The sequence below is a fragment of the Schistocerca piceifrons genome, chromosome 4, assembly GCF_021461385.2.
Source record: "Schistocerca piceifrons isolate TAMUIC-IGC-003096 chromosome 4, iqSchPice1.1, whole genome shotgun sequence".
In the NCBI taxonomy this organism is placed as follows: domain Eukaryota; kingdom Metazoa; phylum Arthropoda; class Insecta; order Orthoptera; family Acrididae; genus Schistocerca; species Schistocerca piceifrons.
This window is the reverse complement of record NC_060141.1, coordinates 582,002,386-582,239,860: the sequence shown is the minus strand read 5'-3', so window position 1 is coordinate 582,239,860 and position 237,475 is coordinate 582,002,386. Positions and strand designations below refer to the sequence as shown.

General features: G+C 40.4%; 1 protein-coding gene across 1 annotated transcript; it reads right to left on the bottom strand.

The window, feature by feature from the left end:
• Positions 1-50,037: 50,037 nt before the first annotated feature.
• On the bottom strand, positions 50,038-208,461 carry LOC124796026 (carboxypeptidase B-like). The gene is made up of 9 exons (XM_047260110.1): positions 208,391-208,461; positions 184,714-184,923; positions 171,476-171,572; positions 168,194-168,499; positions 120,297-120,384; positions 87,293-87,438; positions 69,891-69,947; positions 69,694-69,778; positions 50,038-50,228 (listed from the first exon to the last, which is right to left on the bottom strand). Exons 1-9 carry the CDS (start codon positions 208,459-208,461, stop codon positions 50,038-50,040), a joined length of 1,251 nt encoding a protein of 416 aa, XP_047116066.1.
• Between the last annotated feature and the right edge of the window lie 29,014 nt (positions 208,462-237,475).

Here is a 237,475-nt window from a genome sequence, read left to right as displayed (position 1 = left end):
ATAAATACATGAACAATATGTCATAATAATTCAAGAAACTGAAGATAAACTTTAATATTCAGCTCATCACAACAATCAAGTCTGTCAAAGATATATCGTAAAAGTATTCACTGGTAAGACTAAGGTGATAAGAGCGCCAATGTGGTTCAAAACACTTTAAGAACAAAAACATGGAAAGGTCACCTCCTTCAGTTACTTAGGTAGTGAAATCAGAAGTGATAAAGACACTCACACCGTTATTTTATGCCTATATGCGAACAAGATTACGTCTACAAGTAGCTCCCGAAGCAAAATTAAGATCCTCGTAAGTTTACCCTGTTGTTCATGACTGTCATATTTATAGATACAATGAAAGAATCTTATTAGTTGGACCAGTACTAACAACCCTCATCTATGTTTCATTTTAACGTCTCCAACATAGAAGGTAAATTTTCCTTACGATGTATTTTAAGTACATTGTCCTTTGCGATTTTTAGCAACAGAGCCATTTGCATATTTACTATCTGTATTTTCAACTGTTGTCCACTCTGCAACGACGTAGATAATATCAAAGATTAGTTCTGGTTCATTACTCAAATATGCGAGATTCTTTTTCGGGAAGCTCAGAGCTATGATTTTAGCCGCTATTTTATGAAACCATAGTTTAATGATACGAGGGCTGTTCAATAAAGAATGATCATAATTTTTTATGCTCATAATTCTAGCGCTAAAATTTAATCTTATGATACTCTGTTAGCTTAATGTGTAACAAACACCCGTAGAAGTTTCATTGTTGGGATTCCTGGTTCTCGCCTGTGAGAGGCAGGCAAGGTCAGACATGTCCAGTATCGCCTACCGCTGCAATGGAAATAACACGCGAGGAACAATATGCGGCTTTGAAATTCTGCTTTCGTCCCAGCAAATCTTCAGCTGAGGTCTATACAATGTTACAGGAGACCTATGGAGATTCTGTTCTTCCCTACAGAACATCTCCAAGGCTATTTAAAATGTTTAAGGAGGGGAGACAGTCAATTTCAAAGGAAGGTGGACCCGGTGCTCCAGTTACTGCTCTTACGGGAGAAAACATCAACACTGCTGCTGTCATTGTGAGAGAGGATCGATGAAATACCTTAAGGTCACTTTCTGAAATACTGAACATTTCATAGAGTGTCACCCACACATTGGTGACGGGAAAATTACACATGACACTTGTTTGTGAGCGATGGTTTCCAAGACTTTTGATTCCAGAACAAAAGGACTTTCGCGTGCAGGTCTGCATGCAGTTAAAGCTGATGTTAGAGGAAGATCCGGAGTTTCTTTCAGATGTAATCACTGCTGATAAAACTTGGCTACATCATTTTGATCTTGAGAGCAAAGAGCAAAGTTCAGTGTGGAAATCTCCTTCATCACCAACTCCCAAAGAAACAAAAGTGGTTGCTTCTGCAGGGAAAGTTATGTTCATTTCATTCTTTGATATTCATGGAATGGTTTATCTGCATGTTGTACCTGCACACACATCAGTAACTGGACAATACTACAGGGATGTCCTGAAAACATTGCAAGTCCATATCAGGCGCAAAAGACCAAATTTCTGTGAAGCAGGCTGGATGCTGCACCACGATAACGCGAAGCCGCATATTGCCAATTTTGTTGCTAAATATCTTTCAAAAATCAACGTGAAGTGCTTCCATCACCTTCCCTATAGTCCGCATTTAGCCCCATGTGACTTTTTTCTGTTCCCTAACATGAAGCAAAGCCTTCGTGGGGGGTGTTAGCAATCTTCAGAAGCAATGGTGAAGGCTGCGGAGGCGATTTTGAAGGACCTCTCAAAAAATGGTTCCCAGCATGTATCTGAAGCCTGGCAGAAACGCTGGGACAAGTGCATCGCGTTCATGGGAGACTACTTTGAGAAGAACCATCAAAATTATGAGGATGAGTAAAGGTATGTTGTCAAAAAAAATTATGATCATTCTTTATTGAACAGCCTTTGTATATTACTGCGGCATGGTAAGTATTAACCACAACCATATTAGAAAGAACTGAGTGCATATTGGAGGTTAACATCAGCAGTGCTCAAATATAATTAAAGAACAAGGTACGAAATTCTTCCTTTCCTCCTTTAACAGTAACTACTAACCCAATAGAAATTTATGCCCACAGAGACAGACGCTGAACGGAAATGAAAGATCTGAGTCAAAATATTTATTCTCATATCTCGTACATGGTGTCAGAAATGGAAAAGAAAAAACTACTTATTACCAATTTACGACGGTTGGACAATATAAAACTTTTTTATGGAGATATGAGAAGTGGCGAACACGGACGAACCAATAGCACTGCCGATACAAAAGCCATAGTTGTCTGGGTCCAACTTGTAAATATGTATGACAATAAGTAGAGTAAGTCTTCCTACCAACGAACAGTGTTCTGAAGCTATTCGATCAAATTAATACTGTAGGTGGAGAACATCAAAACAAATATATTCAGATAAGGAATATATTATCTCTGAATTCAACTTGTAGTGTTATAGAACATTTTGTCAGTAGTGCTGACGTATTTCTTTCGGAATACGTGTGTTGGGGCTCATGATGTTTGCTTTCACAGGAACTTATTACGTCTCATGCCTTACGGGCGTGGACATGCTAATTGTACTGCCAGTGTGAAGTGTATAAAGCTTACCTTATGAACGACTTGGTTCGCTGGGTGAGGCCTGTCGACTGAAGATTTTCTGGAAGTACCCACCTGACTGCGAAGTTACGAACGCTTTCAAATGCGACGTATTAAATCACTTGCCATGTAACTAGCACGCGCGATTCCGCGTGCCGCAGAAACGGTTAAATTTTAGCGAGGTACTTGAAAGTACTGTGAGTTGCTTTTGCGATTTCGCTACGGTTGTTTATCCAGTCGCTATAAATATTAGGCAGAAAATAACAGCGATACACGAACTGTTGACTCACGTCCTGTGGTTGAAATGACACTGAGATTCAAATGGTTCAAATGGCTCTGAGCACTATAGTACTTAACTTCTGAGGTCATCAGTCCCCTAGAACTTAGAACTACTTAAACCTAACTAACCTAAAGACATCACACACATCTATGCCCGAGGCAGGATTCGAACCTGCGACCGTAGCGGTCGCGCGGTTCCACACTGTAGCGCCTAGAACCGTTCGACCATCCATGCCGGCCACTGAGATTCTCTGAACTGTCTAATTTCTTGACGGAAGTCAAACTTCCAGATAACATTAACGTTCCATAAGAACGCTACGCATTAATTTGCGATGATCTAAAAACGTTTTTTCAGAAGCGTATCTACCCTGTACTGTCGTCAGCGGTATGAAGTGTATGCCCTTACGCTAGTCGTGTTTTTATAGTGAACATTCTTTATTTCTGTTGCCACTTTCCGTGCCAAAGTTCTCTCCCGCAGGGCAATGACTATGAGTCCAGTAGAACTTATTAAACTCAGTACACTGATCGTGATGAAATGCTGATGATATCTTGTACGATCTGTTGCATATATGACATAGTAAGTCAAGTCCTGTAAAGTAGACACCCCTTCCCTTTTGAAAGACCTACCAGCAGTCCGTGTTGCTGCTGTCGATCTGTCCACTCTACCCGTTGTCAAGCTGTGCCAACAACTACCCTGATGATACTACGATGCTGGATGCCGCTCTTTTCTGTGTTTGTTGAGACGGTTTCCCCACATCTACCAGACTAATGCCAGGGCAAAGAAGATTGTGGCTTCCACACAAATTCAGCATTCAACTACCTGGCATTTTCAAGGAACCAAGAGCAAACATTGTGAACCTACTGTAAATAAGGAAACAAAGACTGATAATGTTGTGAGGAAAACTTCTAATCACAACAACAAAAGCAAATTTAAATACGACCTATGCGATGCTAAACATGCAACAGCAAAAATGAAAGAAGTTGTAACTGAATATATTTCACAAACTAGCATGCCCACTACGCCAAATGCATGTGTATATGTGTATTACGTTTATATATTCTTGTATAATGTTATTCCGAGGAATTTCACAGCTTACATACCGTTTGCTATACCGATGTTATTGATATGTCCAAATGTATTCAAAAGCTCATGTTGCACAACAGTTAAACTGGTGTGAAAGAACGATCATACAAGTAACACATAAAAACTGGTTATTTCATGTACTTCAAGGAAAAAATTGTGGGAAAGCCATAGTGCTGTCTTCAGCTTAAATAAGTGTGTAAGTGTTACTGCAATTTCTGCGTAAATGTGCAAAATATTATTCGAAACTTTACAATCTGCAATCAAAAAGACTGAAAAATGATTATCGTCCGAAAAACTTAAAAACCATGTACAGTAGATCATGCTAAGGAAAATTCTGTTACTCAGTGTAAATTGCGTATAAACTTCAGAACTTCTTGTCACTTCATCTTAGCTCTTCGCTACCTACGTAAAACAATACCATTTCTGTTAATTTCTGAAACTTTTATTTCAATGTAAGTCGGAATGTGATTATCAGTATAATTTATCCCTACGCTGGTGGCACTGTAACATGTCAATTCCATTTTAACACCTCCAACGTAGAAAGTGCATTACATATTTTAAGTACCTTGTACGCTGCGATTTCTGCAAGACAGCGATCTGCATTTTCAATCTCTGGATTTTCAATTATCATCCTGTCTGGGGAGATTCAGACATTGTCATATATTAGTTCTGTTTTACTAGTCAAATAATGTAGAAGTTTTCTCGGAAAACTTCGATTTATGCATTTACCAGCCATTTTATGAAAATCAGTGTTTAGTGAAATGTTACTGTGCTATATGAAGTATTAACCTAAATCGTATTAGAGCGTACTGAGTGCATGTTGGACGTTAACATCTGCTGTGCTCAGCAAAATTTAAATCAAGGTACGAAATTCTCTGTTTCGTCATTTAACAATCCCTTAGAAATTTACTTTCGCATAGGTAGTTGCCGGACAGTGACGGAAGATCAGACACAACAAATATCCTCATATATCGTGCCTGGTTTCCAAAAAAAGAGAAAAAAATACCAATTTACAACGACTGGTGACTTAAAATCCTTTTAGCGAGATATAAGAACGCATGAAGGGATTCTGCTTTACGCTTTTGTTACGAATCAGTAGAGGCCATAAATGCTAACTAAACTTCGGACCTTTTCCGTCAAATTTTCCATCCACCGACTTTATCTGGTACTAGGCCAGCAATAACTCTTTCATTCCGATTCTCATCTGCGCGTGTCTTAATATTTGCAGAGGAAGTACTAATAAAATATTCATTTAACGTGAGAAAAATACAAGCTAGCTGTGACCTGGTTGATAAGAATTTCTTTCACAGATAATATCATTAACACAATAATTCACCGGGAATTAAAGAACATGTAAGTCTCAGTTTAGAGTGGTAATTAGTTTTACCAATAGCGCTTGTCGATACCACAGACAGTAGAGAAACGAATTTTCTAATTTATGAAATCGGAGTGGCAATCCAAATCCTATTAATGTTGTTAAGTCTCATAACTAATAACGATGATAATTGATTGTGAACCTGTAGTTCAGTGTCTAATTGAGCCTAAATAGTCATTTTATTAAAATAAACTATGATAAGAATTCTATAGCATATTGGGACGTAATACTAACTCATACGATAGTTGAAACGGCAGCTGAAATCACGGTCTTTTGCTAGAAAGATAACTTTACTTATTAACTCTGATCAGATGCCGTGACGCTGGGAAACAATCAGAAATTCCGATGGTTAGTGTCCTGTTGTATTTCCATATGCTGTTTACTACGATTTTGTAAACACAAAGAAAAACATGGATATAATTTTAATAACACTGATGGATCACAAAACCTACTAGGAAACTATTGTGCCCATTCACGGTATTGTTGTGTAATCTTGAAAGAACCTGGATCTTAAGAAAAGATACATAGAATTTCAGGAAGCCAACTGTTAGCAAATAAATAATTATTTAATACATCTCTTACCTTTCAGTAATGTTACAAAAACTAACTTTCGAGTGTAGAAGTTGTCATTAGCTGTGATATCCTCCTATGTCATGATCTAATTTAAGTAGACATCAGTCCAGTTAGTAGCGGGAGACATCTTGTTGAAACAGGATTCCGAAAGACAGTCGAAACTGGCGCTCTTCACTCGGCTTTGGCAGAAGTAGTGGACGTCTTTGGTAGGTATTAAAATTTGTAATTCAGATGATAATCCATCACGAAACATTTTAATAATGCAAACGAACCAGTGTTTAAGACTCCTCGAAGCCACAAAAATCATGTCGAGGAACAAAGACTTATGTTGACATATAAATGTACAACGCCGATGGAAACAAGAAGACAGTTTACTTCCTTTTCTAACATGAAATTAATAGGGAAAAAAAATTCCAGAAACAGTGCCACATAAGAATCTGCGGCTATCTTTGCTGATTAGAACGACTGCTGTTCAAGAGTTCCCTCTTGTTGTGGCAGTCTAGGGTCACCAGCCAACAACTTACTGACACTAGCCACCAGCCGTCCAGGTGATCTCGACACTTTGGCGCCTTGGGCCTGTGATCAACAGCGGACTGACAAGCATGAGATTATTCATTATTGTGATTTGAGTTCCCGGGCTAAATATCTCCTACAGACCGAGTGAACTCTGTGCCATAACAACTGCACTGCGACTATTGCTAATGGAGCGCATGACATGAGGAATATAAACTGTGTAATCCATCACTGCAACCAAATCATTTCTGAAAAACAAAAATGAAAAGGTTAATGCATACGTTCGTGTCAGTTTTGTATGGCGTCTTGTCACGCAGGTTGCTGTAAGTATATTTATTAAACTTCTCTTTTTCTTGAGGTTCTAAGAATTTACTTGTATCCTGCGAAGGGTATTGTTAAACAGTTAGAAAACCGCGAGCAGAATGAAGAAATGTCTAACATTTTTAACAGTTTGTTTGCTTTCTATACTCGTAAGTGATGCGGTGGAGGGCATAACGCGGTGGATGCAGCTTGTAAAAGTTGTGCTGTGTCAAGAGGAATTATTTTGACGTGATTTATTAATCATATTAAACGGAAGAGCTTCAAAAGTTGGAGAAAACGGAAATTAAAAATATTTAATGTCTCATTGACAATTAGGTCACTGGAAATGGGGCAGGGGAATAGGGAAGTAAACTGGCCGTGTCTTTTCACGGGGAACATACCATAATTTTCCTTAAGCTATTAGGGACATCATGGTGATCATAAATCAGGATGACCAGATAGTGATTTGTATCACCAGAGTTCACAAACAAGGTTGTAGGGATAGCGTGCGCTCTCACTCAAACCAGTGAATAGCCGTATATGTATTTCTTTTCACTTTTAACAGCTGTCTCGTCGAGCTTACATATCGAATGTTTTTACTGGTGAGAAGAACTACATTGAAACAACTGTTGGATTAGAGCTAAGAAGAACATTTTAACCACTTGCGTGAGTCCACAACAGTAAAGATATGCATCTCCTCACATTATGAAAGTGTTGTGTACAACGAAGTACTTCCAGAGGTGTGCCCAGTGCGGTCAACATATATGAAAAGCAAAGGATAAAGGAGACTACAGAAAGTGATGCTACTGCATGATAATGCCCACCAGGACTCTGCAGTTCTTCTTATCTTGCACGCTCGGACGTTTACCAGATAACGATGCTTGTAGTACTACTATCAACATAATCCGTGTCAAAGTCCAGAGTACTTCAGATTAATAGCTTTCTGTACACGTGAAGGGGAAAACCCATCCGATCATCATTAGACTGATTTAGATATGGAAGACTATATTACTAATAATTAATTTAATTGTTTTGTTTAATAAACTAACGGGAAAGTGTTACCAATTATTCGCTGTTCTAATACAAATAAATAATAATTCATCATGAGAACTTTATGACAAAATCATTTTTGAATAAAACAAATTAACTATAACACGAGGGTGCCCATATCGCTAGGAATTTAAAATATATTGCGCATTTTGGCCTCCAAATGGTCTGTGTCTACGTGCAGTCCAGAACCATCATATTGCAGCATTACAAAACTATCACGAAAATATGAAAATGTGGCAGCAGGGACAGACACATAAAGAAATCCAATCAACTAATGATTCAGTGCCACTATTAATACAATATGATAGTGTATACATAAGAAACTAAGAATTATCTCAGCAGAGGCAGAAAAAGCAGGCATTAACAAGTCCGCAACACAGCAAGGTTCTCACTTTTAGATCTAGTGAGTGCTGAATCAAGGTAGTGACAGAAAGTGTGGAGGAGCCGTTTTCTGAAGATTTCCTTACTGACTGTCGATCCGCCTGAGTGTAGCACTTTCACAAGTGAAGTAAAAATCTTGTGTTTAACTGGAACCGACCGCTGACGCAGTCTTATCTTAGAAAGGCGAAACTGAGGTAGCAGACAACTCTACCAGAATCCGCTCCCTCTTTTTATCCAATTATAGTTGATTTGGATAATTCGGAACGTAAAATACGAGACTAGTAGTAGTTTGTACTTGGAACGTATTTCCAGGACACCAGAACATAAATCATCGCCGGTCGGAGTGGCCGAGCGGTTCTAGGTGCTTCAGTCTGGAACAGCGCGACCGCTACAGTCGCAGGTTCGAATCCTGCCTCGGTCATGGATGTGTGTGATGTCCTTAGGTTAGTTAGGTTTAAGTAGTTCTAAGTTCTAGGGGACTGATGACCTCAGAAGTTAAGTCCCATAGTGCTCAGAGCCATTTGAACCCAGCCATAAATCGTCTAACTTTACATCATTTAGTAAGTGAGAATTATTTAGAATATTTAATTGGAACCACCAGAAAATGTCAAGAGAATACAGTACGATGGTTCTCAAACACTCCAGGAGGTAAACTGGCGGTAACAATGTTGTCAAATATTTTCTGCAATGTTGCCACATCGCAAACTAGCGGTAGAGAGAATAGTTTTCCCACATCTGACCTGTTTCTGCAGCGTCACTTGCTACGCATTTCAAAGACAAGGAGCCAGCAGCTGCCGAGTTGAATGGGCGAATAAGAGAACGGGTGTTATTCATATTTCTGTAACTAATGGTAGGCGTTAAAGTGTTGTCTCGAACAGTTTTCAGATTCACAGACTTCAACCTGAATACCAGAAATTAAGATCGTGAGGAATTATTTGGGCAACCCTACTTCCCAGTAGCTGCCGTAGTTATTTTGGGATTTGTGTGTTACGCGTACTGTAAAATAAAAAGCCTCATTCGCCAGACTCAGTTTATCAGCATCACAACACTGTGTCATTATAACACATACTTCGACAAGGATAAATTTAATCTAATATATAATAAGTAATGTGGCATATTTTTTTCTCGGCCACTCTTGGTTGAAAAAATACGGAATTACCTGTGGGATATTCCAGCTTCAGCCTCTACAGTTACATGAAATTCCGATAGGTGGCGGAGCTGTCACTGAGTTTCTTTTGGTGGTAAACCAGAACACCGCAGATAATCACAGGCACTTGCGGAATGTCTGCAGGTCCCTGGCGATGAGCAATAGGACGGTGAGACGCTGGGCGATGCTTCTGTCATCATCGCCAAGAGGTCGCACATACCTGTCCGATGTCCCGCGTGCCCCCGACCGCATTTAGCTGTAACTCCTGCAGTGTCGGAATGCACGAGCACTCTCATTCGAAGTGATCGACGCATCACGAACAAACACCTCGCTGCACAACTGCATGTCATGTTGGTGGTGCTGCCACATTCATCCACCAGTGGCGGTACTCGAAGCTGTGTGGCCGCTGGGTTGCTCGCCACATAACACGAGAGCACATAGAGCACGAAAGGCCATCTGTGAGGAATTGCTTATTCGACACAACTTTGATAGCGACAACTTTTTGACGAACATCGTGACAGCCGATGAAACAAGGGGTTAATCACTTCGAACCGGAAACAAAACGGCAAACAATTGAGTCGCACTACCCCTCCTCTGCTCCGAAGAAAAGACGCACCCTCAGAAAGTCAAGTCATGGCGACTGTCTTACGGGCCTCTGAAGGGGTTATTCTCTTAGATGTCCTCCCACATGATGCAACAATCTGTAATATACTGTGATATCCTCAGGAAAGTGAAGGAACAACTTCAGAGTGTTAGTCGCCACAAAAATGTAAACGAACTTCTCCTTCTCCATGATGAAACGGTACAGTAGTTTCCGCTCTATAAGCAACAGGTTTCGCTGCTCGCTCGCACCGGGAAACCGCCACCAATTTTATTGCACGACGTGGCTGGCCGCGGGTGCAACAGAACCCATATGGACGGGTGGAAAGAAATGTGTCAGGCTTCATAATACGTATTTATTATGCATTTCTTGTACGTGAATTTGAATCTGCACATGAACTTTCCTAATCCTCCTCACGCCTTTCCGTAAAGCGTGGCCAAATCTTAGTTGGGAAGTAGTTCTGTAGTATAGTAGTGCCAACCTCACTCCTGGGTAGGGGATCAGAGACGCAGCACAGGCAGGTCAAAGTCTGAGACGTTCCAATGTCACAAGATTTGGGGTGGAGAGGTTGGTCACGGCCAAGTGGTTCAACCATCCCCTCAACCGGGGCCCAGGAAGACCTCCGGGTGCCCGCCATATTCTGAGTGTTACAGAAGACGGGTAAGTGAGCAGACTTGCCCTCAGTGCGTCTGTCTCAATGTTCACGCATGGAAGAGAGGTATTTGAATATTTGTACTAATTCTTTTATTTCCAGCTTCGGATTGTGTAAGAAAATGAAGGTGCTCGTGTAATTTCGGAAATCTGACCCCCTGTGTTAATGTATCTGGTCCCCAGTTTGTCCGTCATCCTCCTCACATAGTGGATGTCCCATGTAAAATATTGGGAGACTTTGGTGGTATACATTTGGCCAACGAAATTCCGTCTTTCGCGTAGAAATGTGCGTGCAGATTAGTATATAATATACCCGAGCTATAAGTTGTAAAATTGTAATATCTGTAAACTGGAACAATTGCTGCAATCGCTGTAAAGTCGAGTGATAATGTTTAAAATAAATAGGTAATCAATTGTCATCAATCTTTAACATACCGTAAAAATCACAAAGAAGTTAAAGGAATTCATTTAAAATAAAAGATATAGAATGCAGGGACCCACACATCAGCATGTGAGCCCTCCAGCCCCTTGCCTAGTATCATACAGAAAGGGCACGCTTTCTAGGTAGCACTCTCAAGCTCCCCTCCCCAGTTATCCGTTGCGCAATTTTCTTTCAGGGCTTGACGACATCAACTTTTATCTGGCGTCCCTAGGCAAGGAGGTTTGACGGTAATCTTTCAATGACAACGCAATTCCCCAAACAAGGCTGACCACCCGAAAGGAGATCACAAAAATTCATTGAACTGTTGTTCCTTATTCATCCTAGAGTCCGGATCTCGCACCTTCCGTCTTCCATACGTCTGGCTTAATGAAGAATGCACTCCGCAGGAGGCAGATCGTGGATGTTGGTGAGGTTATTGGTCCAGCAAGATGCTCGTTCCGTAAACGACCAGTAGAGGGTACAATGCATGCATACGGGTCCTCCCAGTACGCTGACGTAAGGCCGTCCCATTGAACGGTGATTATGCTGAAAAATAGGGTTTGTAGAAAAAGAGATGAGAATAGTATGGTGTACTGGAATCCTGAATAAAATCAATCTACATTCAGAAAAAAACTTAGTGAACGCCCCTCGTATATTCATTGCTTCGAACTACTAGACCCTCACGCACCGCACAGGCGCCACATGTTAGTTGACTGGTAAATTGTTTAGCTATCTCTTATTCTGTCATCTGAATGTAAATTCCTGTAGGCACTAAATGCCTTTGGTTAGACGTTGCAGAAAGGCTAACACTGATAGAAGCGGTAGTGGTAGATAAACGAATTCCTCGGGTAAAACATGAGATACTGAATTTAATTTACGGAAGGAGATACGATAAAAATGCATCAAATAAACAGACAAAATGGCATACTTCGTCTAAAAATGACATTGACAGAGAATGCAATTAACCTAGATAGGAAGGGTTAAGTAAAACTTCAATGTCTTGAAAGCACGCCGCTTACAAGAAAATTAAGGAAGCGTTTGGAGTAAAGAAAGTAGCTGCCTGAATACCAAGATCTGACGTGGCTAGCCAGTACTATTGCAAATAAGGTTGGTTGGTTTTGGGGAAGGAGACCAGACAGCGTGGTCATCGGTCTCATCGGATTAGGGAAGGATGGGGAAGGAAGTCGGCCGTGCCCTTTCAGAGGAACCATCCCGGCATTTGCCTGGAGTGATTTAGGGAAATCACGGAAAACCTAAATCAGGATGGCAGGACGCGGGATTGAACCGTCGTCCTCCCGAATGCAAGTCCAGTGTCGAACCACTGCTCCGCCTCGCTCGGTGCAAATAAGGGAAAACCAAACAGTAGAAGGCATGCGTAGAATTGATAAGACAATATTATACAAAGAGAAGACGCATGATGAGATGGGACATATGATATTGTGGTCAGAAAATTTGACATAGCGCTGAACCACACAAATCAATATAAAGGCACCTCGAGTAGATGACTTTCGCTCAAGCGTATTGAGATCAGACGTCAAGAGCCGCGCGGGATTAGCCGAGCGGTCTTGGGCGTTGCAGTCATGGACTGTGCGGCTGGTCCCGGCGGAGGTTCGAATCCTCCCTCGGGCATGGGTGTGAGTGTTTGTGCTTAGGATGATTTAGGTTACGTAGTGTATAAGGTTAGAGACTGATGACCTTAGCAGTTAAATCCCATAAGATTTCACAACACATTTGAACGTTTTCAGACGTCAAGAAGAACCTAGTAATTTCAACTGCTAAGGCGACAGTAGCTGGCAGATAATAATATCTATTTTCAGCAGCGTTCTGTACCACTACATTTCAAAAGCTTCTATTTTCTTCTTGCCTGAACCGCTTCTTCTCCTCGTTTCACATTTGTATACGTCTGTACTTCTGACAAATACGTTCAGAAAAGACCTCCTAATACTTAAATTTTTATTAGATGTTAAGAAAGCTCTCTTTTTCACGGGTGCTTTACATGTTACAGCGAAACTACATTTCGTATTATCTTAACTTCAAGTATCATCACTTATTCATATTTTGCTAACCAACTTGTGAAACTCATCTACGACCTTTACTTTATCTTTGTCTAATCCCATTCCCTCAGCATCGCCTGGTATAATTCCACTACGTACGTTCTGCATTACACTTCTTCCACTTTCGCTAATGTGCAGCTTATAACCTCCTCTCCTGACTATGCCCATTCCGTTCAGCTGCTTTTCCAAGTCTTTTGCCGTTACTGATATCATCGGCAACCATCTTTCCTCTTAACTTAAATTTTCTTTCATTAGCTCTAGTTCACATCGTTTACTACTTGTTCGACGTACAGACAAATTAACATTAGATTTTCTCACTTCCTTCTCAACTACTGCTAAACTTCGACTACAGTCTGATTTCTACACAATATGTTACCAACTTTTCACTGCCTGTATTTTATCCCAGTTACCTTCAGAATTACAGTGTGTCTTCCAATCAGCATTGATGAATGTTTTCTCAGAATCGAAAAAGGATACAAACTGAGGTAACAAAACGATATGCAAATACACAGATCGCGGTAGTATCATGTACACAAGGTATAAAAGAGCAGTGCATTGGCAGAGAGATCATTTGTACTCAGGAGATTCATATGGGAAGTAGTTTTAATAACTTTACTTATGTCTTGACCACATTTTCATTTTTCACCAATATTACGCGTTTCGACTTTCCGTCATTTTCAAAGGCTACAAAAATACGAGATAAAACTGGAATCAGGCGATATGAAAATATGATACATTTCACCGTTGATAGTAGACATATTACAACGACCAGAACGTGGCTTCCTAGGTTACCATTGCTATGTCAGTCACCTAAAAACATTAAATACATTGTATCACGTCAACATTCTCGAGCACGAGGCAAGTGTAAACTGCTACCAAGTGAAAATTTTGGAAGCCAAGTGTACTAGACATCCAGGCGGCGCTGGGTGCGTGGTGCACGCTGCAGTTTGTTTCTGTTTACAATCACAATTTTCATCGTTACATCGTGTAAAATAATTTTATTAGCCCCAGCGCTAATCAGCACGCTCTTCCAGTGTATTAGAAAAAAAAACTGTAACTCGTTGTTTGGTAAAGTAATATCTTTTGTGAAACATTGTAACTCCCATATTTTACTGATGAAATTATTTTATACAATATAACGATGAACATTGTGATTGTAAATAGAAACAAACTGAAGCGTGAACTACGTACCCAGCGCCGTGTGGCCATATAGTCCTCTTGGCTCCCAAAATTTTCACATGGTAGCAGTTTGCACTTGATTCGCGCTCGAGAAATGTTGACGTGATTCAATGTATCTAATGTTTTTATATGACTGACATAGCAATGGTAATCTAGGAAGCCACATTATAGTCGTTGTATCATGTCTCTTATCATTGGTGAAATGTGTCATATTTTCAAATCCTCTGATACCAGTTTTATGTTGTATTTTTGCAGCCTTTGAAAACGACGGAAAGTCGAAACGCGTAAGGTTGATTAAAAAATAAAACTGTGGGCAAGACATAAGTAAAGCTGTTAAAAGTGCACCGAGATGGCCGCGTCGTCTCATAGCATTTTCATGCAAATTGCAGCTCATACGAGAAGGTTTCCGTCGTGATCACTACCTCTCGACGAGAATTAATAGACTTTGAACGCGGAATGGTACTTCAAGCTGGAATCATTGGACTTTCCATTTCGGAAATCGTTAGGGAATTCAATATTGCGAGGTCCACAGTGTCAAGAGTGTGCTGAGGATACCAAATTCCAGGAATTGCTTCTCACCGCGGACAACGCAGTGGCCGATGAGCATCACTTAACGACCGAGAGAAGTGGCGTTTGCGTAAAGTTGTCAGTGCTAGCAGACAAGGGACTGATAACCGCAGAATTCAACGTGGGACGTACGACGAATGTATCCATTACGACAGTACGGTGATATCTGGCGTTAATGGGCTATGGTAGCAGACGACTGACTCGAGTGCCGTTGCCAACAACACGACATGGCTTGCAGCCACCCTCCTGGGCTCGCCATCATATCAGTAGGACTCTAGAAGACTGGAAAACCGTCACCTGGTCAGAGAGGTCCCGATTTCAGTTATTAAGAGCAAACGGCTCGGTTCGTGTGTGGCGCAGAGCCATGAAGCCACGGACCCATGTTGTCAACAAGTCACTGTGTAAGCTGGTGGTGGCTCCACAATGGTCTGTGCTGTCTTTAGATGGAATGGCCTACGTTCTTCGGTCCAACTGAATCGCCTATTGGCAGGAGATCCGGTTATTTTCGTCTTGGTGGAGACCATTTGGAGCCATTCATGGACTTCATATTCCCAAACATGGTACCAGGGCAAAATTGTTCGCGATTGGTTTGAAGAACATTGTGGGCAATTCGAGCAGTGATATAAGCATCCAGATCGCCCGACATGAATCCCATCGAATATTCATGGGACATAATCGAGAGGTAATTTCGTGCACAAAATTCTTTGCGGCAACACTTTCGCACTTACTGAGCGCTATAGAGGCAGAACGGCTCAATATTTCTTCAGTGGTCTTCCAACAACTCGTTGAGTCCATGCCACGTTGAAACGCTGCTCTACGCTGGACGAAAGGAAGTCTAACACAATATTTGGAGGTCTCCCATGATTTTTCCCAACTCATTACAAAGATAAGTTTGCCTTTCTTCAACCTATCTTTTAATATAGGTTCAGTGTTGCCTGATCCGCATTTCTCTGGAATCTAAATTGATCTTCCCTGAGTTCGGCTTGTACTTCCTTACTACTAAAAGCAATTCATGCCAGTGTTTTCCAGCCACCACTTATTAGGCCGATAATTCGGTAATATAATCACCTGCCAGCAACTGTCGCCTTAGCAGTTGGAATTACTACGTTCTTCCTGGCGTCTGATCTCAATACGTTTGAGGGAACGTCATCTACCCCACACGCCTTTATTTTGATTTATGTGGTTCAGCGCTATGTCAAATATTCTTACCACAATAGCATATGTCTCATGTCTTAATAATTTACTGCGTCTTCCCTTTGTATAATATTGTCTTATTATTTCCCTCAGCCGGCCGTTGTGGCCGAGCGGTTCTAGGCGCTTCAGTCTGGAATCTCGTCACCGCTACGGTCGCAGGCTCGAATCCTGCATCAGGCATGGATGTGCGTGATATCCTTAGGTTAGACAGGCTTAAGTAGTTCTAAGTTCGAGGGGACTGGTGGCCTCAGATGCTAAATCCCATAGTGCTCAGAGCCATTTTAACCATTTATTTGCCTTGTACAGCATTGCTACGTATTCCTTCCGCCGCTCGGTTTTCCCTTCTTTGCTTAGTACCAGCTAGCCATGTCAGATCTTGGTGTTCACGCAGCTACTTTTCCTTGCTCCAAACACCTCCTTAATTTTCTTAAACGCGCCACAGTTGCATGACCTTGAAGATTTCCTCAACATTTATGTTTAGGTATTTTGCATTTTCTGTCAATCTCATTTTTAGACGACTATATTCCTTTTTGTCTGATTTATTTGACGCACTTTTATCTTTTCGCCTTTAGTAAATTAAATTCAGTATCTCATGTGTCATCCGAGGAATTCATTTATCTACCACTAATGCTTCTATCAGTGTTAGCCTTTCTGCAACTTATAACCAAAGGGATTTAACACCTACAGGAATTTACATTCAGATGACAGAACGAGAGATAGCTAAACAATTTATCGGTCAACTGAGATTTGGCGCCTGTGTAGTCCGAGAGGTTCTAGAGCGTCGGTGCAATGATTATACGAAGGGCGTTTTATAAGTAATGCTACTCATCTTTTTAAGAATAGTGGTTGGTTTTATTCAGGATTCCATTACCCGCTACAAAATCCGTCTTTCAACTTAATCTCCTTTCGTCAAAGTACTGTGTGGGACTGTATGCCCGCATATTACCCTCTACTGGTCGACGGCGGAGCGAGCATCTTGCTGGACCAATAATCTCACCAACTTCCACGATCTGCTTCCTACGGAGTGCATCCTTTATAGAGGCTGGCCGGAGTGGCCGAGCGGTTCTAAGCGCTACAGTCTGGAACTGGGTGACGGCTACGGGCGCAGGTTCGAATCCTGCCTCGGGCATGGATGTGTGTGATGTCCTTAGGTTAGTTAGGTTTAAGTAGTTCTAAGTTCTAGGGGACTGATGACCTTAGCAGTTAAGTCCCATAGTGCTCAGAGCCATTTGAACCTTCATAGATCCAGAAAGATGAAAATCGGGAGGTACGAGATCCTGGCTGTAGGGTGGATAAGAAACAACAGTTCAATGAATTTTTGTGAGCTCCTCTTGGGGATGCAGGCTTCTTTGGGGCCTTGCGTTGTCATGGAGAAGGAGAAGTTCGTTTGCATTTTTGTGGCGACAAACACTCTGAAGTCGTTCTTTCAATTTTCTGAGGATAGCACAGTACCTTTCAGAGTTCATCGTTGCACCGTGAGGGAGGACATCAAAGAGAATAACCCCTTCAGAGGCCCAGAAGACAGTCACCAGGACTTGACTTTCTAAGGGTGCGGCTTTTCTTCGGAGCAGAGGAGAAGTGCCACTCAATTGTTTGCCGTTTTGTTTCCGGTTCGAAGTGATTATCCCCTTGTTTCATCGCCTGTGACTATGTTCGACAAAAAATTGTCACGATCAACCTTGAATCGTGGAAGACATCACGCACGTATGGCCCCTCTTGCTCTTTATGCTTTTCTGGTAGGTGGCGAGGAACCCAAGTGGCACACACCTTTGAGCACCCAAACTGTTGGACGAATGTAGCAGCACTACCAACGAGACATCCAGTTGTGTAGTGATGTGTTTGTTATATGTCGATCACTTCGAATAAGAGTGTCCCTGCGTTTCAACACTGCAGGAGTCACGGCTGTGTCCGCCATGATGGCACGTGGGAGATCGGACAGCTGTTTGCGCGAACTTATTGCGATGATGACAAACGCCTCGCTCATGGTCTCATCGTCCTATTGTTCATTTCCGGCTCTCTGTAGTCATTTCGCAAGCGCCTATGAAACTCAGCGACAGCGCCCTCACCCATCGGAACTTCATGTAACTATTGGGGCTGAACCGTGAATATTCCACAATATCCCAAAATAAACCTTGTTTTACTCAGAACTACTTTTGTCATAAACTTATCATGATCAGTTGTTAGTTATTTGAATTAGAACATTGAATGCTGGGTAAAGTTTTCTGTTAGTTCGCTCAAGAAAAGAATCAGATTATTTGTTAGCAATTAGTCTCCCATATCTAAATCAATCTGATAGCGATCGGATGGGTTTTCACTATCACACGCATAGAAAGCTATTAATCTGGAGTAATGTGCAGTTTGACACTGATACTCTTGATGTTGTCCGATAGGCGTTATTATCTCAAACCTTGAGCGTACCAGATGAGAAGAGTAGGAGAGTGTTTGTGGGCATTATCATGCCGTAGTAACACTTTCTGAAGTGTTCCATATCATTTTCTGTTCATATATGGTGACAGCACTAGTCATATCTTTTGAAGCACTTCGTTGTACGAAACACTTTGTTTACGCCAGAAGATGCATTTCGTTACTGTTGTGGACTCACGCAAGTCTTTAACATATTTTTGTTATGTCTCAACCAACAGTTTGTTTTAATGTAGTTAAAACAAAGGCACCATGTCTTCTCACCAGTTCGACGTATGAGCTCGACGAGACAGCTGTTAAAATTCAAGAAAAGTACATATATGGCTACTGACTGATTTGAATGAGAGCACACGGCACACCTACAACCTTGTTTGTGGGCTCTGCTGATTCAAGTCATTATCTGGTCATCCCTAATTTTGGTCACATGATTCCACTAACAGTTTAAGAAAAATGCTGATATGATTCCTCTCGAAAGACACAGCTAGTTTACTTCCTCATTCTCCCTTCCCCATCTCCAAACACCTAATTCCCGATGAGACGTTAAATATTAATACTTTCCTTTTTTATTAACTTTTGAAGCTTATCCGTTGGATATGATTAATAATTCACATCTATAGGATTGTCCTTGAAACAGCACAGCCATCACGAGCTGTTTCCACCGCCTAAACCCCTCCACCCCATCCCTTACCAATAGCCCAATAGAGAAAGCAAACAAAATGTTACAAATATCAGACTTTTTTATGTGGCGCACGGTTTTCTAACAGTTAAACAATATTCTTCTTAACCATAAAACGCGCAGATACAAGAAAATTCTTACAACTTCAAGAGAAAAGGCAATTAATAAATATACTTACAGCAACCTGAGTGACAATACGTCAAACAAAACCGCCACGAAAGTATGCATGATCCCTTTTTTTCAGGAATAATTTGGTTACAGTGATATATTACACAATCTATATTCCTCTTGTCATACGCTCCATTACCAATGGTCGCAACGCTGTTGTTACGGCACAGAGTTCACTCGGTTTGTAGAAGATATTTAGCACAGAAACTCAAACCTCAACGATACATAATTTCCTGCCTCTCAGTCCACGCTGAAGTGTTGAGATCACCTCGACGAATGCAGGCTAGTGTTAGGAAGTTGTTGACTGGTGACCATAGTCTGCTGCATCGAGAGGGAACTCTTGACCAGCAATGGTTCTGATCAGCAGACACAGCAGAGGACTCTTACGTGAAACAACTTCTGGAAGGTTTTTTTTCTATTAACGTCAGGTTAGAAAAAGAAGTAAACTGTCTTTTTGTTTCCATGAACGTAATAGATTTATATGTCAAAATACGTCTTTGTTTCTCAACATAATCCTGCTCTCGTTTACGGAATGGCACTTGGCTTTTGGAACCTACTTCTGATTCTCAAGCACAACAATTACTTGCCGCCGCATTTCTCCATAGCTATCCTGTTCGTGTTGAGGAACATACAACTCTGAATTCTTCCCGTGGTGTTATTTATACTAGGCTGCTCGACGGACTGACCGAGGTCGAAATCCAATTGCGCCTCTCTCATCAGGGAGGCATTGCTGTCCATCGGATGATGAATGAGGTAGATTCCTCCTTAGAGCCCACCCGCACTCTTTTTCTCACCTCTGATAGAGTGGTTCTTCCGTCCTCGATCAAAGCAGGCTATAAAATTATCACAGTCCGACCGTACATTCCGAAACTGATGCGCTGCCACCAGTGTCATCGTTTCAGCCACACTAGCACATCTTGTCGACCCCCATCCAAATGTATAACCTGTGGTAGGGATGCACATGAGGGCGATTGTCCGCCTCCTTCTCCCCGCTGTATCAACTGCAATGGCGGCCATGCCGCCTCCTCTTTGGATTGTCCCATGTATCTTGATGAGTGGGCTGTCCAGGATATCCAGGTAAAGGAAAATGTGCCTTACACAGTCGCTCGCAAGTTATTGGCTAGTCGCAAACCCTGCGATCTCCGTCTGGCAGTTTTAGTTCTGTTCATCCTACCCCTTGCTTCATAAAGAGCATGGCTATGCAGGCATGCGACCTCAAATTCAGCTCAGCTCTGAGGTTGTGAAATCACCCAGTGTCAAGGTAGCATTGCCATTCCCCCCATCCAGCTGTGCAACAAGCCACCAATCTCTCGCCTCAAGGGGCGAAACTACCAGCTACAAAAAAGGCAGGCCAGGAAAGACAAAAGGTTACTTCCTATGTCCCTTCAGCCAACAACACTTGAGTCTTTCTCTGCTAATCGGAAAGGCTGGAAGAAGTCCAACAAAGGCAAATTGTATTCTCCATCGACGACTCGAAGGTCCCCTTCGACGGTGTTGCCACGTGATACCTCAGCCCAGCGGCATCCATGTTGCCAGCGCGCACCACCAACCGTTTTTCTGTGCTGGACTCCACAGACCGACAGCACAAGCAAGCCTATGCTTCTGTGGACCTCATGGAGCAGGATCCTCCTGCTTCCGTGCGCTGTAGCAGTGAGTCTTTGCAGGCTGGCACTCTTCCCCATCATGATTCTCCTCCAATGGAACGTTCGCCGCCTTTGGCTCCACAAAAAGAATTTATGGCTACTTTTAGCATCGCAGCGTCCCCTTGTACTCCACCTTCAGGAAAAAAGTTGCGTCCTCTCGACCGCTTTGAGCTTTCACATTTCTTCCCAGTTCGTTTTCACCTCCCCATTGAGGTCGACATTCCATCTCATGGAGGGCGTCATGCTGCTCATATGGGATGATGTTCATTGTCAACCCATCTCCCTGACTACCCACCTTCAAGCTGTTGCAGTTCACCTTTTCCTTCCTCGCCTTACTTTTTCCATCTGTACCATTTCTGCACCTCTATCATTCGATCACCAGAACAGACTACCTTCAGCTTCTTGGGCAGTGACCTCCCCCATTTCTGCTACTCGGTGACTTTAATGTGCATCATCCACTTTGGTGTTCTCCCAGAACCTGTCAGTGAGATGCCCTCTTGGCTGATCTTCTTAATGAACTCAACCTCTTTTGCCTTAACACTAGAGCACCCACATTCCTTTCTGATTCCTAGCACACGTATTTCCATTTTGACCTATCCTTCTGCACTGCCCGGCTTGCCCATCGACTTGAGTGGTCTACTCATTCTGAACACCTATTAAAGCGACCATGTGCAATACGTTTTCTGACTCCTACTTCACCTGTGTGCACTCCGAAATGGCAGCTTACTAAGGATGACTGGCGGCATTACTCCTCCCTGGCGACCTTGGAAGAACAAGATTTCCCCAGTTGTGATGGCCAGGTGGCATATCTTCAACCGTTATCCCTACTGCTACAGAATGTTCCAGACCTCGCGTTTTCTCTTTACCACGACGTGTCCCAGTCTCTTGGTGGTCTGAAGCATGCTGCGATGCAATTCGCGGAGACGTGCTCTCCGGGTTTTTAACCGTCATCCTACGATGGTAAACTGCATTCATTATACGAGGGTCACTCCAAAAGAAATGCACACTATTTTTGCAAAAACACAGTTTTAATTCTGAATGTGTGAAAGTTTTACAGTGTGTAGATACATCCTTCCTGCTTGTTTTCAAACTTAGTTCAACCTGTTCGCGTGAGTGGCGCCGTCACAGCACGTCTTCAAGATGGCAGCTACACTTGACGTTCGTCAGAAGCAACGTGCTGTCATAGAATTCCTGTACTGTGAAAACGAGACAGTGTGAAACATCCACAAGAGGTTGAAAAAGTTGTATGGAGATGCTGCTGTCGATCGCAGTACAGTTAGTCGGTGGGAAAGCAGGTTCGTGATGAAAGCGGGCACGGCAATACTGAGGATTGTCCTTGCAAGCCGGCCGCGGTGGTCTAGCGGTTCTAGGCGCTAAGTCCGGAACCGCGCGACTGCTACAGTCGCAGGTTCGAATCTTGCCTCGGGCATGGATGTGTGTGATGTCCTTAGGTTAGTTAGGTTTAAGTAGTTCTAAGTTCTAGGGGACTGATGACCACAGATGTTAAGTCCCATAGTGCTCAGAGCAATTTTTTGTCCTCGGAACGGCAGGCCTCGTACTGCACACACTCCAGACAATGTGCAGAGAGTTAACGGATTGGTGACTGCTGACAGACGCACCACAGTGAACGAATTGTCACGCTACGTTGGGATAGGGGAAGGGAGTTTTCTCAGAATACTGAAAGCGTTGGCGTTAAAAAAGGTTTGTGCCAGGTGGGTTCCCAGGATGTTGACAGTGGCTCACAAAGAAACAAGAAATACGGTATGCAGCGAACTTTTGGAACAGTACGAGAATGGTGGAGATGAATTTCTTGGAAGAATTGTGACAGGTGATGAAGCATGGCTCCATCATTTTTCACCAGAGACGAAGAGGCAATCAATGGAGTGGCATCATGCAAATTCACCTAAGAAAAAAAATCAAAACCGCACCTTCTGCTGGAAAAGTTATGGCTACCGTGGTTTTCGATTCCGAAAGAATCTTACTTGTGAACATCATGCCAAGTGGAACCACCATAAATTCTGATGCATGTATGACGACACTGAAGAAACTTCAAGCTCGACTGAGTCGTGTCCCACCACATCGGCAAAAGCAGGATGTTTTGCTGTTGCACGACAATACACGGCCACATGTCAGTCAAAAAACCATGGAAGCGATCACAAAACCCGGATGGACAACACTGAAACACCCGCCTTACAGCCCTGACCTGGCTCCATGTGACTATCATCTCTTTGGGAAACTGAAAGACTCTCTTCGTGGAACAAGGTTTGAAGATGATGACTCCCTTGTGCCCGCTGCCAGGTGGCTCCAACAGGTTGGTCCAGAATTTTACCATGCGGGTATTCAGGCGCTCGTTCCAAGATGGAGTAAGGCAGTTGGGGGGGATGTAAATTAAGTGGAGAAATGAAAATATTGTTTCTAACGGATGTATCGACACACTGTAAATCTTTCAAACATCTAGAATAAAAGATCGATTTAAAAAAAAAATAGTGTGCAAGAAAATTAGGATTGTGTCAGTATATTCGCATTGTGAAGGGACAGATCAGGATAAGATGGATAGTTTTTATGAGGCACTCAGTGATGTAGTTGTTAAAGTAAAGGACAAGGACAGTGTTCTGCTCATGGGTGATTTTAACGCCAAGATTGGAAATCGAACAGAATGGTATGAAAAGGTTATGGGTAAATTTGGAGAGGATATGGAGGCCAACAGGAACGGGAAACAACTCTTGGATTTCTGTGCCAGTATGGGCTTAGTAATCACAAACTCCTTTTTTAAACATAAGAACATTCACCGGTATACTTGGGAAGGCAGGGGAACCAGACCTGTCATTGACTATATAATAACAGATCAGGAATTCAGGAAGGCTGTGAGGAACACACGTGTATTCAGGGGATTCTTTGATGACACTGATCATTGTTTAATCTGCAGTTAAATTGAGATTGTGAGGCCGAAAGTGCAGGAGGTCAGGTCCATATGTAGGAGGATAAGAGTGGAGAAACTTCAGGATAAGGAAATCAGGCACAAGTACATAACAGCGACCTCAGAAAGGTACCAGTTAGTTGAATGTAGTCAATTACAGTCATTGGAAAAGGAATGGACAAGGTACAGGGACACAGTACCAGAAGTGGCTAAAGAATGTCTTGGAACAGTAGTGTGTAAAAGTAGGATGAAGCAAACAGCTTGGTGGAATGATACAGTCAAGGCAGCCTGTAAAAGGAAAAAGAAGGTATATCAAAAATGGCTACATACTAGAACCCAGGTAGACAGAGAAAGTTATGTTGAAGAAAGAAACAAAGCCAAACAGATAATTGCAGCGTCCAAGAAGAAATCTTGGGAAGACTTTGGAAACAGGTTGGAGACTATGGGTGAAGCTGCTGGAAAATGATTCTGGAGTGTAATTAGCAGTCTTCGAAAGGGAGGTAAGAAGGAAATGACAAGTATTTTGGACAGGTCAGGAAAACTGCTGGTGAATCCTGTGGATGCCTTGGGCAGATGGAGGGAATATTTTGAAGAGTTGCTCAATGTAGGTGAAAATGCGATCAGTAATGTTTCAGATTTTGAGGTAGAATGGGATAGGAATGATGATGGAAATAGGATCGCGTTTGAGGAAGTGGAGAAAATAGTCAATAGATTGCAGTGCAATAAAGCGGCTGGGGTGGATGAAATTAAGTCGGAACTCATCAAATACAGTGGAATGTCAGGTCTTAAATGGCTACACAGGATAATTGAAATGGCCTGGGGGTCGGGACAGGTTCCATCAGACTGGACAAAAGCAGTAATCACATCAATCTTTAAACATGGAAACATAAAATATTGTAACAACTACAGAGGTATCTCTTTAATCAGCGTTGTGGGTAAAATCTTCTCAGGTATTGTTGAAAGGAAAGTGCGAGTATTAGTTGAGGACCAATTGGATGAAAATCAGTGTGGGTTTAGGCCTCTTAGAGGTTGTCAGGACCAGATCTTTAGCTTACGGCAAATAATGGAGAAGTGTTATGAGTGGAACAGGGAATTGTATCTATGCTTTATAGATCTAGAAAAGGCATATGACCGGGTTCCTAGGAGGAAGTTATTGTCTGTTCTACAAGATTATGGAATAGAAGGCAAACTTTTGCAAGCAATTAAAGGTCTTTACATGGATAGTCAGGCAGCAGTTAGAGTTGACGGTAAATTGAGTTCATGGTTCAGAGTAGTTTCAGGGGTAAGACAAGGCTGCAACCTGTCTTCACTGTTGTTCATATTATTTATGGATCATATGTTGAAAACAATAGACTGGCTGGGTGAGATTAAGATATGTGAACACAAAATAAGCAGTCTTGCATATGCGGATGACTTAGTTGTGATGGCAGATTCGATTGAAAGTTTGCAAAGTAATATTTCAGAGCTAGATCAGAAATGTAAGGACTATGGTATGAAGATTAGCATCTCCAAAACGAAAGTAATGTCAGTGGGAAAGAAATATAAGCGGATTGAGTGCCAAGTAGGAGGAACAAAGTTAGAACAGGTGGACGGTTTCAAGTACTTAGGATGCATATTCTCACAGGATGGCAACATAGTGAAAGAACTGGAAGCGAGATGTAGCAAAGCTAATGCAGTGAGCGCTCAGCTACGATCTACTCTCTTCTGCAAGAAGGAAGTCAGTACCAAGACTAAGTTATCTGTGCACCGTTCAATCTTTCGACCAACTTTGTTGTATGGGAGCGAAAGCTTGTTGGATTCAGGTTACCATATCAACAAGGTTGAGGTTACGGATATGAAAGTAGCTAGGATGATTCCAGGTATTAGTAGATGGGAACAATGGCAGGAGGGTGTCCACAATGAGGAAATCAAAGAAAAACTGGGAATGATCTCTGTAGATGTAGCAGTCAGGGCGAACAGGCTTAGATGGTGGGGTCGTGTTACACGCATGGGAGAAGCAAGGTTACCCAAGAGACTCATGGATTCAGCAGTAGAGGGTAGGAGGAGTCGGGGCAGACCGAGGAGAAGGTACCTGGATTCGGTTAAGAATGATTTTGAAGTAATAGGTTTAACATCAGAAGAGGCACCAATGCTAGCACTGAATAGGGGATCATGGAGGAATTGTATAAGGGGGCTATGCTCCAGACTGAACGCTGAAAAGCATAATCAGTCTTAAATGATGATTATGATGATAGTGTGCATTTTTTTTTTTTTGAGTGACCTTCGTACACAGATGAGTGCACAGAGTCATGTCGGCGTTCTTAGGGATAGCAAAATAGCTAGCTGGATCTCATTCAGTAGTTCTTTTAACGCTTCCTCCCCTTTCTCTGTAGTATGGGCGATCTTCCGACGGCTCTCTGGGACCAAGATACATTCGCCAATTTCCGGACTGACAGTAGAAGACGAAGTTATCGTGGACCCTATTGCTATCTCCAACGCCTTGGGCCGTCATTTTGCGGAAATTTCGAGCTCTTCCCACTATCACCGTACCTTCCTCAGTCGGAAACGTGTGGAGGAGGCTCGGGAGATACACTTTTCTTCTCAGAATCGTGAGTGCTATAATGCCGACTTTACTGTGAGGGATCTAGATCATGCTCTCAGTTCATCCCGATCCTCCACGCAAGGGCCAGACGCTGTCCACATTCAGATGTTGCAGCACCTTTCACTTGCGGGTAAGAACTTTCTGCTTAATATGTACAACCGCATCCGGGCAGAGGGCACATTTCACGGATGTTGGCTTGAAGCCACCATCATACCCAACCTAAGCCCTGTAAGGACGAAAACCTTTCTTCTACTGCCCCATCTCTCTCGCCAGCTGTGGTTGCAAGGTGATGGAACCTATGATTCATGCTCGGTTGGTATGGTGGCTCGAGTCTCGCAATTTACTAACGACTGCACAGTGTGGATTTTGAGCGCGCCATTCTGCAGTTGACCATCTCGTTACTTTTTAACCCATGTCATGAGTGGTTTTCTTCGGAAATCCCATACTGTGGCTGTGTTTTTCAATTTGGAGGCCTACACCACCTGCTGGAGAACTTGTATCCTCCGTTCTTTTCACACGTGGGACTTCCCTGGCCGCCTGTCCTATTTCCTTCAGGAATTTTTAAAAGCCGTGGTTTCAAAGTGCAAGTGGGTTCTGCCTTGTCGGACACATTTATCCATGAAACCAGTGTGCCTCAGGGTTCCGTCCTGAGCGTCATCCTCTTCCCTATCGCCATTAACCCTTACTGGCCTCTCTCCTGCCAGGCATCTCCGGCTCCCGTTTTGTTGATGATTTTGCCATCTACTGCAGTTCTCCACGGACCTGTTTCATTGAGCAGCGTTTTCAGTGATGACTTGACCGTCTTTACTCCTGGAGCATCGACAGTGGCTTTCGCTTTTCCACTGACAAAACCGTCTGTATGAATTTCTGGCGGCGCAGTTGGTTTCTCCCACCATCTTTACATCATGGGCCTGTTGCTCTTCCGCTCGCTGAAACTACGAAATTCCCGGGGCTCATGCTCGACAGGAAACACTCTTGGTCTTCCCGTGTGTCTTACCTGGCAGCCCACTGTACGCGGTCCCTCAATGTCCTACGTGTCCTCAATGTTACTTCCTGGGGTGCAAATCGAACCACCCTGCTCCGTTTGTACCGGTCCCTTGTCCGTTCTAAACTAGACTATAGGTGCCCTATTTATGCATCTGCTCGTCCGTCCCTCTTAGGCCACCTCAATCATTGTCCACCATCGTGGCATCCGTTTACCCACTGGCGCCCTTTACACTAGCAGTGTTGAGAGTCTATATGCTGAAAATGCTGTCCTACCACCACGACATTCTCCTCGGCAGATATGCATGCCGTTTGTATGCCATGCGTGGCTACCCATCCTATGCCTACTTCTTCCATCATTCCTTTGATCGCCAGTATGAGGAGCGTCCTCTTCTCTGTTACGTCCCGGAGTCCACTGTTGTGACTTGCTCTGGCGTTTTAACTTCACACTACCTGCTCCTTTCCCGGTGGGTGTGTACCCTTCACCACATTGGCTTCGTGAAGCGACCCATGTTAACCTTGGTCTCCATTCGCTTCCCACCACTCCAGCCTCGCTCTATCGTCTCCAGTTTCACAACCTTCACATGGAGCTTTACGATAGTACCTTTGTGTACACTGATGGCTCTCGGGCTTACCGTGGCGTCGGGTGTGCCTCCGTCATTGGCGCCCACGTCTTTCCATGTCGGCTTCCGGCACACTGCTCAGCATTTACAGCCGAACTCTTCGCCCTGTATCAGGCCACAGAGTACATCCAGCGACACAGTCTTCAATTGTGGCCTCTACTTAGACTCTCTCAGCGCCTTTCAAAGTCTATGTGTGCTGTATATCGCCCATCCGTTAGTGCAACGGATCCAGGAAAACTGTCACTTGCTCACTCTTGGTGAAGCCACTGTGATGTTTATGTGGGTTTCTGGTCATGTCGGTCTTCCAGGAAACGAGGCTACTGACGCTGCTGCCAAGTCTGCAGTCATCGTACCTTACCCCACAAGTTCCAATATTCCCTCCAACGATCTCTGTGTTGCCTTTTATCATGAGATGGTGTCCTTTTGGTATCGCCATTGGTCCACCCTTCAATGGAATAAGCCCCGAATTATTGAGCCACTCCTAGGGGGTTGGACGACCTGCACTCGCTCCTCCAGCTGGGAAGAGGTCATTTTAACTAGGTATTGGGCACTGCCTTTCTAGCCATCGTCATTTGATAAGTGGCGCTCCACGAACACTTTGTACACATTGCGCCCAACTTTTAACTGTCCCCCACTGCCTGACGGAATGCCCACTTTTTAACCGTTTACGTTCCCGCTTGTGTGCCGTCTGAGGTATCGGCCTTTTTAGCAAACGAGCCGCGGGCTGTCGACCGCGTTTTACTTTTTATCCGTCAAAGCTATATGGCGAAAGCCATTTAATTTTCAGTTTTGTAGCCCTTTCTCCACGTCCTTGTTTTTAGCAGTCTTCTCTCATGTCAATTGGGATTGACGAAAAGTTCTTTTTTAACTACTCTCTTTCTTCGTGTTCTATAGTTTTGACTTGGGCGCGTAAGACCCCAGTTGTTTTTGCGCCCTGAAAAAAGAAAAAAAAACCACCTAAGTAACTGAAGGACATGACCTTTCCGTGTTTTTGTTCTAAAATTATTTTGGAACTTATTGGCGCTTTTATCACTGTGCCATTACCTTAGTTTTACCGGTGAATATGTTAATGGTAGGTCTTTCATAGATATGATTGAGGTAATGAGCTGAATATTAAAGTTTAGCTTCAGTTTCTTGAACTATTACAACACAGTCTTCATTTACTGTATTCTTTTTTAGCTTGGATTAATTTCATGGGTAAGAAAACCACAACTTTGTTTCCAGCCGTTGATAGTGTCACTCCTGAAAATGTAGAATTGCGTTGACGACGTAGATTAGCATTGCCTAACTCCTTTATTTGCGATTATTTCTAATGTATCCTGTTTTCCTGGATTTGTTACTATTTCTTTCATTGTCACAGGAACTTTTCAACAGGTTTGTCAATTGGTTAGGGAAGATCGCTTCCTAACACAGTCTGCAATAAGATGTATAACTACGTGTCTCTAGAACTTGTTGTGCAATGAAACTAATATTAATAGTGGAGCTCTCTGTCCTGGATCCATTTCGGTTCCCTCGTATGAGTATTTCAGCTACAATCTTTTATTTACTATTCTGGCATAAAGTTTGTGCATGTATTGAGGAGACTCATCCCTCTGTAATTCTTTCGTTCTCCTCTGCTGCATTTACTAAACGAGAAAGTTATCTGTGCAGTTTTTCGCTTTCCTGCTAGTCTACCTGTTACTTAGTTACAATATAAGATGATAGCTCACGCATCTTTGTCGTTGTTGCTTTGGCTGCATTTATATTCAATATACAGGTTTGTCTCTTTTCGTCATCATTGTTCTGCAGCGACTTTAAATAATACATTTACAGACTTTCTGCTATTCGACCGCAAAGTGTTATTCTCTTGGTCACCTAGCGGATATTCCGCTGTATGAAGCTCTCTTTCTGCAGTAGATGTATTTTAAGACTTGGTCCTGCATTGTGTTTTGTCCTGTATTATTTTTCCTTCTTTTTGTTCACAATCTAATTTTGGCTACTGAGAGATAACGATTAGAGGTAACATCACACCCTCTATTTACTTACATTTTTCTCTTTAACGGCCTCAGTTTATCGTTGATGGAGGGAAAAAAGAAAAGTTTTGTATGACATTGTTGGCTGCGATATCCTACGGGGTAGGTTCAGCCTCCTTTTGGAAGAGATCCTCAGCACTTTTTTTTATTTAGTACTCAATAAACGACTCATGTTCTTGGACAGACCACGCAAAGTGTGAATATGTAGTTTCTGAAAGAAGATATCGGTGTCTTTCAGGTTGTTTAAACCAAGTAAATTTTCAGAGTTGTATAATATTTGAATGAAAAATTCTGTCTATGCATTCTATGCAGTTAGTAACTATCTCTGTTATCGGTAAATTTATCACAATAGCATTTCAGTCTCCTCAGACGTCTTTATATATTATATAAGCCTTTGCTTCGCCCATGTATTCGATCGACACATATATTGAATACACCTCTTCCTCCTCCCTGGCTAAGTGTCCACTTCTTTTTCCCTCTGTCTGCCGACGTCATCCTTCCACCTCTGTCGAGCTCCCCCTCCCCACTCTCTCTGTCTCTTTATCTCCTCCGCCCCTCATTTTTTCGGTTGTTTCAACTACCTTCCCTGCCCACATCTTCTTCCACCCTTCCCTCTGACCATATCCTCATCTCCTCTGTCTTTCCATCTCTACCTCCCCCTCTTCCTTTCTCACCCATCCACTATCCCTCTACACCTTTCACCTGCCTCATGTATCTCCTTCTCCTTCCATCTCTCCATTTGTCGTCCTAATGCTCTGTCCATCCCCTTCTCCATCTATCTCAACCTATCCCCAGCCTTGCTTATCAGCACATGTAGTCCCCGCAATATAGTTAATTAAAGCAAGCTGATAGTACCATACTCTCACAACATGCCTGTCATGCAGGGCAAGCTATACTGTAGACACTTGAGAATTATAGACAGGCTACGAAGCAAAGAAGATAGATAAATTGGGATGATACTACTCCAACACTACACATCTCCCATGCAGGGCAGCCTACATTTCAGGGACCAGTTGCTTTGATAAGTAGGTTGATTTGTCAGACTAACAGTTCCCACACAAGATGGCTTTTGTGCAGAAGCAACCTATATACCAGGGGCTGGATAAAAGACATATTTCTGCTCCTATAGTCCACCTGCTTAGCTGATTGGTAATGTGCTGCCTACCATGCAGTGGGCCTGAGTTCTATTCCCCGTCAGGTTGAAGATATTCTCCACCTGTGGACTGGGTGTTGTGTTGCCCTCATCATCATCTCATCGTCACTGATACTCAAGTCGCCCAGTGTGGCATCACCTGAAATAAGACTTGCAGTCAGTGGCTGAACTTCCCCAGAAGGGGGCTCCTGGGCAGAAATACCGCATGATCATTTCGATTTATTTCCACGCCTAATGATGTGCTCGTATTAAGAAGGGTGTAAGACAAGGCTTTAGCCTTTCGTCCCTACTCTTCAATCTGTACATCGAGGAAGCAATGATGGAAATAAAAGAAAGGTTCAGGAGTGGAATTTAAATACAAGGTGAAAGGATATCAATGATATGATTCGCTGATGACATTGCTATCCTGAGTGAAAGTGAAGAAGAATTAAATGATCTGCTGAACGGAATAAACAGTCTAATGAGTACACAGCATGGTTTCAGAGTAAATCGAGATAGACGAAGGTAATGAGAAGTAGTAGAAATGAGAACAGCGAGAAACTTAACACCAGGATTGATGGTCACGAAGTCAATGAAGTTAAGGAATTCTGCTACCTAGGCAGTAAAATAACCACTGACAGACGGAGCAAGAAGGACATCAAAAGCAGACTCGCTATGGCAAAAAAGGCATTTCTGGCCAAGAGAAGTCTACTAATATCAAATACCGGCCTTAATTTGAGGAAGAAATTTCTGAGGATGTACGTCTGGAGTACAGCATTGTATGGTAGTGAAACATGAACTGTGGGAAAACCGGAACAGAAGAGAATCGAAGCATTTGAGATGTGGTGCTATAGACGAATGTTGAAAATTAGGTGGACTGATAAGGTAAGAAATAAGGAGATTCTACGCAGAATCGGAGAGGAAAGGAATATGTCGAAAACACTGGTAAGGAGAAGGGACAGGATGATAGGACATCTACTAAGACATGAGAGAATGACTTCCTTGGTACTAGAGGGAGCTGTAGAGGGCTAAAACTGTAGAGGAAGACAGAGATTGGAATACGTCCAGCAAATAATTGAGGACGTAGGTTGCAAGTGCTACTCTGAGATGAAGAGGTTGGCACAGGAAAGGATTTCGTGGCGGGCCGCATCAAACCAGTCAGTAGACTGATGACAAAAAAAAAAAAATGATGTTAGGGGGCTATAAACCTCACAGGACTAACTCTCGTGAGGTCTGCTATTTCAGTACCAAACTTGGTTTAAGTAAATCACGAAGGAGATCCCAGACATACACACATTCACACATACACTCTGCAATATATGCTGTACATAATGACAAATTTACTTTTTGTAACTGCATGTAGAATTATTTCCTATTTTCACTCCTCTCCCGAAATCACTATCACTGTTAGATATCAATTGCACATTTTTAATATTAAGTGTATGATTCTCCCATTGGAAAAGATGCAATTTCTTGTTCTTGTCTTACAATTTTTATCTATAGATATGAGTACCCTGGATTTAGCTCTAGTATTATACAGCACACCCTATAAACCGTTTTGTAGTTGGTATGTCATTTTGGTCTTTTCAATTTCTTCTTTGTTTCTGTTGCTAATAGAAGATTAATTTATTTCTTATACATCATATCTTCTACTTCAGATTCTTCAACATTTAATAGTCTCAGGTTCCATGTATCAGTTTTTAAGTACTTGACATACCAGAACATTTTTTTCTTATCTGGCATGTGTTTCCAAAGTCAGATATTTTCTCTTTCCTTTTACTGTGAATGATTTGAGTTCTTTTCTTTCTTATGTGGATTACACGGTCAAGAAAAAAGTCTGTTTCTATAGCTAGAAAAATATACATTGTCTCGAGAACATAATTCACCCCCAGATCCAGATCTAATTTCTGAATTCTGTACAGGCCTAAGTTTTCACATGGTTTCTGTAAATGTTTGTTGCAGCCTATGTATTAAATGCCACTTTCTCACAAGTCGTCCAAATACAAACTGCAAAAATGTTGTTAGTACACAAAACAATCAAAAAATTGATGAACATAAAATTTAAGGAATTAAATAACCATACCTAAAAATATTTCATTCCCCATTTTCTACTACACTTTGTCTGACAACAGCGATAGTCGGCCTACATTGGTGTACCCTATTAGCGTTGATATGTATTTACATTTGAAAAATGTCCTGGTGGAACTGTTTAGAATGTTCGTCACCAATGACGCCCAGGTTGCCCAGGAAGAAACCGGAATGATCATTCAAAATATGTTGTTCAAATAACACATTACATCCCATAAGGTGATGCGACCTCAGTTGCGTCAGTGCACTGCCGTACAGTAGATTATAAAGGACCTGCAGACTGTAGTGAAACACACCTATGTCATTCTTTCAACACCGCACAACAAGAAAATGTTCATCACTATAATTCCCTAATATGCGTTCTTACAAATATTCATTCTTTTTAATTTGCTTCGCTGATCCTTCAAAACATCTCTCGCTAGTATATGAACCCACGTAAAGTTTTTTCCGTGGTTTTCACAAAGTTTTCAGTGTTTATTCCGAAGATGCCACTTTTCATATAATAGTGGTTCTATATCTGCTGTCGCGTTTACGTAGAGAACAACAGTGCTTTATGTACGAGAAGTGCATGAAGAGAATAGTTACAATTACCTTAATATCTCCATATGTACACCATTTATATTTCTCTATCCAAATAAGTGTGAGTAGCACTTTAAAGTTTCCTGAATGAGCAATTTTAACAGAAGGAAAGATTTTCCCATTATGCAGAAGCACTTCTTTAGATCTGCTTTGCTGAAACCTACGAGCAAGTACAACTCATTTACACTGAAATCATGGCCATTTGGACATAACGGACTCGATATCATTACAAAATACATCAAGGCATCTTCGGAATGAACGCTGAAAACTTTGTGAAAAACAGCTTGGAGGTCACGATAAACTCTATTTCGTATCGATGTTTTTATCATTTTAATCGCGAAGCTGTTGCTTTCATCAATTTAAATCGCGGATAAGATCGTTGAGACGCTCTGAGACAAGAAGTGTGGCACATGTGATTCGCAATAGACGCGAAATGATGTGTCGACAGTACATCACATTGCCTTTGCTGCAGTCCGCGTGTTCGTCATTGTATTCATATTCACTCACTGTCACATTCCCAAGAACCTTTCATATCGGCAGTTCTTCACTGTGACGTACAGCCGTTAAAGGAGATGGTAATTTACAATATTGCACAGTTTTCCTTGTTGTCTAGGCGATTCTATCTCTTACTGTCAGACAAAAATAACTGTGTGGTCTATCGGTTCCCTATAAATATTGGGAACTGCAAAGGGCATGTGATGTGACCTTTTATCTAGCCTAACAATGATGCAGTAAATGACGAACATCGAATGTGGGGCCCAATTCTTGTCCTGCTCGTCCTGCTCGCCAATCTTACACCCACGCCTCTTTACAAGAGGATTACTTGTAAGTTCCTGTTTTTGCTGTTTCCTAATTAACTCTCCAAATAAGTAACGAAAACAATTTACGCTATTTTTGACAGGTAAGAGACAATTCTTTTTTTTTTTTTTTGGATTAGAACAAACGACGAACCATAAGCTCTCACGAACACCAAACAGTCACTTCCAGCAACTATCAGAACTGTCATTGCAGTGATGTAAGTGCCAAAAAACCCAACATGGTTGTACGTGGTCAGGTATAACCCACCTGCAGTGCTGCCAAACCAATTTGATTTTCTGAAGATATATTTCTGAACTGAGGCTCAGGTGTGGTAATTACTTATAGATATTTGGTTATTTTTCAACAATAAAATTCGCAGAATATTCGTGTTACTTCACAAAAAACAAAAAATATTGCAGTGTATCGAGGAATTCGAAGATTGTATGGTATCAAAGGACAAGCCAAAAATTATTCACGAACTTAGTACCCTTGACTTAGCAAAGAAAGCCTTACACACTCTTTGCAACAAAAATTTTATGACCAGTGTTACCAGTCAATAGCTAAGTCAATGTAAACGCTTCAGAATTGCTCATTGATTGGGTTCACCTCTCTGGAAGGGGGTTGACCCGTTTATTATATTTTATTGCGCCTTTCAAAAGGTTATTCATCATCATCGTCTCAGTTCAGAGGAGGTGCAGTTTTTGAACGATATTTACTGTCACTTTTAATGTTTTGATACTACAAATAATTATGTTTCTCTGTTAGTAGCAAAAGAAATAAAATCTCATAATAAAGAACTATTAGTATTCGTTTATACCAGGGCTTGGTACATTCGTCAGCACAAGAAGTCGGCCACCATTGAATTCCAATGTGTAGCCCGCATCTGACTGTATGCAACCAACATAGCACAGCTGTCTCGCAGGTCCTCTAACTCCTCTGCCGTACAGTTGTTTGACTATACACAAGAGACTATTAGAGAACACGGCTCTATGTAGTAGTCAGTCCAGATGTATACCAATACCGTCATACAAAAAATATTAGAAAACATATTCCTTTACGCTAGTAAATTTAACTTCATTAGAATAAGTGATGCTTCAGAAGTCTCATTACATGACATGACGAGTTGTTCTTCATGATCCGAATTTGAACTCATTGTTAACAAAATAAATCTCGCATGTCTGATCGAAACTCGTCTAAGCATAAAGAGACGTAAAATATCGAAGTGTTCACCAATATTAGTTTCCAAGGCCGAATGTCCGAATATTGAAATAAATTAGATACGTTTAGCACTGCACCGGGAACCCCACGAAGCTTATTTTACCCATGAAAAATCACCACGAAAAGTATGTAATCAAGTGCAATGCACAAGTGTGAAACGGCATGAAGTAAATTCATGCTCATGTACGGGGAGTAGAATCCAGTACCTATATTAATTGTTAACTAAGCGCAATCAGATCTCAATATTAAATACGTTCACCACCAGCATGATGTTGGAACCCGAAACTACGATACAAGTGATTTTGTGTGTTAGGGATTCGAACCCGGCAATTTTCGCTCTTTTTTTACAGCTACGAATGGCAGGAAATACTTATTTTTTCTTCACAAGTAGTGCGAAGAGCATATGTTCTGCTAGACGTTACACAACGAATAATTCAGTGCTGCCTGGAACTCCAACCCAACGCATATCGCTATTGTTGACCCCAGATTTGAAATGGAGTAGTTCTTGCATGGGGTCGACCTCGTCTTTCCTTTCAAGACAGCAGCATAGCTTTTCGCCATTCTTCACGCAAGTAATAAAAAAATCAGCTTCACAAAATTTGACTGGATGTTGTGGCAGTGGTAGTTCATTATTCTTACGTACTTATGGTATAGAGTGTTCTTTCTGTTAAAGTGGATATCTGCATGTTTTTCTGTAATCTGGATGTTTGTGGAAGTAGTTGTCGCTTAACTTATGGTACTTGAATTGCAATCAGTTTTAAATGTAAACACTTTTTTGCAGACTGTTTGCTACTAATTTCTAATTTTACGTTTTTAACTTGGAGGTTTTCACTTTCCATTTCAGGTTTCCCTAAGCTCATATTTGACGATTGCTGCCTTCGCTTTAAAGCCATCGTATCAATGGCTTTTAAAAATGACTAATGCGGCATCCGGTATTGAAGGCAAGTGAATCACCGTTGCTAGAAAAGTTCGCGAATAAACTCTTACGTAACAAGAGTGTTATTGCTAATTACAGATAACCTGGAGATACGCTAACGCGTGAAACGCTTCGTTATTAATATAACATTTTGCAACAGACACTGTTTTCTATTTTTGGAATATCAGACAATTAGTTCAAATGATGCAATCTTCTTACCATGACACGTGCTGAAATAGATAATCATTAAATATTATTTACCAGTCTGTCAATAAAGCATGAGACAGTATGACTCCCGACTAGAATTTTAGAACTGTTTAGATAAAAATGTGCCCATATTTACGTTCATATTACTAGTAACAGAAATTATTTTACATTCTAAGAATGAAATAATATGGTACACTTTGCAGAGTGGTAGCTTTGAAAGCACAGTTGTTTGAAAAGACGAGTCGCCGTATATCACAGTTCACAATTACTAATACAACGCAATGTATTTTAATTTAGTAGTTTTGGAGTTATTCAGATACGAATGGTTTTATGACTTGTCATCTAAACAGATGTTTAATAGTTCAACTGTTTCTGAGGACGACATGTTGTTACCGAAGTTTTGTATCCAAAACGGTCACAATACAAAAAAGTTTTGTTTCTGTTTCGCGAACTATGTGCGGTACAGTTTATGATAGGGCTGTGTTATAGGATTGATTGGATGCTGGCCAGGTGTGATGAACCTAAGGATGTGATTCAGGCGATGTCGTCGACTGTGGTAGGACCCAAATTAACGAACAGGTTTTCGATAGGAAGGTCATGAACCAGAAAGTAAGCGATAGCATCCGCTCAATTCCCCGTGTATCTTAAAATTACATGAGGCCGTTCAGCGTTGCCAGACGACTTGAAATAGTTATACAGAGGAGTTGCTACTACCTAGAGTATGATCTATACAGCTTACACTGAAAAAAAAAGTCTTGTTAGGTCATAAGTAAACAAAATGTTTTAGTAATAAACACAAAGAACAAAACATATCCTTAATATATTATATGGATCCTTGTATAGCATGGGGGCACTTTCCTTTATAAAGCGTCACTGATTGTCTAAAGTGGTGTCTAAATTACTAATGTTCATAATGATTAAACTCATAGAGTCACAATCACTTTTGCAGTTAAAGTCCACAACGTGCACATTTTTAGTGTTTCCACTGGAAAAGTCTTATTGTTTCAAACACATAGTTCAGTTGGCGTTCCTCAACGCAGACGGTTACAACACGCCAATGCTCTTGCGCATCGAATCTGTTTAGCCTTTACTGTGAATGTTTGTGAAGTGTGCAATACTGCGTCGCATCCCACACCTGGATAACGTCACTATCATTCTGCACTGCATCAGCTGAGTTCATCCCCCGTAAGTACGCTTCGTTGCAAAGCGTGCGCTAGAAATTTCGTTTTGTAGTCTACATCTGGACACACTAACACAGTGCTGAGTTGAGTGTGTCATAACTGTTCTCGATATGTGTTCATCACTGTGCAACATTTCCGTCTCTGACTCACCAATACAGTAACCGAGTTCATTATGCCACTGTTCAATACCCTTTTTTTCTTTTTTACAATTCATGATTGTCGGTCCTTCCCCCGGATTTCAATTTTTCGCAATAAAACATTGTTAGGTAATATTTTCATAGAACAAATGTGTAAATCTTTGTATAGGAATCATAATCATATAAGGTCAGATGGAGCTTCTGGGCCCAGGGCATAACTGGGCCGTTGGTTTTTTTTCTATAAAATTTATGAGTGTCATTTGGTTGAATTGGCTGGCAGCAGTTAAGAACAGTGGCGTCTCCAACAATAAGTTTCATATTCCTAAGTGTTGTGGCTTTCGTGAGGCAATTTTTTCAGTTTTGTAGTGCTAGATTTCCATAGCAACAAGCTGTCGTCCTCATTTGACAAAATATCTACAGGTTCACTGTAAGTATTATCAGTGTTACAAGTAATTTAGCATAAAGTAGAAGCATAATGAACATTTGAAATGTTACTATTAGAACATGTTCTTCTTCAGATTATAAGCTTCATGTGCTGTCCCAGTTACCCCCAAAATCTTTCAAAAATTGGGTAAGTGGAGCAGGTGTGCCCCCCTGGAACCCGCTTACACGGAGAATAAATAGGTGGACTTGTGTTGCAAAAGTATGCAGAAAATTAAAAGAAAATTCTCAGGCTCTACACAGCGAAAGTGACAAACCAGTCGAATGCTGGACATGAAGCGATGTTTTTCAAACATCATTCCCAAACAATGAAATTTATAGCAAAAGAAGGAGAATCCTACATTACCAAAATGATGTAGTAAGAAAACTGTCAGAGCTTCTCAAAAGTAGCTCTGCTATACTGAGAGATGTGATCAGCTGCACTGATGGTTTGATTGATTTATCGAGCATTAGTTAACATTTTGTTAACTGCATATGTAGTATTACATTCAAATATTAGTACCTGCAGTTGAATTTTTTCTTATAATTTTAACTCTTGTAGCTTAATAAATGTTGTGTTATTCCAGAATCTGGATTAATTTCACATCCAGTCACTGCGCCTGAGTTCTCTTAAATTATTGATAACCCCACTACAGTGTCGCTGAAGTGCCTTGTTCTAATTTTCTCATGTGGTTTAAATCTTTACCAACAGGCCTAAATACCTCCATTCAAACAGCAATAGTTCGTATGAAACTAAGACCCTTACGGCTCTATTGCTCCAATTTGTGAGGGCAGCTGGGCCCATAAGGCTTCTTTTCTTTTTTTCCTTCAATTTTAAAAATGAAGAAAATTATGTTCTGCTATAATATATTTGAAAGCTGCATGTCATGTTATAAAAAGATATTTCAAACATTAATTTTACATATTAGAGCTTCTCAGGCTAGTACAGAGTTAGAAACTATGCACTCTCAATTTAAAATCATGGCCCAAAACCTTAATTAGCCATACTATGATAAATGTGGGTTTACAATCACTGAATATATTTCATTTATAACTGTGTCCTGACCTCCTGTACTGTCTAAGAATTACATACTGTATCTGTAAGGCCAACGTTGTCTATTTATAGAATAAAAGCCAGCTTTTGCATAGAGTATCAGATCAAGGCAATAAATTGAACATGGAAAATCGAAGTGACATCAAAAGGAAACTTAGGCACAAAGCTGAGCAAAACACATATGAAATCCTTGCTAGGAGCTAAGAAAATTGTACTCATTCAAAACCGACTTGCTTTACAAAGCTAATATTTACATGGTGTCGAAGAGTGCTAAACTCAGTAATTCTCTTAAAGCTATCTTATACTAATACAACAGAAAATATTTACAATGGATTTCAATTTGTAGCACTTCTTTCTTGCACCAAGTTTTTCTTTTGCTGGTTCCAGAAGCACTAGAAGAATCTGTTTGGTTATAAGCTAAGCAGTTTTATTAGTAAGTACTGCAGACATGTGGTAGAAGACTGTTCATATTTGTGAACAGTTAACTTATTCAAACAGTGTCTCTACTTTCTCTTAAGAGCAGAAACACGTTGATCCTCTAATGGAACGACACAATATTAATATTACCTAGGAAAAAGTACCAGTGAATCTTCTCTTCCACTTCATGTGTTAAATTAGCAGCATCATAGACCATTATAGCACTTAGGCTGGTTGCATTGATGTACTGTGCAAGCAGTGTATAAATTAACATCATAGTGTGTTTTGCTTTAGTCTTTTTACGATTATTATCTACACGTTTATACACACCAATATGTATCTGAATAGCCCAGGTAGCAGAAGGCCTAGAAAGTAATTCGTTTAAGATGTATAATCAGCAATTAAAAATTCTCTTCATCTAAATATTATTAACTTTCACTTTCTTCTTCAGTTGAATTTCTGTTTACCTGTAGGATTAACTTCCTAGTATTCCTTTAGTCCAAACAGATATCCTTCTCAAATGTGGCATTAAGATTTCTAATAATTACAGTGGCTAATCCAGTCACAGATCATAATTAATGATTACATCTAAACATAAAATACCACATATAATACAAATAAGTCCCTTCACTTATTTAGCTATTTCTTCATGCCTTAAGTCAGGAGATAACTTTCTTCATGTGGAATCCTTACAATTAGATAGGTACCCATATACAAAAGTTGTCATTTACATTTCTTTTGTGAAGAAGCAAAAATTTTGGTTGATGCTTTAACAGAATGTATTCTCCTACCTGATATATTTGCATTTGTTTGAATTATCTGTCACAGAACAATTTTCTCAGGCGTGCCTGCTTGATGGGTAGGATTAAAACTTTTTTTTATCTTCATTCCCAGGAAGAGCATTTATCCATTCATTCTTCTCTTTCGTCCTGCTTATGAGTTCAGCTGGAGTCAAACGTTTCTTTTACAGTGCAAATTGTTCACTACCTGTTCAAAAAACTCCAGATATTTTACCCACTCGTCCTGATTGCTATGTCCCAATGAATCTGTTAAATTATTGAACGAAAAGTTCAATGTGATTTCCTTCAGGATGAAAGTGTAATATTAGTATCTTTAATGCCATATTCATGTAAAAATGTTTTCCATGATCGATAAGTGAAGTTCACAGCCTTACCCAATGGTAAGGTTGCAGGCTTCCCAACTTTTGGTATATTGCTGTATACTATTATTTTAAGAATTGGACCTGCTGCAGTAGACTTTGGGGCATACAGCGCAATCTACGTTTTTGCCTTACCTGATTAGTGACCGCTACTTGCTTGATCCATGGAGTGGTGTACGTGTGGTGATAATAGATTTCGTGTGGCAAACTTTCGTTTGATACTGATATGTGTTGATAATACTGGGCTTGCTTCCAAACACATGTACCTATCTTAATAGTAATTCTTTTTATTATTTTTGTTGTAGCTAGTCAGGAGACTCTATGATCTTTCCCTTAACCAGATTTTCAATATTTCTCACTTGATTACGGTGTTAGTGTGCTACTGGCATATGCTGTTCTTGTCTTAAGTAAATCTACACTTAATCCTGGAAGTATTTACCTTGCTCCGATTTTGTTTTTATTAAGTCTCCTACAACATTCTGACTATCGATGTTTAAAAAAACATTTATATAAAGAGATGTCAACTATTTCATCATTTTGTTGTAGGAAATCAATGCCTAGTATGCTTTCTACTACCAATCCATTAGGAATCTGGAATGCGCATTTTGTTACTCCATTTCCTATTTTAATTTCCACGTGAGTTTGCATCTTGACGTTACATGACTGAACACCAATAGCTTTTGTAACTTCAAGAATATTATTGAACAAAAATTGGATGATATAATGCTCATCATACCACCTGTGTCCGCTACGATCATGACTGGTATCTATCTCATAACTGAATGTATCATGGCATGGACAGTCCCTTCACTCTGAACACGGCATTTGAAATGACCAAAATTTATTTCTTGTCAGATGCCCTCATCATCATTTTAAAGTAATAAGTTTACTGTATTATCTTCGTTGCCCACAGAGCCAGCATTAGAGGATTCAATTTGGGTGGACTTTGTTTGTTGACCCCATATTAGCAGATCGTGGCTCTTCCAAAACTTCAGTGATGTTTACAGTGGGATTCTGTGTGCACTGATCAACAATTCGAATTCATATTGGAACACCATGGCTGATATCGATATTATGCGTAGTTGGCTGGTTGTGATCTTCCCTCTGGGAATTCCACATATTGTTGATTTTATAGTTGTCATTATAGTTCAGCCAGTGCCTGTTACTACTGCCATAATAACCTGGGTGATAGCAGTTGTTATTCTATTTCTTTTTATTGAGTTCAGTGGATCACAGTCTAAATGTTGTGCATTACATGACGTAATTTATGCTATTCTCTCTTGTTTTGATTTGGTTATACCAATGGGCACGAAGTGGAGAGGATTGTACTGTGCGGTTATTGTTATGACGAGTCATTATTATGATTAATCAATTTTGCATCTCTTGTATGAGCTCAGGTGAGTCCAGCACAGACATAAAGTGTACAGGGTCATTCTCACATCCTACAACCAGTTTGTCCCTAAGATAAAGTGTCAGTTTAGAATTTATGTCCTAAGAATGTCTCGATTAGCTATGGGTTCGTCCATGTATCTTGTTTTATTTAGGTACTTTTAAAAGTATTTGTGAAGGCTACCCTGTCTACTATTAAAGGGGTCTGGGTTGAAGACCTCCTTTTGGAGTCTTTCCTAGACGCACTGCGACCAATCCTTAGCTGAAAACAGTCACACAAACTGCGCTTAATGTTGAAATTCTCTGCAGTCTCAGTGGCCCAACGGGTGGCTTCTCCCTATACGCAACTTGCAATGAAGTGAATTCTTCGTTGATCGATCCAGGACCTCAGTAGTACACCTTCAAATGACTGAACGAAAACAACTGGGTGATTGCTATTTTGATGTTGTGTGAACACTTGAAACTGTCTGTGTTTCAATAGACTTTTATTGACAAGGACAGATGACAACAGGGATGCTGCCTTCACCCCATAGAACGTAGTGCTGGGTAACATGCGTGTATTATTTAAATCATTGTCATACCTTCTCTCATATACTGTAGGACTGATGTACTTGTCTTCTATCCTGACAACAGAGATAGTCTAATTAATTCATCTCCATGAAACCGATATCAGTTCCTGATGGATGATACTGATTTGTGACATGATGTTTTCTCACCACTTCATCAAGTCCTTGTCTAGCATTGTTGCCATTTGGTTACTGTTGAAGTTCCTGCTTGAGACAATAGTTCACTAACTGCCTTTGAATAAAATGCGGCAATTCTGAATTCAATCTTTCATAAATATGGGCTTCACCATTTGAAATACACTTGGTATAATCTTTCTCAATCTCTCTTTTGTGTCAAGCTGAAGTTTAACTGTAGCCTCACGCTCTGCATGGAAATTCTCTACCTTTGAATGTAGGCTGCTTACATACTCTTTGATAGGTAATTTGTCATCAGATAGTTGTTTCATTGTGTTTGGTAAGCTCTTCTATGCATCTTTCAGTGCAGTGATTTTGGTAGTTATGGCAATTTGACCAGTTAACATCTCATTTTGTTTTAATGTAATTTGATGTAATGGTGGTTAAGGTTGTTATCTGAGAAGTAGTATAAGTAGTATCACTAAACATGGTAGATATTTCATTATGAAATTCATCACTTTTAGTTAACATTTCATTGAACAAAGCTGACATCTCAGTAGAGAATTGTTCAGTTTGAGATGACAATTTACTTGACATTTCCTGTATCGTAGCTACTAATCTGTGTAGCATTATGGTATTGTGATCCCTTATTTCATTAGTGGCAGAACTAACCATACAATTAATCACTTCATTCAGTTTCGTGGGCTGAAGCATTTATGCCATCTTACCACATCAGCGATTTCACTCTCATTGGTACTAAATCCTGTTTCATGAAGGGTTCTGCGTTTCATGTTAGACAATTTCCCTATCTCTAGAAGAACATGTAGAATGACTGAAATTGATCAATCCAAACTAATTTCAGCACACAAAGAATTTTTTGGAATGTGAAATTACTGAGATGAAACAACAAAACATTTCTGCACCATTATGTATGTTTGCGAGATGAACTCAGCTATTTTGTACAAATAAGGTACTCACTGTTGTTAAAGCTAACTACTGTTGTAATATCTGCTAAAATTTAATTTACCAAGCAGTTGTCGTTTTTCAACGAGTACAGCTCAAGTATAAAATCACTCTACGCTCAAGTAAACGAAAGTAGCCAATGCAATCCCTACCTTTTAATTGCAGCATAGTGTAGACAGCAAATTTTCAGAAATTTTGAAGTTTTATTACTTTTCTATTGATACTATTTTCTTTTTGTTTATTTCCGATATTTTTTTTATGTTTCAGTTTATTCTTTCTTGTCCTTTATCAGATGAATTGTTCATGAAGAGAAGGTTGTAGCAATGACACAACACAAATGCTTTACATATCATGTACATAAAATTTATATAAAGTCATGTCGACATATTTCCAATGTAATGCATCATTTAAGAGATATAAAGAGACACGAATTGTGTTGCTAATGCTTGTACTTATTTCATCTGAAAGCTAGGTGTTTGGAAGTGGAAAACATCGCACTGACCACAGCAGGGGAAAAATATATCGTCAGGAGTCCATTTTTGACTCAACTCAAACCTCCCTCATGGCCAAAATAAAACTCCTGTCTTAATCTGTTTTCCTTATATGCAGTTACAGTTTCGTTGTTGGAAAGCAGAAAAGTTCGGTGATGAAAAACGTAACAAAATGTGGCGTTATGCAACAAAATAAGGAGCATTACCCAAAGAAAAAGTAGTAAGCGAACTTCATGACAAGAAATTAAGATTGCAAAGTTAGAATTATGAAAAATACAAATGTGCATATGTAGAACTGCGCACTGATGGTGGACAACTCAAACAGACACAAACGCTAAACACATCATTAGTGAAAGGACTTTCATTGGATTACTATGAAAGGGAACTGAAAATAAATTTAACTGTTATGATTATTTTTTGTAAAATTATCGGTAGTAAAGAAGGCAGAAAGAAGAAGAAGGGTGATAGGGAAGTGGCTACACATCCCTTACTTATTTTTTACGTTGAAGAACGAAATTACGACAAAGATAAGGGTATAATTGGACACTTATCAGAACATGTTAATTTATGACAATAACTGATAGGGAGCTTCAGGTCAGCCAATTTCTTCAAAGAGAATATTTATCACTGAAATAATCCTTCTGTAGGCATGATACCTCTGTCAAAATGGATTTTTTTAAAAACAGAAGCTGAACAGCTACATCTCGGTTTTATACACTTGCGTCCAAAATAAGAGCAACAATCCGCTGTTTCTCCGTAGTGTGACTAACTCACGATATAATTACACAAGCTATCAACACATGTCCGTAAGACCGTGTTCTGCACGGAAGATGGCATTCCGGTAAACTGACAACCACGCCAACGATACGTCAGGATAATTATCAAACGGGATAGTGTTTGCCGGGTAGTCCCACATAAACAGTCGCTGTGTACACAGGTAATGACGGTGCAGTATGGCACAGATAAGACCCCTACCAGATTCCCTGCGGCGGAGGACCGTAGGAAGAATGGAAGTTGGACAGTCATTAAATGATGTGGCCCGATGGCTTAATGTGAATCACTCTGTTGTTTCTCGGATTTGGCGCCAATTTGTAGAGACCGAAACTGTGTCCCGAAGACCAGGGCAGGGCCGACCTTGTGTGACATCAGAAAGAGAGGATCGTCATTTGGCACTATGGTACCACCTTATTACTGCACAGAAACTGGCGTATGTCCTCGCAGCTTCACTGGACGTGTTGTATACAACCAAACGATGCACTGAAGGCCTCGGTAGAGTAGTCTTTATTGTCAGAGACCTGCTGTATGTGTAACTCTGACGCGTCTCCACAGGATGCAACGTCTAGAATGGAGTCGTCATTGTGCCACCTGGACTTTCGAAGAGTAGGTCAATGTCCCGATTTGGTTTGGAGAGTGATTTTCAGCGGATTCACGGCTGGAGGGAACTTGAACACGATCTCTGGACCCAAACATTGTGGAAGGAGAGCGATATCGAGAAGCATGACTAATTCTGTGAGCAGGAATCATGTTGATCACTCTAACACCTCTTCATGAAATTGAATGGGTGAATCGGTAAGGTTTAACTGCTGCTAGGTATCGTGACGAGATCTTGGGAACACGTGTGCGGTTTTTGCGAGGTGCTGTGGGCCCAGACTTCGAATTGATGGACGATAATGTTCGACCTCAGAGAGTGTCGGTGATTGATGATTTGTTGGAAACGGAAGATACTGCACGAAAGGCCGCGTGGAGTGGCCGCGCAGTTTGAAACGCCATATCACGGATTTCACGGCCACTCCCGCCGGAGGTTCGAATCCTCCCTCGGGCATGGGTGTGTGTGTTGTTCTTAGCATAAGTTAGTTTAAGTAGTGACCGATGACCTCAGCAGTTTGGTCCCTTAGGAATTCACACACATTTATTGCACACATGGTGTAACTTGCTCGCTGTCCCAATTTGAATCCCGTAGAGCATGTCTGGGATGCACTGGAGAGACGGACTGCTTCGCGTCAGCGTCTACCAACCAGTCTCCAAGACTTGCGAGCAGCTCTTCAGGAGGATTGGGCGTTATTGCCTCAACGTGAGACTGACGACTTCATTCACAGCATACTCCATCGTTGTCAGGTCTGTATTGCTGCCAGAGGTGGCCACACGCCATACTAAGCAGATTAGCCAGTTGTCGGAATGTGTATGCAAATCCGTTAAGTTGGAAAAGAACATTTTTCTCTGCCGATATGCATGTTGCAGTTGCAGTTGTTCTTTTTTTTTCAACTTTATTTTCACCTGTGCAAAACAAACGAAACTTTGCAAAATTTCCGTTTATTGCTTTAATTTTGGACACCAGTATATATTTCATTCTGCTTCGGCGTATTTTTTATGATCTTCTCAAACATTTTTGTGGAAAATTGTTTTGTGTAGTCTGTAGTTGATAAAGTATTGTTCTGGAAATACAAGTTCCGCATCTACACTTTTGATGAACTACAGGTATTGAACTTCTATTTGAAATAAATAAATAAAATAAAATAAGAAAACCAGCGACCGCAGCGTCTGTAGACACAATATAAGGTATAGAGATATTTAATAGCAAATGAAATATGGACCAACTTTTGGCAAGGAAATAAAGTTCTCCTTCGAAAATAGTGGAGAAAATCATGAAGAATGGAATAATTCAATGAAGTTCTATTAATCTTAGTCCATTTGTGATTATCTCTAGGAACAGGTCAGACACGAAAATGTATCCTACTTCACTGTTCAGCATGGTCGAAGAGTTAAATATGGCCCTGAACGATATAAAACCAGGAAAGGCCCCAGGGTTTGATGGGATTCACCCAGAATTTCTGCTCCACTGTGGTAAATTTGCAAGATTATGGCTTGCGCGATACTTCTCTAACGTGTTGCAAACTGGAAAAATTCCGCACACTCTCAAAAAGGCTAAAATTGTTGCCATATTAAAACCGGGCAAACCAAGTGACCAACCTCAGAGCTACCGCCCAATCGCCTTACTCAACATGATCTATAAATTACTGGAGAGACTTATGTACAACAGAATGAGCGAAGTCATCCTGGAGGCTGTACCGGTAGAACAGGCGGGCTTCCGGCCGAAAAGAAGCTGCACGGATCAGGTCCTCGCTCTAACAACCTACATCGAGGCGGGCTTCCAAAGACAGCAAAAAACATCAGTGGTATTTGTTGACCTGGCGGCGGCGTTCGACACTGTCTGGAGACAGGGCCTGATTTATAAGCTCCTCCGCATCGTGCCATGTCTAAAAACGGCTAACCTTATCAACGAAATGCTTTGCAATAGACCATTCCAGGTTGTCATCGGTAACAACAGAAGTAAATTCATGAAACTTAATAATGGCCTGCCCCAAGGTTCAGTACTGGCTCCACTGCTTTTCAGCATGTATATAGCCGATATGCCTAGGACGAGATCCAAAATGTTCGGATATGCGGACGACTGCGCCTTGGCCACACAACACCGAGTGATGGAGGAAACTGAGATCACACTATCCAGCGATTTGACCACTCTAGGAAAATACTTCCGTGACTGGAGGCTCCAACCCAGCCCATCCAATACAGAGGCCACTTGTTTCCACCTGAATAACAAATTAGCAAACAAAGAGCTCAAGATCCGCTTTGATGGCGGCATTCTTCCATATAATAGAACACCAAAGTATCTGGGCGTGACACTCGATAGAACATTGAGCTATAAACAACACCTTGTAAACACTGCTGAAAAAGTCAGAACTAGAAACAACATTGTCCAAAAGCTTTGTGGCACTAGTTGGGGGTCCACTGCCTCCGTTCTGCGTAGCTCTGCACTAGGACTTGTCTATTCTGCAGCAGAGTACTGTTCCCCAATATGGTTAAATAGTGCTCAAATCAAGAAGGTGGATGCAGTCTTGAACCAAACGATGAGGATTATCTCTGGAACGATCAGGTCAACTGCTGTCCAATGGCTGCCTGTATTGAGCCATATCCTGCCGCCACATTTGCGCAGAGAACACGCACTTGTCAGGGAGTGTCGAAAAATCCAAAATAGCCCAGATCTTCCTATCCACACCCTGAGTAATGGAATTGAGCAAAATAGATTGAAATCCAGACACCCCCCTCTCGCAAGTGCCAAAGATCTGGTAAAGAACGCTTTTATTCTTGAGGACCGCTGGAGAGAAGAATGGGAGGAAAAGACACCGCCTCAGGTTAACACCTTATTGGGAACATCTAACAGACCTCGGGCTTTGACTTGCCCCGCAAAATCTGGTCTACCCTTAACAAGATCAGGACGAGCCACGGCCGTTGTGCGGACTCCTTGTACAAATGGAGCATAGTGCCATCATCACAGTGCGACTGCAGCGCTGACAGGCAGACAATTCACCATATCGTGGTAGAATGCCCTCTGAGGGCCTATCCTGGGCCAACAAGGGACTTCATGGATGCGACTAACAGTGCAATCGATTATATTTCTATCCTAGATGTTTGTTTGTGATATTGTAACTGTTTTGTGTGTTATGTACTTTTAGATTTTTCATACGTGATTTGTACTTGCCATACGCTAAATAAAAAAATAAAATGGCCACGGTAGTATTTTTTTTTTTAATTACTGGCTTTCAAGACGTGCCCATACAGCCACCTCAGTAAATGAATGTCAATTATGATGACACGAACTTCATGACGACATAACACCAAGTCCATGAGTGGAGAAAATCACCGACCTGGCATCTTCGGTCAGCCATCTGCCATGCTAACCGCACAGTTACCGAGGCGGATGCCGTAGGAGGTTCTAATAGTTTTTTTTTAATTTTTATTTTTTAAAAAATGAGGAAATTCCTCTCATAATTTGTACAGTACTACAGTCCATGAAAACTGGATCTTGATAACCGATTCTAATACATAATGTATGGTAAACGAAACCTGTTCACTCAGTGAAAATATTAAAGTAAACACGGTTTACGTGAATACTCGTACGGAGCAGTGTTTCTTAGAAACGAGTATTTCTAATCCTGTTACTTGTGATGCATTGTTGGAAAAGTATGCTATGTTTCAAGAATGGAAATGAAATTTACAAAGGGTTTATTGTTCATCTTTTGCACTAATAATCAGAAAACTTATAAAGTATTCTCTGTTTATTCCAGCAATACGTGTATCATGTGCAAATGATCAATTAGTGGTGGTTCTTTTTATCCATAGTTATCAGCAACATATTTCCCATAGACGCGCACGGCTTCGAAGAATTGCGTCACTATTTTCAGGATGTCTGATGCTGGAGGGAAGAAACCCATGCTACCACCACCGGGAAATTCGATGGTGTAGGAGAGGGCTACTCCGCCAACACTCTTGATCCAGTCATCACTGCCGCCGGCCGCAGCGTCTGTAGAAACAGCACGAGGTACGGAGTTATGACATATGGAACAATGTGTATTTACAAATCCAATGAAAAAATTTTTCTTACTGAATGTAACAGAGTATCTCGACCTGATGACTCATGCATCTGACAAGAGAATAATAGATATAATAAATTTAATTTTGTCGAACGTTTTCTTGAAACTGTCTAGAAGAAATTAGTTGCGCGTACAATTTTTTTTTATAATTCTTAGGAAAATACCAACATCAAAAACAGTAATAGCAGCATGACTCCGTCAGGAGACCTCATCGACTTCGAATGTGGGCTCAACATTAGATGTCACCTGAGTAGCAAACTCATCCGAGACCTTTCAACCCTTCCAAAGCTTCCCGATTGTTGTCGATGTGATTGTGAAGTGAAAACGCATAAGAACACACACAGCTAAACAAAGACCAGATAACCCTCATGCATTAATTGACAGGGGCCATCGAGCACAGCGAGGGGTGGTTGTAAAAAAACGTACGAAATCAGCCTAAGGTATCATTCGCCAATTCCGATGTACTACCAGGACTCCAGTTAGCAGAGTTAAAAAGCCACACATCTTTGCAGTCAGTGCTAAGCGACGCTCCAAGAGGTCTGATGAGGGATGGCACTGGATCAGTGGATCATTGGAATCGACCGATTTGGTGTGATGTATTAAGCTATTACCTCTAGCAATCCGATGGAAGGGCTTGGGTTTGGCGAATGTCTGGAGAATGGTACTTTCCATCATTTGTACTGCCAACAGTTACGTAAAGACGAGACGGTGTTATGGTGTGAAGGTTACTACTGATGGACAGGATGCGATCCTCTCGTTGAGATTAAGAAAGGACATGAACACATTTTACAGAATTGTGTACAGTAGAGGAACACTTCGGAGACGATCATAGTTTGTATCAGCATGACTTTACACCCTGACATAAAGCACCATCTGTGAGGCAATGGTTTGCGCACATTCGTGAAATAGACTGCCCTGCCCATAGTGCCAACCTAAACGTAATGAATCACCCGTGGGATGATTTAGAACGTTGACTTCGCTGTAGACCTCAGCGTCCAACATCAGTACCTTTTCTCGTTTCGGCTCTTGAGGAGCAATAAGCTACCACTCCTCCACAGACATTCAGAAATCTCATTCAAAGTGTCCCCAGCAGAGAGCAAGCCGTGAAAAAGATGAAGTCTGAACTCACCCGACACTGATGTTCAATAATAGCTATCTGGATATTTTTCGTCGGATAGTGTATTTTGAGAACATCAACCGGCCCACTACACGTTCATTGCAAAACCAAATATAAATTTAACTTCAACTGAACAGCCGGTCGAGGTGGCCGAACGGTTCTAGGCGCTACAGTCTGGAACAGCGCGACCGCTACGGTTGCAGTTTCGAATCCTGCCTCGGGCATGGATGTGTGCGATGTCCTTAGGTTCATTAGGTTTAAGTAGTTCTGAGTTCTAGGGGACTGATGACCTCAGATGTTAAGTCCCATAGTGCTCAGAGCCATTTTTCTACTGAACATTCTTCATTCTGTTCGAGGTGTTGTGTTCTATTAGTGCAAAATTCATCCAGGTGCCGCATATCTGAGAAGAGATTTAACTATATCGTAGTTTGATTGTTACTAGATGATGTGGTACAGTATCGAACGCCTGACGCCTTTCGGAATTTTATGAATAGATAGATTATATAATGGTAAGACAGAGATTTAGATACCAGGTTTTAAATTGTAAGACATTTCCAGGGGCAGATGTGGACTCTGACCACAATGTATTGGTTATGGACTGTAGATTAAAAATGAAGAAACTGCAAAAAGGTGAGAATTTAAGGAGATGGGACATCGATAAACTGACTAAACCAGAGGTTGTACAGAGTTTCAGGGAGAGCATAAGGGAACAATTGTCACGAATGGGGGAAATAAATACAGTAGAAGAAGAATGGATAGCTCTGAGGGATGAAGCAGTGAAGGCAGCAGAGGATGAAGTAGGTAAAAAGACGAGGGCTAGTAGAAATCCTTGGGTAACAGAAGAAATATTGAATTTAATTGATGAAAGGAGAAAATATAAAAATGCAGTAAATGAAGCAGGTAAAAAGGAATACAAACGTCTCAAAAATGAGATCGACAGGAAGTGCAAAATGGCTAAGCAGGGATGGCTACAGGATAAATGTAACGCTGTAGAGGTTTTTCTCACTAGGGGTAAGATAGATACTGCCTACAAGGAAATTAAAGAGACCTTTGGAGAAAAGAGAACAACTTGTATGAATATCAAGAGCTCAGATGGAAACCCAGTTCTAACCAAAGAAGGGAAAGCAGAAAGGTGGAAGGAGTATATAGAGGGTCTATACAAGGGCGATGTACTTGAGGACAATATTATGGAAATGGAAGATATGATACTGCATGAAGAGTTTGACAGAGCACTGAAAGACCAAAGTCAAAACAACGCCCCGGGAGTAGACAAAATTCCATTAGAACTCTGACAGCCTTTGGAGAGCCAGTCCTGACAAAACTCTACCATCTGGTGAGCAAAATGTATGAGACAGGTGAAATACCGTCAGACTTCAAGAAGAATATAATAATTCTAATCACATAGAAAGCAGGTGTTGACAGATGTGAAAATTAGCGAACTATCAGTTTAATAAGCCACATCTGCAAAATACTAACGCCAATTCTTTACAGACGAATGGAGAAACTGGTAGAAGCCGACCTCGGGGAAAATCAGTTTGGATTCAGTAGAAATATTGGAACACTTGAGGGAATACTGACCCTACGACTTATCTTAGAAGCTAGATTAAGAAAAGGCAAACCTACGTTTCTATCATTTGTAAACTTAGAGAAAGCTTTTGACAATGTTGACTGGAATACTCTCTTTCAAATTCTGAACGTGGCAGGGGTAAAATACACGGAGCGAAAGGCTATTTACAACTTGTACAGAAACCAGATGGCAGTTATAACGGTCTAGGGAGATGAAAGGGAAGCAGTGGTTGGGAAGGGAGTGAGACATGGTTGTAGCATCTCCCAGACGTTATTCAATCTATATATTGAGCAAGCAATGAAGGAAACAAAAGAAAAGTTCGGAGTAGGTATTAAAATCCATGGAGTAGAAATAAAAACTTTAAGGTTTTCCGATGACATTGTAATTCTCTCAAAGACAGCAAAGGACTTGGAAGAGCAGTTGAGCGGAATGGACAGTGTCTTGAAAGGAGGATATAAGATGAACATCAACAAAAGCAAAACGAGGATAGTGGGATGTAGTCGAATTAAGTCTGGTGATGCTGAGGGAATTAGATTAGGAAATGAGACACTAAAAGTAGTAAAGGAGTTTTGCTATTTGGGGAGCAAAATAACTGATGATGGTCGAAGCAGAGAGGATATAAAATGTAGACTGGCAGTGGCAAGGAAAGCGTTTCTGAAGAAGAGAAATTTGTTAACATCGAATATTGATTTAAGTGTCAGGAAGTCGTTTCTGAAAGTAATTGTATGGAGTGTAGCCATGTATGGGAGTGAAACATGGACGATAAATAGTTTGGACAAGAAGAGAATAGAAGCTTTCGAAATGTGGTGCTACAGAAGAATGCTGAAGATTAGGTGGGTAGTTCACATAACTAATGAGGAGGTATTGAATAGAATTGGGGAGAAGAGGAGTTTGTGGCACTACTTGACAAGAAGAAGGGACCGGTTGGTAGGACATGTTCTGAGGCATCAAAGGATCACAAATTTAGCTTTGGTGGGCAGCGCGAAGGGTAAAAATCGTAGAGGCAGACCAAGAGATGGATACACTAAGCAGATTCAGAAGGATGTAGGCTGCAGTAGGTACTGGGAGATGAAGCAGCTTGCACAGGATAGAGTAGCATGGAGACCTGCATCAAACCAGTCTCAGGGCTGAAGACCACAACAAAAACATGAACACGAAATCTCCATTCTCAACTGAATCTACGGTATGTAAGATACCATGTTTGAATAAAGCAAACGCTGTTTCACTCAATTACTTTTTGTTTTTGAATCAATGCTGATTTTTTGACAAAATATGCTTTTACTAGACTGGTGGTATTTGACTTCAGACTTCAGCGTGTGTGGTCTGTAATTTCATGGTTCCGGTCCTTTAGCTTTTTATGAAGAGAGTACCCAACTCTGTTTTCAAGTCAAGCAGGGCTACCCGATAAATATAAGCTCGACAAATATGAGCGCTTAATGGGGCTAATCTGTAGCGTATTCATCGCAAAATCTATTATGAACTCCATTAAGGCGTGTCGCCTTGATTGCTTTAAGTAGTTGTAAATGTTTCCGATATCGTGAATGCTTGTTTCGATATCTCTTATTTGCGAATAGGTGCTGCTGCCAACTCGCCAATAAATTTTTAAATTCAAAATTTAATCTTTTTTTTTGTCGGTTGCCTTCAATTTCAACGCCAGACAAAATGATGGATAAGATCCATTCATTGACTACGTAAGGTCAGAAGTTTCTAGAATTTCCCGATTAATCTTTCCCCTGTAAATGACTGTGGAAATTATTATAGATTTCACACATACACGAACTGCCACAAAGTCTCTTGGATCAGTTTCCCTGCATTCTCCTTTTGTACAAAGTGTGCAGTAGTTTGTCGGCTCTGAACTAAACGTTCTTAGTTGGTCGTTTAAGAAAGTTATTACTGACTTTCAGTTCTGACTAACATAAATACTTTTCCAGCTTTCTATACCACGTTTTTGGCTTCGTAGTTCTTGAAATATCACCATAGTCACAACTGCTCCCTCCTTTGTGGCCCTCTTGAAAAGATTATACCTGTTTTGCAGTCAGGAGGTTTAAAATATTTCTTCCCCATTCGGGCTGTCGAGCAATTTACTCGAGGCAGTTGACTGACGTTTCTAGTATGTAAGCCTAAAAAGTTCTAGAAAGTTCAGAAGTCTTCCATCCTTTCTATTCATCGAAATTTCGACTCGACTGTTGCGGAGACTATTACTAATCAGCCTAGCGATCCCAGAATTACTCTTATCAGTGACTTTCCCTTCTGTTCAAATGGAATCTCGTTGCTGTTTGGCTATTGACAGAAAATTCTCGACGAGCTGTGGAAATCTCACCTTAGGTAACACCCTTAAAATATAGTGGGTGTCTCATCCTCATAATTTATTTTTCCAGATTATAAGTTACATATTTACCAAGTGCACTTACTTTTATATGTCATCCCCTATCGAACGCTTCTCCCAACGCTGGCGGTGTTGTGATGGTGTAATTTATTGTTATACAACACAGTTGTCCCATCTTCGCCACGAACACTTCTCACTGGCGCACTTCTCTGTGCAAGTTTCGGGCTCTGACCGTCTTCGAAGAACTGGATATGGTCAAAATATAACACTTGTTTTATGTAAGTGAAGCAATGAGCACTGCATCTCCTCGTATGTAGTATATTTCCTCCGTCGTTTAGTTCAGAGAGTAATATGGCTGGTTAAAAATTCTTTAGCCTTTCCAGAGTTATATTTAGTTTCACGTGTCACCCCCTTCGAACCCTCATCACCATCTCGAGGTGCCTTAGGGCTGTGACTGCGTCACACAACTTTTTTGGTGGAAATATCTCTAGGAGTTCCTTATTACTCTTTCACCCCACCCCTTCACTCTCACGTTCCGACCCTTAAGTGTGCTACAGCTGTTTCGACCGGCTTATTTTTTAATCCTGATAGTAGCTAATACAATGATAAAATCACGCGTACCTAGTTTGACCAAATATTTACAACGGTTCCAGATTAGTGTTGGAACTGATATACATACAACTACGTTACCAACATTATACTGCGCCTTCTGCAGAAGCAGAATTCTGATATTTGTATCCAAGAGGAGCTCCAAAACTATACAAGGTTATTCTTAAGTACCTTCAGGCTTTCAGAAAACGGTTGTGTAGAAGTTACAAGACATATAGGAAACAGAGAGACATCAGTGGATAGAGCACCTCTTCAAATTTTTAACTCACATGGCAGGTGCTCAGTGTTTTCACAGTTTGTAACGTGACAAACGCCGATAGGTGCGTGCTATTCATTCAAGTCACTGGTATGAACTGCCTGGGAAAGAGCATCAGCAGTTCGTTTTGCAAATCTGTTCATTGGGTTGTCTGTCTGGAGGCGCGAACTAATTCAATGCGACGATACGGAGAGGATGATACGCTGGTGTGCACAACTTAAGGGAGAAAGTAACTTTCGCATGATGTGTCACTGACAAGTGACACAGCTCGATGAAAATTGGACAATATTTAGAAAGAACTGCTACAGTTTAATACAGAGTGTAACTGAGAGAAATATGCAATGAGACGAACAGTAATGACACTTTTGTTCAAAGACAATGAGTACACCGAAGTCACTGTGATTCCCTGGTTATTACAAAAGGCAGGACATGGTTCTTAATTGGGTGTGTGACCACCACGGTCGGCAGTGTATGGTCTGCAACGTGCTCCCATCCTGGCCTCAATGATAGTAACGAGTACTTATAGTAGGGCATTCCACACCTCCGCCAGTGCGACTGAGAACTGCTGTGCGGTCAATACGTCTCCTAGCAACATCCCACTCATGCCCTATGGGATTTAGGAACGGGGAATGGGCAGGCCAGTCAATCCACCGAATGTCCCATCGTTCCAAGAGCTCGTCCACCTGCGCTGTTAAATGCCATCGCACATTGCCACCCATAAAAATGAAGTCAGGGACGAATGCAACCCTCAAAAGATGTACATATTGAAGGTGTAAGCCGTCGCAATAACGCTGACGGGTTATCACACCTTGTTCAAATATTGGAAGGTCAGTGTGGCCTGCAACGTTATACCTTCCCACACCGTAACACCTGGAACACTAAAACGACTACGTTCGACAATATTCCTGGGTGCATTACGTTTTCCCACCTCCCATATCCCGATTCACTGCTGTCAGTGAATCTGTTGTCATCCGAGAAAAGCGCGCGACCCACTTTCCTTTGATCTAGTCCCTATGTTCTTGGCTCCATCACAAAATGTTCCTCCGCCGTGCGGGTATCAACGCAACACAACGTACTGGTCGATGGGAAGTCGCCGTGCCACTGTGGGCCTGATTTCCTGCATTTCAGTCCTGTTAAATATGGTTGCAACTGCACCAGCTGTTTGAGGGGTCTCCCTTCTCGTGTGCTGCACAATGTAGCAGTCATCCGCTGCTGTAGTTGACCTCCTCTACAACGGGTAGCAGTGCTGGTTGTTCAGAATGCTATCTATGCTTACAGAACAATGCTGTGGCTAATACGAAACTCCTGGCCTACATTCGATACTCTTCGTCCTTCTTCCAGTTTCCTGATAGTTTTTCCTATTGATAAGTCATCCAAATAAAGTCTCCAGGCCTTGTTTTAAGGAAGAAGACCAGCACAGTTGACCAGTCCGCTCCTCGTGCAACTACTCGGCAGTGTTCATTATGAATCGAATCTTGGAGCCATGCTATGTCCATTTTTCTGTATATCTTGTAATTTTAGTGCTGCTCTCCAGAGGTACTTCTGAAAAACCTTGTGTATTTTAGAATTCTGAAAAGAAAGGAGAATAAAAATATATGAAGAATCATTTTTCGGGTGACACTTACTTTGACTTTAATCATTCGTATTTCAAGAGCGCACCCCTCCACGCTCGCACTAGCATGTTGACTATCACAAAATGTTCTGCTGTCACCTCTGAAATGAGTTAATATTTTAATCAAGGAGTCACAAGATCTGTGTTTGAGTAAATTTACCCAATAATTCGGGGACTTTGGGAGATAGTAGATAGAAACGTTTGAGTAAACAATGGGTTAAGGGCAGAGTAGCGAAAGGTTCCAGGAAGAGTGTCATGGGAAAAGAAGCCTCTGTGACAATCAGAACAGGTAGTAAGGGATGTTCACGTACCTGTTCGCCATTTGTGATACATCATGCAAGGGTGGGATACTGTTACCACGCAGCTGCTAGATACTAGTCTCAATCGATGCAGATGTGTCATAGACTTCTGTGATGACCTCCCTGCCACAATAGTGACTGGACACAACAAGAGACTGATGTTGGTTGAAGTTTCTCCTTCTACGTCGCCTACATGTGCTGCTTCACAATGTGTGCCCATCTATCTTCTAAGCAGGTGGTCGAGTGTTGGGGAAGATCTGATGGCGTAGCTTAGACTCCCTGTGAGACGGCACATCAAGTTATTATTCCATATGCGAAAGTATGCTGTCTCAAATCTCGTCCATCTCACCACACTGCCTCCGTTGGGTTTTGGATGTTGTCTTAGCAACCCAGGAAATGGCGACTGTGGTGTCCGGCGTCTTCTCGTTTGGTTCAATTTGTTCGGTGATGAAGATGATGGCAGGTGTCTTCTGGTCAGTGATGACCTGCCCCTCCTTCTGCTCTGTGAAGTAGCCAGCGGTGGAGGCATGGCTCTGAATTCAGCCCTCTCTGCCGCCTTGAAGGCTTAGGCCACAGTTGCCTAATCAGTGGCAACGCATTGTGTGGTGTATGTGTCAACGGCAGCCGGCGTGTTCGGTCAGAGGGTTACGTGCTCTCTGTAATAAAAAAACTGAGTTAATCGATCATCAACGAACTTAAAAGGATGTCTCACGACGTCCGCCCCGAGCAGACGAAACGAACAAAAGCGAACAAAATGAGATTAAAAAAAAAGGGGGGGGGGTAGCGTCTTTGATTCGTAATCAAAACGTCTTCGGTCCCGGGTCCGATCCTCGTCACTGCCTAAATTTTGATAAATAATCAGCATTAGCGTCCGAAGACTTCCGGCATAAGAAGTCAGCCTCATTCTGCCAACGGCTTTGTCAAAGAGAGCGGAGGAGCGGATAGAGGTTCAGGGCACTCTCTTGTTCTAGGGGTGGGAAATTGCCCCTAAAGGAGGAAGAATCAGCAATGATCAACGACATGAGGATGCAGAAGGCAATGCAAAACCACTGCATTAAAGACACGTAACGTGTATCCACAGGACATGTGGCCTGTAATTGAAGAAGTGTCATGATGATCTCTCCATTGGCAAAAGATTCCGGAATAGTCCCCCATTCGGATCTCCGGGAGGGGACTGCCAAGGGGGAGGTTACCATGAGAAAAAGATTGAATAATCAACGAAAGGATAACGTTCTACGAGACGGGGCGTGGAATGTCAGAAACTTGAACGTGGTAGGGAAACTAGAAAATCTGAAAAGGGAAATCCAAAGGCGACTCTAGATATAGTAGGGGTCAGTGAAGTGAAGTGGAAGGAAGACAAGGATTTCTGGTCAGATGAGTATCGGGTAATATCAACAGGAGGAGAAAATGGTATAACAGGTGTAGGATTCGTTATGAATAGGAAGGTACGGCAGAGGGTGTGTTACTGTGAACAGTTCAGTGACCGGGTTGTTCTAATCAGAATTGACAGCAGGCCAACACCGACAACGATAGTTCAGGTATACATGCCGACGTCGCAAGCTGAAGATGAACAGATAGAGAAAGTGTATGAGGATATTGAAAGGGTAATGCAGTATGTAAAGGGGGACGAAAATCTAATAGTCATGGGCGACTGGAATGCAGTTGTAGGGGAAGGAGTAGAAGAAAAGGTTACAGGAGAATATGGGCTTGGGGCTAGGAACGAAAGAGGAGAAAGACTAATTGAGTTCTGCAACAAGTTTCAGCTACGGGAAGATTTCAATTAGGTTACATCATGGTCAGACAGAGATTCCGAAATCAGATACTGGATTGTAAGGTGTACCCAGGAGCAGATATAGACTCAGATCACAATATAGTAGTGATGAAGAGTAGGCTGAAGTTCAAGACATTAGTCAGGAAGAATCAATACGCAAAGAAGTGGGATACGGAAGTACTAAGGAATGACGAGATACGTTTGAAGTTCTCTAACGCTATAGATACAGCAATAAGGAATAGCGCAGTAGGCAGTACAGTTGAAGAGGAATGGACATCTCTAAAAAGGGCCATCACAGAAGTTGGGAAGGAAAACATAGGTACAAAGAAAGTAGCTGCGAAGAAACCATGGGTAACAGAAGAAATACTTCAGTTGATTGACGAAAGGAGGAAGTACAAACATGGTCCGGGAAAATCAGGAATACAGAAATATAAGTCGCTGAGGAATGAAATAAATAGAAAGTGCAGGGAAGCTAAGACGAAATGGGTGCAGGAAAAATGTGAAGACATCGAAAAAGATATGATTGTCGGAAGCACCGACTCAGCATACAGGAAAGTCAAAACAACCTTTGGTGACATTAAAAGCAACGGTGGTAACATTAACAGTGCAGCGGGAATTCCACTGTTAAATGCAGAGGAGAGAGCAGATAGGTGGAAAGAATACATTGAAAGCCTCTATGAGGGTGAAGATTTGTCTGATGTGATAGAAGAAGAAACAGGAGTCAATTTAGAAGATATCGGGGATCCAGTATTAGAATCGGAATTTAAAAGAGCTTTGGAGGACTTACGGTCAAATAAGGCAGAAGGGATAGATAACATTCCATCAGAATTTCTAAAATCATTGGGGGAAGTGGCAACAAAACGACTATTTACGTTGGTGTGGAGGATATATGAGTCTGGTGACATACCATCTGACTTTCGGAAAAGCATCATCCACACAATTCCGAAGAAGGCAAGAGCTGACAAGTGCGAGAATTATCGCACAATCAGCTTAACAGCTCATGCATCGAAGCTGCTTACAAGAATACTATACAGAAAAATGGAAAAGAAAATTGAGAATGCGCTAGGTGACGATCAGTTTGGCTTTAGGAAAAGTAAAGGGACGAGAGAGGCAATTCTGATGTTACGGCTAATAATGGAAGCAAGGCTAAAGAAAAATCAAGAAACTTTCATAGGATTTGTCGACCTGGAAAAAGCGTTCGAAAATATAAAATAATGCAAGCTGTTCGAGATTCTGAAAAAAGTAGGGGTAAGCTATAGGGAGAGACGGGTCATATACAATATGTACAACAACCAAGAGGGAATAATAAGAGTGGTCGATCAAGAACGAAGTACTCCTATTGAGAAGGGTTTAAGACAAGGCTGTAGCCTTTCGCCCCTACTCTTCAATCTGTACATCGAGGAAGCAATGATGGAAATAAAAGAAAGGTTCAGGAGTGGAATTAAAATACAAGGTGAAAGGATATCAATGATACGATTCGCTGATGACATTGCTGCCGTTGTTGTTGTTGTTGTGGTCTTCAGTCCTGAGACTGGTTTGATGCAGCACTCCATGCTACTCTATCCCGTACAAGCCTCTTCATCTCCCAGTACCTACCACAACCTACCTCCTTCTGAATCTGCTTAGTGTATTCATCTCTTGGTCTCCCTCTACGATTCTTACCCTCCACGCTGCCCTCCAATACTAAATTGGTGATCCCTTGATGCCTCCGAACATGTCCTACCAACCGATCCCTTCTTCTAGTCAAGTTGTGCCACAAACTTCTCTTCTCCCCAATCCTATTCAATACTTCCTCATTAGTTATGTGATTTACCCATCTAATCTTCAGCATTCTTCTGTAGCACCACATTTCAAAAGCTTCTATTCTCTTCTTGTCCAAACTATTTATCGTCCATGTTTCACTTCCATACATGGCTACACTCCATACAAATACTTTCAGAAATGACTTCCTCACACTTAAATCTATACTCGATGTTAACAAATTTCTCTTCTTCAGAAACGCTTTCCTTGCCATTGCAAGTCTACTTTTTATATCCTCTCTACTTCGACCATCATCAGTTATTTTGCTCCCCAAATAGCAAAACTCCTTTACTACTTTAAATGTCTCATTTCCTAATCTAATTCCGTCAGCATCACCCGACTTAATTCGACTACATTCCATTATCCTCGTTTTGCTTTTGTTGATGTTCATATTATATCCTCCTTTCAAGACACTATCCATTCCGTTCAACTGCTCTTCCAAGTTCTTTGCTGTCTCTGATACGATTACAATGTCATCGGCGAACCTCAAAGTTTTTATTTCTTCTCCATGGATTTTAATAGCTACTCCGAATTTTCATTTTGTTTCCTTCACTGCTTGCTCAATATAGAGATTGAATAACATCGGGGATAGGCTAAAACCCTGTCTCACTCCCCTCCCAACCACTGCTTCCCTTTCATGCCCTTCGACTCTTATAACTGCCATCTGGTTTCTGTACAAGTTGTAAATAGCCTTTCGCTCCCTGTATTTTACCCCTGCCACCTTCAGAATTCGGAAGAGAGTATTGCAGTCAACATTGTCAAAAGCTTTCTCTACGTCTACAAATGCTAGAAACGTAGGTTTGCCCTTCCTTAATCTAGCTTTTAAGATGAGTCGTAGGGTCAGTATTGCCTCACGTGTTCCAACATTTCTACGGAATCCAAACTGATCTTCCCCGAGGTCGGCTTCTACTAGTTTTTCCATTCTTCTGTAAAGAATTCGCGTTAGTATTTTGCAGCTGTGACTTATTAAACTGATAGTTCGCTAATTTTCACGTCTGTCAATACCTGCTTTGTTTCGGATTGGAATTATTATATTCTTCTTGAAGTCTGAGGGAATTTCGCCTGTTTCATACATCTTGCTCACCAGATGGTAGAGTTTTACCAGGACTAGCTCTCCCAAGGCCGTCAGTAGTTCCAATGGAATGTTGTCTACTCCGGGGGCCTTGTTTCGACTCAGGTCTTTCAGTGCTCTGTCAAACTCTTCACGCAGTATCGTATCTCCCATTTCATCTTCATCTACATCCTGTTCCATTTCCATAATATAGACCTTCTATATACTCCTTCCACCTTGCTATCCTGAGTGAAAGTGAAGAAGAATTAAATGATATGCTGAACGGAATGAACAGTCTAATGAGTACACAGTATGGTTTGAGAGTAAATCGGAGAAAGACGAAGGTATTGAGAAGTAGTAGAAATGAGAACAGCGAGAAACTTAACATCAGGATTGATGGTCACGAAGTCAATGAAGTTAAGGAATTCTGCTACCTAGGCAGTAAAATAACCAATGACGGACGGAGCAAGGAGGACATCAAAAGCAGACTCGCTATGGCCAAAAAGGCATTCCTGGCCAAGAGAAGTCTACTAATATCAAATACCGGCCTTAATTTGAGGAAGAAATTTCTGAGGATGTACGTCTGGAGTACAGCATTGTATGGTTGTGAAACATGGACTGTGGGAAAACCGGAACAGAAGAGAATCGAAGCATTTGAGATGTGGTGCTATAGACGAATGTTGAAAATTAGGTGGACTGATAAGGTAAGGAATGAGGAGGTTCTACGCAGAATCGGAGAGGAAAGGAATATGTGGAAAACACTGATAAGGAGAAGGGACAGGATGATAGGACATCTCCTAAGACATGAGGGAATGACTTCCATGGTACTAGAGGGAGCTGTAGAGGGCAAAAACTGTAGAGGAAGACAGAGATTGGAATACGTCAAGCAAATAATTGAGGACGTAGGCTGCAAGTGCTACTCTGAGATGAAGAGGTTAGCACAGGAAAGGAATTCGTGGCGGGCCGCATCAAACCAGTCAGTAGACTGATGACCAAAAAGAAATAAGTGTCAGCGTTCCTCATTTGCATCTTCTCTGGGTCGGGCTGCGTTTTTCGACTTTCCACTTGTGGCCAGTCCCTGCTACCACTTGGTTTGGCGCTTCGTGGGCAGTGGAACTGCAGCTGGTTTTCCTCTGCTGAATCAGGTTTGAATCAGCTAGCTGGCTTCATCTCCCAATTTGCCGTTGTTACTTTGCGGCTGGGGCCATAATCCTGATATCTAGCTGTGACCTGACAAAACCTGGCAACCTGACCAGTTGGCAACATGGGACCCAACAACACAGCAGGTGTACATCGGAGTTTCTTCTTTGTCTCTGCTGCAGGTGCAGCCGTCATGCTCACCTGAGCACTTCGCGTGCCTCACGGTGTTGGGACATTACTTAACCACTTGGTCTTCACCTTGCCAGTTGAAGCACTGGGGTTCACGGTCCAGGTCTCAAGGGAGAGAGTCCTTGACATGGAGTCAGACACGCTCGTTGCCTGCAACTGGATTGTGGCGTCCGAGCCAATGGACGCAACACCTAATTCGAGCCCGCAGCGCTCGACCATCTCGTCACAGAATTCTGTCCACCCTGTGTTTCTGCGCTGGATGTACAGAGGAGAAAGAAGCATACGATCATCTTCTCTCTTATGGAATCAATCAGCAAGCTCGCTGTGAACCACTATTGACGGCCTTTTCAGTGAGCCGATTTTCCCTCATCCGGATCGTCTTCCATCGCCCAAGCTGCAAGCGCGGAAAAACGACAAATTTGGCTAGTGTTGTAAGAGTGACACTTACGATAACTGTGCAATTACGACACCGCTAGCGACAAGAGCACCCCTTCTCGGCTCCCTTTCAGTCTCAACACTGGAGCTTGAAACATCAGCGATGTACTAGCTGCAGCTGCTCACACTCATCTCTCCATCTCATGACAGCACATTAATCACCGCCATTGTGGTTCTGCCTCCCTCTCGGCACATTTACGACGAGACATGGTATGCCTGCCACAGTGGATGTGGTTTTTAGGACTGGGTGAATATCGGGCTGCTACCCCCGTTTCACCTCAATTACACGATTTGCAAATACTTCGAAAACGTCTGACACTTTCACGTGGATAACGCTACAAGCAGGCAATCGGGATACACATAATTTTCCGCCGGCGGTATAGCTAACGTGGTTAGGACGGCCAGCGGCGTAGGGCTGGAGGTAGGGCATGCGGCCACCTGCTACTATGCTGGTCCCGGGATAAGGACTGGAAGAAGAGAAAAAAAGAACATCAGCTCCTTTCTTCAATGTTCCTGACACTTAGCCATAAAATGAATTTTATTTACGCTGTGTTAAGGTATTACGGGGTCAGGAACGAAGATAGAATGCTACACACATTAAAAAAAAGTTTTCCATCAGCCGGTTCCCAGAACTCCTAAAGACAGACGTTGACTGTGGACATTGTATTACAGACACAGTCCCTTTGCTGTTCAGAGATGTCATTAAAACCACCCAAAGATGTAAACAACCATGCATAGGGAGCGCTTATTAAACGGAGGGGGTCCGACAGCCGATCCGTTCCAGTTATTCCACCAGGAAGGAGGTACACGGCTTGTATTGTCTGTAGTTCAACCATGCCTAGACGGTCAATACCGCGTTTCGATCGCGTCCGCATTGTTACTTTGTGCCAGGAAGGGCTCTCAACAAGGTAAGTGTCCAGGCGTCTCGGAGTGAACCAAAGCGACGTTGTTTGGACATAGAGGAGATAAAGAGAGACAGGAACTGTCGATGACATGCCTCGCTCAGGCCGCCCAAGGGCTACTAGCAGAGGATGACCGCTACCTGTGGATTATGGTTCGGAGGACCCCTGACAGCAATGCCACCATGTTAAATAATGCTTTTGGTGCTGCCACAGGACGTCGTGTTATACGACTCAACCTGTGCGCAATAGACTGCATGATGCGCAACTTAGCTCTCAACGTCCTTGGCGAGATCCATCTTTGCAACAACGACACCATACAGCACGGAACAGATGGGCCCAACAACATGCCGAATGGACCGCTCAGGACTGGCATCACGTTCTCTTCACCGATGAGTGTCGCATATACTTTCAACCGGACAATCGCCTGAGATGTGTTTGGAGGTAGCCCGGTCAGGCTGAACGCCTTAGACACACTGTCCAGCTAGTGCAGGTGGCACTATGTGGGGCCGACATACACCGCTGGAGGTCATGGAAGTCGCCGTAACGGCTGTGCGATACGTGAATGTCATCCTCTGACCAATAGTGCAACTAAATCGGCAGCATATTGGCTAGGCATTCTTCATGGACGACAATTCGCGCCCCCATCGTGCACATCTTGTGGTTCAAATGGTTCTGAGCACTACGGGCCCTGACAGCTATGGTCATCAGTCCCCTAGACCTTAGAACTACTTAAACCTAACTAACCTAGGGACAGCACACAACACCCAGTCATCACGAGGCAGAGAAAATCCCTCACCCCGCCGGGAATCGAACCCGGGAACCCGGGGCGCATCTTGTGAATGACTTCTTTCAGGATGACGACATCACTAGACTAGAGTGACCATCATTTTCTCCACACATGAACCCCATCGAACATGCCTGGGATAGATTGAAAAGGGCTGTTTATGTACGACGTAACCCACCAACCACTCTGAGGGATCTACGCCGAATCGCCATTGAGGAATGGCACAATCTGGACCAATAGTGCCTTGATGAACTTGTGGACAGTATGCCACGAAGAATACAGGCGCGCATCAATGCAAGAGGACGTGCTACTGGGTATTAGAGGTACCATTGTGTACAGCAGTCCGGACCTCCGCCTCTGAAGGTCTCGTTGTGGCACAACATGCAATGTTCGGTTTTCATGAGTAATGAAAAGGCGGAAATGATGTTTATGTTGATATCTACTCTAATTTTTTGTAAAGTTTCCGGAACTCTCGGAACCGAGGTAATGCAAAACTTTTTTTGATGTGTGTAATTAAAGTTGCATTGCTCCAGTAGTACCATACTGAGGTGACAAAGTCACAGGATAGCGATATGAGCATATACAGTGCATTGGCGATGTCATTTGTTACTCAGGTGATTCATGTGGAAAGGTTTGGGCCGTGATGGTGGCCGTACAATGGGAAGTAATAGACTGAATGCAGAACAGTAGTTGGAGCTATTCGCATGGGACATTCCATTTCGGAAATCTTTAGAGAGTTCAATATTTCAAAACCCACAGTGTCGAGAGTGCCCCGAGAATGCCAAATTTCAAGCATTACCTCTTACCCCTGACAACGCAGTGGCCGTCGGCCTTAACGTAACGACAGAGAGCAGCGGTGTTTGTACAGAGTTGTCACCGCTCACAGACAAGCAACACTTCGTTAAATAAACACGGAAATCAATGAGGGACGTGCGGCGAAATTTGACGTTAATGGACTGTGGCAGCAGACGACCAATGCGTCCCTTTGCTAACAGCACAACATCACCCACAGCGTCTTTGCTGGGCCAACGACCTTATTGGTTGAATCCTAGACGAGTGGTAAACCATAGACTGGTCTGATGAGTCCCGATTTCAGTTGGTAAGAGCTGATGGTAGATTTCTAATGTGGCGCAGACCCCACGAAGCCATGGACCCTAGTTGCCAACAAGGCACTGTGCAAACTGGTGGTGGCTCCATAATTCTGTTTTTACACGGAATGGGCTGGTCCCGCTGGTCCAGCTAAACTGATCATCGACTAGAAATGGTTATGATCGGCCAGTTGGAGACGACGATGATGATTATGTTCGCTTTGTAGGGCGCTCTACAAAGTCTCAATTTTTTCACAGTCCAATGTTTTTACACAGTCCAATCTAATCACTCTTTCGAATGATTATGATGATGATGATGATGATGAAATGATGAGGACAACACAAACACTCAGTCCCCCGACAGAAAAAATCCCCAACGCGGCCGGGAATCGAACCCGGGACCCGGTGATCCAGAAGCAGCAACAGTTGGAGACATTCACAGCCATTATATTTCCAAACATGAATAGAATTTTTGTGGATGACAAAGTGCCATGTCACTAGGCCACAACTGCTCGAAACTGGTTTCAAGGACATTCTGGATAATTCGAGTGAATGGTTTGGCCACCTAGACCACCCGACATGAATCCCATCGAATATATATGGGACGTAACTGAAAGTTCATTCCGTGTCACAAAGTCCTTTACGTTCGCAGTTATGGACGGATATAGAGGCAGCATGGCTCAGTATTCCTGTAGGGGACTTCCAGCCAATTGGTGAGTCTATGCCACGTCGAGTTGCTGCACTAATCGCGTTAGGAGGAGGTCCGAAACGATATTAGGAGGCATCTCATGACTTTGTCACCTTGGTGTGTACACTAACATACCTGATGAAATTTTGTATCTCATTCTGCAACACAATGCGCTCTGCAGCCCAGAAGAGTTTTTATGGACATTTACTCCGACCAGGAAAGCCTGCGAAATTACACTGAGATGACAAAAGTCATGGGATGCTTCGTAATGACATGCTTCGCTCAGGCCGCAACTGACGTGGCGTAGACTCAAAAAGTCGTTGGAATTCCCTTACTGAAATATTGAGCCAAATTTCCTCTATATCTGTCCATAACCACGGAAGCGTTGCCAGTGCAGGATTTTGTGCATTAACTGACTTAGCGATTATGTCGCATAAATGTTCGATGAGATTCATGTCGGGTGATTTGCGTGACCACACCATTCGCTGTAATTGTTCAGAATGTGGACGTTATGCTCTTAAGAATTAACATTCTTGGCCTTTAAATATTCCACTCCATCGGCAATTATCTAGTAGTGTTAATAGTACACTACTGGCCATTAAACTTGCTACACCACGAAGATGTGCTACAGACGCGGAATTTAACCGACAGGAAGAAGATGCTGTGATATGCAAATGATTAGCTTTTCAGAGCATTCACACAAAGCGACATCGCGGTGAACGCACATTGGAAGCGTGTATTCGTCATCGCCATACTGGCGTATCACCCGACGTGATGGTATAGGGTGCCATTGGTTACACGTCACGATCACCTCTTGTTCGCATTGACGGCACTTTGAACGGTGGACGTTACATTTCAGTTGTGTTACGACCCGTGGCTCTACCCTTCATTCGATCCCTGCGAACCCTACATTATATATCAACGACCGCATGTTGCAGGTCATGTACGGGCCTTCCTGGATACAGAAAATGTTCGACTGCTGCCCTGGCCAGCACATTCTCCAGATCTCTCACCAATTGAAAACGTCTGGTCAATGGTAGCCGAGCAACTGGCTCATCACAATACGCCAGTCACTACTCTTGATGAACTGTGGTATCGTGTTGAAGCTGCGTGGGCAGCTGTACCTGTACACGCCATCCAAGCTCTGTATGACCCAATGCCCAGGCGTATCAAGGCCGTTATTACGGCCAGAAGTGATTGTTCTGGGTACTGATTTCTCAGGATCTATGCACAGAAAATGGCGTGAAAATGTAATCACATGTCAGTTCTAGTATAATATATTTGTCCAATGATTACCCGTTTGTCATCTGCATTTCTTCTTGGTGTAGCAATTTTAATGGCCAGTAGTGTAGTACAGTATGTGTATTAACCCACGAAAACTTAAAGACACTGCTTATTTCTTCAATGAAGTTTGGTCATCGTGTTTTCGCGAATTCCTTACCAACGCTCGATACACGTGGAAAGCAAAACTGAAAGTAGTGATGAAATGAGTATGACAATGATATAGATAAGCAAAGTAGAGACTTACGCCGTTTTTATATTTTACAGTCAAGAAAATGAGTCTCTCAAACACATGAGTGTACTTCCGAAGATTCAGAGTCGAAAGCTAAAAATAAGTGGGACAGGGAGGAAAATGACTAACACGAACCCGATGGCTAAATTTTGGTACTACAAACAGCTAAATGAAAAGTGGAATAGAACATTCTCTCACTCGTAACTTCTGTTTAATGAGATCTACTAAAAAACTAGATCATTACTTACACAAGACGTTTGTAGAGCTGCCGACCCCGTACTTAGGACCCCCAGCAGCCATCTGGGCTTCATTTGCTTTGCTTGCCAAGGCGTCCTGTGATGGCAGATAGCGGCTTTCAGTTAGAAGTTGGGGAGGTTTGCGCCGTTGAGCTATACTATTACAAACAGGATTCAATGAGAGCGTTGAGTACAAAAAGAGACTTTACCAGGGTTTTCCAGTCGTCAGGCAATTTGCTAGTGTATCCCCACGGATAGAGTATGTGCTGGAAAGAGAGAAAGGCATATTATTCATCTAGACTGATTTCACAAAAGAGGTAACATACCATGATACAGTTCAGAAAGGAAAAATTCTTCAGCAACATATTGGTATTCACCTTACATTGCCAAGAATCACATCTAGAAACGTAAAGTCAAGACCAATCAGTTGCAATCTAAAATCTGTTTCTCCGAAAAGATATTAGCAGTAATAAAAACAAAATTTCAAGAGTAAATGTACGTCTCCCTTTAGTTTTTCGAGAAGATTCAGAAACTGTAAATTTTTGATTGATATCCTGTATAGCTATCGCTGTGGTGTTATAGCGATACCTAACAGACGCCCACCTTATTCATGTACAGTTCTTCACGGTGATCGCAGTGAACTCATTCAGTTGATATACCTATAGTATTAGTTATACTGCACACTTTCATTTTATGGCCTTCTGTAGTCTGAAGACCGGTTTGATGCAGCTTTCCACGATAGCCTAACCTGTGCAAAAAGCTTCATCACTGTGTAACTGCTGCAATCTACACTCACTTGAACATTTATCTCCGTCTGCAGTTTTTACCCCCATACTTCATTACATTACCAAAATGGCGACTCTTTTATGCTTCAGCATATGTGCTATCAGCCCATGGCTTCTTTCAGTTACTTTTTCTTTCAACTGGTACAATGTACAACGCAAGGAAATGTGCTCAAATTATATGAACAACTAGCTCATCGCTCGCTGCTCCGCTCGTGCAGACTGTATGGTCCGCACACATTTTTTGTTTGTTTTCCTGTAATTGAATTTTTATATTCTTCGCAAGGTGCAACACTTAAACTTTTCACGCTAATGAAGGTCACTGAAACATAGTCTTTTCCGAATATACTTCTGGCCAAAAAGCAATTTTGGTTAAAGTCTGGAGTTAATGTTTTTTTAAATCACGTATTTTTCGTTCTTATGGTAATATTTCGGTAGAAACTATCATCCTCTAACACATATTTCTTTATATCTAATTGAGAAGTGAAATACCAATCTTAGCTGCAAAAAATTTTTAGCTGTTTTGGCTGGGCTATGATGAGTCAGTGAATCAGTCTTACCCTATTTCACCACCTTAGGGGTTAAATTTCCAAAAAAGTGAAATAAGTATTTTTTTTCATTTCCACCCAACAGGCCAAATGCTAATTTTCAAATATTTAGCTTTAGAAATACTTTCACAATGACATATTTCCATACAACATTTCACCCAGTATTTCTTCCCCTTAGTGGTTCAACTTCCAAAAACACTGAAATGCTTATTTTTTATTTATAAAAGAAAAGCCAAATACAAAAGTTTATACATGCAGCTTCAAAAATGCTTGCATACTGAAATAGTTCCGTAAAAACTTTCATCTTCTATTTCCCTCGCACAGGAGTTGAATTTCCAAAAACACTTTTTTTATTTACAACTGAGACGCCAAATTCAGATGTTTATAGATTTAACTTCAAAAATCATTGTGTAATGAAATAGTTTCATAAAAAGTCGCATCCCTTATTTCATCCCCTTAGGGAATGAGTTTCCAGAAACAGCGAAACACATATTTCTTCACTTCTAACCGAGAAGTCAAATACCGATTTTGATACATGTATTTTAATAGTTTTTCAACAACGATTTATTTAAAAAAAAAGCCTTTTACATACTATTTCATCTCCATAGTGGTTAAATTATCAAAAATACTGTTACACTTGCGTCTTTATTTTTGACCAGGTAACCAAATACTAATTTTCGTACGTCTAGCTTCAGAATTGCCTTAATAGTGATATTTTTCAAGCAACATTTCATCCCCTTAGGGGTGAAATACCAAAAAATCCCTTCCTAAACGTCGCCTACGTTATAAGATCAACACTGTCTGCAAATTTCAAGTTTATATCCTTAGTGGTTTGGGCTGGGCAATGATGAGACAGAGAGTGACTGAGTTCGTGAGTCGGGACATAGCCTTTTATACGTATATAGAGATACATAGAGCCTGTAACAGATAATGTAAATAGGGAATTAACACTGAAAAAGAGGACAAAAGTAAATTTAGACCAACCTACATACCAACAACGTATGTAGGGCACATATCGAACAAGACTAACAACTTGTTAAAGAATACGAAAATAGAACTAGCATTTCGCACAAGCAATAATGTAAAAACAAAAATCAGATGAGGGAAAATGAGGTCTTTTTTTCTTTTGTAATCCAGGTACTTATAAAATTTCCTACGACGACTGAACATATCTGTATTTACAATTTTTAGTTCGTGAGCTACCAGATGTTTCGTAAACACATTGCGTGACAAAGGACCACTTTCAGTATGTCTAGCTGGTTTTCGCAAATACTGGATTTCGGTGCCTATTTAATTTCCTTATTTAAAACTGCAATCCTCAGAAGACAAATTTAGATTTGATACGCTAATGGCACATTCTGCAAACTGTTGACTTTTAGTGGTTGTTGGGACTTGTTTCAGTTCAGATAACTGTTCGATTTTAGCTTTCTAACAAATTTGGAATATCTAATTCACTTGCGTTACTGAAAAAACTAGATGTACCTGTGCCATCTACTGCAAAATTAGACTCAATTGATGTTAATAACCTGTTTTCTATTATTGCTGTTGCTGAGGCAATGTAAATTTTGACTAAATGATTACACAAAACCAGAAAAAAATCCAGTGGAGGCAGAAGGTATAAGGATGGCATATGAAACATGCTTAAAGCAAAATTATTTCCAGTTTCAACAGGCTCTGTATAGTCAGTCAGATGGGTCAGCAAAGAGATCCCTATTTAAACTTTCAGAATATGTAAATAAAACTACACAGAGCTGGCACGTCTGGGGTATACGTTAAAATAAGTTTGTCCATCAATAAATGTATTATAAACCTCGGTCAAGCCAAAAGTACAATATAAGTTATAGCTGAAAACAAATTGTAGTATGTTCTGATTGTACGTAGAAATGATGGACTACGCCAATTTACAGTAGGGAGGCAGTTCTATTGAAAATTATGCTGGTTTACCTATACGAGTATATATTTTGTTTTTACTATCTATTTTTTCCATTAATTCACCGACGTACTTTGTGGTATAGATTAAACCTCGGTGTGCCCGCAGCAGTCAAGCCTGTGGAGCTAGCAAGAAAAGATGAAGAACATAAATTTTCTTATGTTTGTAAAAACTCCTATGAGATATTTCATCGGTCTTGTACTATCTGTCTTTTCCTGTCCATGATAAAGAGAGGACACAGATTTCTGTTTGGTTCACTAATCATGTGAAATACATTAAGTCCTGTAGTAAGAAGTAAACTTCATTTACAAGTTCTTTATTTCAACTGATCTATCTGTCTGCGTTACGGTATCTGCTATACTTCGGAGAAGCAATAAATTTAAGCAGAGCAAGTTGTACGCTGGACATTGTCTTCAAAGAATATGAGGAGGTAAATAACTTCAACACTCGAAAAACTATCGTCTAATAACCCGATTTTACATGTTATCGATTTTTCGTGTATACGAAAAATCAAAAGCCTGACTGGAATGTGTGTCGCTGTGCATGAATTAGTTGAGACACACGCATCTGAGCGAACGCACTATTGTTGCGCCTCTGGTACGGCGCCAAAAATTTTCCGTCGTTATTATTGTTCTTAAACTTGTTAATTAATCAGTAGAAATGGCGACCGTTCCCTGGACGGTGCGAGAACGATTCGACAGGTGCAATAATTAAATGATATAAAAAACGTTGTGTAACATTCTGTTGCACTAATTGGTTTTTTATTTGCTTTGTTTCATGATTGAGTAAAACATGTTGTGTAACATTCTGTTGCCCTAATTCGTTTTTATTTACTTTGATTCATTACTGGAATAACATTGTCAAGATAAAACCAAGGACAAACATTACATGCCATGCATAAATTACAAATGGTTAATCGGAGGAATTGTTCCAACAACATTTAAGAAGATCGTCTATAAGGTAGGAAAGAACTCCAACTTATAGTTCGCTCGAGTGCGCTTGGTAATGTCACAATCAAAAGTTGTATCGGCACCTTACCTTATCCAGTCATAAACCTGAAGCATTTTTTAACAGAAATAGAGATTTGCGTTAGCATTATTTTGATTTTTTGGAATGTTAATACAAGAAATAAACGCCAACAATAAGCTACAATACTGGAGTAGAATACATCGTGTACTGATAGTGAAAATTCTCGAAATCAACTTTAAGATAAAAAATTTATTTTATTTTATATTTGTAACTTCAAAAAAAGATTTATAGAATCGAACCAACTAAAAATGCGTACCGACTAATGGAAATAGTGCAGAGATGCAAAATGTCGCCGTAAGCGGTGCTACCACAAATAATAGTGACACCGAAAACGCCGATCATATTGACGATATTACAGAAATTTAGTTTATGCTGATGACAAGAATGCCTTACCTCATGACATAACCACGCTAACTGTAGACGAGAGTAATTTACAAATCTCACCGAGGCGCATTTTCTCGCATGAAGCCAGTGAAAGACGCGCTAGTGCGGAATCAGTAAAATTCGATTCCTCCACGTCACAGAAACTTTCAAAAGTGGCGGAATAAGACACGATAAGTACAGAAGACGCTAATGCGTCATCAGTGCATTCAACGCAGGACGTGTATAAATGCCTCAGTGACCTAACGAAAAATTTATTTAATAATTTTTCTACAAAACAAACCGAAGAACTTGATGTAAAATTTCGCGACTTTAAAAATGAACGAAAGCAAACATTTGATGGTTTTAAGAATGATCTATCACAGAGGTCTGATAATTTAAGTCAAAAGCTACGTAATGACTTTTCTAACGATTTAACATGCAAACTTGCTGATCTGGGTGCAGAAATTAAAGGTCGACTTATTCACTGATTTGTCTCAGGAGATAAACAACGAAAATCAAAGCGTCATCTATAGGCGAGACACAAGAAGAAACGGCAGGTAATCTAAAGATCGTGAGTGACATGCACACTCACATGCTCCGTCCAGAATTTGCAAAAAAATAGAAACTATGAAAATTGAGTATTTTAGATTTAGGCGCTAAGTTCATAAAGAAAGCACAAGAATAGGAGGTAAGGAATTTAAAGGACAGAGAAAAAGCGGAAATGCCTGATAAGAGTACGGCCCTCAAACAGATAGTTATACAAGTGCACAAGGTCAATGTCGAAACAGTTACAGAAATAGTAAAGGAAAGAGAAAACAAATTGATTGCTACAGCTGAGCTAAGCTTAAGGGCAACAGAACAGATGTTGCAGAGCAGTCTAATTAATGATGTGGATATCATCAGAGAGACGCCAATAGCAAGAAGTCAGGTGCAGTCGAGCAGGATAGATAGCGGCAATAATTATCAACCATTTGCTAGCAGTCCTTGAGACGGTGAGAAAAGGACTTGCAAAAGGCAAGAGGCACTGTCAATGACAATACCAGCTGCACAAACATATCCAGAGTACAATCACGTGCATATGAAAAATGCCACGGCAGCAGCAGACAACACCGCATATCTGTTTTATTAGCGAAAGGCGAGGGTCTGATACGTCATAGGCAATTGTCGATTTTTTCAACAGAGGATAAGAAAACGAAATTCATAGTGTTTATCAGAGCTTTTCACAGCGTGTTACCGCACAACTGGACAGAAGCACAGAAGATCCGGTTCGCTGTGGGCAACAGATATGGCTGACAGATGCCATACCTACTAGTAATTTGAACGGGCTTTCTTGGACCAATATTGGTCAACAGACGGCCAAGAGAGGCTATGTTGAGGGGTTTTCAACACACCAACACTCAGTAGTTAACATGGGGGACTGAGGAAGTAACTTGAAAAATACTTAAACAAAACCAGGTATTGGACAAACCTAGTTTCCCACGTGGTCGTATTGAAAATACTGAATAGACGCCTGCCCGCCCATATCAGGGAAAAGCTGATCACTACACCCGATAATGATACAGAGTATTTCTTATCCGTATTCGACTCGACTGACCTAACATATGGAGAGGGGCGTCGCAACCACAGAACATTAATACACAGTGTGATCCTTCGCAAAATAGTCAACAGCAGAATGGAAACAGTGGCAATAACGAATACACTTGACACCCTTACGCCACGTGCAACAACAATACTACAAGAAATAATTATGTTAGCGGGGAAAACCATAAGCGGAAACGAGGTTTCAAAAAAAATCATAAACTGAAGTACAACAGACAGAGTAGCTATGGCCAACAAGTTCACAACACACACCCGCCAGGTGGCAATGACTAACACAGTAATTGGCAAGAAACGGCCGCAAATATACCATCCGACAGTCCTCCACCCGACAGTTAAAATCAACGGACTAACAATTATGCATCAAGTGGGGGTAAAAGTCAATGATAATTTCATTCCAGTGCAATACAGGATATGAACTGGTGATGTCAAACCGACAACATAGTTGAAGTTACTCACAATGAAGAGGTTAACCTCCATCCAAACAGGAAAACTCGGAACAGTTCGCGATAAGCCCTCATTTGCAGACCAATAAAAGGGGTAGAGACCTGCAATTTATTCTAAATTAATTTCCAGACATGACTAAGGGGTAGATACGAAAAAAGAACTGTCTGAGGAAGATGTAAACAAATTAAACATGGTCAATGAGGGGTCAGTGCAAGCTGTAATTAATGCTCGAACCTATGGTAGCTGACATGGGTACATCGACAAATGTGATCTCAAAAGGTAAGTTTAATGAGCTGGGAAGACGATGTTATACGCTAACTTTTCCGGTGCAGAATTGTTATATTCTGACTGCAGTGGGGAGCAAGTCAAAAGTAGTTAAACTTTAGGCATAAATACCCATTATCATCAGCAATTTTTACCTAAAGTTCATTTTTCTGGTAGTGGAAAAACTTATAATAAACTGCCCTGTTGGTATGGATACTTTCTGACAAGTACAGACTGACATAGGGCGAGGAAAATGTTTCTTTACAATCAATGGACAGAAGTTATCAGTAAATTTACTTAAAACCACGACAGTTGAAAATACTCAAACTGAATACTGATATCAGAGTACAACTGTCATGTCCAAACGTACTGTTTCTTGACACACAAAACTGAGAGCAGCAGTCTGAAGAAGATATTAACCCATAGACTGTCGAAACCAAGGTGAGTGAATGTGCTTGTTTGTCAGATAATCAGAAGGAGGCGTTACAAGAAGCAATACTTTGCTATGCACTAGTATTTAGAAGGTGCGCCATGGTAATATTACGAGCATAAAATGGACGTTTACCCACATGAGACCTTCTGCTTTACTTCACATCCAGCTATTGCTAAACCTAGTGGAAGTGTCAGGCTTGTGCTAGACACCCGAAGTATAAACAAAATCATTGTTCCGGTGAGGACACGCCCTGAAAACCATGGAGAACAGTTACTGAAATTTCGCAATGTTAAATACCTCACTATAACTGATTTAAAAGCGTCGTATTCGCGAATAGCATTACATGAAACAGTAGGAAGTACCCAGCCTTTGTGTTGGGGGCGGGAGCTAAGAATTTTTTTTTTTTTTTCAACTTGAAAGTGTGCGCGGGTGTTTTCATTTCCACACTGGACGAAGTTTTGGGATCATAACACCTCAGTAGCATCACTTTCTACGTTGTTGATGACCTGTTAATAGCTACACGCACATTGGAAGAATGTGTGAGGCTTTTGGCACAGGTATTATAGCGATATGTAGAATATGGGGTCACAGAAAATTTTACGAAGTCGGAGTTTGGAAAAAAATTCCTGGGTTATATTATATCGCCAAAGGATGTACTACCTGATTCAGGGAAAACTTTATGTGATAAAATATTTCCCACCACCACAGAATAAAAAGACATATTTGGGTTTGGTTTAATTTTAGCAAATTCATTCTAGATCAGTTTTTAATAGCGTGCACTGCTGAATATTTTGAGGAAAAACAACTTATGGATATGGACCAATCAATGTGAAGCCTTACTACGTAAAAACATACTTCACCACCCTTATATGCCACAGGATTTTTGCTTGAATACCGATGCATCTTCACGTGGACAAGGAGTATGTTCATTTCAGATTGCTGAAGGTGTTGGAGAACTGATACCTAGGATAATCAGTTTTGATAGTCGTACACTTCCTGAATCTGAGCGGTCATATTCAATGACAGAGCTGGAAGCTCTTGGGGTTATACTGGCATTTAAGAAATTTGAGTACTACTTGTGGGGCAACCACACAAAAGTCAACAGTGACCATCAAGCACTTTCTTTTCTGTTGACGTGCAAATTATTACATCGGAGTCTAGCCAGGTGGCGCATGTACTTGCAGTTGTTCAGTTTTGAAATCGTATACACGAAGGTACACTAAACATAACCGCAGACGCCTTCTCAAGGTCACTTCAATGCCCCGATGAATTCTTAGAATTCACAGAACAGAATTCTAAAACACGGGTTCTGCTTATGCAGGATAAGACACAACAAGCATATCATGTACAGATGTGTAAGAGTTTGGAGCAGTTGATAGAGGGACACTTGAAATGGAGACAGATAATGTTTAAACTGTTTGAAAATAACGAAGAGAATTTGAAGAAATTCTATAGTCTGTACAAGGGAGTCCTATTTCATTGGCGTACATCAGATCAGGAAGAGTGGTGTGACTGTTTACTGAAAAGTTACGTTGATGATTTCATTTGGTACACTCATAATGTATGGGTTCTCTATGGGGCTTCCAAATTCACCAAAACTTGTGAAGAAGAGTTCTCCAAGTAATTCGGAAGTAGTGTCCTTGGATACTGCCGGACCCTATCCACAAGGGAAGGTAGGTGTAAAATATTTTATTGTCTTGTATGATGTTTTCACAAAATGTGTTACGATGTATTCAGTGTGGTTTGTGACGGCAGGTTCTATTATTAGGATGATTCCAGAAGATTATTCCTGGGAGTGGGGAAGCCACAGATATTGTTATCAGACAATGCATCGTACTTGATAGGCAGTAGACGGTAGGGATTTACTAACACAAACAAGATAAAACAAATATTAGTAACCAGATTTCCAGCCGGCCGTGGTGGCCGAGCTGTTCTAAGCGCTTCAGTCCGGAACCTCGCGACTGTTACGGTCGCAGGTTCGAATCCTGCCTCGGGCATGGATGTGTGTGATGTCCTTAGGTTAGTTAGGTTTAAGTAGTTCTAAGTTCTAGGGGACTGATGACCTCAGATGTTAAGTCCCATAGTGCTCAGAGCCATTTGAGCCAGATTTCCAACCCAAGCAAGCCCAACAGAAAGGGTATTCATATAATTTATCAGGCTTATACGCACCTATACACCCCAGAAGCACAGAAAATGGGTTGACTTTGTCTCCCCATTTCACCAAATCATTAAGAACTTACCACACTTTTCAACCGCTTTTATATCTACTGACTGACGTTTAAAGGGAAGAAGTCGACGAATAGGTACCCAGGAGAGATGCCACATGAATAAAAAGTACGCCGGGCTTTGATTAATCTGGAGGAAAAGGCTGGAGAGAGGAAAAAGTCATACGACTAAAGATTAGGACGCACTGTACAGTTTCAAGTAGGACAATATGGGGAAGTTCAGTCGTAAATGGCAGCTTTTCAACACTGAGCCATTTGTAGTTACTAAAATCCCACATCTGGGTGCGTACAGATTAGCCTACCCTAATAGTGGAAAGGTCAAAGGACTTTATCCACTCAAGAATCTAAGAGAATGTGTACACTAAAAGGATTGGACAAAGACCAAATCTCACTTGAAGTACTGTAGATGAACAAACGAAATACTTCAGTAAAATATGGATATAATAACTGTTTGCTTAGTTCTAAGAGAAAATTTTCATTTTATTTAATTAGAAGTTTTTAAATGGAAGCAACGTAAGTGACAGTAATTTAAGATTCCTTTTAATTTCTAAACGCTATATGAAGCCTGAAAATAAAACACGATCGCAATGGTGCCAATTCATGCGTACATTTCCCAATTCCCCAAATACAGTGCGGTAATGCATTTGAGATGTAAACACGTGAAGTAGCATTACAAGAGGGAGAGGACCAGCAGGCGTAGTAGGAACTAACACATGGGTCAGCAACCTCAGCGCACACACAGAAACGATTTCAGTCCAACACACTGTTTAACACGCCGGATGTAATGCGAACTTGACATCTAGCCGGCAAATATGTGCTGCAGGTTTTAATATAAGTTAATTACTGTTACAATCAATGAGCCTACACTATAAAAATGAAAGTAATATAGTAAAGAGGTTTAAAATAACACAAAATTTACAGAGGAAGAAAGAATGTCTAACTAGAGAAACCTATCTACACACTACAATACTATTTACAGTATATACAAATTTACACGGTAGTTGTATATCGAATAAAACACTATAACGTAAGTATGTGTATCCGACGAAAGTAAGAGTAACTGCAGAGCTATGGTCACATTCTGAACAAACTATGAGAAATAGTGAGGTTTGTGCCCATCTACAGCAATATTTAATAACTGCAGGTGTAATCATAGTATAAATATGGAAGGAGTAAAAAAAGGTAAGTCGAAACGATGGACATGCTCTGAATATTTGTGCTCTTATAAAAAAGGGATTGGTTTTTACAATTAAAAATGAGTTGGGTAATTTACACATACACGTACTTAAAGTAAAACAAAAAAAAAACATATTTGTGCGGAGAAAAATGATACGTTAGTTACACATGGAGTGACTACATTCGTAGTTTATACGTTATTGTTAAGTTCCATTTTCAGGTAACGAGGCAAGGACACGCCCTAGTAAAGGCAGGAAGGAGAATTTAGGTAGCTGGTACCAAAGAAAACGGGCCACTCCGCAATATCGCAATTGAGTAATTATATGTATAAAAATATGTGTATTAATGACAGTGCGAATGTATGTGTGTATATGAAGAGGTTACAGTAAGTGGAATGTTGTTAAACGGAGCTTAGGTCTGGTGCTATCAACGCAAAAAGGGACCACACTGGTTAGACTGCATACTAAAAAGCGCAAGCTACTGATATGAGCGCCAAATATGAGTAGTCGCGATGCATTTACACGGGATCGCGACTTATCGGAACGTTCTTCTCCAATGTTTTCTCGGCACATACTTTGTAGTGACATATTTTAACATATTATGTATACAATAGTGGGATCCTGAAGATGTGGGTGTACCTATGTTAGGTACACTGAATTACGCCCAGTGCGGTTACTTTCAGGGAAGTAATATTGATAGCTTACACGAAACTGTACTGTCAGAATTCTGCAATTAATTCAGCAAACACTAAGTAGCTTCATAAAGATACAAAGGACACTCAATCATTGTGAGGTGGGTAGACGATAGATTTCAGCAACAGGTAAAAAAATTGCTTCATTCCATTCCGTGTCAACATTCATTGTAGATCAGTAGACGCATTCCTAGTAGAGTTGAGAGGGGCGGTGCTAAGAGTACCTATGTTTGATTGTGTTGGTTAACACGTAATGAAGATTTCTTCTGTTTCGTTAGCAGTTTGGATTCACAGACGTATGAGTCAGACGAAATGTGAGGACAGTGCTTTATGCATATCATCAAACTGTATAAAGTATATAGTCCTTTCAATCCTGAAATTGAAAAAGAAACCAGTTTTAATTGTTATTTTATGTAAGTTAGTACTTTTTCATGAACTCAGATATTAAGATAGTTACCTGCTCATGACAAATCTGTAAGAGACAAGCAGCCTTTGAGTGGCCAGAGGAAATGTCAAACATTGTGTATCTAAAGTGTCACAAGATGTTATATGCGTCCTAAGGGCGAAAATTAAATCTTAAATGACGTACTTTGGTATATAAATGTTATTTTCTGCACAAGTTATAAATATTATAATGGATCTAAGTATGAATATCTATAAATTGTACCACATGTGTACCCGACGTGTCAACAAAAAGTAGCTATAGGTTTATGTATGCTTGAGGTAAATCAAATGATGTTGAACTGTATTGCTTATTTTGTATACGTTATGTGAAACCACATATGTACTGACAAAACAGACATCAAGAGGAACTGTAAAAAGGTTACATTTATGTGAGTTATAGTGAGTGGAGGCGCAGTTGCTTACAATTAGTCAAACGTATTCGATTCGTTTTTAGCGGCGAGGGACACTGGACTTTGCTACAAGGCACACATCAGATGAAAACGTTTATGGACTTAACTGAAACTTGATGAGATCTCGACGTGATGCCGAATGTTCGGGCTGGCCTTGGAGACTGAAGCACGTGACGCACGAGTGGTTCCAGTATCAAAGGTGGAAATTTCGGGCGTTTCCGTTGCATCATCGGAAACTCTCAGTCACGCTCTCGCCTATACACATTATACTATAGAGCATCTCTTGGGAATTTTGACGACATGAAATTCGTCGTTATCTAAAAACTGTGAAAACAAACTGTTTACTCTCATTTTGAACATACCCTACGTCACGTCATGGACTTGGAAAATTAAACGTTCAGAATACGTAAATAAAACTGTAAAATAAGAGAGAGATGTCACGTCTAGGTTATACATTAAAATAAAATTGGCCATCAATAAGTGTATTTTAAATCGCGGCCGAGCCAAATATACAACATTAGCTTAACAGAAAATAAATTTTAATATGCTACATGCAGAAATGGCACTGCTACTGTTTACTGTCGTCCAGTAATTGTGGACACCGCCAGTATACAGCAGGGGGAAAAGGGGGGGGTCAGTTCTATTGAAACTTGTGCTCGTTTACCTATATGGGTATATGTTCATTACTGTCTATTTTTATCCATTCATTCGCCGAAGTAATTTACGGCAAAGATTAAAACGTGGCATGCCCGCAGCAGTCAAGATTGTGGAACTAGCGAGAAAAGAAGAACATTAATTTTCTTATGTTTGTAAAAACTCCTATGGGATGTTTCATCGAACTTGTACCGTCTGTATTTTCCTGTCCATAATAGAAGAGGACGTTTGGCTCACTCATAATGTGAAACTCTTGTAGTAAGAAGTCAACTTCGTTTACTAGTTCCATATTTCACCTGATCTATCTGTCCTGTCCATAATAGAGAGAGGACGTTTGGCTCACTCATAATGTGAAATTCTTGTAGTAAGAAGTCAACTTCGTTTACTAGTTCCATATTTCACCTGATCTATCTATCTGTTCAAATGGTTCAAATGGCTCTGAGCACTATGGGACTTAACTTTTCAGGTCATCAGTCCCCTAGAACTTAAAACTACTTAAATCTAACTAACCTAAGGACATCACACACATCCATGCCCGAGGCAGGATTCGAACCTGCGACTGTAGCGCCTAGAAACGCTCGGCCACTCCGGACGGCTATCTGTCTGTGTTACCGGTATCTGTAATACCTCAGAGGAGCATGAAATTTAAATAGAGCAAACTGGACGCCGTTACATCTCTTCAAAGAAGAAGAGGAGGCAAATAACTTCAAGGCTCGAAAAACTATCCTCTAATGATCCAATAGTATATGTGACGAATTTTTCGTGTATACGAAAAATCATAAGCCTGACTGTCTGGAGTGTCTGGAGGATGTGGATAGGAGGGGCATGGGGGCAGCACACAGTTAAGGGATGGGAAGTTACAATTCAACATGAAACTGTATCAGTATTACATGCATCTTTTGCGCAAAACACTAGTTTTTTATCACTTGAAACATGTTAAAATTTTACAGATTTAAATAAAAAGAAACACCAAGGTTTACACGAAGTTGCTGAGATATGTAGGGTCTCATCAACTTCGTATAATCTTTGGTGTTTCTTTTTATATAAACCTGTAAGATTTTAACATGTTTCAAGTGATAATTAATGTACGAAAATGAAGCCTAAAACAATTTTTGTTTGTTGTTGGCATTCCCTTAATTTTACGTGATAGGGTTGTGAGGGCCCTCTGTACATTATCCCGCGCTGGTAGCTTATGACCTGAAAGTAAAATATGATATGTGAATTTCGATAACAAGTTAACTCATCACTTTATATATAGAGGTAATTTATATGTGCTAATTTATTTCGCGACTGCATTTGCGATTACTTACATTTAGCTCTCGCAAATCTTTCATCTCCATTCTTTCATGTTGTTGTGAAGCACACGTAAAGGAAACACATGTTTTGCAGATCTTCGTTTGTAAATAACACCCACCAAACTTCGCAAAAATACAGTACCAATGTTGTTGTTGTGTGTCTAGGTCACTGTTCCTCAAGTGAGTCTGACCGCAAAACTTAATTTTGTTTACCTTCTTCTCCACTCCACTTCTCTCTCTTACTTTCTTTCACTGTGTGTATGTGTATGTGTGTGTGTGTGTGTGTGTGTGTGTGTGTGTCTTTTCCTATAGCGTGTGTTGGTGCATGTCTGTGGCTGTGTGTGTTTGTGTTTAGCGTTTGTGTGGTCTTTTCTGTAGAGTTCCTTTAATATCTTAAGCAGTGTGCCTTTACATATTGTAGTGTAGACGTTCATAATCTGTTTCTTTTGCTAATGGCTTCTATAGGTAGAAGTTATCTTGTAAGTTTATGGTATGGACCGAGGATGAATTTTAGTAATTTTAAATGTTTCCAGTTTCGTTGAGTTACGGTTATGTATACTGACTGGCAAGGTTGCATGTATTTGTTGAATTTATGTGAGTGTTTTCTGTATTCTGAGCTTTTTCCATGTAATGTTGTCTGTCCTGTATCATATTTGATTTCCCTGTTTTTTTTTTATATTGCCTATGCTGTGAACAATTTTGTTATTGTAGGTGAGTATGTGTCACTTCTTGTGCGTCTTGTTGCTCTGTTATGTTATGGATGTTGTCGTTGTCTTTGGAGTTGTATTCTTCTGTATTGTTGTGCAAGGTCCTGTGTGCATATAACCTGTTCATTCCTTTTCCTTTTACATATTTTTTGGTTTAGTTCGTTAAACAAATGGGTATCATAACCACTTTCTGTTGTTATTTGTTTCATTGTGTTCAGCTCTTGTGATTAGTTCAGTCTGCTTATCGATGTTGTGTTTAATACGTTAATTTTAATCTTGCTCATTTATGTGCCTTGGGGAGGTTTTATTGATTGTGAGTTGTGGTGCTCATGATTATCGGTTTACAATTACTGTTGTCAAACTTTTTGTGGTGAGATTTAGAAAATTTAGTCTGTTTCTTAAGAAGAGAATTAGTAGCTGCAGAGAAATACAGATTATCAGAATACACAAATCCACATAATCTCCAACACAGAGCATCTGAAGGTATCACATTCAAGATGCAAAAACAAAAACTAAAACTATATAATGCCATTCTAACAAAGTCCATTCTAACAATGTCAGACAAAATCAATATAATGCTGATTATGAATTAAAGGAAATACATAGATAAAACACTAGATCTTCTGAAGGACAATGTCACCAAACTGATCACCGACCCAGCAGGAAGGTACCACAGAGCAGTTCAATAAAGATTGAAAAATATGAAAAATACAGTCAAAAAAGTCTAGATAAAAAGAATGACGCCGAAAATTCAAAACACTCCTCCTAAATCCCCTGTCGAACCTGCACAAAAAAATATTCTTGCATTTTAGTAAATTAAACAATCTACATCACAAAAATAACTAGGCAACACACAATACGCACACACTGATGAAATAGCAGCCATTCTCAGGACTGTAAAAACACAAAATATAAACAATTTACACCGAGAAATACAATTTATATTAGAAACAAAAACAAAAAACACACTACATTTTCTAGCTCTCATCATACAAAGAGTAAACAACATTCACTACTTCCCAATATTCAGGTATACGACAACCATGAGCTCCACCAATCACAATCAAACAAATGAGAAGCAGGTTTCAAATTCTCACCCACAGATTGAACAGAACACCCATAACCAAACTGAGCTACACTCAAGACGTAAATACAGTAAAACAAATACCGACAAAAAGTGGTTATGATACCCATATGATTGACAAACTAAACCAACGAATATATAAATGGAAAATTAATGAACAGGTCACAGACACACAAGAACTTGCACAACAACACAGCGAACACAACTTACAGACAATAACAACATTCACGACGTAACGGAGAATTAAATCACACCCTTACTCACCTACAATAATAAAATTGTTCACAGAAAAGGCAACATTAAGGAAAAAACAGAGACTCTAAATACGGCACTTGACAGACAAAACAACACAGAAAATGTCCATAACACAAAAAAAACACACACACACATAGATTCAACAGAGCAAGGATACTATATTAAATTTGAGTCTGTATACATAGGGCAAACATGAAGGGATTGTAGAACAAGATTTTCAGGACATTACAGAGTTGTAAAAAGTAACAGTTCCCATAGCACATTTACTGCCCACCTGATAGCCTAAATCCGTCTCCCAAGTAAAATGGAAACATTGAACAATACTAAAATCCGGCCGCAGCCTATAATATAAACTTACAATACAAGAAAATATCCACATACAGAAGGCATTAGCAGAAGCAAAACACATTATACATGGGTACATTACAACATGCAAAGGCACATAGTTTAACACATTAAAGGTAAAGACGGCACATAAAGCTAAACACAAAAACAAAAACCAACATATTCACACATACACACACACACACACACACACACACACACATATATATATATATATATATATATACAAACACACTAAGAAAGAAAGGGGGGAGGGGGGCAAGGCAAACAAAATTCAAATTTTGGCGCCAGGCTTACTTGACGAACTGTGAACGCCAACTGAGACTGGACACACAACAAAAACTTTTATACTGTACTCTGGTGAAGTTTGAATAGTGTTATTTCCAAACGAAAATCTGGAAAATATCTACAGTGCTTGTGTGTGCTCCACAACATTTCAACAGAATGCAGATGAAAAAAGATTTGCGATAACTAAATGTAAGCAATCGCAAATACCCTTACGAAATACCTTAGCAGAATTCAATTACGTTTAGATGTAAAGTGATGAGTTGAGTCACCAGTGAAATTCACATTAACATAACTTAGTTGCAGATGACAAGCTACCAATATAATGGAAGGTACAGAGGAACCTGCATAGCACTATCATGTAAAATTAAGGGAATGATAACAACAAACAAAATTGTATTGGGTTTCATTCTCGTAGATTAATTATCATTTGAAATAGGCTGAAATTTTAAACATTGAAATGAAAAACAAGAAAAAAAAGAAACACTGAGGATGATACAAAAGTGCTGAAACACATTTCGTTCTGTATGAAGGAACAGTGTTTCGCATAGGAGACACATCTTACATCCAGTAATTTTTTATGTGCTAACACGACCAATAAAAGAGCTTGAAAGTCTAATGTTGAATAAAACTGTGTTAGTTACTTACGGGTCCATAGCTATGAAACGTTAGGTAGAGCTTGATGCGTTTGGAGTTCTTCAGGACGTAGTCCCGGAAAGCTTGCGTCTCAGGCTCTGAGAAGGCATGAGGGCCAGCATAGAGCTCAGAGCAGGGGTAGTTGCTGGCGCCGATCTCTGAAAGAAAGGAATGCAACACCTGGTGAGGGATGGCTGCAAGCAGCGTTTGTAACTGGTGACGTGAATCAATGTACTAGTACTACAGTGGCAGATTATTAGACGTTCCGGTAGAGTCGTGGTGGTGAAAGATATGTTCGTATCAGTTATGTAGCCGAAGCTACCAACTGCCTTGCCGCAGTGTTAACACCGATTCCCGTCAGGTCATCTAAGTTAAACGCTCTGGGCTGGGATGGCACTTGGATGGATGACCATTCGGTCTGCCGAGCGCTGTTACAAGCGAGGTGCACTCAGCCCTTGTGATGCAAACTGTGGCTCCAGAGTCGTAAACTGATATACGGACTGGAGAGCGGTGCGCTGACCACATGCCCCTCCATATCCGCATCCAGTGACGCCTGTGGGCTGAGGATGACATGGCAGCCGGTCGGTACCGTTGGGCCTTCATGGCCTGTTCAGAAGGAGTTAAGTTTTTTTATGTAGCCGGAAAAGCAGGCACATTTCATGAGATGCTATTTCTGCTCCCCAGGTTGGGCGTCGATGTCATCGATCAAATACACTCTCAGATCAAATCTATCCGGACATCTAATAGTGGACGTTAATAAGGGACGTCTCCATCTTTCGCCTTGTCATTATCTCTGCTGGAGGCACTTTCAATTACATACCTCAAAGTCTCTTGAGAATGGCAGCCTATTGTTCCTGAAGAGCCGAAACCAGAGAAGCTATTGATGTTGGAGGCCAGTGCATAGTCCACATTGTAGCTCATCCCAAAGGTGGTCCATCTGGTTCAGGTTTCTCTGGGGAGTTCAGTCTATTTCGGGAATGTCAATCTCCACAAACCATTGGTACACAGAAGATGCTTTATGATAGGATGCTGCATCATGCGGATACGGTCATCGTTTCGGAACTGTTCCTCCGCTGTACGCAGTGCACAACACTGTACAGTCTGTTCACTTCCATCCGAATTCAGCCCTTCTTAAGTGCAATAAGGGGCCAGATCAGTAGTTCCCAACAGTCATCCACTGCTCAGTGGAGTCGCTTTTTACATCACCTTAGGCGTGTGTTAGCACTGACTACAGGAGCTGGTCGACCATTCTACCACATTCTGTACGCACCTTGTACTAGCTGGCCCCCTTTTAACACTATGGAACGCTTATGTCATGCGACGTTTTATAACCATCCTTCACAATACTCGACGGTTACTGCCCATCAGTTCTTGAGGTCTGCCTGGTATTTGTTTGTTGTGGTTGCTCCTTCGTATTTTCACCTCACAGTTACATCACAAGCGACGAGATGGGGAGCATTAGAAGAGTTGACATGTCCATGATTGACTTGTTACGAAGATGACGTCCAATGAGTAGTCCAAGTTCGAAGTCTCTGAACTGTCCTGGCCAACACATTCTGCTGCTACTGTTACTGTGCTAACAATACAGGTCATCTCACCTCCTTTTATACTGGCGGGCCCCCTGTCTAGTGGTCCGTACACTTTTGGTTCAGACAGAGCACCATGCATCTCCTCAACGTCTCAAGAATTGGGGCCCATTAACATAAACTGCTTAAAAAACTTCTCTAGTTTTAGGTTTAAGAGAAGCAGAAACTGGTAATATGCAATGTTCATCGGATTCATGTCAACAGATAACGCTGGCCATTCCATTTGGTTGATTCTCGCTGGCTGAAAGGGAGTGTTCGCGGGATTGGAGTATGCGGTGTCGAAAGCTCAAAACATTCAAATTATCCTCGACAGTGATGTGAGGTGTCCGCCCAAAACACGAGTCACCCCCCGTCATTGCAGAACACGTGAGGCTGCACCATGTGTCGTGCACCGCTACTTCACCTTCACACTCTTCTAAGACGATTATCAGGCGTCAGACAAGTCCCACACCGACTGGTGAAGGAAACCCAAAGCCACTGGTGCAGGCTCATTTCCAGGTTCCCCTGTCACCGGTGCTGGGGAATAGGAGGCATGAACAGTACTGTTGTCCATGATAGTCGGCTAGACGTTCAGAGTGATCGTGTGGAGAAGGTTGGCTACCATTTTGGTCAACACATCGCTCCCAGTAGCCTCCAAAAGGGCAGCTTGCAGCTGCGTTTCATTCTACTCGGGGCACCTAAGAATGGCTCTGAGCACTATGCGACTTAACTTCTGAGGTCATCAGTCGCCTAGAACTTAGAAATAAATAAACCTAGCTAACCTAAGGACATCACACACATCCATGCCCGAGGCAGGATTCGAACCTGTGACCGTAACGGTCGCTCGGCTCCAAACTGTAGCGCCGAGAACCGCACGGCCACTCCGGCCGACCGGCACCTAAGAGCCATAATTTGTAGTTATGGTCATCACCTGGGGTTGCTGCCCATTGGGATCCACGAAGAGATCGTTTGTGTCTTGTGTTTCACTGTAGTGGCTGATCGTTCGTACGCCGTCATTGCAATGTACACCAATTTGGCTGCTTGAGCGCCATCTTTCCAGAGGTGACAGTGCTCGCGGTCTGAACTTGAAACCTTTCGATGCATGCTGATTTACTGAACAGTGTACACACCTACATTGTGCTGTTCACGACTGGGGACAATGCACTCCACTGAACTAGAGTAACAGTGCAAGCTGATTTTTCACCTTCATTACGTAGTCATTTCGGTCAGTAAAAAGAATATTGAAGAACAAGCTTCCGGTATTAAAAAGAAAGAAGTACAACTGGTGATGGGTGTGATGCAAAACATTATTTTGAGCTTTGTAATTTTCTATTCGTTGCAAGGGTTTTTCGCTCATGAAAATTTTCTAGATACTATTCTAGAAAAGTCAGCTATACGCTGTTTCATAATTCCTATTACAGGATTCTCTGGGTTGTAGAGGGTACCTCATGGACAAGGTGCTGACAGGGAACACTTTGAGGGCGAAGTCGCAAAAGGCCAATGATGTTTACGGCTTTCGACGTCGTACATGCAACCAAAATATTGGTTGCTAATGGCAACAGGGGGTGGGAATGGAGGTATCCAATGGTGAGTACAGCATGAGGGTACAGAGCGACGAGCAGCTCACAACAGTGGAAGTAGTGTTGATACAAAGCAGAGCAGCGGTAACGATACGCAAAGCAAACATTGCATTATAAGTGAAACGACAGTTGCCAAAGTTGACATTTCGTCAGCAAGGAACCCAAGGAATTTTGCAGAGTGACAAGGAAATGGCAGGTGAAACATTAGCGTTTCTGCGAGATGAGTCACTAGAATGTGTGGTCTCGTATAGGCTCGACTGTGCGGACAACGTACACGAGGAGTACAATGATGAAAATACGTGCTTAACATGTAAAAATGATAATGAAACAGGTTCGAGCGATGTAGTTCATCATCCTTGTCGGATAGTAAGCCACAAATCCCGTCTCCAGTGAAACGTAGTAAAGGACAATCGATGTCCAAGGAGATGGTTCTGGACATTTTCGTGATAAGCTCCACGAATGACTGTTTCGCATTCTGCTGCATGCTTTCACATGTACATAGAAGTTCGTCCACAGCACAGAAAAAAACAGTTATGAACAGATTTAGAAGAAGTCTGCAGCCACACGACCATATACTACCTAAGGAAATCTGCGGATATTCAGGGCAGGACAAGGCGCACTTGTTACAAAAACTAATATATGTGCGTTTCAAGGATGCTCGATAAAATTTACTGGATGTGCATAACAGTGACCTCCTACGTTATGTACTTCAAACTGCGCGCGACATAGTTTTCAGTGATTTCAAGGGAAGCAGGGGTTGGCTGCATAACGTCAACGGCGCTACAGAACTGGAAGTTGTAAGATAAAGAAATTTCAAACGAAGTGTTAACTTGACAATGCAAAGCAAACTACGGAATCGACCCGAAAATTTATAGATGAGATAAACAAACTTATCCCGTCGTTCAGTAAGGCATTTGTTTCCAATTCCGACCAATCGGCATATGAAGAGAAAATGTATATGAAAGGAACCCTGGAAATTAGAGTTACCAAGAGCATTGTATCAAGATCAACTAACATCATTGACTTTACGCATTCGTATACTATTTTTAAGGCGACTGTTAATCTGGATGGTAAACTGGCTGGAAAGTTATTTATTGCGCTGGAGGTGCTGTGTCCCTAAAATATGAGGAGGCATGTTTTATAACTTGCTCTAAAGTAATAGAGCCTTAATAGCATCGTCACGAAATCAGCATAGCATCGTCGCATATATTTAAAATGTGATGTAAACTAGGCCACAGTCCCGGCAGAGTTTTACTATCCAGGATATAGTATAATAATTGAAAACACGAATAAAGCTACCGTAATTTTAAAATTGCTAACAGCAAATGGTTAAGTGACGACGTATTATTTTGAGACGCTCTTGTGGTCATGTTAGATAAAAATAATAACATACACGAGAACAAGATTATGGAACTAATTAAATAACATAAAGTTGATAGAATAACTAAGCAAAGAAGTAAAACAAAAATGAAAATAATAGACTAAAGTAAGTAATCAGTGACATCTGTTGGCATAGCCGCCAGAATGCAGCATAGGCGACATGGCTCACGTACAACATACCATGCGACACCCCGTTCCAAGAAAAGTATAATAAAAATTGTAACATCACTTAATAAGATTATCTCGTTAATGAAATGTTTTTACATGAACGGAGAAGGCAGAATAAAACGCGAGAGTAAAACGGAAAACGTATGAAAATGGAAGAAATATGTGATGCGCTCTATACTATGTAACGACAGGCGAGATATGCACTGAAGCGCCAAAGAAGCTGGTGTAGGCACGCGTGTTCAAATTCAGAGATATTTAAACAGGCAGAATACGGCGCTGCGGTCGGCAACGCCTATTTAACACAAGTGTCTGGCGCAGTTGTTAGATAGGTTACTGCTGCTAGAATGGCAGGTTATCAAGATTTAAGTGAGTTTGAACATCGTGTTATAGTCGGCGCACGAGCGATTGGACACAGCATCTCCGAGGTAGCGATGAAGTGGGGATTTTCCCGTACGACCATCTCACGAGTGTACCGTGAATATCATGAATCCGGTAAAATATCAAATTTCCGACGTCGCTGCGACCGGAAAAAGGTCCTGCAAGAACGGGACCAATGACGACTGAAGAGAATCGTTCAACGTGATAGAAGTGCAACCCTTCCACAAATTGTTGCAGATTTCAGTGCTGGGCCATCAACAAGTATCAGCGCGCAAACCATTCAGCGACACATCATCGATATGGGCTTTCGGAACCGAAGGCCCACTCGTGTATCCCTTTGCACGACACAATGCTTTACGTCTCGCCTGTGCCCGTCGACACCGACATTGGACTGTTGGAACATGTCGCCTAGCCGGACGAGTGTCTTCTCAAATTGTATCTAGCTGATGGACATCTATGGAGACAACCTCATGAATCCAAGGACCCTGCGTGCCAGTACGGGACTGTTCAAGCTGCTGGAGGCTCTGTAATGGTGTGGGGCGTGTGCAGTGAAGGCTCTGACAGGTGGCACGTACGTCAGCATCCTGTCTGATCGCCTTCATCCATTCATGTCCACTATGCATTCTGACGGACTTGGGCAATACCAGCAATACCAACACTTTTAGAGTTGCTACAGAGTGGCTCCAGGAACACTCTTCTGAGTTTAAATACTTCCGCTGGCCACCAACCTCCCCAGACATGAACATTATTGAGCATGTCTGGGATGCTTTGCAACGTGCTGTTTAGAAGAGATCTATACCCCCTCGAACTCTTACGGATTTATGAACATCCCTGCAGAAGTCAGCCGGCCGCGGTGGCCGTGCGGTTCTAGGCGCTTCAGTCCGGAACCGCGTGACTGCTACGGTCGCAGGTTTGAATCCTGCCTCGGGCATGGATGTGTGTGATGTGCTTAGGTTAGTTAGGTTTAAGTAGTTCTAAGTTCTAGGGGACTGATGACCTCAGATGTTAAGTCCCATAGTGCTCAGAGCCATTTGAACCATTTTTTTTGCAGAAGTCATGGTGTCAATTCTCTCCAGCAATACTTCAGAGTTTAGTCGAGTACGTGCCACTTCGTGTAGGGCACTTCTGCGTGCTCGCGGGAGCCCTACGCGAGATTAGGCATGCGTACCAGTTTCATTGGCTCTTCGTTGTTCATAAGAGGGCGTTCAATCATTAATGTGAAACATTGTTAAATGAAGCAAAGTCATTCTATTGGCTACTGCCTTTTGGCTTTATAAATTTCAAGCTCTTCCAATAAATCGACAGCATAGCCTTATTGTGCTCTGTGTAGAAGACGTGTACTTTTTTTAAAGTACTCCTATAATATGGCCAGTCTCTGCTAAGTGTAACCCAAAGGCAATTTTGTTACTTGGTTGTAATTGCTCTTTAAACCGTAGCATTAAAAGAGCGGCTGGTTTGGCCTATATAATACTTATCACAATTATTACACGCGATACTGTATACACCGTCACAGTCAAATTTCTCGTGTGAACTTCTCAATTTATGTGTAAATGTAATAATTTTTTGGGGCATATTTAATTGTTCTAAGACGTAACCTGTTCACTGGTTGCATTTCATTTCCCATGTTTCGCTGCAGATCTGGTTATCGATGATTGAAAACGGTAGTCTAAGGACCAAATGTTTTGTAATCATCGGCGGAAATAAAGGAAATTCATTCTACGCTTCGTGGATCACTGCTTTAATCCGCTAACCATGTCGCAACATGTGAATCGTCTGGAAGTTTCTGACTCAAAAATGAAGTTAACAGCACCACGGTTGATGAGGTTGTGAACTGGAGCAGCGAACTAAACAGTCTTGTGAAGGATTTGTAGATGATCTGAGCGTGCAGAGACGAGGGCGAATTGCATTCGAATGCGAGGACGACACATAGAGCACCTTTTAGAGATCAGAGTGCAAAGTAAATTGTAACATCTAACGTGACGTTTAAGTAAGCTATGAATGAAATATGAACCAAATTAGACTACGACTTGATCGAAGTTCTTAAATGTGAGTTTTATGTGTACCAGGTAGGACAATGCTTCCTTGAGTCAGTGTCAGTCAGTAACCATACGTCTGTAATTATTATCTCGCAAACGGCTCATTTTACAGAGCCATGCTAAAGTTCCAGCACAGCCAGTTCTCACTATCGATTATGATAGAGCCTGTATAACGTTGCTTGATATATACTGAGGTGACAAAAGTCACCTCTTAATAACGTGTCAGACCTCACGTTGCACGGCTTTGTGCAGCAACTCAATGTGGCATGGACTCAACAAGTCGTTCAAAGACAACTGCAGAAATACTCAGCTATGGTACCTTCATAGCCGTCCATAATTGCGAAAGTGTGCACGAAATTGCATTATATCCCATAATGGTCGGTGGGAATCACGTCGGGCGATCTGGGTGGCTAAATTATTCGCTCGTATTGTCCAAACTGTTACTTGAAAAGTCAAGAACTCATCCATACAAATTTCACCGCTCCTTTGGAACATGAAGTCCAGTGAATGTTCACTTCAGTCGGACCAGAGGACCCTGTCCACTCCATGTAAACACAACCCACACTATTATGAAGCTACCGCCAGCTTCCACAGTGCCTTGTTAAAAACTGGGATCCCAGGCTTCGTGGGGTCTGGGCAACATTCACACCCTATCATCAGCTCTTACCAACTGAAATCGGAACTCATCTGACGAGGCCACAGTTTTCCAGTCGTCCAGGGTCCAACCGATATATTCACGATCCCAGGAGAGGTGCTGCAGGCGATGTCATGCTGTCAGAAAAGACACTCGTGTCGGTCGTCTGCTGCCATAGCCCATTAACGGCAAATTTCGCTACACTGTCCTAACGGATACGATCGTCGTACGTCCCACACCGATTTCTGCATTAAGTTCACGCTGTGCTGATTCCCTGTTAGCTCTGACAACTCCACGGAGATGCCGCTCCACCCGGCCGTTAAGTGGTGCCCATCAGCCGCTGTGTTTTGCGTGGGGAGAGGTGATGCCTGAAATTTGGTAAGCTCGGCACACATTTCACACTGTGGATTTCGGAACGTTGAATTACCTAGCGATTTCCGAATAGAATATACTATGCGTCTAGCTCCAACTATCATTCCGCATTTGCAGTATATGGGCATGTTGAGCATAGTAGGTGGTAATTTCATGAACTTTTGTATGATTATTTTGCTAGTACACTGAATGCAGTTGAATTAATTTCTAAGGTTTCCTGATATAAATCCAAGATTTTAGTTTTACTGCATCCCCCATTTAAAAAATTTATCATCATCATCATCATTTAAGACTGATTATGCCTTTCAGCGTTCAGTCTGGAGCATAGTCCCCCTTATAAAATTCCTCCATGATCCCCTATTCAGTGCTAACATTGATGCCTCTTCTGATGTTAAGCCTATTACTTCAAAATCATTCTTAACCGAATCCAGGTACCTTCTCCTTGGTCTGCCCCGACTCCTCCTACCCTCTACTGCTGAACCCATGAGTCTCTTGGGTAACCTTGCTTCTCCCATGCGTGTAACATGACCCCACCATCTAAGCCTGTTCGCCCTGACTGCTACATCTATAGAGTTCATTCCCAGTTTTTCTCATTGTGGACACCCTCCTGCCATTGTTTCCATCTACTAGTACCTGCAATCATCCTAGCTACTTTCATATCCGTAACCTCAACCTTATTGATAAGGTAACCTGAATCCACCCAGCTTTCGCTCCCATACAACAACGTTGGTCGAAAGATTGAACGGTACACAGTCTTGGTACTGACTTCCTTCTTGCAGAAGAGAGTAGATCATAACTGACCACTCATTGCAATAGCTTTGCTACACCTCGCTTCCAGTTCTTTCACTACGTTGCCACCCTGTGAGAATATGCATCCTAAGTACTTGAAACCGTCCACCTGTTCTAACTTTGTTCCTCCTATTTGGCACTCAATCCGTTTATATATCTTTACCACTGACATTACTTCCGTTTTGGAGATGCTAATCTTCATACCATAGTCCATACATATCTGATCTAGCTCTGAAATATTACTTTGCAGACTTTCAATCGAATCTGCCATCACAACTAAGTCATCCGCATATGCAAGACTGCTTATTTTGTGTTCACATATCTTAATCTCACCCAGCCAGTCTATTGTTTTCAACATATGATCCATAAATAATATGAACAACAGTGGAGACAGGTTGCAGCCTTGTCTTACCCCTGAAACTACTCTGAACCATGAACTCAATTTACTGTCAACTCTTAACAGCTGCCTGACTATCCATGTAAAGACCTTTAATTGCTTGCAAAAGTTTGCCTCCTATTCCATAATCTCGTAGAACAGACAATAACTTCCTTCTAGGAACCCGGTCATATGCCTTTTCTAGATCTATAAAGCATAGATACCATTCCCTGTTCCACTCGTAATACTTCTCCATTATTTGCCGTAAGCTAAAGATCTGGTCCTGACAACCTCTAAGAGGCCTAAACCCACACTGATTTTCTTCCAATTTGTCCTCAAGTAATATTCGCACTTTCCTTTCAACAATACCTGAGAAGATTTTACCCAGAACGCTGATTAAAGAGATACCTCTGTAGTCGTTACAATCTTTTCTGTTTCCATGTTTAAAGATTGGTGTGATTACTGCTTTCGTCCAGTCTGATGGAACCTGTCCCGACTCCCACGGCATTTCAATTATCCTGTGTAGCCATTTACGACCTGACATTACACTGTATTTGATGAGTTCTGACTTAATTTCATCCACCCCCACCGCTTTTTGCACTGCAATATATTGACCATTTTCTCCACTTCCTCAAATGTGAACTTATTTCCATCATCATTCCTATCCCATTGTACATCGAAATCTGAAACATTACTCATCGTATTTTCACCTACATTGAGCAACTCTTCAAAATATTCCCTCCATCTGCCCAAGGCATCAACAGGATTCACCAGCAGTATTCCTGACCTGTCCATAATACTTGTCATTTCCTTCTTACCTCCCTTTCGAAGATTGCTAATTACACTCCAGAATGGTTTTCCAGCAGCTTGACGCAAAGTCTCCAACCTGTTTCCAAAGTCTTCCCAAGATTTCTTCTTGGATGCTGCAATTATCTGTTTGGCTTTGTTTCTTTCTTCAACATACCTTTCTCTGTCTACCTGAGTTCTAGTATGTAGCCATTTTTGATACGCCATCTTTTTCCTTTCACAGGCTGCCTTGACTGTGTCATTCCATCAAGCTGTTTGCTTCATCCTACCTTTACACACCACTGTTCCACGACATTCTTTAGCCACTTCTAATACTGTGTCCCTGTACCTTGTCCATTGCTTTTCCAATGACTGTAGTTGACTACATTCAACTAACTGGTACCTTTCTGAGATCACTGTTATGCACTTGTGCCCGATTTCCTTATCCTGAAGTTTCTGCACTCTTATCCTCCTACATATGGACCTGACCTGCTGCACTTCCGGCCTCACAATACCAATTTCACTGCAGATTAAATTGTGATCAGTATCATCAAAGAATGCCCAAATACACGTGTGTCCCTCACAGCCTTCCTGAATTCCTGATCTGTTATTATATAGTCAATGACAGATCTGGTTCCCCTGCCTTCCCAAGTATACCGGTAAATGTTCTTATGCTTAAAAAATGAGTTTGTGATTACTAAGCCCATACTGGCACAGAAATCCAAGAGTTGTTTCCCGTTCCTGTTGGCCTCCATATCCTCTCCAAATTTACCCATAACCTTTCCATACCCTTCTGTTCGATTTCCAATCCTGGCATTAAAATCACTCATGAGCAGAACACTGTTCTTGTCCTTTACTCTAACAACTATGTCACTGAGTGCGTCATAAAAGCTATCCATCTTATCTTGACCTGTCCCTTCACAATGCGAATATATTGACACAATCTTAATTTTCTTGTTAGACACTGTCAAATCTATCCACATCAGTCGTTCGTTTACATATCTTACTGCAACTACGCTGGATTCCATTTCTTTCCTGATGTAAAGCCCTACACCCCATTGTGCTATTCCTGCTTTGATTCCTGACAGGTAAACCTCGTATTCTCCTACTTCCTCTTCTTTCTCACCCCTTACCCGAATGTCACTAACAGTTAAAACGTCCAACCCCACCTTACTTGCAGCCTCTGCCAACTCTACCTTCTCCCCAGAGTAGACCCCATTGATATTAATAGCTCTCCATCTCGTTACCATTCGTTTGCCGAGTCGTATCTTAGGAGTCCCTGGTTTGTCAATTGGAGGTGGGGCTCCGTCACCTCCAAAGATCCGAGGCATTTTGCTCTGATTGTTGCCAGTATCATATTTAAAGTACCAGGGAAGCAGGTTGCTAGCCTTACTCGCCCTGGGTCCCATTGGGTTTTAACCTAACAGTTGAGGGACTAACTGGTGGATTTGGTAGTCTTTGCCATCTGAGCCCAAAGGTGAGTATGACTCAGAATATGTCCGAGATGCCCAGCCTCATTCCAAAGTAACTGGTATCCTGACTGTCAGAACCATTTACTTGGCCACTCATAAGTTGCCTGTGGTTCATGAACTAGGAGATGACAACAGGAACCCACATCATGAAACACTATTTATCTATACTAACAAATAAAAACATCAAATAACAAACAAATTAAAAATCTAATAAAATTTCTCAGTTGAAATTTAATAACTAATAAAATAAATATATTCAGTTAAAATTTAAAAATATGAAAAATTTCTAAATTCATTCAAATTCAATAATCTGAACCGATTCATCTTTAGTTTTGTTTTATCCTCGATTTATAAAATTTAATCCAACAGTTTTCTCTAATTTCAATTCGTTTTTTGTAAAGATTTTATTGTAAAAAGATTTAAAAGTTATTTAAAATTTATCATGTACAACTAATAAAGTCTTTTGACCATATCCAGTTACCAAAATTTCGACTTTTGAAATATTCTAAGATTTACTTTTCTTAATTCTGTTAATTTAGTAAACACTTCCTTGTAACTATTACTATAACTATTAAGTTCACTTAATACATTTCAAATGCTGTCGTTCATATCCATTTCTTTGCTGTATTCATATATAAAAAAAATAGATTTTCAGAAACTAAAATGTTTTATAAATATTCAAATTTTTAAAAAAATTAAATTTTCCACCTTACCAACTTTCATTTAATATTCTGTGTAGTGAATCATAAGTTAAATCCTTTTTATCATACATTATTACATATGCAAGTGTATTATTCAGTATGTTTTCATTAAAAGTGGGACATGGTTTCATCATTGCTTTTTGAGTAGTGAAAACATTCCCTCCTCTAGTCATATTTATTTTATGGATAGGATAATATTTTAAAAATTCAGGAGACTTACATTAATGTCATTATTTTATTGTCTTACTCATTTAAATTCACATAGTGCTTTGTAAGGTTTTAATAATTTATTAGGTGGACCAAGATTCCATAATTCTTGAGGAAAAACTTCATTGCTTCCATTCTTTAGTTAGATATTTTGTAATTTATCATGATGGAATCAAGTAGAATCAGTACACTTATAATTTTTTCGTGTAATTTGGAAACCAACGAAAATACAGTAAGCTATATCAAATTCTTAAAATTATAATAATTAGTGATTTCTAGTTCAAATTTTCTTTTTATACTTAATCTGGAAATCTGTATGGTTTGTGGATCAAAGAAAGAAATTGGAATTTTCGGATTTTTCAGTCTTCCTTGTTCTAGTTCAAGTGAATATTCTGGTTCATATTTAATGGCTGGAACACAGATTTCCATTCATTCTACACAATTTTTTTCTTCCTTTGAAACTGTGGTCACATTTTCAACTCCAGCCTGATTACAATCACACCATCTATGAATAGAATCTCCAGAACCAGAAATCCAAGTGAAAATTACTGTTTATTTGCACATTACTTCTTTAAAATCTTCTATAAAATCTGCTGACTGTTTCTAATGGATAAAGTACTTCGTTTTCTTTACTTTTTTGTATTGTTCCATTGTTAAGATTATGCCTTCCATTGTTAATTCGTTTGATAGGATTGAAATACATTGAATAAGAACCAATGAAGAAATAAATAGATGTATTCTATACAGAATATTGCTTCCTTTTTTTAATTGTGATAATGTCAAACAGTTATACCAAATAATTAATTTTTATATCAGATTTTATTATGTAAGTTGGATAATCGTTCCATCAGTTCCAATAATACTGAAATCCATATTAAGTTGTGAATGTTTAGGACGAATCCATCCATCTCAAATATTAATATTAATTTTCGAGCCTTATTTGGAATATTTATATTTTTTTGTTTTTTAATTTATGGGGAAGAGTAAAAATGGTAATGTTGAATCTTATTCATTTGCAAAGGAAAAAAATTATTAAGACATATTTAAAGTAACTGTTATAACTGATCCATTAACATCAATCAGATCATCATTTCTATCAGTTATAGGTATTTCTAAATTCTGAATATTATCAAAAATTGGAATTTTACAGGAAAATTTGGTTCATAAATTATTGTACCTTAAACTTCAGCATTTGGTTCGAATGAAGAAATAATAATAGTTTCTTGATGAAAATTACTAGCTTTTTAACAAACATTCCAACAGCCACATAAAAATTCATAGTAATTAATTTGAATAGTATTATTTTTGATAAATCATTACCAACTGTTTGTTAATTGGGTTCAATAAATTGATGATTAAAACCTAAAATTTATGCAGTACTATCTTCTATGTTGTTGTTCTGGTCTTTAGTCCTGAGACTGATTTAATACAGTTCTCCATGCTACTGTATTCTGCACAAGCTTCTTCATCTCTACTGCAGCCTAAATCCTTCTGTATCTGTTTAGTGTATTCATGGCTTGGTCTCCCTTTACCTTTTTACCCTCTTTGCCTCACTCCAGTACTAAATTGATGATCCCTCGATGCCTCAGAATGTGTCCTAATAACCCTTCCCTTCTTCTAGTGAAGTTGGGCCATGAAATCCTCTTCTCCCCAATTATATTCAGTACTTCCTCATTAGTTATGTGATCAACCCATATAATCTTCAGCATAATTCTGTAGCACCACATTTTGAAAGCTTCTATTCTCTTCTTGTCCAAACTCATGTTTCACTTCCACTACACTCTGGACAAATATTTTCAGAGAAGTCTTCCTGACACTTAAATCTACACTCAATGTTAACTAATTTCTCTTATTCGGAAATGCTTTCCTTGCCATCGGCAGTATACATTTTATATCCTCTTTACTTCGACCATCCTCAGTTGTTTTGCTCCCCAAATAGCAATACTCATTTACTACTTTCAGTCTATCATTTCCTAATCTAATTCCCTCTGCATCACCCATTTTAATTCGACTACATTCCATTATCCTCATGTTGCTTTTGTTGATGTTCATCTTATATCCTCCTTTCAACACACTGTCCCTTCCGTTCTGCTGCTCTTTCAGGTCCTTTGCTTTCTCTGACAGAATTACAATGTTATCGGCGAACCTCAAAGTTTTTAGTTCTTCTCCATGGATTTCAATTCCTACTCCACATTTTTCTTTTCTTTCCTTTACTAGTTGCTTAATATACAGATTGAATAACATCAGGGGAAGGCTCCAACCCTGTCTCACTCCCTTCCCAACCAATGGTTCCCTTTCATGGCCTTCGGCTCTTATAACTGCCATCTGGTCTCTGTACAAAGTGTAAATAGCCTTTTGCTCCCTGTATTTTACCACTGTCACCTCCAGAATTAGAAAGAGAGTATTTCAGTCAACATTGTCAAAAACTTTCTCTAAGTCTAGAAACATAGGTTTGCCTTTTCTTAATCTATTTTCTAAGATAAGTCATATGGTCAGTATTGCCTCATGTGTTCTAACATTTCCACAGAATCCAAACTGATCTTCCCCGAGGTCATCTTCTACCAGTTTTTCCATTCGTCTGTAAAGAATTTGTGTCAGTATTTTGCAGCCGTGACTTATTAAACTCATAATTCGGTAATTTTCACATCTTCAACACCTGCTTTCTTTTGGATTGTAATTATTATACTCTTCTTGAAGTCAGAGTGCATTTCTCCTGTCTCATACATCTTGCTCACCAGATGGAAGAGTTTTGTCATGGCTGGCTCTCTGAAAGCTATCAGTAGTTCTAATGGAATGCTCTCGACACTTGGGGCCTTGTTTCGACTTAGGTCTTTCAGTGCTTTGTCAAACACTTCATGCAGTATCACACCTCCCATTTCATCTTCATTTACATCCTCTTCCATTTCCACAATATTGTCATCAAGAACATCAACCTTGTGCAGACCCTCTACATACTCCTTCCACCTTTTTGCTTCATTACTGAAAATAGTGAAGAAATTATTCCATTAGATGATTGTGAAGATAACTCATTTATTATACTTGATGATTTCATTGTTGAAAATCAGGATGTTCAAAAATGGTTCAAATGGCTCTGAGCACTATGGGACTTAACTTCTGAGGTCAACAGTCGCCTAGAGCTTATAACTACCCTAAGGACATCACACACATAAATGCCCAGGACAGGATTCGAACCTGCGACTGAAGTGCTCATGCGCTTCCAGACTGTAGTGCCTAGAACCACACAGCCACTCTGGCTGGCAAAATCAGGATGGAGTTACAGACAATTTTACTACAGATGGATTGTTGTTATATAACTCAAGCATATTCAAAAATGTGGGAACAGTTAGAGACAATCAAAATATTTCAAATATTTTCGGACAAGATGACACAAAGTTAGATTGTTTTTATCACAAATGTGTTGGAGGTGATTTAAAATTCGACGATTTTAAAGAAATGTGAAGTAAACACTGAATGAGGATGAATTTGATTTTATTTTGATAGATAAAACAAGAAAAATTAGTAATGTCAAATACACAGAAAAGATTAAGAATTTTTTAAATCTTGAAAATAATCATTGAATGTAAACAGCGAATGTGAATTTTAAATGTAAATGATGAATGTAAACAATAAACACAAATGATGACTGAAAACATTGAATATAAATGATGAAGATAAACATTGAATTCAACATGTGGTTTTTACCTCTAATAAATGTTTATGAAATGTGATCTATAGGTTGTTAAAAAAAAGTTAGATCAAATAGAAAACTATCAGATCAATTAAAATAACAATGGAAAATGGCAAAAAACTTATGAAACTGTATGAAATATTTAAAGCGAGAATATCAATCAGTTATCGATGCAGTCACATATGTTAAACAAGAAATCAAAGCATTTGATGATAATCTGGTGAATGACACAAACAACAGAGAAGCCGAAATACAGATGGTTCCTTATCATCAATATTATTTCGAAGATTTTAACAATATCCCATCGACTAATCAGTATGAAAGTTCACAATGTGATGATATATTGTTTCAATCAGAAATACAACATTTATTGAAATAATATGAAGAAGAAATTATGGATAGAAAAATTTGAAAGAAAAAGATCTAAAACAAATAAGTATAAGTGATCAAATGTTAGAATTTATGAACCATACTGCTGAGACAGTGATATATTAATAACTAGTAAAAATGAATGCGAAGGAAAAAATGGATTAATGAATCTTTCAACTAAAAAGCAGATTACTATAGCTGATTTTGGTGAAATATTTTATTCTATTGATTTACGAGTTATGCCAGAATTTTATTCGATTCCAAAGTAGTATATGATGAAAATAATTCATCTAAGGTTAAATCAAGTAAAGGGAATAAATATAATAATTTAATGAAAATAATTGTTGAAGAATATTTTCCTAGTTCTTCAGAAGGAAGAAATAGTAATAATTTGTTGAAGGATTAATTTAAAAATATTCAGAAGAACCAGCTGAATATGTTTCAGTGAATGATGTTATAGATTTAATCAACGGATGTACTACAGTTCATAGAGAAGAATTACCTGGAAAAAATTATCATAATTTAAAAATTGGAAAATGAAAGATGTTGACAAATAAATTCTGTGATTCTCATATTATTCCAAAAGGAATTCTGTATCTTATTAGATTTCTGAGTTATCTTCCTCATACATTTCCGAATATGGAAAATATGGAAAACGGTTAGTTAACACCTTAATTCATAAATTACCTTTCTTATTACAGATTTCTTGTTATAAGTATTGTGGTCTTGGAACAAGGTTAGAAGATACAGAGGTGATAAAGGAATTATCTGTGAGACAAAGATTGTAAAACAACATTTTTATAGATTTCATTAAGACTTGGGAGAAGATACGACTCTAATAAAGAACATCAATTACATGCAATGGAAAGAATGCATTCTGAATATACTTCATTTCGTGAAAAATTCGTGGCAGCACCTGTTAACATTAAATATTTTAGAGATGTATTCGTGACTGACAATTTAGCCAATAATCCAAACAATCTTAAGTGATGAATAGCTAATTTAGATACATCTGATCAAGCTTGCACTCATTGGATTTTATATAACAAGTTGAAAAATTCTAAATTTTTTTGTGCTTTTGGTGGTAATATACCGAAAGCACTAGTAAATTATTTAGGGAAATTACTTTTATTTTGACTATTTGTCTCAAAACTTTTATCAAACCCAACAAGAGCCAGCTCAGAACTGCATTAAGCTATTTTGAATATAATAAATTGACATTTTTTGAAGTAAGTTGAATAAAAAGACATTTGAGAATTAGATGAAATCAAAGGTTTTCAATCACTAGGACCGAAAATTAATGATGAATTATGTAACTTTAATAAGATGGTAAAAATATTAGAATAAAAAATCAAAGTTATTCAATAATTATGACCAATAATTAAAAAAGGATTAACTTCAAATTTTGAAGATTTTCGGCCATAAACTAAAAGTGTGACACATGTGTGTTATTCAATCATCAATAGGTCCAAAAATTACAGAAAAAATAAAATCATCATTATATACATTAGAAACAAAAATCAAAGATATTCAGTCACTATAACTGGAAATTAGGAAGAATTAGATTCAGAATTTAAAAAAGGTAACATATCATAACAATCGTTAGAAACGAAATTTAAAGATATCCAAAGTTTCCATCATCAGTAAACTAAAAAATAGAAGAGCTAATGAAACTGATTCATAAAGAATTAGGGAAAATCTTTTTAAGTAACTGAAAATTATATTGATTTTAAAGGAAGAAGATTAGTTGAAGTAAAACACCAGTAAATAATTATGATATTTTAATAATCACCTTTTACAAAAAAGATTAAAAAATCTTGTTACAAAACTTGAGTACTCGGGTTTTTTCACTATAATTTCCTTAATAAAGAAGATTTTAATGTAATAATCAATCAACTTAATAAAACTAATTTACTATTTTACAAAAAACAGAAAAATGTTTTTTTAGATTACTTCTCAAAGGCAGATTTAACATGCTACCAGGGCAATTAAGTAATCTTCAGGTAAGATTGTGTAACAAAAATAAACTGAAGTTTCGTTTTGGTAAGGTGATGAAATATTAATATACTCATCTGAGTATGACGTAAAAATCAAGAGAATTATTTTATTTGTGGCTAATGTGGACAGTGATCTGTAACCTATTGATTTCAAAATTGAGATAAAGAGACATAATGTCAATGAATTCCAAATATTATATCCAACACAGTTCAATAACCCATCACTTGAAATGAAATTTGAGAAAGGATTACTGCCAGTTGGTTAATGTAAATTTTTGAAACTGAGGATTCAGCCATTCCAGTCCTGCCACCGCACAGCCTATTGTGTTGAGTTTGTGTCGTGTAAAATTTGAATTCCATGCTGTGCTGACACATCAAGGATTTTATTACTTCTAAGCTGATAACATACAAATGAGAAGATTTAAATGGAGGAGAATTAAACGTAAATTTTTATGGACAAGAATTTCAGAAAATAAACTATCCAGACATTTATATTGTTGAAAAGTTAAAAATAAGAGGTAAAACAGTACATGTTAAATGGTGGGCAATTGTTAATTCATATAATATCTGAACCAATAAAAATAAAATTGCTTTATAAAATTTTAATTGTAATTGGAACATGTTATAGAAAATTTAAAAATGTTTGGTATTGAATACAATATTCATTACAGTTATTGTTTTATTAAAGAAGATAGAGCATATTTTGATATTAAAATAAAATGGAATAAGGATGATGTGTAACAATTATTTGCGAATTTTAAATTTGGATGAAATGAATCAGATTGCTTCAATGGTTGTCATTTATATATATATATATATATATATATATATGTGTGTGTGTGTGTGTGTGTATGTATATATGTATATACATATATATAATGAATCTTATGTAAAATTTAATCATAAAGACTACTTGGAAATTCGGTTTTCTTTTTCTAAGAAAAATTACCAAGACACAGACAAAGTTGCCCATCTTAAGACTGAGCACAGTCTGGAGACACCTTCAGCTGTTAACATATACAAAATTAATTATATCATCAATTGAAACCTCCTTCCTTTAGAAGGTAGGAGACGAGATACTGGCAGAAGTAAAGCTGTGGGTACCGGGTGTGAGTCATGCTTCAGTGGCTCAGATGGTAGAGCACTTCCCCCCGAAAGGCAAAGGTCCCGAGTTCGAGTCTTGGTTGGGTACACAGTTTTAATCTGCCAGGAGGTTTCAATTGATGATATAATTAATTTTGTATCTATTAACAGCAGAAGTCATCTCCAGACTGTGCCCATTCTTAAGATGGACAACTTTGTCTGTGTCTTGGTAATTTTTCATAGAAAAAGAAAACCGAATTTCCAAGTTCTCTTTATGATTAAGTTTTATATAAGATTCATTATATATATATATATATATATATATATATATATATATTCATAAATCCAGGCCTGAAAACTTTCTCCAAAAGGCTTTTTAGATTTCAAAATTACAGAATATAAAGCAGGTTCATTAAAAAGTGTTATATGAGGGTTAATATTTTTAAATTGCTCAATTTCAGGACGACTGAACATTACATATTTTTTACAATTTTTTCATTTGACAATACCCTTAAATGCTTTCCTAGGACATTCATATCCTAAAATATTAGCTATTTGATTTCCATCAAATCAGGGATTAATATTTTTGGCAACAATTATAGAAACTTGTTTATCATTATACATCTGCTTATTGTTAACAAGATCTGTGATTAACTCCATGTCTATTTATAGGAAACAAATTTTATTAAGTTAATAGAAAATTGTTTTTATAAATGAAAGTCAAGAAGTGTAGGAAATGTGAAGTAGAGAAATCAATTGTAACTTTTACTCAAACAAATATACAGAGGATAAGCATAAGCATGTTACTAAAGAATGTTATAAAATAATTAAAAATTATACTTATAAATATGTTCTTCCTGTATGTGAAAAATACATTTTATCCAAGATTTAGAAGAAACATTGAACAAGTGTTTCCAATGATGAGCATTCTAAACTATTGAAAAATGGTGATGATGAGTGTGATAATTCTGCCAAGAAATGTATAAATTGTCAAGAAGTTAAAGATTGTGATTGTTTCTTCTTTCTAGTAGATGTAAGGCTTGCCTTAAGAAATATTGTAAACAAACATGGATTTAAAAGTCAAATGTTTCTAATTTTTCAACAGTCTTCAGGTACTCATTTTTCATAATCTAATGTTTTCCCCTTAAAAATAGAACAGAATATGGAGCCGTTCAGTGTTACTCAATTCTATGATATTTCCAGAAGAAATAATTTACTAATTACAGGCAATTAAGAAAGATGGATTAATTACTTTAATTACTTCCCATAATTTACCTATTCCTACAAGAAATCATGGTGATTTGAGAGTATCAGAACTCACAACTACAGTTAAACATTGTGGTATTAGAGGATGATGTTTAAAAAGTTGAAAAATTATTGGATATTCTAATAAATGTAATATGTCCTGAAAATTTCAATTTCGTTATTTATCTTGGCCCTGATAAAGCAATGAAGTTTTATCTGTATAAAAAATCACAACCATTTTCAAGTAATTAACAGTATGATAGCATTTCTAGAAATGTCATACTTCTGTATTAAATGTAATCAACCGTTTAACAACAAGGATACTCATAAATCTAAAATAGAAGAAAATATATGTATATTATATATAGAATCTGAACACAAAGCTGCAGAAAATAAAATTTATTGCGAGAACATAATAGATATGTTATAACGAAGATGTTTCAACAATCTTCAAGTGGTTCGTGATACAGTTTGTAAATGTGAAGAGCTTAGGGGATTTGTTTGAGACTGGAAGAATGGAAACACTTTGAAGTATACAAAAACTGTAAAAAAGAAGTGGCAATTGAAAATCATTAATGTTACATGCAATACAGTTTACAAAAAGGTGCAATTTGTGAAAGAAAAATTAAAGAATATCATGTCAAAGGTTGTCCAAGTAGTAGTAAAAATTGTTGTTATTTTATTGACAAATTCAAATATTTTATGTTTTTGAGTTTTCCAAATGCTATAATATAATTAAAGTTAAAAATTACATGTTGCAATGAAAAACCAAAGAAAATTAATTGTACATTTACTGAACAATATATATCTTTTGATTATAAAGTTCAACAAGAAATGGGAACACATATTCCAAATGTTATAATTGCTCACATCTTTTGCACTATGGTTTACAAATTTAAGAAAATCAAAAAATTGTGTCATTGGCTGATATAAAAAAATTATGTATTCATTGCACATTATGCTCAAGGTTATGATTCTCAATTCATTCTGAAGTACTGTGTTAAAAATACAGTAAAGCTATATACTATCTACTCTGGAACTAAATTCATGTTATTACAGGTTGAAGAGTTAGGTCTAAGAATTAAAGGTAGTATATATTTTTTACATGTTCCACTTAGTTATTTTCGAAAAACGTTTGATTTGAAAGAATTAAGAAAATATATTTTCCACATTTATTCAACCTATGTGAAAATGAAAATTACGTAGGTCCAGTTCCTGACATCAAACATTATTGTGAGAGACGAATTTCTCAAATGGCATAGTGAAAGAGTTAAAGAAAATTATGTATTCCGTACGAAGAAGGAAATCGTTGAATATTGTCATGTTGTAAATGTATTAAAAAGAAGTTGTAAAGATCTAAGAAAACAATTTTTGGAGATAGCCATATTGAGCCATTCTGTTATTCAACAACTGCTGGTGTTTGTATATCCATTTACAGATCTACATATTTACGAGAAAATACAGTTGCTGTACTGGATAAAGATCAAAAAGAAGAAACAGTGAAAAAAACTATAGATTAGTTAAACAGTTTTCGCAATAAAAAAATTAAACACTCTTAATGAAGGAAAAGTAGAAATAGTTGGAACAAAAGTACATGTATTTGAGAAAGAAACAAATACTGTTCATAATACCATGGTTGTTCCTGATATGGTCATAAAAAATGCTTTAAAAGTGGAATGATTAATAGCAAAAATAAAGAAACAATGGATGATTTATATCAAAAGACATTAACATGAAGTGAAGAAATACGAAATGCCAGATATAATTTAGTTGAAATGTAGGAATGTGATAGGATTACATCACCTGTGTATAAAAGAACGTAAGGAACTTAAACGGTTCCCAGAAATTGTTGAACAATTAAATCCAACACATGCTTTTTTCGGTGGTCATACAAATACATTAAGTTAAGGGCCAAAGCATATGATGTAAACACAAAAATAAAATATATCGACATGTATAACAAATAAATTAACATATGAAGGAGCTGATCCTCCTTGGTATATAAAATGTGTCAGAACACTGTTGCAGAAACAAGGGAAAAATGTGCCAAATTTAAATGGACGCTAAATCTCCAACATGGGCAATCTTTTACAGAAGCTAGAAATTTAGTGCGGACTTCAAAGGGAGATGCTTGTATTAGTTTCCACAACGAAACTTAGTCTCGAAACCTGGCAGAAAACTCAAAGTGGTTCTGGTCATACATGAATTATGCAGGCGACGAGACACAATCGATGGCTTCTCTGCACAATGTCAATGAAAATACTATCGACGACAGTGCTGTCAAAGTTACTAAACACAGCCTTCTGAAATTACTTCTCCAAAGAAGACGAAATAAATATTCCAGAATTCGTATCAGGAACGGCCGCCAACATGAGTAACGTATAAGCAGATATTCTCAGAAGAGTGAAGCAACGTAAACCACTTAATAAAACAAGTCTTCCAGTGCAGACTACATACCAGTTAGGTTCCTTTCTGAGTATGCTAACGCAATAGCTCCATACGTAACAATCATGTTCAAGCATTCACTCGCTGAAATATTCGTATCCAAAGACTGGAAAGCTGCTAAGGTCACACCAATATTCAGGGAATGTAATAGGAGTAATCTACTGAATTACAGGCCCATATCGTTAACGTCGATATCCAGCAGGATTTTGGAACGTATATTGTGTTTGAACGTAATCAATTACCTCGAAAAAAACGGTCTACTGACACACAGTCAACATGGATTTAGAGAACAAGGTTCTTGTTAAACACAACTAGCTCTTTACTCACATGTTTTTTTGAAGTTATGAGCGCTAACGAAAAGGGATTTCAAATTTATTCCGTATTTCTAGATTTCCAGAAGGCTTTTGACACTGCGTCACACAAGCAGCTTGTAGTGAATTTGAGAGCTTATGGAATATTGTCTCAGTTATTAGACAATCTGAGCAGCTGTCTTACGTTGTTTGCACATGATGCTGTCGTTTATCGACTAATAAAGTCATCAGAATATCAAAACAAATTGCATAACGATTATGAAAAGATGGCTGTATGATGCAAAAATTGGCAACTGACCCAAAATAACGAACGTGCGAGATCGTCCACAAGTGTGTTAAAATTAGTCTGTTAAACCTCGGCTGCACGACAAATCAGTCAAATGTAAAGACATAAAATTCAGCTAAATATCCAGAAATTACAATTATGAACAAATTAAACTGGAGGTGAGGGGTAACAAACAGAAAATATTGTGTGGATGGCTAACAATAGACTACGTTTTATTGGCAGGATACTTAGAATATGTAACAGATCTACAGAAGAGACTGCCTACACTAGTCCATCCTCTTTTAGAATACTGTTGCATGGTGTTAGATCACTACCAGATAGAATTGACAGAGTACATCGAGAAAGTTCAAAGAACGGCAGCACTGTTTGTATTATAGACAAACAGGGGAGAGAATGTCACTGAAATGATACTGAATTTGGGATGAACATCATTAAAACAAAGGCATTTTTCGTTATGGTGGAATCTTCTCACGAAATTTCAATCACCAACTTTCTTCTCCAAACGCGAAAATATTTTGTTGTTGCCAACCTACACAGGGAGAAACGATCATCATAATAAAATGGAAATCAGAGCTTGCACCGAAAAATATAGGTGTTCGTTTTTTCCACATACAGTACAAGATTGGAATAATAGAGAATTATTGTGAAGCTGATGAAATGAACCTTCTGCCAGGCACTTCAGCGTGACTTACAGGGTATCCATGTAGATGAAGATATGTTGCCTTTATCCTATGTGTCATCCAATAAAAATATGTAAACCAGATTATTATAACAGTGAATGGTACAGTTTTATAGAATGTAAAGTATTTGCATCTGTTTGTACCATCCAGTTTTATCAACACTAATAAAGATTAATAAAAATGAAAAACTTTTTTCCATTGTGTGTGAAATGTGTTGAAGAAAAAATAGAACAGTGAAATCATAATGTTGGAGAAACAAGTCTCATTGGAACTCGGACAGCTGATGAAGTCAAGAAAAGCTATAGAAAAAGGATACAAAATTTTAGATATCTACAAAGTGTGGAACTTTGAGGAAGGAAGTAAGATGTTGCTTAGAAGTTTTGTGAAAGATATTATCAGAATAAAATTGAAAACCAGTCCTCATTGTTTTGATAATGATGGTATGTATTGTTTTGAATCACGTTCACACTTTTACATATAAAATACTTTATTAAAATATACATATGTTCACTTTACAAAAGACACACGAAGACTATCTATTGCGCCTCATCACTCATGCATATATACACAAACATAGCTGTCACCACAATCGATACTTCTCGAACATACTCGATATAACTTATTCTAGAACGATGTTCTGGAACTTTCTCATATCCGATATAAATGTATTACATAATTCCAACACACCTCCTTACATTTATATCGCGATGTTTAACATATTCCTAATTTTAATGAATTTTTCTTTACATAACGACTTTGTGAATATATCTGCAACATTTTCATTTGAATCTACTTTAACAATATCAATGAGTACCTGTAAATAATACTCATTCACAAAATGGTAATGCACTTCTATGTATTTTGAATTCTTTGTAAAATTACCAAACTTCGCTATATTTAATGCTCCAGAATTATCTTCATATATTACAATAGGTTTGTCAAATTTAACATTAAAAATGTCTAAAATATCATGTACAAGTTTCACCTCGCTTACAGCTTCAGACAATGCTACATATTCTGCGAAAGTTGAAGCCTTTGTAACACTCGCTTGTTTTCTTGACTTCCAAAATACAACATTAACAAATAATCTAATTACATAACCAGAATATGACTTTCTATCCACACTATCACCTGCCCAATCTGAATCCACAAAATAATCTAATATCTCAGCACTTTCATTCCTACAATAGTTTAATTTCAAATCTTTAGTTAAATATAAATATTTCAAAATTCTCAAAGCATATTTAAAATGAGTACTACGGTAACAACTTTGGAATCTGCTCAAGTAATTCACACTATAGCTAATATCTGGTCTAGTACCCGAACTTACGTACAAGAGTGCACCTATCAAGTTTCTATATCTAACGTCATTACAATCTTCATACACTGGTTCTAACTTTAAATTTACTTCCATTGGAGTTTTGTACAAGATCGAATCTTCAATTTTATATTTCGCAGCTAACGAATCAATATATTTTTCTTGACTCAAACTCATAACTCTTGTTTCACAATCATAATTAATATCGATGCCAAGATATCTTTTTACCTCACCTAAATCTTTCATATTAAATCGTTTTGACAATAAGTTCTTAATCTTAACAATTTTTTCTTTTCTCACACAGCAAATGAGCAAATCGTCGACAAAAATAATCAAATAAATCAAGACATCTCCATCTCGCAATACATAAAGACAATAATCATATTTACTCCTTTTAAAACCTAAACTTCTTAAAAATTCGTCAAGACAATTGTACCCAGCTCGTGAGCTTTCTCGCAAACCATACAATGCTTTATACAATTTACAGACTCTATCTGTACCATCATCATATCCTCTTGGCTGCTTTACATAAACTTCAGATAAAACTTTACAATTTAGAAACACAGTCTCTACGTCCATTTGTTCTATAACCAAACCTTCTTGACGACAGTATGACAACAAAATCTTTAATGTTTGCATATTGGTTACTGGAGAATAAATATCCTCAACGACTTCTTTTTGTTGAAACCCCCTGACAACTAATCTTGCTTTGTAAAAACTTTCTGATTTCTTTGTGAAAACCCACTTTACATCAATGGCTTCTTTATCAACTGGTTTATCTACTAATTCCCATGTTTTGTTTTTGTTCAAACAATCAATTTCCTTATTGATAGCTTTTTCCCAGTAATTTGATTCGGCGCTGTTAATCGCCTCCTCAAAGCTTTCTGGACTATTTGCACTGCAAAAGTTTACATAAATAAAATTACTGTAAACATAATCATTTAATATTTTTGGTTTTCTTTCTCTAGATGATCTCCTCAACTCAAGTACTTTCTCTGGTTCATGATTATCAGAAAGCTTTTCATTTTTCTCAATTTTCTTCTGTTTTTCTATTAGTTCAGTTTCATTTTTTATACTTTCGTGTTCAGAATCACTAGAATATTCACTTACTGAATCATAATCTTTAAACCCAATACATTTAACACCACTTTCAACAATGTCCACATGTCGAGCAACAACTATCTTATTATTTATTAGCACTCTGTAGCCTACTTCACAATAACCCATTAAGACCCCCAAATCGGCTTTCCTATCCCATTTCGACTTCCTCAGTTGCTCAGGTACTCTTACAAAAACTCTACTCCCATACAACTTCAAATGATTAACATCAGGTCTTTTCCCCAGTAATATCTCATAAGGAGTTTTCTTTTCAATGGAGTTAGCTAAAGTTCTGTTTTTGAGGTACGCTGCTGCACAAACCACTTCAGGCCAAAATCTTGTGTCTACTCACGCTTCGGCTAGCAGACACTGAGACATGTCCATGATGGATCTGTTATACCTTTCAGCAGTACCATTAAGCTCATGCACATAAGGTGGACAAGCATTCAATACAATTCCTTTTTGTCTCACAAATTCATAGACATTTTCATTTAAATATTCCTTCCCATTGTCACATCTTATCTTTTTAACAGTTTTCCTAGTGAGATTCTCAACTTCATTAATATACTCTACAAAACAATTGTATACTTGATCTTTAGATTTTATGGTGTAAACACGAGCTGCCTTACTGTAATCATCAATGAAAGAAAGAAAATATCTTTCCCCATGCATTCCAGTAGTTGAGTGAGACCCATTTAGATCTGTGTGAACAATTTCTAAGATTTCTTTTGCTTTGGTTCTATTATTTTTAAAAGGAACATTATGCATTTTGTTTTCGATACAGATTTTACATTTCATAAATTCTGATTCTAGTTCTGAAGGAACCCCATCTAACAATTGATGTTTACATAAAGTATTTAGATAATTGAAATTAACATGTCCCAAAATGCGGTGCCATTTTTCCTTTGTTGTCATATTATTGTCTTTACTCATAACATTAACATTAACTTCTCCTTTATTAATAGTACTACTCATTTTATACAACCGACTCTCTTTCCATGCAATCGCAATCAATCCATTAGCTTTATCAAAAATTTTAGCGTTATTCCCTACCGATACAATTTTGTGATTATCTGTAATTTTGGCATAACTGATCAAGTTTTTGTCTATGTCTTTTACAAAGAAAACATCTCGCATATTAATTGGAACCATTTGATCATAGACAGGAAAATTACTAATTACATTACCAACTTTAGTAGCTTGCAAAATTTTTCCATCACCAATTTTTACATTTATAGGTTGTTTTAAAGTTATGCTCTTAGAAAAATATTCCTCATTATTAATAACATGATCAATACAGCCACTGTCTAATAACCAATTGATTTGAATTTGATTGTTGTTACTTGACTCTACTGTTCTATTTTGACCTATCATAGAATTAACCTCTGTTATAAAACTACTCATACCATGATCACTCTGATGGTAACCTTGCTTGCTGTGATGCCGACCGCTGCTAAAACCATGCTGCTCTCCTCGACCACATTGCCTGCTGCCATAACCTCCACGCTGCATGTTGCCGTAATTTCCACACTGTACATTGCTATAGCCTCCACGCTGCATATTTCCATTACCTCTGTCGCTACTTTGAAAATGTACTCCACGATGCCATGTGCCTCTGTTACTTGTTCTTCCCAGGTTACAATCACGTTTGAAGTGACCTGCTTTGCTGCATCGATAACATACTTGCTCCTGATTTCTTGAATTCAATTTTCTTTCTGTGTGAAATGCATTTGATTTTACCTCTTCATTTCCAGTTTTTGCATTCAATAATTGAATCTTACTTTTAACGTATTCAACTGTCTGATCCTCTTCCTTCAAGACGTCCACTAAGTCCCCATTATAGCTCATTGACTCTGGTAATGTTCGCAGCATATAATTTAACTTCTCCTTTTCCGTTACTTTAGCGCCTGCAGATTTCAGCTCATTTACAGTTTTTTCAAATGCACTGAAAAATGTCCCTGTATCACTGTAATCACTTAACCTCAATTTGTCCAACTTGTTTCTGCATAATATTTGAAGGGCTGTAGACTCTTTCGAATATAATTCATCAAATTTCTTCATGATCTCGAAAGCACTTTCTCTGTCACTCACGAATTCTAGTTGCTTATTTGTGATTGCACCATAAATATAGTTGATAGCCGTCAAGTCCTCTTCATCCCACGTTTTGTTGTCTGAGCTCACTTTTGCCCTCTTAGTCACTGTATGGCATTTCTTCATTTTTAGGTACATGATTATCCGCTGCTTCCAGTTCCCATAGTCCTCGCCATCAAATACAGGAATAGTTATATCAGCCATGTCAAACTTTCTGAATAACACTCGACGGCCACAATATAATATTTAACTTCTACTTTTCTTTTCAATAACCACGCTCTGCTACCATGTTTTGAATCACGTTCACACTTTTACATATAAAATACATTATTAAAATATACATATGTTCACTTTACAAAAGACACACGAAGACTATCTATTGCGCCTCATCACTCACGCATATATGCACAAACATAGCTGTCACCACAATCGATACTTCTCAAACATACTCGATATAACTTATTCTAGAACGATGTTCTGGAACTTTCTCATATCCGATATAAATGTATTACATAATTCCAACATGTATAAAAAATATTTCAAGAAAAAGTAGAAATTCACTTAGATCTTGACAAAATGAAAGTAAATCCTGGTAAACGACCTGTTTGCAAAGATATGTCGGAATTCATTACATGGAAAATTTTGACAACGTCAGAATATGAATTAAACATTACAAAACTTTTATGAAATACTTTTGGATGACTGATTAGGTAATATTGGTATGAAATTTTACTACTCAACAAGTAGTTCAAATTGAGTACAGTTTCAAGGAACTTCATATTGAAAATAATACTTCTACAAATATTTTTATTGTCACTTGTGCTGTGTCAAATGCAAGACTTCGATTATATGACATGATTTGAGATTCATTGTACGAACTCGTTGTGTACCTCGTATGAATTACCTCCATTTCAAATTTAACCATAGTTATCCTCGTTTCGAATTCTCAAACTGACTATATTTTTTCATTATTTCGACTACATTCAGTCTCGTAGTAAAATAATTCGTCAAAAATTTGTGCACGAAATTCCCACCTAGTGTGCTCAACGTGCCCATATGCGTATTACTCGCATTCCAAGTCTGTTAATTCCCGTCGTGCGGCCGTCATTACATCGGACAACTTTTCATGTGAATTACCTGAGTACGACAACAGCTCCGCCAATGGAGTGCCTTTTTAAACGCTATGCTCAGTATACTACCGCCATCAGTTTATGTGCATATCGCTATCCCATGACTTGTCTCCTCAGTGTACTGCAGGCTGTTAAGAGCGCTGCCTCCTTTGTTGCGCGTGAACCAGCACCTATGAAGGCAGGCCTCGATCGCTACAGGACGTTCCAGCCCATAGTTTGGAGAGTTAAGGGAAGGCGTGGCTCGTAGTTAAAGGCCCCGAGGCTAAACTGTCCCCAGTTGCATTCTGATATAATTTTTCAGTAACATATTACAGACCCAGCAGAGTGGTTGAACCCTTACCTTCTAATGACTGTCTCTGCATATCTCTCTTAATCTCAGATACGCCATTAATCGAAGTTTAATATCAATTTTTTATAGTGTTGAAGATACCTCTTCGTTTCTGGCATTGTCTATTTAGAGTTTCACTAATGACCTGAGGAAACAAGGGAGCGAAACATGTGTCGTTACCTTCAGCTGCTAAGAATGTCACTACTTTCTCTTCGTAGCTGGTGGTCTATTGTAGCAGTATGAAAGGATGGAGGCCATATTACAAAACTGATTAGCATCGCTGTCTCTAGAGCCTAGTGTCCAACGTTTGATTCGCGGCAGGGGTCGCAGATTTTCTTCAGTCTGGATTTGGTGTTAGTGTTATCTTTTTCGTTCCATCTCGTCTTCATCGACACACAAGTCACAGAAGTGGCGTCAAACAGAAAGACCTACACCCGGTAGTCGAACTACCATCAGTCCCTGATGTGATATCCTGGCCAGTAAAGCCATACGATTATTTCATTTCATTTTCCCTTTTTGCCTTTTTGAGAAGTTATTCTATCTTATTTTCACAACCAAACATTTGTTTGGCGGCTTTCCTTTTTTCCATATACTCTCGGTATTTGCCGGAAGCGATTTAGGGAAATCCCGGTGTACCAAAATCAAGATGGCCATACGCGTGTTTGAACCGTCTTTCTCCCGAATGCGAGTCCAGTGTGCTAACCAGTGCATCACCTCGCCTCGTTCAGGGTGAGAGTTGAATATACGAAAAATATTAAGCATTATAAGAATCTAATATGCAGTATTTTCTGTTTTTCGAACTTACGCTTGCTTGTCAATAAAATATGCACTTTTAGTCCAGTTTGTTGCGCTATTTTTTAGGGAACGTGACATCGACAGCTAAACAGATTTTCTATATGCTGTGTGATGCAGGTACCCCTAACAATTTCGTTTTCTGTAACACGCAGTGTTATATCTGGCCTTCCAAAAACCATGCGCAATATTTTCATATTTTCTTGCTCGCTACGTGCGAACAGACCAACAAAAAAGTGAACAGGAACTTTTTAGTGCAAATTTAAAGAAGTGAAACTTTTTTACTGGGGTATGTTTTCGCTAGAGGGCATAGTTTTCAAGTTATCCAAGAAAAACGTACAAAAGTCACCTCCAAATGAAATCCCACATTCAACCCCCTACGATCAGAATTTCTAGTATTTTGTTCATACCACTGTACAAAAATTTCCAATTAGACGAATTAATTCCCACATTTGACGTTCGTTGTTTGGTCTACAGGCCACCTCCTTAGTCGAGCAATTACAAATTTAAAAATTTACGTTTGTGTATATTTTACCCAACAATTTTGTGAACTTTGACAGCATAAAATAAACAGTTACATCGTTGTATTCGCCACGCTTTCTGACTAGGAAACGACTGTACTTTTAAGGATTAAGTTTACATTTCCCATTCGTTCGAAACTTACGCCTTGCAAACATAGTGGTTTTTCTAATCAGAAGGCCTGATGAATATAATGATGTAGTTTGTTTATTTCATACTGTCAAAATTCACAAAATCGTGAGGTCGTTTTCCTTTCATTGTCCTCACGGGCACGTGAAAATCAATAATGTTAACGAATAGCTTTTAGCGTAATAGCCCGGTCAATAGAGCCGAAATAAGGTATGAGTTCGTGTAGTCGGAGATTTTTGTACAGTGGTACGAGTGATTGCCATAAACTACATACCAGAAATCGTGATTAGTGAGGGATGAGTGTGGGGGTAGAGGTGAGCTTAAAGGTCTTTTTTGTACGTTTTTCTTGAGTACTTCGAAAACAGTGGTCGCCAGCGAAAACGTTTCCTACTACAAAATTTAACTACATTAATTTCCTGCAAAAAGGAGCTGTTCATTTTTTATGAGGGCTAATAGTTTTCGCGTAGCGAGCTAGAGAATACGAAAATTTCGCGTGTGGTTTTTGAAGGCCAGATATAACATTGCAGGTTGCTTAAAACGACATCGTTAGGGGCAGCTGAATCATCCTGTCTATGATCTCAGATTTGTCGTTTGGTGTTACTTGGTAGCTAATTGAGAAAAGACAAACAAATGCAGTCTTTAAAGATTTTAGCGAGCCCTGGCACCATACCTATACTAGGTAAATGGTGCAGCCTCTCCCACGGGTCGCATCTGAGGAAACGTAAAAAAAATTGAAAAAACTTAATGAGCTGTGACCGGCCTTAGGAAATGGTCTGAGAAAATCGAAGCGCCAATTAGCACTTTAGGCTAGTGCGTCAGTTCCATAACCATCAAAAACACCACGTAGTATGTTATTGACTCATTTGTAGAGAGCAACAACACACGTAAAGTTACTTGCCCACATCTCTACTGGAACCTAGGAACAAGCAGCAAACCTAAGCAGGATGTCATTATCAAGGGTATCAAACTTTTTAGCTGTTCTCCGTGGACTCAATATTCTACATGTATGAATCTAAGACAACACAGCCAACATTCCGTATGCACAATGTAACTGCTTCCTCACCATTCCAGTGGAAACCAAAGTTCCTGTTGGCATCCACTCCCAAGCACGAACTGGATTGTCTTGATTTTGTCTTCCTCCACATGCGGTCCTGCGAAATACATTAAGTACATGTCAGTAATGGTATGTAGGTCTGTTTGGCGAGGGAAAAAGCAAACTGCATATTCTGAGACAGAAGTTTCGTATTTGATGAAAAAGCACTTCGTGATTTACCTTTCCTCTTCACAATAATAGTGTTGATCGATGAAGCAAACTATAAACTACATGATTCTCTTATGTAACAGTTTACAAATGAAGCGAAAATAAATTTAGAAAAATTTTTTGTACGTGTTGTCCATAACTTTTGATTAGAAACTCATAATATTCGCAGCATCATATACAACAGTATCAGTATCAAAAAACACTGTTGTTTTCAAAATTTAAAACCATGAAGGATGCGTGAAAGGTAGATGAAAGCTACAGCAAATTCGACAAATTTCAGATATGGCATATTCATATGCACGTTTTGTACATGACGTTAGCTGTAACTGAGCAGAAACCTGTCAACTACCACAAGTGAAAGACATGAAAAGTTCTAAGTGCGAAAGTGTAACTTTTGAAATCGTTATGTACTTGAGACTAACACTGTATAAGAAATTTACGCTATAATCAGAACATGCAATTCAAACGAGACTGTTAATCGTCTTTGTTGTGTAGTCAACTCAAGGAACCAAGCAAGGATTCCTCTATAGAGATTGTTGCATTTTGTATGGACTCCACATTGCATTTTGCATGGACTCCACGTTGCATTATTTATGGACTGCACTATTTAGAATTTGTTATAAGCATTTTGTATTGACTCAACTACTTAGAATTCGTTATGACAGAAATAGTCAAAAAATCAACGGTAACAAAGTAGCACTTGTTCGTCTTCAATATTGTGAAACAGATCCCTTCTACTGATCAAATGCTCATAGCTCTTAAGGTATGCATTGTAGAGCACATGTTTACTTGACAATTTTTTCTTGTTTTGGTCCATACTGTCTCCTCTCAAAATATGGAAAGCAAAGAGCTTGCGATAGAAGTGCTGTTGTTTCACAGTGTGGAAGAGGAAGAAGTGCTCACAGTTCTTAAGGTACGCATTTTATAGTTAATGTTCGCTAGAACTTTTTGCCTCTAATGATCCTTCGTGTCATGACCCTGAATACTGATAATCCCTACAGGAACACCCAGTATTTATCTGTGAGGAGTTGAATTAAGGTGTGAGCTGTGGTAGAAATGGACGTGAAAGAAAACATGGGAGAGTGAGAGAGAGAAAAAAATAAAACGTAATTTGCTGTGATTGAAAAATGGCAAAAGAAAGAAGCTGGAGGAAGCAGTGAACATTTTCTTCAATGCTTGATAGGGAAAAATAACATGGATGGCATAAGAAAAGGCTTCATCCTTTCCTTAAATGTAATCTGGTAGTAAATTGTGCGTAGAGTGCAGGTTAGTTTCTTTCAGGGATATAGGGAACAGTGGTGGTGCAGTGATCAGGTTTTTTGTTTTATGGGCGGGTACAGCGGGAGTAGCAGTAAGTGAGATCTTACGATGCCTCTATGAATGAGATTATAGGTACCTGATCTGTCATGGAAAGCACTTAGGAGGGTTCACTTTGGGAAGCAGGTGAAGACACTATAGGCTGTGGTAGTCAGGCAATTTGTCCGGTTGCAGCCACTACACTAACTGAACACACGAGGTACTGACACGATCTAATAAGTGTTAGTCGCAGACGTAACCCACACAGGCATTTATGGTTAGTTTTATCCGTCTAGTGTTTTTTTCCATTCATTGCATAGCGGATCGCAGTAAGAAAGAAGACTCCTCAAGTTCCGTTTTGTGAGAATCCACTTGCTCCAGTCTCACAATTTACTTACTAGTTTTAATATTGTATTTGAACACTGAAGTCAAGATGAATACATTGCAGTGCTGGGCAGTGATACAAACGCTACAGCGAAGAGCAATGAAGCAGCTAAAAAGCGGGCAGAGTGGCTGGTAACTCCAGATGTCGCTCCAAGTATCCTTATGGGTAGAATACAGCGGGGCGTCAGGGCGAATCTAACCTCGCAGTCACGAACACCGGAGACCTACAGACTTTTAGGCGCAAAACTACTGGTTTTTCCATATAAAATATTAATTAGTAGAACCCACTTTTGACATAATAAATGCCAGGGGCATTATAGCTTCCTTACTGTTGTTACACTAACAATAAGCTAAAACTAATAAGAAACAAACGATGGCTAATATGGCACCGACAAAGAACGAATCTTTCCGATGTAGTACGAAGTCTGCTAGTGATTCTTGTTGTGTGGCAAGCAGATCAGTCGGCATTCGGATGTACTCCTGGACCGATCTCTATATGGTATTCATGATTTTCAGTGTTCTATAAAATTAAGTGTATCGAACTGAGTGATTGTGAATTATTTTGCAGTGTTAATAAATAAACACTCCATGACGGCATCCCAGATAACATTCATTAAAGTAAATTTTTAACCCACTCATCCAGTCGTAGCAGTACGGACTCTTTGCAGCTCAAAACATTTCCAATTCACTACAGTAAATACTACTAGGGACTTTATCAGCGAGAAGATTACGCAGAAAGGATGGAAGAAAATTCCACAGTCAAGAAAGGTTACCTTTACTTTTGCACTCTTGGGTGAGCAGATTAGTCAGTAGTTGTGTACATCGCCTGCCACCTTTCACGAATTTCACTGAAGAGCCAAAGAAGCTGGTACACCTGCCTCGTATTGTGTGGGGCCTTCACGAGCACGCATAAGTGGCGGAACACGACGTGACATGGACTCGACTAATGTCTGAAGAAGTGCTGGAGGGAATTGACACCATGAATCATGCATGGCTGTCCATAAATCCGTAAGAGTACGAGCGGTGGAGATCTCTTCTGAAAAGCACGTTGCAAGGCATCCCAGATATTCTCAATAATGTTCATGTCTAGGGAATCTGGAGGCGAACGGAAGTGTTTAAACTCAAAGAGTGTTACTGGAGCCACTCTGTAGCAATTCTGGACTTGTGGGGTGACGCATTGTCCTGCTAGAATTAGCCAAGTCCGCTGGAATGGACATGAATCGATGCAGGCAGGATGCTTACATACGTGTCACCTGTCAGAGTCGTATCTAGACATATCAGGGTTCCCATATCGCTCCAGCTGCACATGCTCCACAGCATTACAGAGCCTCCGCCAACTTGAACAGTCCCCTGTTGACATGAAGGGTCCAAGGATTCATGAGGTTCTCTCCACACCCGTACACGTTCATCCGCTCGATACAATTTGAAATGAGACTCGTGCTACCAGGCAACACGTTTCCAGTTATCAACAGTCTTTTTCTGGCCGCTGCGATGTCGGAGATTTGATGTTTTACGGCGTTCCTGATATTCACGGTACATTCGTGAAATGGTCGTACGCGAAAATCCCCACTTCATTGCTACCTCGGAGATGCTGCGTGCCATCGCTCGTGCGCCGAGTATATCACCATGTTCAAACTCAATTAAATCTTGATAACCTGCCATGTAGTAGCAGTAATCGACCTGTGCCAAACCCTTGTTGTTTTATACAGGCGTTGCCGACCGTAGCGCCGTATTCTGCCTGTTTATATATCTTTGTATTTGAATACGCATGCCTATACTTGTTTCTTTGGCGCTTCAGTGTATAATCCAATTAAAATTACTTGGTAGCTCACATCTATCACTTACCACTACAGTATTGTCTTATTGGCTGCCGGCTACCACTTGGTTATAGGCGATAGGCGACACGCACACGCCGGGTAACTTCACAAACGCTGTTAATGTGCAACGCAGAGCAATGTTGGAGGCGACCGCCATGACGTATGTAGGAAATGCGAATGCTCCGTCGACAGCTGATTTTAAGTGGCCAATGACTGAACTACGGCTGGCGACATGTTTTGTAGCCCAGAAATTAAACTCACAATCAGCTTCTAAGCTAACCCCAACCACGTGATGTGCGATGTATCCGAAAAACCGACGGTCAACAGTCTGCAGCAGAACTAAAATCTCCATCGCTTTGTTCACGGCGATTAAAATTAATCTCTACGAGTAGACTCAAGATAGAAAAAAGTCAGTTTCAGTGCTAAAAACAAATTGTAATTTCTCGCTATCATTGGTTACCTGAAACTGTCATACTGGCTACACGAGGAAATAAAGACAATACGATGATGACAATGATAATGACAATGAATTAGAAATAGAAAATTAGACTTGAACCAGTTAATTGAATAAAAAAATAATTAAACTCTTTTGATTACATTTAGAAATAAAAAAGAACTTCGCAGTATCTGACGGGATTCGAACCTACGACCTCCTATGTGGAAGTTTTATGTAGTATCCACTGCAGTACACTGTAAAATTGTGTTCAGTCCTTATATATATGACTGTGGTGCTCGAGTCGCAACTATGAATTGCAGACCTCAAAAATTCAGTTCATGGAATATCGTGAGGAGCTTATCTAATGTACGCCCATCTATGTGATTATGAAAAATGTATATGAGACGCTGAATCGCGTCTTGTGCGAAAGTTGCAAGTAGTGTTGATTAGTGCTGTGCATGAAATGTGTGTATTTCATCAATGTCATTGTGTTTGTGTGTGTATGTTTTTGTTTTTGGTGTGGTTATCATGTGTGATGAAATACGAAATAAAGGTGCCAAACCCATCGGACCCATGATTCTGGACCCATGCACGTCAAAAAAGAATGACAGGCAAGGAATTGGAAGTCAACTGACCAACTGTTGCGGCGGTTTGGCAACGGCGAACGGGTCGACCGTGACGTTGAGCTGTCTCATTGGAAGAAACCATCTCTCAACTATCAAGCAATTTTAATCGGCCTATAGTGGCTATACTAAACAGAGATTTATAGAGGTTTAGTGTATAAGGTGATAGTGCAGTTTCACATCTTGTTGGAATAACTTACGTACTATAACACGTGTGTCATAATGGTGGTAATGTAACATAAACTACTCAAAGTGAGTTTTGCACAAGCTGCATAATTTCATATATGTATGGGTGTACACTCATCGTAAGCTGGTAATAAAAGAATAAGCCTTATTACAATAGAAAGTAAGTTTACTGTGAAATAATCTCAACAACATCAGTGTGTTCGGAACTACCCATACTGGCATGTCAGCGAAATCGAGATATGCTGCTGTGTAATAATCAATACACTGCTACTGCAACCCACAGTTTATAACACTTTCGGATCCTACTTGGCCTACGGTCCATAAGGAGGAAGAGACATTTTCTGCTCAATGGTTGCTCTACTGGGGTAATACGATGTGTGTTGAGGGTTCCCAACGTTGCACTGCAAGATTCATTGGTCCTAAGCATGTTCAGTTCGATTCACAGCAGCCGATTCCTAATACCACTCCCTTAAGTTAGAAAAATGTTCGTGATGGAGACACTTTGTGCTCGCGCATCATTAGGCGTTAGCGAAATCCTCCACTTTTCGTAGAAGAAAAACTACCATCATTAGCCAGTGTTCCCTTGCTTACCTCCATCGCTTATGGGACGGTCAGATATGTGGAAAGATAACTGGTTCGCCACAGCCATTTCACCATTTCAGCTGACTTAAAGAAACACAGAGCGCTGTTGTGTTGTTTTCTATTTCAGGGTACCTAGGAGCCAACAGTTGGCACTGTTGACCGCTGGCGAGGACGACAAGGAAGCTTTCATTGCTCTGTGTCTTGCGTTAGAGACTGAAAGTTCAAATGACGTCGCTGAGATGTTTGCCAATTCGGTGGGCAACTTCGTGTGCTGGCAAACCTTCTTGTCCTAATGCTTGAAATGAACCTCCGAGGCTTATTGACAGATTCAACAAAATTCATTGTCCTGTTCGCAGTGGGACACATAGCGCAGCGTGCGTTATTGTAACATCATTATTTTATATCTCTGACACTACTACACTAAGACGTTTGAGCTCCGTGTGTAAATATTTATGTCTCATGGTGATTTATGTTTTTAATAGCTATATACAGAGTGTTTATAAATGAATATCGTGGTTTTAAGGCTTCATAATATTTGTTACGTTAAACTTACAGTTATAAATGACATGTCAAATGAAAGAGCAACTTATACAGTTGTGTTTGGCACCAATGCGCATGAACAGCACGCAGTGTTTCCGCCGCAATCCGCTAGACAGCGGTAGTAGCGAAGATGGTGTCTAGTGAACAGAAAGCGTTTTGTGTTTTGCAATCTGCAAAGACCAAATCTGTAGTTACTGTGTAACGTGCTTTCCGGCTGAAGTTCGGTTGCGATTCTCCAGGTGATAATAACATTCGTAGATGGTATCATCAATTTGAAGATACTGGCTGCCTTTGTAAAGGGAAGCGCACAGGACGACCAAGAGTCAGTGAAGAGACTGTTGAGCGAGTGAAAGAGTCGTTCACTCGTAGTCCAAAGAAATCAGTCGGGAAGGCTAGTCCTGAATTACAAGTTCCCGTGTCGACTGTTTGGAAAGTTTTAAGAAAATGCATACAATTACGTCGTTGCCGTTTACAGTTATTACAGGCTCTAAGGCCGGCAGACCATGGATTACGTGCCAGCTTCGCAAACGAAATGTTTCATGACGATGAAGATTTTTTGGATCATGTTGTCTTCAGTGGTGAATCGACCTTTCACCTTAGTGGTTAACACTCACAATGTGCGCATCTGTGGCTCAGAAAATCCTCATGAGGTGATACAAATGCAAAGAGATCCTCACGAGGTGGTACAAATGCAACGAGATTCCCTTAAAGTGACTGTTTTTTTGTGATGTATACCGGCGGAGAGTTTATGGGTCTTTCTTTTTTGGTGAACCTACTGTAACTGGCACTCCTTACCTTCATAAACTAGAGCAATGGCTCTACCCTCAGTTGGAAGATGATGAGCCAGAGAACTTCATTTTCCAGCAAAATGGTGCGGCACCTCACTGGCATAGCAAAGTATGCGATTGGTTGAACTTCACTGTACCCAAGCGCTGGGTAGGCCGCAAGGGGCCCAATGACAGGGCTTGCTTTGCATGGCCACCACGTTCACCCAACACAACGCCATGCGATTTTTTTCCTTTGGGGCTTCATCAAGGATCGTGTGTACATGCCTCCGCTGCCAGCAGACCTCCTTGAATTAAGAAACCGGATAGAAGCAGCTGTTGCTACAATCACTAAAGACACACTTATCAATGTTTGGGAAGAACTCGGCTATAGACTTGATGTGTGCCATGTGACAAATGGTGCTCACAACGAACATTTACAAGGTTCTTGGTAAAACGGTTTGAGTTGCTTTTTCATTTGACATATCATTTATAACTGTAAGTTTAATATAATACATATTAAAAGCATTAAAACCCCAATATTCATTTATAAACACCCTGTATTTATTTTATTGAATAATGTTACCAAACATATTGCTTTTCTCTGTCACATGTAATAAACAATTCTGTAACTTGAGTGGTTCATGAGCAGAGAATCTTAGAAGAGTAATACAGAAGGTGAAGGTAAGTCCCCTGTGGGCTGTGGGGCCTGGCAGCACTAAAAGTGGTGATAATCCTGGTGGTCGTGCCGTAGTTTGGTTGCACGTTGGCCGACGGAAAGAACTGATTTGGGGGCCTTCTGTTTGTCCATTAATGCCATATTTGCGGAGAATGAAACCCATCTTCTGGAAACGATGTTATTACTGTACCAAAATCTGGATCAAAGCATTGTAATTACCTCCTGCTGAATCTGTATTGCCATGGTGGCTGAGGGCTGGTTTTTGATTGTATTTTGAAAGACTGAGGTCACCTATGTTGGCTGCGACTACGCACAATGTAACATAGTTAAGCTTGTATGTGAGTGATTTCTTTCAGATTTACGTATTTATTTGTAATGAAATTGATGAGAAGCTTGGTGTGTTCTTGTATTGCCAATAAGAACACTTGACAGTTGTTCTCCTGGGTGCACCTGATCTGTTATTTACTCCTGGGCTCACTGATGGTACTATGGTAAACTTACTTAAGAAATTGACCTTCATTTTCCTTGTTTTAGTTCTGGGATTTTACATGTAACACACTGTGCAGAATTTCAGGTCTCAGTGATGTGAATTTGTAGCCTACTTAACATTTTACTGCAAATTATATATTTAAGATACCTGTAAGTTTCTTGTGGTCTCTAGTCAAGAGATTAACTGCATTTTATTATGTTCGTGAACTCATTCATAATATTGAGTTTTCAAGGTAGTAAGCCCCAAGTATTTTGGGGCATTCACATGTTTGGTTGTAAAGTGTTTATAGAAGATACGTATAGCGAAGCAATGCTGCAGTTAACCTCACAGGGCATGAAAATATATCTAAAACATCCAAGCGTTCTTAAAATGAAAGACTTATTTGTGCATTATCAATTGCCACAGACAGATTCTGACACTGGCATCAGTATGTGAGAGGAGCGTTCTATGAATTTGTTGAGTATTTGAGCATTAATAGTGTAAATATTGATCAAGTGAACAATGTATCAATGTTTGCATTCCCACTGTAGCAAAGAGTGTAAGTGTTGAGGTTGTAACAATAGAATCAGTGGAGAAAGAATTTATTGAAGGAATGCTTGTGTATGTAATTGCACTTTAGGTTTGAGTTTCATACAGGCTGAATTCAAAGCATATGAAATAATATTATTTGAATCCTTCTGTAAAGCTGGATGATTGTGTGTAAAATAAAAAAGAAACATGTTCTATGTATAAAGTTGTTATTATTTACATCTGCCCTACAATAACTTTAATGGTGAAAGGATCAGATGATAATAATAACATCGATATGGAAAGTAACTATTTGTTTATTATCAGATACAATGCATTTCTTTTTTCAAAAAATAGATTGTATAATTGCAGAGTACTTTTGTTTACAATTTTTGTTTACATGACAACAACAACTGATCTACTACACACTATTTACAGCAGCAGAGACACATTATACTAAGGGAAAAGGACAATGATTTTTATTATTTACAATATTTACAGAGTACAGGGATTAGCGGTAGCAGGTGAAGAACCACACACATACAAAAACACAAAATGTATACAATTTTTGTTCTTTTTACCAACAGACACAATGTGCAGTTGTGTACATGGTGCACATAATACACATAATACACACACACACACACAAACACACACACACACACACACACACACACACACACACACACACAAAAAAAAAATCACTCAAATGAACAGCATTTGAAAGGGAGGATTCCAATCCCATTTGCACAGATGAAGCATTTGTTTCCATGGCATGACAGGCCATCATTCAGTTGAAGAGCCCAATGGCCTAAAGGCTACTTGCTGCGCCATGTGAGGAGATTGATCATCAGAAAACAGGCGCTTCTCATAGACTTCGATCATGAGTGCCTGTGATGTCACACGATCCACATGCTTAGCCTGTCTCTGGGTGGTATTTGCATCTACACGGTATGCATACATATTCGACCTCAGCCCTGTAACTCCACAGCCTGTGAGACATTTGCCTCGTCTTTCATCAGACCCATAACATTCTCGTTCTGAGGTGATATACCGTAAGGATAATCGGCTTCAAATCCAGACATGTCAAATTCACTTGGACTGCCCCTAATTACTTCATATGAACCACAGCCTTTAAAAGACTAGATGAAACTGTCTTATCCAAATAAAGTAACTTGACATCACCAAAGCTTGGGTTTGCAGATTTAATGGAATCAGTGCATGTGGCATTTGGAGAGATCAAGAACACATATACTGACATAACAGGCCTCGTGAACTCCACTGAAACCTTAACCATTTCCACAGTGACTAATCCTTCGCTGAAGATTGTGGACCACTTAAAATTTGGCCTAGTGATGTAATCTCTTGCTCATCCCAATGGTAATATATAAATATCGTAAAGGTTTCAAGCATTCTCCATGCTTTCATTAATTTATTCATTAATTTATAAAAATGTTTTTAAAATCACATGTCACAAGAGCCCCCTCCGGTGTTCAAACGAATATACTCCTTCAACTAGGGATGTTGACAAAGGAGGTGCTCTGAGTGATTCTAAGAAGTCGCAACCCAAACCTGAAACACTGCTCGAGGTTCCTGTCCTGTAGAATGTATCTCAGCTTCTTCACCAGCTTTATCAACAGCTAGGGGATGGAACCATATCGCAGGACTAGGCACTCTGGACACAATGGCAGGTCAGTGTGCTAGTCACGCAGATCGGTGGGATATTCTAGGTCTGCCTCCAGAACTTATTCCTTAGCAGCATCAGCAGCCGCATTCAGGATCTTAACCTTCAATTTGAAGATTTCATCATTGGACAGCCATCGGACCCTCCAAGCGGCAGAGTTTGTTGCGTGGCCTGTTCATAGAGATTGTTTACATCAAATTAAAGTATGTAACAAAAATCGTCAGACAGCTTGAACTCCTTCCCACTCAGTCGCCGTTTTTTCTCCTCGACATATCTGTGGACTCACTGGCAAAGTCCCCCATGAATCCTGCATACGAAAAAAAAGCAACATATCAACAGAGTTCAATATTTTGAGGTTCGAATGTATCTTTTACAAAATTGCGTCCCATGAAAGCGCCGGTGCAGTGTAATAGGAGCCAGGATTCATAGTTTATGTGCCCTCTAAATCAGAGATGTCGAACTCCTGTCAAACAAATATTCATACGAAAATACCACCTTCTTCGTTACCAGCTGAAACTTTGCATCATCGTGAAATGGAGGTCGAGTGATATGCGTGTACTATCGATGCATCATATCAGCAAGATTCTGGAAAGGCGCCTGCATAAATTATAGCGAGTCCAGAAAGTGGCACGATATTCTAGGTGTTATTCGCTTGAAAAATGAAATGTATTTTTCAACATTTTCGAGTATGATACTGACCTTTTCATTCTACAATCTGAAAGCACCCAAGTGCTCAACAAGAAAGTGAGCATCACGCCCACTCAGATTATGAAATAAGACAGGTATATGTAGCGGCAAGTTGCGAGTGTTGTGAGCTGCACCATGAAACTTCTCCATTAGATGACAGTGTCTCTACATGGGATTTCTGCTTTTCTGCCGAAAGGCAGATCAAAAATATGACTAGAATGAAATTTTCACTCTACAGCGGAGTGTGCTGATATGAAACTTCCTGGCAGATTAAAACTATGTGCCGGACCGAGACTCGAACTCGGTACCTTTGCCTTTCGCGGGCAAGTGCTCTACCAACTGAGATACCCAAGCACGACTCACCCCCCGTCCTCACAGCTTTAATTCCGCCAGTACCTCGTCTCCTACCTTCCAAACTTCACAGAATCTCTCCTGTGGCTGTGTCTCCGCAATATCCTTTCTTCCAGGAGTGCTAGTTCTGCAAGGTTCGCAGGAGAGCTTCTGCGAAGTTTGGAAGGTAGGAGACGAGGTACTGGCGGAATTAAAGCTGTGAGGACGGGGCGTGAATCGTGCTTGGGTAGCTCAGTTGGTAGAGCACTTGCTCGCGAAAGGCAAAGGTCCCGAGTTCGAGTCTCGGTCCGGCATATAGTTTTAATCTGCCAGGAAGTTTCACGAATATGACCTTTAACTGCCTGTTTGTATAAGGTATCATTCTCCTGCGAGTTAGTCTTTGGAAGATGCCTGCTATACAGGCCATCAACATCCCATGCACATTTTTCGAGCTCAAAGAGGAACCATCGTGCAGGATTGTCCTCGACATAGGAGTCAAATATGTGGTGAGCATACAACTTAATGTGCTGCCACATACGGTACGTGTCGTTCTGTGAAAGTGGTGTGAGCGATTCGGTTCACCTTTACAGTGCGCCAAAGGAACTAGTAAAGGCTCAAAGTCAGTGTATACAACAAAAGATCATCGTTCCTGGTGGTAAGCATTCTTAAATTTTAAGAACTTTTTATCATCAGTGGACATTTCCACATGTACCAGTACCTAGCTATAGCAATCAATCAGATGTCTTTATAAATGCCCACACTTCTTCAAACAATTGAGATTTCTGCAGTAAACGACATTTGGGTGGTAAGTAGGTGGGGCATGTTTTTGATGCAGGCATAGTGTTGCTTCTCACCTTTGGAGAAGAGCATAAAATCTATATGTTTAGGATGCGGACCTGCTACTTGGTAAAAGTAGAAGGTTCCAACTACTTTATTCTTCTGACTTGTGTATTGTTTATTGAACTGGGGGCCTAGAAACGACAGAGACGCTTCGTCCCGCCGTAGTCCTCAGTGGTTCACAACCCCACAACAGGCCACAGCAGTCCACCCATCCTACCAGCAATCCCACACCGAACCCAGGTTTATTATGCGATTCGGCCCCCAGTGTACGCCACAGGGAACGTCTCACACCAGACGAGTGTAACCCCAATGTTAGCATGGTAGAGTAATTGTGGTGCACGTGTACGATGAGAAAGTGTTTGTGCAGCAATAGCCGACATAGTGTAACTGAGGCGGAATCAGCCCGCATTCGCCAAGGCAGACGGAAAACCGTCTTAAAAACCATCCTCAGGCTGGCTGGCACACCGGATCTCGACACAAATCCGCCGGGCGGATTCGAGCTAGGAATCTGCACGTCTTCCCGCTCGGGAAGCACCGCGTTAGACCGTGCGGCTAGCCGGGGAGGCATCTTCTGACTTGCTTTTCTTTTTATATACATGCAAACTAAAGCAAGTAATTAGGATTCTGCTTCTCTAATTTTGGCAGGTCTTAGATGTGGTGGGGAATGAGATGCCTTCGAAGTTATAATGCCTGCAGATGTTAGATGTCTTGTATGTTTCAGAGCTGCTGCATTTTATTGAGTACTTCCTTTTACAAGACAGAAGTGACCATGCGAAGCAATATTTATCCCCCTTCTTGGTATTCTGGACATTAATGAATCCCTATTTAGAACAATACTCTCCGTAAGACGGATGAAACTGGAAACACCAGTAACTGCATCAAAAATATGTGACTACACGACAAGGTGGAGTATGCAGCTGAGCACCTGATCAGAGCCTCTTCCCTTCATATAGGAAAAACGCTTCAATATGATGCTTTCGGTGAAAGTTCCATACCACTCTGCACTTATAACGTCCTGCAATATAACACCATCCTTCCTCCAGTTTGATCATGCTCGTCTCTGCAGTATCATTGCCGCCGTATTTGTGGCGATGCAACAGCTCTCAATACAAAACTACCTTGCACCTGATGGCAGCGGTAGCTGGGCATTGATGATTTCAGGAGGCTCCCTTCCCAACACTGCTTGACAGGCGTGAAGGAAGGTAGTCGAATCTATCTCGAAATCCAGCATCGACGTTATCAATGGGAGATTGTAAGATCCTATCTCTGAGAGGACAAGGAACAACAGAGTTGTCTAATGTGGCTGCATGATTTACATGGTGTTGATAAACAAGACGAGCTGTAATGGTGCTGCTGCTAGGCTGTGGACAGGTTGACAGTGGTGATACTGACAGTACCGCCTTGCTACCACCAGACAGGGGGTGTTAGCCTGTCACCTCAGTTAACGTGATGCAGACACTGATGGTACCACCATCGACGCAGACATCTATGGTACCGCCTGCTACTGCTAGACTATGGGCGTATCCTGATGGCCCCAGCTGATGTGATGCAGATGGTAGTGCCATCGCCTTGCTACCGCTAGGCTGGGGGCAGTAGCCTGATGGTCCTAGATGAGGTGATGCAGACATCGACAGCACTGCCCTGCCTCCGCTAGGCTGAGGTGACATAACTGTCTACACACTCGTCAATGAATGGTCCAGCACTTCTGGAAGCTACCAATAAGCCCTCTGCAATTGAAGAAATAGCAGAATTCATTAATATCACACATAGACAGAAGCAATAGGCATTTACATCAAATAATAATAATTTCTAATACACTACTGGAAATTGAAATAAGAACACCGCGAATTCGTTGTCCCAGGAAGGGGAAACTTTATTGACACATTCCTGGGGTCAGATACATCACATGATCACACTGATAGAACCACAGGCACATAGACACAGGCAACAGAGCATGCACAATGTCGGCACTAGTACAGTGTATATCCACCTTTCGCAGCAATGCAGGCTGCTATTCTCCCATGGAGGCGATCGTAGAGATGCTGGATGTAGTCCTGTGGAACGTCTTGTCATGCCATTTCCACCTGGCGCCTCAGGTGGACCAGCGTTCGTGCTGGACGTGCAGATCGCCTGAGACGACGCTTCATCCAGTCCCAAACATGCTCAATGGGGGACAGATCCGGAGATCTTGCTGGCCAGGGTAGTTGACTTACACCTTCTAGAGCACGTTGGGTGGCACGGGATACATGCGGACGTGCATTGTCCTGTTGGAACAGCAAGTTCCCTTGCCGGTCTAGGAATGGTAGAACGATGGGTTCGATGACGGTTTGGATGTACCGTGCACTATTCAGTGTCCCCTCGACGATCACCAGTGGTGTACGGCCAGTGTAGGAGATCGCTCCCCACACCATGATGCCGGGTGTTGGCCCTGTGTGCCCCGTCGTATGCAGTCCTGATTGTGGCGCTCACCTGCACGGCGCCAAACATGCATACGACCATCATTGGCACCAAGGCAGAAGCGACTCTCATCGCTGAAGACGACACGTCTCCATTCGTCCCTCCATTCACGCCTGTCGCGACACCACTGGAGGCGGGCTGCACGATGTTGGGGCGTGAGCGGAAGACGGCCTAACGGCGTGCGGGACCGTAGCCCAGCTTCATGGAGACGGTTGCGAATGGTCCTCGCCGATACCCCAGGAGCAACAGTGTCCCTAATTTGCTGGGAAGTGGCGGTGCGGTCCCCTACGGCACTGCGTAGGATCCTACGGTCTTGGCGTGCATCCGTGCGTCGCTGCGGTCCGGTCCCAGGTCGACGGGCACGTGCACCTTCCGCCGACCACTGGCGACAACATCGATGTACTGTGGAGACCTCACGCCCCACGTGCTGAGCAATTCGGCGGTACGTCCACCCGGCCTCCCGCATGCCCACTATACGCCCTCGCTCAAAGTCCGTCAACTGCACATACGGTTCACGTCCACGCTGTCGCGGCATGCTACCAGTGTTAAAGACTGCGATGGAGCTCCGTATGCCACGGCAAACTGGCTGACACTGACGGCGGCGGTGCACAAATGCTGCGCAGCTAGCGCCATTCGACGGCCAACACCGCGGTTCCTGGTGTGTCCGCTGTGCCGTGCGTGTGATCATTGCTTGTACAGCCCTCTCGCAGTGTCCGGAGCAAGTATGGTGGGTCTGACACACCGGTGTCAATGTGTTCTTTTTTCCATTTCCAGGAGTGTATGTAGAGGTTCACAGATGATAAGTGCTTTGAGCCACTCATCTCCGTCATTATTAATCGTAATATTAGATGTAGTATATTCCATGTTTTGTTACTGTTTTCCTTGCAATATCAATGTCAAGTTCACCAAAAAAATGAAAAAAATCGTTCTACGCAGCAACCATAAAAATTATTAATATTGACAGAAAAGTAGTAATACTACGACTCACGCATGTGCCTCTCAGTGGCTGGCGCCGACCACTATGAACTCTGACTACAGTAAAATTGTGTTGTTACTTGCGGTAACTCATGCAGAACTTCGAAACCCATGTGCCCTGAGAGGAAAATAGCGTTAGTTTACTGTGAATGGCATTTAATCAGTCACCAATGATTGGACCAAAACTCCATGAGCTCTGAGTGCAAGAGGGTATAATAAGCGCTTGTTGTGGTAGATCAATATCGCTCTGTTCACCTGTAGCAAAAACAAAGGAACACATTGCTATCACACGCAAACAAGAAAACAAAAAGAACAAATTACACACACAAAACAAAAAATCTTACGTTCGCCTTCACGTAAATCATTCTTGAGAAACGCCATTATCTCATCATCGAAAAGTGGCGACGTTGAGATTGGAACCACGTTGTCAGCATCCAACAAATGAGTGCTCTTACCAGCACTTCGTCATCAGCTTGAGCAGAACGCTTCATGGCTGATCAGACTGAAATGAGAAGGAGTCATTCAGAGCTGATTATTTATATATAGGTGGCACGTGCTCCTGGGTAAAGATACACATGTACCGAGAGTGCCAGAAGTCTGCATTCACGTAATTTTTTTTTCCAGCGAGCGTACCGTACTCATCTACATGTACCATGCACTTTTCCTGTGAGCGTGAGTTACCTGTAGTTCAAACATGAAAGTACGTGAAATCCAACACGGTTGAATGGTAATACGTGCACATTCATGATACTTGTAATCCGCTACTTTTGCACGTATCACTATGCATGCATACGATTTACCGCGATAATGTCCCAGGTGAGTCGGCATAATCTAACCAACATCGACTTGCCTGTCTGTAACTCTAGCTGCACCTTCATCTACATCTACAAAGACACTCCGCAAGCAACCACACGGCACGTGGCGGAGGGCATCCCGTATCACTATTTGTCACTTCCCCTCCAGTTCCACTCACAAATAGAGCGAGGGAAAACGACTATCTATAGCCCCCCTTCAGCCCTAATTTGACGTTTCTTATCTTCGTGATCCTTACGCGCGACGTATGTTGGCGACAATAGAATCGTTCGGCAGGCAGCTTCAAATATCGGGCCTCTAAATTTTTGCAATAGTATTCTCGAAAATAACGTCGCCTTCCCTCCAGGGATTCCCATATGAGTTCCCGAGGCATCTCCGTAACACTTACGTGTTGTTCGAATCCACCTGAATTACTACGATGTCTTCCTTCAATCTGACTTGGTACGTTTGCCAAACACTCGAGTAGTACCAGCATCCTACATGCGGTCTGCTTTACAGGTGAACCACATTTTCCTAAAATTCACCCAATAAACTGAAGTCGACCACTTGCATTCCCTACCACAGTTTTCACATGCCCGTTCCACCTCATATCGCTTTGCAACTTTACGCTCAGATATTTAAACGACTTGACTGTGTGAAGCATGACAATACTAATACTGTATCCGAACATTACAGGTCTGTTCTTGCACTCATCCGCATTAACTTACATTTTTCCCACATGTAGGGCTAGCTGACATTCATCACACCAACTGGAAATTTTGTCTAAGTCGTCTTGCATCTTCCCACAGTCTCTCAACTTCGACACTTTGTTGTAAACCACGGCATCATCAGCAAACAACCGCAGATTGCTGACCACCCTGTCCACCAAATCATTGATGTTTATAGAGAACAACAGCGCTCCTGTCGCACTTTCCTGGGGCATTCCTTATTATGCCCTTGTCCCTGATAAGCACTCGCCGTCGAGAACAACATACTGGGTTTTATTATTTAGGAACCACTCATATATTTGTGAACTTAACCCGTATACTCGTATCCTCGTTAATAGCCTGCAGTGAGGCATCGTGTCAAACGCTTTCTGGAAATCTAGAATATGGAATCTGCCTGTTGCCCTTCATCCCTGGTTCTCAGTATACCATGTGCGAAAAGGGAAGGCTCAGTCTCGCATGAGCGATGCTTTCCAAAGCCATGATGATACGCGGACATAAGCTTCTTAATCTCAAGAAAGTTTAATATATTCAAACTGAGAATATGTTCAAGGATTCTGCAGCAAACAGAAATTATGCATATTGGTCTGTAATGTGCGGGTCCGTTCTTTTACCCTTCTTATATACTAGAGTCACTTGCGCTTTTTTCCAGTTGCTTGAGACTTTGTGCTGGGCGAGATATTCACGATAAATGCAAGCGAGGGAAGGGTACAATGCCGTAGAGTTCTATTTGTAAAATCGAACTGGGATTCCATCCGGACCTGTTGGTTTATTTGTTTTCAAATATTTCAGATGTTTCTCTACGCCAGGTATGCTTATTTCTATATCGTCCATACGGAAGTCTGTCCGATGATCAAAGGATGGTATGTTTTGTTGGTTTATTTGTTTTCAAATATTTCAGATGTTTCTCTACGCCAGGTACGCTTATTTCTATATCGTCCATACGCAAGTCTGTCCGATCAAAGGAAGGTATGTTTATATGGTCCTCCTGTGCGAACGATTACTTGAACGTGAAATTTAAAACTTTGGTTTTCGTTTTGCTGTCTTTAGCTGCCACATTAGACTGATCAACAAGGGACTGATGGGGATGCCTTGGACCGGCTTAGCCATTTTACAAACGACCAGAATCATTTCGAGTTCTCTGCTAGATCTTTTGCTAAAGTGTGACGGTAGTAGTTGTTGTTTACATCGCTCATAGATATTTTCACCGACGCACGAATCTCTACTAATCTTCGCTTATCATTTGTGCGTCCCCTTTTGAACCTAGAGTGCAACATTCTCTGCTTCCTCAGCATCCGTCGAATTTCGTTATTAAACCATGGTGGTCTTTTCCATCCTTTACCCACTTACTAGGCACGTAAGTCTCCAGACCATTATTTACAATTTGCTTAAACTTTGCCCATAATTCCTTTACATCCATCCCACTGGAACTAAGTGATGCCAGTTCACTGTCTAAGTGAGATGTTAATAGCTGCTTATCTGCTCTATCTAGTAGAAAGACTCTCCTAGCCTTCTTGACTGATTTATTAACTTTCGTAACGATACTTGTTATAACGACATCATGATCGCTATAAGCCGCTTCTTTGCTGACATTGTCGATAAGATCCGGCCTATTTGTAGCTACAATGTCTAAGACATTTCCATTACGTGTGAGCTGCCGAGCTAGCTGCTCAAGATAATTTTCAGAAAACGTCTTCAAAAGCATTTCTCAAGACTGACTGACTGACTGTACGCCCACCCCTCGCCCCTCCCCACCCCTGGGTTGATGACGTAGACATCCCAGTCTACACTCGGCAGGTTAAAGTCGCCTCCAACTAGTATTGCATGATCCGGGTATTTACACGTTATTGACTGTAGACTTTCTTTGAGTGACTCTAGAACTGTCACACCGGAATTGGGTGGCAGGTAAAAGCATCAAACAATTATCTTAGTTTCACCTAGACCAGACGACTTCACTGTCACACTCAACTTTGACCTCTGAGACAATATTTTTGTCTTCTGCAGTGAACAGCCCCCCTCCTACGGCCTATAATTTATCTTTACGATTTACGTACCACGACTCGCTAAATATCCCACAGTTTTACACTTCGAGTTTCAGTCAGCTCTCGATCCCAGTAATAACTTGAGTGCGAAAACTTTCCAGGAGGACAGTAAATTCGGGAACTTTATTAAGATACCTCGACAGTTTACTGAAAAAACTGTGACAGTTGAAGTATTTTTATTCTGAACGCCGTTTGGCTTCCCTTGCTGTGAATCGACTGGTAAGTGTTCATTAACGCACCTCAAACTACAGCCTAGCCTAAAAAACCCTCATGTGTACTCACAGCATTTCTATGCTTATGAGCTACAGCCATTGTGTAGCTCGTCGCAGAGCCCCACAAGCTGCGTCTTTGCTAGGAGTTTAGCTGAAAGCGTAAGTTAAATACTCACTACTCACCTAAAACCTGTAAGTGAAGAGGCAGAAAAGAAAGTAGGGAGTGAATAAATAAATACAAAGACTTCTTAAAAAAGAAGGAATTTGTTTATTAATAAGCCAAATAGATGATAGTTGTATATTTTACGAAGCGTTCATAAACCCATGTTATCCGTATCTCTTCTTCAACTGCTTGAGGGCAGGACATCATCCTGTTTCCAGATTTTGCACAGATGCACATTTACAAATTTCATGAAGCAAGGAAATATTGTCACAGCCTTTGACGCAAACTACGCTATTACTATGATCATACGCTCAGAGTGACGACACCATATCTTCATAGACCATCCCTTCATTGTACCAGCAATTTGCATGGTAAAATCGTGTCAACAACGCCACTGTTTTTCGAGTTTTAGCACGCTGCGCTAAGTTAAACCGTTTGAGTGAAGCAACAATTTATTATGGAATACCACTTTACTACTTGTACGATGTTGGAGAATGCAAGGAACGCCACATCCGTGAACACAAATTGTCCGCATTCATCGTAGAACCCTTGGGTGTCTGCAACATTCTTTGCTCTTTGAGATATTTTTGCATAATGTATTATATCATGTGTAACGCCTCTACATATTTTATACTACAAGTCGAAGAATTTCTGTTAGTGGCGAGTAGTTTGTGAAATGATTATGCAGTATTAATACATATGCTGCAGTGCCTGCAGGGATGATTCGAATTCAGTAGGTATGTCCACTCTTCCAGTCTTCACCGCTCGTGTTGCTTTGATCATCCTGTCACCACTATGGGTAATAATTCCTTAAACTACTGCAGGCTAAGTGCGCATCTGAAACCATCATCGCTCTTGAAATATGGATATAAAATCTTTTGTACATATCATTTAATAGTTTTTATGCGCTTCAGCTCCAGTAAATTATCTGTTGCTATAAATTATTGAATGGAAAAATTGGGTGCTGGGTAAACTCTAGCACTGCTCAGTTTACAGTTGTAAAATCTGCTTGAATCATTTTTCAAAATTCCCTTCCTGCCTGTTTGCAGCGCCATAATAAGAAACTGAGGTGTTTCTAGCTGGCCAGAGCTCTTAACAGTCCATGCCTGGCAAGACGACTGTGGAAGCGTCGGATACACAAGCAACTCCCACGAACAGAAAGTTAAGGGCAGTTGTACTCCGGAATTCAGAATACGTAGGAGTTTCAGATTCTCTCCGTCTGACAGCAATAGGTATGGTAGTTTCCATATCAATTTATCCAGCACAGTTTTATACTCTTCTTTCCCGTGTCATGGAATGTACGAGTTCTTATCTGTAGTGCTTTGAGCTAGAATCCGCTCCTGCATACGATTGCTGTCTTCAAAGGAGCCCACTAATATTTTGAGTGAAATTCACACACTAAAGAAATTACCTATCGATTCGTCTATGGAGCATCCTGCATTTTGTAGAGCATTCAGGTCCGATATTGATGCAGAGATGTATGTCTTAACTGTACATGTGATCCCAAAGTTTCTGGTATTGTATATTTCAACTCTATTAAGTTCTTATCTCATTTCTTTAAATAGAAAGGTGAATGCAATAGGTGTAAAAAACCATATTACTGATGATACAGCGGCCATATTAGGTGTAAATACCCCATTCAAAAAATAGAAAGCTCTTGCTTGAAAGTGTGAGTTCATCTTACTGTATAATAAGTGGTACCTTATCGTTATTATTAAACATTGCTGAGGCAAACATTTTGTGGGCGTAATAATCGTGGCTAATGATATTCTTGTCATTTTGAACTGGAGTTACTACATCCTGTGATATCCTGAGATTTCACTCCAATTGACTTAAGATACGCATAATCCTCGCGTATTTTCCAGTTTTGTTTCCGGTGAAAAGTTGTCTTTTGATGGCTATGTATGCTGAATGTACTTAATACCCACAATTTTACTTTAGATGAAGACATACTATAATTTAACTTTCGTTCTGATCTACGATATACAGTTCGAGGTGGTCTAATGTCTGAACAGTCACAGCAAGATATATTGGATTACTAGGAACCTCTGTACATTTATAAACAGTACCCACTATAGGGAATAATGCGTATATAGCATGCGGTAATCTGTCACTAAGGCGCGAATCGTACTGATTGGCAGTATGTCCACTGGCTGATATGACTCTTTAAATTTTTTCAGTATTGTGCACTAGCACTAGTACGCTTGAGAAACCTTGTCCTCAGCCGGCCGGAGTTGCCTTGCGGTTCTAGACGCTACAGTCTGGAACCGCGTGACCGCTACGGTCGCAGGTTCGAATCCTGCCTCGGGCATGGATGTGTGTGATGTCCTTAGCTTAGTTAGGTTTAAGTAGTTCTAAGTTCTAGGGGACTGATGACCACAGCAGTTAAGTCCCATAGTGCTCAGAGCCATTTGAACCATTTTTGAAACCTTGTCCTGTCTCTTCTGTTGTTTGTATTTCCGGTTTGAACGCATTAAAGTTTGTATTTTCCTCAAATACTTTTACGAATCGTTTTATATACGCAATTAAATAGTAAGTGTCGTAGGAGCCCCGTTCCCTAGACGCAGTTTATTGTTTATTTCAGTGACATTATCAATACTGTTGTATGTTTCCAGACCGATCAATGCTATACTACACTTGCCCCCGCTAAGATCTGCTGGAGGGAACTAGTTCGCTTTTAATTTAAACGAACCCTGTTTTACAGTTAAAGTGAATGATAGCGCAACAAGACCTCAAATGGCCCAGTGGCGTGCATACTGTCTGTCTTTATGCAATTCTCAGGAGGAGCTTGAGACAAATGTCTACAGAGGTATGAATTGAAGTCTTGGTAGTTACGAAAATTATACAACACCTGGTTCCTGTTGGTGAAGTAACAAAGCAGTTCTTTGTGCGGTCTTAAATCGCCGAATGAGTCAAAAATATTAGATAGTATTTTGCGTGAGATCCATATCCCCACACAACATCTAGATTGACAATTCCACATTCTTTGGATTTCGTCATTGCCTGAAGCAATACACCCGCATAAACACGCCGCGAAATTTTGGGACTTCAGTTTTCTGACGAGTTTTAGCAGATCTATGTTTGTAAGCGATCTGGCTGGTAGTATCGCTATGGGCTTCCTTTCTGTATATGTGCAATCCAAGCCTTTTCCTATATGGTAAATATACGCCTTTACTGATATCGAAGGCCTCCATGACAAAAATATGCCTTTTAGCTTCTTGTAATTGCTTCTCAACGTTTCGTGCTTTCGTTACTGCTTGAGTTATTGCAACAGGTGTCCTGCTAACGAACCAAAGGCTGATAGCTCGGCAAAGGCAGGGATTAGAAACGGAATTATTCCGCCAGGTGTCTTTGATAGCAGCAGGATCTTGGGCGTTTTAATATGTCTTTTCCTTCCTCCGCTCTGCCTCAAGGAACCTTTCGCCGCTGTCACCGCTTATTTGATGCTTTTTTTTAACATTCCATAGGTTTTTCCTTCTTCTTTAGTGTGTGTCCAGCTGCAGTCATTATTTTCTTTAAGGTTATCGCAGCACCCAATTTCAGTTTTGCACATATTGCCGTATCGAACATGGATGCAGCAATTCGTTGTCCTATGCCAGTGTCCTTCCTTCGATGTATCTGCCTAGCCTTAGCAGCTGAAGTTTCATCTGCAACGCCACGATCTTGATTTGTAGCATAAGCAATGTCGTGCTTCTTGCATGCGTTGTCTAGGATATTAATTACCTTACCACCAAGGGCTAGGCACTGTTTCAATTACGTTCCATGTCCACAAAAACTGTATCCAGGGAAATAATGTTTGAGTGATAGATTCTCGAGAAATCGCCTTCATCTTTGCCGATGCGTTTCCTAGCACTCATGTCACGTTACTGTCTGGTCTGTGGTCTGTGTGTCCTATTATACACCAAGTTGCGAGCGTTCACCCAACTGTTGTGCTTTGCCTTGTTCCCTCGACGTCTTAAGATCCGCTCTACGTGGGACGCGTTCGGTTCGCAGCTTTTCTGTGATTCCTCTGTGTAAAAGCTGTCTGAAATTTCTTTACTGTCCTTTCTTCTCATCTTTGATATCTCGATAAGCCAGTTTTGTAGTTCGAAGTACTACAAAATCACCTGCGTTGAACTTCTGCTTGCATGGATCCACCATCTTAATACTGTTGATTTAATATAATCCATTATGGAGTCGAGGTAGCAGTTGTCGTTATACTGGTTATCACTGTTAGCATTCAACCGCGATTCTTATACATATATTTTAACAACGCGTTTCAAGAGACAATGCTCTCATCATCAGGTTGTAAAGTCTATGTCATGAAATTAAACGGACTAAAAAGACAAAATACCATCACAAATAGTTGGGAAGTCCATAGAGTAAAACAGAATTAAAAGTATATTGGACTGTGGGTCCTCGTCTTACATTGAAGTTGTTGACACAAGTCGATGGCCGTCCCATAGCTACCAAGTATGCTGTCGCACTGTGCCGGCTCGGGAGCTGTTGTGGACTGACGTGCCTAGGTGTTGTGGTGTGGTTACAGCCATGTGCTTGACGGTAACGCTATGCTATTGGGCGCCTTATTTCCTTATTGCATTGGTCTGCCATCGTTAGCCTCTCGCAACTCCGTCAGTGACATGCTACAAGTTTAAAGTCGCATACCTACCCTAAAATAATTCTAAAAACCCGCTAAAAAATCTCATTTCTTTAAATTATCTTGTGCATTTAGAATATTGCTTTGTTTCTTTTCATGGATAGCTATCTCGAATTCCTCTAGTAAATCAAGTTTCCTCCCTTTCTTTTCTACATGCAATATTTCTACGTTATCTTCTATGCTATTAAGGGAATGGCCTGTTTCATACATATGGTTCTCAACAGCTGATTTGTCATAATTTCCTAACCTGAACGCATCTTTATGTTCTTTATACCGGATCGCGAATGATCTTCCTGTCTGCCCTATATATTTTGCATCACAAGTTCTGCACTGAATCTTATAAACTCTCGATCTTTCAAACTTATTTCTCTTCTCGCCAATATCGTGCTTAAGGCTATACCTCACTAAGTTATTAGTCTGAAAAGCTATTTTAACATCGTATGGCTTAAAAATATTTGCTATTTTTTGTGAGACTGTTCCGTAGTATGGCATCGTGATAATTTTCACTTTCTCTCCATCACGTTTTTTATTTTTGCGCTTATTACTTTTCCGTAACAGTTTTTTAACCATATCTATTCTGTAACCGTTATTCATCGCTATTCTCTTAACGGTATTAATTTCAGTCTCCCTATCTTTTTCGCTCATAGGTATATTGACTGCCCTATACCGTTAAGAGAATAGCGAATAATAACGGTTACAGAATAGATATGGTTAGAAAACTGTTACGAAAAAGTAATAAGCGCAAAAATAAAAAACCTGATGGAGAGAAAGTGAAAATTATCACGATGCCATACTACGGAACAGTCTCACAAAAGATAGCAAATATTTTTAAGCCATACGATGTTAAAATAGCTTTTCAGACTAATAACTTAGTGAGGTATAGCCTTAAGCACGATATTGGCGAGAAGAGAAATAAGTTTGAAAGATCGGGAGTTTATAAGATTCAGTGCAGAACTTGTGATGCAAAATATATAGGGCAGACAGGAAGATCATTCGCGATCCGGTATAAAGAACATAAAGATGCGTTCAGGTTAGGAAATTATGACAAATCAGCTGTTGAGAACCATATGTATGAAACAGGCCATCCCCTTAATAGCATAGAAGATAACGTAGAAATATTGCATGTAGAAAAGAAAGGGAGGAAACTTGATTCACTAGAGGAATTCGACTTAGCTATCCATGAAAAGAAACAAAGCAATATTCGAAATGCACAAGATAATTTTAAAGAAATGAGATTTTTTAGCGGGTTTTTAGAATTATTTTAGGGTAGGTATGCGACTTTAAACTTGTAGCATGTCACTGACGGAGTTGTGAGAGGCTAACGATGGCAGACCAATGCAATAAGGAAATAAGGCGCCCAATAGCATAGCGTTACTGTCAAGCACACGGCTGTAACCACGCCACAACACCTAGGTACGTCAGTCCACATCAGCTCCCGAGCCGGCACAGTGCGACAGCATACTTGGTAGCTATGGGACGGCCATCGACTTGTGTCAACAACTTCAATGTAAGACGAGGACCCACAGTCCAATATACTTTTAATTCTGTTTTACTCTATGGACTTCCCAACTATTTGTGATGGTATTTTGTCTTTTTAGTCCGTTTAATTTCATGACATATACTTTACAACCTGATGATGAGAGCATTGTCTCTTGAAACGCGTTGTTAAAATATATGTATAAGAATCGCGGTTAATACTGTTGTATTGTCCATTCTTAATTGTTTGGTGTGCCGTGCGTTTACATTCGTCAATGATATGTGGTAGGATGTTTAGCCATTTGTACGTCCCTTGAAGATTAAGTTCCTTCCACATCCAGTTTTTGTTCGACCATTTCAACCACTGGACAATACCAGTTTTCAAGATTGTAAAGCCGTGGTCTTGTGGTAACATCTTTGATCAATAAAACATACTCATTTGCGGTTTCGAAAGCCGCCAGCGCTTAAATCCTGAATAATAATCAGAATTGGTAGCCGAAGACTTCCGGCATGAGAAGTCACCCTCATTCTGCTAACGGCCTTGTCTAAGGGGGCGGAGGGGCAAATAGAGGTTTCAGAGCAGTGTCTACCCCTTGGGATGGGAAACTGACCCTAAAGGTCGGAAGAATCAACATTGATCAACGGCATGAGGATGCAGAAGGTAATGGAAGCCACTGCATTAAAGACACATAAAGTGTATTCACAGGACAAGTGGTCTGTAGCTGAAAAAGTATTATGATAATCCCTCCATTTGTAAAAGATTCCATACTATCCACCATTCGGATCTCTGGGAGGGCACTGCCAAGGGAGAGGTGACCACCAGAAAAAGAGTGAATAACCAACGGAAGGATAACGTTCTACGAATTCGGGCGTAGAATGTCAGAAGCCTGAATGTGATAGAGAAGCTAGAAAATGTGAAAAGCGAAATGCTAAGACTCAGTCTAGGCATAGTGGGGATCAGTGAAGTGCAATGGAAAGACGACAAGGATTTCTGATCAGATGAGTATGTGGTAATGTCAATAGCAGCAGAGAAAGGTATGAAGGGAACAGGATTCGCTATGAATCGGCAGGTAGGGCAGAGAATGAATTACTGTGAACAGATCAGTGATAGGGCGGCGCTCATCAGAATCGACAGCAAAACAACACTGACAAAGGTAGTTCAGGTATACATACCGACGTAGCAGGCCAAAGGTAAAGAGATGGAGAAAGTGTATGAGGATACGGAATGAGTAATTCAGTACGTAAACGGAGATGAAAATCTAATAGCCATGGTGGATTGGAATCCAGTTATCGCGGAAGAAGTTGAAGAAAGGGTTACGGGAGAATATGGACTTGGTAATAGGAATAAGAGATGAGAAAGAGTAATTGAGTTTTGCAATAAATTTCACATGACAGTAGCGAATACTCTGTTCAAGGCTCACAATAGAAGGAGGTATTCTTGAAAAAGGCCGGGAGATACAGGAAGATTTCAGTAAGATTACGTCATGCTCACGCGGAGGTTCCGAAATCAGATATTGCACTGTATGGCCAACCCAGGGGCAGATGTAGACTCAGATGACAATTTAATACCTGTGAAGAGTGGGATGAAGTTTAAGAGATTAGTCCGCAGTAATAAGTGGGCAAAGAAGTATGGAAATACTAAGAAATGAAGTGCTACGCTTGAAGTTCTCTGAGGCTACAGATAATGTGATACTGAGTAGCTCAGTACGCAGTTCAGTTGAAGAGCAATGGAAATCTCTAAAAAGGGAAATCACAGAAGTTGGAAAGAAAAACTTAGATACAAGAAGGTAACTTCGAAGGAACCATGAATGACAGCTGTCGACGAAAGAAGGACGTACTAAAATATTCCGGAAAATCCAGGAATAGAAAAATACAACTCACTATAAAAGAAATAAACAGGAAGTACAGAAACGCTAAGGCGAAATGGCTACACAAAAAACGTGAAGAGATCGAAAAAGAAATGGCTGTCTGAACGACTGAGTTAGCATATAGAAAAGTCAAAACAATCATCGGTAAAATTAAAAGCAAGAGCAGCAGCATTAAGACTGCAATGGGATTTCCACTGTTCAATGCAGAGGAGAACGCGGATGGTTTGCAAGAGTACACTAAAGGTACCTACGAGGGGATGAAGTATCTCATTATGTGACAGAACAGGGAACAGGAGTCGAAAGTGAAGAGATAGGTGATCCAGCATTAGAATCAGAATTTAAGAGCTTTGGAAGACTTCGAATAAAGCAGAAGCGATAGATAACATTCCATCGGAATTTCTAAAATCATTCGGGAAAGTGGGAGCAAAATGATTACTCACGCTGGTGTGTATAATGTATGTGATTGATGATATGCCACCAGACTTTCGGAAAAACATCATCCACACAATTCCCAAGACTGCAAGAGCCGACAAGTCCGAGAATTATCGCACAATCAGCTTAACAGCTCATGCATCCAAGCTGATGTCAAGAATATACAGAGGAATTGAAAAGAAAACTGATGATCTGTTAGATGACCATCAGTTTGGCTTTAAGAAACGTAAAGGCACGAGAGAGGCAGTTCTGACGCAGCGGTTGATAATAGAAGCAAGACGACAGAAAAATGAAGACACATTCATAGGATCTGTCGATACGGAAAAAGCGCTCTACAATGTCAAATGTTGCAAGATGTTCGAAATTCTGAAGAAATTAGAGGTAAGCTATAGGGAGAGCCGGGTAATATACCAGTAGTACATGTACAAGAGCAAAGAGGGAATAATAAGTATGGACGACCAAGAACGAAGTGCTCGGGTTAAAAAGGGTGTAAGATAGGGATGGATGTAGCCTTTCGACCCCCTGTTCAATCTACACATAGAAGAAACAATGAGGGAAATAAAAGAAAGATTCATGACTGGAATTATAATTCAAGGTGAAAGTGTATCAGTGATACTATTCGCTGAAGACATTGCTGTACTCAGTGAAAAAGAAGATGAATTACAGGATCTACTGAATGGAATGAACAGTCTAATGAGTACAGAATATGGATTGAAAGTAAATCGAAGAAATACGAAAGTATGAGAATTAGCAGAAATGAGAACGGCGAGAAACTTAACATCAGAATCGATAGTCAGGAAGTAGATGAAATTAAGGAATTCTGCTACCTAGGCAGTAAAATAACCAATGACGGAAGGAACAAGGAGGACATAAAAAGTCGACTAGCACTGGCAAAAAGAGCATTTCTGCCCAGGAGAAGCCTACTAGCATCAAACATATGTCTTAATTTGAGGAAGAAGTTTCTGAGAACGTACATTTGGATCACACCATTGTATGGTAGTGAGCCATGAAGGTTGTAAAACCGAAACAGAAGAGAATCGAAGCATTCGAGATGTGGTGCTACAGAAGAAGTTGAAAATTAGGTGGACTGATAAGGAAATGAATGAAGACGTTTTCTGCAGAATAGGAGAGGAAAGAAATATGTGGAAAACACTGATAAGGAGAAGAGATAGGATGATAAGACATCACGGAATACCTTCCATTGTACTAGAGGGAGTTGCAGAGGGTAAAAAGTTGTTGGGCTTTACTTTTTCAGGTGGTGAAAAATCACTGCTGGCATGTTGCTCCCTCAATGCTATGAAAAATCTCTTGCAATGGTTGATATTTTGGCTGAAATAGAGTTGTTGAAAAGATATATACATGCTCTAAGCGGACTCTCTCAGGATGTGTTAATAGTGTTTACAATGTTAGTTTTCCCACAGCCTGAGGGTCCAGTAACCAATGCATGTGTAATACTGGGAGTTAATGATCGATTCGCCTGATTTTTCCGGTTTCTAGCTTCATCACTGGAGGAGCAGTCGCTTGTCGCTCACTAAAACATCCTTGTGGTGAGGTTGTTTTCTTCTTTCTGCCATGATGGTAGCGGTTCATTGACATTGGAATGCAGAGGATTTTATAAACTCTTAAATACAGCTAGTTATATGAACAAACTACATCTGGTATTGTTGAATCACACTCTTCCACATCCATTGGTGCCCAGCATGCATCGTATAGTTGAGTTATGGTAGAGAATTTGGCGTAGAATTTGGCGAGGTAGCTCTAGAGATTACTCCACAATGTCTCAAAGAATCGATAGACGTATGACTGCCACTTTGTCGACTGTCTACCTCATGGTGTATTGCATAGGTGGCATTCACTAAACTCTCAAAAGTCTACTCCTGTAGATGTATGCATTCTCTGTTGTTAAATATCTTAATTGTACCAGGGAAGTGTCCTACAGAGATTGTACGTCCATCCATTATCATCGAGGCAGAGTAAACGTTTCCATGAAACAAGGCCGAAATCTGCTTTGACATATCGTGTAGTCGATGAAAATTATCCATGGATAGCATTGCTTTAAGGCCACTAAATCGAGTGTTTTCAAATACTACCACCGGGTAGAACTGCCTGTACCAACAATGACACGCTTGCACCCACTAGTGTTCGAACAATAGGTTTCACTGAACAGTATTATGTTCAAGTCAGTGATTGCTACTGCTGAAACAACTTCACCCCACCTACAAGGAAGACACTCCTTATTAGTTAAGCCTATTTGCTTCCCCCTCCCCTATTCATCACCATCGGCGCTAATGCTTACTCTACCTCGCAACAGGAAGAGTTGATGTACGTCTTGACTTCCTCATCCTTTGACATTTCTCTCAGAAGTGAGTGAACTGTCTACCGATCGCTGTAAATACATTTTCTCGACCTCTACTACCATTATTATTACCTTATGTATGTCTAAGTTCATATTTACATCTGTGTCTACACTCTGCAACCCCCCCCCCCCTCCTCCCAAGAGCATAACAGAGGGTACATCCCATTGTACCAATGCTCTCATATGTTGTGCCATATATTGTACCACTGCTAATATAGTTGGAACATTTAGGTGGCTAGACTGCTAAGCGCCTCAGAACCAGAGGGGACACGTCAATTACTGCGTGCACTGGTACGCGCTCATTTGGCAATGCTTACATAATTGCCAACAATATTCCCATTACAATTTCTAGAACCGCACAGCAACAACAGCAAGCTGATTCAATATCTTCATCGTCAGCACTGTCATCGCGTCGTGCCAGAGACAAAAAATTAATTAATTTAATATAGGAAATTGAATGTTTAGCAGCGTAATGTAAGAATGGCGGACGTTTTTTGACACCTACAGTCGATGCCTTCATCAATCGTTGTCATTTTCAAGAATCAAATGCAGTGTGAGGATGCCGTGCCTGGATATTTAAAAGAAAACGTACAATCTGCTACCGCTTTAACAACTAATAAAACCTAATGAAAGTTACAGGTAGAACAACACTTACACGCCTATTTCGTGGACAGGCATTTTAAACAATTCCAGCATACGTAACAGTTCATACATATTAGTTATTGTATTGTATGTTAACCAGGGACCTAGAAATAACGGAGAGGCTCCGTCCCCGCCTCAGCCGCAATGGTGCACAACCCCATGACGACTACCGCAGTCCACAACACCCCTCCGCCGCCCCACACCGAACCCATTTGTTATTGTGGTGTTCGCCTCCCACCCCCGCCCCCCGCCCAAGGCAACGTCTCACTCACACCAGACGAGTGTAACCCCTATGTTTGCGTGGTAGAGTAATGGTGGTGTACGCTTACGTGGAAAACTTGTTTGCGCAGCAATCGTCGACATAGTGTAGCTGACGCGGAATAAAGGGAACCAGCCCGCATTCGCCGAGGCAGATGGAAAACCGCCTTAAAACCATCCACAGACTGGCCAGCTCACCGGACCTCGACACAAGTCCACCGGGCGGATTCGTGCCGAGGACCAGGCGCTCGCCAGTCGGTGTGGCCGTGCGGTTCTAGGCGCTTCAGTCTGGAACCGCGTGACCGCTACGGTCGCAGGTTCGATCCTGCCTCGGGCATGGATGTGTGTGATGTCCTTAGGTTAGTTAGGTTTAAGTAGTTCTAAGTTCTAGGGGACTGATGACCACAGATGTTAAGTCCCACAGGGCTCAGAGCCATTTGAACCAACCAGGCGCCCCTTCCCACTCCGGGAAGCCATGCATTTGACCGCCCGGCTAACCGGGCGGGCATATATTAGTTATAGTATAGTGACGTCACGGATGCAGAAGCTCTAGCGCACCAGGAGCGAAGCGAGGGATGCTTCATGCAAGTTGCTGGAACAAATGTCATGTGGGGTAGGGATGCTAGTAGCTGTATGCAGATGCTGATGTCAGCGAAATATGACATGCATGCGGTGTGGGACAGGAGGGCCCTCCCCTTCCCATTCCCTCCTTGATATTGGCGTGTTGCAAGATGTCATGAATGCCCTTGGAGATAAAGAAGTACTGATGCTGGTGTCAGCGAAATATGACAAGCGCAATTGCCTCAGTAGCAACATGATCCCAAAGGTCATTTGAAGGTTATTTCATAAGCGCTGTGTCCTACTACTGCCATCCTACTGTACAAGATCAAAATTTAAGCATCACGCACTTTCTCGAGCCCTGGCAAATTGTGCAGATCAGTTGGTTCATTTGTATTAGGTGCGGTCTAAGTTGAACGTTAGGCGGTTTATATAAGCGTCGTTTGTATATAGGAGGGAGGGAAGGGCGGAGCGGCGTTCCTGAGAAAATCCCAAAAAACCATAATTTTTGGGTACGAAAAGTATCAAATGCTGGGAGGTCACTTCTATAAATTCTGCTCATGGCAGATCGTTTTACCTTCTGTTCTTAAGATGATTTTCTTGGGAAATTTCGAAACTTCTTCCGATATCGTTATCCGTTACTGAGATTCCAGGTCCAAACTTACTGTGCTTATGCATGTAAAACATGCAGTCTGAGGCGTGAATGTAGCTTTAACTAACCTTGTGAACACATGGTAAAGGTTCTTGGACATCGCAAGTGTTCTGTGGGCAGTAGTCCATGTGATACCTGGCCAGTTGACAGTAGTTGCTTGGGGAGTGGAATAATTAGGAAATGGGAAATTGGGCACCATTCGTGAAAGAAAATTATTAAGCCACAGGGTGCTGCAACACATTAATAAAAAATTCGGGAATTACAACAATACAATAGGCAAATCAGGTGGCTCAGTGAATTACAATCAGCCCACTCCCCAGCAACGCGTCAGGAGACAGGACCCAAACCCCAGCGTGGACCCACTAGCCTGGACGCAACACCACGCACACTGTTTGAGTAACGCAAGCACTAAGCCTTCTAAAACACATAGACAAAATATCTTCATACACATGCAACAAATGCAAATACACCGGACAACTCTCGCTGTTTAGAGATTAAACAATTCAGAAAGATGGATGAGTTGCACACCAGTGAAAATGTACCTCAAGGTTTAAAATAACAACATAAGGTAAGATGAAAACCCCTTCCAAAACAAGATCATATAATCGTATTTAAATGGTAGTCTGCCGCCGAGTTAGCAACGTAAGCCCCTCCCCGCCACAGTTCAATAAATGCAACAGAGGAGTTCAGTAAAATGCGATTGGGAGTAAAACATACAGAAATTTCTCTATGCATCAATTTACTTAGCGATAAGCAAGATGTACTTCGCAGAAAAAACTAGATGAGAAAGTCCAGTTAACATTTGGCACTCAATAATGATTTAAATAACCCACCCAAAACTTATTAAATACAAACAATAAGGTTGAAACACCGCAGTAAATGTACACCACAAGAGACTCAGACGTACCGCTGATAAAGACATTGAATTTCTGAACATTTCAAATTACCACAGGGGTAACCGAACAGCACCTAGAGTCGCAGTTAAACAGAAGACAACACCCCCGCCAAACTAGATGCCTGGGAGTACTCGTTACATTCCATGTGACACAATGCAGCCGAACAACCACGATTTTAAATCTGTTCGGTATACCATTTTCGCCCCCCACCCCATGAACCATAGACCTTGCCGTTGGTGGGGAGGCTTGCGTGCCTCAGCGATACAGATAGCCGTACCGTAGGTGCAACCACAATGGAGGGGTATCTGTTGAGAGGCCAGACAAACGTATAGTTTCTGAAGAGGGGCAGCAACCTTATCAGTATGTGGAATGGGCAACAGTCTGGATGATTGACTGATGTGGCCTTGCTGCGCCGGTACTGCGAACGGCTGAAAGCAAGGGGAAACTACAGCCGTAATTTTTCCCGAGGGCATGCAGACTTACTGTATGGTTAAATGATAATGGCGTCCTCTTGGATAAAATATTCCAGAGGTAAAATAGTGCCCCATTCGGATCTACGAGAGGGGGCCACTCAATAGGACGTCGTTATCAGGAGAAAGAAAACTGGCGTTCTACGGATCGGAGCGTGGAATGTCAGATCCCTTAATCGGGCAGGTGGGTTAGAAAATTTAAAAAGGGAAATGGATAAGTTAGATATAGTGGGAATTAGCGAAGTTCGGTGGCAGGAGGAACAAGACTTTTGGTCAGGTGAATACAGGTTTATAAATACAAAATCAAACAGGGGTAAAGCAGGAGTACGTTAATAATGAATAAAAAATAGGAGTGCCGGTAAGCTACTACAAACAGCATAGTGAATGCCTTATTGTGGTCAAGATAGACACGAGGCCCACGCCTACTACAGTAGTACAAGTTTATATGCCAAATATCTCTGCAGATGACGAAGAAATTGAAGAAATGTATAATGAGATAAAAGAGATTATTCAGATAGTGAAGGGAGACGAAAATTTAATAGTCATCGGTGACTGGAATTCGATAGTAGGAAAAGGAAGAGAAGGAAACGTAGTAGGTGAATATGGAAAGGGGGGGGGGGGGGGAAGAAATGAAAGAGAAAGCCGCCTGTTAGAATTTTGCACAGAGCATAACTTAATCATAGCTAACTTGGTTCAAGAATCATAAAAGAAGGTTGTTTACATGGAAGAAGCCTGGAGATACTGACAGGTTTCAGATAGATTATGTAATTGTAAGACAGAGATTTAGGTTCAAATGGCTCTGAGCACTATGGGACTTAACTTCTGAGGTCATCAGTCCCCTAGAACTTAGAACTACTTAAACCTAACTAACCTAACGACATCAGAAACATCCATTCCCGAGGCAGAATTCGAACCTGCGACCGTAGCGGTCGTGCGGTTCCAGACTGTAGCGCCTAGAACCGCTCAGCCACCACGACAGATTTAGGAATCAGGTTTTAAATTGTAAGACATTTCCAGGGGCGGATGTGGACTCTGACCACAATCTGTTGGTTATGAACTGTAGATTAAAACTGAAGAAACTGCAAAAAGATGATAATTTAAGGAGATGGGACTTGGATAAACTGACTAAACCAGAGGTTGTACTGAGTTTCAAGGAGACCATAACGGAACAATTGACAAGAATGGAGGAAATTAATACAGTAGAAGAAGAATGGGAAGCTTTGAGGGATGAAGTAGTGAAGGCAACAGAGGATCAAGTAGGGAAAAAGACGAGGGCTAGTAGAAATCCTTGGGTAACAGAAGAAATATTGAATTTAATTGATGAAAGGAAAAAATATAAAAATGCAGTAAATGAAGTAGGGAATACAAACGTCTCAAAAATGAGATCGACAGGAAGTGCAAAATGGCTAAGCAGGGACTGCTAGAGGTCAAATATAAGGATGTAGAGGCTTATCTCACTAGGGGTAAGATAGATACTGCCTACAGGAAAATTAAAGAGACCTTTGGAGAAAAGAGAACCACTTGTATGAATATCAGGAGCTCAAATAGAAACCCAGTTCTACGCAAAGAAGGGAAATCAGAAAGGTGGAAGGAGTATATAGAGGGTCTATACAAGGGTGATGTACTTGAGGGCAATATTATGGAAATGGAAGAGGATGTAGATGAAGATGAAATAGAAGATATGATACTGCGTGAAGAGTTTGACAGAGCACTGAAAGACCTGAGTCGAAACAAGGTCCTGGGAGTAGACAACATTCCATTAGAACTACTGACAGCCTTGGGAGAGCCTCTCCTGAAAAACCTCTACCATCTGGTGAGCAAAATGTATGAGACAGGCGAAATACCCTCAGACGTCAAGAAGAATATAATAATTCCCAAAGAAAGCAGGTGTTGACAGATGTGAAAATTACCAAACTATCGGTTTAATAAGTCACGGCTGCAAAATACTAACGCGAATTCTTTACAGACGAATGGAGAAACTGGTAGAGGCCGACCTCGGGGAAGATCAGTTTGGATTCCGTAGAAATGTTGGAACCCATGAGGCAATACTGACCCTACGACTTATCTTAGAAGCTAGATTAAGAAAAGACAAACCTACGTTTCTAGCATTTGTAGACTTAGAGAAAGCTTTTGACAATGTTGACTGGAATACTCTCTTTCAAATTCTGAAGGTGGCAGGGGTAAAATACAGGGAGCGAAAGGCTATTTACAATTTTTACAGAAACCAGATGGCAGTTATAAGAGTCGAGGGACATGAAAGGGAAGCAGTGGTTGGGAAGGGAGTGAGACAGGGTTGTAGCCTCTCCCCGATGTTATTCAGTCTGTATATTGAGCAAGCAGTAAAGGAAACAAAAGAAAAATTCGGAGTAGGTATTAAAATCAATGGAGAAGAAATAAAAACTTTAAGGTTCGCCGATGACATTGTAATTCTCTCAGAGACAGCAAAGGACTTGGAAGAGCAGTTGAACGGAATAGAAAGTGTCTTGAAAGGAGCATATAAAATGAACATTAACAGAAGAAAAACTAGGATAAGGAATGTAGTTGAATAAAGTTGCGTGGTGCGGAGGGAATTAGATTAGCATATGAGACACTTAAAGTAGTAAAGGAGTTTTGCTATTTGGGGAGCAAAATGATCGAAGTGGTAAGGATATAAAATGTAGACTGGCAATGGCAAGGAAAACGTTTCAGAAGAGAAATTTGTTAACATCGAGTATACATATAAGTGTCAGGAACTCGTTTCTGTAAGTATTTATACGGAGCGTAGCCATGTAGGAAAATGAAACATGAGCGATAAATAGTTTGGACAAGAAGAGAATAGAAGCTTTTGAAATGTGGCGCTACAGAAGAATACTGAAGATTATATGGGTATATCACACAACTAATGAGGAGGTACTGAATAGGACTCGGGAGAAGAAATATTTGTGGCAGAACTTGACTAGAAGAAGGAACCGGTTGGTAGGACATGTTCTGAGGCATCAAGGGATCACCAATTTAGTATTGGAGGGCAGCGTGGAGGGTAAAAATAGTAGAGGGAGACCAAGAGATGAATACACTAAGCAGACTCAGAAGGATATAGGGTGTAGTACGTACTGGGAGATGAAGCAGCTTGCACAGGATGGAATAGCATGGAGAGCTGCATCAAACCAGTCTCAGGACTGAAGACCACAACAACAACAACAATAGCGTTTTCGGAGGGGCCGTCCCGGTGGTAGGAGATTCACATAGATATGACCGTCCTCACATGACCAGCGGTTCCCTCCTCTCTGAGCTGCTCTCCACAAGACTTCCAGTCTGCTTCTCGAATGATGGGCACTGTTGATCCAATGTACTCTGGGGCTCCGATGTCATCAGCTGTGCTCCAACACCAACTCGGGTTGGGTGTCCATTGTCCCAGCTGGAAAAGTTACTAGCTCCGCTGCTAAACGAATATTGCACTCTTCAAGCAAACACGCCAGAGCCCGGACTGACCGCTTCCTCAGTTTTCAGATATGCAAAGAGAGCTCGGCGCAAGCCATACGCGCCCCTTACCTGCCGACACTCATAGGATTAAAATCTGCGGAATTCAAGAATGTGGTACGAGTTATCCATTTTCGCAGCACAGTTCTGCCTTATCTCCGTAATCCAAACAGCCGGGGTTCGTTTTACAAATTGCAACTGTGATTACTTCTACGTACAATCGCCGGCCGCGGTGGCCGATCGGTTCTAGGCGCTTCAGTCCGGAAACGCGCGTCTGCTACGGTCGCAGGTTCGAATCCTGCCTCGGGCATGGGTGTGTGTGATGTCCTTAGGTTAGTTAGGTTCAAAATGGTTCAAATGGCTCTGAGCACTATGGGACTTAACATCTTAGGTCATCAGTCCCCTAGAACTTAGAACTACTTAAACCTAACTAACCTAAGGACATCACACACATCCATGCCCGAGGCAGGATTCGAACCTGCGACCGTAGCAGTCCCGCGGTTCCGGACTGCAGTGCCAGAACCGCATGGCCACCGCGGACGGCGGTTAGTTGGGTTTAAGTAGTTCCAAGTTATAAGGGACTGATGACCTCAGATACTGCTCAGAGTCATTTGCACCATTTTCTACGTAGAATCCCCAGCCTTGGTTTGACTCAGATGCACTCTGTGATTCCGTGTATTTGATGTATTCTCAACCAGCATACAGACAGGGGTCAGCACCTTTAGCACTCGACACAGCCCTACAAAACGGGACAATAACTTCCCAGCCACCTTTTTATCAGACTGAGCATGACCCCTGAAATACCTAATGAACATGACGTCTCTAGCTTTAAGATTCCCAGGGTGCGTGCCTCAGTTATACCACGCTACTTCTCTCTGTTGGACGCGCTCTATATTTAACATGGCCCTCCTCCATTTGTCCTGAATGGCTTTAGGAGTAATCCTTTTTGGCAACAGATCACTGAGCAAGCAGAGATTAGAAAGGGGTGAATTTAAAGAATTAGAAAACATGGGCGTAGCTGGAGTTGTGCTATGCGTTTCGTGATTAGCAGTGTTGAATGCTACGTTCAACCCTGGCAAGGAGCGATCCCGTTTGGTCTGAGCGTTGGCATGGAAGACGTTCAACGTGGCCTTTAAATTACGGTTAGCTCTTTCAGCGATGGACGGCTGAGGTGAGTATGGTGTAGTGGTGGTAGGAATTACGCCTCTTGAGGAGACAGAATTTTCGAAACTCCGTTGACAGAAACGCCGAGGTGTTCTCACTAATTAGTGTCTTGGCAGGTCCACATACAGAAAAAAGTTTTGTCAAATTCCGAGTGCTGACTCTTGCAGGTAATCTAGTGCTAGGCATTAACCAAACAAAACGCGAGAAGGCGTCCACAGCTACAAAAATATACGTGTGGACGCAAAGGTGCGAGGCAGTAGTCCAACATTGTCAATGAATAGCCGGTGCGTGGGACGTTGGGAATGAGTGGACCGGGGAACTCCCCTACGACTGTCAGGACCAGGTTTAGCGATTTAGCAAGCCTCGCACTTGTCCACCAACCTCCAAACATCCTTATGTAAGGATGGCCTCGTAATAGCCTCTTTGATCTTGTGGATGGTTTTATAGACTCCCAGGTTTCCCCTTCTATAGGTTGCTGTAGTACATGAACACTACCATAAACATCTCTAGGGGAAGACGCATTTTAACCTCCCGTCCCACTGTGTACAATAACAAAACAATTTCTTTTGCAACTCTTCTGCTGTTACCCTCCGCTTAATTGGACTTATGACGAACTCTTGCTCTTACTCTCGTAAGTTGCCAAACAGGGAAGGTAATTTAGTTAACAACGCAAATATACCACATGTTTCCCCAAAATCTTCAGAGTGAGTGGGTTTTTCTCTTTCCACTTCAAACATCCATCTGTGGCATCGGCGACCACGTTTTCTAATGTGCCTGATGGAATAGCAGAATTATGAGATATGTACCATACATCAGACGATCTGACTGGTCTCATGGGGATGCACTAAGACCTAACAACGAACCTGACTATCTGTTTCGAGCGTAAACTCCTGATGTTCCAAATAGAATTTAAATTTCTTAGACGCAAAAATCGGAGCGAGGATCTCGAATTCGCAGATTGAATACCCAGCCTCTGATGCGGACAGGAACCTCAATGTCACCAAGCGACGATCACGTCCTGCTCCTGCAGCAGTACAGGTGCAACACCTGAGATGAAAGTGTAAGTTTGGACAATCAATGGGCGCGCGAAGTCTAGGACTGCTAAGACAAGGGTATTACTCAATGTTGTCTTCAAGGCGTCGAAAGCACCTTGTTGACTGTCGGTCCATTTAAATGGTTCATCCTTCTTGCACAACAGATTTAAGACAGCAGCGATTTCTGCACACTTGGGGGCAAATTTCCTAAAAGAATAACACATACGAACAAAGTGGATTATATCCTTCTTGGTCTTGGTTGGTTGGAGCCTATGAATGGCGCAGGTGCATGAGTGATCAATATTAATGCCACATGCTGAAACTAAGTGACTTAACGAAGAAATTTCCTGGCAAGCCAAATTGGCCTTAGAGAGCTTGACGGTAAGCATGGCCTCTCATAACTTCATCAAGACTTGGTTCAGGTGTTCAGGATGCTCAGACAACGACCTACTATAGATGACCACGTCATTTAGATTGCTCTAACCGAAAACAGAACCCATCAATTTGGATAAAACAGTAGCCACTTTTGATAAACCGAATAGCTCACTATTAAATTTTTACTAATTACAGTCAGTCGAAAGAGCTGTCATGTATTCGAGTCTTGTGCAAGCAGGATCTGATAATATGCTCGAGTTCCGTCAGGATGGTAAAATATGTACATTGGCTCTGCGAACTAGGTAAAACACCTACGTAAATCAGGCAGAGGTAATGACTCCAAAATGACCCTATGGTTTGAATCTTAGTAGCCAACAGCCATCCCCTATAGCCTGAACCATTCCCCTTGGCAACCAAGAATATCGTGCAACATATTCTCGACAAGTTGATGCAAATCTTCATCTTGGGAAGAGATAATCTGCAAGGGGACTGCTGTACAGAGATCTGATCAGAAAGGGGAAACCGATATTCTGTCTTATTGGTGTCTCCCAAACTGTCAGTTAAAACATCAGGAAATTCCAGAAAAATACACAACAATTTTTGTGCCTTACTTGCCAACAAATGGAATATGTCAAACCCTACAGTCACGGTAGCTGTGCTCTGCTACTATCATCATACGTGACAAGCTGTTAGCAGTTGCTTAGAGAGAGGAAGGACTGGGAAATGGGAAAATAAGCATCACTCGTGAGAGAATCAGTTTATTAAGCCACAAGGTGCAGCAAAAATATTAATAAACGATACAAGACTCATAACATTACTATAAACAAATCAAGTGGTTTAGTGAGTTACAACCGATTCACTCCCCTGCAATACATACGGGGACACGACTCAAACCCCGGCGTCGCCCACTAGTTTGAACGCAACGCCACGCGTATCAGTTGAATAATGCAAGCATGGGACTTCTAAAACACATGTACAAAATATCTTAACACACATACGAAACGTACATATACAGCAAACAACTTACCATTCAGAGACCAAGCAATTCAGAAAGACAGATGAGTCGCCCACCAATCGAAAGATATTTCAACAAAGAATAAGATATAAACCGCTTCCGAAACAAGATCATATAATCGTATTCAAATGGTAGGCTGGCACCGATTTAGTAAGGTAACGCAAAAAAACTCGAGATGAGGTTAAAAAGCCGGCCGAAGTGGCCGTGCGGTTACAGGCGCTGCATTCTGGAACCGCAAGACCGCTACGGTCGCAGGTTCGAATCCTGCCTCGGGCATGGATGTTCGTGATGTCCTTAGTTAGTTAGGTTTAACTAGTTCTAAGTTCTAGGGGACTAATGACCTCAGCAGTTGAGTCCCATAGTGCTCAGAGCCATTTTTTTTTAGGTTAAAAATTCAGAAGTTTCTTAATGCAGGCAACTTACTCCGAAATAATCAACGTGTGGTTAGCAGGGAAAAACTACATGAGAAAGTGCAGTAAACATGTGGCACACAGTAATAACTAGAGAGAGCTAGGCTGAAAGCCAGTAGTTAATGTACACCACGAGAGACAGATGTACTGCAGATCAAGACATTGAATTTCTGAACATTAAAAACTTCTTAAATACAGAGAACAAGAATGAAACTCTTCAGCAAATGTAAACCACTAGAGATTGCGCTGCAGCGCTGATATAGCCACTGAATTTTTGAACATTTCAGACTGCCATAGATCTAACGGAACAGCACTTAGAGGTGCGGCTAAACACAATACAACACGCCCGCGAAACTAGATTCCTGGAAGTGTTGGTCTCATTCCAGTTCACACAATGCAGCTGGGTGACTGCGATTTTAAATCTGATCAAGAACGCGCTCACCCGGAATGGCCTTTCCGCAGGGGCCTTTCCGCTGGTAGCAGACTCGAATGAGTGTTGAGAACATCCTCTCACGGTCGATGATTCGCTCCTCCACATACGAGCTCCTGTCGGCTCTTCAGCTGACGGGCGGTGTTGTTTTGATGTATTCCGGGGAGAGTTGATGCTACAGGCCGTGCTCCAACAGCGACGCGCGTCTCCTGTCCCAGCCGGAATACTTGCTACCTTATTGCCTAGTGTAAGCCGCGCGAGGTAACCGTGCGGTCTTGGGCGCCTTGCCACGGTTCGCGCGGACCCTACCACGCCCCCTCCCCCCTGCCACCCTCTCTCTCTCCCCGCACCCCCCTGTCGGAGGTTCGAGTCCTCCCTCGGGCATGGGTGTGTGTGTTGTCCTTAGTGTATGTTAGTTTAAGTTAGGTTAAGTAGGCTGTAAGCCTAGGGACCGATGACCCCACGCTACGGTCGCAGGTTCGAATCCTGCCTCGGGCATGGATATGTGTGTTGTCCTTAGGTTAGTTAGGTTTAAGTAGTTCGAAGTTCTAGGGGACTGATGACCTCAGATGTTAAGTCCCATAGTGCTCAGAGCCATTTGAACCGATGACCCCAGCAGTTTGGCCCCATAGGAACTTAGTTTAGTGTAGACTGACCACTTCCTCAGTCTGCAGATAAACCAGGAGAGCTGAGTGCATGACATGAGCGCCCCTAGTGGTCAGCGTTCACAGGAGTGAAATCTGGGGAATCCAAGAGCATGGCTCGAGCTATCGATCTTCGTGGCACGACTCCCTATGTTTTTATAGCAATAGTTCATTGGGGTACTTCACGTCTATACAAATATGTCCAAAGCGTTACTGCAGGGAAGAAATGGGCTAAAAATGGCGTTAACGTGCCAGAAAAGAACTTAAAATTATGGCAAAAAATTATGTAAATCTGAAAATACTGAAAATTCAGTAAAATATTTCTAATAACATTTTGACCCTTTTAAGACGAAAAGCATAAACTGGGCGATTTTGATGAATTGCGGTTGATGTGAGAAGTATCGAGAAAAATTTAAAGCAATCGATTTTGTGTTAACGTTATATTATAAGCACATATTTATTTTTTTATGTGTCATATTACATAATTTGTCGAAGTATTTAAATAAACTGTCGAAACATTATCGTCTTATAGAATTCCTTTTATATAAGTAGCACGTCCTGGTGTAGCAGGGAAGAGAAGGTAAATCAGCGGAAAAATACTCTTGTCGTAGCTTAAAAAAGACGAATATATTCCTCTTTAAGAGTTACTGACGGAGAAGTGGGAAATCAGCTGCCTCAATCCTCATTCTTCCTCCTACATCAAAAATTTTGCCATCCGGACGTATTCGAGTTTGTTTTATGCTGAAAGAGAGTAACAGACCAGCAGTGGCAGCGTATGAGAGAGGAGACAATGTCAGTGAGAGAGAAAGAGGGAGGAGACAGTGAAGGTGGGAGAGAGAATTTGCCAGTGAAAGAGAAAGAGAGATTGTTGAAGACAATAGCAGACAGAGCCAAAGAGAGAGGAGATATTGATGGTCAGTGAGAGACAGCGGCAGTGAAAGAGAAAGACGGGCGGATGAAGATAGAAGTAGTGGAAGAAAAAGAGAGAGGAGACGGTGGAAATCAAAAAGAGAACTGAGTGGCGACCATACGTATGCTTGAAATGTCTGGACTCCAGACCGGTGAACGTTAACACGTATGTATAGGGGAAGGTGCATTTTGGACCGAAGTTTTAAACAGGTGGTTATACGGGAAGAATAAGTTGGACTCCAACACTTTTGAGCTGCCTTGATATAGTGCAGACAGTGGCCACGGGAAAGTAAGACAAAAGGAGATAGGGTATGTGAAAGAGAAGAAAATGACAGTGGCATATACTGTAAATCAATGGGAGAGAAATGTGACTCTGTGAGAGAGACTTACATAGACAGCAGAATGAGCGTGAGATGCTGAGTGTGAAGACTTAACTACAGAGAGAGGCTGGTTAAATGGATTTAGAATGTTCTGCGTTAAAACAGCACGAATACGTTCGCACATCAAAATTTTTGATGAGAAAGTCGGTATGAGGATTGAGGCAGAGCCACTTTTCTGTCAGTATCTTTTCAATAAGAATATATTCGCTTTTTTATACTCTTACAGAATCACTTTTCTGATGATCAATACCAGGTGTAGAAGTGTGAAACCGGAATTTTATTGCAATAATTATACGTCTGCTGATGGAAACTGATAAACAATATTTTATTCAAAATAATTTCCAGTGCAATTTACACATTTCCCCCATCTCTCCGGCTGGCTATGAATGGCACGCCAAAACAACAATTCTTCTTTTGAAGCGAACCAGTCAGCGAGTCATTTTCGTACATTTTCATACGAACTGAAGCGTTGTTCAGCGAGAGCGTGTCCTAGTGACGCAAATAGATGATAATCGGACGGAGCGAAGTCTAGAGAATAAGCCGCATGCCCTAGTATTTCCCAACTGAACGCCTCGATCGTTTCCCTCATCCGTTTTGCTATGTGTGATGGGGCGTTATATGGAGCAATATGACTTTGTGTTGCCTTTTTCCATATTCCGGTCGTTTTTCACGTAATGCTCGATTTAAATCGATCACTTGCTGTTGTTAGCGATCAGTGTAAACTGTTTCACTGGGTTTTAGCAGCTCATAATAGATGACACCTTCTGATCCCACAAAACACAGAGTATTGTCTTCTTTCCAAAGCGATTTTGTCTTGCAATGGCTGTCGATGGTTTGCCTGGATTCACCCATGATTTACCCATTCTCAAAATATATACATTTTTCATCAGCTGCCACTATTCGATGGAAGAAGTACTTTCTTTTGTATCTCGCAAGCAGCATTTCACAAGTGGTCTTTCGATTTGCTTGCCGTCTTTTATTCAGTTCATGCGGAACCCATTTTCCCACGTTCTCCACTTTTCCCATACACTTCAACCGCAGAGAAACGGCTTTCTGCGCCACATTCAATTGTTCCGAAAGTTCCATCTTCATCCAATAAGCCCTGCAATTCGTTGTCTTCGAACTTTTTCAGTGCTTTCCGGCGCTCGTCGTTTATCACGTCAAAATCGCCCCGTTTTGAATTTTTTGAACCACGCAAAACACGGTGTTTCCCAAGATTATATTCGCCGAGAGCTTTGACAAGCATTCGATGCGATTCTGCAGCAGTTGTCTTCAAATTATAACAGAGAACCAACGCTGTCCGCAAATCCTAGTTCGTAGGCACAAAACTTGATATATTTAAGGGTTTGAAACAGATACCGATGTACGGAACTTGGGTTACTGTGTGTTGACATTCCTCGTCAGCCGTTACAGGAAGCAGATGGCGCTGCAGACGCGGTCTCAAGGTCCTCCACTGACGGATAGCACCATGAAGAGGAAAATTTCGGTTTCATACTACTGCACCTGGTGTATGTGTGAATCTTAACGCATGTGTATCTAGAAAACATCGTAATCCCAAGTCATGTCACCAGTGATAGGTTTCTGATCCTGATCCTAAACACACTATGTGATCAAAAGTATCCGGACACCCCCAAAACATACGTTTTTCATATTAGGTGCATTGTACTTCCAGGTACTGCATATCAGGGTCCTCAGTATCCATTAGACATCGTGAGAAAGCAGAATGGGGCGCTCCGCAAAAGTCACGGACTTCGAACGTGGTCAGGTGATTGGGTGTCACTTGTGTCATACGTCTGTACGCGAGATTTCCACACTCCTAAACATCCCTAGGTCCGCTGTTTCCTATGTGACACTGAATTGGAAGCGTGAAGGGACACGTACAACACAAAAGCGTACAGGCCTCGTCTGTTGACTGACAGAGACTGCCGACAGTTGAAGAGGATCGTAAGGCGTAATAGGCAGACATCTATCCAGACCATCACACAGGAATTCCAAACTGCATCAGCGTCCACTGCAAGTACTATGACAGTTTGGCTGGAGCTGAAAAAACTTGGATTTCACGGTCGAGCGGCCGCTCATAAGCCACACATGGCGGTAAATGCCAAACGACGCCTCGCTTGGTGTAAGGAGTGTAACCATTGGACGATTGAACAGTGGAAAAACGTTGTGTGGAGTGACGAGTCACGGTACACAATGTGGCCATCTGGTGGCAGGGTGTGGGTAGGCGATTGCCCGGTGAACGTCATCTGCCAGCGCGTGTAGTGCCAACAGTAAAATTCTGAGGTGGTGGTGTTACGGTGTGGTGGTGATTTTCGTGGAGAGGGCTTGCACGCCTTGTTGTTTTGCTTGGCACTATCACAGCACAGGTCTACATCGATGTTTTAAGCACCTTCCTGCTTCCCGCTGTTGAAGAACAATTCCGGGATGACGACTGCACCTTTCAACACGATCGAACACCTGTTCATAAAGCACGGCCTGTGGTGGAGTGGTTACACGGCAATAACATCCCTGTAATAGACCGGCCTGCACAGAGTCCTGACCTAAATCGTATAGAACACCTTTGGTATCTTTTGGAACTCCGACTTCGTGCCAGACCTCACCGACCGACATCGATACCTCTCCTCTGTGCAACACTTCTTGAAAAATGGGTAGCCATTGATTGAAATCTCACTTTGAATGTGAGAGATACGATGCTACTGAAATTTCTCCATGTGATATCAGAGTCAAGTAACTGCAGAAAATAATGGTTCAAATTCGCTTAATTTAGCTTAAAGAATTATTACAAAGCGTGTTATCTGTGCTATACCTAAATATATATGAAAAGTTCATCTTAAAGTGTTGTTGAAAGTCATAAAAGATTTAGGACCCCATAGCCCAGGCACCGTGTTTGTTAGTAATTAATCAATTTTCATTAAAGAGTACTATGTTTACTAAACTCATCAGCTAGTAAATGTTTCAGTCTGGTAATATTTATTACTTTATGCACGAGTAACGATACTGATGTTTACAGAGGTGATGAGTTATTGATGCTGGTGGCATGTTCTCGTAAGGTTCCAAAAGTTAAGAGCTTATATTTCATTTCTGAGTTTTAAAAATGTCGTGACCAGAAGAAGTTACTTTCGTCCGGCCACAACTGTGAGTTCTTTGATTGCTCTGGGAGAAGGTTCAACGAACTAGAGCACTTGAAATATTAGTTCTCTTTATTATATAAATGAATAAAAGATTTGATTAACTTTGACACAGTCTGTTTCCACAGGAGTGTTTGATAATTACAACTGACATTGACTAGTAAAGCATCACTTCAAGCACTTAATAACAAACTGTTCTCCTGAGATAAAAAATGCAACATTTACGAAGTACATGTCATCAGAAACTTTGACTGTGACTGTTCTACTCGATGACATCGACTGCTAAGGTTGGGGTCTCGAACTGGAGCGGAGTTCTTGTTGGTTGGACACTATGCTGACCTCAACGTGAGGGCGCTGCCATGCTGAGAGGGGTGAGGTATGGCCTTCAGCAGCGCCTCCCATACGTCCTTGCAGACTCCAGCGAGCCATCGCTAATAAAATCTGGGATATCGATTCGCGTTGCCGACTTTGGCGTGGCACCTTGATCTCTGGAAGTTGTCGCAAGAAAGTTATTAACAATTTCTTTGAATTATTTGTCCGATTTTGACTGGCGTTTGTTTTCGTTTATTTGGTCACATACTGTTATTCTTACACGAGGAATTTAGATTCGAATTCTGTTTATTGGTTCGGTCTCTCTTTTTAATACAATGTTTTGTCAGGAAACGAAGTCCAATACTTTTGATCCTTCAGAAACACCATCACGATTAATCAGTTCTCTTTATTGGTTCGCCCTCTCTTTTTAATATAATGTTTTGTCAGGAAACGAAGTCCGATACGTTTGACCCTTCAGAAACACCATCACGATTAATCAGTTCTGTTTATCGGTTCGCTCTGTCTTTTTAACACAATGTTTTGTCGGGAAACGAAGTCCGATACCTTTGATCCTTCAGAAACACCAATCCTGTAAAAGGAGTAACACTAATTTTCCATATAGTAGAGTAGTAGAGCGTGTTATGTGTTCCTTTACCGCGATGGAGCAGTGTTGTGCGTGGATGCTGGTTTACTTTTCCTCCATTACAAAGGGAGCTGTACGTCGATGATCCCTGTCGTCAAAAGCGTACTGAGAAAGAGGTTTCAGATCAAAAAATGAAGGTGGTAAAAACATTTATCTGATCATTTTATGATAAGTATCTGCTCAGATGGAAGACAGCTTATAATGGCCTTGAGGTTGACAAGATGAGTAACTCAACAAGTAAATAATTAAATAGAGCCACTCCAACTGAATGCTTTTATTGGAATGTAGTATCTAGATAAGTAACAGTCTTACGGTAGGTTCTGAGATATCCAAGTATTCATTACCTTTGTGAGAGAGTACTCGTAGCCATCAGGGTTGAGCACAGGGATGATGTGCCAGTCGACGCTGTCTGTAAGCGAACTCGCCGTTGCGTTTTCAACCAGCTGGTTGATGACGTAGAGGGCGGCAGCTGGCGCGATCCATTCCCTGGCGTGGATGCCCGCGTCGATCAGGATGACCGGCCTGGTGCCGCCCCCTCCAGAGGATATCTGGATGATATCTATAGGGCGTCCCTCGGATGTGTTTCCGATGCTCTGCACAGTCACTGTACGTGGATAGCTTGATTCCAACTGCGACAAGTACTTCCGAATCTGTAAAACCGAAGTGAGAATGTTACGCATTTCATACGTAGTCGCCTTAGGGACATCCGGGGAATCCCATACTGGTGTCTCCTGTGGAGTACTGATGGCAAAGTACAGGTGCTGTGCCGTTGCCTCCCTATGACCTGTTACGACTTGTAAAGTGCATATCTGTAGCGTACAGCAACCTGTGATGAGTGCTTCTATAGTGTATTGTTGTGAGATTATGGATGATTATTTACTCAATGATAGGAAGATGGTGAAACATGGTGCCATCACACAGAGCACCACAAGGTTGTTAGACTATCCCTTTCAAGTAGTACTAAGAGGTCAAACACGATAAGGGTCTCACACTGGACGGGCGGATTACCATCAACAGTGTCACGTGCTCGCACTATGACTCGCCGAATAGAGGTTCAATGTTTAACCTAGAACACTGATACAGAACAGGTTGTGGGGAGATTCCCTAGTCTTGTCTGTCTGCTTAGCTGAGTGGTTACGTGCTTGCCTACCTTGCAGCGGGCCCGAGTTCGATTCGCAGCCTGGTTGGAGATTTTCTCCGCTCGTGGACTGGGTGTTGTGTTGTCCTCATCATCATTTCATCCTCATCACCGGCACGCGAGTTGCCCAATGTGGGGTTGACTGTAATAAAACTCACACTCGGCGGCCGAACTTCCCCGGATGGGCCTCCCGGTCGGCAATGCCATACGATCATTTCATTTTTTCCCTACTCTTCTTCACTAAATACATTGGAACATGTAAGGATGAAGCAGATGGTCTTGTAAGTGAAGGTGATGGTTGTGTGATTTAATCTCCGCTCCCAGCTGGTTTCTACGAGTAGTTTTGGTGTACTGTGGGCTTTGTTTTTGATGGTTAGTAGGTGAAGTTTTTAACGGGGTTTTAGTCCATGATGTTTTAATGTTCCAGTTGCGTGGATTAGAAAGTTGTGTATTGTCAGTCAAAGGTCTGTAGCGTGATTTTTTCCTACCATTATCGCCTGGGATTTTGCAAGAGTGATGGAAGGGTACCACTCTTTGCACCTAGGAGTAAAGCTGTTGAGATGCAGTTTGTAGCATTGTTGGTATGAATACAAAAGGTCCGAAGCAGCAACCTAATAAATCATTGGTAGGTGACATTAGAAAACTTGCAGAATCAACATGGATGCATATGTATGTATGGATTGTACTGTGACAATAAGCGTCAAATCGCTAACTATGATAAAAATCTTTTTATTATTGTTAGTATTATAATATTTTCATTCTAGTACTCTGCATATCTGTCGTATTACAATAAAGAGAAATAATCTATTTTCCAATTCTTCGCCAGGATTTGAATCAGTATATTTAGCGAGCGGTCATACGTGAAGTACTTCGGGTAAGGAGTTGCAGTAGACACGATAAAACTTTAAATCAAACATACTCTAAATGAGGATCAGATTTCATTGTATCTGACATCTGACTTTATTCTTTTCCAGCTATTGTTACATCGACGGATAAAAACTTAGAGACAGGGAATTGACTTTTACATGCGTGTTACACTCTTCCATATCGAATCGGAGTCGCGTTCTATACGCCGAAATGTCGCTGAGTCACAGTTATACACTCCAAAGTAGGAATACGAAATGTGTTCAGTTAGATGCGTCTAAGGAGCACCTCTCTGTTGATGTCAGAATGCTAGAGAGTATAGTTAGAATTCAGGTTAGAGGGAGAGGCTCGGGTCTAATGCACAGATTTCGGGTAGAAATAAGGAAGATTAGAGTTTAACGTCCCGTCGACATCGAGGTGATTACTGACGCAGCACAAGCTACAATCAAGGGAGAGTGAGGAAGGGACTCGGTAGTGTCCTTTCAAAGGAACCATCCCAGCATTTTGGTTAAGTGATTTAAAGAAATCACGGAAAACCTAATTCAGGCTGGCCGAACGGGGATTTGAACCGTCGTCAACCAGAATGTGACCCCAGTGTGCTAAACACTGTGCTACCTCACTTGGTAGATTTCGATAGAGACTGAACCAGTATGAATAAGCGAGCGGCGACTGGGTCGACCAGGTACGTGCATCGTAACTGACAACGAATGGCATACACCACGTGTGTGTGAGGACGATCCTGGCAATTTCGCTTAGTTCGTAACTATCTCGACATCTCATGGGAAACACACGCATTACCGTTCAAGAGAAATTCAGCGAGTAATTCATCCCAGCTTCCAAATAGGCAAAGAATAACTGGCATTGCTGTTATGTCTGACGCACCTCACGCAACAACATGATACTGGAATGAAGACCCATCTTATGAATATTCTATGACACTTGGGAAGAAGCAATCATCCTTAGTATCAAAAAAATGCACCAGAAATTACTGATTATTGATTATAGTCTCGGAGTGGAATTGTTGGAAATTATCCCATCTTCCCACAGTAGACATAATGTTTCTGTATGATAATAACCACCACATTCAACCACGGTCCCACATCAGCTATTATGGCGTTTCTAATGAGAGTTATTCGACTGACAACCAGTTTCAGTATATTCAGTGTCATTATCAATGTCACGTACACATAAACCTGTTTTACTCTCTAACATGACGTGGCAACGTAAACTACGTGGAAGTATCTCCACACAGGAATCGGTGCCTTGCTGTGACGATGAACTGAAGATTGGAAACCATTGTAACTATGCTGAGGTGTTAGTCAAACTACAACGATGCTGAAAATAATCATCTCAAACTCCTCGCTCTGTGAAATCTCGTAATATTTATTTGTGATTCACCCTTACAAAACCAGAAACAATGTAGTTTCGGTAAGAGGCACGTACGATCCCGTAGCAGTTCCAAGAAAACTATTCCACCAATTACAAAAGAAATATCAAAGGGTTTTCCCAGTTGTGCTTAGGTAGTTATTTCCAGTTTGTTCGTTACTATAATACATTTTGTAGTTTCATCGTTTGGCTGTCGTAGGGGTCCATCCAATGTATTCTTAACTTTGGCGATACTCACATCATCGTAGCGTTGGTACTTGGAGAATGAAATGCGAGTCTCGTCCCTGCTGTTTATGGGTTTCACCAGCGTCTGATTTTGCTCCTTCTCCAAGACCCTGGAAATCGGCATGGATATTATTTGCACGGCATATAAACGATTCTGTTTATAATATAATGCATCTTTATCTTAATACAAATATTATTAACACACGAAAATTACAACAAAAGACATTATCATATTTTTGTTTTAGCTTTCCTTTGTGCTCATATTACTGTCGTTTTCTCAGAATGGGCTCTTTTCCGCTCGTCAGACAAACCTATTCCGGCCTCCTTGGGCTTTTATGCCAGGTCAATTTACCGGGCGTGAATTTTTTGCCTAAAAATCTGTCTGTCTCGTATTGTATGTTTTTCCTGCTTGCTTCAGAACTTATTTTACTGTATCGATCCATTTCATTGTATCCATTAAGCATTACTGCGTCTTTTGTAGACTTTCATAGCGTTTATAGGTAATGTGGTTGGATACATTCTTTTAATATGTCAATAGAATTTTAAGATACGTTTTTCCGTATCTTACTATATGTAACTACACTTCCCAATTTATCTATTTGCTCTTATACTGTATATTCCCACTTCGGAGCTAAAATTTTCCAGTTTACTTTTCGTTATCTCTTTTGGATTTCTTCAGTGTTTCTCTTTATGTTTAAAATGAGTCTTTTGGTCCCATACTCTCATTTGATGACTATGTTGTAGTGAATGAATTTTGTAAATTTTGAAATACATCTTTGTTAGAGATGTATTTTCTAAGTCTGAAGGCTGTTTCCATTATGTGGCAAAGAATTTGGTAACCAATCTTTTACAGGTCAATCTCCTGTACGCTTTCACCTATACAAGGTGTTACAAAAAGGTACGGCCAAACTTTCAGGAAACATTCCTCGCACACAAATAAAGAAAAGATGTTATGTGGACATGTGTCCGGAAACGCTTAATTTCCATGTTAGAGCTCATTTTAGTTTCGTCAGTATGTACTCCAAAGTGATCAAATTGTAAATTTTCACAAACAACATGTGTGGGCTGACGAGAATCCGCACCCAATTGTGCAATCACGTCACCAACACAGATTTTCTGTGAACGTTTGGGCAGGCATTGTTGGTGATGTCTTGATTTGGCCCCATGTTCTTGCACCTACGCTCAATGGAGCACGTTATCATGATTTCATACGGGATACTCTACCTGTGCTGCTAGAACATGTGCCTTTACAAGTACGACACAACATGTGGTTCATGCGCGATGGAGCTCCTGCACGTTTCAGTCGAAGTGCTCGTACGCTTCTCAACAACAGATTCGGTGACCGATGGATTGGTAGAGGCGGACCAATTCCATGGCCTCCACGCTCTCCTGACCTCAACCCTCTTGACTTTCATTTATGGGGCCATTTGAAAGCTCTTGTCTACACAACCCCGGTACCAAATGTAGAGACTCTTCGTGCTCGTATTGTGGACGGCTATGATACAATACGCCATTCTCCAGGGCTGCATCAGCGCATCAGGGATTCCATGCGACGGAGGGTGGATGCATGTATCCTCGCTAACGGAGGACATTTTGAACATTTCCTGTAACAAAGTGAAGTCACGCTGGTACGTTCTGTTGCTGTGTGTTTCCATTCCATGATTAATGTGATTTGAAGAGAAGTAATAAAATGAGCTCTGACATGGAAAGTAAGCGTTTCCGGACATATGTCCACATAACATATTTTCTTTCTTTGTGTGTGAGGAATGTTTCCTGAACGTTTGGCCGTCCCTTTTTGTAACACCCTGTATATTTGAACTGAGAAAAGTCTCACGATTTTCCCTTACTTAATTTTTAGAATTTTGTTGTCTTAAATGACATTTGGAGACCTACAGTTTCTACTGTTTCTTTAAAGATTTTTTTTTAGCTGTTTTATTGTTCTAACATAGAGTCACCAGGTCGTCTGCAAAAGCTACGTAGTCTACCGTAATGTTGGTTCTTCCTGATTTGGTTGGTTCGTCAAATTTAAGCTCCGATTTTAGTTTTCGGAACTTTTTGATCACTTTTTCTGAGACGTAGTTTGGAAGTAATGGAGAGAGTCCATCATCTTGTCAAATCTTCCAAAATCTCTCCCCGAATTCTACCTTAGATTCTGTACCGTTTAGTATGTCACTAATATGTGCAGTGTTCTTGAGATCGAGTCTTTCAGAATACGGTAAAGAGTTTTACAACCAACACAGTTCTAAGATCTTTTTAGAAGTCATCTTATTATGAATTTTTTAATGCCTGGCAATTAGTTTCAGAATTAAAATTCGTTCTGAAAAGAACGGCCTGAAAAGAAAACTAAACTCCATACAAACAGGCCTCGGAAGACCCAACGGGGCCGACCGACCGTCGTGTCATCAACTGCCGACAGGCGTCATTGGATATGGATCAGAGTGGCATGTGGTCAGCACATCGCTCTCCCGGCCGTTGTCAGTTTTTGTGTCCGGAGCCGCTACTTCTCGATCAAGAAGCTCCTCAACCGGCCTCACAAGGGCTGAGAGTGCCCTGCTTGCCAACAGCGCTCCACAGAGCAGGACAATGACACAGTCAAGTGCTAGCCAAGACCGACAGCGCTTAATTCCGGTGATCTGACGGGAACTGGTGACACCACTTCAGCAAGCCCATTGGCTTCGGGTCTGATATTCGACAATTTTGCGCCTCTTTTGGTATAATGCAAAACAATTGTCCTTTACTGCTGGTTGTTGGTTTTTTCGTTTTCTGACACTTTTCACATCTTTCTAATATTTTCCTAGCCCTCTTTACCATATTGTTAAAATGCAAGTTTCTTTCAACTTTTACGCACACTTTAACTTTTGTAGTCCTGTCTTCCTCAGTTGCGTGTAATATTACGGTATATTGATAATTTTTACTTTTGGGCCGTCTGACAGCAACTGAATAAAACATAATTTTAGTGCCATATGCATTTCGCCTTTATTTTCTGCAAGGCATCATCAGTGGCCTGGAATATGTACATATGTTCGCTATTTAATTTACATTTTGGTCACTGTACCTATAGGTTATAAACAGTTTTGCAGGTTGGTATTTCCTATTAAGTAGTAATATTTCGAACTGTACTTGCAGGGCTGGCCGGTGTGGCCGAGCGGTTCTAGGCGCGTCAGTCTGGAACCGCGCGACAGCTACAGTCGCAGGTTCGAATCCTGCCTAGGGCATGGATGTGTGTGATGTCCTTAGGTTAGTTAGGTTTAAGCAGTGCTAAGTTCTAGGGGACTGATGACCTCAGATGTTAAGTCCCATAGTGCTCAGAGCCATTTGAACCATTTTTTTGTACTTGCAGATTTCGTATACGATTTCCTACATATTACGCTCCTGTTGCGTATTTGGTGTTGTTCTTCTTCTTATGAATGCCAATTTGCGGTTTTTTTCCACATTCCACAGCACACCACATTTGTGTGTGTGTGCGTGTGTTGGTGTGTGATAATTTTTTTGTGCTCTGTGTGTGTGTGTGTGTGTGTGTGTGTGTGTGTGTGTGTGTGTGTGTGTGTGTGTGTTTTGTGGGCTGCGCTTGTGTGTGTGTGATTGAAGGATTTGCCTAAGCCAACCAGCTACCAAGAGGGACAAATTCCAACAATAAGGAATATATAAATTTGAATGTCAAAGTTCTGATGCAGTACACATAGGCATGACATGCAGGAACTTTAAAACACGATACAAAGAATATATCATATGTTGGAAGTACGAAACAAACCATTCCACATTTGCAGAACATTTAAAACATCATAACCACCATCCTACAAACAAGGAAAAAATAATGAAAATAATGAGAATAAACAATCACGACAAACATCTTATACAAATGCAAGAAAACGTCCACATTCAGAAAGCCATAGCTGAAAACAAAACATGTGATAAATGAACAAACACACATCAGCACAGGCTCCCTACTACACTTAATAAAGGAAATGATAAGATAAAACAAACAAACCCTTACCCCCTTCACCTTCTGGACACACACACACACACACACACACACACACAGCCCACAAAAAAATTATATCACACCAAAACACACACACACACAAATGCAGCCCAAAAAGAGAATAAAAAGAATATATATACCACACCAAAAAATACACACACACACACAACACAAAAAAATTATATCACGCCAAAACACACACACACGCACACAAACACACACACACACACACACACACACTTATGCATACACGAACAGATCACAGATGCTTCAATACTTACACTCGAAATGTGGCAATAACATTCGATCTTGACAGATTAGAGAGATTTGATCTTTGACAGTCGGCAACAGAAATGCATCGAAACAAGTGTTCAGTTCATAGTGCTGTGGAATGTGGGAAAAAAACCGCAAATTGGCATTCATAAGAAGAAGAACAACACCAAATATGCAACAGGAGCGTAATATGTAGGAAATCGTCCAGGAAACCTGTAAGTACAGTTCAAAACATTACTACTTAATAGGAAATAGCAACCACCAGAACTGTGTATAACCTATAGGTACAGTGACCAAAATGTAAATTAAATAGCAAACATATGTACATATTCCAGGCCACTGATGATGCCTTGCAGAAAATAAAAGCGAAACGCGTATGGCACTAAAATCGTGTTATATTTAGTTGCTGTCAGACGGTCCACAAGTAAAAATTATCAATATACCGTAATTTACGCATATATTACGAACTCCTCTATGATATGTTCACGTGAATATAACTTCCAGTCTTCCCACACCAAATTAGTTCTGCAGTCCCTTTTTCCACCAAATGGTGTTCCATAATTTTGGGCTTCTGGTTGTCTTCTCACGTTTGCTCTACCATAGCCAAAATCAGATCTTTTTCTTGTTCCTTTTTGATGTTTCTCAAGATTTTGCGACACTCTCTTTCGTGCTTTATCTCTGTCATGTAAAAAAATGTATTTCTCTGTGATCTGATTCACTCTGCTCCCTTTGTTCCATTCCTAATGGCAATTGTGACAATGTTTCTGTCGCCACACTTTCCTTGCCAGGATGTAATGTATATCAAACTGGAATTCCTGAAAAGCAATGGCCCATCTGGTGAGTCTACCATGTGTCAGCCTGCAATTCTTAATAAAAGACAGTGACTTGTGGTCTGTATATGTTTCCCCATCAAATAGCATTGGAACTTTTTCATGCCCTACACAACTTCTAATGCCCGTTTCAGTAACTGTATAGTTATGTTCAGACTTTGTTAACATTCTCCTAGCAACACTAATTGATCTCTATTCTACACCATTCTCAGTCTGAATTACTTGGAATAGATGTGTTCCAATTCCAAAATCGGAACTGTTAGCAGATACACAAAACTACTTGTCTAGCCTTGGTGAAACAGTATTCCATCTTTACAGAGAGCCCGCTCAATATTATCAAGTTCCTTCTGCCATTGTTCTGTCCATGACCAAGTCCAGACTAGATAACTTACTAGCTATTCTGCAACATTTCCTCTAAAGTTCTTAGATCTTAGATTCCGTTATCTTATTGGGTTATCCTAGCGTCCAATGTGACTTAGACTGAGCCATCTTTTTTGGTAACTGAAACTAGGGGGCTACAGTAATGATTGGTTAATCTCTCTCTAATCTGTAAAGACAACGTCCTCTGTATTTCTCTATCAATGGCCTAGTTTTTTTACACATATATTACATGTGCTCTCACCTTAAAGGGTTGATGTGGCTTGACCTTAAATTTATAAGATTCTCCCTTCATTAATACTGGTCTATCAGAAAATACTTCTTTTCATTTTAACAACACATTATCTAGGTCTCTTTTCCCATCTCTATCAATAACATCAATATTCTTTACTTTATACTTTATTTCATTTACTGTCCCTGAACCAACTTCACCCTGAGTCTGATTTTCTTTTCCCTGTGGAATACATTCCTCTCTATCTACTTGCCACTGAACACATCCACACATTATTTTTAGGTAGTACTTATCCTGCACTTTCCCTTTGGGATATATTGGTTTGGAGAGAGAGATATTCAGTAATTACCAGTAAGCCGCATCACAACTTGTCTGCCCAGAAATGCGTGTAGGTATAGATAAATGTTAATCTCGTAGTTTTGGTGAGCAGCCTGGTAATTTACCTTTTCTCCCCAGTGATGTACAACAATGCCTACGTGGCTGCGGCGCCTGTTCTCTCTTCGTAAATAACTTTTGTCTCCGAATGTGGTCATTTAAAAATGAAAGCTCTTGTCGTATCGGGAGAAGGAAATCAAGAAGTAACTGAGTAGTAGAATGAAAACTTGTTACTTCTACATATTAGAACTTTTACTTAACAAAATAATGAGACTCAATTACATGTGTCGTTTTCACACCAACTCAGAAGGCTGGCAGACACCGAGATCGGTTAAGAAAAGAAAAAAAAAGAAAGAGGTACATAAAATAAATGCTATTTTCTATATTCAATTTTCAATTTTCTGTCAGCACAGATGGCGCGATTATTTATTTATTTGTATAGGCCATTTAAAAAACCTACATAGGGGCTAACTATGTTACCAAATTAAATTTCTCTCTGAGTACCGTTTACCGTTGAGGTCGTACTACCCTTTCCTAAATCCATAACTGCTGTGTGGTCCAGCAACAAATCTGTCTCAATTATCAGTCCAATACCAAATTTGGGACCACCATAGCACCAACCACCAATAAAACTCCTTGAATATTTACAACTACAACGGTTGATTCTTTATTTTATGACTTTTTGCGCCTACCGCACTCCTTTAATGGCAATACTGGTACCTCATTTTATCTCTAATTTTGTCATAGCTATTTGGTCAGAGCTTATTTGATCTGCTACAGCACATAACTCGCTACCTGTATTAACAATATTAATTACTTTAATTCCATTAATTTCCACATCTACAACCGGTTGGCATTCCTCTTTATTGTCTATTTCATGTCTATTCCATTATCTTAGAAAACAACTTCTGTAATATCCCCAGGACTTTCCCTGTCAACCTCTTCATAGTCGATGGTACATCACTTAGCTGAGGTTGTGTTTGGACCTCACACAAACTCCTTTCTAGTCTTCCCTTTCTTGGTCTCCCCTTTTGTAGTTTCTTCCAATCCTGTCATCATTACGTCTCTCATTTTGTTCTTGACATCGCCTGTTATTGTTATCATTATTACCTTTTGGTTCCAGCCTCCTCTACCACGTTTGTTGATCCCACTGCCATGCCTGTCGTCGCCTCTCCCAGTCTGATTTCTGTTATGTTTCTTTTGCTCATTGTGGTTTCTATTTTGTTCCCTCCGATCACCACTTTCTCTCAATCTCCAAATTACTCCTCTCCAGCCATTACTGGATATTTCCTACTTTCAAATTGCATCCAGCTAGTCTAAAACTTGTAAAATATCTTCTGTTTTCTTTTTAAATATCCCTACAAATTTTTCCTGAACATTCACTTGTAGTTTGACCAATACTAAACCAATAAGGTTTTCATGACTAAGTGGGTTGTCTAAATACAAATTCTTCTCGCAGAAACTCTGAAAATAATCTTTATAGCTGTCACACCCAAGGTCTAAGAAATTTGCCCCCTGGAAGGTGGTATTTCTAACACTGCATTCAGTACTGTTAGCCCAGTACTAGTCTAAGAATTTTTTAATAAATTCGTCATACGTCTGACATGATCCCCCAGCTCTTGTTCCCCATGACAGAGCATCTCCTTCCTGTAACACATCCTATTTTCTTCCTCTCGTCCCATTTTTCTTGCAATAGCCCTTGAAACTGTTTCACAAAAGCTTTAGGATTGAGTTTCCCTTTTGCCGAAAAATTATGTAAAGTACAAACTTTTAAATAGTGGTCTTCACTTGTATTTTTTTGCACTGTGATTTACTGTACAGTAATAATGCTTTTCAATTTTGAATCTAATTTCTTTCAACTCTTTCAGTAAAGATATCGTGCCTGTGTTAGTAAAATCATTGACCTCTTTCTGAATACTAGCTGCACTTGTGAATATCTCTGTAGTATTTGTTTTCATTGAAGATATTCTATTGGATGAAGCTACCTCTGTTTCGTCTACTTTTTTATTTAAACAGTGTAATAAATCTGTGGCTTTTATTTAGAGCATAGTCAAATTTCTTGGAATGTGCTATTTTATACCACTCTGGGCTACGATTCTTGGACATTGTTGATGCCGTTGTTTACAAATCCAATGGTTTGGCTTCACAAGTTGTGCTAGTTAACATCCAAAGCTTTCTAACATTGGTCTTCGATATGGTGCTGTGAAAATCTTTATGGAACATCTCGACTGGAGCTACGGTAAATCTCAAGTAAGTGGGATTGGCATAGTGGTCCTGTATCGTAACTGGACAGCAGGTCATCAGCTTATTGAGGACTGCCGGTTGCGAAGATGATTAGTGCAGACCGCAATTTGATTTTTTGGACAGCAGTAGTATTGGTGCAGGCACTCAAGTGCTTTAGTAAACTATAGTTCCATCTCGTCCAACGATCCACTTTCTATGACTGTTGGTGTTGTCAGTGTACATAAATCTCTTTGAATCTCTGGAAATAGTCTGTTCAAGTGGGGCCAAGCGCACTGTCTCTGACAGAAGTGTCACATGACAGGGCGAGCGTGTTCCAAATATTTTTTACTATCGGCTCACTTCACTCTGTACTTCGCTGCAGATACACTGTGCATGGTTGCACGGCTGCTGTAATTTAGTCCGTAATGAGTGTGTGTGTTGAGACTTGGGAGACACTGAACACATTTATAAGAACACGGGGCAAGAATTCACTCATCGCAGAATACGTCACTCTAAGATTGAGTACCACCGACTCCCGCCTCCACAATGGCCTCAGTCCGGCTAGGAAGAGAATACAAGTTTCTACAGTTGTCACCCACTGTTCAAAGTAGTCCAAGACATTTTCCATGGGCTCAATACCCAATAATTTAGCGGGTTTGTCGAGATGTGATGGGATCCCTAACAATTCATCAAACAACGAACGTATGTGTGCAGTCGTGTGAACACGGCCGTCGTCGTCTCGAAAGACAGAAGTCAACACAGAAGATTTGTAGAAGAAAGGGCAACATTTGGTCACATAGACTGGTGAATGAACTTCCTGGTTCACGTTCTTGGAAGCCTGAATGAACTGCAGGCGTGCAGCTTTATGCACCACTTTCAGCGATGTTTTTTATGAGCTTAAAAGTTTCCTTGCATGCAGTTCCCTTCACAATATTAGCTCAGGAATTAGTTGTGAGAGACCAGCATTGATTAACAATAGCAGTTCTTGTCGGATTTCAAAAAAAGTAAAAAGCAAGGTACAGTATTTTATCTGTACTAATGTTTCGTGGTATGGATACAAATCATATTCAGAGTTAATACCACTTCTTGGAGAAGCTTGCTGCTCTAACTTCATAATCCAAAATTGTTCATAAATTATGTCAATAAACACTTGCAGTATTAGCAAACTAACTATTGAACTATTGTCGCTACCGGTGGCTACATTTTAACGTTGCAAATTATTTACATTCTTTTGTATACACTTTTTTAATTGTAGACACTTTCTTTATTCAGACACTGTCATGGATTCAGATTATTTCAATTGATGCATGACCTCGCTGGCTACATTCATCGATGTTCTAGACACCCGAAAATGAATTGCATACAACATCGTTCCGTACATTACGCACAACAACGACATTTTTAGAAAATCATTGACAGAGCACAGATTTACCTTAACCGAAACAAGGCCCCGGAACTAGATGACATTCCGTTAGAACTACTGATAGCCTTGGTATAGCCACCCATGACAAAACTCTTTCATCTGGGGAGCAAGATGTATGATACACGCGAAATACCCTCAGACTCGAAGAAGAATATTATAATTCCAATTCCAAAGAAAGTGGGTGTGAAAATTACCGACTATCAGGTTAGTAAATCATGGGTGCAAAATAATAACACGAATTCTTTACAGAAGAATGGGAAAACTGATAGAAGCCGACCCTGGGGAAGATATATTCTATTGCGGAATAAAGTAGGAACACGCTGGGAAATACTGATCTTTTGGCACTCTTAGGTTAAGGAAAGGCAAACCTACGTTTAGGTAAACCTACGTTTTAGAGAAAGCCTTTGACAGTGTTGGCTGGAATTCACTTTTTGAAATTTTTAAAGTAGCAGGGGTAAAATAGAGGGAGTGAAAGGCTATTTACGACTTGTACAGAAACCAAACGGTGGTTATAATAGTCGAGGATGTAACGGAACTGCTACAGTTCACAACAAAAAATAATAATATTAAATTGTTTTCATAAACGTTGTTGGTATTTTGTGGTTGATTGATAAATTTCGATACATAGCTGCAAGTAAATAGAGAGCAGATACCTTTGTAGCTCAGGTAAGTTACAAGTTTTTCAATATGTGTTAGTTAATAGGCAGAAAGAGTTGTAATAATTAATTTTGTTAATTTAGTTTAATGCAATACTCCAAGGGTTAATAAAAAACTACTTCAATCTAAAAGTCATAATAATGGGAGTCGCGAGTCGTAATTGGCTGCGCAGCTGGGGCGAGAAGTGGTGTCATGTGCAGTAGCAGGGGGAGAGGGGGTAGCGACGTTCCGAACTCAGCAGTCGCTTTTTTGTGGCTGGTGACGTAAAAATTTACTTTCTGGGAAAAGTAGCGTTTTAACAACTGTAAAATAGTGTAGTGTTACTTTACTCGACATCAAATCGTCTTCAATACCTGTAAACAGCGGATGCAAGAATTTCGACACTTGTGACGCAGTAAAGTTTGGAGCTATGGCTGCCGAAGCAACAATGGCTCTAAGTGGCGTCATATTGGTCGACGAGTAATTAATGCATCAGAGACCTGAAGTAGCCGTGCAGTTTTGCTTTGGCCGTCGGACATCTAGCAACGCACGCAAAATGATAAGGCAAGACTCTCCAATTAATTTTCTTATTGACTAGAACTGCAAGGGAGCTTAGTGCCGTTTCTTTTACGTGATGGTTGGTAAATCACATGTTGATAATTGTTAAAGACGGTGTTAAACTCAATCTAATCGGTTTCATGCTCCTGAATCCAAGTCACTTTTGTAACTACTTGAAACATTTCTTTCAAACCATTGTGCTGCGTGATCTAAAAGAACTGAAAACAATAATGTTAACACTGCTGACATAAGTGACAATTCACACACATAAAATGGAAGTTTTAATTGAATACATTGGTGCTTTGTGATTCAATTCTTTCTGAACTAATTATTTTGCTGTTTTACTCAACGCTAAATTTTTCCTAAAGAAAACCATTTCCATTAAGTGACACGTAAAATTAAAGATGGCTGCTTCATAGAATATGAATGAATTAGAATGCTAGCTTCCACACTGAAAAAATAATAAACTCCAACTGGAACCAACCAGAATTCAATTCCAAATTAAAGTAAATTAGACATTGTGATTCTGTCAGAGACAGCAAAGGACTTGTAAGAGCAGTTGAATGGAATGGACAGTGTCTTGAAACGGGGATATAACATGAAAATCAAGAAAAGCAAAGCAAGGACAATGGAACGAAGTTGAATTAAATCAGGTGATGCTAACGGGATTAGATTAGGAAACGAGACTCGCAAAGTAGTAAAATAGTTATGCTATTTGGGAAGAAAAATAACTGGAGATGGCAAGGAAAGCGTTCCTGAAGAAGAGAAATTTGTTAACATCGGATATTGATTTTAGTCTCAGAAAGTCTTTACTGAAAGTATTTTATGGACTGTAGCCATGTATGGATGTGAATCATTGGACACTAAACAGTTTAGACAGAAGAGAATAGGTTTTGAAATGTGATGTTACAGAAGAATGCTGAAGATTTGTTGGGTTCTGAATACAACTGGAGAAAAGAAATTTGTGGCACAACCTGACAAGAAGAAGCGATCGATTGATAGGACGCTTTCTGAGACATCAATGGATCACAATTTGGTACTGGAGGAAAGTCTGGGGAGTAAAATAGATAAAATTCGTAGAGGGAGACCAAGAGATGAATACAGTAAGCAGATTCAGAAATATTTGAGTTGCATAGTTATTCGGATATGAAGAGGCTTGCACAGAATAGAGTAGGATGGAGAGCTGCATCAAACCAGTCGTCTTACTCAGACCACAACAACGCATTTTAAACAACAGTTTCCGTGAATGTGTATGCTCTGTGTTGCTGTTGTGGCCCTCAGTCCGAAGACTGGTTTGATTTAGCTGTATTCACTAGTCTATCTTCCTCTCTGAACATCGAGCGAGGTGGCAGAGTGGTTAGCACACTGGACTCGCATTCGTGAGCACGACGGTTCAAACCCGTGTCCGGCCATCCTGATTTAGGTTTTCCGTGGTTTCCCCAAATCACTCCAGGCAAATGCTGGGATGGTTCCTTTGAAAGGGCAAAACCGATTTCCTTCCCTAATCCTATGGGACCGATGACCTCGCTGTCTGGACCCCTTCCCCAAACCACCCAACCAACCAATCCTCTCTGCATAATTACTGTAACCAACAGACCCTTGAACCTGATTGCTGTATTTATCCCTTGATCCCTTTGTAGCATTTTTACCCTTGACACTTCCCTCTATTACCAAACTGATGACTCCTTCACGCCTTGGAAAGTGTCCTATCAACTGATCCCTTCTTTCAAGCATAACTTTTTTAATGTTTATATTTCTACCTTTCTTATTGGCGCCTTTATTTGATAGTATCTAATTTATTTGCTGTCGCTTTTAAACAATTCAATAATTACCTTACGAGTGCTTAACTTGACAATCCAGTCTGTTCTGGTTAACGGCGTGTGGCTTGCGTAAATTGTTGAAACCAAATAAAGTGTAAAAATTTTCTGCTGAGTGTGTGCTCAGTCCCTTACCACTCCCGGATCCCCACATCCTAACCATTTCAAGTCGACCTACACATATTAAGCATTCTTCTGTAGCATCACATTTCAAAAGCTTCTGTTCACTTTTACTTCAATGTTTTATCATCCACGTTTTACTTCTGTACAAGGCTAAATTCCAGACAAATATTTTCAGAAAATACTTCCTAACGAATAAATTTATATTCAGTGATAACAGACTTCTCTTTCTCACAAATGCTTTTCTTGCTGTAGCTATCCTGCATTTTTAATCTGCTCTACTCCAGTTATCATCAGTTATTCTGTTGCCCCAATAGCAAAATTCGCATACTACTCACAGTGTATCATTTCCCAGTTCTGAAATCAAAGGTAACTGTAGCATTAAGTGTGACTGGAAAACTTACTGTTGGAGGTCATTAATAACCACGTGATGCAGCACTCCTTGGCGGTTGAGGAAGGCTTGGATGTTGCCGTGCATTCTGGGTGGCACCCTGACGTCCACAGGGTGGCCAGCACGGAGCGCTCCCGACCAGAAGTCGAGGGACGGGTTGTTCCTCAGCTGCGACATTATTTTCAGCTGCTGCTCTGTGGGCACCAGCCGGTAAACTTTGTGTCTGTCACAGAAAGACAACAACTGCCTCATTACCTTCTTCCAAATCTCTGTTTAAATACACTACTGGCCATTAAAATTGGTACACCAAGAAGAAATGCAGATGATAAACGAGTATTCATTCGACAAACTGACATGTGATTACATTTTCACGCAATTTGGGTGCATAGATCCTCAGAAATCAGTACCCAGAACAACCAACTCTGACCATAATAACGGCCTTCATACTTCTACGCATTGAGTCAGGCAGAGCTTGGATTGCGTGTACAGGTACAGCTGCCCATGCACCTTCAACACGACACCACAGTTCATCAAGAGTAGTGACTGGCGTATTGTGACGAGCCAGTTGCTCGGCCACCATTGACTAGACATTTTCAATTGGTGACAGATCTGGTCAATGTGCTGGCCAGGGCAGCAGTCGAACATTTTCTGCATCCAGAAAGGCCCGTACAGGACCTGCAACATGCGGTTGTGCATTATCCTGCTGAAATGTAGGGTTTAGCAGGGATCGAATGAAGGGTAGAGGCACAGGTCTTAACACATCTCAGATGTAACGTCCACTGCTCAAACTGCCGTCAATGTGAACAAGAGGTGAACGAGACGTATAACCAATGGCACCCCATACCATCATGCCGGGTGATACGCCAGTATGGCGATGACGAATACACTCTTCCAATGCGCGTTCACTGCGATGTCGCCAAACACAGATGCGACCATCAAGCTGCTGTAAACATAACCTGGATTCATCCGAAAAAATGACGTTTTGCCATTCGTGCACCCAGGTTCGTCGTTGAGTACACCATCGCAGGCACTTCTGTCTGTGATGCAGTGTCAAGGGTAACCGCAGCCATGGTCTCCGAGGTGATAGTCCATGCTCCTGCAAACGACGTCGAATTGTTCGTGCAGATGGTTGTTGTCTTGCAAACGTCCCCATCTGTTAACTCAGGGATCGAGACGTGGCTGCACGATCCGTTACAGCCATGAGGATAAGATGCCTGTCGTCTCGACTGCTAGTGATATGAGGCCGTTGGGATCCAGCACGGCGTTCCGTATTACCCTCCTGAACCCACCGATTCCATATTCTGCTAACAGTCATTGGATCTCGACCAACGCGAGCAGCAGTGTCGCGATACGATAAACCGCAATCGCGATAGGCTACAATCCGACCTTTTTCAAAGTCGGAAACGTGATGGTACGCATTTCTCCTCCTTACACGAGGCATCACAACAACGTTTCACCAGGCAACGCCGGTCGACTGCTGTTTGTGTATGAGAAATCGGTTGGAAACTATCCTCATGTCAGCATGTTGTAGGTGTCGCCACCAGTACCCACCTTGTGTGAATGCTCTGAAACGCTAATCATTTGCATATCACAGCATCTTCTTCCTGTCGGTTAAATTTCGCGTCTGTAGCACGTCATCTTCGTGGTGTGGCAATTTTAATTCGCAGTAGCGTATATACACTGCTTTAAGATGGCCAAGGTAAGATCATACTTTACCTGCTCGTCTGTGCCTGGACATCTGTTAGTGGATCTTAAAATAGAGTGTGTCTATCCTTCTCTTTTTTTCGCTCTTATGACGATTTTGCTGGGCACTCTTTTAGTAAGGTGTCTGTATGTCTGTGGAGGAGAGGTAGCTCAGTTTTCGTTAAGAGTCGAAACCTGAAAAGGAAGATAGTGATGTTGTATGCTGGAGTCAGTGGAACGAAGTCTCCGTTGAAACTCATCCCAAAGCTGTGCCATTGGGTTCCAGTTGGGACTCTGGGCAAGCAGTCTATTTAAGGAATGTTACTGTCCATAAACGACTGCCTCAGTGACACTGCTTTATGATGCGGTGCATTTTCATGCTCATACAGATGACCATCTTCTCTGAACCATTCCTCTACTGTACGCAGAACATATTGCTGTAAAACGTTTTCATATTTGCCCTAATTTAGCGTTTTCTTAAGTAAAACATTCCGTACTATAACACCACGTCCTCCATACTTTACTCTTGACGCTACATGCGACAAGAAGACGCCTTAGGCAAGTTTGGGTTGAAATGTCTCTTTTGGATTTGGTAGTCGGGTGACAAGTAGGTAAACATGGGCCAAAGTAGGTCAACAGTGATGTCATAGACGATGTCACTGACGAGTCACCGGATTTCTCCCACCACCTTCACACTTCTGACAATTGCTCTGTGTATATAAAATGATGACAAAGTCAAAAATAGCCTGGGTTTTCCTCCATTCCTATGACATCTCTGTGAAAGTATGGCTGTTGTCCTAACTACGAGGGTTAGAACTTTAACAGTGGTAACTATTTATTTACAGCTCGTACAAAATAGATACGTATTTCAAAGTTTTACTGGCCTTCAAAGTAGTCACCAGCATTGTGTATAACCCGTTGCCAGCGATGTGGAAGTTGTAGGATACTCTTAGCAGTGCCAGTTGTGTTGACAGCTCGAGCGGCGCGGTCTATTGCCCGACGAATCTGTAGCAGTTCTGAAGCGAATGCCGTGAAGTGTTTCCTTCAGTTTAGAAATCGAGTTGAACTCACGAGGGCTTAAGTCAGGGGAGTGCAGTAGGTGGTATAGCACTTAGCAGTCTCATCAGTCAAACAAATCAGTAACAGCTTGCACAGTACGTGCTTGAGCATTGTCCGGCAAAATGATGGTCAGGTCCTGCATGAAGTGTCATCACTTCTGTCTCTAAGCTAGTTGTAGGTTGTGTTCCAAAAACTCCGGAACAAGTATCTGTTTTGTACGAGCTGTAAACAAATAGTTACCACTATTAAAGTTCCAACCCTCATATAAATTGGTGGGAAATTCAGAAATCCAAGATGGTATACTGTCTTGCAGGTGGAAGTAGGTCACTTGATGACTGATCTACAATACTGGTTCATTAGTGTTATGACATCAAAATGCAGGGTGGTGAGCCAACGTGTCGAGCATGTATGGCTGGTGTAGTTCTATGACGTCAGAATTAGAGATTATGGACCTGCTATACCGCTGCATTCTTACTATGATGTTACAATCCAAAATGGTTAAGATGGAATGTTGTTACAGCTCTATGACGTCAGAATCCAATACGTTAAGGGAAAGAGAAGTAAGTTGCGTGCTAGAAAGCATTTAGCCCTGTGGAGACATGTAGGGCTATTTAAAGCAGTCAGGTCACTTGTTCTAAGAGCCATATTGCCTATCATAAAGGTAAACAATTTCCCTCTGGTGTCATCATTTAAACAGTTGTTGCACTGAATTTCAGGTTGCCTGGCAGATATGTCATACAGCACCGTAAGCCTACTTATTCCTCTAGGTTTAAACAACTTCCCTTCTGACGTCAGAATTCAAACAATTTATCTTGGAGCTGACTTTAAAACTGTATGGTTGTCCCTAACTAACCTATCCTAAGTGCACATACATCTCTGACATGAAAGTTTAAACAGTTCCCTCCCTCACCACTCTCAATTTAACTCACTTATCAGGTACCTTAAATGTCAAACCCAAGACCTCACGTCTCCTAAGTTTAAAATGATGGAAATATTTACAAAATTTACGAGTTCTGAGTTTAAAAATGACGAGACAAAACCTATTCATTTTAAGTTTAAAATGATGAGAAGCACTGATTGTTATAGAGCAGTACTACACAGCAGTTTTCCTAACTTCAAAACTCATTGACGCAGCCTGTGTGGTTTCTACACACTCGTCGCTGTCGAGTGTAGAAAGGAATAGCACCGGTATACACTTGGTCTTCATTTAAGAACTACAGCACTGATGCCTTGCTACACCGTGCTGGAGGTTTTTAGATTTTAGAATATTTGAAATGCCTGGTCTTTCCTGCATGAAACAGTTTTTGTTTTCTATCAATACGACAGTTTTTTCGTGAGATATGATGGTTTACCTGACGCTCTGTGCAATTTGGGGACGGTGACAGCAAGGCTTATGACTGGGTATTCGTGAACAACTCTATGGTCCTAATGTCACAATTTATAAATTAGAGTGCATTGGGCATGTCCAGGAGAGAATGGGGTAGAGGCTGAGAAAATTATTGAAAGAAAAGTCGAAAATAGTATTGGAAGATGGCAAGAAGATAGGTGGTGAAGGTCGTCTGACAAATGTTGAAATAGATTACAGAATTATTATGGCTTGGCATAAGAAGAAATGTAGGGAATGTAGAAAAAAAGCTGTATGGGCTATCTTTTTCCATAAGCTTTCCACAAATGAAAATCCAGTGCACGATCTTTGCCCGAATGATCCTGACACTTGGTGCAAGTACAGGAGAAGTGCCAGATATGACCACAAACATTCTTTACCTGCATCAGTAATGAATGAAATTAAACCCATATTTAGAGACCTTTGTAAAGATACCTTGTTGAAGATATGTCTTCATGGGAAAACCCAAAATTTAAATGAATGTGTGAATTCTGTCATTTGCAACCGGTTACCGAAAACTGTATTTGTTCTGCTTACAACCCTCAAATTTAGTGTTTATGATGCAATTTTATGCTTCAATGATGGTGTATTTAGAAAACTGGATGTTTTGGAATTATTGGGCATAAAATCTAGTGGAAATACTGCAAAATCCTTGGTGCAAATAGATAAAGAGAGAATCCGGAAAGCAGATATCACTAATTTAAAACGCACAAAAGAAACCAGACAGAAAAGAAGAGGGACCAAGAGAAGAAAAGAAAATTAGTATGAGTCAGATGACGCTCAGTATGGTGCAGGAAAATATTTGTGGTAAGTAATTTAGAATTGCAATATTAAACTTTAAATGGATTTTTCTCAAAACTACTTTTTTAAATTTCAGGTACCATTATTTGATAAACTAATGGGGTTAGAAACATGAAATTTGGTCAATTTGTACTGCAGATGGTAATAAGTTATTATAAGTAAATTGAGAACCACCAAACAGTTAAAAACAGTTTTATAATGGTTAATGGCCAAAAAAAGTTAAATTTTACTAGTAAAAGAATAAATTTTTTTTCTTCATAACCATAAGAGGTAATATGTTCATTTTGCTTTCAAATTGAGGCATATATATTTGTACTGCAGATGGTAATAAGTTATTATAAGTAAATTGAGAACCACCAAACAGTTAGAAACAGTTTTATAATGATTAATGGCCAAAAAAAGTTAAATTTTACTAGTAAAAGAATAAATTTTTTTTCTTCATAACCATAAGAGGTAATATGTTCATTTTGCTTTCAAATTGAGGCATATATATATATATATATATATATATATATATATATATATATATATATATATATATATATATATATATACATACACTCCTGGAAATTGAAATAAGAACACCGTGAATTCATTGTCCCAGGAAGGGGAAACTTTATTGACACATTCCTGGGGTCAGATACATCACATGATCACACTGACAGAACCACAGGCACATAGACACAGGCAACAGAGCATGCACAATGTCGGCACTAGTACAGTGTATATCCACCTTTCGCAGCAATGCAGGCTGCTATTCTCCCATGGAGACGATCGCAGAGATGCTGGATGTAGTCCTGTGGAACGGCTTGCCATGTCATTTCCACCTGGCGCCTCAGTTGGACCAGCGTTCGTGCTGGACGTGCAGACCGCGTGAGACGACGCTTCATCCAGTCCCAAACATGCTCAATGGGGGACAGATCCGGAGATCTTGCTGGCCAGGGTAGTTGACTTACACCTTCTAGAGCACGTTGGGTGGCACGGGATACATGCGGACGTGCATTGTCCTGTTGGAACAGCAAGTTCCCTTGCCGGTCTAGGAATGGTAGAACGATGGGTTCGATGACGGTTTGGATGTACCGTGCACTATTCAGTGTCCCCTCGACGATCACCAGTGGTGTACGGCCAGTGTAGGAGATCGCTCCCCACACCATGATGCCGGGTGTTGGCCCTGTGTGCCTCGGTCGTATGCAGTCCTGATTGTGGCGCTCACCTGCACGGCGCCAAACACGCATACGACCATCATTGGCACCAAGGCAGAAGCGACTCTCATCGCTGAAGACGACACGTCTCCATTCGTCCCTCCATTCACGCCTGTCGCGACACCACTGGAGGCGGGCTGCACGATGTTGGGGCGTGAGCGGAAGACGGTCTAACGGTGTGCGGGACCGTAGCCCAGCTTCATGGAGACGGTTGCGAATGGTCCTCGCCGATACCCCAGGAGCAACAGTGTCCCTAATTTGCTGGGAAGTGGCGGTGCGGTCCCCTACGGCACTGCGTAGGATCCTACGGTCTTGGCGTGCATCCGCGCGTCGCTGCGGTCCGGTCCCTGGTCGACGGGCACGTGCACCTTCCGCCGACCACTGGCGACAACATCGATGTACTGTGGAGACCTCACGCCCCACATGTTGAGCAATTCGGCGGTACGTCCACCCGGCCTCCCGCATGCCCACTATACGCCCTCGCTCAAAGTCCGTCAACTGCACATACGGTTCACGTCCACGCTGTCGCGGCATGCTACCAGTGTTAGAGACTGCGATGGAGCTCCGTATGCCACGGCAAACTGGCTGACACTGACGGCGGCGGTGCACAAATGCTGCGCAGCTAGCGCCATTCGACGGCCAACACCGCGGTTCCTGGTGTGTCCTCTGTGCCGTGCGTGTGATCATTGCTTGTACAGCCCTCTCGCAGTGTCCGGAGCAAGTATGGTGGGTCTGACACACCGGTGTCAATGTGTTCTTTTTTCCATTTCCAGGAGTATATATATATATAGGCAGTAAAATTTTCATTGTTTTATCACTTATAGTTCTTTTGAAAAGTGCACCTAATCAAAGGGTAAAATAGCATTGGCAGAATAGGAATAAAAATGGCCTTCCGTCTCCCCTTAAGAACAACACATTATTAGCCAGGAACATGTCTATTCAGACATAAACTCCACGTGACATATGGACCATATTGCTCATATGGTGACATCTCTAAACTGTACTGAGCTCTAACCAGACGTTATCGACACTGCATCTAACCCCTTTTTGGCCTCATGGACGAAAAGAGAAAGCTAAATTCCACCCAATCAATGTTTATGTTGTACATGTTGTTACACTCGTTTTACCATCGCTTAACATCGTTACTTGACTATCTGGTACGTTTTTATGCAAAGTGGAACGACACAGCGGTGTTAGACACCGACTGTACTAGAAGGAGGCATAAGAACTAAGACCATCGGTCACTATATTGTTGGATAGAACAGAACAGGAACGTTTACTTAGCTACAGAAACACCGCATGCCGAGCCGTATATCACTACACCATACAAGCCGAGCGCCACAAAGTTTTGCATCATAGCCGAAGTTGTATAGTAGGGTAGGAAGTTCCCTTTTATTTATTTGAACAGCTGTAGGTAGCCTTAGCACACCTAACATCCAACAATGCTTAGCCGCCATGCCGCCGCGATTGTGACAGGGACGTGCCCCCCATTAACGCATAACACTTGCGAACATCACACCGGGCAGTCACTCGTGCTTCTGTACTACTTACCAAACGAACCACTCACCGTATTCTCAATCGAAAGCCGTGACTGTCTATCTGCGAAAGTTGTAGGACAGGCAGACGATATGATCCTATCAGAGGGTATCTGATTTCGTTCCATATCCGTTGCCATGCTCTCTAGAATTGATCGTACTGGTCTCCTCTATGCCTTTTTACCTTAACACCGCATGTAATTTTCCGATAAGCTTTCCAAAAAATCTAAGCCCTCCGTCCATTTCCCCTATAGTTTACAAAGTCAAAGGACGATTGAAATTAGCCACTGTATAGCACACGAATGTTAGACATACAAATGTTCAAATGTGCGTGAAATCTTATGGGACTTAACTGCTAAGGTCATCAGTCCCTAAGCTTACACACTACTTAACCTAAATTATCCTAAGGACAAAACACACCCATGCCCGAGGGAGGACTCGAACCTCCGCCGGGACCAGCCGCACAGTCCATGACTGCAGCGCCCTAGACCGCTCGGCTTTGGAACGAAATGCATCACTGATTCTGCGAATATTGGATCCGACAGTTTATTAGTAAGTTTGTGGAGGTATGCGGCATTAGGTGTCTACGCACAGGTCGTGTAATTCGCGTAAATAACGGGCCGTTGATTTGCGCACTCAGTGATGGCGCCGGATAGCGACCCAGATGGGTGCTCCAGTATTTGCATCAGGCGATTTTGGTTGCCGAGACATTATCGCGAGTTCCCTACAATGCTCCTCAAACCACTGTCGCATGGTTCTGACGTACAATTACACTGCTGAAAGATGACGTCGCCATCGGCGAAGATATCAAGCACGAAGGGATTCATGCGGTTTGCAGCTGTCAGCGTATCTTCGATTGCTACGCATAGGCTCATACAGGAACAGCAGAGTGTCTTCCATAGCAAAACTCTGCTCCATCAGCCTCCATAAGTGGCGCGTTGCTCCTTTCGAACCGCCATTCACCTCGATGACGGTGTTTGTGAAGATGACCATCGACCAAGTGTAGCAAATATGTGATTCACCCGCAGAGCCAACGTTTCATTGACCGACGGTCGAATCTCTACGGTCCCATGCCAACTGCAGTCGTAACTGGCGCCGTCGTTGGATCAAAATGTGAACACATAGGGGTAGTCTCAATGTTCCACAACGTATGATGAGTGTTGCGCTACGAAACAATTGTGCGTGCACCAGCATTGCGCTCTTTCAGCACAGATGCCACAGACCACAATCTATCCTAGTTTACAGAGTAGATTAACCTCCAAACCCCACGTTCTGTGAAGAGTCATGGACGTCCAACCATTTAGCGTCTAGTGGTAATTTCACTATCCTTCTGCCTCTTTCCGTAGATGTTCACGACAGTAGCACATGAACATTCGACCAGCTTCGACGTTTCCGAGTACTCGTTCACAGGCTCTGCGTAATAATAATTTGAACTTTGCCAGACTCGCTTATCTCAATGTATTTTCCCATTTGTAGTCCATATCCCCGTGTCTGCTCCGCTTACATGCCTTTGCTACCTCATCACGTACCCGCAATGACACCAGGCGGCATCCAGCGCCGCCGGGGCAGCGATGATAATGTTTTGGCTTATCAGTGTAGATATCCTCCAGTCAGAAAACGGATCCAATGGAAGCAGACCTCTTGACAGAAACAAACGTGTTCTGGACAATGTCGTGAACAAGAACACAACAGAACATGATACCACCATAATCTCACACACAATAATTGTCAAGCAAATGGCTAGACACGTGTAGTTGTAGCATGTGGCAGTAATATCCCATTGAATTATCTCATTAACGCCGCTTCGTATGCGAGCGGCAGAAGCGACCGATAGTGCATGATATCTGGAATCGCTACATTCCAGATACAAGCGACAGCCTCAGCCGACATGATCTGCGGTCCTGTGTGCGAGCTGCAAGCTCCCGCTACAAAATGGAGCCGAACAGCTGTTCCTAAAACACGGCGTCCAAAAATCGTGGAATGTTGTAGCTCGGGAGAAAGGCAACAAAATTAGCTTTGCTTGGAAAATTAAGGCGATAAATGAGCGCTTTGCGTAAAATTTACAAAGGGAAGGATTTTCGTGGAGAATTTCTTAATTTATATCATTAAACTACGAAGATCACCAGACAAATTCCCTGCAATATATACAAGGATGAGCACAAATTGAATTAAAGACAAGGGCTTGTTACGTGACCACTAACTTTCAGCGGCCAGTATGTGCAGAATAACGACTGACCACTGCAAGGAGGGAAGACTGTCTCACCATAGCAACGAGATTTCTATGGCTCAGTGGTATCGCCTTTGACTAGAAATTCCTTTCATTGTGGGTACTGCTTCAGACGTGGCTACTTTTTTAATTTCAACTACAATCCTATCACGTACGAAGGCCATTCGGAAAAGTAAGGTGTGCTTGATCGCAAAGTGGGAACGACAATGAAAATCCACTAAAGCTTGCACAGATGTGTTGAGCAGTGTCTCTAATAAGCCTGTCGATCGCCTCACGTTGCTCATTTCAGTTCTGAGCACACAGTGAGCACATGATGATGCCTAGAACAATAATGTCTCCCTCCAAGTATGGGTGCCTGCTGGAAGGTTTCACCTGATTTCATGCAATCCCACATAACGTAACTGTCACGTACTTCCTTCTTCATGACAATTCTCGTCTGCACAGTGCAGGGGGGTCAGCGCGACGGAACGTCAATCCTAAGGGTCCCGGTTCGATTCACGGCTGGGTCGGAGATTTTCTCCGCTCAGGGATTGGGTGTGGTGTTGTCCTGATCATCATCATTTCATCCCAATCGATGCGCAAGTCGCCCAAGCGGCGTCAAATCGAAAGACTTGCACCCGGCGAACGGTCTACCCGACGGGAGGCCCTAGTCACACTGCAGGGTGGATGAGTACGCCCCTGCAGCGTTTTCGATGGGAAGTGTTTCTTTACCCAACATACAGCCCGGACTTGATTCCCTCTGATGTTCATCTCTGCTCACAAAAGCCGCTGGCTATGAAGACAGCGAACTGCAGACCAGAGTAGAAAAGTGGCGTAAAGTACAGACGGTTGCCTTCTATGATGAGGATATTAGAACGGTGGTACAACGCTACGACAAATGTCTAAGTAGGAGCAGCGACTAAGTAACTGGAAGGTGTAGCAAACCGTTGCAAATAAAACATCTTTGATTTTTACTGAAGTTTCCATTTCGCTACTGATCGGAACTTACTTTCCAAATAACCCTCGTAAAACATTTATCTTTAATCTTTACACTGCATCACAAAGTATATTTTTTAGATCTTGCCAAAATAATTCATTCATAAGTGAATATGCACTGTCCCAATTTATAGGGTGAGTCACTGACTATTGTCACCTAGAATAACTCTGAAAGTATGATGGAGCTGAAAAGTTAGTGGGACAAAAGTTGCATGGAACAACGGGGGCCATTATATGACGTTGGTTTTTTGTTGCTAGGCGGAGTCGCTTCAGAGATGTGAAGGTCACTTTGTTTTTTTATAAATGGGATGCTATAGTTTGGTACTTATTTTCTGATAGCGGCTATCGAGACGAATCCAATGATGTAACAGTAAGGTCTTTGAAGGTCAACGAAGGTCACAAAGGTGGCATGAACGTCCATTTAGCCTACAGAAGGTGTTCGAAGTGATGACCCCTGGTATCAATGCAGTGCTGCAAACTTCTTATCATGGATTGAGTGGTATAACATCAAATCGGTACTTATCGAAACACATGCTCTGACAATTCTCTCTCGCATATATTGAAGTGTAGTTGAAACGTCTTTATGAACAATTTCTTTTACGAATCCCCACAAGAAAAAATCCAGTGGCCTCTAGTCTGGCGAACGACCCAGCCAAGACACATCTCCTCCATGTCCAGTTCAGAAGGATGACACATTTATCAATTTTATTTTATTTGCTGATGAGGCTACATTAACGAACCGTAGAACATACATTATTGGGCAAGTGGAAACCCATGTTGGCTGCGGCAAGTTGCACACCAAAACCCGTGGTCGGTGAATGTATAGTGTGGGATTCTGGAGGACAGATTTATAGGCCCCTATTTCATCAAAGGAAATCTTAATGGTAGGAAATACACCATATTACTGCAAGAAACACTAGGTCTGTTATTGGAAGAAATATCTTTAAGAACAAGGAACAGAATGTGGTATAAACAGAGTAAATTTTTCGATGATGGCTAGAAACGAGTTGCAGAGACAATTCTCAAATCGTTGGATTGAACGCGGAGGAGATGTGCCGTGGCCGGCTCGTTCACCGGACTTGACGCTTCTGGATTTTTTTCTTCTGGGGATTTCGTAAATAACATTCTTTGTAAATATGTTCCAACCACACCTGAATATATGCGACAGAGAACCGCCAGAGCATGTGCTTCGATAAGCGCCGATGTGATAAGAAATACCACTCAATCTATGATAAGAAGCTGCAAACAATCCTGTTGGACGAACATCCGCAACTGATCATTATACTAGAGGTTGAAAATACATCTTCAGTTGTAAATTTCTTTTATTATCACGACCGGTTTCGGGCTCTCACAAGCCCATCCTCAGGTGTCGCAACTCTACTGTGGCCCCCGAGCGCCGCGCTGGACGTGTACTACCCGCGGTTTGCTTTCTGTGTGCGCATAGGTAGCAAATAGTGTGAATTGATGGTTTCTGGATGCTATTAGGGAACCTGCATGACACGTGTTGTAACTGCGACCGGGACGGTCGCGGGGTTGAATTGACGGAAAGCGCAGCGGGACCCGGAGAGGATGGACACGACCAACAAAGGACAGAACGAACAACAACAAAATCGAACAACGGAGTCACAAGGAAACCTAACAGACACATCCACTCGTACACAGAACAAGAAAGTAAGTAAGCTATCTAGCGCGAGGCGATGTGTCGACAGACGTACGCGGTATAAGACTGGCTGGCTGAGCTTTTTTTTTTTTTTTTCTTTATTGAATTTCAATTCCCCCCGAAGGGGGCGGGCTGGCAGCAGCTTAGTATGCCGCTCTTCAGCCGACAGATTTTGTGACAAAGATCAAGAGAACAAATAATAAATAACAGGCGATAAAATCGGAGACTTAGAGAGTAACAAGGCGAAAAGAAATCGTGGAACTTAAAACAACAACACAGGGATGATGACGCTAATAAAAATACATACGAAGCAGACAGGGAAAACAATAGACAATTAAAAAAAACACGGCGACAGTCTGGATTCTGTTCCCAAAGGACATAAAATTCACACCTAGCGATAGCATGGTTTCTGTTCGCAACACGAGAAAGACAAACAACACTGAATAGTCACTGGAACACTGCACTAAAAAGTTGGCAAATGTGACACCACAGTCGAGAGCAGGTGGGGGGAAACTAGACAGAAGATGGGAAAACAAAAAAGGGGGGAAAGGAGAGTAAAAGCGAAGGGGGGAACCGGGAAAGGAGCTGAAGGAGGATGAGGACCCATAAGAGGGGTGGAGGGCAGACGCGACAGGGAGTGGGGTAGGCAGAGGAGGGGAATACAAAAGGACTGGGGGGGGAGAAGGGAGGTAGGGAGAGGTTTAGTGGGGAGAAAACAGGACGGAAGGGGGGGGGGAAGAGGGAGCCCAGGAAAGGACAGAGGAAAGGAGGGGGATTGAGGATCAGAGTTGATAGGAAGGATAAATGGAGGGAGAGAGGGCATCATCCGGGAGGGGGAGTTGACGGAAGCCACCTTGGGAAAGGAGATGGAGGGTGTAGAGATGGAGGGTAGGGGGGACACAACGGTGAAGACGTGGCAGGGGGCGGGGATGGGAGAGGAGAGGAGCAACCAGGGGGTGAGGGGGTTCAAGACGGCGGGAGGTGTAGCTGGCTGAGCGAGAGGCAGGCGCTTAAGTACTCTATCGGGGGCGCCGCTATTGGCCGCTGGGACCACGTGTTCCACTGTGGCGCCCTCACACTAAAAGCGGGCCAGGAGGCATGCGCCACCACAGCTTATGACGCGATGGTGCAGAGGCCTCTAGGGATATTCAACATCCATGACGTCTGGCACGGATTCAAATTCCGTGGCGCACGGTACCAGAACACGGTCCAGTTCTAATTTGCAGATCAGTTTTTTTCCATATTTCATTTCTATATAAAGCACTATTTTATTGGACGATCATTCATAGTCCGTTGAAATATTTATCATCACACATGGATGGGCACAATAAATAATTTCAGAGACTTCTAGACAAGCCACTGCATCATCGTAACCGAGCTGATACCAGATGCCACCAAGAAGACCAGCAGTGGAAATATTCTGATTGGGTTGAGCGTAGACAGGTTTAATAATCTTAGATTAAGATATGCATACGTGTGCCTGCCCAAGATGCAACTGATAGACATTACTCAGAACATTTATGTTGTTAGGTGTTTTATCTAGTTAGTGACTCTTCTTACAGGATTTCCACAGTTTATATATCTGATGAAATTAATAAAAATGTTGCTCTACAACAATTGCAAACTGTCAGAAATGAACAACACAAACAATGGTCATGCAAATCAAGTGGTATGATACGATAACCGTACGAACCAAGCAGTATCACATAGCTGTAACAACAACATACCAAATGGAAATGGGTTTAGCAGATACCGGTTTGACAATGAAAATAATTTCTGATGAAACAGGAATAGAACAAGCGTAAGTGACCATAGATTGCATCCTGGTTATTCGACATGCCAGAATAACCAGAGATGGATTGACAACAATAATGCCCAGTGACAAGTACAGGCACAGATGGGAACTCCGACTGCAAACATAATAATTGACGGTCGCTGCCACCTGTAATCATAGATGTGACAGATGAGATTAACCGACATGGTGATATACATTTGTCAAATTAAATCCAGTCGCGTCACACCTCCGAGGACCGGCTGCGGAAGAGAGTAGGGTTTCGGACGATTATGTAAATGAAATAAAATATACTGAAGGAAATAGTTTGAAAGAGGAGTCTAGCAAGATTTTTATTAATGTGACCAGTAGCACCCATTAGTACCTTTGTCTGAAATTTCTACAACAACTGAAGGTATTCAAGTCACTATTGTTTTGGATACTGGAGTTTCGGTGGTTGTTACATCAAGTCATCTTTCCGAACGAATATCGCACACAGTTCATGTGCCAACTTTCCCCCTACATAAGTGTAAGATAGTTGGGGTGGTAGGCATGAAGTGAAGGAATGTTATAAAGCAGGGGCATTTAAATCTAACGCTAGAAAATACAGCCAAAGATATGTCTTTTTATTTGTTGAAGGACAGATATCAGAATTTATTTTGGGCAAGGACACTATCTGGGAGATGGAGGGATGTATCGCTTTCTATGCGGGATAATAGTTGTTCCAGATCAACGGAGCCGAATTCTTGATAGATTTAATACGGAAGGAAGGACCACTTGGCAGCCATTGCTGAAAGACGAAGGTTCGGTTAATTGCAAAGAAGAAGATTAGGTACAGACAGAAGAAGATTAGATACACCAGATTGAAACAATGGATGTACTGGATGTTGCCCAAAAGACAGAACAGAGGTCTACAGAGTCAGAGCAGCAATAACGTGATGACAGGACTCTGAGGACACTTTTGATATCAAATTGATACGTAACTTCATTAAATTGATCAATTAATTACCCCACACCTCCCACCCCGACCCCCCTATGATGTCATCTGTATCGCCAGCCGGCAATTGGGTCCCTGCCCCTTCCCACTCATCACACCTACCCTCCCCCTCGCGAACTACCCAATTGGCGGAAATTTCGAATTCTGGACGGAATTTCGAAGTTTGGAGGGAAATTTTAAAAAAATGGTGCAATTCCAAAATGGAAATTTCTGCGACCCAAGGCCACGCTGACTCTCCACCCCACCTGCTCCCACTGGAATTGGCGGGAAATACAAAATGGATGAGACCACCCTGGGACTCGAACCGAGACCTTCTGGACAGAAAGCTCAAGTGCACACTCCAGCACAGGGAAACTGTCCAGCTGCAGGAAAGGAAGGTTAGGTTAGTGTACTTTACTTATGTTGGGGTGGAATCTGAAGTAAGATCGGTGCTAACTTCGTAATTAATCATAAAGATCGGTCCTAATACACATATGCCTTAGCTCAACACAATGAGCGCCTAAATCACAATACAGCTCAAAAACTGACAATGTTATACAACTGGTGTTATTCTGCTGGGAAAAAATTTCACAACAGCACTCGAAACTAGTGGCAGACATGCTCCAAGACCACATGGGATGATACCTTCCCCTACAAGCTGGCGGGAAAAAGGTTGAACTGGAAGGTACTATATTTTTGGCGGGAATTGTGTTCAACTGATGAGATGGTGGTCTTGGACAGAGAGGAAATTAATAAGTGTATTATTTGTAAGCATACAGCTGAGGAATGTCTATCTCTGTTCGCTACAGACGCCTCCTGCTACATTGCGCGAGAATTTCCCTGCCGCAAAAGTGATCGAAATTCAGGAACGCCAATACACGCTACGACAACAGATGTAAATGGTTTCACTGTTCACTTACACATCGAAATTGTCGTGAAAAAACCAGAATCATAAATTACGAGTATAATGCATCACATGAACTGGAATTGAGGAAAATCACAGTCCCAAAAAAAAATGGCTCTGAGCACTATGGGACTCAACATCTGAGGTCATTAGTCCCCTAGAACTTAGAACTACTTAAACCTAACTAACCTAAGGACATCACACACATCCATGCCCGAGGCAGGATTCGAACCTGCACCCGTAGCAGTCGCGCGGTTCCGGACTGAAGCGACTAGAACCGCTCGGCCACCGCGGCCGGCGCATCGTCCCAAAAGATGGCATCAGGAGAGAGGGTCAGCGGTTCATGTATGTTGTCCTCAATGTGCAGTCACAAACTAACCGACTAAGAGCCAGTCTTACCTCCCCCCTTCCACCCTCATCCTTCCCTCTCCTCAGTGTAGGTAGGGATACAGACCTGTTCTGTCTTGTCGCTGATGGTCCACAAAGAGATCCGTCTGGAAGTAGTGATATACTATCTCTGATTTTCGGAAATCAGTCGCAGATGGAAGCTTCCTGCAATCTATTAAGCGTATTGCTTGGAAAGATCGCCCCCCCCCCTTTCAGAAAAACAACGAAATTCCGGAGAACTCTCCAGATCGCTTTTTCATACATCCACAGCTTGGGGAACAGGTAGCTGCTACCACATATGCTGACTGTAGCCCCCATCCGTGTCTGGGATAAGTGCAATGCGCTCCAGGCAGTGCATGTGGATGGGTGGACCAGGGGATCAGTCAGTGCTAACGATACCGACATACACAATGGGCTGTGATACCCTCAGACCATTGAACAAAGCGAAATAAATGACGGTTACTCCGACAACAACTTCTTTTTCTGAAAGTGCAGCTGCGACATCCTGTGCAACATGCCCCCACATCTCCAACATACCAACTCGCAAGCGCCTGCCATTCTGTGAGGGAAAACGCTTCACTGTAACAATTGTATTTAACATCAAAACGCCTATTATAATTGAGCATCTATTAAAAACGCAAACACAATAGTGATGATAATAAATGTCCTGTTTCCACGAAAATAGGTGTAGTCTATTTTCCTTTAGTTTTATGAGCAAAATCTCTATAGGTTTTACGTTCGACTGCAGGGTACAGTTCGCATCTCTCTCTCTCTCTCTCTCTCTCTCTCTCTCTCTCTCTCTCCCACCTCCCATTATTTTGTGGCATCCAACGACGCGAAAGAAAAGTACAGCACTGCAGCCAACTACAGATGACCAAATTGCAAAGGCCAGTACTCAATAGCTGTACATCTGACAGATGTATCAACTTATCTCACATCTCTTATACAAACTTACAATGTGTAAAATGGAATATTTTCCACTATTTTGCTGCAAAAACTATCGATTACTGCAGAAAGTCCTCATTATTTGTAAACTCTCATCGAAGAAGAAGGGAATATTTAAATTCTGAAGTTCCTAGTGTTCAAATCAGTGTCTATAAATAAATTGTCATGCACGTGGGTATTACAGACATTTCAGACACATGGATCAACATTACAGAATAAAGCCTTTCATGCCATTTGTTCACATGTCGGAAAAAACATATTCATTTTATTTTCGGCAACAACAGGCTGTAATTCAAAGAGACATTCTTGTTTTGTACATTACTGCAAGTCCTGTTTTACCTGTTTTACAAATATGATGCTATATTCCACTTACTCATGTGGTAGAGCCAACACATTAGCAAGAATGTATAGCACAGCACTAGGCTTGAAAGCATTTGTGGGGGGGGAAGAGGGGGGGGGGGAAGTGGTACAGCACAGTATGTACAGTTGAGTAAAAAACTGTACTCGGTCACAGTTTTGGCAGAGAGGGTACAATAATGCAGCAATAGATGGTGTAAAGAATCAATTTTTTTTCTCTCGTTCTTTTCTTTTTATACATAGATGATATACAAGTAAAATAATAATAATTTTGAACCATAGATAATATTGGCATTCAAACAAAACAAGAAAACAAGTAGGGGTGCGCTCTTCAATTGATTTATCTTCACCTGTTTGTCTCCATAAGTGGTAGCGAGCGGACATATGACGCTTTTCGACAGTTAATATTGTTAAAAAAATATGTATTCCAACCGTACATTAAAGAAATGTTATAGAAAGTTATTAGGAAAGCAAAGTTTATTCGTTCTTTCATATTCTGTTCTTCTTTTCTCCTGTGCCGAGAATCCTGCGTCAAGAGGATCGAAGCAAACAAGAAGAATTTGCATGAGCAGAGGAGGGGCGATCTGGAATCAATATTGTCATACCCTTCTCTATGCACAATACCGGTAACAGAAAAACCATGTACGTAAATTTACGAATGTTAATCCAATAATGTACTGAATATTGAAGGTTTGTTGATATTAATGCCAGCTAAAGTTCACCCACAATATGAGAACTTTCCAATTTCTTTCAATTATTCTTTCAAAAATTCTTTTTAATTATTTGAGCAGCAATTTTTAATCATCTTCCATTGTATATTATTATTTATGCACGCCTCCCCCCCATTCTCTCAGACACTATTCAATGGCGACCGTTCAAAGGACGGCGCCGAGTGAAATATAAACAGACCTTTCAGTTGTTGAGATAAAATTTTTTTTAGATAAATGGTCCATTTTATAGTTACAAGAAACTAATGAGGCGTTTGTTGCATCTGTTACATGTCCGTGAGATTGGGACTAATAAAAACTTGAAGGAGCAAATTAAAATGAAATTCTGCTTACAAACGAGATGTGGAGGGTATGCTCATTTCAGCGGTAAATGTAGGAAGCTGCCACGCTGTATGCTTATATGGCCGCGCTTGGCACCATCTCTTTCGCAGTAAATAATCTCTTTTCCTTCCAATTAATATCCTTAATGGAAAGTGCATTTCTTTATGAAAGACGAAACTTTGTGTTAAGTCAACATTAAAGTGCAAAATAATTCATTCTAATTCTGTAAGACTGCATCAGAGAATAATCAAGTTCATTAATGAATATGCATATAAAACGGCTTTAATTGAAAAGTGGCGATACAAACAAAATATCGTTTTTGAAAAAATTTTTTTTCATAATTTTGTCAAACATTGTTCACAATGGAGTCAAAGGGAATGGTCATTATTGAAAACTCATTACAAATTTGTGTTAAGTCAACATTGAAGTGCAAAATAATTCATTCTAATTCTGTAAGACTGTATCAGAGAATAATCAGGTTCATTAATGAATACGCATGTAAAACAGCTTTAATTGAAAAGTGCCAATACAAACAAAATTTCGTTTTTGAAAATTTTTTTCATAATTTTGTCAAACATTGTTCAAAATGGAGTCAAAGGGAATGGCCATTATTGAAAACTCATTGCAAAATGCAATATGCCAAGATGTCGGAAATCCGAGCTTGGCAACAATTGAAAATAACGTGTCAACTCGTGAGCTGGCCGATGGCTACCAAAACAACCAGATCAGCGACCAACTACTAAAAAATGATGACACTGGTAATATAACTAATCATGATGTCTTATGGCGCTCAATGAGACAATTTCTCAGGTGTCACCGGTAAACATTTCTTCAAATAGTGAAACTGAAGCGCGCGACAGCGAAAATTCCTTTGATGACTTGCTCGCGACGTCGCGGACACAAGAACAGGACACAGTTCACAGAAGCAATGTAAATACTAGTGAGACACACACTTTGACACAGCTCATGCAACTAATAAGACAACAATTTGCACAGCAAAATCAGGCATTTAACGATTTCAAGAATAGTATTAGTCAACAGTTCAGTGAGGTGAACAAAACTATACGCACTGAATTATCTGACGAATTATCCGGTAAGTCCACAGAGCTCGGTAAACAACTAAAACAAGAAATAATTACCGACATGTCCCGCAATATAAATACATTAATGGAAAAAGTAAAATTTCTAGGCTATAAACAGGAACAACTTGCAGGTGACTTACAAAACCTTAGAAGCATATTCTCAAATTCAGGAGACTCAATCCGAAATGGATGCGTCGGTAAAAAATGTGACGAACGCAGTAAGCAAGCTGCAAGACAGTGCAAAAACCTACCTTCAGAAATACACAATTTGAGTCTGAGATTATATCAGTTAAGTTTAGAGGCAGAATTTGCCAAAAAACAGAAAGACAAGTTATGTGCAGATGTAAAGGAAATAACTGATGACTCTGAAGCCAGGATGCTGGATAAGTGCAGCACCCTTGCTGAAAAGGTAGTGTCAGATGTAGATTCTGTAGAAGCATTAAAAGAGAAAGGCATAGACAATTCCCGATATTTACTTCTGTAGGAAAAAGAACACACTCTGTGGTCTTTATCAGAGCATTTCGAAATGTTTTGCCTCACACCTGGACTGAAGCCTAGAACATTAGATTTCTTGTTAGATACGCACAGGGTGACGTTCTGCTATGGGCTACGGACATGGCGGAATGTTGCTACTATTATGAACAGTTTGAGAGAGTATTTCTGGATAAGTATTCGTCTGAGGCCATACAAGAGAGGTTCAGGCTTGAAGTATTGAAGCCAGCACCGTTCAATAGCAAGTATGGAAGCTTAAGGGGCTATTTCGAAAAATATTTGAATAAAACCAGATATTGGAGATAGACGTGCTGACAATTTCAAAGAGCCGTCTTCCTGCCCACATTAGGGAAAAACTAATTGTCATCCCAGAGCAGGACACATACTTTCTACCTGTACTGGACTCAATAGATTTGATGTACAAAGAGAGAAAAGTACAGCCCAATCCTGGTAATATGCCGATAGCGACACAGAGATTTACGGACCAACAAGTAAACATAGGATTCGTAGTACAACATGGATGGCAACCTCACACAGACCTGTGGTAATGGTAACGGAAGTCACAACAGCAATAGAGAAAGCAATAAATTCAAAGGGCGACATAAAAGAAATGGGCAAAAATTTAGTAAAAACAATAACAATGGGCGAGTAGCGTATGGCCAACCTGCAAAACATGTATAGACGCAAGCTATCAGCATTAATCAGCCGATCCCTTGGCAAACGCAAAACAATACCAGACAACCAAATAACCTACAGACAGTCGAATTCGGGCAGCAATGTAACACACATATGCCAAATAACACACAGAGTCAAAGAGAATTTCAGTCGAGAGCCTCTCAGGGTACTAACTGGCGTAATCAAACACCAACAGTCCACATAGTGGAAGACACGCCTAACCCAGAGACCGATGCCACTGTGACGCCGCAAATCTTGAACCGGTCACGGTAGGCCCCTGTTCTGTTACCTTCGAGGAGAGTGGGGGCACAAGCTTGATCAAGACTTGCTTGATCAGATACGATCAAGGTAGGTATACCCTCTAAGTTGTATATATGTATAACAATATTAGATTTAGGATGCTGGAAAATCACATTCTAGAATTTATGTTGATAGTTGATAAAGAAAATTTTTGTGTTTTTTCTTATATAACAAATATGGAAATGATAAGGTGAGTGGATGTAACAAGGAAGAATTTTAGTTTTTGTGTCTAGATACCATGATACTTTAAACAAAACGCCTCACCTTGCACGTGGCCCAGTTGTAAATGAATAAACGAACTTGTGAAATGAACAGTAGTGCTCAATGCACTACACAACTCGCCGCAATGTTAGTGGTAACAAAGCGGTGCAGTGCATGCACATTGCGGATGAAGCAAGTCAACAAACAGCAAGTGCGTGCACGCCAGGCAGACACAGCTTTAAGTGTTGGAGCACCCAATGATCCACAGCCTCCACTAGCAGTTTTAAAGCCTATTGCATAATACGGGACACAGGAAATTAAGGGAGACTCTATACTACAACTATGACTATCTACACAACATACACAAACAAAGATAAGCTAAGGGATTATATACACAGAAAGGGATCCTAAACTACGAAGTATTTACTGAAGTTACTCTACTATCTTGTACATTATATATTTACAAGTGTTGGAAGTACACCCACTAATATAACTTAGGGTCCAGAAAACCCTTTACTACAGGTAAACAACCGAGTACAATACGAGTGGCAAACGGAATAACAGATCACATCATGCCTATAATACACTTTATCTCTCAGATGTATAAGGTAAGTAAAGATGTACACATGCCATTCAATGAGTTTGTAATAGCACAACTATATACTAAAGTAAATGAATGCATGGTTGAATATTTGAATGAGATATTGGTGAGCATCGAGCCACTATGCACTTATCTATGAAGATTTAGTTTTAAGTTAGTATTAAGTTGTTTTTTTCGAGGTAACAATGCATCAATACATCCTAAAGTGAAGAAAGGTAAATGCTTGTCTAGTGTTAGGCACCATATAAACATAAGAAAGGACTGCACCGCAAGTAAATATAGTTATTAGTTTATGATATGTATGAATATGTTAGTTTCAAAATATATGTAGAAGAATACAACTGCAGTTTGTCACATATCACGATGCTGAACTAAGGTGGAGCAGTAGCAAATAATCAAGGGATCGAAACCTAACTACTGCGAGCATCGACTAATCATGAAAGTGACAAACACCAGATTTACATTGAAAATTTTTTACACATTATAGAAACACTATTTTACACCCATTGTACACAACATATAGTATTGATGATGCAACTCTGTATATTTCAGCGTATGAAATAGTTATCCTTTTAACAAGCAAATACTGAAGTGCACTTTAAACACTGAATAAGTATTCGATACTATTGGTATCGTCTGGTTTACATTGTGTTTATAAACAAAAAACTATTTTGTTGTAGGTGTAACAATAAAGTCTAGTAACAACTAACTGAGCACATAAATGCCTCTCTGTGTAATTTCCTAAGCAATATAGTGTGTAGATCCATCCTGGACAATGATAGAGAGGTGAGGAACTTGTAGTTATTTGAGCAGTGTGTAGAATCTGTTGTAGCTACCATTGTTTACTTCTTTAATTCTTTGAAATTGATATATGTATGCTCTTACAAGAAGTCACTCTAAATTAAAATGAAATGTGTGTCAATTTATGCCATAAAGAAAAGAAAAAAGAAACTATTATTCTATGATTTGTTATGTAAAGAATGTAAAACCAAATGACAGAAAGAGTGTAGTCATACAATTATAATGGAACAATGTAATGAAATCATAATTTAATAAAATGTACTAAAACAAAACGACAATCACACTGTATTGTATATAAGCAATGATAATGGCATGTCAGCAAATGAATATCATAAGTTCATTTTTGAAGTTGTATTTTTACTTTTTTGTTATGTGTATAGTATGTGGAAAGGACACTACAGAAATTTTGTGTAATGCAACAGTATGTAAGCTCAAAAACAAAGCGCAAAAACATACAAAACCTAACTGCAAAGTTTTAAGTGTGTGTGTGAGATGTGTGGGTGTGCACATGATGAACTAAAAATGACAATACTTCGTGTAACATGAGTTTTTTATGCTCGACAAGTCGTAAAAACTTGAATTTTCTATGCTCGACAACGTTGTAGAAGCGGCAAGAAACTTACCTTGTCAGCGGATGTCGGATGTACGGCTGGTGTCCCCACTGAATAAGTGCGAGCGACGAGGTGAAACACATTCCTCGTTCCGCAGATATGGAAACCAGTTGTCACCGCATCAAAGATTTCACAAAGCATCACGCTGCTGAACACGAGCTTCACGAATATGTGCAGTGAAGGCTACATGAATGAACGACACCTGCACTCTGACTTTGTATTAAACATGTGAAAGCATATTTGGATGGTAACGGACCTCGAGCTGGGCCCTCATGTTTCGCAGGCTAAACACTGGGCAGGTACTCACTGACAACAATCGGCCTATGCAGTTACAGCAAGCACTTTGTCATGAAGGAAAACTTATGTATGTATGTGTTAAGCGAACTGACATGCCTATATAAATTGACAACCATATAGGATAACTACAATGACTGAAAAATAAAGGCTATGCCCATACTGGCCAGAGTTATCAACCCATAAAAAGAGAAATAAGCTCAGACACTGTGCACCTCCATATAACTACAGTGCACAGTGGGGGTCAATTGTAAAGAATCATATAATATTTTTCCTCTCGCTATTTTTTTATACATACAAGATATATATATATATATATATATATATATATATATGTATATATATTTTATAATAATAATAATTTTGTACCTTTGTACCATAGATAATATTCGCATACAAACAAAACAAGAAAACAAGTAGAGGTGCGATCTGCAATTGATTTATCTCCACCTGTTTGCCTCTATAAGTGATAGCAGGGGGAAGTATGATGAGTTCTGCTGAGTTAATATTGTTAAGAAAATGGGTATACCAACTTTACAGTAAACAAATGTTATGGAAAGTTATTAGGAAAGCAAAGTTTATTCGTTCATTCATATTCTGTTCTTCATTTCGTCCACGCCAAGAAACATGCATCAAGAGGATCAGAAGCAAACAAGAAGAATTTTCGTGAGCAGAGGAGGGGCAATCCAGTACCAGTATTGTCTTACAAATCTCTATACACAACAGCGGTAACAGGAAAAGTATGCACGTAAATTTACGATTGTTAATCTAATAGTGTATTGAATATTGAAGTTCTGTATACAGTGACCAGTATATAGAATAAATTTCCTTAACTTTATATCTATGGTCACAAACGTTTCGGCAACAGATTACCAGTTATGGTCTATAATGACCATCTTCAAATCTGCAGGAAAATATTTTGCTAATTTTTCACCAAATGAAGCACAAGATACATACATTCTTTATTTTGTAGATAACTGCAGTTTTTTATCACCTCCATATATTTTTTCTAATATTTTATTGTCTCTATAAGAAACATCATGTTCTGTACAACCTCCACCCAATGGATTAATTCTAGTAATCTTTCTTCTAATTTTGTCTCAGGACCACAATAATTATAGCAAGGAATATGAAATTCAGAAGTAATTTATTAATTAATGTATTAATTAATCATTTCCATATTTTCCTTTTCCCAAAATCTGTTTGTATATTATTCAAAAATCTAATTTAATAATGAATTTATTTTGTGCCATTAATGACAAAATCACTAATTTATTTGCTAACATTTGAGTTTTTCCAACGTTTTCATTATGATAATCTTTATTTCCAGCTAATTCTTCACCATGAATTACTCCTAATCTACTAACTAATTTGCAAGCATCACCCATCCGAAAAGTTCAACTGTTGATTCTGTATACTATTACTGAACCTTCACCAAGAGTTTATCATTAAGATTTCTTACTGAAAAACTGCGAAAATATCTTCAAGAACTGTTTTTATAATTTTTTCATTTATTTCATTTACTTGATTTAACTTCATTTGGATTATTATCAGAATATACAGCATTTCAGATGAATAAAATCTAGTACTGTTTTTTTAATCAGTGTAATTAAATTTTTATCTAAATCATCCAGAGCAACAAGTTTTTCATTTAAAACATTTATTAACCAATCTGTAGCTTCATATTCCTTATTAACGAAGGCAGTTGTATCATAATTGAATTTAACTGGTAAACTATTAATATATTTAACTTGACCAGCAGGCCTTAAATCAGAAATTGTATCTTCACTATGACTGATAAATTCTAACATTTCTTCAGTTATATTTCTTTTTTAACATTTTCAGTTTTTAAAATTGTTTGTATGTTAAACTTCTTCATATTTATTCAATAACTTACTCATTTCTGATCAAATTCATGTAAAATCTCTAATTGCTGGAAAACTATTAAATTCTTCTAAATAATGTTGATTATAAGACTCCATTTGTTTCTCAACTTCTGTATTTTCTTCATTTGCTTTTAACATATTATTGCCTAATCCTTTGATTCCTATTTTCAATTGTTCTATTGCATCAATAACTGTTTGATCTCTCTTTTTCAAATTCTTCATATTCTGTTCTACATTGTTTATCATTTTTTAAACTCTTCTTGTAATTCTTCTTTTATCTTTCTATTTCCTCTAGATTCTGTAACTACCTCTGGATCATATTTTGAAGATGTTCATTAGGGATAAAAATACAATAACCATTTTTATTTTACAGTCATTGCTTCTGTTTAATGATTAATGTTCAAAGTTTTGTGTTCACCATTCTTATGTTCAACATTTTTATATTTAACATTTATGGTTAATGTTATAAAATTGCTAACCCTTTCTCTCTATTCATCATTATTAATTTTTCTTGTCGTATCTATTGTAATAAAACTCAGTTTATATTTATGCCAACATTTACTACAAATGTCTTTAAAATGCTAAGTTACTTCCAACAAATTCATGATAAGAATGATTTCAAGTGTGTCATCTCATCTGAAAATATTTAAAACATTTAGATTATCTCTAAGTAATTGTTTTGGAATGTCTGAGTAGGTTTGTGCTAAGTAAAAACAGCCTGTTCGTTTATGTCTACCTCTAGTAAAATATTCTCAAACTATATCTTGATTTTTAAGAAAGAAGTTATCAAAAAGTACAACTGAATTATTAATGATTTTCATGTAAGAGAATAATTTCATCATTATTTTCAGTAAAAGAAGAATTTTTTTCATTTGTTTTATCTTAAATTTTTTCACATCTTTTATAAATTTTTGATATTTTGGTTTATCTAAACTTTTAGGAAAATACATACAAGTGATTAATTTTATTCAAGTTTCATCATACACATGCTAAAATATAATTACCAATCATTAGTGTTGTTTTTCCACAACCACTGTACCTATTACTGAACATCAAATAGAGTTTAGCAAAAGTTTACTGTGTTTATTTTTTAAGTTTTTTCTAGAGTTTTATTTTTGGTTCCCAATCTGTCATTTATGTAAATAAGTTTTATTAACATAAATGAGTAGATCATTGCAGTTGAGGGATAATTCATGTGTTCTGAAAAAATATTAACTGTTCCAATAAAAGAAAATTATAAATAGTTTCACTAGTTGGTTTTTATTCAGCTTTTTAATCTACAACTATTACACCAAAAGATAATAAATGATACACTAACGAAGAACCGGTACAACTTCCTATTGGTGAATATAGTTTGCAAAATTTAGAAAAATTTATTCAGCTGAGAACACCTTATACACAGATTAAAGAAGGTAAAATTTTAAATAAAGTTGTTATTGAAAGTGATATTAAATTATTTATCGATAAAGAAGATTCTATTGGTGAATTTTTGGATTTAATAATCAAATTATTTTAGTTAAAGAAAAAGCAATAACTAATAATGGTCATAAACTTATTGCATTTTCGATAATAAATGTAAATTTTAATCTAGCTGAAGGAATGTTTGTTAAACATAATGATCAATTCTATAAAGAAACTAATGTTATTTCTTCACTTAAACTAAATGTTGAATTTGAAGGACCAATAATTCATGAAGCACATTATCCTATAAAGACTGCAGTTTTGATACAATTCAAAATTTAATAATTACCATCACTGATAAAAATGATAATATGATAGACTTCAATGGCAGTTGTTTAGTGGTAGTTTTAAAAATGAATTAAGAAATATTGTCCTTATTAAGTCATGAACAAAATCGAGAGTTATCAGTTTTACTCATCTCCTATTGCTATGAAAATATAAATTAATGTAAATCCTCCTAACAAAGAAAAGGAGATTAGTATTAACATTGGTGATGGGTGGATACATACTAGTTGGTCGCAACTTTATATGACATTTGTTGTTATTCACACAAGTGGAACAGATTTTGCTACATACAATGTTTAATCGAATATTAAACTAATTGATAATTTTGTATTAAATTTTTTGATGTTATTACAATTAAAAAAGGAAACAATTTTTATCTAGAATAGAATATCCATTATTTCGTCATCAAATCTTATTAGATTAACTTCATATATATCAAACGAATTAACTATGGAAGGACATATTTGTAACAATAATAAAATTTAAATTGAAGAAAATGAACTACTTTATCCTTTAGAATTATTTGGGGATTTTTAAGGATTTCAAGTACATAATTTGTAGAGGTTATTTAACAGTAAATTTCAATTGGAGTTCTAGAAAACATTAATATTATTCTATTCTTCGATGGACTACTAATGATAATAGTACACTTCAAAAAAAGAAGATAAAATTGAACGATGGAAATTAGTTTTCCTGCTGTGAAATATGAACCTGAATATTTGCTTGCACTAGAACAAGGAAGACTGAAAAATCCGGAAATGCCAAATTCTTTCTTTGAACTACAATCAATTGAAATTGCTGGATTAAATGGAAAAAGATATTTTGAACTATATATTACTAATTATTATAATTTCGTGGTGTTCGATATGCTGTACTGTATTTTCATTGTTTTCCAAACTAATGGAAAAATAAAGAGTTTAATTATTATTGTTTATTTGATCAATTTAAATTGCAAAATATTTATTTAAAAAATTGAAGAAATGCAGTTTTTTTCTAAAGAATAATGGAATCTTGATTTATCAAATAACTTGTCACGAGCTTATGATACTTCTAGAAATTTTAAAAGAATAGCAGAATGTAATAATGGTATAAATCCATTTAATTTTATTCAAAATTATTCTGTCTTTGTAATAGATACATCTATAAGAATGAATATCTTAAATTCACAAAAATCAACAATGAAATTATGTGCACTATGAAAATCTATGCAATGATAGAACTACATATATAAATATGTATGGTAAAAAGATTTTAAGTTATGATTCATAAAAGAAAATGTTACATGAAAACTGTTAACTACAAAAAGTAATAAAAATTAGAGAAATTTGATGTTTACATTTCGTTTTTAATATTTTCAGACAAAATTAGAGAAAATAAAAATTGAATACATTACATTTTAAAATTTTTTATATTTTGATTATTGCTTGAAAACTATTTAAAAATAATATATAAACACAAATATAGTCTTTTCATTCTTTTGGTAATTTATGAAATTCATAACTCTCCTCTATATCTGTTTCATAATAATAACAATGTGCTGTATTCCTTGCAGATATATATATGACAGGACATTTGATTTTTTAATTTCTTCCAAATATTTGTATTTTCATAATAATAATTACCTATTTCTTTTTCAGTTCTATAAATAGAGATTTCCGTTTTTTTTAATTTCTTCCCAAATATTTACATCTGCTTCTTCATAATCATAAAAAGTCCATATATAACACTCTTCAAAATAAAGTACTTTTAAGTGATCATTAACTTCATCATATTTCTTAAATGTTTATATCCTTTAAAATTTGTTTATTTTCATTATGATATAAATTCATCCCACACATCATCTTTTGTTAAACTTATAAAGAAAAATGTAATACTTCTTTACATTTTGAAAATAAAAATTCGTTTTTGGAAATAGATAAATTTTTAATTGAGTGGAAAACTAACAAATTATTTTTAAATTGTGAAACTTTATAAAAAATATGGTCTTTGTTCCAGATTTCTCATAAATATACTACTTCACTGAGCTCAGAAATGTCATAAATTCCAACAACCAAATAACAATAACGTCATTTTATAAAATTAGATGAGTGTCCTATTTCATAGCTTGAGTGAGAAACATTAACGTTGGTGTGTTTGTATCCCATCAACCTTCAAAGTAAAATTGATATGGTATACCAACTGTACATGGGGACACATTGGTGTGCTAAAATGCCCAGATAAATTATCAGTATATTGTTAGTTCCCTGGCTTGAGGAGCACAACTCAGCACTTGATTAAGACCTGTCTGTTGTGTCAAAGGGCTAAATCATACTATAGAGATGACAAACGATTACTGCATTCCATCCTACCCAACAGACAACTGGATGTAGTGTCAGTAGATGTTAGTGGGTCACTGCTCTGAGGTGGATGTAGATATATTGCAGAATTTTTTGGACTGTTTTACGAAATATCTTAAAATCTATCCCATCAAAATAGATACTAGTCTATCCATTGTCAAGAAATTAGTCACTGATTTTGCCCTGAATGTCAGGAAACTACAAACAATCTTATCACACAATGCTTTCAATTTCACCTGCTACAAATAGATACATATTTTAGCTGAAAACAATATCAACCAAATATTAATATCCTGAGGAAGTCTAGCTGTGAGTGTTTTGGGAACTCTGTAGATTTGTGGGTACCTACTGCCATATAAGCTAAAAAGTGTATAGAGGACATATATACTATTTTGAGGGAATAATGAGTAATATGCCACTTACAACTACTTGATTCAGAGTTATTGTTCAGAAAGGAAGGGAAAATGAATGGGTTGATAGATTGCTGAAGACAAAGAGCGAAGATGTCCTATAGGAGGACATGGTAGGGCAGGCCTTGGTGAACGTAACTGAATTGGTAATTAAGAGGAAGACACAGTATGATAAGAAGTGCATTCAGATTCAGAGGTTCAGAGCTGGAGAGAAGGTCTTAATCTGGACCATCCAAGGTTATCAGTATTAAACAAAGTCAATAGAAAATGGCAAATGTTGCATACTACACCATTTGCGATTCTGCAGATACCAGACCTAGGCTTACACCTTTTTGTTTATCCATGGACAAATAGAATAATAGGACTATTGCTGCACTAAGATACATATAAATTATAAATAATTTGTTTAATTGGCATGAAGAATCTGTAATTAATTACACACAGTAAGTGAACCATTTTTGTATGTGAAATTATACAACAAATGTACTTAGGTCATAATGACATTGTTGTTTAATTAATATGAAAATTAATTTTATTCACTAGTCATTAACGATTTTAATTTAAAAGGGGATGAATTCATGAGCAGGTTTTTTTCCCTAAAGGTTTAATATGCATGACATAGATGAATTTGATGTTCAGTTTTGAAAAATATGAACATGTCCACTTATATCCTTAAATATCTCCTAGATAAATTAAGCTTGTACAGTGATGAGATTAAGGTTATAGTGTAAGTTCTGCCCTTAAAATATATAGATATTAATACTGAGTTCATAGGTAAATGTATAAGGAAATCAGAATAATCTGAGCTCTAGGGATTCAAAGGTAGTACTTAAGGGGCTCCGGAAAGGCTCAAAATCATGAAAAGTTCAATTTTTACTTTTTTGCGTTTTCTGAATCTGCAGACTATTACCTTTTAATAGATATATAATTTATTCAATTCCGAAGACTAAAACTATTTTTAAATTTTTTTTGAAATGTGTTCTACATGGGCGTGACCCACTGTGGCGCTGTTAAACTGCTGTCAAATGATGTTATTATTAACGTCCGTGTTCATCAGGTACATTTTAGTGATGTGAGATAAAGTATGTGTTGTGGCTAACCTGTGATGGTTCAATATATATCGCTAGTATGATTGTCGATTGTTTCATGTTTATTTACTCTGTCGTTATCTCGAAAATATTCGTAATTAATTCTGTTTCTTGAATCTCTGTTTTGTTGAAGTATAATAATGAGTAAAAGTGAAGTTATTAGAAATCATCTGAAGGCTTTTAAGAAAAGGAGAAATATTGGAAAGCCAAAGGTATGTGTTATTACTGTAAACAATAAAGACGATAACTAAGTGAGTGAACCTAACCTCTCAAGTACACCTGCCCATAGCAGTCAAAGTGGGAAAGAAAATACTTCACAGAAGAAGCCTGGTTCAATGAGTGAAAACTATGAATGTTTTATGGGCGAATCAGATGTGAATGAAATATTTGATATGTCAGTTCTCAAAGGAATTTTTTCAAACTGTGTAAGATGTATTCATTGTAGTGAAGTTGGTCTGGAACTCTCCATAATAAAGCACGTAGGACTTGCTAGTGAAATACAACTGAAATGTGATAAGTGTTCATACATGACCACCTTTTGGAACAGTGTTGCAGTAACTGCAACTTAAGAAAATGGTAGCAAAATCTACGAACACAACAACGAGCGATGCTTGCTTTAGACAAGGAACGCCTTCGGGCTGAAGACAGGGCTGTAAAGAGTCTAGAAATACAAGCAAGAGTAAACAGGAGGAAGATCAAGAGGAAGCTGGAGGAGGAGTTTGCAGAGGATGAAGATAATCCATCCTATGGACCTGGAATGCACTAAAAAGTTAATCTAATCTTTGTCGCTCGATTCCCAAAGCTTTTATTTTCTCATACTAATTACATGTTTTCTAAGGATCTTCCAAACATATTTGTTTCAAACTTTCAGTAAATGTTACACAGTACCTTCTGCATAATTTAACACAGCCTTTTTCCAAAAAACTGTATAATTTTGATTATATAAATAAAAAATTGCAAAAAAATGTTGTGAATTTTCATTACAATTGAAAAAAATCATCTTTAATAACTGAACTAAAATTTTGTAAAATCCCTGTGTTAAGTTGTAGCCCAAATTCCAATAAATAATCTGAAAAAGTTCAACTTCCTACCTCAAATACTTTGTGAGGAAAGATGTAATTTATAAGCGTTATTTTAACATTGCACATATAGGGCGTTCCGGAGCCCCTTAATAGAATGTAAGTTAAGGATAGATAATAAAATGTGGAAATTTATCAGGGAATTCCATATGAATAAGTAAAGAGTGTGACAGCTACAACTAACTTCCAATGAACATGTTGAATGTAGTTATCACATAAAATAAAGCGAAACATGAATGAAGTGCAGTGGAGGTGTCATGTAAATTGATTTGGTAATATGTGCACGCAGACTGGAGGAATTCTGTGAGTCAGCAAAATGTTCACTTCATAAGCTGATGTGCAAGTGTATATATGCCAGTAAATACAACTGTGTGATTTCCATAATTACGACAAATGAAGTGACTGTGATCTCAGTTGCCAGATAGGGAAAAGTAGTTTACAGTGCGCCATAGTGGTTGTAGATAAGCTTCATAGTACACTGGAGCAGGACACACTGAGCTGTTTCCAGACTTTGCTTTGACATAGCATGCTGTTTCTTGTCTTTGTTCTCCTATATCACTACCCTACGGGTAGCAACCATCATGGGTATGTCTGAACCAGAAGCACATTCCACCACCTATTTATAGCTTTCCGATTACCACTCCTACATTATATCAAGCTTACTAACTCGGTTTTCACTCGCCTGGGATGTAAGACAGTAAACCACAGTAAACATAACATGGTAACGGGTTTTCTATGTGTTATCCTACCGGTATTAACCTATGATGTTATCCTGCAGGTAATGTAGGATCTTAATCTGCATGGAAATGTTTCATTGTAGTGTCTTATGGTTTCCACTGTAATGACAGAATAAGTCAGTCACCGATAAGTGTACTTTTATCTTGTAAATTATGTCAGCAGGATCCCCATTAGTGCCTTGTAATATTATAGAGCACCTCTTCAAGTATTTTGATAAATAATAGCTAAAAGCGTCACAGTGTATGTAGCCAGTTGGATTCCTTTGGGAGTATGCTGATACAATAGCTTCTTACCTAGTAATCATATAGAACCGATTGCTCAATGAAAAATTATTGCATAAAGACTGGAAAATTTGACACATTATAACAATACACAAGAATGGAAGTAGGAGTAATCCATTGAATTACAGATCCATTATCACTGACACTGATTTGCGTTAGAACTTGGGAACTATACCGCCCTGAAAAGATATGAATTGTCTCGAAGGAAATAGTCTGTTTGTGCGCAGCCAGCACAGATTCAAAAAAATATTATTGGAAGACAGAACTAGCTTTTTATTCAGACGAAGCAATTGGTGCTATTGACAGGAGATTTTCAATTGATTCCATATTTCTAGGTTTCCAGAAGGCTTTTGACACAGTTACAAATGAGCGGCTTCTAATTAAACTGTGTGTTTATGGAGTATCGTCTCAGTTGCGCCACTGGATTCGCGATTTCCTTCAAATAGGACACAGTTCATAGTAACTGACGGAAAGTCATAGAGTAAAACAAAAGTAACATCTGGCATTTCCCAAGGAAGTGTCACAGATCTGTTTCTAATCTGTAAAAACGATTTAGCAATCTGTGCATCCTTATTAGGTTGTTTGTAGATGGTGTTCTCGTTTACAGTTTAGTAACGCAATCAGATCAAAGACAACTGCAGAATGATTTAGAGAAGATATCTGTATGGTGTGAAAAGAAACAAATGATTCTAAATAATGCAAGATGTGTGATCATCCACATGAGTATTAAAAGGAATCAGTAAAACCTTGATTGCACGATATATGACGTAAGGAATGACATGTAGGAATTTTGATTACAAGAACATAGACTGGAAGTATCACATGGATAATGTTATGGGGAAAGGTCAACCAAAGACTGAATTTTATTGACAGGATTCTTAGAAGACGCAACAGATCAACTAAAAGGACTGCCTACACTATACTTGTCGGTCCTCTTCTTGAGTACGTATTGCTGCACGGTATGGGATCTTTACCAGACAGGATTGGCAGAGGATATCGCAAAAGTTGAAAGAAGGGCAGCTCGATGTGTACTCCCTTGAAATATGGGAAACTCTGTCACAGATATGATACGCGTTTTGGGGTGGCAATCATTAAAACAAAGGCTTGTTTCGTTGTGGCGAGATCATTTTACGAAATTTCAATCACCGACTTTCTTCGTAGAATGTGTGAATATTTTGTTGATAGCCATCTACACACGGAAAAATGCTCATCGTAATAAAATAAGAGAAATAAGAGCTCGCATAAAAGTATTTAGGTTTCTCCCGCATTGTGTTCAAGATGGAACGGTAAATAAATAATCTGATGTTTGATTACCCCGCTGCCAGGCACGTAAGTGTGAATTGCAAAGAAGTCATGTAGATTTAGATGTATGCGAGTTATATTTTCTTAAACGGCTCAAATGTTTACAATAGTACGGGCGTTTCTACGGTGCATCCGTATAATATGAGAGATGCCACCACGTCAGTTGAGGGAATAATTGCGAGACTGACTCACCCCCGGTAGGTGACGGTTGCCAGAGCAGAAGCCAGTAGTGCTGCCAACAGCAGGAGACGCAGTCCTGAGGAACACATCGTACCGTTTGCCGCTATGGCGCGTAACCTTCGCATATAAAGGCTCCCTTATCAGTGCCCGGAGTGGGCCGCGACGCGTTGTCCACTTTCATTCACGACCGCATGTGATCTTCGAAAAGCCTGGTGTAAACGTGAATCCAACTTTGGGGTAACTGGCGTCACGACCCCGTTTTGGCAGCACTGCTGGTAAGTCATACTAGAACACGGAGAATCGTGATGTCTTTGCTGTCACTTTCGTCCAACAGTGACTCATCCGATTATTGTTTATAGATTGTGTTTGCGTTAATTCAGGGGACGGGATATAACTATGAGATGGCAAAAACAGAAACTTACAAGTAATCCTTTTGTAGAGAACAGCGCGGGTACGATTGCCATGTGGCAGAACACATAAAAGTGTGTGCCTGACTGGGATGCAAACCCACGACCTCTGCCTCTAGCGGGCAAGCACTCTACCAACTGAGCTACCCGGGCACGACTCACGATCTGTCGGGTCTTGTGGTGCTCGGGTGGCTCAGTAGGGCAATTGCCCGCAAAGGTCGAAGGTTCCAGGCTTGAATCCCAATCTGGCAAACATTTTTAATCTGTTGGGATGTTTCATATCAGCGCTCTCTCCACCGCTTCTTTATTTATATAATTCCCCATTTGGCCTCATGAGGCTGAGCGCACCCACTTCCAGACCTCTCAACTTCGGAAAAATCCGAGGAGGTACCAAGAATTACATCTGAGTCCTTCGACACTGAACGCAGCGACGCCAGTCATATGGTGGGGGAGGTGGACCAGAGACCCATACACATCACTTGAAAAGAGTGGCCACAAATAATGGCATTGTAATTTGTAGGTTGCAAAGAGTGTAAGAGGTAAACACAACACAGGAAACAGATACTAACAGGAGTTTTAAATGTTATTCCTGAGAGGAAAAGAAGGATTATATAGGAAGGTATGTTTAAGGGAAAACTTTTTTTTTTTAGTCATCATTGCATGCAACCTGTCACGACTTCCATCCTGAGCCGATGTCTTCATCTCAGAATAAACCTCTGTACCCTGCGTCTTGAAATATTTGTTGAATGTATTCCAATATCTGTCTTGCCCTATAGTTTTTACTTTCTACAGCTCGCTCTGGTGCCACGAAAGTTACTCGCAGATGTCTTTACGTATGTCCTGTCGTCCTTTCCTTCCTTTTACTTAATGTTTTCCAAATGTTCCTCTTCTCAAAGATTCTGTGGAGGACCTCCTGATTTCCTATTTTACCAGCCTACCTCATTTCAGCATCCTTATGTAGCACTACATCTCAAATGCTTCGATTATCTGCTTTTCCGGTTTTTTCCGCAGTCCATGATTCATTTCTATACAACGCTATGCTCAAAACGTAGATTCTTAAACATTTCTTCCTCAAAATGAGGCCAATGTTTAACACTAGTAGACTTCTTTTGACCAGAAAAGTCCTCTCTGCGTTTGCTAGCCAGTCATGCTTTATTTTGCTTCCAATGTCGCAGAGTTCCTTCTCTCTGTATAACATGAAGTTCCAAATTTTGGTGTTAACTTTGTCACTCATCTTATTTATGCTACGTCTCATAACTTCCGCCCTTCTTCGATTTACTCTCAGATCACATTGTACACTCAGCAGACCGTGAACTCCGTTCAGAACTTGCGATGCTACTCCCTCACTTTCACGGAGGATATGAATGACATCAGTAAGCCTTACCGATGATATTCTGTCACTCTGAATCTTACCCCAACTTCTGAATCTATCTTTTATTTTGATCACTGCTTATTCAGTGTACAGATGGTAATGTTATGAACAAAGTCTGCATCCGTGTCTTAGACCATTTTTAATCCCAGCACTTAGTTCTTGGCCTTCCATTCTTATTGTTCCTTGTCTATCCTTATTCGTCTTTCCCTATACCATACTCTTCTTTATCTCAGAATTTCGAACGTTCTCTACCACTTTACACCGTCGAACTCTTTTTCTAGGTCGACAGATTCTGGTTTTCTTTAGTCTTGCTTTCATGAAGCGCAATAGCGGAACTACCTCTCTGGTGCCTGATCATTTCCGAAGCCCAAACTGATCTAACAGATCCTCTACTTTCTTTTCCATTTTTCTGTGTATTATTCTTGCCAGTAACTCTGATGCAAGAGTTTTCAACTGATTTTGCGATAATTCTCGCACGTACCTGTCCTTCCAATCTTCAAAATTGTGTGGATAACATTTTTTTCCGAAATTCTGATGGTATGTCTCCAGTCTTATAGATTCTACATACCATCTTCAATATCGTACGCATTTGGTTTCCACTTTCCCCAGTTGAAGTAATTCGAAATGAATTTTATTTACTCCGTCCGCCTTATTTGACTGTAAGTCTTCCAAAGTTCTGCCAAACTCTGACTGCAATTATTGATCCCCTACTTCTTCCATATCTTCTCCCATTTATTATTTTATCACGTGAATAGACAATTCCTCCCCCTTCAGGCTACTTCAATGTATTCTTCGCACTTAACTGCTATTTCTTCTTCGTTTAATAGTGGAATTCCACCTAAACTCTTAAAGCAACTTTACTTTCAGTTTCACAGAATATTGTTTTGATATTTCTGTCTGCTGAATCAATACTTCCGACGATAATTTCCTCTTCGATTTCTTCACCTTTTTCCTGCAGTTATTTCTCTTTAGGTTCCCTGCGCTTCTTGTTTATTTCATTCCTAAGAGACATACATTACCGTATTCCAGCAATTTTACACTATTGGTCTTTTCCCTGTCTAATGGCAAACTACCGAAGCCATATTCTCCCATAACACCATTTTCAGTTTCTTTCCCTACCACTACATTTAAATACTCTGTGGTTACTACACTATCGTCTCCCTTTACACACTAAATTACCCGTTCATCCATTTTCTGTTTGTAATGTTGGCTGGGGGGGAGGGGGGGGGATGTTGTACCTTGGAACAGTTTTCAGACTTGCACTTCTAGCCAGATATGTAAATGAAGTCTCATACATTATAGTATTCCGTTATTAAGTGACAGCATTCACTTTTTGTGTCCTGCAGTCTTTTCTAAAAATACAAAAAATACTAAGGAAAAGGTAGGCTTCTCCTTACGTGAAAAAATGTTTCAAGATACAGCGTGATTATGTATCTTAGGGACAAATATCCTACAGAAAGTTAAGAGTTGCAATCGAGAAAATCTTGTCATTACTGTATTTAATAGTCTGTCTATCATATTATTAATTTGCCACACATCAATAATCAGTAAGTGAAAGCAAATTAAATAGAAGTACAATATTATCAAATGTACAGTGACGGAAAGAAAATCGCAACACTAGGAAGGAGTCGTGCGACATAAACAAAAGATAGTAGGTATGTTTCTACATCTCACAGATGGTGTCTATTAAAATTTCGCGACAGTCGCATAAGAGTGGCGCTAGTAGCGTCACTTTGAGGTTGTAAATCAGGTTTGCTTCAAATACACGCTGTAAGGTCGTGATCGTTAGTTACCTATGAGACTGCACTTAGTGAGTTGATGTTAGTCAAGAATGCCTTTAAGAATACAAGACGCCATTATTAACACCTCGCTGAGTTTGGGTCGTGTAATATGGCTACGAGAAGCTGGATGTTCCTTCTGCGATATTGCAGAAAGACTTGGCAGGAATGTGGCCAATGTACATGATTTCTGGTAGCGTTGGTCGAGTGAGTGTACAGTCGCAATTAAGACGAGGCTCCGGACGCTCCTGTGGCATTGGAAGACCATTATGTTCGGCGCATGGCTCTGGCCCATCGTACTGCATCTGCAGCAGGAATTTGAGCAACATTTGGTACCACAGTGACACAACGAACTGTTAAAAATCGGTTACTTCAACGACAGCTCCGTACCAGACGCGGTGTAGCGTGTATTCCACTGACCCCAAACCACCGCCGTTTGCGACTTCAGTGGTATCAGGCAAGAGCTCATCGGACGGCAGAGTGGAGTTCTCTTGTGTTTTCTGGTGAACGCTGGTTCTGCCTCGGTGCCAGTGATGGCCGTGTGTTGGCCAGAAGGAGGCCAGCTGAGAGCCTGCAACCGACTTGGCTGTGTGATGGACACAGGATCTAGACCTGGATCGGACTGGGCTGCTTTTTCGTATGACAGCAGGGGCACAGGCATGGTTATGCCACGCACCCTGACTACAAATGTGTACGTCAATCTTGTGATTCGATCTGCTGTGCTCGCATTCATGAACAGGATTCCAGAGGTTGTTCTCAATAGGGTAACGCTCTCCCACATGCCGCTGTTGTAACTCAACAAGCTTTACGGAGCATCGGCATGTTGCCTTGTCCTGCTCGATCACCAGATCTGTCTCCAAACGATCACGTATGGGATATCATGAGAGGACCACTCCAGCGTCATCCACAACCAGCATTAACCGTCCCTGTATTGACCGACCAAGAGCAACAAGCATGGAACTCCATCCCACAAGTCCGGGTTCCCGGATTCGATTCCCGGCGGGGCCAGGGATTTTCTCTGCCTCGTGATGGCTGGGTGTTGTGTGATGTCCTTAGGTTAGTTAGGTTTAAGTAGTTCTAAGTTCTAGGGGACTGATGACCTAAGATGTTAAGTCCCATAGTGCTCAGAGCCATTTGAACCATTTGAACTCCATCCCACAAACCGACGCCGCCACCTGTGCAACACAGTGAATGCACGTCTGCAAGTTTGCATTTAAATTTCTGGAGGTTACACCAGTTATTAACGATCCAACATTTAACATTTGTAATAGCATGTATCACGCTAACTTTAAATGGTTCAAACGGCTCAGAGCACTATAGGACTTAACCTCTGAGGCCATCAGTCCCCTAGTTTCAGAACTACTTAAACCTAACTAACCTAAGGACATACACACATCCATGCCCGAGGCAGGATTCGAACCTGCAACCGTAGCAGCAGCGCGGTTTCTGGTGAAGCGCCTAGAACATTGCGGCCACAACGGCCGGCCGCTGACTTTAACATGTGATCCTGCAATGTTAATCAGTTACATGTGTTACCTAGACAATTACATTCCTGAAATTTCATTAATCTACCTTAATTATTTTTGGTGTTGTGGTTTGTTTTCCCTTTACCGTATAAAATATACTGAAAAAGAACACAATTTCTATTTTCAAGGCAACTAAAACTCTTAAGACATTAAAGAGACTCAGTTATTTTCAAATATCACAAATTACGAGGTAGAGGCCCCTCTCCCATTTCAAGGTAAAAGATGGTGCGCAACCAACTAAGTATGGCTTCAGCGTCCACACTTTATATAAATATATTTTAAAAACGTGTAGAATTTTACTTACTATAAAGTTCTGTTTCTGAAGATTTAAAAATATCTTAAAAACACGTTCAATAAATTACAAGGACTTAAAAGTGTAAAAGCACTCCGTCTTCAGGCCACGAGTGGCCTACCGGAACCATCCGAGGATGCGGATAGGAGGGGTATAGGGTCAACACACCGCTCTCCCGGCCGTTATGATGGTATTCGCTACTATTCGGCCGAGTAGCTACTCAATTGGCATCACGAGGCTGAGCGCATCCCGAAAAATGGCAACAGCGCATGGCGGCTGGATGGTCACCCATCCAAGTGCCTGCCAATCCCAACAGCGCTTAACTTCGGTGATCTCACGGGAACCGGTGTATCCACTGCGGCAAGGCCGTTGCCTGAACTTGAAAAAGTGTGGAATTAAAAATATTTAGAAATGCTGCACAAAACCCAACCACATGTCTCATCAACAAAACCTGTACAAAATGCTGGAAACTGCATATGACAGTCCCTAGTGCGCATTCAATCACACGGTTCTGAAATCGGATACTAGACTGAAACGCTGACCAGCGAATATCATGTGACTGTAACTTTATTATACACATGGTACCAGTGTACCCCCACGGCCGAACTATCATTATTGGCGTTGGCTCAAATGGCTCAGAGCACTATGAGACTTAACATCTGATGTCATCAGTTCCCTAGACTTAGAACTACTTAAACCTAACTAACCTAAGGACATCACACACAATCATGCCCGAGGCAGGATTCGAACCTGCGACCGTAGCAGCAGCGCGGTTCCGGACTGACGCGCCTAGAACGGCTCGTCCACAGCGTCCGGCTATTGACGTTGGTTTGCTGTCAATTCTGATGAGATTAAACCTATCACTATATTGTAAAAGTCACACACTCCTTGACTTATATTCCCATATGATGAGACCTACTCTCCTTATATGATTTTTGGCCGCTGTTTAGGTCACCCTATACTCGTCTGATCAGAAATCCTTGCCTTCTTTCCATTTCACTTCATTGACCCCCCCCCCCCCCCCACTCTATCTAGATTGAGCATTAGAATTTACCTTTTCAGATTCTCCAGTTTCCCTTCCACGTTTGGAGTTGCGACATTTGATGCTCCGCCTCATAGAATGTTATCCTTTTGTTGGTTAGTCAATCATTTTCTCATGTTTACCTCCCTTTTTCAGCCTCGTCATGGAGGATACGAGTGGGGAACAAATCTGGAATATTTTGCCAGTGACACTTCCCACTTACAGACCACATTTTCTGTGAATACACATTACGTATCTTAAATGGAGCGGATTCCATTGCCTTCTCCACCCTCATACCATTGATCATCGCTGATTCCTTCGCCTCTTAGGAGCAGATTCCCACCCCAAGGGCAACAGGTTGCCCTTAGCCTCCTTCCGCTAGTCTGCCCTCTTTGCCGGCCGGAGTGGCCGAGCGGTTAAAGGCGCTACAGTCTGGAACCGCACGACCACTACGGTCGCAGGTTCGAATCCTGCCTCGGGCGTGGATGTGTGTGATGTCCTTAGGTTAGTTAGGTTTAAGTAGTTCTAAGTTCTAGGGGATTATGACCACAGCAGTTGAGTCCCATAGTGCTCAGACCCATTCGAACCATTTTTTTCTGCCCTCTTTGATGAGGCCGTTGTCGTAAGTCTTCAGATGCCGTTTGCCGATTACTTTTAATCCAAAGTTAAGCCTTGGCAGAAATCTGAGCGGGGACCCACGAAGTTTGATTACTTGTTAAAGACGCCACCCCTAGACCGCGGTGGCAGGAATTTTGAGGAGTAGCAAGCAACACCAGGAATACAAGAAAACAAAAGTAAGTGGACACACGATAACTGTGTGCTGTGGGACTAGAGGACGGGGAAATGTTGGTCAAGGAAGATATGTATGGGGGCGTTGAGAACGAACAACCCCAGCCGCAGTCTAGAAGTAGAAATGATTTTTCTCCTTCAGATTCAATTTCCGATTCAATCTCTAAAACTTTAGAATAAAACCGTAGGTATTGGCACTACAGCCTCCTGACAGAATCTTTTACCAGGATTATCAAAGTCCCTTTCTCCTTGGTCCATACTGATAATCTACGCACTGACGCTGTCACTACCGCTACGCTATAACGTCTCTCGGTGTACCTTAATTTTTAGTCCTAGTACGTTGCGACGCATGTACCGACACATCTCCCTCGACCGATACTTACATACTCTTCATACTGTGTCACTGCCCCACCTTAAAAGTCTCTCACTATGAACTAAGAGAGTTATTCTAGCACTTCCCTTCTTTGACTTCACTTCATCATCTTTTCTCTTTCTCTCATCTTTGTAAGCCACAGCTCAGTTCCTCTACTAACCAAATAGTCCTCAAACAGGTTGCCTGCTCTCCCATCCATAACAACTCATCAGCATAGTGCCGTTTCTCTATGGAGCTAACCTGTTGCGTCATACGCAACACCACACAGAACACAGCTCTCCTGTAGGGATCGCGAAGGCGATTAGACCAACTACAGCGCACACAGAGACATTTAGGAAGTCATTCCACTCAGGTTTCATAGGCGAACTGAAATAGAATTACCATAATACGTGGTGCAAAGAGAAGTACCCTCTGCCATGTACTTCACAGTGGTCTGCAGAGTGCGGCTGAAATTGTAGATGGAGCGTACAATAACATGCAATGCAATATCTGACGGCAGAGAGCCTCTCACTCTACAGTGGAGCTTAAGATTTTACAATGCCGATAAGAGTCGTAACTAAAATATAATTACTAATGAAAAGTACGTAGTACGAAATAATACTTGGTTTCAGCTGCCACCGGCACTGTAAAAAGCCTGCTATCTGCATCGTAAAATCTCAGTCGGAACAATACTTCTGTCCTCCCGGAGTTGCTCCTGCACATTTGTGGAACGGTCCCCTCACTGGGGTTGTCTTAACAACATTCATCATTTCCTCATCAATAATAACGCTGTCTGTAGTGCAGTCATCATGAGTAAGCTACAAACACATCTACCATTTCCTGTGAAACATTCCAAGGTCTTTCGGTCGCAGGTTCGAATCCTGCCTCGGTCATGGATGTGTGTGATGTCCTTAGGTTAGTTAGGTTTAATTAGTTCTGAGTTCTAGGCGACCTCAGAAGTTAAGTCGCATAGTGCTCAGAGCCATTCCAAGGTCTTTATTCCTTTCTTTATAGTTGTTTCTTCTGGAATGAGGCATGCTTAGCCTTTAACTAAGTGAAATCTGAAATTTAAAAAGAGTCTCATGAATTGCAACTACTTTCCGCCTTAAGCTGCATTTAAATATTTTTATTAGGCGGCTTATACTCGTGATTAGCCCTTCGCCACGGACTAATACGTGTTATTTTCTTATGGCTTGGAGTATTTCATTTGGTCGCCTCTACCGACTAGCTACGTAAACGTCATTTGTCCTCCCGTACTTCGGAGATTCTACATTGGTGATAATTTTGACTTTAGTTGCGTAAAAGCACAACAGAGGCAGTTCCACCGTTGTGCTTTATTGTGAGAGAAAGGCTTAAGAAAAATCAGGACTCGTTCAAAGAAATGTAAAACGATGCAAAACGTTTTAAATCGGAAAAATAATACACAGAAAGGGAAATACATAATACATGAAAAGTACAAGAACCAAGAGGGTGCCAGAAGATTGGGATTAAAACCACGGCGCTCCTCAGATCACACTATCCTTGATGTTGCATTATCTTGCGCATAGACTACTCAGTTTGTATATTTTGCTTATTTTTTTCATAGTTCCACACAGCTTCTTCCTGTTTTCTCGATTGATCTGTGTCCAGTTTTCGAAGGCCTATCCACTGTACCAACGTATAACTAAATCTGAGGGGGATGCGATGGGGAGGTTCCCTTGTAAGAAGCAACGCATAAAATAAGACAAAGTTTCAGATGTGGGATTAAAATTGTGAGTGAAATGATATCTGTGGTGTCACCGCCAGACACCACACTTGCTAGGTGGTAGCTTTAAATCGGCCGCGGTCCATTAGTACATGTCGGACCCGCGTGTCGCCACTGTTAGTGATCGCAGACCGAGCGCCACCACACGGCAGGTCTCGAGAGACGGATTAGCACTCGCCCCAGTTGTACGAACGACGTAGCTAGCGATGCACACTGACGAAGCCTCGCTCATTTGCAGAGCAGATAGTTAGAATAGCCTTCCGCTAAGTCAATGGCTACGACCTAGCAAGGCGCCATTAGTAGTTTGTTGCCTGAATCTACAGAGTCTCACTTGTAACGTCAATAGCGATGTACAACAAGGATGGATTAAAGTTAAGTATTCCAGCAGCTACGTACTTTTCTTTATAGCATTCATTACGTATCCTGTTTCAGACCTCACGCCATCCTTCGTGAGCTTATAGCGTGCATTGCGGTCCCCTCAAACCACACTGTGTCGGCACTTCTGTCGACACATCAATATCGATGATAATATTTGCCGATAACATTTCTATCCTGCAAGAAAGCAGAGAATTATTGTATGATCTTTATTTATTTACTTATTTACACGTCAGGTTCCGTAGGACCAAATTGAGAAGCAAATCTCCAAGGTCATGGAACGTGTCAGTACATGAAATTACAACGTAAAACTAATAACAGATAAAAATAAAATGTTTATGAGTCCAAAAAAAAGTCAAGCCATAAGTTTAAGTAAACGCAATCAACAGTACAACAAGAATCAGCTTAATTTTTCAAGGAACTCCTCGACAGAATAGAAGGAGTAACCCTTAAGGAAACTAGCCAGTTTTGATTTGAAAGCACTTGGATTACTGCTAAGATTGTTTAATTCCTGTGGTAGCTTATTGAAAATGGATGCAACAGTATACTGCACACCTTTCTGCACAAGAGTTAAAGAAGTCCGATTCAAATGTAGGTTTCATTTCTACCGAGTATTAACTGATTCAGAGCAGCTTATTCTTGGGAATAAGCTGATATTGTTAGCAAGAAATTATAGCAAGGAATATATATATTGAGAGGCAAACGTCCAAATACCCAGACTCGTGAACATGGGTCGACAAGAGGTTCGTGAACTTACACCACTTATTGCCCGAACCGCCCCTTTCTGAGCCAAAAATAAAATATCCTTTTAGAATGGGAAGAGTTACCCCAAAATATAATACCATACGACATAAGTGAATGAAAATAAGCAAAGTAGACTAATTTTCGTGTCTAACGATCACTGCAGGTACCGTTCGAATAGTAAAATTGGCAGCATTAAGTCTTTGAACAAGATCCTGAACGTGGGATTTCCACGACAGTTTACTATCTGCCTGAACACTCAGAAATTTGAATTGTTCGGTTTCACTAAACATATGCCCATTCTATGAAATTAAAACGTCAGGTTTTGTTGAATTGTGTGTTAGAAATTGTAAAAACTGAGTCATACTGTGATTTAACGTTAGTTTATTTTCTAGAAGCCATGAACTTACGTCATGAACTGCAATATTTGAAGCCAAACCAAAGTTGCACACAACATCATTTACCGCCAAGCTAGTGTCATCAGCAAACAGAAATACTTTAGAGTTACCTGTAATACTAGAGGGCAAATCATTTGTATAAATAAGGAACAGGAGTGGCCCCAACAGTGACCCCTGGAGCACCCTCCATTTGGCCGTACCCCACTCAGACCCCACATCACAGCCATCCTAAACACTGTGAATAATGACTTTTTGCTGTCTGTTGCTAAAGTAAGAGGTGAACCAATTGTGACCTAATCCACCTATATCGTAATGGTCCAACTTCTGGAGCAATATTTCGTGATCAACACAATCACATTAGTTAAATCAAAAAATATACCTAGCGTTCGAAACCTTTTGTTTAGCCCATCCAGTACCCCACAGAGAAAAGAGAATATAGCATTTTCAGTTGTTAAACGACTTCTAAAGCCGAACTGTTCATTTGATAGCAAATCGTGTGATTATAAAATGATCAATTATCCTTACATACACAGACTTTTCAATAACTTTAGCAAACACTGATGGCATAGAAATAGGTCTAAGATTATCTACATTATTCCTTTCTCCTTTTTCATAAAGTGGCTTTACTACTGTGTACTTTAATCGTTGAGGAAACTGATCATTCCTAAAGGAAAAATTACAAATATGGCTAAGCACAGGGCAAACATGTGCAGCACAGTACTTTAATATTCTGCTAGGCACTCCATCATGTCCATGAAAATCCTCAGTCTTCAGTGATTTAATTAATGACTCAATCTCCCCATTGCCTGTATCACAGAGGAGTATTTCAGACATTAATCTCGGAAAGGCATTTGCCAAGAGAGTTAAATGATTCGCTGTAGAAACTAAATTTTTATTTAATTCACCACCAATGCTCAGAAAGTGATTATTAAATAATATACATATATCTGATTTATCAGTAACAGAAATATTTTTACTACGAACTGACTTTATATCGTCGACCTTGTGCTGCTGCCCAGACACTCCCTTCACAACTGACCATAGATTTTTAATTTTATGGTGTGAATGAGCTATTCTATTTGCATACCACATACTCTTTGCCTTCCTAATAACATTTTTAAGCACCTTACAGTACTGTTTGTAGTGGTCTACTGTAGCCTGATTGTGACTGTTTCTAACGTTTTGATATCAACAGATTACTGAACATAGCATAAACTTTGACAGTAATCCAAAGAAAAACATAAAGGTATCGAGGAGCATTAGAAATGAAAGTAGTGATAAACTTCAAAGTTGGGATCATTTAGCAGACGTAGTGAATGAATTCTACCAACACTGGAGCTAAATAACGCATGGACGAAAGAGGAGGACGTATGAAATGCACTAGTACAGGCAAAGAGAGCATTTCCCACCAAAAGAAGTCTAGTAGTATCGAACATAGGCCTTAATTTGAGAAATAAATTTCTGATAAAGTAATTCCGGAACACGGGATTGTGTGGACGAGATTATGGACTGTGGAAAAACCGATTAAGAAAACAATCGAAGACTTTGCGATCTAGTATTGTAGATCGATGCTGAAATTTGAGTGCACTGATAACAAAAGAAAAGAGTTTCTCTGTAGAATCGTCGAGAAAGCGAATCTGAGATCGTGATCATGGTTAAGGTACTGAACGTTTGCTACTCGTTGCGTTCCAACATTCCATTCCGAGAACGGCAAAACTCATTGGATGCCTCCTTCTATGGTCTATGTTTTACGTTACGATACGTTAAAGACCAAATGAACAGAATCGGAACGAATGACACAGAGACGAAACAGCATTCAATGATGATGGAGCACGCCACCCAACGCAACAAACCAAAAAGTGCTCTCAGATTCGGAGACAGAAAGATTACAGCTAAAGTAAATTTTTTTGTGGATTTTATGCACTGCGGAACCACAGTTAATTCTGAAGCGTGTTATCAGACATTAAGAAATCAGACTACGAAAAATGATTTATAGGCTTTTCGCTACAATGCTCTCTGCACACATTGTACCCTATAAACAAAAGAATTGTTGTCAGGTAAAATACATTTTTTTTAAATCCGCACTGCAAGCCGGACTTTGCTGCAGATGACTTCCACCTGTTCACGAGCATTAAAAACTGGCCATGCTCCCAAGACTCCTGTGAAGAACAAAATTCTGTCATCTCATGCCATAGAAATTTACGTGGTCGAAATTTTTCAGTTCTCTATGAGATGTGGCAATAAATATCTAATTCCGTTTGATAATCATATAGAGAAGTGAAAGTAAGATGTAACTTTAAGATTTTAGTAATAAATTTGCTTTTACTATCCCACCTCTCTTTACAGACTAATGGAAGTTATTTTCTGTATGGCGATCTTACATTGAAGTGACAAAAGTCATGGGATGCTTCCTTATATCGTTTCGGGCCTCTTTTTGCCCGTCGTAGTGCAGCCACTCGATGTGGCATGGACTCAACAAGTCGTTGGAAGTCCTGTGCAGAAATATTGGGCAGATGATAATGATGATGATGATGATTTGTGGATTAGGGTGTTAGACCGCAAGTTATCAGATATACAGGTGTTCACAAAATGTGGAAACACCGTGAGAAATGTATGCCTGAACATAAATGCAGATACTAAGCAAGCATGCAGGTTGCACTGTTGCATTTGACCTGGAACGGCGCCTGTGTAATGTAATCACTACTTTGCAAGTGTCAGTAGTGGTCAGGACAATGTTCTGCACACTTACGTCTGAACTGAGTGAACTCGAATTTGGACAAATGTTGGTGCAAATATGGTGGGTGCTTCCGCAACCAAGCGAGCCGAAGTGTTCGGTATTTCAAGAGCCCGTGCGGTTAGGGGCGCCATGTCACTGACTGCGCGGCCACTCCCGTCGGAGGTTCGAGTCCTCCCTCAGGCATGGCTGTGTGTATTGTTCTTAGCATCAGTTCGTTTAAGTAGTGTGTAAGTCTACGGACTGATGACCTTAGCAGTTTGGTCCCTTAGAAATTCACACACATTTGACCATTTTTTGGTATTTCAAGAGGCACCAAATCGAAGATTTAAATCACATACCAGGTAAGCTGAAAAACATCATCCGCTAACTCATAACGTGGACGAAACAGGTAGTGTGTTGGTGACAGCCGGTCATTGAAGATGACTGTGACGAAAAATAAGAGGACGACTGCTGCAAATGTCACTGCAGAACAAAATGTTGCAGACGCGAATTTCCTCAACACCAAAACAACACCAAGTGAGCACCGTGCCATAAGAAGGGCATTGCAGGAAGAGCTGAAATTCCAAAATCACTGCCCGCCGATGTGGCCGAGCGGTTCTAGGTGCTACAGTCTGGAACCGCGCGACCGCTACGGTTTCAGGTTCGAATCCTGCCTCGGGCCTGTGTGTGATGTCCTTCGGTTAGTTAGGTTTAAGTAGTTCTACGTTCTCAGAAGTTAAGTCCCATAGTGCTCAGAGCCATTTGAACCAAAATCACTCATGAGTGATGCAAATGCCCGTAACAAGACAACGTAGAGCCGCAGGCATGAAACTTGGACTATGGAGCAATGGAGAGACCAATGGAGAAAAGTCATCGGGTCGGATGAGTCTTGTTTTACACTGTTTTCAATTTCAGGCCGAGTTTCCGTCCCAAGAGTGAAAAATGGCGGGTGTTCAGTGATTATTTTAGCAACAACATCGTGGTATATCATGGGCCCTATGGTTACTAATCTAGTTTAATTTATTGCGAATGATTATGTCACAATTTGGGATGATAACGTCCATACCATGGTATAATGTTTATTCTCCTATGGTGGTGCTGAGTTCCAAGGCGACAAGACCCTGTCCACACAAGTCACATAGTCTAGGGCTGGCAAAACTAATCCTTTCAGGGATCAGATCAGGTCACTCACTGGAATGAACTAGTCCTTTCTCATGACTCGCTACTCACCCACAAAATACGAAAAAGGAAAGCACATTGCCTTTTTAAATCAGGTCTCTAAATCTGTATTTTTATCTGATTTGGTCCTTTTTTTAAGAACTTATGAAGAGGAGCAATAATTTGGTGTTATGTCCCTAGTAATTTAGAGATATAAAAGCTTTCAATATTGTCTGCTGCAAAAATTATAAATATTACAACAAAATCCTAAGTATATTTTATCAAGTGGAAAAATTTTAAGAATGTAGACTGATTCTTGTTATAATTTGATACTTTTATTGGAAAAAATACAGTATAAAAATTATAACTGTAATTAAAGTGTATATGTAGTTGTCATTTACAGTCAGTATTACTGTACATGTACCCAAAAAGAAAAAAATTAATCACCATTGTCATTCAGAAATAAAATTTGACCCATTTCAATCGATGTGAATCTATTTCTTTTCTCAGTGCATATTTGTCTTGCTTTAGAAAATATTCGTTCATGCAGCACTCATGTTGCAGTGATACATAACACTTCTAAAACCAATTGATACAGCATTGGCCAAAGCAGTTTCCTTGTTTCTCACCAGTTTGAGGGACCGCTGTTTCTAGGCAAATATCTCTCCGCTAAGTATTTCTCCTAGCTGTCAACTCCACACTTTCTGGGTCGTGACTTGCTTGATGCAGACAAATAATTTCATCTAATTACTCCCAGGTGGAAGAGGTCGCATGTATTTCGATGGTAACTGGTTGAGAAATGAGCTGTGTTTTTTCTTGTTGAACAACCAAATCAACAATTTCAACAAAGAGGGCGTAACAGCGAAATGCTTAATACATGCAGAGGGAAGAAGAAGTAGTATTAAAAATTATGATTTTTTAAAAATGACTGTGATGTTAATAAGTTTTGTAATTAGGGCCTACATATAAAACTCAGGTCTAGTGCAAGAAGGGTAATGAAAGGATTAATCTATTCAAGTTAAATCATATTAAAAAATTAAACATATTTACATGGATTGTCCCAGAACGAACAGTCAATATTCAGGGCTGACAGGAACGATCATTTGAAGCAAAAAACTTTATGTGGACATATGCACTATTCAGAATGGTTTCTGAGACAGAAACATTTAACATACATTATTAATTTTTTCCTTATTATTTGGCACATTGTCATTGTTTACAACGTACCACAATAGTGTAGATGAAGTCGAGACGGATAATTTGATACAGGACACGAGGGTCTGAAGTCGGGGAACTACCTCAGATTTGCTTACATGTCAGCGCATGCGCATCGCTTGACGTATACACTATTATCTCGCTTAACGTAGTTTAATTTTGTACTGTAATACGTTTTTGCTACAGGCCGCAGATTTCGAATTATTCAAGAAAAACATACAAAAGTAATTTTAAATGTGTTCCGTAATCAGAACCAGTTTGGAATAGAGCATATATACACATTTAGTTTTGTACTTCAAATGATGATTCTTGTCATATTCCTGAATATTGACCATTCCTTAGACAACCTGTGTACATGAGCTATCATATATATTGAAATAATTATGTATTACACACACCGTTATTTCTTAGAAAAAGCTGAACTCAAATGGAGATGTGTTCAGTCAGGAAAGCGAGATGCAAGCTGTATCACCATGTCAAGACTGCAGTGAACAAAGTCGCCATGTGATCTACTCCACGCAATCTCATTGGTGAAAGTGTTGCGGAACGGTAAGTTACCATGCAATCTGATCCATAAGAGTGGTGAGGAGAAATCAGCTGGTGAGCCACCTCATGATCCGATCCCTGAGTATGGTCAGGAGCAGTGAGTTGGTGTCCTATGTTGGGATTCGATCCCTGAGAGTGGTAGGGAGCAGTGAGTTAGTGGACAGCTTATGATCTGATTGGTGAGAGTGGTGGAAGCGCCAAGCTACTGGGAGGGAGTGATGCCCTCGTCACCTTGCGATACACTCATACTGTGCGGTGGCTGAAGACCGCACGCAGTTTACATGATTGCTGATAACACACTCTGAGTGCAATGCTAAGTCAAAAGATAAGAATTAACAACTCACTCACAAGTATGTTAACACCTACTGAGCTTCTGAAATCTGATTTTTTTTCAAATTAAGTGCAGAAACCTGACGCTGGAAGTGTTTCCTATTCGTCTGTATTGTTCTAATGAACCAATCCATCGTTCGCCACAGTAGCTGTGCGGTCAGCGTGACGGATTGCTAGGTGAGGAGGAGAAGGTATTTTTTTAAGGTACAGTTTAAAAACATTTTTGGTAGCTTGGAAAAGTTTTTTTAACAATGTGGCGTAGGGTGCTGTTCCAACAGCCTACCAGAGAATTTTCATGTTGCTCATGACAGCCACCAGAGACGCATTTCAAATCAGCTGGGCTACCATTCATTTTTTCTGAATCACTCATCACCTGCTCCTTAGAAGGGTCTGGCTCTTTGAATCAATTCAGGAGTGGACTTCCTATTCCTGGTTTTGTGGGTATGAGGACAAACTGCCACATCTCCCCTGATCGGCATAGCCACAGGAACGACTTCAGAGAGAAGGCTGCATGATTTCTGTCCAGCTCCATTAGTACTACCTGAATTTGCCTCGAGAAACATACAGAACCTGTATTTATTCGTTTCGAAACGACTGGAAGCTGTTTTGAATGGCAATGGATTTTCTTCTCCGTAGTAGGCATGGTAATGAGTTGTTTTTTTATGTTTCCAGAATTGTGTACACCCCCTCTATTGTTCGCTCGCTTGTTCAGGGTCCTAACGCTGGGAAAAGGGTTTATTTGCAGTAGTCATGCCGGTTCGGTGGTTGGTTTAAAAGAGGGATGGAGAGACCAAACTGCTAGGTCATTGGTCCCTCGTTCCGATTAAAATAATTCCACAAATGTGGGAGTAAAATACCTGAGACATACAAAACACAGCTGAAAGAAAGGAGAAAACCACAAGAATGACAGAAGGGCAAGAAACACAAAAATGGACAAAATCGGACAAGAAAACCACAGAGAGACGCAAGAAATAGGTAGAAGGGATCAAAACAAGAG

Coding starts and splice junctions, on each gene's coding strand:
- LOC124796026 (XM_047260110.1), bottom strand. CDS start 208,461: ATGTGTTTCACCTCGTCGCTCGCACTTATTCAGTGGGGACACCAGCCG. Junction 184,924..208,390: donor ATCCGACATCCGCTGACAAG/GTAAGTTTCTTG, acceptor TTTCTGTGACAG/ACACAAAGTTTACCGGCTGG. Junction 171,573..184,713: donor GTTATTAATGACCTCCAACA/GTAAGTTTTCCA, acceptor GCCGATTTCCAG/GGTCTTGGAGAAGGAGCAAA.